This window comes from Rhea pennata, chromosome 2 (genome assembly GCF_028389875.1).
Source record: "Rhea pennata isolate bPtePen1 chromosome 2, bPtePen1.pri, whole genome shotgun sequence".
NCBI classification, from domain to species: domain Eukaryota; kingdom Metazoa; phylum Chordata; class Aves; order Rheiformes; family Rheidae; genus Rhea; species Rhea pennata.
In genome coordinates, this window is record NC_084664.1 from 149,671,027 (window position 1) to 149,917,486 (window position 246,460).

The 246,460-nt window shown below is 42.6% G+C and overlaps 1 protein-coding gene across 1 annotated transcript; it reads right to left on the reverse strand.

Annotated features, from left to right (window-relative positions):
- Window positions 1-30,510: 30,510 nt before the first annotated feature.
- EXT1 (exostosin glycosyltransferase 1) lies at window positions 30,511-217,541 on the reverse strand. The gene is made up of 11 exons (XM_062570565.1): window positions 216,316-217,541; window positions 56,541-56,634; window positions 53,629-53,736; window positions 49,577-49,696; window positions 44,103-44,235; window positions 42,775-42,893; window positions 41,958-42,053; window positions 39,097-39,186; window positions 35,273-35,433; window positions 34,124-34,295; window positions 30,511-30,998 (listed from the first exon to the last, which is right to left on the reverse strand). Exons 1-11 carry the CDS (start codon window positions 217,290-217,292, stop codon window positions 30,813-30,815), a joined length of 2,256 nt encoding a protein of 751 aa, XP_062426549.1. The 5' UTR covers window positions 217,293-217,541; the 3' UTR covers window positions 30,511-30,812.
- Between the last annotated feature and the right edge of the window lie 28,919 nt (window positions 217,542-246,460).

Consider the following 246,460-nt stretch of genomic DNA (forward strand, 5'->3'; position numbering starts at 1 on the left):
TTCAACCAGAGACCTCTTGATATCCCTTCCAACCTAAATTATCCTAAAAGTCTCATGATCTAGGGGGTTCAAAGAGGACCCAGCCAAGGAGAGAGAAATGGAAGGTTCCATTAGACTTTGGAAATTTTGATATGCTATAAAATAAATCACATGAGAGTGCTTGGCAAGGAAATGTCAATAATTAAAGGCAAAAATAAGAACAGAGAGTTGTGGCTTAGCTAACAAGAGAAAAGAAAAAAAGACAGACACTTGCAAGGGTAGGGAGTATGACTAGACATGAAAGTTGCTTCCAGCAGCACTGTTGTCCTGACTGGCTGTGTGGATCTGGAGAAGTTTCAGTGAAATCTTTTCCCCGAACATTTGTTAAAATCGTATTTTCTGCCTGTTGGGTGTAAAAGAAGGGCCAGTCAACAACCCTAGCCATGGAAGTGTGTGGAAGTACCAAAGCAAGAGCAGCTTTCCTGAGGCAGAGGGCATAGTGATGACAACTGTGCATTGAAGGTACGTCCAGAAGCATGTTCGCTTCAGCAGGGACTTGTGGTCGAGGCCTGGAAATGTTCAACAAGAATCTTCCTGCCTCTGGAGAAACCACTCAGAGAATCTCACTAGCAGGAGAGCAGGAGCAGCTGCTGCAGCTGGAATCTCAGAAAACTTTCTATCAGTTTGACCAGAGCTTTCTTTATCCCAAATTAACTGTCTATTTGCTGTGATGGCCTAGTAAATGCAAACATATCCATTCCACCTCTGGAAATCCCTGAGATAATCAAGTTTTAAGGCTGTAAAAATATCCTGGCCACTACTTGCCTGTCTTGTTCCTGTGAGGGACAGGGCTCTGGGCTAGGTAGACCTTTTTTCCTGGTATCATCATCATTATTGCCCTCTTCCAGTGATTTTGATTCCCATCTAGCAAATGAAAGAGAAAAGCTCTATTCCTGTATTGCAGAGATTTTGTCAGGCCAAATTCACAACAATGAGGTGCTATTAGGTCTTTGGATATATGCAGATCATAAGAAAAGGTGTGTTCTTATGTTCGCAAATAATTACTATTTAAAATGCAATAAAAAGAAATCAGTCAGCAAATAGTATTGTTCAAAATTATAATCTCATACTGATTTTGTTCTCAGGTGATAGCTGTCTCATTTTCCTTCCAAAGAAGGAAGCAGTATATCACACTGCAACTCATTTCAAAAGTGTAATAAAAACACACATTCATTAACATGCAGAAAAGAAAAGGGAAGTGATAAAAAACACTGATGAAACAAAAGTCAGGAGGTTGTAGGAAGCTCCAGATGGATATAACCAAACTAGGTAATTGGACAGTAGCACACCAGAAGAAACTCAGTCTAAACACATGGTTTGTGGAAAGTGGTTTTAAACTACTTGTAAACATTAATGGGTTCTGAATTAGTTGTAAGCTCCAAGGAATAAGATAAAGGCATCATTGTGGTTAGCTCAATGAAGACATCTAATCAGTGTGCAGCAGCAGTGAAAAAAAATGAATAAAATGCTAGGGGATATTGAGCACGGAATAGGCAGAGGATAATACAGAGAACATTGGAATCAGTGAAACATCCTCAGCCTTGCAAAGTCAATAGGCATTTATTTATTTTGTATGGCATCTCTTATGAAATCCACAACCCAAAGTGCTTTCCAAACTAAAGCAACCTAACTGCAGAATTAAATAACAAGAAAGGGAGAGACTTTGATTCTCTGCTCACAAATTAAGTAAAGAGAAGAGGACTGAAAGGAAGACTGGACAAAGCAGAGTTACAGCTGGAGTGCTGAAGAAGAAAGCTCTTTCTCCAGTGACGGAGAATTTTTGGACGAGAGAAAACCATAAACAAATGAGCAGAGAAGTAAGAAAGCAAAGAAAGGAAGATAAATGTCTGCTTTGACTGGTGAATACAAATGACAACCAGTATGAGTAGATGGCTAGGTTTGTCTGTGGGTGGGTATTTGCATACATACCAAAAATCTCTGTACAATAGATTCTCAGAGGTTAGCCTCAGGGGAATTGGTCACCAGTTCAATGGTCGCAGTATGGAACCTCTGGTGAAGCAGCCAGGGTTCAGAGTCAACTCTTTCAACTTTCTATGCGTATTTTTCACCTCATAGTTTGTGTCCTTTTTTTTTCCACTTCTGCTATATCCTTTGGGTGGTACAATCTATTTCTTTATGTTTTCTGCATGTGCAGAATGAGAAAAACTTCGTATTACCTGTAAAACAAATAAGCAGAACAATGTTGACAGAATCAGATCAAGATAGCTGAATGTTGGATCAGTCAAAGCCATGCCATATACATGCAGTTTTAAAGAGATAGAGATAAAGTAGATTTACAGGCTCAAAAGGAGGAGAAGAAATGAAGGATCCTGCTGAGGTAACAAGCAGTGAAACTAATGAAAAGCCTGAGTTAAGGAGAGTCAGAAATGATGCACTTTAATGCTCCCCAAATCAGGCTTTGAGACATTTAGCTATAAGTAGATAAACCTCAGATGAATGAAGTCAAAGGCAGAGGAAAATAATCATGCTGAATCCTGTTGGAGTGACTCACATTCATAGTTTTTAAGGAAGAAGAAAATCACTATCCCCAGTGTACAGAAGGAGGAAATAAGAGGAGAAAAGAGATAAATATCATCCACAAATTCACAGAGTCGATCGTCAATAGACAGGAGAACAAAGCTACAAGCTCAGCTTTGCAGTGTCCTACCAACAGGCTATATTGCAGAAAAGTAGCCAAAATGGCCAACTATGAGAAATGCCATAAATATACTCTTAAAAGTTTCTAGTTAGAGGTAAAAAGAGTAAAAAAGTGAACACAAAAGAACAGTGGCTTGAAAATGGCGTTAATTTGGGTCACCCCATTTCAAAAATGGTCTAGCAGAAACAGAAATGACTATGAAAGAATAAATAAGTTGATTTGGTGCCTCTTAGCTTTTGGGCTAAGAAAGGGCAAAAAAGTTCAGGAGGGGAAGCTGGAGCATGTAGGAAGGACAAATGGAACTGTAATATGCTGACAGTTTAATTACAATCTGAATCAATGAAAATCTCACTCTCCCTTTACCTACAAGTCCTACCTTTGAGGTCAAGTATTCACTGCCAGTCTCCCAAAGTGCTGATTCAGGCCTGCTATATAGGCTTGCCATTAGTATCATAGATAAATATTTTATTATTATGTTTAGAGTAAACTTCAATATGCCAAGAACATTTTATTTTAAATATGGAATCACTAATCTGGAATAGTGGTGTGGCATTGAATTTAATAGAAGATCTGCATAGGTAGGCTTTCAAAAAAAAAGAAAATAGGTAGTGAGGCTGGACTTGTTTTCTACTTTGTTTTCAAACACTGAAAAAATAAAAATGAAAAACTCTTTGCTGAGGAAAAAAAATATGCTTTCAATTCCAAATTGGATCCAAAAGCAACCCACATTCTGTGATTTAGCAGAGCCTCTCTTTTGTAATAAAAAAATAGAGAGAGGTGAGAAAAAGGATGTTGTGAGGAATAATGGACACTTTTTTTAAATCAAGGAAAGAAACTGCAGTCTAAATTTGACTTTATTTAACACAAAGATAACTTTCTATCTTTTAAAGAGATGAACAAGTAAAAAGAAATCAGTTGTGGTCCTCTCCAAGTAAATGCTAAACATCGTATACGTACACCTGTCTTCCTGTCATGAGGAAGTAAAAGGAGAGGGTAGACGTGGAAATAAGTTTTCTCTCTCTTTCAATTTAAAAAGAATCGATTTTTAAATTTAATCTTAAAAATCAAAAATGGCTTAAAATAATTTGATGAGATCTGATTTGACCAGGGAAATGGTCTCTTGGGCACAGAGAAAGTATCAACATGGTCATGGTCATGTGGCCACTGGCTGGGATAAGGTTCCAGGAGAGAGACACACATAGTCAAATTCCCATTCATATATAAAGGTGGTAAAATATTATGTGACAAAATCTTTACAAAACTGAACTGGAAACCATGTTTTCTCTATAGCATCCTACATTTCCATATTTAATGCCTATCCCCTGCTTCCAGTACTGTCATAGTTTCCATTTCAGTGCTCCCTCCTCTTAGCACTTCTCAAAGTAATACAGTTGACTAGATTAATTTAACCTGAAACCATCATCCGACTATGAAATCTACATTAACCTCAAGGTGGCAAGTTCTTTTTGTCCTGAAGGTACTGTCAGGAGAACAGTGAAACCGGACTCTAATAAAAATAGAATATTTCAGAACCTTGTTTTCCTTTACAGCTATTCTGAACAGAAGTAGCCCCACAGTTGGGTGTAACAGGGTAGAAAGGGGCTTGTGCAGGCTATTCACTCATGCTCTCTAATCACCTGCAAGTTAGTTTGACTTCTTGAGCTTGTGTTAGTGGTGTTGAATAGCTCATTTGCTATATCAGAGCCAATAAGTTGTAGGTTTGAGTATCCTGCTCCACTGTCTGAACGCACTATCCTCACTGTTAATAGTACCAATTAAATACAGACCCTTTTGTACTTTTTCTTCCTCTTTCTTCTACATCATTGTCTGTGATCTCCCTTTACATGAAGCAATTTGGGCAAAGTTCCTCACTGACTCCTTTTTCATCTGAAAAACCTTATTGGATGCATTCCTCCAAATTTTGGGAGACTGAGGAAATACCTTTATGTCTAGTCAAATAAAGGGAAAAAAATGATGGCTATGCCAAGGAAAGGATGGACTGGCAGCTCTCCCCAGATTCAGGTTCACCTCCTTCATGAGGGCACCATTCTCCTGACGAGGGCCGTGGGCTCTGAGCATCGTCAAAGAGGCTGTCCACAGGGGATAACAGGGCAGGTAGGACATTTGGGGTGTATCACCCTGCTAAACGCAGCCTCCCCACAACATTCCTGGTTCCCTGGCCCAGTGGAGCAAAGCCATCACAGCCACACCGCTTGTTATAGTCACCCTCTGGAGCAGACCAGCCAGACCAGACCAGGTTTACCTTACACACCGGTTACATATCACTTGTCCCTACATCTCCACTGGACCCTACATGATACAATGAAGGCTCTCAGTCGTAATGATCATTTTTGTGTTTTCTCAAATAAAAATACACAATGAGGCATGCATAGCAGCCACCAGAGTTGTGTTTTTTACAGTGTGAAAATGAAAGCTTATGTTGACTACCACGTGCCATAGCATGAGAGCACTTGGTGAGTTTAGGGGATTCATTAACCAATTTAATGTATTTCACTAAGTATTTCCATGGGTAACTTGCCACCTTCAACATTCAGAGAAGTGAGTCAGATCTAAAAATAGTACCCAGGTCCCTCATTTCTTTTTCAAAGGATGCTTTAGGTGACTGAACTGTTACCGCTCCTTAAGACACTACAGACTGAAAACATCTATCTTATCTTTTTATTGAAAATGTCATGTCTGGTGCCAAGCCTTCCCTAAACAGCTGTCTAGTATCAGCTGTAACATAATTCTTGGTTAAAAAGAAGCTAAGAGATAAATGAATAAATTATTTTCAAATGAGCAAGGGATCTGGAGCCTGTAATACAATAGTGTTGAAGAATCTTTTCATAAACCAGGAATACAAACTTAAAGCGTACAATACCAACTTAAACCCAACTCTTACAACCACATATCTTAAGGTCTCCTGAGGTGCTGCCTTTTCATAATGTCTGTGTATTGTAGCTGTATTGTAGTTAGAACCAACAATATGTCATCTGAGTTTCTTTCCCCTTGCCTGCCATGTTGTTTTCCAGTTAAATGTCCTGTTCTGCATTTACACCATTCCTGTGGTGGTTCGGTTATAACTTGCCACAAGAAACGTCCTGGCCAGGGGATATCAGAAGTGACTGTTACTTCTGCAAAGCATCTATAGATGCATCTGTTTTTCTGAGAAAGCCTGTGGAGGCAGGACAAGCACGTTTAGTCCCATTTGCTCGTGTCTGTGCCTGCATTAGTACCTCTTGTCCCTCAGGGGGTCATATAAAGAATAAGGGCAATAAATGGCTGACTTATTAAATGGATTCCAGACCAGATGGAGCTAATGCAACTCTACGTGGCTGCACCTGGTCAAGGAGATGCCCTCTCAGGAGAGGAAAGCTGCCTCAATGTGGCAGCCCGTAGTCACCGTTTCTGGTACTTACACGCTCCTCTTCTCTAATACTAGTCCTTGATAGTTTCCTTCTTTTACAGTCTGCTCTCATGTCAGCAACTGAACAACACTCCAAAGGAGCCATTGCTTAGGACCACTAGAGAAATAAGAAAAAATATCTCTAAATCTATTTCCCCAAATAAGTACGATTTTGATGCACAAATATGGTTTTGGTAAAGTGTTGTTGCTTCTCAGTTATGCAGAGAATCAAACACAAGAAGGCCAAAGGATCGCCCAAGGTCACAGTGCGAATCAGTATCTCAAGCTGAGTGAAGCGTACCAGCATGTGAGCTCTGATTTTCGTCATCTAGCTGTTAGACAACACTCTCTCTATTCCAAGCTACTATTGATTTACACCCTTGTACTCTCAGAATTCTGCTGGCATTTTATTAATTCAATATCCAATACCTCTTAATGATCCTGACTAAAGATAGAATGTGAGGGTGCAGTCATACTCCACAAAATCATTGCATAAAAACGTGATCGGGAAGTCACTTTTCTTACATAGTCCGATATGCAGTTCCTCAATCTGAAGAAACTCTTTGCTCAGCTAAGTTTTACATGCAGCTAGTAAAAAAAAAAAAAATCCAGTGGAAGAGTTTTCTAGCAGAAAATACAGAATACATTTAAACAGATTTTTTTCAGGGAGTTTTTTTTTTAATTTTCACAGAGACATTACTGAAACTTTTGATTTTGATCAAAAGGAATCTCCTTGTTTTAAAAATAGAAAGAAAGTGAGACAAATTGCTTGGGAGGCATGACTATCAGGAAGATCTGTTTAAAAGTGAGACTAACAAAAAAAAAAAAAAAAAAAAAAAGAAGGAATTTTATCACATTGTTCATTTTCCAGATTCCTTGGGTGACACAACATGTCAGCCAGCATCACTCACGTTATTTGCCATGATGGATCCTGCTTGACACAATGAATCACAGTTGCTCAGGGCCATGTGACTGGCAGCCATTAATATGGGGGAGCTGCTAAATCACTGGCTTTCATTTACTCCTGCCAACTGTGCATGTGCAAAAATTCCAGTTGTGCATGCAGCCAGCTACTCTTGGTTTGCTTGGAGATTATGAGAGAGTGATAGCAAGAGACAGAACATCCTTTTCAACAGTCATATTTCTTTCCATTTCTTTGTGCCGAATGACTATAGATTTCCATTAAAACATCAAAACTTCTTTCTAGATATGACCTACTCTGCATAAGATAAAGAAATAAAAACTATATAAACAATCTTAACATTCAAAGGCCTTTCTAAACCAATTGCAGTATAATGAGTTCAGTGTAAATTTGTGCTGACCTTGGATCCAGAAAGATCTCCTCATGCCAATAATTTGCATCGCAGAGATTACTTTTGAATCAAGAGTACAGTGGATTGTAATATATAGGCTTTACAGGATGAAAAGATGGTAGAGACTAAGCCTCAACTGAACCTGCACAAACCAGGAGGAACTGCAACAGAATCAGCTAAATTTTCCAGCTTTGGTGAGGAGAGAATTGCATTGCTTTTAAGGACTAAACGCCTTTGTGTTTATTCATATATGTTAATCCCGTTACATGGTCTGGTTGGAAGCTCATAGGATAAGTAAGTACAAGTGTGCACAAGGAAGAGGAGATGGAAAATGGCTGTTTAAGCAACACACGCTGTCCTGACAGTCAAATGCCTTCATGTGAGCCTGTGCACACCATCGTGCTTAGAGCATGGTTTGATGTGGACTCAGGTGTCTCACGTCACACACTCGTGACCCAGCAACTGAATCCAGACTCAGCCTTCACAAAAGCAGAACAGAAAGGAGAGGAAAAAATGTTTTCTGATCGCCACTGCTGAAAAGCTTTGCTCAGCCTGCTGTCTGAAAACCTGAAATGCTCTAAAAGCTTCAGAGCTGCCAACATGCCATTGTGATCCATCCAGTCTAAAGGACACGGGCAGAGTAGGATCCTCTCTGGTTTGCCAGTCATGGCCTCCTCCCTAGAGAATCTTCCTCTGCTCTTGATGAGGATCCGAACGGCATTGACCTTTGCCCTGACACCGGCATTTTCCTCTTTCTTCCTCGCCCTTATGCTACAGCAGGTCATCAGCATGTCTCCAACCTTCTCCCCCCCTCAAAGCCCCAATACCAAAGAGGCCCAGAGTCCTATTGATAGGATACTTCCAGAAAATGGAAAGTCAGCGCATGGCATCTTGCATATGCTAACCACCAACAACTTATGAACAAAGAATTCTGCGAAAGGGTGGATGCTGCAGTTCAACACTGTCAAGACCTCAGTTTTAATCATGCGTCATATTCACTGTATATACACTTAGTAAGTTAGTCTCTACTAAAAGACTACTTACTGTCAGTGCAGCATCAAGCCAGCAGAAACATTTCTTCTTGTAGGTTGAAATTAGAGAGCATGCATTGTAGTTGCTATTTCTCTGTGTGTTTCAACGCATCTGACTGTTTAGTGAGCTATTCACATTACATGATCTTATCTACTTCAGTCATAATAACCATCATCTTGTGTTTGTAGAACACCTTTGTCCCATAGGATCTGAAACTACTTAACAGAACTGTACTGTTTTCCTGGATACAGTCATTTTTATTCAATAAGATCATAATGTGCCTGTACAGTGAGAGATTTTTAAGTGAATCTTCATATGTGTCAGCTCTTGCCCAAGAGGGTTTCAGTAAATATGCCTAGATCATTGATTCACACAATTCTGGACCTCTTTCACTTTATTCTGAAAAGTCAATATTTTTGAAGGATTGGGCACAAGAATGTTAGTACAGTACATTGATAAAGACAGCTTTTCTTCTGAGGAGATATGAATGCTAGTACCAGTAAAACACTATAAATATAAAAGGAATATTGCTCTTGACAGAGAAGTAGATGAAGTAAAATGAGACCCTGACTAACCACCAGCATTGTTTATCGGGCATGCATGCCCAGCAGTAAAAATGGGTTTCCTGCTACACAACATGACACAAGAGATGTCTATGAACACAGTGTGTTTTATAAACCCATGTTTGATTTGCTGGCTGAAGACACAGTCCTCCACCTTTCTGAAATCATGAGTGAAGAGAGTGCGGGAGTGCATGGATGCCATGGGGCAATGGGGAGTCAAAGGGTTGGACAAGGTTTCAGAGGGGACATATCGATGGAGTCCTACCTCTGTCTGTGGCATGTGGCACTGTGGCTGTCACAGAAGATGACTGGATCTCCTGTAGTCTGTGGTCCTTTTGCCTTCCCACAAGCTCTGCAGCTGTGAAAGGAGCTGGCTGGCCCCACTACCGCCGGGGGCTGTCCCTGTCATCCCCTTTCTCCTCATCGGTACAGCAGAGGAAAAAAACTGCTTACTAAGGTGACACGAAGGCCTTCAAGATGATGTGGTGTAAAGAACTGGGTAAATGTAAATGACAAGCAGGTCACCAAGAGTAAAGAGCGTTTGACCTTTCTTCCTTTGTTTGTGCAGGCAATGGAAGCAGAGGAGGATTGCTTCGAAGCAGCAAGGAGCTATTTCTGTTGATATTACTGGTGCTGATGATTTTTCCAGATGAGCTGAGAACAAAGGACTCGCCCAGACACGCATATATGCCCTAGATACAGTAATAGGCTACTTTGCAATGTCTCTGCAGGCAGTGGCCAAGTAAAGCTAGGTGGAAAATGTTAGCAATCTTAGAGCAGAGTGAGGCTTTGACTGACGGCACAAAGACCAGGGAGAGAACAGTTATGTGGAAGCAGGAGATGGCCTAACACTTCCAAGCACCCAATCAATACTGCACAGTTATCTCAGCAACATGTGTTCAGCTCCTGGCAGAGTCAGAACAATTCAACTTCCTTCCACAGTTTAAAAGCAAGCAAACAAACAACACCCCCCGCCCCATGTTACCCTGCAGCCTGGCTGCCCTTCAAAACAGCCCGGACAAATGAGGGCCAAGGGCTGCATCTGGTCAAAAACCTCTGTGACACATCTTCTAACAGGAGAGGTGTGTTTGAGAGTCTCCTGATTAGAACTTCTTAATCCTGCTGTACACCATCCTCTATGTCTAGTGGGCCTGACAAAATGCTCTCTAAGTCAGTAGAATTCGCTTAATTGATTTCAGTGGGGTTTGGAGGTCACTTTTGCTGTGAACTCCTTGGAATTCCTTAAAGATCAAAAGCCATTTAAGTGTTCTGTGTTGGAGAGGAGAGGCAGAGTTTGGGAGGCCTTCGTTAATGCCAAGCTCCAAGAGAAATAAGCTGGAGATAGTTCATAGGGGACACCAGACACAGTCATTCAAACCCACATAAATTCTTATGGAAAGAAACTTTACGTGTTTCACCTGAGGGCAGAATAAAAGAAAAAAGCAAAGAAAAATGGAGACTCATGATAGACCTGGTCTCGACCAAGACCTGTAGCCCCTCTGGCCTCTCTCTTGTATATTCTTTCTTCCAGTGGTAAAATAGGAATTAACTACACATGATGCAGGATAGCTGCTGAAAGAAGAAATACCTAAGTGTTTGGTCTGTGCTTTGGAGCTGAAATTTATGCTATAAATGAGGGAGATTAGTATTATTAATTTCAAAGTAAAGTTCAGTATAGAGCTAATAAACCTATTTGTTATCATGACAGTCTCTCCACTAAAATTTCAGGATTATTGCTGAAAGTTTTGTAGTTTCTTCACTGTTGCTAGTCTATAGCAGCAGAGATGGAAAATCACTGCAATACACGTGTGTGGTCTGGTAGTTAGGACTGCAGAGGAAGATGGTCAAGGATGTTAAAAAACATGCTGTCACGCAAGTAAAAGACCAAATCCTTAAGGCATAGGCAGTCACCGTAAGAGTTGCACAGTCCAATATCACTTGGGAAGTGTCTTCATCAGTAGCTGAGAACAGGCTGATCGTCCAGTACAAATCATCACGTTTGAAACCACAGATCTGCACATTTCAAGTATGTCGTTGCATTTGGAGCAGTGAAAGGAAGCAATTGAAATGTGGGATGTGCAAACTAGGCCAGCAATTGCTAAATATGTGGTTATTCCTTCCTGTTCTCCTAGAGGAAAATTAGCAGTGACCTGATCTAACCACACGGATGTGGCAAGCTGGGACAGCTACAGGATATCAGCCGATCCTCCCCACATTCGCAAGGAGCAGACCAAACCTGAGAATACCAATCTTGTAACCACCATGCTGTGGTCCATATGGGTGATTTCTCAGCTAGTTTCATTTTAGCAAACTCTTTTGAGCTTGAAATTTCCTATTTCTCCTTAATGGAGGGTAAAAAAAAAAAAACAAAATTATTGTTGAAATTTGTGTTCCTTCTGAGGAAAAAAATATTAGTGAGAAAAATCTTCATTTGAAACTCTTCAACTAGCTCTACTTTTCCGAAAGAAATCCAAGTTTTCGTGTTCATACTATGGCCTGTGTGGAAAAATTAAGCATTTATTGTGTTTCTCAGAGGAGAACTCAGGTACTAAAACTGTTTCTAAATGGATGGAGGAGAGAAACAATAAACTCAGATTTCAAAGTGTTAAGGCTGAAAGAACTGCTGTTCCCTGCTAGTCACTGTAGCCAAAAATCAGGAATTAAAAGTGAGAATTACTGGCCTGCAGTCTGCAGCGCCCCATGATTCAGTGCACTCCATCTGCGCCCTGGCCAGCCCTCAGTGCAGCTGAAACAGGATTTACAGAGAGGATGAAAAGATCTGGGAGACGATTGCCTGAAATGGACCCTGTGACGGTGACAGTACAGTTAGTTAATTGCTAACATTCAAAGTTCCTATTGATTGCAGAAGGACAGCAAGCCTGGGAGCAACCTAGGGCAGTTCTCCTCTTGTTACCTCCTAACCAGTTACTATAACTGCAGCCTGATCATGGTTTTCCATTCAGCAGCACTGTTTAACCTGGATTAATTCCTTCCAGCGCCAGCCCTGGCCCCCCTGCCGCATGTTACTACCTCCCACACACCTGCGCTCCGCCGGTACGCGTGCGCCTGCGACCGTATGGCACACCAGTCGGGAGTGCGGCCAATGCCACGGAAAATGGTTCTTCCTCAGCTGAATCAGCTCCGTGGTCAGTCTTACGGCCACCCAAATAGCCAGGATGGCCACAGGCAGCAGCATGGCCTGGGCAAGACGTTAGCAGCTCTGCTTCAGGTGCAGTAATGCTGAAGAAAAGGGATGCCACACCATGGCCTCTGAGCAATCTTTCTCAGCCTGAACTTAGCTGGAAGGTTATTGCTTCCGTTTCAGATTAGATAGAGGACTCAAATGCCTGTGAATGTGTCCATTTTCTTCCAGATATATTAATTCATCCAACAGAAGAAATTGTCACTCCATAAGACCACTGTCTCATGCAGAAAGTGAACAACACCTAACATAAATAGTGAACTGGAAGCGCATGGTGATTACTTAGTAGTTAGTGCAAATGGAATATGCTGCTGCTTCAGGTAAGGTGCACAGGAAGGCAGGGGCATAGCCGCTAACAGCCTGCACAGACACAGCACTGGAAAATACTGGCAGATCCAAAACTAAGATGGAGCTGGTCTTATGCGTAGGATATGGTTTTGGCATTAGGACATATGGCTTCAATTCTCAGGCATGCACAGGCTTTATATGTGGGTCAAGCAAATTCCTCTTCTCCTCTGTGTAAAAGTGGGGCAATATTGCTTCTCATATCCCAGGAGCTTTCTGCAACTCAAGGAGCTGATGCTTGTACAGCCTTTAGTATCCATCTGAGCAGAATTTTTCTGCTATGGTGAGAGATGCTGTTTTACTGCTACTTGTCTCTATTTCTGAAACTAGTGAAAACAGAGATGTTTTAGAGAGCCTAGAGTGAAGTGGCACATAGGAAAGGAGCTGAATAGTTCCTGCTCAGCTCTGTGGAGAGATTCAGAGATGATCCATCTCACGAGGGCTGTCTCCAGGGGGAGCAGAAGTCTCCCTTTCACTCACTGATGGTGAGGACAGCCAGGAGCAAGGGGATGAGGGACCAGTTTCTTCCAGTTCCAGTCTTAGTCACAGGCAGGCAGTCCTGCAGCAGGTGTGGGCAGACCACAGCTGCCACCCCAGCCTGTGCCATGCAGGCAGCGGGACAGCCAGCACATAGCAGCAATCCGGAAACGCAATCAGGAATTCCCTTCCTTGAAGAACCTGGCAACACGAAAGGAGAGTGAGTGACTTACTAACATCAGAGCCTTAGAAGTAAGAATGCCCAGCTATAAATAATAATTTTCTTTTTGTTCTCTGCATAACACTAAAAAACAGTGTAAAGCTACTCTTTGTATGAATCAATAATTGATAAAGCAATCTCTTATTAAAAGCAGGCACATTTTATAGTCCCAGTTAAAGTGCAGGCTGAACTAAAACAAAGCACTCCTCGTAATAATTATAGCATATTTGTATGCTAAACAGCTGAATGGTACTTTTCATTTCTACTCCAGGTCTTCAGAGCCACACCACAAGCTCTGGAGTCTAACGAGCCTTATGCCATCCAGTGAGCAGTGCCAGGCAAAATGTAAATATTCACTTATTCACCTTTGGTGCTAAACCTGCTTTCCCAGAGTGAGCTTTCTCCCTGGCTACCAGATGGGCAAATGAGGGTGATAAGCCCAGATGAGTTGTAGCTGGTTGCTGGTGTACATGAGCCCCAGGATGGACCTTGCAAAGAAACTGGGGGAACTATTGTAAACTGAAATATCGTTGTGGAGGCTTCATGGTATAAGTAACAAGCCACTGCTTCCCTTCTTCTGGCCATAAGTGACAGCTGCATTCAGGAGAGCAGAGCATCTCCAGTAAGGGCTTTAGCTCCACGCACCCCTTCCTTCCTTCCTGGCTAGAAGAGAGCCCTTTTCTGCAGACTGTCATAGATCTGGGCTGTCTTTGCTCAGGTTTCCACAGACAGTAACAGATCAAGGAGCCCAGGCAAGGAGAGTAATTCAGTTTTCCATACAATCTAGATCTAGCGTCTCTGGAATAGACCAATGTGCTCAACGCATATAACTGTCCTGGCCTTTCAAGAGCTTTCAGGAAGAGGGATGCACTTTATCAATCAGTTTTCTTATTTCTGTGTTGGCATAAGCAGAATCACAACAATAGTTTTGTAGCAAGATCATTATGGCCATCTCATCTGCCCACAATCATCAGTTTTCCCTGGTGATCCCCATGTCCAGCTCAACACCATGCAGTTTGGTGAAAGTATACTCCTCCGAAAGAGAACCAACTCTGATTCACAGACTTTCCCTCCCATCCCTGGGTAACCTGTTTCAAAATATGAGAAATACGAAATATGAGAAGAAAGGGAGCAGTTTAGTCAATGGTATTTGTGTATGATGATTTTACATGTTGCAACAGTGCCCAGTGCAGTAAGTAAATTGCCCCCTGACTTTCATAAGCATCATCTGTATACAAACATTATCTAGAGCGACTGCATGGCAGAGAAATTCTCCAGCGTAAGATAATGTCATCTCCACAGCAATAAGAAAGGTAAAACAGTACTTGCCAGCTGGGAAAGAGGGAGAGGCGACAAACAGCAGCCAGCTGTAAAATGGCCATGTCAGGGCTACAGCTGCTTGGGTCTGCCTGATTTAAAGCACCAGCCCCACAAAGGCATGCTGAGGAAACTAATCCTGTGAGAGAGTAACTTCATACCCAGGGAAATTATGAGGCACCCAGAGGTCAAGCTGATTCTGTGGGGTGTCTTTATAATGCGGCCACCAGCAGGAAAAAAGTCGGAAATTAAGTTCCATCTAATCAGATGAAACTAGCAATAAAGCCAGGGCTGCTCCATTTATTTATTTATTACATTAAGTCCAAGGGAACAAGAGCTCTTTTTCTTTCTAAATTTGGATGTAATTATAGCCAGCTCTTCATTAGTGCTTTCTAACCTCCGTCTTGGAGTGTTTTGCAGAGGAAACTGATGGCATCATTCCTGTTTTACTTGCACATAAACTGATGCCCAGAAATCAAAGAGTGATTTGGCCAGATTCTTGTGACAGTACACTAACAGATCCAAGAAGGGAACGTAGATCTGCTGCATGATATCCCTGTCCTATGCCCTGTCACACTGTGACCAGCAGAAGAAAAACTCGGCCAGTCCAGTGAAATCAATCGTGATGAACCAGGTACAGTTGGACCGACTGGTTCATTTTGACTATCACCTCCCTGCCTACGTCCCTGAAGGCTCAGCAGCCTTCCCCATCATGTGAGCAATGAGACCCATATTTTGGTCATGTAATGGAGACACATCTAATCATGTTATAGGAAAGTATGGGAAGCTCAAGTGTCTCTATATTAGGCTGTGTGACCTCTCAGATGAAAGATGGGACACAACTGGTTTAGGCCACATCTCAGTCATTGACTATTACTTTGCAGGACAGAAAGATTTGCCATTTCCTTTCCAAAAGCAGAGTGACTTAAGTGTTTCCCGACCTCACTCTCCTCCACACTTCACTGCTTTCACCAAGAACTACTTCCAGTAATCAAAATCTTGACTGAAAGGCAAAGAAAAAGAAAGAAATTCAGCCTCAGCCTGGAAGCCAGGATTTCAGAGCCACTGTCATTGCTGCTGGCTGAAAGATCATTGCCTGAGTCTGGTCACTCAGAAATCACAGTTCGTTCTCCACTGTGCTCAGTGGAGACCCTCGTCCCTGTGCAGACAGGACTGCTGCGAAAAGGGACGCTGGCACACAGCACACAGTGAGGTGGTGGTAGGGCACACTTGCTTCGAGAAGTTTTCGTGGTTCAGCCAGCTGAAAAGGAGCATCTTTCCTTCAGCAACCAGGTTCTTCAACTCTCTGCCTGTCTTTGTGTGATAGGAAACTGCCCAGGAGCAGCCAGGAGAAAAATTTTACCTACCTTTAAAATATACATGTCTCTGCCCTAGGTGGCCTTCTGAGACTTTTAGATGTGTTTTTTAAAATAACAGTTCTTCCTTCAGCATTCATCTGTTAATATAGACCAAAATGTGAATTTTCTTTCTACCTGAGCATGTCAATGAGAAAATGATCTTATGATGCACTAGGACAGAGTAAGGCAAGAGTCTGAAGCCTTCTTCTTCCCTCAGCATCTTCATCTTCAAAAGAAAATACTAAGCAAGCTGCTCAAGTTTCTCCAAGGTGGGGACTAAGAGGTTAATTTTATATCAGAGTATGTGCCTAACACCAAGCCCCATGATAGTAGGCACAGACACAAAATAAACAACAGTCTTTGCTCCCAGGGGTTTACAAATGACTGGATCTTTCCAAACAGTTCAGCATGGCTTTTTTTGAAAAATCTACTATTAAGAGTCCCAGCGGAGGCAGCTGTCTGATGAGCACTTCAGGAAATTTGGCCCTTATCTGCAGGTGCTTAAATGGGAGCTGAGCTCTGGGGAAAAATCACATCTCTGAATAGCCAAGTGAGTGGCAGTAAGTGTGGAGGGGAGCTATTGCCTTGTCAAGAGATTATGAATGTGATTCAGCCTGGATGAAGGCAATAGCAGCGTGAACAGCCTAACCTTGGGGAGCGCTTCCCAACCCAGCAGGCGAGATGACACAGACAGCCAAAGGCAGTAGGAGGAGAAGGAAGGGCAAGGACCCAGCAGGTGCGATATCCCAGGGAGTGCTCTGCTCCTCCCTGAGTGCGTGGGGAAGCTCAGTGACCTTGGCCAACACAGAAGCATCTAAACACAGAAAAAAACCTGCAGCAAACCAGGCCCCAGTGCATCAAAAGCCTGTGCTAAGCTGCCGAGATGGCATGCACCGGTTCAGTGGCTTTTCTCACTAGGGGGCTAGCTGCATTGTCACCACGGGCATCGCCAAGCGTCAGGCTTTGGGTTGCAGATCCCACCTAGATGGAGGTCCTACTTCTCTGTCTGTGGACTGCTTGGTAGTGTTTGTACTAGCAAGTAAAACAGGGCCAGAGCACCGGGTTGTCCGCGGTGTTTCCTTGTTGGCACACTCCCCGACATAGTACTGGCCTGCACCACTGGCTGCCTCCTAGCCATTGCTCATGCACTGGTCTGGGGACGACACAGGCCCAGGAACTGTTCCCAGCAGTGTTTGAACAGAGTCACACTGGTTTTGAGGGTGGAGCAGGAGGGCAAGTAAAACTTCAGCTGTGTGGATGCAAGCCACCCCAACATCACTCAGCCTCAGGGCCAGGGAATGGTCCCTGTGCTGTTTTACCTGAATGGTTGAAGCCATTTTCCAGCAGATCCCTACTTTCGTACCATGACTGTCAACAAATCCTCCCCTACTCTTCTCTGTACCCTTTCTTCTCTTTTGTCCTCTTTTGCTGATTCAGTTCTCAGTTTTCTTCAGTCTTCACTCTCCTCTGTTCTCCTTTCCCTGCCCCTTTGCTCTATACTGAAATTTGCCACCCCAGCTCTGGGTCTAGTATGGTTCACTTCAGGAGTCGGGCTCAGTGCCATCAGTACCACGTGGCAGAATGAAATGTTTTGATGCTTCCATCCTTTTCAAAAAATATGGCCTGATTTGTCTTCCTCCTCAGTCAAGAAACCTCCCTCTACCAGTTTCTCATATTATTTTAATCACTCCTGAGGGCTTTTCTTTATCTTCTCTACAACTTTCAGAGAGAAATAACACGGATCTCTGCTCCTATTTCTCTTCTCTTCGTTTTCTGAACTTTATCCCCAGCTTATGCTATGCATGAACTGCTGCCTCCATGCTGACCACTCCTGGACCTCGCTCCTCACTTCAGTTCTGCAGGAACCAGGCATGGCATGGTCCTCTCTGCATTCTACCACAGCTTTCCAGGCTCACCTTCTAGACAAATTAATTGTTAATTATTCACAAAAAGTACTTCTCTCCCCAAAAAAGGAAAAATAAAAATATATGGAGGGGAAGAAGCAGACAAAGAAATAGGATCTACAGCAGAGCAGGGAGGGTGGTCATGGGAGGGCAAAGCTCAGGAGCCTCATTTCCCTTAGCTCTTGCCTCCCAGAGTGTCCTAGGCACAGGTCTTCTGGGGAGGGGAGAAAGCCTTCATCCCCTGTCTCCTCCTCCTCTGTGGAGCTGGCTGCACAGAACAATCCCTCAGCAGTCCTTGTGAAGCAGATCTTGATTCCCCACGAGAATTTTATTTGTACCAAATCATACGTAATCATGTTATCCCTTTCTTTCTCTGAAGTATGTTTAAATATACTAGACACTTTGTGAGGCACAGGGAAATCCCACCGCCGCACTCCTGTCAACAGCAAAGTAACAGCGTGCTGCGTCCCCTAACGGGACGTTTCCAGATGCCGTCATTGATTATATGATCACAACAGCTATAGATGAAAGACATCTTTGCTAGGAAAACATTCCCCTGCAAGGGCAAGATACACACCCTAGAGGGAGGACATCATATACTAAATATTAAACATTGAGGATCCTGTTTTCTGCTATGCTCCAGCTGCTGAGAGCCACTGCGATGCAGCAAAGTAAACATAAACCCAGCTAAACTCGGTTTACAGCTGCTTTGTGTCACCAAACTGGCACAAAGCAGCTGGAGTTTACCAGTAAAAGTGGCCCCTACAATATTCTTGGGGCCTAGTTAGGCATCGTTTAGTCAGCCCACATCAGCTGGCAGGGCACAAACTGAGCACCACACAAAGAAACACAGTGAAATCAATTAAAGACAGCGATGTCTCTGTGTAAAATTACATAGTAATGATTATTTTACGGGGAATCCTTCCAAGCCTGCTGCTTTGGAGCACGAGGAAGAGAATTGGGCTCCCGGGAGCAGCGGCGCTGCAAGGCTCCTGCCCAGCAGCATCTACCTCGCTCCAGCACGACCTGCGTTCAGATGCTGAAACTAATTATGCTGTGGGGTGTAAAAAGCTGACATGCTGCCTACTTTTAAGTGTTCACCCACTAACTTTCTACCACATTGTCAAAGACATTCCTTTAGCCTGCGAGTTAAATATGGAAAGCTCATTGTTCACATAGGGTTTGCAAAACCCTCTAATACGACTTGATATAAATAAGCAGTATAAATGTGTAACATGATAAAAAGGGGTAATTGCAAAAGAGTGCAAGGTAGAGCACACAGACCAGTGTTTTGGCATTTTAAAATAAAAAAGAAAGATTCTGCATTCCTCAGCAGAGAATGAGGTTGCATAAGCACTCAGAGGAAAAAAAAGGAAAAGAAAAGCATTTTTCTATATGGAAAATTAATCTGCGCACTGACCTTCAACCTGCTCTGGCACTTACACAGCCATACACCGATGGAAAATGCAGACACAGTGCAAATGACACAAACAAATTCATGCGGTGAAAACTGTTTAGATGGGGACATCCATTCTCCAGCCTCAGACCCACCATATTAATGCACTTGACTCCTGGGCAGTGCAGAGCTCCTGCTCTATTAATGGAAAACTTCCCACAAAAAGTGGAGCTTGCAAGAGGAAGAAAAATCAATGAGCACAGGTTTGAATTTCTCAAGCACCAGGGCTGCCATGCTTTGGCAACGGGAGAGCCCTTGGTTTTGCTGGCTCACCCAACCAACCCCCCCTTGGGAGGGGGCGGCTGCCAGTCTGAGATACCTGGAGCCCTCTGATCTACTGCACTGAGTGAGGCAGGGCTGTTGGCAAAGGGCTTGGGTCAACAGCTAGCTTGTCCTCTGGTGGGTAAGAAAATGGATGCTAGTGCTCTAAAAGAAAAAGGGAAGCAGCAGGAAGGGCTAGAAACTATTTCTATAAGTTTGACTAGGGACAGAATTAAATCGATGCAGTAAATGGCACTTAATGCACTTTGGTGACCCAATGCATTTATTTCATTATGCCCTGTGCTGTGTGGCTGATTATATTTGATGCATAACACATGAAAAGCACTAGAGGCCATTTCTGGAAAATCTCAGGATGCAAAACAAATTGTCTGGGCACTCCGGGTTCTCAGCATTTCTGGGGACACATACACATACACACACACACTTTGCTGCATGGCTCACTGGGTTTGATAGCACCTTTCAGAAGTTACCTTGGCACTAACTTACCATTCCCACTGAGGCTGCTTTGTTATGAAGAGTGCAGCCAAGTTTCCAACAGTCTGGATAAATTCTGTTTCCTTCAGTTGGTTTAACTGAAAAAGCACAGCATTTTTTTTTTTATTCCAGACCAAAGCCCAAGAAAACTTGGAAAATTAAATAAGTGGTCAAGTTTACCAGCTGCAGAATACAGTAGGACTTCACTCTTTTGCATGGCATCAGTCCATACACACAAGTTAGGCAGGTTGTCCTCAAAAAGTTCGACTTCAAAGGGCTATGTGAGGGCTAAGATTTCTTCATTTACATGACACTGAGGAATACTCACTGGCAGAGCAGTGGAGATATAAAAAAGGCAACACAGTCCTAGACAGATGCTAGCTATTGGGAAAGCTAAGTTCTTCTCCTTGTCCTGTCATTAATATGTTTTTTTGTTTGTTTGGGTGTTTTTTGACATTGTAGTCAGAGATGTTGCTGAAGACTCTTTGAGACTCTTTGAAGACCCTTTGGTAGATATTTTCTGACTCACTGGTACCAGAATAAAGAAGCTACTTGTCCTTACAGTGCCTTGCTGCCCAGCTCCAGAAATTCCTGTCCTACAAGCCAGGCTGCACAGATACTTCTGTGCTACTCTCCACCCATTTCAAGATCTTAAGTTGTAGACCTCTCTAATCCAGTTCACTGTGAACAAGCTGGACTGGGGAGAGACTACCACAGCTGATTTGGCCAGTGAATCTGCAGGGAGCCACAGCTTTGTGTGTGGTGGGCATCTGATGTAGGTTTGCGCATGATGCCTGCTCCCATCCCTGACACAGCATGGACAGCACAATAGGAGGCTACGAACAGATGGTGAAATGCTGCTCCTGATGCAGACTTCTCCTAAACTGATGCTGCAGACTCCAGAACAGCTGGAGTCGCAGACGATGTGTCTCCATGAGTGTAATGAACTGGGACTCACCAGGCTGGGGTGTCAGTACCTTACAAGACCAGATCTTGAAACTCTGCCCTGTTGTTATACAGGGGTAATGATTTGAAACCATTTTTGTAAGTGGTTGTGACTGAGATACTGTTATTGCTGCATGCTACCATAAATCATTATACTTTTCCAAACCTTATTTTTGTTTGGTCGCTTAATAAAATAAGTGTGTGGAAATGGCAATCTGTGACATTTGCAGCAGGATGGGGGGGGGGGTAGAAACACCCACCTCCAGAGCTCCAACCCAGTAGTACCAATTCTGGAGTTTCTACCATCTGGTGTAACAGAAACAGCACCCTGAGTGCTTCACCTGAGGATCTGAAAGCACTGGCATGAATCCCTAAATCTCATATCCTTCCTTGTAGAACAAGGATATTTATTAATAACCACTTGCTGTCTAGGAATGGTGAGGGGCAGGGAGGTTAAATGGGTTTTATCTCAGAATAAATCACGAGAAGAGTCAGGAATTGAAGTGAGAATCCTATTAGCCAGCACTCAGTCTCATTACATGAGAACTGTCTTCCTCAGCATTTACTTAATACTGGCATTATTGCTCCAAATATATCAGATCTGACTTCTGTTACTAGTGTAACTAGTGTTACCTGTTACTCAACCAACTGCAAGGGGAAGATTCAGTCTCAAGGTGACCTCAAGCCATGGTTACTGCAGTGCCACACTGCTAAGGAAGATCACTGATCTCTACGGGTGTGTGGATTGGGGCTTCAAGGGAAGCATGAGTAAAACACATTTATTTTGGATTTGCTCTAGTGTTGCTGAGATCAGAATTTGGCTCTGCTCTAAGAGGGAGAGAAAACATAAATATGCTGGATTTATTTGCCTTTGGAGTGAACTAGATGGATTTCAGTACTTAAGGGGATTGCATTTAAATCATCTGCGGATTTTGAAAACAACATTATTGCTTGGTATCACAAGCAATTCCCAATTTTTAGATCATCTTGAGCTAGACTCAGGTTTAGTCATAATAGCAACTATTCTACTATTATGGTGAGGGAAATGGAATTGCAGTGAAGTGGCATACATTTCCCTTAAAAGTTATAAAATGACAACTGTTTTATTTCAGCCTCTCTTGAGAATTTACTGGATATTAAAAATAATCTTAATGTACTCACTGGTTGTCATTAACACAGTGCTTTAGCATAGTGCTTTAACTGTCTGTTTCAGGAAAAGCAAAGGACGGTGCATTTTCTTGGCAGCCTATCACAAGGTGCTGATTGCATTGTAAAAACTGTAAATTGTTATCATAGCCGAATCAAGTCATTGCTGAATAAAAAGATACTGTGACTTTACTCTTAAAAAGTAAAATTCCACCCTTTTCCCGGCCCATAAGAACCCACTGTCTTCAACACAACCAAGATGAATTCACATCAGTGAAAGGGCAAGAGGGGAATCCATTTATTCTTGCTGTATCAGCCCTTCATTGCTATATTTCAAATTCTAAATTTTAAAATTTAAATTTTTAAATTTGGCTTTTGAAAGTCATTTTCGAAACTCTTATGTTACCTATTCTATTTTCATATTTTGTTCCCAGTTCTCTAATGCCCACAGTAGTAGCAATAGTGGGTGCATGGTGATCTGAACACCAGCAGCTTCTCTGCTGTCATGTGAATCCATAGCAGGTTTAGGAGAGCAGCCTGTGAAGGGCAGATTTTCAGAAAAATCCCAGTAACCATATAGTAGCCTAGCAAATAGTGGCAGAACTGAAAGCTGAACACTTCTGAATATCTGATTACTCCCTTTCAGACTTGCACTGTCAGAAGGGCAGAGTCGGTGCAAATGGCACTGTTTCTCCAGCTCCAAGTCAAGATGCCATAAAATGCTTTGGTTTTCTAAGCTCTTCCTAAAATATTAAGACCTTTTCAGTCAGCTGTCTTCTACAGGACTACCAAAAAAAAAAAAGAAAAATAAAGGCCCACTAGGAAAGCCAAAGTCTACAAGATACTTAAAAAAAAAAAAAAAAAAAAAAAAAAAAAAAAAAAAGGAAAAGAAAAGCAGGAACTCAGTGCTGATCTCGAGCAGTGGATCTGCTTTTCTGCTTTGTGCTTGTTTTGTGGTCTTCAGCAGGAGCTGTTTCTAAGCATAAAGAGAGAAATTTGAGGGAAAATATCTCACAGACTCATTTTTCTGAAAATTCAAAAGTGTTTTCACTCATTATCTCAGCAGTTGTTGTTAGTATTTCCTTCTTCAAATACCTTCCAATGAAACCTTCAGAATAGCTTTATCCTATATTTTCTGGAAAGAAAAAAATAATCTGTTCCTTAATTCAGTTCACCATCACCAGTGAAGCAACAGTTAATTACAGAAGGGAAATGGGGAGGAGCTCTAGCTGAAAAGAGAAGACACTCTGCAGCCTGGAAACACCCTGCTTTTCTTAATGCACAGCAGAAGTGTAGGCAACGTGCAAATGAGCTACACTGCACCGGCAGCAGCTACTCACAAAGCCACTCACAAAATTCTTGCACAGACCTGAATGCAGCCTAGAGAAACAAAAGCTTGCAATAAAGCACATGATTGTGCAGCTACTGTAATATCACTCTCACCCTACTGGAAATCTCAAGAGAAATCGGTTTCTCGCTGATAATCTTGTGGGTACAATTAGCTAATAGCTTTACAAAGAGGAAGTGGAGACATGTTTCTTTTCACTTTTGCTGATATTTAAAAGAAAAAATAAAACAAGATGTTAATCAGTGTTAACTCTCCTACCTATCTTCATTCAAATTACTGCACAGGGAGATTTTTTTCAAAACGCCTTACTCTCAGATGTATGTTTAAAGTTCAATCGATTACGCCTTAAATAGCCTGGGCCAGATCCATTAGCTCATGTTAGGTCAGCATAGTCCCAGTGAGTTCACTGATGTGACTGATTTATTCCAGCTAAGAATGACAGGGGTTTTGTTCTCATCTGTTTTTGTGTTTTTATTCCCAGTGTGGCAGGTTAGCCCAGGATTCCCCTCACCTCAGTACAATGCAGAGATCTCCAGTGAAGCTGGTTCTTTTTTATAGACTGCTTTTGTAGACAGCGGGGATGAAACAGGCTCTCTGAGGGCATCGCTCATCTGACTTATTTTGGATTTCATCTCCACTGACTATACAAGGCACAAGGAGTGCACAGCAATAGTAGTGGTTCAGTTCAGCTCAGGATTGCACTTATGAGGTGCAATCTTTTCCCACTTACTACATTTTGGTTTGCATTGTGCAGCAGAGTCAGAGCACACAAACTTCACCTTTCAAGTGAAATTAAACTGGAAGATGTAAAAGCACATTTAATGCACTCCATCTTCAAACAGGCATTCAGTCCACAGGACAAATCCCCCTCCCCCCCTCCAAGATATGTGTGGGGTGGAAGCCAGGTCCCCAGCACCCACTGATTCGATCTGGAGATCTACCCCAAGTAGCCCATGCTACTTGCTCACATAGACAACAGCCTTCTGCTTGCTCCTTCAGGTGTAGCTATCTGCATTCAGCTGAATTAATTCCATTCCAAGTCATTTTATATAAATAATATGGCCACAAGCTAAGAATTAAAATGTTGAAGGAGTAGGAACATCAGTCTGGGACTGTTTTCAGTGTAACGTTTTATGGTCTTATATTCTGGCAGGGAGAAGTCCAAAGCCGGTATCAAGCAAATCCAGCTGTCAGGATCCTCTGCTTTGGAGGACTCTGCAGTGACGCAGAAATGGTGGAGTAGAGAAGACTCACCTGCTCCTCTCAGCCTGTTGCCAGGATGTGTCAGTCTTCTTCCACTGGCAGATGAGATGGCAATTCATGGACCTCTCCATGCTCATGTAGTCGGTACCCCTAAAGGGGTGCAGCTAGCTCTGGACATCTCCGAGGAGGATGAAACAATGACAAATCCTTAAAATGTACAGGTCATGATCCAAAGCCCAGTGAATTTATCAGGAAGTTTCCTAGTGTGGGATTCACCTGATAACATGTTGGTATCTACAGTGTGGGGCCTGCAAGTGAAATGCCAGCACTGTCTGTGGAGAGCAAGTAGCACCTGCAAGGTGTAATTTATCCCACAGTAAAGGACAGGTTTAAAGCAGGTGAAAAGAATCACTCCTAGAAATGCTTTGCTCCATCCCTTGAGTGTGGAGGGAGTCTGCAAGCATGAGCTTTGACACAGATGACTGCTTTGCAGGCACTTAAAATTAGGCGGGATGAACACAATCCCCTGTGACAAGGACAGGCACCAAACATTAAATATGGATGAAAAAATTTATCTATTCTCAGCCTTCAGGGACCAGCCATCCAAGGCCTCCAGGCTGGTGGAGCAGTCATGTTCACACACACACATATAGGCAGAGCTTCCCATTAACATCAACCTCACCTACCAATTACTGTGTCACAACATAGGGACACCGTGCCACCACACACAAGTGACACACAGACTGAATCTTTTTCTGCCCTTGGGTAAGGGAGTAAACCCCTGTCAATGCTGCCTGAGTAGTTACTGTTATATATGGATGCTACACCATTTACATCATCTATATATCACACATAGGCTATACATATAAGCATCTCTCTGTTCAAGCTAAGAAAGCAGATACAGAAAAAAGCCGTTAATTTAATTACCCTGAACCGGAGACACATGATGGTCACACTCCCAAATTTGCATTCGCAAGAGCACAAGTAACATTTGTTATTCTCTCTTAAAAATAAAAACACACTGCAACAGAAATGTATGTCCTTTATTAACAAATTTTCAAAATAAATCTGAAGAAAAAACGTCTTTGGTGACACTATCTATAAAAACAACCTATCTTAGATGGTAAACCTATGATGTTATACAGGTTAATGAAGTAAACCAAATTATATGGCTTTTTAATTTCTCATTCTCCCTTTTTCTCTCATTCACACCCTTGCTTTAGGTTTAATCACACCATGTTGTCAATAGTCAAACAAGGGAGGGGGGAACACTTTAAAAAAGATGTGGCAGCATGGTGAATACATTGGTAACGCATTAGAAAATTTTTCTCAAAAATGTACATTTTATACAAAATAAGGTTGTACTTTTTGTTTGCTTTTTTGCTTTACATATGCCCACCTAAGAATTCCTATTTCAGGTTTCCATTCCCATCACCCACACACTATACATATTTTCTCTCAAAATAAATACACAGGATTATGTACAAGGTCACAAGACCCACTGGATCATCACTAATCCACTGCGAAACAGTCATTAAAAAAATCACGAAAAAGTGGGATAGAGCACCCAAAAGCATCTGATGAGTCCAATAACCCCCCTTAATTTAACTCCAACTTAAAAAAGGAGCACAAAGACAATTAAAATAGCGATATAAAGGCCAGCTGGACTTAGTTTTAAACAAGGGTGAGATGCACATCATTTTGGAAGGTACTGTTTTGTCCTGCCGCAGGTGCCAGCTGAGGTACTGCCGGGGCAGACTGCCGGCGAGCTACCTCTCCGAGCACAGGACACCACTGCAAGACCCCACAAAGTCCACCCATCAGGGCCACCTTCTTTCGTTTGCCCTTCGGCAGCAGAGCCAGCCTGGAAAAACCACGAACCCACCCAGCACCCCTTGCCAGAAGAGAATATCTAATTAGAGGAAATGATAAAGTTGCTGTTGATCAGTACGTGTTATGACAACCATTGGGTAGTTCGTATTTTGGGCATAGGGAGAGAGAAAAAACTGCATTTAATGTCAGGAAACTTAATGGTTCAAAACCCCACTTCTATGAAGCCTACTTGTAGCTGGTTCTTTCATTGTTTCAGCATCAAATGATCATTTCCATTCTTGAAATGATGTTGTTTTGGTAAATGAGCTATTTTAAAAGGCGCTCATTGGTGAAAGATTAATTTCTTTGTCAAAGTTGGCTCTAAAAAGAAATTGAAATCTGAAATCAATCAAATTCATGATGTTTTCAAATGGAAAAGAAGATCAAAGTGCTTGATAGTCATGCATTAGCACACTGGTGTAATCATTATGAAACTGTTATAAAGCTTAAAACACTCACTTTCGGAAAAAGTTATGGTAATAATTAGAGTTTTTCACAAAATAGAAAGAAGGCAAAAAAAAATCTCATACAGGTCCAAGGGACTGCAAGGAGAGCCAGGCACTTTCAATCTTGGAAGTTTGCCCCTACTTTTTGTCTCATTTTTGTCATTATGAAACCCTCCTCCAGCAACAGATCTCATTTAAATTATAACTGGGAAGGGTTGGTTTCTTTCTTTCCTTTCCTTTTCTTTCTATCCTTTTCTTTCTTTTTTTTTCATTTCTTTCCTATTCTTTTCTTCTCTTTTCTTTCTTTCTTCCCATTTCTTTTCTTTCTTTCTCTTTCTTTCTTTCTTTCTTTCTTTCTTTCTTTCTTTCTTTCTTTTTCTTTCTTTTTAATAAATTCAATTAAAAATTCATCAGGTCTCCCAAACTCTAATACCTATTTTTATTTTGTTTTAATGGCATGGACCTATTCACATTCATCCACCCATCTCACCCCTGATTAAATTAAGGTCAGTAACCTTTATGAAAGGCCACATGCGTAACACTGTAACACTCAGTCAAGTCATCAGGCATTCAAGTACCTGTAAAGTAAAGGCTAACATAGCCTGCTGTTAATGAAAAATAAAATAAACCCTACAAAAGGAGCAACAAGGAGTGAACCTTGTTTCAGCACCATCTGAATTAATGGAAAAAAGAATAAAGAACCATTAATGCTCACATAGGATGTGATAAAAGGGTGGTTTCACTCCCTAAAGAAACAGAACAGCCCTATGCACCACCGATACACACAGGAGTCTTGGAAACATGCCTGGTGTCCTTGGGAGCAGTGGCTGATAACGTCCGCACCCTGCACGGCACGCTGAGTTTCTAAACTGAGTCCGTATCCAGCTCTTTCCCTCCATCTCCACCCGTGGACACAGGGCTGAGGTCATTATCACCACTGGCCACCAAGTACATTCCTTCCTAGAGAAACGGTTACGCCTCGGTAACGTGCTCCAAACAAAAATGCCCATACCCTTCCGAATCCATTCTGGAGTTAAGCCTTTTATTGTTACTTGTTTAATTTGCAATCTGTAAACAGAAGGAACCTTGAACCATGGTCAGAGTTAGCTTTGCACAGTCTTTCAGCTACCTAAAAAATGACGTTAAAATGACGTTGACAGAGAGCTTAAAACCTTGGCCTTACTTGCTGTACTCCAAAAATGGCAAGCTACTCCCATTTTAGTAAAAAAAACAACCTATATGTCTCCCCCCAAATAGTATTAAACAAAACCTTAGCAGAATTCAGTCCTCAGTTTTGTAGAACAAGTGACCAAGGAGTCCCCTTCTCTCCCCCTGCCGGGTTCCTCTTGCTGGTGACAGACCCATTAACTATTTCTCAGGGCTTCAAACATCCTCATGGATACATCCACATGCTTGCCTGCAAGCTGGGACACGAGTAAAGCAGGAGCTGTGCCAACCTCAACCAGCATCAGACAACATTCACCAAAATCACAAGTCTAAGGAGAAGACATATTCTAGCCCCTGAAAGAAGATTGACTTTCAAAAGGACAGCAGGGTATGGGAATTGCTGAGCAATTCACCCCAGAAACCCCTGGACTTTGCCTTTGCCTGCAAATAAGCAAGTGCAGAACTGGCAGCAAAGGGAAGCAAAGTTCAAGTTCTATGGGATTTGAGGAGCTGAATTAGCAGCTCACCAGAACTGGCAGGAGAATATTCTGCTCCCCTTCCTTCCCTGTTCCTGTTTTTTCACATCTTTGTGTCTTTGCACATCTCTCCCCATGCTGATTTAACTTGCTAGAAAGCCATAAATCACTGGGCAGCTTTCTGCCACTTCAGTGAGTTAAATGGGCTCACGGAAATGTTTGATGGGCACCAAAACTGGCCAAAGGTCTGAGGTGAGACCATGTGGCCAGGTCCTGGGATGGGCCAGAGAGCAGTGCGAGTGGAAGTGGCACCTCTTCCCCTCAGCAGCAGTTTGTGAGCTAGAGTCTCTCACACACAATTTGGCAGATTCCTTTAAAGATTTGGTTCAAATTTAACACAACATGTCAGGAACTGGCTGCTTCTGCGCCAACTGACCGTGTGCTGTTCAAGTATCGCAATGCGTGTGAAAAACAAAGCATTTTTTGTGAGTCTTTACATGTCAGTTTGCATAAATACAATCAGCAATATGCACTTTGCACTTTCAAAGCCACTTTCAGTCCAGGAATTGTGATCTTACCATCAACAGCAATTACTTAGGCTTCACAGCATTCCCTCCACAACCAGTAACTTATTTTTACAAAGGAGGAAACTTGAGGCATACTTCAGTTACGGGAGATGCTTAAAGTGCTTAATAAATCAGCATCTGGACCTGAAACTGAAATAAAAATCTTGGTCCAAGCACCTTCTTATTACTCTAGCTATTCTTCACCCCTGTTGTTAGACAGCCTAGCTACAAGGAATGAGGTATAGACATATGTCTTCTTCTGGGCATTGACACCAAACCCTCACTGTGGCTTTAACATTGTTCTTACCAATGTTACAGTATTCTCCTAAACATTTTTAAAGTGCTTATTGTCTTAGCAAATTGGAATGGTATCTTTCTAAGCTTTTGCTTTTTTTACCACTTTTGTTTTAATTCTTTAATTTAAAGAAACACCTAAATAAGTAAAGCACTACAGAGAAGTAAATAACTGCAAAACTTCTATCTAAAACTCTTCTATTTTAAATGATAAAACCATTGTTAAGCATCAACAACATCTGTATTTCAGGGTAGATTTTTTCATCCAAATTACCCCTAAACATACCTCAAGTACATTTAGAAGAACTTGCTGCCACGAATACCAAATAATTGGCAATGCAGTTGAGTTCAGATGTCCAAAGTCCAGGAGAAAATTTCTCCATCTATTTGCACGTCAGCAACTTCACACACACAAAAAAAAAGACCTGCCATGATTTGATTTAATATAAAACAATTTGTTATAGGCTGAATTCCTGTATTTCAAGGACTAACATATCTTGTTTTTTGCCCAACAACTCTTTCCACCCCTACAGCCCTTCCAGCCTGGAGCAGTGCTTAGACATGGTGAGGGTAATTTGGTATGAGAGTAAATGGCACTGAATTCTTGCTGTGCACGAAGCTCTTTCTGTCCTTTGCGTTACTGGTTTGTTCCTTGGCAATAATGCTCCTCTCCCCTTTAAAAACAAGGCTGACTGTATTTAAAAGTAAGATCCTCAAACAGAAGGATCTTAACTCTAGTTTTATGCATTGGGAGTTCTCCAAGTTTTCTGTCCATTCAATGGAATTTTGCTATACTGGCTGCTGTTAGCTTGTGGAAAACTCAGAAAAAAAAAAGTCAGCAGCAAGTGGAAAACACAGTACTTAATTTCTGTCCTGCTTGTGCTCTATTTGTTTCTGTAACTGCTGCATTTTCTCCCTGTGAGGGGAAAATGAATGAAAATTGCAATCAAATGCATGTGAGAAAGAAATGGCAGCTTTGAAATATTCACAACCAACACAATTTTGATTAAAGAAAGAACTCTGTTTTTAATAGTTTTTTTGATCATTAAAAAAGTTTAAACCTGCATAGCAATCATTTCAAAAATAATTATTTAATGTTCCATAATGAAACTGTACACAACCTAGTCTCGAGCGACAGAAGCCTGTGAGGTGGTTTGAAGCAGTCCAGAGCAATGAACCCCTGGGAGCCGTGAATCAGCTTTCTGTTTTCAGGAATTTTCTGTCCTTGGTACAGTCTGGCTCCTTGTGTCAGTGGATCTGCGCTGGGCAGGGCGAACAGTTCAGTCCCCTCAGCAGGGCTCCTCAAAGTCGTTCAATGTCTCGATACTTCTTCCTCAGAATGGAGACCTGGTCTTTAAAGAGGACAGGGTCGAGCCTCATCTGAGAATGGATCAGCGGCATATAGCCAAACCAGCTGGCAAAAGTGTTCATGCAGCTCTGTCGCTGGGCAAAGTGGTCGGGGTCAGCCCAGCGCGACGCCCTGGAGGTCTGCGCGGAGAGAAACACAGAAATCGGCCATCAGCGTTGATGAAACCACCCGAAAGGCAGGAGGCCTCACGTCATGCTGCAACAGGGTTTGAGGTCACCTCGCTCCACAGCAGCAGCAGGAGGCTGAAGTCTAGCCAGTGGCTATTTTCCAACCACGGGAATGAAGCTGTGCCCATAGGAGGAGCTGGCCACCGCATGGACCTTTGCTTGGAGAAGAGGCAGTGCAGGAAGGCGACCTGAACCCTCACTGCCAGCAGCCCTCACCTGGTGCACAAGTACCTCTGGGCAAGCCTCCCAGAGCCTGTCAGCACACTAACTCACAATCTTTCTCTCTCTCTCATTTTTTTAAAACCCACAAGCTATTTAGGAGAGAGGAGAACAAGTCATAAAAAAAAAAAAAAAAAAAAAAAAAAAAAAAGGGGGGAATGAAAACAAGGACACCATTTTCCACTAGACGTACAAATCCTAGAACCAGCTGCTGCCCATGGCCTTCAGCCATAAGAGGAAAATGCTATGAAATTATTACAGATTTTTCAGGTCAAAAATGCACTTTTGTGGTCTAGACCTGCAAAAATTTATACACAAGTAATTTCATGTTGTTTGCAATTAATCTCAGTGCCACTTCATACATGCCTAAATTTACTCATGCATGTGAATGTCCTGCATGTAAAAGCAGGATGCTCCCAAAAATCAGACTGGCTGAGAGTAGTATTTAAGACAGAACAATCTCAAGCACTGAGAAAATAAGCTGAAATTGCAGAAACATCACATTAAACTCCAATCTGAGAAAAAGATCACAGGTTGTCTTTACACAAAACACTGTGGTCCGATTTTCCAAAGCTCAGAGCAATTGTAATTCCAACGAAAGTCCACAGAAACTCAGCACTTCTGAAAAAAATAAGACCTTAAAGCTTTGAAGCAATTATTATTCTGTATCTGTGCCTAAATTACATGTAAAAATATAGTGCAAGTTAAAACTACTGTTTAAGAGAAACTATGGATGCTAGGGAACCACTAAGTTGTTTTGTGCCACTTCTCATGCATTTCTATAGGATTTTACTTCTATTTCCACACCACTTTAGAAACAAATATAAATTCATAAACTCAATGTGTGTTAATTAAAATGTGAGGAAATGGGTAGCCAGGGAATTGCCAAAGGAATTTGGTATCAGACTTGATCTTTATCCAAGGCTTGTTCAGTTTAGCTAAAGTGGTAGGTTATAATGTACATTGATTCCAGCCTCTTGATTATACACAGCCACTAAAGAGCAAGCAAAATCTTGCTGCTAGAGGATTACAGCAGACATGCTGGCCATTAGCAGTGAATTTCCATATGACCATTAATCTCTGTCACTACACTGAGGTTACAATAATTTTTTATTTGCCTTTCAAGGAATTATGAGCATGGTCTACTACATTTCCCAAAGCTGCAGGAACAACTTGTCTTAAAGAGAGAGTTATAGTTCACGGTTAACTCACGTGAGCTCTAAAAAAAGAAAAATGCATGCAGAGACTGCGCAGAGCAGCCAAAGCACAGCCCTGTGGACTAGCAGAGCTCAAACTGGAAGCAGTAAGTAGCTTTGGATGGCACTTCATTGTTAATATAAGGTCTCCTCGGTGCCCAGATGAGTCAGAATTACTGAATATTACATATAAATCAGATTAAAATGCAGTGTAAAATAGATGAGGGAGTCTACAGCCTGCCTTGGGCACTCCTCAGTCCAAGATCCAGAATATTGGATAATGCTAATAGAAGAAAATGTGAGAGGAAAACAGAGGGCCCCTAACTTCTCCCTTTTCCCCCAGTAACCTGGATACAGATTATAGTGCTGATCATGGACACCACGGCAGCACAGATGGGAGGTTGTTTAGGATTTGCAGCTTCTATGCTCTTAATCCCATCACTTGCTCATATAAGGCAGAAATAGTCCCCTAAACCTACCAAGCATCTGTGTTATAAAAAGGTGCATCTATTTCTGCAGGAACAGAATATTTATCCAATGGCTAGAAGAAGCTCTAAAACAAGTATTTTATGGCAGCCAGTGAGAGATCATAACCATTGGACAAAATGTTCATCTTGGGAAGAATTGTTTAAAAAGCTAAATTACCTCTGTTGTTAGAGTCTAATGTCAGTGCTTTACTAACCCTATAAATTTTTACATAGCATGAGCATGGCTCTGTACATGACATTCATTAATAAAAATTAAAAATATAAAATCTTTTTAGAATTTACTTCTGCTTCTAGCATTGCCTGACTAGGTCTTAGTTCCAGAATACAGAAGTCTAACCAAACTCAATCACCACAATCAACTCCAGTCATCAGGTCCATGAGTTTGGAATCACCATGCTCAGTGATCCTAACTAGAAGACTACTGCACATCGAGGAGTTTATCATCCATGTAATAGTTGACCTGAGAAAGCACAGGCCCATGCTGTGCTGCTCAAACTCCTTGGCTACAGGGCAAACTTAGCCAGCTAATTGTAATGGAGGGCCTGTAGGCAGCTCCCATTAGGTGTCCATCTAGGAATCTTCCTCTTTGTCTAAAGGTGAAGCAGCATGTTCTCAGGTGAACATCCTTTTGCTTGATGAATAGGATTGACTTCTTCTAAGAAAATTCTACAAGAGCTCTAAGACCAAAATGTGGTCTTCACCATGGATGGGATTTGCACAGCACTGTGCTCTGACTGAGAGGTCCATCAACTGCTGTATCATCTTGGGGTTCTTAGCATCATAAGGGACAAAAGATTTAACTGCTAATCTTTTCTTCCACTCCTATCTTTCAATATTCTAATTAAACATTGTATTATATTTAAAGATTCAAATGAGTATTCTTTCTTATGGAGATCTAGAAAGAACTGGTACCTACCAGTATACAGCACCATAAAGAATAAAATATGAGAAAACTATGAAGAGAAGCTGTCATCCACATATAGATACTTGCTTTTTCTCCTTTGAGATTTTCTTTCATTAAAATAAGCATACTTAAAGTCTGTTTACAGTTCTGTTAAACTAAAAACTGCAAAAAAATATAGTAGAATTGAATTCATTCTATAAATCTAACCTGGAAGTCAAAAAGCGTATTAACAATACATCTCAATAGCTAAAACATGCTGTGGATACATACCTGTCCCATCATGGTCTCCTTATACTGTTTTTTCTGTGTTACTTTGATTGGAGGCAATTTTGTCACGGCTGACACCAAAAAATTCATGAGAATGTCCTCACAATTGGCCAGTTGGTCCACCATATTCTTTAGGCTGGCAGGCAGGTAATGAGTGTACAGGTAGTGATAATATCTGGGAAACCAACAGCAGGGTTATTAATATAAGCCACTTTGTTTTCAGGGACTATGAACTCCAAGGAATTCGTGTCCCAACCGAGATACATATTTTGTATGCAAGTCTGGATACACCAGATCTACTCTTTGGTCTCATCTCCAACGAGAAGGGAGAACAAATCCATATCTCATCAAGGCAATAAATAGTGTTATTGGAGAAACCAAATATTTGCCCAGTTTTTTAACTGTGTTAAAAGAAATAACACTGACCTAAGTGTGAGATAATGGAGGAGGAAAGAGAACTCCTCATGCTATATTGTGATAGCCAACGTTGATGAATCTATTCTCCATTTCTTCTTTCAAAACTATGTCGAGAATTAGCCTACTATTAGCCTACTATTTTCCTTCTTGTTAAATCACTTTCCTCTGGGCCTACATTAACCCCTTCAGCTCCTCTTCTCTTTTATAGAGAAGAGCACCAAGTACTGCAGAACTTTTTGACTTTCTCTTAAAATCTGAAGAGAACTTCAGTCCACTGAAGTCCTAACGACAGGCATTTTCTCCAGTCTGCTGCACTGCTCTGTGATGTGCCCACTGCACTATATTTCTAGAGTAGTCAGAAGACTTTGCAGACTGCAGCTGTCAGCCAACACATACCCAGAGCTGGGCTGGAAGTAACCTCCTTTCTGCTATGCTACAGGCCGTTCAGCCGAGCAGCTTAATGAATTTGGGAACTCTTTGAAGTGTGTAATTCCTGATGTTAAAAAGAGCAGTCTGACTGCCTCAAAATACAAGTGACTTCAAAGAGACCCAACAAGCGCAATAATGATTACCAGATCCCCAGAGCTAAACCAAGAACTTAAATTATTACCCCATAAAAAGTAGACCCATTTATTATCTTTCCATTTTTTCCCTTCACCAGAAGAATGCTCTTTATTCCCTCCACACTATTTTGTTTAAGAGAGAAGGAAGACAGCAGATGCTCTGGTTTCTTACTTGTGGTAAATAGCAGCTCCTGTCAATACCATGGAATAGTCATTAGTCCATTTGGAGGTATAGCCCCATCTCTCCTTAGTGTTGTCCCAGAAGTGACTGCGAGCAGGATACCCTACAATCCTCTCTGGAAAACTCTGCCAAACTGTAAAGGCAAAATCCACCTGCAGACAAAGGCACAGGCCAAATGAATAGCCAAATTGTTTCAACAAATGTCAACAAAACAAAATATTACTTTGCCATTAATTCATTATTCAGAATCTTGAAACTGTTGCAAAACATTAATTCTATGTATTCATCAGCAAATTAAACTGACTGCTTGACATTTTGCCCTATAATTATGCACATTTTAATGTTTCCTGTTAAAGGGAGTCTAGAGCATCACAGCATTACATTAACATTTTCAAGCTTGCCCTTTACATATCAAACCTTTTCAAGTTACAGAAAGAATAGGTGTAGATGCATGTATTCATAGTTAGATGCACTACAGTGGTAATAGCCATGTGGTAAACTGAACCTTTTGCACATCTTTATGCATCTCACTTACCTACTATTCCAGTACTGTCAACACAAAGCTCTGAAAACAAGGAGTCAAACACTTCAAATTGTAAGGGTGGCTCAGAAAGATTAAAACAAATAATCAGTGTGCAGTGCTTCTACATTTTCTTTCTGTTCCAAGCCTTTGAGGTACATACACTTCATGTTTTAATTTAAGACTGTCTATATGGCCAAGAGAGTTAAATGCACATCTTGAAAAAAGAGGAAGATAGCATTCCCATGTAGTCATACAGCTTTAGGAGCCTGTGCTTTAAGAAAAATGCTCGATACTGTATGAACCACAAGAAGATTTTTGTCTTGCTGTAACTACTTTAATAACTTAAATCTCTGAGAACTACTAGACAAATCTTAGAGACAACAGGAAAGGAATGATTGGGGTAGTCTGCAGCTGGCTTATCAGCTCTGGATTTGAATGGAGCTTGGTAAAAATACATATGGATAGCTTTTTTTTTTTTTTTTTTTACCAATGTGAAATTTTTAACAGTCCCCTCATTTCAATTTATGTCTTGCAGCCCAAACTAGCCCAAATTTTTAAAAGAATTAAAGATAATTCTTATTGCCCCAGCCAAAACCATGCAAACAAGGGATTCGTTTCTACAGTGCATACAACGTTCTCTCTCAGTACCCAAGGGACTAAAAGTTTGCTCAAAAATACTCGAAAAACCTTTCAAGAATACAGCCTCAGTCAGAGGTTTAGAGGTTAGATAAAGAATTGCAGCTATGAAAACAGTTACATTGCGTGTGATCATTGTCAGACTTCCCTCATTTACAAGTGTTTTTATGAAACAGAAGAGTCACACATGTACTGGAACACAAAGTTAGGGACTGGTTCTTTTCTTTCAAGTTGATTCAAGGAATCTGAGGGCAACTAGAAAGACAATGTGCACAAACTAGTTATCGTTGTGATAGTTCTGATCTCATCCAAATCAATACCACATGAAAGCACTGAAGGTTTTCTCCCTGTAAAGGCCTTTCCCATAAAACCTGACATCTGTTTTCTTTAGAGAAGTTGGAGAATCTCAAAGTAAAATAAATACCAAGGCAGCTACATTCAACATCCTCACTTGTGCATTTTAACATCTATCCTTGTACCAGTGAGAGGCACTAAAACAACTATCCTAAGGGAAATTTCCCTTTAGAAAAAAACCTCCAATTTCTCATTCTATGTAATTTTCAGCAGCGTTATCACTCAGCTGATCAGCAGGAAAAGGCAATGAGTGTCTTAAATCCCCATATCATTTCTTATCCATGTTGATTTCTAATTACTTCCCATACAAACAATCTTCTTGGCATGTGGGTTGTTCCTTGCCCCAGGGGAATTATGCATCAATCCTTTGGGAATAGAAACCTTTTACTAACCCTAGAGCTGATAATTGTTCCTCTAGACTGGAGCACGATCATGTTTGACCACATTTGAAATTCCCTTCCCTGGGCTTCTCCACGATGACCTCACATGACAAGCCAGTTTCAAGTGAAGTTTCACGCCAAGCATTTCCCATGCTTGAGACATGCTCTTTATTTACACAAATTATTTACAAGTCATATGACCATGGAATTGAAGCAAGAGAAAAGCCCCAATTCTTCAAAGTGAACCATCCGCCTTGCTGACCTGGGCATCCAGGGACAGACATATTGAAGCTAAAATGTCTCTGCTAACCAGAGGGGCTAGCCAGCTGCTTCTCTCGGCAGCCCCGGCACCACGGGGCTTGCACAGCTAATATCCACACTATGAACAAGGAATATTGGCAGCAAACCGCCCACATGAGGGAAAAAGCCACAAAGAAATGTGGACATCGTTTCACCCAACACCAAATATTTGTATTTTAGAATGTTTAGCATAAAACATAGCCAAGTTGAACGAGAAATGTTATTTGTTTAACACGCATTCCAGAAGCCTGACTGACTCCAAAGACTGGAAGAGACCAAAGACCAGGCAAAACAAAACAAACCTAAAAATTCTCATGGGATCAACAGGCTAGATTACTGTAAATACCACCACCATGCAGTGATGTCCCTGACAGGCCTACCATGGCCCTCAGGGCAGCTGAGACTTTTACCCTTCATTTTGAAGAACAACTTGCTTAGGAACTCCAGGTTTAGGATTTTTTATTTGAGGGTCTTTCATTTGGGAGTTAGGTTTTTTTCTGGCCATGTAGGACTTTGCACACAAGTGATAGTGGCTGTAGACTTCCTCATCCAGCAGGAAGCACCAAGGTGTAACCTTGAAATCAAAAAGGTTCAATGCCCATGACTTCTTCCATCTGTGCAGCAGAAGAGGGTTACAATGGCTCTTCCTGGTGCAGACTGACCAAAGCACAGCAAATCCATACTGGGAGGAAGAACAGTTGCAATCTCATGCATTTACAACAAATTCACTGAGACCTTAGGGTTTATAGCAGTGACTGCTGGCTAATGTTAGATGTTCCTTCACTAACAAATAAGCAGTAATAGCGTCAGTGAAAGATCCACATCACTGACAAGAAAGCAGTTTTATGAAGGTAGAGCAGGGAGATGGAAATGGATATAAACATGAAAAAAAAGGAAAACATAAAAGAAAACTGAGTTTTTCAAGCTATTCCCTGGCCATCATTAATAATGTATTTCCCAAATATTGCACTCTATATAAATTGTCATCAATTTCCCCCACAGTTCTCAGGAAGTGATTCCAGAAATCAATACTCCTCCCAGGTGTAAAAATTGTTTTTTTACAGTATCTTTCTTTTCTTAGGGCAATCGTGCTCTTGGCAGAAATACTCCAACATCTAAACCAGCAAGGATCTCCAGTTCTGTGGGATGACAAGAGTCGGCAAGAGAGCATGTCTTAGTGCAAATGAGAAACCTCGCATTAGGGTGGAAGTACTGTCTTCTGGAGTGACAGCAACCCCCTACTGCTGACATCCTTTCCTTCCCCACCTACACCCCTACTGGTAATGTGTGGGGAAAAGAGCTACCCCAACCAGCAAAGTGAGAACAGAGTATTAAAGCAGACTGCTCTTGGCTGCCTACACCCGCCTGCAGCTATGTAACTAAAATAATAAAGAATGGAAGAACCATATGCTAATGATGAGCCAATTAACCAGGGCAAAAAGCTCCTCTGATAGCAGGCGGCGGCAGGGCTTCTGAAATAAGTGCAGCACATTAAACCTGAGGAGTATAGCAGGAAATATTTTAACACTTGCTCACTGGCAAACCCAAGAGAAGAGCCCCTCCACTGTGTTCAGGGTGAGTGGAGGAGCCAAGGAGATTTCCAAGACAACAGAGCTCCTTACCTCAGTGGTTGAAAGCACGGTGTCCTCATCCAGACTTAGCACCGCATCTGTAACTATGTTATCGTAGGGTAGGAAGCGACTGCTCATAACCTGTGGGTATCCAAGGCAGGAAGGGGAGGGAAAAAATCAGTTGAAAGGCTCATTTACAACGGAAATATTCTTTTGTTGCTCACTCTCATTTTCTTTCATCTGAGGCACAGCGTGCGTCTCTATCTGATGGAAAGGATCCCTCAGCTCAGGAGTGAAAGACTGTCATTATCATCATCCAGAAGTCAACTTGCTTCTTGTGCTTAAGGGATTAATTTCTGAACAGATCTCTTGCTTTGGAGCAGGCTACCTTCCTTATGTGACAAACTGTAACTGTATGCACTGACGGCTAGATGTATCTACAGTTTCTTTAGGGAGGATTTTCTCTGGTAGCTAGGATTGTCGTTCTGCCTTCCTATGGGATATGAGGATCAAAGATAATGAAGTGCTGAGAAGGACTTTGTAGCATTCATAAGGTTACACAGCTGGGAAGCTAACAAGTCCAGGTCGTATGTCCAGGGCTTTGTCTATTGACGGAAGTAATGCTACTAGTGTAAAGCGATACAACTCCATCTCTGTGCATTGCTGCTGTATCAACAAAGCTACTGTCAAATGGAGCAACTTCTCCCACCAGAGAAGGAAAATAAGCTAAAGAACATGAAAACATTGTATCAGATGAGCTTCACATGCATCAGGAATTATACTGGTATCATTGCATCATTTTTAAAGTCACGTTCTTAAGTGACATCACGATATGCATATAAAATCTATATGCACCATAGGCTTTTAAAAATTAGGCCATGATAGTTCTAAAAGCAGTAGGAAATAGATAGGAGAAAGTGATCAAATAGGTAACAACAAGAAATGAGAGTCCATATGGTTTCTTTACCAGACTAATTAGCACCTTTGGAGAACTGATGAGTGGAAATAAGGACAAAGCACTATTTTTTTCCCTCACTTGCTAGAAAAAATAGCCTGACTAGTTAATAGACTCTTTGCTTGTGTATAAACAAATGGGTAGGCTACCTATGCTTATCTTTTGACAATTGTGGAGGATATCATACTACTCTTTGAGAACATTTATCAACTTATTATGCCAAAAACAAAACTAAAAAGTCAGGACATATAAGACGAAATCACTGCGGAAAAAGGGACAAGGGATCTATGCCCAGACCCAGAGAAAGCTCCGTCTCCCACACTCACTTTGTTCACTGCTGTGTTCTTCTTGAGAGCATCTCTTCATCGCTATGAGGCAGAGGCCAGGGTTGTGAAAAAGAGGTCACCTGCCAGGTGTTGAAGGTTTTGCTTTGCTTAGGCAAAGGCAAAGCAGAGGAAGCGACTGTCAGGATAGGGATTCTCATCCTACTCTTTCATAGGCTGTGTAAAATTGGATTATCCATGCATTTGTTTTTGTTGTGAAAGCTCCCTGTTGTAAAATGGGTGTGATAATATATCCTGATTTCATGGGGGAAGAGTGAAGATTAGGTAAAGAGAGACCTCTGTGATCCTCTGGACAGAATAATTCTGTCTGCCAATATGCTTCAATCAAGTTTGAATACGAAAAGTAGTTCCTTTGTACAACCTTTGAATTGTACTGCTCTGGCTCTGCAAGCCTTGTCTAAACAAACAGCTTTTCTGTACAAGAAGCCATTTGGCATACTTTGGGATATTACAGAGAAGAGACTGTCCACTATAAACACACCTTTGTGTACTCAGGAGACTCATTTGTAATCTAAACAGTGCCTGGGCCAATTTCTACATACCCTGTCAAACTGGTCAAAGTTTCTCTCCTCTATCTCACCTCTGAAAGCTTTCCAAAAAGAAAGAAAAGAAAATCCTATAACGTCCAAAAAGCTTAGAAATTTCTATAGTCTTTCTCAGCCACAGCTCTACTAATACTGTTTACATGGCTAACTAAGGCAAGAGCCATTAGTTGCCAACTTAGCAGAGCCCTTGCTTTTCCCTTGTTAAGTCAACTGGGGAAAAGAGCAAAGACACGACTGTAAATTCAAAATAGGATTATACAGCCAAGCAGCTAAAAGTTCACTTTGCAAATGTAGAGCTTGAGAACCAAGCTATAGAGATAGAGATCAGAGAGGAGACCAGCCCAAGAGCATCTGCAATCAAAGTACAGAGGCAACAAGTCCTGCTTCTCTAAGGCCTGGTTTTGGAGAGGAACCATCTACCCCAGTGTGAATTTTTTTTTTCAAAAAAAGTCCTCTTCTCTCATCTGGGTGCTGGTTATTTAGACTTAGTGCAAGTGAAAGGACAAATGAACAAGCAGGTTGCACAGTAAGAAATGTCACAGTAGTTTTGTCCCCATGTGAGTGCTCCTGCTCCTTTTTTTTGCCTTGAGATCCTATCACTGACTACAGTATCCTGCAAGGCCATAAAGAAGGAACTTTTCAAAGGCAGGTTAACACATTCATTTTCATCTCTTCCTCTGCTTTTGTGCTCACAATTGATCCCTAAATCTTGCATCTGACTGCTCAGATTGAAGGAATTCAGTTTCATCACTAATTTTATGCGCTTGCAGATTGACAGAATTCTCCAAAATGGGGTCAGCATTACCTGTTCTTGGAGGCACACCTCAAAACAGTCCCACCTGTGAATCTCAGACTCACAGCATTAATTGCCAGGCTGATGATTACTGAGAGCACAAACCTCAAGCATCAAACATGAATCCATGATCAAGTTGATACAAAGGGCCATGTAAAAGAAAGGGGCTGTCACACAGCTGGGAACTACAAAGCTTTCATCAAAGCTGTTGGAAAATAAATTCTGGTTCCACTGGAGAATACATGCAATCTTTTATGGTGCTCCTCTCCACCTACCTTGCTCTCTCCTTCAATGACTATGACAGGCACAGAAGTGGCAGGCCAGCGGTGTTTGGCTGGGAGGGGTTTATCACAATTCCATAAAACAATGATCTGAAAAAGAACATTAGACCATGATCAGAGACCTTTCTGGCAAAGCAGTTCAAACCCTAAGGACTCAGTCTCCAGACAGAAATGTCAAATTCAAGTTGGGAATTTCCAAATCAACAACATGATACAAATCTGTATAAAAATAACACTTCTCATGGTAATTTCACCCATCCTGACTGTATACAACATACATCCTCTAAAGCAAATGCAGGCTGATAAGGAACTCAGGAAGTCTCTAGCCCAGGTCACAAGGACGTCACTAATTTACTTTGGCACTCATGAAAGGCTAAAGCACTTGTGACTCTTTACTGTAAGAGGGTGCTCCCGTTGAACTCCTTCGAGTTTACTTTATTGAAGCCAAAGTCCTGTTACTGCTGAGACTAAGAGGGCAGGAGGAGGAAGGAAGATCATGTAGGGGCCCTTGAGGCGTAAGCACTCCCTGTCTGCAGCACATGCAATCCTGATCTTTACAGTGCAGCCACTATTTTACCTGTCTCAAGAAACAAATCCAAATAACTGAATTATTGTCTCTGTTGCCCTCACACTATACTCAGAATTTGTTATTTTCCATGCACACAGCAGAAGTCTCACAGAAAAGAGATACCAGAAAGGAAATAAAGGTGGAAAACTAGACTGAGAAGGTCTAACATCAGTAGGCTCTTCACTCCTGGGTTAGTACTTTTGTCTCCAGTGCGATTAACACATAATAAATAGTGTTGCTTACCTGTGCACAGTACTGGGACTTGGCTACAGCAACCAGGAGTTTCAGCACAGGCTGAGATTGGGAAACCAAGGGAGTTACTGCATGGATTACGGCAGTGAATGTGGAGAGAGGCTTCAGACCTGAAACAAAGAGATACAGGTTCAGTAACGACAAAATTGCCCTATGTAAGTAGAGATTAAAGGATTCTGAGAAGGAAAAAAAAATCTACACTTAATGAAAACCTTGCCATATTTTATCAAGCCACCTTCTTTAGTCTCAGACAGCAGTCCCAGATGCTTCTGAAGAGATCTCCTTCTCTTTAACTTCTGTGCCCTCTGAAATCTATTTTCACAAATGCCCTATTGACATCTAGTTTGTTCAGCCAATTTTTTTTCTTGATGTTGGCTCTGTTTCCCTGCCAGGTTCTACGGATATCTCCAGAATTTCCAAAAGTTTGTTGAGTTTCCTCAGTCCCCATTGCACCCTCTGTCTGATTTTTGCTCCTTCTTGATGGATTCCCATTCATACTCACCTTCAGTTACCTCCTGGGCTGGTAATTCTGCTTGCAACCTTGTCTTCCATTCTGATATTTTTGTCTTGCTATGTTTTCCTTTTCCATCTAAATTGATACGTTCTACTTGCTTATACCCTTCATTACTGCTTTCAGTTTTATCTACATTCATCTGTGTGGGGTCACAGTCATTCTTCATCAAAATTCCCACAGAAACCTTCTTCTCCTTTAACATGTAACTGTGATTTTTTAGCAGGTGGGCAGTGCACATCCACATAAGTGGGATGGTAAAGGCTGTGCCAAAAGTGGAGGCAGTCTGGTAAATAGGAACACTTGAGACTGCAGGCATATTCCCTTGCAGAATTCATCATTTAGTCTCTGCTTCAGGAAAAAGCCATGGACCTATGTCCTATTCGATTGTTCTAGTGGGACCCATACGAAGACACACAGTATGGGGAATAAATCCATACCAACTACCCACTCCAGTAACAAATGTCATGTTTATTTTTCAAGCATAAATGAAAAAAAAGAAAGCAAAAAACTCTTCCTTTTGTGTCTTCTTGGGCCACAAATGGGTCTGCAACTCAGGGACCGGTTATTGATAACTGAAAACTATGAAGGAACACAGATTTCTTTTTTAACAGTCTTTGCAAGTGAGAAGTACATGATGCATGTTGATGAGACAGTCCAGTCTACAGCGGGCAGGGAAGACTGAAACACGATAAACCAAAGGTTCATCGTTCATTAACTAGAAATAAAAAGTAAGTAATTTGGCACACGCTATTCAGAGATCAATAATACACCAAATACCATGAGATCATAGTAAGGATTCACTCACCGAGATTAGCATAGTAGTAAGGAAAATCTCCCAGATATGAGGAATACTGTGGCAGTACAAATAACCCTCCAGGATGTTTGTTCCATATTAAGCTGTTACGTGATATGTGCTTAAATATTCTGTCCTGAATAATCTGGAAAAGAAAAGAGGCAATGATTTTTCAATAGACTGTCAGAGTCACTGGTAGAAGCTGCATAGACTCCAGTTGACCGGAATCATCACGCATTTTGTAAAAAGCAGCAACACACAAATCCCTAGGTATTCCTATTTAATCTCTCTTAAAATGACACAGAACCTGTACACGTCAATGCTTCTTCAGCAGCTCAGGCTTTGTGCAATAGGTTTCAAAGCACTTCGTTAGTGGTCCATGTCACGTGGACATGGGGACCTTGCAATTCATTGCATTCTATATTTAAAGTCAAACATTTTGCCTTTTAGAATAACTTACCAATTGTAAGCTTGATTAGTTCATTGTCAGCTGTACTATCCAGAATTAATATAAGACAATTATTTGAGGATGGTATTACAAAGGTAGAGTTTTTTGGGGGATAACAAAAGCATTCAAAAACACAAGGACTTTCAGCAAATCAGGATGCACTTATTATTCATTCTTGCTTAATTATAAAGGGTTATTCGTATTCAGATACATCACAGATTCCATGTCTCAGTTCTGTAACAGTTCTTGTTGGATGAAATAGAAAAAGAAGTTTTGGCAACAACTTTGTAGAGGGCCATAAACATAGATTCATAGATTTTTAAGACCAGAACAGATTGTTAGGTCCACTTTATCATCTGGAATCCCACAAGCCACAAAAAAAAGATACAGAACTGTACACTTATGTGTATTTATGAAACTAATTATAGTTACTTCAGATTGGTTGCCAGTAAGTATAGGTTCATACACCAGTATGCATTTTTTTAAAAACTTGCTGCAAAGGCACAACAAAATTTAAGGGAGGGAAGCTAAAACTAGACAAATTCAGCCTCCAAATAAAACGCAACTTTCTAACTGTCAAGGTAATAAAACAAGACCAACTCATCCAGAGGATTGATCTCAGTGCTTGGTTTGCTCAACCTTTTAGGGTTTAAGTTTGCAGAGAGCTGTATTTGCCTGGGGTGAGAAGGATAAACACAGCAGCCCAAAGCAGTGGATCTCAGAGCATCCTTATTGATTATTTTTCTCTGGGAGCTCTGGGGGTATTGCATTGCCCGTATTGCTTACAGCTTTTCACGCAGTCAAACAGGGCTTCAGATGGAAGCCTTCAGGGTCAGGAAGGATCTTCCTCCCACCAATCTGCCTGGGATACACCATTGAGCTACCTCATCTTACAGATTTGCCTTCTCCTGAAGCATCAGAGGTCGGCCAGACCTGGAGATGGGACACTGGACAAGGGCTGGGTTATGGTTAAGGAAGAATTTTCTCCTCAATCAGCTAAGGCAGCATTTCCTTGTCTCCTTCTGCAACCAGGGTTGAAATTCAGCTTCTATGATGCACCAAGGAGATTTCATATAACTGGCAGCTTTTGCACTGTGTGGGGCTCAGGAGCCAAGGACACACTGGGTTTTCCTAACTTAACATCTTTGGTCTTAACATAGGTATATCTGGGTGAAACTTTATGATTGGGAAGTCAGATTAAATCTGATTTCTAGTTCATTCTGGCCTTAAAATCTTCAGAACAACAGAATGAATACACCCTCAGAATAGGAAAACTAAAAGTAAGCAAAAAGACCCGAAATAAGAAAACCCAGACAAGAGCAGCTGCTGGAGTCTAAGTAACCTTGGGATATCTACAGGCCATTGAGTTCAATGACATTTGGTCAACACAGAACATGAATAAATGTTGCCACAACCAGGGGTTTTCCTGGAATTTTTGACTGCCATGACAAAAAACATAAAAATACAAGTAACCTTGTGCTAGTGAACCCACAGCTAGTATATACTGCTAACCTGAGACAAATGGGAAGTGTTTGTATGTTTGTGTTAATTTTAGCCTGCAGCCAAATACCATAGCTAAATGCAATCATTTTCTCACCTTCCTATGCGTTAAATAATCTTTGTGTGTGTGTGTGTGTGTGTGTGTGTGTGTGTGTGTGTTTGTGTGTGTAGAGGAATAATAGAGTTATGGCTGTATTTCCATCATTGCTAAGAGTGTATCTGAATACTTCTGTTTGGAAAGTTAGGTGTATCATCAGGTCTCCTGCATGATAGCAGGGGGTGGAAAAGAAAAAAAAATGACGACTACTGTTTTTCCATCTGCAAGATATGCCACTAAACAAAGACAGAACCTAGAAAGTACATATTTTCAAGTGTTTACCACACAGCCTAAATATTACAGCTCTTTCCTCCTGTTTTTTCAGAACTGGGGCATAATCAGATAAGGAAAAGTCTGCAGATTTCCATGGTCAGGAGGTTTTCACAGACGGCAGAGTTTTCCATGGTGCTGGTAGCCAACAAGGCTGCAGGGGAAACACATGGCTCCCATTCAACACCGCCTCAGCGCGCCGGGAGCGAAAGCGGCTCTAACACGAAGCAGCCCTCGGATGCTACGCAGGAGAGGCAGCCTTCACTGCATGGCAGGCATACAAATCTCCCTAACACTGTTACTCAACAGGCTGGGGAGCTGACCCGCGTAATAAATCACCGTTAACAAATGGGAGATTAATTTATCACACTCCTAGACAAGGTAAGAAATCTAGCCGTCTGTAATGATAGAGAGGAGAAAAGACAAGCTGGCAGAAAGAGAACAGGGAAGGATGAAAAAGATAATATGAAGGACTAATCAATTAAAATTCAAAGGATATAATGTTACATGTATTGCAGAGACAGATAGCAGCTCTACTGTGTCTGCAGTGATAAGGCAACATAGGAAGCTTAATAAGAGAAAGAAGGGGTTAGGATCTCTGACTGTATCTTTCTTTTCTTTTCGGAGTTCATTAATGGTACAATGGCCCCAAATACTAAGTCTGCCCTTAAAAAGTTCGTAAGAAGCAGCCTTAATCATTGCCACTTCTTAGTACGCTCCGGTCAATTATCAAACATCTCTTATATGTACTTAGCCCTTTCCCTCTCCACTCTTCTTCCCAAGGGAGAAATGAGTATCCTGCACAGGGATTTAGGTATGTTTGAGTTAGTTTTTACAGAAGACCCAAGCAGAAAATGTGCAGAGTATCCTGGAGAGTGTTTTGGGAGAGTGTTTGCGGCAGCCCATCGCTCTCTGGCGACCATTTACCAGCCTTGGGCAGACCCTAAACCAAAGCGCATGGAGCAGGCGGTTCCTCAGCACCAGTGATAATAGGGCTATTCCCTCCCACTTGAGGCAATGAGCTGTTTGGCCCAGGCCACCAAATGTTCTGAGAAAGGACTTCAGATTCTGACATGATGTTTCAACAGGCATCCAGGATAAAAGGGAGAGGAGAGCTGTGATATCTTTGCAGACAGCTGAGTTGGTGAAGAATTCTCCTATCTTATCATCTTCATACCTGGACATGTCACAGCGTTGCAGGCAGAAAACAGTTTGATTATTCTGATGCTATTTTAGCACCATCAGAACACTGTGATGCTACAGTGTTATAACAGAAGATGGGTAAAATCCACCATAAAAAATAGTCGTGCTAGCAATTTACTTCCAGGCATCAGATTTTAAAGAGGATATGCTACTAGCGGGCTTCTGACATCAAGAACCACTCTCAAGTATTTTATTCCTTTCTTAAGGAAAGTAACTCAAGACTTTACTGAGGCAAGTTGAAATGTAAAATGAATACCTATTTATATGAACAGAAACCCTCTTAATCATCTAACAAACATTGAGAGTCCTAAATTAAAAAAAAATACTCAAAACAAAACCACCCTCACAAATAAAAGCCCAGAACACAACTTCAATACCAAGCATGCATTCCTTGGTTTCATTAAATTAAAACTTCCAAGACAGTTTCTGTTTTCTCTTCAACTTTTCCCCTCATAGTGGAAACTGCAGCTTGCTGGTTGCCCAGCTGATTTGATTTTTATTTCAGGTTTTGCTGCCTGTCCCCTTGGCACCTATGGCCACATGGGCAACTATATTCTGTTGAAGCCCTAAAGACGAAGCTGCTTGTGCTGGAGCTTGATGTGATGCCAAGGCTCAGGAATGGCAGGTAACATCCCCATGGCACGGCAAAGAGAGAGGAAGGGAGGAAAGCCAGGCTGTACTCTCCTTTTTTCAATCTTAATGATAACAGTGCGTGCAGGGATGGGGTAGAGATGCCCAAGGCATGAGGAACCCTGATTGTCTCTAAGAGTACTTTTATAGGAATAAATTAGACCTGGGGAGGGCAAGCCCTGGCATGGGCCTTCCAGTTCAGGCAGTCTGACTCTGCCATGTTTTGGGGCTTGATAATTACCGCTAGCTCTTCACTGCTCACAGAGAGCTTAAGGATGTGGAGCAGTTCCCAACAGGCAGGAGGGATGGGGCCATACTCTTCTCAGTGGGGAGGACAGCATTGCACAGAGGCAAGGACAGCTATGCCAGGGGCTCTGAAAATGTTCTTTGGCTGGTTTTCCTTACTAGCACAGACAAAACCTAAGGGACTCTCTTGCAGCAGCTGGAGGTAGATCAGCCATGGGCAACCTGCACTGCAGGCCAAAACGCAGACAGCAGCCCTCATTTGCAGTTTTCAGGGCAAAGCAAGCACAGCAGGCAATGTGGAGCTTTACAACTGTGCACAAAGACAGATGCAATTGCAGAAGAATTAGCATAAGACGAATACATTTGCACCTAAAAAGTGAGGCACTTACGGTGGTAAAAATGTGTCAAAAATTCATGTGCAAAATTGCGGAACAATTGGAAGAGAAACCTGCTTTTGAAATTGTTGCCTGGGCCCTACTTCTGAAAAGTCTTTCATCTCTCCTCTGTCTCTGAATGCAGAAAGGATTCTCTCCACATTTGAGATCATCTATCTCCCCGTTTAATAGCAGCCTAATTATGATTATTTCTTAATATTTCATAGAGATGATCAGGACTTACCCTGTGTGTGAAGATAAGACTCAGTGATTTACCAGTTCCCGTTTTCCTTCAGCCAGACCAAGAGCCCCGCCAAAGGGCATCAAAATGTTAAAGAATGGTAGAAAATGAACTTTACAGTAATATTTTTTCCCAAAATGAATTCTAGAAAGGTTTCTTAAAGAATCATGTTCGTTACCACTAACTAGAATAGTGATTCATAAGCCATAAAGCCTTGCGAAGGCAAGATCACACATGACAACTTTTCCACATGTCAGATAGCTCCCGTTTTTCACCAGGTCCGTTTTCTAATGCAGATTCCAACAGTGAAGGAAGTATTTCTTCAGGGGAGAAAAGCTATTAAGATGCTACACTTCTTTTTCCAGTGATCAATCCTGCGTCATGAAAGCCAAAGTCCAATGTCAGCCGAGCACAGAATGGGCTGGACAGGTGAGAAAACCTCACTGTTCGGCACAGTCTCAGGTAACTTTTACTCACCTCTAGTGTAGTCAATACAATCTTCTCAACTGAAGAAAAATAAGCCTCCCACAAGAACTGTGTCTGCTGTCTAAGTGCTAGGATTTTATCCTGATGGATAGACCTGATTGTAGAAGGAATCTGTAATACAAGATGTAATATAGTCATTAGCTTCCGAAAACGCTGCAGTCTCATCCAACGAATACCAAGCTGCATGGATTCGGCGCTCCCCAGTGCTCCCATCCGCCAACAGGTAAACCAAGAAGTAAAGCCCTGATGGGAAGGGAATGACACACAACCCTTTATGATCTCTGGTACTGGTTAACCTTAGAATGCAGGAAAACTTGTGCTTTCTCTTAGTTTTGGGTTGTTTCTATGGCAGCGAAAGCTGCCTCTCCTGCGCTCCTCTTCCCCGAGCTGCGGCATGGCACAGCAAGGAGCTCCTCAATAAATCCCTCACGCACAAAGCTTTTCATGGACTGGCAGTTTAACAAACTAGTACCTGCAGGACTTGAGAAACCAACAATAATCTCCACTCTCAAAGTATATTAAAGGGATCTGGAATTGCATTTACCACAGCATGGCAACGCTAAGTGCCCTGAGGTAAACACAGCAACATTGGAGGCAAGACTCCGGTTTTTGGGAGCCTGCGGATCAAACTGCATTTTCCTAATTATTGTGGGTGGAAGGAACAGTGCCTCCCACCACACCTGTTATTCACAAGGGAAAACAAGGCTTCTTTCTTCCTCTCTCCATTAAAGTAACTCTTTAATTTTGGTGTAAGTTGCCTTACAAATGAAAAACAAGTAGTCCTTCTGCAATGCTTGCTGATTAAAAAACCTAGCTGGCTGCTCGCTGGCTCACAAGGGGAGTACTTCACTTCTGCTTTTTTCCCCATTCCCACTTCTTTTCCCCTTTCTCCTTCCATGCTGGAAGCAACCTAATGTATATACATGTCACCTTTTAATTGCCTAGGACCTCAACCGAGGCCCCCTGTACACTACTTTGTCAGTGCAAACGGACAGTATTAAGGGAATTTCACTGCAATTTACTCCAATTACAAGGCCTACTGACAACACTGAAAAGGCATCTGGGCTATTTTTCACATTTATGTTCATTTATTCTAGGAACGAGGAACTGTGCTTTTGCACCTCCTTTTTGGGGATTTCAAATTAGGCCACCTCGTTCTCAGTCAGTCCTTTCTCGCCAATCTTTCACCTCAGTAGCTAGTTGTGAAAGCAAATAGCTTGGCTGTGTTGCTTTTTGCTTCTTCCCACTCCTTGTGACACTCACCTGCATCCCCTCCCTTTCCTGAGCAGAACACACTTTGCTTATTCCTGAAATATTCAGAGCGAGAGCTGGCAACGATTATTACTTGGTTTCGTACTCTCCAGAATGAAACGGTTTCTCGAGAAACATTTCTCTGAGGAAAATTTGGAATTGTAATAATTTACATGTAATGCATTTCCACAGGAATCAGTAAATTCTTTATTGCGTTGTTTGCCTGCAAGTCCGGACACAGCTTCCGGCAGGACCACAGCTCCACGGAGCCAGATGTGACAATCTCTACTCCCTAAGACTTTAATCTAATACACTGATTAACTCTATTACAGAATTTGAGCTTATGGGAGAGGAGGGGCTCTAGCAGGATTGAACTGAAGAAAACGGTCAGAATGTCAAAGACAGTATCACCCCCTTGCTGCACTCCCTCTATGTCTGTATGTAAAATATTTACTGCAAAACAAGGATGAAAAGCTGAAGTTAAAACATGCATTAATACACATTTTTTCTAATCAAGTACCTTATTATTCCAGAATAGAATATAATTGTATCAAATTTTACCTTTTGGAGTGAATAGTCTTTCATCATTTTTAGAACAAGTTTCCAATAAGTACAGGCATACTGAACATTATCTGTTCACAGATGTACAGACATGCATACAGTCATATACCTGTGATCATTACCAACCGCAAACATGTGACCAAATGCACTTCACAGTGGCTATATGGTATTTTCCCCCCTAAATTAAACATTTATTTGCATGACATGCAACCTCACATGTATGCGCACATGCTTATGAGCAGGATATAAAATCAGGACTAATTCTTAGCAACACTTTTTGAATGTGAAGGCGGCTCTGACCATGAAGGTTACTGCAAGAAGTTATCGTTGTACAGACTACAGTGGGCCTATGTGTGCCTGCAAATGCAGTGCCAAGGTGAAAAAAAAGCCTTGGTGCCTGCTCTGTTGCAATGGCTGGAAAGAAAAATCAGAGCTCCTGTTTTAACTGCATTTTCCTATTACTTATTAATCTACTTGACCAGAAAGACAGGTGGGGAAAAAGATGTATTAATACTAATCTGGCAGGATTACACTGGAATTATTAGAACTGGATGACGTCTTAATAAAAGGTCATTTTGGTAATAAGAAGGGGGAGGGCAAAAAATCATGCTGCACAAATAAATGCAGAAAGGCTGGATTAAGCTTTCCTAGTGCTATGATGAGGAGAATATGCAAATAAAAACATCTGAGCTGCTCTAAAGCAGGAAATGAAAAACTGTAACACAACAAAAACATTTCCCAGAGTAGACATTCAGGCCCTCTGCCAGCTCTTTAAAAACACTGTTAATAATGGTGCAGTGGCTGTTCAATATGGAAGCAGCTGTGAAGAGAAGGAATGGCATGTTACAGGAAAGCATGAAGATCAGCAAATTATTATTATTTGAAGAGCAAAATAATTTTGCTCACAAAAAATAGGCTGCCCATAAAAGCAAAAAAATCAAATCTCTCTTTTATATTTGCAGCTTGTTACTCATTAACGACTATAGGTAGCACTTTAAAGGGATTGCCAGGCCAGCTCTTTACAAATATTTACATCTTTAGACAAGTAAATAGGCATCTAATGAGATTTTCAAAAGCATTCCATTTTTTGGGAGCCAGGACACCTGTACCTCAAGGGTTTCTCTCTATGGTTGACAATAGTTTGTCACTTTGGAAATGAGCTAAACTCCACCAAAAAAAAAAAAAAAAAAAAACTCTTCCCATGTAATAAGAAGGCAGTCAGTGTGCAGCAGCTCTTGCATTCAAAACTCCTGCCCTAATGCTCAGTCTGCAAAATCCAATTATTGAAAAAAAACCCAAAAAGTTTGAAATATCAAATTAATATCAAAATGTTCTCAAGAGGACAGGAAGAATGCCCATGTAACCAAGGTGGAAATTAGTATCTTCAAGATCACACAGCTGTTTACTGGCTATTCCAGAAATGGTCCTAGATCTCTTGGATCTCAGCTTGACATTGCACAACGGCCTTTCAACAAATGCTGCTTTGGGAAATCAATTTTTCAATAACATTTCCTGAGATCAATTTCTCCACATACTTCAAAAAATGTAGTTAGACTATACAACCTGTTAGGGAAAAAGAAAAAAAAAATCTAGAGATAAAAATTGGTAACACAGCACTTCCAATTTCTCAGCTCGCTTCTGTTCTATGATCTCAGTGAGACTAACAATTAAGTGATATGAACACTACTTTAGAAAGAAATGTTATGTAATTCAGGTATTATAAAAGGGACAGGTTCTGCTCCTCATAAAAATGATAGGTATTAACTCCTCCTTGAGGAAATACCTGCTTTCCTGAAGAGTCCTTGTGCGACCTACCAGTCAGACAGGCAGCACTGATAGTGTCACCCAAGAATAAAGTATTTCTGAAGCACAAGAGCAGAAAGGGGCTTCAGGTATTTTGTGTCCCATGATAGCATCCGATTCTAGACTGCCTTACTTCAGAGAGGCACCAAGGTGCTCCACACCAAAAGAAATTCTGTGCTCTTAAAAAAAAATAAAAATAAAATAAAAAGTCTCCTCCGTTTAGGAATGTGGCCAAGTCTGAATGACCTTCTGGTCAAAAAATGAATGATGTCATGTTAAATGAGCTCACAGACAGTGTGACACAAACAGTCCCTTCATGATAAAAATTCTTTTACAGCCCTGACCTTTTGGATTCATCTTCCCCGACCATTTAGACGGGCGGCAGCAATAATCAGCTGATCCACTGAAGGCCACAGCCTCTTCCTTACCTGTAATAACAATCTCTCATCCCCAATGACGGCAGCTTGGTTCCAATCAATCACTTCCGAAAATGGCAACTCCCATCCATTGCTGAGCATCACTGGGACACAGGCAGCCTGCACACAGAGCCAGCGCAGTCGTTAGAGGATATGCAGTGTGTGCAGTCAATGATTAGTGCAAACTTTGAGGTTTATACCAATGCAATTACTGTAATTTTCTGCAGAACTTTTGACCTGGCTCTCATAAAAAGCAATCAAAAAGAAAGACAATATGGCAAAGAACACCAGGAGCTCGAGACGACAGCACAGCAGCCCGAATTTTTACGGCTTTCTTTTCTATGCTTATTCATATTCACTGTAAGGTAGGTTTTGTAGGCAGAGTGGCAACTGAAAGCCTGTACTTATGCTGATGGACTAGGATAGAACTGGTAAAGTTCTATAAATATAACACCAGAGAATTTAATAAATAATGATGGTCTTTGCTGTGGCTTTGTGAACCATTCAGCAGGGAGCTAATTCTCTCAATTTTTATAATATGCTGTAAGACAACCCTATAGAAAATGTATGTCATACTTAATTCTAGAGCATTTTTTCTGTAAATGAGGTGTGAAGCTCCTATCTCATTCGATAGCATTTCTCCAATGGTCTCCAATTGGAAGCAACTGCAAAATTTGTCTGTCATCAATGGAAACATGTTTACAAAAACAATTGCTTTCTGTTTTATAAACAAGCATACAAACAAAAAGCATATACCTTTAGAATGTTATTTCTCAACTGTACCATTCATCTAAATCATCTCATCCATACTTTTTTGTGTTGTGCAAGTTCCTCTGCACAGTTAGTGAGTATTCAGTAAATAGTTTGGTAGTTCCATAAGTAAGTAATTTCTGCTACATGCTGGTTCGCTGGATCTGAACACAGGATCCAAACCAAAAGCCTGTTGAAGTGATGACAGAATCTTTTCTATTATGGAGGATTTGCATCAAATAGGTGTTCTGGTTCAGTTTCTTTTGGGCCAAACCAAGCTTAAGTGCTCTAAGTCTGATCTAGATTGGGATCCAAAGGATGGACTAAAGAGGAACTTTCAGACTGCTCTACAGGCCTTGGTAACACGTTACCCATGGGATCTTAGACTAATCAAGTCTGTATTATGGTAGTGCCTTTAATGTGTAAAGAAGCATGATCTTTTGTAGAGAAATTACATTAGTGCATGAAAAAAGCCAACTAGAAAACACTTAGCAATGTATTTCCACATTTAAAATATTCCACTAACATGAATTATGTCTTTCAACATGCCCAGAAACCAGACAGAAATCTGGCTTTCATCGTAATCAGCACATACTGCTGCTAGCCTGGTAGAAAAACCCACCACCCCTACATTTTATCATCACCATGAGGAATCCCTCCAAGTTCTATACAGTGATGTACATCACTGCTTTCTGCTCCTGGGGAGGTCTACCTAATGGAAGCTGTGTGAACTGTGGTGATCTTGAGTCTAGTCAAGGAAAGAGCTGACCAGTGCTTTTTAGAGGATTTGATGCTACTTGCCGCTCCTAAGAGGCCTGTCCCACTGCTTCTTCTGAAGAGGCTGGAGAAGGCACAGCACTTTGCAGGCTATTAACCTTCTCCCAAGCGGGAGCAAAGAGGAGACAGTCTAGAACTTGGATCACCAATATGATAGTAAAGTGGGTTTCAGTGGCTAAACATAAGCACCTAGTGCCGTTTGAGATGTCCTAGGGTATCTGAGACACCCACCCGAGGCTGGTAGTTATGATGCAAGAGCTACAGGAGACCTGCACCCTTCTGGAGAAGCAGCTGAAAGCCAAAATGGTGGCCCAGGGCTTTTAAACAACAATACACACCTGCATTTATGCACCTGGATCCCACTCTACATTTTGTTAAACAATACTCTACTTTTTAACAGGAGCTGGGATATTTTGTGGATGAAGATAGGTCATGTGATGCTATTTACTGAACAGCTTTACTGCCAATGTTGAGACAGTTCCTGAATGGTAAAAGCAGGACCCTGTAAAGTGTCCTCATCTGAAATCTCACCAAGAAGCACCCCAGCCTCCCCTTCCCTTTACTCTGGCTTCCATGTAAACAAAATCCAGATGCAAGGCCCAGAAGGGACACGCAGCATCTCCCAACAGTTGCTCACTAGGGCTGACTGAAGATGCAGGACCCCAGGGATGAGCTGACATTTGCAAAAAAGAGTCATGTTGGTAGCAGTCAGTGGCAGCCTGGTAACAGAAACCTTGCCACCATGCTGCCAAGCCTCACTACCACAGGGACTCAGGAGCTGCTTTGCTTTCATCTCTGGTGCTGGCCAAAAGCAAAAGAGGTCAACCTATCAACCGAAATATTTTTAAATTGTGAAGGGGATCTGTGTACTGTCCTGGACACCGTCTAGAAAACCATAAGCTCCCCAAGGCCAGCCTACATCAACCTCCTGCATCATGCCATGCTTCCATTTGGGTCTCTAAAGCCACCAGGCCACTCTCTGCATGGTCAGCACACAGCATCACAAGACAGACAGTGCATAAGCAGGTCTGGTTTGGCTATGTGAAAACAGAAAGCTATTTTCAGTGTCCCAGGGTTTACTTAGAGAGGTCAGTGTCTCCCATGGGAAGCCTCACAGCTTGACAAAATACTGCTTTAAACCAGCCCAACCTCAAAGCCGCTCTACAACCAGGGAAACCCTTTTCCTGGAGGCAACGCAATTCAGCCTTCAGAAGAGCTCAGTGCTCAGCGCCTCCTGGGAAGAAGCTGCCAATTGCTCCACAAGTGTGAATAGAGGCTTTCGCAAAGTGGATTACTGTCCGCTAGGGAAATGAAGCATGTTTCCCTCCTCCCTGCCACCTTGCTGTTGCGCACTCGATGCCAGCCAGCATAGCCAATGCTGTAAACCCGGGTCTTACCTGCAAGGCTTCCAGGAACCTGAAAGAGCCAAGCCTGCGGCCACGGGGAACCAGACAGAAAGTGGCATTGTGCAGCATTTCACGGTAATCATACCTAACAAGGACAGGGGAGAAAAGAGAAAAATCAATTAGCAATGAGTCCTAGGGTAACTGTGCATGAAAATGCAAACAGCTACTGAGACACATCTGGATAAAATCATCTCTGACGAAGGGTGCTCACCACCGGGTTAACTAGCTCTGTGCGTGTGTGTGTGTTTATACGTGTGTTAGCCATCTCTCATGCTCCTTTTTGTTCATCCTAAGGAGCAGCCAATGTGGGAAAAAGTTGGGGAAAGCAGCAACAAAACTGACAATGCAAACAATAATTTTGCTTTGCAGTAACTGCTCTTTTCTGTATAAATAGGTGAGCACAAGAGCACAACAATAAAATTTCATTAAACATTTTCATACCCAAAGCGCTGTTATGGCAATTCTGTGAATCTGACTCCTATTCAGATTTAGTCAAAGTCACGCACAACTGTGTTCATTTTTGCCTGAGAGGTTTATAAAAAGCAACCAAATATTCAAATTATGTCATACAAATCTCCCCTTATCGATCCAGCATTAAAAGGGGGATGGGGGCTCACAACGTCTCACCCAGTGGCTGGTGTGATGTGCGGTGAGAGGAAGAGGGATAAACTGCTTTGGCAGCCAAATTTTGGCAATTAACCAGGTAGCAGCAATGACCCCTGCTCCTTTGAATTAAAACTTTAAGCTAGACACTCCTGGGGTTTTTCTGATGCCATCAATCACTTCAAAACCATTTATCGAAAACACGCATGCAACCCTAACAGTTTCAAGGCAGTTATTAGCTCATTAGCAGCTGGCGTACTCCCGAGGGCGAACCTGTGGACCTGGAAACGGACCTGGAAACAGCACCGACCTCACCGGCCGGCTCCCTTTGAGACAAAAGGATCAACATGAAATATCCCTTGCTTCTGAAGTTTCCTGGACTCTGGAGACAAATGTTCTTTTGACAATAACTTGTGACACTTAAATTTGCTAACGCTAATAATCTAATTTAATCATAGCTGACAGGTACAGCGAATTCTTTCATACATGTGTACATGCACATATGCATGTGTATGATTACATTTTGTATACAGTACCACATTTACAATCTCACACAGGCCAGACAGATGGGAGTAAGCCAGTTTTCAATTATAAGCGCCGTCTTTAGGCAGAGACATCTTGCAAAGGCCCATTTGCTTAAACAAGCGTGTATAGCTAATTTGCACAAGAAAAGGTCACTGTGAATGGATTAAGATTATCTCCACTGAGAGTAAAATAAAAACCCTCCTTGCATTAATTAAAACTACAAAACAGACTTCAGTGCAGGCTTCTTTAAAAACCAAGTCTCAACTTTAGTTAAATAAAACACACATATTCCATATGAGTAGCAACAATTTATTTTTCTCAGTGTGGAATACTGATTGGCAACAAAGTCCCAGCTCCACGATCAGCAGTGACACAGCACGTGGAGGGAAAATGTTCAGAAGCTGGAACACAGGGAAAAAATGGTTGCCATTTTTAAAGCATTCTTTTTTTCACATACTGAGAGGTCTAAGCCTTGTCGCTTTCTCTGCATATTGTATGACAGAAAACTTTAATAAATACCAGAAATAGAATACCCCGCAGGGCTAGAATACACTAGTCATAAGTCCCCCATCATTAGCTTGCTAAAAATGTTAAATCCTGTTAATATCCTGGAACGCACCAATATCCACAAAACGTCAATGGCAGAATCGGAACACAAAGAAAAAGCAGCGAATGAGGCCAGCGGAAGCGAGACCTCCATATGCCACTGACTTTTATATTGAGCATCTTTTCTTTCATATCTAATTTGCTGGTATTACAATAGTTTTTCAAAGGAGGAAAAAAAAGATTTTGTTTACCATTTCCCACCTGAAAATCAGTTAGCATCTCTCTCCCATTTGCGCTTTTTAAAGCTTAACCTGTGATTTATTGCTTAGCTCAGAAACAGCATGGTCCATGGTCATCAAGTAATTTATCTACATCATGAATACACATGCCTCATCCTAGCCTTGATGCATGGGCACAAAATTTCCACTCACTGCAGGGAGGACCCCCCAAATGTAACAAGAGCAAAACCAGAGTACAGCAATATGCATCAACAGCTTCAAGCTACAGCTAATGAATTGCACCAGAGATTCTTTTCATTAACAAATTTCATTGCAACTTCAACTAAAATGTTTTAAGGTGGCTCAACAGAATCTCTGAGAGCAGTGCTAAAGGAGTCATTTTGAATTTAATCCCCTGCAGCTAACACTCTGGGATTAATCATCTCTTTCTTTGAAATCCTTAAACACAATGTGCTAATTTTACTTCTGCTAGTTCCTGGGTAGTGCAGAAAGCAATGGGGGTACGCTGATTTAACCAAAAGAAAAAATATAGCCTAATACACTTAAATATGAATTTGGAAATGCATTTCACACAACCCCTGGAGACAGACACAAAGACAGAAATATCTCACCAGTTGCAAGCAGGTCTTTGAAACATGAAGGAGCATTTAGAGTGGAAATGCTTTATATGTACAAAATAATACTTTACACTAGTCTTTAGCAGAGATTGTTTCATGTTTTCTTCATATTACCATGCACCATTTGGAGAAGACACCAGCCACAAAAATGTTTGATGCTAAATTCACCTACAGCCCATCGATTGATTCTGCAGTGAACAAAATGCTTCAGGGTTGATCGCAGAGCAGAGCTAGAGGTGTTCGGCACAAATTCAGGAGCTGAACAGATATAAAACCAGCAATAAGAAGAATGATAAAAGTATGACTATATGCATGCGACCAACACTGAAACTGTGCCCAGCGGGAGCCCCGAGGCCCACACTGAGGACCTGATGGAGTGTGCTGCATGCACAGACTTCACGCTCTTCCCTATTCAACCTGGACCATTCTTGAGACACCCAGGAACAACTACTTTCCTCATTAGAGCAGAATACATTCAGCACTATTCTGTTATCTATTGCAAATACAGGTATTGCGCCAAATACTGGTTTGATTTCTTCATGCTCTTCATTGACTAATCTGAAGAAGACCTCTGGGAGGCAGCGAAGTATTATAACCCCACTCTCGGTGGAGGTGGCTGAAGTAACAGAGAAAATAGTCAAGTGCCTAAAAGAGGTTCTTCTAAATCTTCCTTTTCTTTTTCTGCCCTGGAAATGGGCAGATACATGTGTTTTCAGAACTATTTATTTCCATTAGCTAGTAAAATCTGAGGATCACAGTAAAATGTGCTTACGGTATATTCATTTGCATTCTGTGGTTTCTCCATGCCCAGAGCTCCCAGTTTGTGGGGCCTGAACTATCTGTGTATTCAGACATTTACATTTCACCCAGCTGTGGAGGTTGCTCGGAACCATTTACACCAGAGAACCTGGAGTGACAACAACCTTCCACAACCCACGACTGCAGCCGGAGAGGTTGCAGCACTTCCCTCTCCACGGCGCTAGGCGGGCAACATTCGCACTTGTGGGCAGTTCTTCCTTATTTGAGTTATTTAGGGGCAGCGTTCTTCCCAGCGCTTACTGTTGCTGTAGTATTGGCAGTTAATATTCCCAAGCATTTATTGCAGAAAAGCTTTGAAAGGAGTCTGCTGCTTTGCTCATGGGCATTTATTTGCCGAATGTTCCTGGTTTCGTCTTTTGAAGACTGCAGGGACGGTGGGGGAACTTGTTCATCGCTTTTATTCCAATATTCCTTCACGCCGCACATTCGCACAGAGGTAACTCTTCACTGCCAGTTTTAAGGATGGCTTGGCCTGGGCCTCAGCTGCATCAGTCAGACATGTTAAACCCCCAAATGCATATGCTTTTAAAATGACCGTTGAGGTTTGAAAACTAAAATAGCTACAGATTCAACCCAAAGCTCGTGTCCCTCTGTAAGGCTCAGCAGTATGTTTTATTAACTTTCAAGCTTCCCTCCATAATGATTAAGTGCACCATGTTTGCAGCTAATACCTTTTTAGGCAGCATAAACAAATAGCTCTATTTGTAATCAATTCTAATTTATTCACACTTTAATTGAAATATCCCCTCCCTGCTACCACCCATAGCTGAGAAAACATGTACGGCCCCATCTATCATGCAGGTGTAAACACTAAAATGCTGTGTGGGCAATTACCAGAAGAAATGCTGTTCAGCAAAATGCTCTTATGATTTTAACTCCTTGATCCAACACACTGCTTCTGTCAGTCCCCTTCTTTTCTTTTTCTTTTTTTATTTCTTTTTTTTTTGATGTGCCGACCTTGTCAATCAGCCCTGGGATTAGGCAGCTGCTTGGAATTCCTGGTCCTCCGTTATCCTACGGAGCGTGGGCCAGCTACGGAGGCTCTGCAGTGACTAATCAGCCATCCCGTGCATTCCTGCTTACAGCTTAGGCATTCCTCCAAGTCACTACACTCAAGAGATTATAAACTACCCTGAGAAACATTTTCACTACCAATTTTTTGTATAAATTATTTTTTTTTCCAACTTGCCATCCTCACAGTTATTGATTGAAAAGAGGTCTAAAAAAGAAGCCACACTGTTTTAGACTGGACCAGTATGTATGTCTAGCTACTTACGATCTTATCTTATCCAGATCTATACCACCTGTCATATAGGAATCATAAAGCAGTGTACACATTTTCTTACGTAATTCTCTGAACATTGGTAGAGGTTTTCATCATTATCTACGTTTCCCAGATGGAAAACCTGAGTTACAGATGACTGGTTGCTCGTCAAGTAGCTAGGCAGAACCTGGGAACCCTAAAACCAGCGACCTGACCTGCCTCCCATCCTCTCTGACAATACACTGCATACTGAGAAGCAGCCAAATGTTATCTCCATCAAAATTCAGATGGAAATATAGGAGCAGAACAAATAAGATGGGCTTAACCCAGCAGTATATATTTTAAGAGTGCCACACATAATCAATCTTTCGGAAGATGTTGGAGTTCATCTTTGGCAGGAAGTATCTGCACATACCACTGTGGATGTCAGATGGGACTAGAGCTGCTTTTTCTTTCCCAAGGCAAAAATTGCTCTGGCATGGAACCAAATGTCCAGGGCTGCTTCCCTGAATCTGCAAGCCCATGACCTCGCACTGCATCTTCCAAAAGTATTTGGATCAGTTCAAGTGCTACAACAAAGATATTAAACACACAATATATTGCAAGGCTAAATGGCAGAGTGTTTCCTATTTTTCCAGTATATTAAGTTTCAGCTATTAACCAATCAGCCAGCTTTCCATGTATGAATTCTTAAGGCAGATGGCTCTGAACTATTGCCTGGAGAGCCTGAAAAGAAACCCGTTCAGTCACACGGAGTGTCTCGTTGCTTGGTTTCCATTAAGGTATCCTGGCTTTTAAATAAACTGTCAAGTAAAACTTGGCACCAAAACCACCAAATGAGTAACTGTCTTTGTAGAAAACCTGACAGCTCAACAGTGCCTCGGACAGATAGCTGCGTAAGACCGAGCTCTACGGATTCACGCATCCTGCTTGGAAGGGTGCTGTCACCACAGACTACTTGTATTGGGATTTACGGCTCCGCAACGCTCTCGGCTGATCTTACTGCTAGCTAACAGGCTAGTGGTGGGCCGTTCATTTCCCTCCCTCTCTACAAGTGTTGCTTCTGGAATTAGAAAGTTTGGAGGTGCAAAAACATAATTGGAAAACTTTTTTTCCTGCTTAAAGGGCTAATTGATTTCACAGGTGTTTAATTATCATTTGCTGTGAGATAATACCTTGTAGTCCCATAAAAAATGGATTTAATTTTCGAGTGCTTGCAAAACCATTGCCAAAACCAAGTTAGAGCTAAGCTAGATAATTATTCTATAAATCAAACACACTGCCTCCTTTCTTTGAAATTTTTAATACTTGGCTATAATGATATCTGACGACCTTGAAACTAACATAAAAAGGATTTTCTTGCCAAGTGCTGAAAGGCAGCCATTGGAGTATTTCATTCAGCCTGGTTCATTAACGGCAAAGCAGCCAGCCATGCTGCCCTGCCTTCAGGTCCAAAAGATGCCAAGGTGCAAGTACAGTACAGTGTGTATGAAAAAAAAAAGTGTTCTTGGCACACAGCTAATGGCAGAGTACAGTTATGAGGATGAGCTGAATCTGAAAATGCTGCAAAATTCAAGGAAATGCTGTAAAATCCCTCTAGGCCTAGCATTGGAAATGAAACTTTGGAAACATTCAGCAGCTAATGTCAAGGTACAAATATTTTCTCCTTTCTGTGTAAAGAATTGTACCAGCATCTTCTTTTAGTTCAGAAGGGTAGGTCAGGAAAGAAAAAGAGGGGAAGTAGATTTTTCACTTTAGCAGACTGATAAAAAGATGAAGAGATAGTGGTAAAAGCCTTTTGTTACAGTTAAGATGGACAATAACCATTGACATCTAAATAATCTTTAAAGTTTTCTGTGGCATCATGGTTGTACTCCTAGGGAAAAAAAACCCTAGGCACCAGGACAAGCTGGGGGCTGACCTGCTGGAGAGCAGTTCTGCAGAGCTGGGAGTGCTGCTGGATGACAAGTTGACCATGAGCCAGCAATGTGCCCTTGTGGCCAAGAAGGCCAGTGGTCTCCTGGGGTGCATTGGGAAGAGTGTTGCCAGCAGGTCAAGGGAGGTGATCCTGCCCCTCTACTCAGCCCTGGGTAGGCCTCATCTTGAGTCCTACCTGGGTCCAGTCCTGGGCTCCCCAGTACAAGGGAGACATGGAGCTACAGGAGAGAGTCTAGCATAGGGCTACGAGGATGATCAGAGGTCTGGAGCATCTGCCCTATGAGGAACGGCTGCGAGAGCTGGGCCTGCTTAGCCTGGGGAAGAGAAGACCGAGGGGGGATCTTATCAATGTGTACAAGTACCAGAAGGCAGGGTGTCAAGGGGATGGGGACAAACTCTTTTCAGTTGTCCCGTGTGACAGGACAAGAGGCAATGGGCAGAAATTGAAGCACAGGAAGTTCTGCCTGAGCGTGAGGGGGAATTTCTTCCCTGTGAGAGTGACGGAGCCCTGGCACAGGTTGCCCAGAGAGGTTGTGGAGTCTCCTTCTCTGGAGATCTTCAAGGCCTGCCTGGATGCGACCCTGTCTAACATGTTCTAGGTGACCCTGCTGAGCAGGGAGGTTGGACTAGATGATTTCCAGAGGTCCCTTTCAACCTTACCGATTCTATGATTCTATGATTCTACTCTGTCTACTTACATATTATACACAGAGACGTTTGGTTACACAAGCCGTTAAGTCAATGTATGTTCTAAGAGATAAAATATGTTTCAATGATTTCTCAGCCCATGATATTTTGTCTAAATACACATGCAGCATGCCCTGTAAATCTATACGGCTCAGGCAAAGTAAGCACCATGTTTGGACTGCCAAAGACTAGCCATCTGGCTTATAGTGATAGAGGTTATACGACCTAGGAGTCTTATCCAGTAGCAAACATTTTCTCATCAACAAAATTTGTTTAAAGGTACTAGTTATTTAGCAAATGTGCCGGAGAGGGTTCATAGGTAGTGTATCGGAGGTAGAATTTGTAGATGTGCCTCTCCAAACAGTGTCACACCCCAGGTACAAGCAAGCTGCTACATCACTCGTGTAGTCCCTTCTCTAAAAGTAGCACTGGCTCTTATGCTTTGAAATCAGCTCTAAGAGCGCCCATCTCTCAGCAGTACTACCCCATCCCAGCAATGAGAAAACTCACAACAGGTCTGAATCAGAACAGTCCAAGAGAAAGTAAAAGCACTGCTAAGTTCCTCCAAGGAATGCAAATACAGCATCACAGGCTGTGAATTCAACACAGTCTAGTTTGGTGGGAAAGCTTTAAAGACACTGATAATTGTCTGCACTGATGCATGCACAAGGCCACACAAACACAGAGTAAGTGTAAGCTGCTAAATGGATCTAACTCCCCTACCACCCCCCTCTGAAGTGACCATACACTTCTGTGAATCCTCTTTGACAGAAATGTGCACACCTGGCACTAATCACCTAACAAGCTGCTTGAATCTTACAACTTAAAAGGTAAGACCAACCTGTTAAGATTATCTAGGAGTTCAAGGCATGCCCAGGTAGGCAGGTTCTCTCTAACAGAATTCTTTTAACAATAAATTATGCCCAATGCTTTGCATCATTATGGTGTCTCTACCTTGCCATTTTCTGGAGATCACAAAAGCCTTTTGAATATTTTAATATAAAGAACCTCAGCTTGTCGGCAAGAGAACAAAGCAGCATTTCCATTTTACTGATGGGGAAACTGCCACGGAGACCTGCTGAGCAGCCAAGCCAGGTGTACAATCAGGGAAGAGTTGTACATCTCCCATCTCTGAACTTTGGCTTCATCTCCTAAGCCATGTTCCCAGTACTTTGTATAGAAAAATACAGAATTAAGTCAAAAGTGATAGCTAATTCTTGATAGCATGTTCTGGCATTTCAATGGATAACTAATTCTTAAAATTGAGTAATCATATTCTTGCCTTCACAGAGTGACTTTGTTAGGCCTTTAATTTTCTTCTAGCAGCAGAGCAGTGTCAAATTTGCAGCCTAAGGAGGCCCTGCCTAGTCTCACTAACTAACCTCAAACACTCTAACAGTTCAGCTGTGAATGTCTTTGGAGTAACTTTCCACTGCAGAGTTGGTGTTCTTATTGATTTCTTCTCCAACTTAAAAGAGAAAAAAAAATCCTACTCCTGGAATTTTAGTTATTAAACCATCAGTTTGGATTAAAGACCCAAACAAAGAAAAATCCATACCGCATTTTCTGAACAAAGAAACACATTTTAGCTCATCTGCCACCTACTCTAATTTTGAGATTACAGGACATACCTGAAAGCCTCAGAGTACAGAGAAATAGAAGACTTATTGTGAGATCTCTCACCTGTCAACACCTGCAAGCTCTGAAGCCAATGATTCCCTGCTACCTGTCAGAAAAAAAGTCTCCAAATCTTTCTTAATTATTTTAAATAGCTCTTTATTGAAAACTGGAGGTAAAATAATTGCTAAAGAGGATCAGTTTTCTAGAGTTTCATGCTGCAATATCTGAGGTTACTGAATGCTTTAACTAAACTGGAAGGAGAAATGCCTGAACACACTGAATAGCCCTATGCGTTAAAATAGGGATAAAATCTGTATTTTATGGCCATTTAGGTCATGATCCAATAACTGGATCCACCAGTGTCTACTGCGCTCTGCTGTAAGGAGCACTGTCCTCTCTACTAAGCTGCCTCTAGGATTTGGGTTTCAGTAGGATACTAGAGAAACGAGAAAACACTGGAGGTCGAATTAGAAGGGGTTATCATTTCTATTAATGCTTTGAGTGTCTGGTTGAGCTCTTTACTGAATGGTTTAAAATAGTCCTTATGAAGCCTACTGTTTTCTGTTCAGCTGCATGGATTTTCCCATTACGGCTATCGAGCTCTTAAGTGACTTGTTGGCATCTTTAAGAAGTTATAGTTCTCTAGATGCAACATCTAAAAATGGAAAGCTAAGATGATGTGTAATGCTGGGCCTGATTACCCCAGAGTTCATTTCTGTGAATGACTAGATCTGTTTCAAAAAACAAAAGAAAAAAAAAGAGGAACTGCTGGGAGAGCCACGCACTGTCTAGCCTCGCTGACCCAAAACGTGACCATTCTTGGAAAAAAAATTAGTTTAGCACATCCATGGAACGTCTCTGAACGAAAGAGAGAAGTGATTTATCTGAACCTAATAAGAAGTCAGCTGTAGGAACATAACACATCGAGACACTTCAGTATTTCAGTTGTGTATTAGTTCTCATTCTCATGTGTTTCAAAGCACTTTCTATCCCCATTTTATAAATATGGCAAAGTGGCTTCAAAAATAGGACTAGGACACAAATTAGGTGTGGGGAGAAAAAGCATTAACTCTCCATGTTTTAACTACAGAGCTCTGAACTCGAGGGTGAAACGCCAGCTTGTTACCCTCCAGGCGGTGCTTCCCCTGACCGCTCAAATGGGGTTTACATAAACCCTCGGCAATGCCCAAATCCTGCTGCCACCGAAATTAACTCCTCCTGTTAGGCCTAGCTAAGTCCCTGAGAAAATCTCACCCTGCTATTTTCTTTCTGTAGCTGCTATTGACTTCAATCAGAATCAAAAATCAATGCATTTATTTATACACCTGGCGACTGCAGGCTTGGTTTCTACCATGAGCGTTTAGGGAAGAGTGACGGTGTTTGAAGAGGGAGGCAAAGTTCATCCAGGTCTTCTACTATTTATTTGGTTCACCCATACCCTCCGTACTCTGCTTTCGTTCCTAAAAGCAAAGAAGAGCTGGTCTGTTAAGGGAAGGACTGCGCTCCTCGGAGATTCACAGCTCAACCCTGGTCAAGCAAAGGCAGAAATTCTGTGCCCGGACCTGCAGACTCCTGCGCTGGCCAGCCGGGGAGAAGACAGGAGTAACACAGAGATTCGCACAGGGAACACAAATCACCACAAATACTGACTCTAGATTTTGAAGCCAGCTGCCAAGGGGTAGGAGCCCTCAACAGATTCCAAATGACAGACTTGCAAATCTGGCCAGTAATTCAGATTAAGATATTAAATAAAAGACTATAACAGCTACTTTTTTTCTGAACTTAATGAGGACTAACCGCTGCAATAAATGAGTGTAGAAGTGCTAACTGGAAAGGCAGGAAACTCAGAAAATTTATTTCCCATTGCAGTCAGCAGTGATTATTAAATAATTTTAAATTTTTTTGAGAGAGAAAAAACAGTAGAGAGCGGGAAGAAATACATAAATGCACAGATGCTTGTTTTTCACTGATACCTCCCATTCCTGTTCCCAGTTTTGGTAGCACAAAGGTAAATCAGACCATGCCAGGTGCAGTGTAGAAACCATGACTGTGTTTCAAAGAGCGCTCAGGGAAAATGCGATCTGTCACTCAGCAGATCTGCTCCTTCCATGTGCCAACTTATTTCTGCTGACCATAATAATATCAAAAGTTAAGTTTTCTGCTATTTGCTCTTCTCAGCAAAAAGGCAGCTAGAACAAGAGAACAGGCCCGTGGCATTTCTACATCACCAAGACCCTTTGGTGCCTGGCTCCCCTTTCCCTCTCGAGCCACAGCAAAAAAAAGTGAGCCCCCTGTAATTTAAATTAGGTTTAGAATTTGCATCTGGCTTTTATTAAGTTACTTACAGCTACTCATGACACCTTTTATAGGGTTGTTCATGCAACTCCAGTGGTTTTCATTTGACATTATGTCCTGTCAAGACAACTGTATTCAAGTCAACAGGGCTGGAGAGAGTCTTATCCACATTCCTCATGGTGACACATGAGCATTTTAGATCCTAGCCTGACTGTGCAAGACTGACACCTAAATACCCACATGCACAAGTCTGCGCGCGTGCATACACACACACATGCATACTCTTGCACTGTTTAAAAAGGAATCTCATCTGGAAATCCATGAGCTCTGTGTACACCCTCCTTCTTCATGAAAGGAGTACGTGAAAACTTCACATGTTATTTTTGCAGAATTACTTTTTCAAAATCAAGGCCTGTTTTGAAGGCAAAGTTGGAAGAACAACCGACCAAAACAAAACGAAATCCCCTTTCTGAGGGAAAGCTCTTCTTGGGAATGAAAAGCAAGTCTTTTGAAAACCCATCTGCCTATGTGAGCACCAAACACCATCTAACCCAGACAACAGCGCGATACGGAGAGCTGCTTCTCATTCTGACTGCTGAGTCCCAGGGAAACCACACACCTGCAGCTGGTGAATGCCTCAATGCTCACATCTGCATCCCGGAGGCATCGCTGCAGTGTCAGGCACCTGAGCTATGTCGGGACGGATCCCAAGGGGTCCGGACAGCGGTTCTCATCGCCCATCGACGCCCAGCACTCAGCACGGCATCATCCGCTTTGCTTTTTTAGCACTTCTGCGCTGCCGGGCAGCGTGTGCTGGAACATGCGATGTCTCTTTGAGAGCTAATACATTATTTACATAAACTATTTGGGCAGAGCAGCATGGATAGGAAACATCTATCAACAAAAGGGCCAGTTTGTCGTTTAAAAATAATTACGTTTCTTTAGAGAAACCAACAAATTCATTGTTCTCAGATCATTTACTAGACTGTGCGGACATGAAAGAACTCCCTCTTTCAGAGGAAGCATTCTCTGCCCCAAACAGAGCTTTAATCATGAGAAACTGGACACCTCAGCAAGGAAATCTCAAGCTGACAGGTCTGGTAGCCAGAACCCTGACAGGAAGCAAAGAGGTTAAGCAAGGAGAAGCAAGGAGATTAAGCAGATCTTGGCACTTTTTCTTGTGAGCTGCCAGCCACCGAAACATGCTGAATAAACCATCAGGTTCTAGAGAGAGGGCTCCCAGGTGTCCTCCCAGGTGCGCTTACACCTTGGAGCAGCTCTGCCAGCCCGGCCTCAGCCGGACTCATGGGGACAGCAGGGCACAGCACAGGTCTGCGTTATCAGGGTTTTTGGAACGTGCTCACGCAGCACAGAGGCCTTTCACAAACAGTTAAAGAGACTATAAAACCCTGGAAAGCAAATTCCACGGTAATGCTTAGCATCTGAAACAGGACTTTTTTCCTTAGAAAGCAGCAATTCTGAAAAGGGTTATAAGGGTGCAGTGGATGAGCAACTCAAGGCTGTTACGGAGGGGTGGACGAATCCTTAGCCATATTCACCATGGAGTGCAAACAGAGAAGAAATTTTGCCTATGTATCCACAACTGGTGAGATAGATACTAGGATACATTCAATGCTAAAAATCCTAAAATTTCAGAAAGATGCTGAATAACTGAATACAAAGAAAAGGGACAGAAAAGTTACAGAAAAGGAACTGGAGTAAATGCTCTACTGGGAGAGACTTAAAGACCCCAGTCTGTTTAGCTTATCAGAGAAAAGAGTAAGAAGAGACTTGATTACAGCACATAAGTATCTCTACGGGGAGTCAAAAAAAGAGGGAGTTGAGAGTACTTTAACCTACTGAAAAAGGGCATAACGAGAATCAAAAGTGGAAGTTAAAGCCAAACAACTATCAATGGAAACCTGTACGAAATTCTCAGCATTGAAGGTGTTTTAACCATTGAAACAAACTGCCACGAGATGGTAGCTTCTCCGTTAAGTGATCTCTTCAAATCAAAAGCGAATGCTTTTGTGGAGGAGATGTTATAATTCAACCCAATTTACTGGACTCAATACAGGGTAAACTGGGTGACACAGAATGGGCTGCAATATGCAGCAGATCAGACAAAGTAATCTGACAGTCCATCTGGCCTGCCATTTCCTATAAAAGCTTCCCGTATCTGTCCGTTTTCTGACTGTCAAGAGCACAAAACCACCACCTCCCACATTTTAGCATGCAAACTTCATCATATTAGATTATTATTGAAACGTGCGGGGACATTAAAAGGGACAGCATCTTCTGATAAGCAGCTCCCCGTGCTACTTAGACAGCTCTGCTAGAGCAACAACAGCCCATTCTGTAAGACTAAACAAGAAGAGACTACATTCAATAACAGATAACCTTTAGCATTTTTGCCACTATAAATCCACACACTGAACTTAATCAAGAATGAATTATCTGACAAACAGGACAGGTTAAAAACTAGCTATTTTTATATAGAAAACGGTATTATATTTCTATAGATATCAATCGGTTTCATTCCTGTAAAACTCTTTATGGGACTTTTTCACGGGGATTATCATCAGGATCAAACTATCAAATGAAAAGGTGCACTCCTTCATTATCATTACAGTAAAACTAAAAGTGCTGTCCATAAATTCACAGGGCAGGAGGAGGAAAAAAAAAACACAAAAAAAACCCCAAAGATTGTGCCAGGTGACAATTTTTAAATGGTTAATTTTTAATGGATTAATGAAATCCTCCTGAGTTCATCCACAGACAGCAGTTCAGGGACCTGCAAAGTCATTCTGATGATCAGATTTTCCTTACGCAGAATACTTTGCTTTCTTTCCCCTATATCTTTCAAAGGTTTATGATCTCTGTCTAGTAATGCAGCCAGTTCTTCTACTAAAATTTTCTAAGCCCTTTGTAATTTACTGGGGAACAGTGGCATTTATTATCTTCTGCAGTGAGAAGTTCTGCTAAAACTATTTTCTCATCATATATTAATATTCTGGTACGGTAGGCTTGCAGGAAAAGAGAAAGAGGTTTAAAGAAAGATTCTTTAAAAGAAAAGAAGGTTTAAAGAAAGATTCTTGCCTGTTTTAACATCATCCTGTCTACCTTGCATTCAAAGGGGCGGAAGGTCTAAGCCCTTCAGCCACACATCACAAATACAGTTATCTTGTTCTATACCTTCCTCTCTTTCAGGGTTTCTCGCTCTGTTGAGTAAATAAAGCCCTGGCGGAGAACCAAGCGGCCGTAGAGCCGGGCGGTTCGCCTCTTCCCCACCCCTCGGCATCGCGAGCCGGCTGTGGTTTCCGCAGGTGTCTCCCAGCTGCGCTCCGGCAGAGGCGACGGCAGGCAGCGAGCGTGCCCTGAGGTTTCACCCTCTCGCACGGCATCTCTTACCTCCTCTTCTCTTTCCAGCCGCGCAGGCTTGGCGCGTTTCAGCAGTGACCTTTTCCGCGGAAGGTGGGTAGGATGCCATAATCGCTGTGTCAGCACATTCCCCAAGAAATTTATGAGAGAGCTCTCAGCTCCAGCTTTGCCAGGAATTTGGGAAAAAATTAAGCCTTTAAAGTGACACATGACCTTGCTGCCTGTCCCAGTGCTGCCACAAATGTCAAAACTCTCAGCAAACACAGCCTGAATGAGAGATTCGACAAGAGCCCTGTAGAGAAGTTAGGGCAGATGGGTGATGGTGTTAACCCTTCATTCTGTGAATCTCACCACAGCCAGTAATTTTTAGGTCTCTCCTCAACCCCCAAACTCCTGACAAACGTGCAGATTCATTTTACCTAAAGACGCCAGTACACAAATAGTTACCGAACAGTTTCTGAATCACCGTGCGATTGCAGTGCTACAGGGAAATGTCCATGTACATCCTCTGGAGCTGCTCATATTTATCACAGCTGAAAACCAGCAGTCTCTTAGCCTGGAGCGTTAATGCACCTACGCTCTTATTTATCTGCAGGAATCTAACTAATCTGCACATTAAATGTGCGAGGGAGCACGGCGAAGGTTTGCAAGCGAGGACACTATTGTCCTCAGCGTCCCAGGTGCGGCTTCCCGCATAAGACAAAACAGATCCGGCTAAAAGCTGTTACCTGCCGCATCCAATTTAATTTCCAGGCAGTGGAGAACTCCATAATCCCTGCTGTACAGAAAAGGAAATAAGTGCTGGGGTCGGAAAGGAGCCGGCTGGGGAGAGGGCCAGATGCTGCGTGGGAACAGGAGTGGCAAGTGGTAGGCAGCAGCCAGGAAGCTGGCTGAAAAGGAAAACCCGGGCTATTCGGTCACCTGGGACTGAGAGGCCAAGAGGCCAGCACAGACATACCCTTGGGCTGGCAGGGACCAGCAGTTGCCCCAGCCACCAAGGACACCAGCCTGCAGGCAGGGATGTACCATGCCAGGCTCTTTCCTTCATTCTCTTAAACTGAGCTGCCTGCCAGGGCCAGGTTAGAAACTCACAGCTCACCATCTAGTGCCTCAGAATCGCTCTGCTCCATTTTTTGCACCTCCCAGTTAGTTTGCAATAGCTCTGCTAAAAGCCATCTTCTGTTCCTGAAAGCACATGCATGCCCTTGGGTCCAAGGACGGACAACACCTCCAGCACTTGTCTCCACATGCACGAAATTCAGCATTCGTGCTCAGACAGCTAGGCGGACTGTCCCGACGCTTCATCCCCAGGGACACTATATATCCTCTCTAACTTCAGCCCCCAAGCTCAAGGCTACCAAATTGGAAAAATTGGGCAATAGTTTTCACACATCGACAGCAACAAGGTTGTTTCATTGCTATATCTATACTGTTTATAAAAACGCATGAAGGTCAAACAGAGAATGTTATCGAAAGCTCTTCCCAGCAGCATTGGGCTTTTGGTGCCGAGGAGAGGTTACGCGAGCAGGAAAAATACTTCTGCCTCTGACGTCCACGTCCTGACCCCAAACAACCAGCACAAGGCGAGTTTTGAGCTTAGCCCAAGGATTGTTTGTAAAATGACCGATGACGCACGTAAATGGGCTCTTGTTTGTCTTACTGTGCACGGCAAATATTGTTTTTAATGATGAGATTCTGCCAAATGGCTCTAAACACACCCAAAATGGAATCCCAGAAATAATGTTGCAAAGTAAAGCAACATGATCACCAGCAGTCTTGCAGGAGGGACTGATCAATCAGGCTTCTAATTTTGGCTTAGCCTGCAGGATTATTTTCATTGGGGTAAAAAATAGATGTGAATAATGTCACCTACCCACCTCTGCTGCTTTTAAGATCAGTCAGGATTGCAATGAGTTGTTGCACTGCTTTTAAGCTGAAAATCCTTCCCTACACAGCTTTTGGAGCAATTTAATTCTTAAATTCCCTCGCTTTCCAAACAAGATTTAATCAGAGTTTGTTTTTAAAGGGCTCTAAGTTAATAACGAATACACAAGCCCTAGTTTTGGTAGCAGAATCTCTAATTACTTTCAGTAATCAATAGTTGGTTGCTTCTGTATGACTGCTCCATGTCCCAAAAACAAGCAAAAATAACTCAGCCCTTCCAAAAATTAGGTGCGAAAGGCTTGTAAGAGGAAGGTAAGTAAGTTATGTTTCCAATTCGAGCCCTTTTTTTGCGATCAGGTGGATGATGATGGCCAGATTCTGCTCTCAGTTACTCTGGTGTGAATCTCAGTGGAGTTGCTCTGGATTGACACCGATGTAGCCGAGAGAAAAACCTGCCCCGTCAGTTTTCCTTCTTCGATGACCATTCTTCTAAATCTTGGGATCCATCTGAGATAGGCTTCTTGGTTGCCAGGCTTCACCAAGCCAGCTGGCATCTCTCTGCTGATCTGGAAGTGTTTAGCTCAAAGTATTTCCATATGGCTTCATGGACACTTCTAGTTGTCAAGAAAAGAGAAACTCAAGAGCTACCCTGCCTGTTCTGAGTGCAGTCATTTGACTAACAGGTCCAAATGGCTTTGCCTATGTCCCAGAAAAAAAAAATCAGCAGCACCACAGAAAGCAGACTCTAATGTTCTTCTGCACTGAAAACTGAGGGTTTTTTAATCTTTGGCAATTGCAGAAGGCTGTTTTTTACAAAACTGAGTGATAAAATCCTGCAAGAAACACTCATCCCCAAACTATCTGTGTGGCTTTTGCACACATCTGTTTCTCTCCTGTCCTCAAGAGATGTCTAAAATCTAATTAACCAATTAATTTGCAAATATATTCTAATTTATTCAAGGCAGATTTTCTTAGTGTTAAATTATCTGACAGCGAACCATACGCTGTACACAGGAACAGGACTTCATTAAAATACCAAAGGTTACACAAATGGAATAAAAATTATATTTGTACTACAGTCAGCACATACTTATATCCCCTAATGAGAAAATGTGTTTGTATTTCACTATTTCTAATTTGTTTTTGCATGTTTGGTGTAAACCTGTGGTTAATACATTCGCAATACCAAACTACTACACCTAGTATGGAAACACGAATATGTTTCCAAGAGGTCTCCACTTCTACTTAACTTGCAAAAGAAATGAAATTTATAAATAAACCACAATCAGTGCCATCAAAACGCTTCTCTCAGCCCCAGCAATGGCACAGTTCATTCTGCAGGGAGAGGGCAGCAATACCATTTGCAAGCCCAGCTCTCCTCAGGGCCTCCTGCAGCAGGTACCCATGTTTATGAGGAAATCTCAAGCTATAATTGACAGCACTCATGCAAAACGAGTCGAAAGGAAAAAGCTGACATGTTGGTCTTGATTGCTGCACTGAAATGTTATTTTTCCCCCAACTTGATAGCTGTATGGGTACAAAATACAACAGCTGGCTCCAATTCTGCCGGCTACCAGAGAGATTGTACGGTTTACCCCACGGCATCAGTTGCAGCTCCATTCAACCTTTATGAAAACACGAGAGAGGTGCTCGGTATTTAGCAAAAAAAACCCAACAACACCCAACTCTCCCTAAAAAAACTTTTCCCTCTGTAATTACTAAGTATTTTTTTATATAGTATTACCACAAAAAAAAGTATTTTGTCTGAATAGATTTAGGCAGAGAATTACCTCTTGAAGAGATTAGTATCACTTATTTCCTTTGCCTGACAAGTAATTTAGTATTTTTACTAGTTTATTATAGTACAGTTGCACTGTGGTCAGTCAAGACCAAGTAACCACCCTTCAGGTGCAGGCACACCTGAGGAAGGGACTGTTTCCGTATTGAAAGATGTCTTAAGAAAATCTCTAAAAGGCAAAGAACTGAGGGACTTCTCCTGTATTTCACAACAGATCGGCAGCTGAGCTACAAACGGAGGCCAGACGTCTCAAACTGCGGCCCGGCACTACAAACCCTGGGCTGTTGAGATGCATCCAAGCCTGTTTTCATGCCACCAGGACTACGCTCCTGATTTACTCAACAGAGCGAGAAGAGTTTGCAGGGAATCTCTCCCGTGTTTGTAGGAGTCCTTCACACAGAAAAAACAACAATAAAAAGAACTGAAACAAAGTTGTCAGCGGGGTGGGGAGCAGATACAGGATCTGAAATTGATTTTAATTCATTTTTAAATCTCTCTCATTTCAGCTGTATGTGAAACATGCAGAAAGCAAATGCTTAGTTACAAGGTCAGAGCCACACGGGGTGGCTTTGGCAAGCAGGTGAACTGTTTGAGTTTGTTATCACAGCTCATTACAACAGCAGGACCTGTCCACGTGGCTACAGAGTTGACATGGCTGTTTATTCACTCCAAAAGCATTTAAATTTATTTATTTTTACTCATATCCAAAACAAAGATTTAAGCAGGGTGCCTATTTGCTGGCTGCACCGGTCACTGACAGAGTGACCTAAAACCACTTAGGACTGAAAAAAAAGCTCTTGCCATTTCACGAGTAAATCACAAAAACACCATCATAAATGAGCTATTCTGTTTCCAGCCTTTGACTTGAAATCCTGACCATTTTATCTCCCAATGACCTAACTCTGAAACGCAGACGGTCCCACGCCAGAGGCTCCCTAAGCGGGGGTTGAGGAGGGGAGCACCGGGTTCAGGCTGGCTGTCTTGATCTGCGGGGGCAACCTTGCTGCCAGATACAGAATCGACAAAATATTCGAAAGTCATTCCCACTCCTAAACCATCTTTCCATCCCAGATCTGCGGTTAACACTTTTGAATCCTTCAATAACAACAGGAGATCTTTTCCCCTCTCCCACTTACAATTTTTCTTATCTTAAAATTTGTACATATTTACATACTTGCCTAAAATGTAACACTGTAAAACTAACCAACTAGACAAGTCTCTGGTTTGGGTATTAATAACCTGCTGATGCATCCATCATCACCTATAAATGAAGATAACCCCCTGCAAAAATTCTGAAACTTAGAAAAGGTCTCTGATCAAAACTGGCTCCTGTTTTAGTGACAGCTTAAGCTATTAAAAATATACTCGGCATCATCTGCCTTAATGTCAGCCACAGTAAATTACTGTCCTGATACCGAGGATCCCAGAAGGAAAGCATAATTTCTTCTCCATTTTTCATTTAAGTTAAATGACGCCTCTTTCTTTGCTCACGCAGAGTCTACCACTCACAATGCATTTCATATGCCTACTCGTTTTGGCTCTCCTCTGAAATGGCATTATATGCTCTCAGATCTTCCTGACAAGCTTTAGCTTAGTTAAGACTCGCTCAATATTTTCTTTTTAGCTTTGGGGGAGGAAAATAAGGTGGGAGAAAGTCTGAAATTGTCACAGCACCAAAGGGCATTGCCTATAATCATGCAGCCATGTTTTAAAGCTAACTGACAGCCTGTAATTGAATTGCCTGGGGTTGCCTAAGGTTTATTTACTGAGTTCAGACATACAGTATACACACTGAAAAAACACAGGTCTTTACTTATTCATATGAAAAGCAGGAGGGAGTCACCAATTCTGCAAGTACCTCGGTACTGAGGAACTGTCTACAAGCGTTGCAGCTCTTGGGGCAGCTTCAGTGGAGCAACAGAAAAGCACCGTCTTGTCTAGAGGAAGGGAAGACACACACGACTCAGGATTTCCCGGCTGGGAAGAGAGGACAGAGCTCACACACAAAACTGCTGAAGCCCCTCGAGACGACAGCTTCAAAAGACAGAGGGGGCAGAGCCATTTCTCAAGCCCTTGCCGCGACACCCTTCCCATCCGGCCCCTGATTCCTGTGGTTAGACAGCCACTGGGAAGCGTGCACAGTTTCTTCTTGTGCCCGTACAATGTTTAGCACACTTACCCGTATCACCAGATTAGAAACGAATAGCAGTGATAAAGCGTTTGTAGTACAGACGAGGGGGAAGGCACAAGCCTCCCCACTCTTGCCTTGATAAGGGCAAGGCCATGCTAGGAGTACAAAAATGTTCAAGCTGACACTGGATAAACTAATCCTGTTATGACAGCACTGGGAAGGCACAAGACTACGGCATTCACACCAACCCAGGCTTAGTACAAATGTGTTTGCAACAGCCTCCCCACCGTAATGGATGAATGAATACACACGGGGGAAGCGAAGGACTGCCAACGCCTTCGCTGCTGGGAGCTGCTGCACCAGCCTTGACCCTAGCCTCTCTGTTAGGGCAATCGGGAACACTTTGGACAACTGTCCATGTGAAAATATGAAATAAAAGTCTGAGGCCACACAACACATTTAACACCAAAAAATCAACAGTCTGCACCACCACAATGTGTTAATCTTCAGTCACTGCTAGTTAAAGTCTGTTTTTTAGAAATTACTAAATAAAAGAAACAAATGTTCACAACACACTTTTCCCAGCAAGTATGCAATTTGATACTTTGGATGCTTCTACAATGCCTGTATGTAAAATTGCAGACCTATAGAAATGATCCTGAAATCTACTGGAATGTCTCTAGCATGCTTTGCCATATAAAGCTTCAAAGACATCCTCTTGTCCGTCCTGTTCACCCGACTGGTCAGCTGACAATATGCACATAGTATGAGGGATAACTCAAGATTTTTTCTCATACAAACAGCTCTATTTGATCACTAGGTAGACAGAACCGACATAAATAGATACACATGCACAAATACACTCAGATCCAACATACTCGGTTTGATTCAAATTGACTAGTATCTTGGGCCTGTTCTTGGCCAAGATCTTCATCCTTTCCCACTACAGCAGATGTATTTCACATTTCACTAGGAAAGGTGACAGAGTTACACAGTGATCTAAGCAGAACAGTCCTGGAAACACCCGACCTATATGGCTGAGAGGAGACTACAGCCACATCAGCACGTCTTTCCTTTCCAACTGAAGTTGGTCAGAGCCACTTACAGCAAGCTTTTAAGAGGCCTAGACAACGCAATCATTAAATTTCAGTACACATTAGTCAACTCTAAAACTGTATGTTCACATATCAGATACTCCCCAGTGCTAATCTGATGAGCATTTTGAAACACCATATTTTAATTATAGCAGCTCTCCTTTCTGCTCTTTTTTTTTTTTTTTTTTTTTTTTTTAATCAAGGACCCTATTCCTTTAAGGATTCTTTATGTTTACCCAATAAAGATATTTTGACTCTTTGTACCAACCTGGAGCAATCTAGCAGAAATGGTTGACTTTTTCCCTGGTCAGATAAATGAAAGGTGCAGAACTAATAAGAGAATCAACTCTAGGACTTCTAAGATGGCATTCACTGCCGTGGTTAGTCTGATTCCTGCTCTTGTGGAAAGCCCTAGGGAAGAAAAATACCAGGTTCTGAGTGGATGTAGTCTGAATTTTATGGACTTGCTGTTCACACTGTAGCAAAACTACAGCTACGAGTGAGAAAAAATAATTAGGTCCCAAATCTGCATTAAAACATTTTTGCAGGATTTTGTTCTTGAAATGGAAAACTGTTCCCACAAGGTCTATTTTTAGACATTTTGTTTTAAAAAGATCAGAAAAACTCTTCATGTTTAAATTTCTTGGTGGGAATTTTTTACAGTAATGATACTCAGAACTAGCATAATGATGACAGAACAGAGGAAACGAATGAATACCGTAGGTCCCTGGAAATACAAGCATAGGGCTGAAATCAATTTGCCCTCAACAAGGGACATGCTCAGAACATTCATTATGGTTATTTGCAAAAAAAATCGTATTTTGGGGGATAATCAACTACAAAAAGTACTTTTTATCATTTTGATTCAAAGAAAGTCAATCTAAGAGTCAATTCTTTTGACTCAGTTTCATTGAGACAGGTGCCATACTTCCAAGTCAAAAAGTCTGAAGCAAACGGACAGAGTGGCTTTTCCAAACAGGGAGCAGAGGCTCATGCCATAGTTGGGAGGACAGGGTGCTGGAAGGGTCTACCTAGAGAGAAGGGGGAAGGATGCTCGCTTCTTCTCGATGCTTTAAATGGAGGAGACCAAGGGGTGAGGAGAAAGGAAGAAGAAGGCCTCAGTGACAAGGACCTAGGGGAGAAAGAGATGGGGGGGGTTGTCTTTGAGAGGAAAAGCAGGATAAGCCAGCTTAAATGACCATCCCATTGCTCTCCAAAACTCATGCAAGGATCTCCCTTATTCTCTCCATCAGTCTCTTTGTAGCAGATGCTTTTTTCTTCTTTTAATTGCTTTTGTACAGACCACAGGGTCATGTTCCACCAGCGCCTTTGTACACACCAGTTCTCAGGGCAAAGCCAGAAACTCTTTGAGTTTCTGGTTTCTCACAAGAACGTTCTGTGACCTCCCCTGAGAATCCAGCCTTGCACTGCCATCACACGTACTTCTGGAAGGAAATTATCTATCTATACCAGAAGCAACTTCTGAATCATCTGTGACATGCTTCCTCTTCTGATAGAACGAAAATCTTAGGCCCAACTTCCTCTTCCTCCCACCAAAAACCTCATGTATTTAACCCTTTAGAGTTATACTTCTCATGGAGAGTAATTTAAGGAGACCCACACTCCCCACTTTGCCCGTCGAGAGATGCATCGAGCATTCATCTGGCTCGATGGCTGGAAAAGGCCAAATTATTAACAGACAACAGAGTGAGAAGATTGTAAAAAAAAAAGTGTGGATGGCCAACAAATAGCTTAAAGAAAAAGTTTCTTCTCATCAGCTTCTTTTATAGCATGTGCTGGATTTCAGTTAGATGCAATGGCTGGTTCAGTCATGTGGGATTCAGGCTCTGAAATCCCAGATTTTCAGGGTGTCAGAATTAAACCTGGTGCTGAGGAAGGCATGGGGAAGCAGGGACAAAGTTAATATTAATTTCTACCTCTGTGACTCTTCTATTGAACAAAACCAGCTGAGGATTTAAATTTGGAATCTCCCAAAACATTAGTTACTTTTCCAACAGTGTTTCCAGTCCTGAATAAAGAAAATTCCCTTTCTTTAAGAATTGCTCGTTGGTGCCCAGACGCCTGCACTTTGTTTTGCAAACAGAAAATTCTTTGGTGTGACATTCAATGTGTGACATTTTCTGCTGTCAGAGAAAAAAAATGCCCCCAAAAGGCTGGTTTAACAACAACTTATTGACTTTTCACTCTGCACCAATTAAAAAAAATTAGAATACCGGAGAGACAAATTTTAGCCATTCAAAAGGCCATCCTAGGCCTCTCCGTTCCTTAGCAACACGCTGAGGAACAGCCATAAGTATTTAACCACATTGCATCAGTTTGTAGCAGGCGTTCAAGTTTGAGGATAACAAGTTCCAGGGATAACTATTTAGAAATGATGCTTCTTAAATGCTTTGCAAATCCATTCAAATGAGGGACTTACAGGGTCTACATTTCTTCCAAGCCAAGAAAAACAAGAATATTGTCTAATATTCACCTGTTTACTTATCACAATAGGATTTAAATGCCTAATCCTGAGAACTTCTTGGAATACTTACAAAGCAAGTGTTCCCAGCTATATTAAAGATTAGAGAGAGCGCGAGTAAGGTCAAAAGCTATACATTTGCTTAATTCCTATCAAAATAAATAAGCGAACAGCACCTAAATGCACTGACCTATTTAGCTTTGAGTGTTTTTCAGGCTCAAACTCTCAGATATTGCCATGACAAGCACTACAGAAAGCACTAGGAAGGGATTAGATACCTTCAGATTCCCAGCAAGCCCTAAACAAGGCTACGCTGCCACCATGTACCTTTGCAAAATAGCCCTTGAGCCATCGTTAGCTTCTCTCACATCAGTCATGTCAACACTGCATTTGCCTGAACCCAGAATTTGGATATTTTATTACACAAATAGATTGGGGGGGGAAGGGAGAGGGTGAACACAATTTTGAGAAATGAACCAAAGCAGCAATTTATTTCACACTTAAATGGTCCACTGCAAGTAACAGAGAAACCTTCTCTTTACTTGGGCTTCGGGAGATAACTAAACTGGTCAGCAGCTGAAAAATCTGACTCACTCCCTCACCACAAAATTCACCATCAGCAAAACTTTCTTCCTTCTGCTCATCTCAGCTGTACAGGAGTGGTCGTGGTGGTGGTTTGCGGGTGTAAGAGGAAGCCCCACATGCACAGTTCATTTTCAGCCCATCTGCCACTGTTATACCAAGATGAACAAGTCTGCTTTATCAAAGGAATACGCATTAATCAAGCCGTCTACTGTTTTTCTGGTTAGCAGAGGAGCTTGGGGAGGGGAAATGCCCCCTTTTCTCACCTCATGCCGGTCTGGAGCTGAAGGTGCAGAATAGCGATACATGCACTGACCTGCACACTACTGAAGCACCTCGTGAAGGGTGGTTCAAACATCCTTTTCAGGCAAACACCCCAAGATCAGCTAATCTCACACTGCCTATAAGCCACACATGGAACTTTGGGGCAGCCAGACCTTATAGGTCAATGCTAATGTTTCATGCATCCCACAACGGTTACTTGACACTGCTATGGGGACACATGGGACCAACAGCAGCTCGAGTTTTCACCTCGAGCTGGTCCTGTAAGACTTTGGGCCTTCCAATAGTGCTGAGCTTGGCTTTGTATCCCTCAGATGAAACCTCCAGTGAGAGGAAGTCCATGGCACCTCCACCATGCAGTTCCTGCACTGCATCGGCAGTGCTAGAGAAGGACACGGGACTAACCAGACCGGAGCTGGCTGGCAACAAACAGCATTGCCATGCACCCGCTCTTCCTTGGGAAGGGAACAAGCAGCCTGAACCCCCTTAAGCAAGAATTTAACACCATTCTTCATAACTAAGAACAAATACGCAATTTCTGACATTGTCACTGCATTCTCACCAATTTAGGGCTGGATGCTGCTAATTATGTAGGTTCCAGAGTTCCCAGATTAAAATAGGAGCGTGCAGCGGCTGTTGGGAGCCAGCAGCTTTCCCTGCTAAGACGGGTCCTGCTGTGCTGATGGGGAGCCGCCCTTCAAGAGTGCAACCAACTGTCTGGCTCCGGGCACGAACCAGCAGCAGACACAAAGCTCATCGTTTCATTTGTGCAATGCAGATTGTTATTTTGAGAGTAAATATGAGGCTCCATTGTGTCCCTGATCTTTTTAAGCAGCACTCGGAGATGTGAGCAGAGTTTTGCCTGGAAAAATGAGAGCATAATGTAACTTGGGAGTAAAAGTAACAAACATCTGGCTTGCCACAGCTAGTCCTACCCAAGCTATTTTTTAAGCCGGACAAGTTTTGAAAGGTTATTTACATTTTTATGATAGCAGGGTTTGCTATGTGTTCAGAGATCTGGATTTTACTGAACTGTGCTGATGAACTCTGCTTGTGGACTTCTCTATGTTTCAAAGTCATTGCTCATTATCACTTACACTGCTATGGATTTTCCAAAGCTGCCAGAAAATGAGTTTCTGGGAGGTCACTGGCTAACACACAGAGCAAGGGGAAAGCAAGGTTGTGCAAACAGAAGCCATGCTCCTCTGAGAAGCCCTGGCGTGCCTGCATGGATATCCAACAGGCAGGGGAGCATCTGGCGCACCATTAACGAGCTACAAGCCCTGTGGGTCCCTGCCCCACTGCGCAACTTTATGCTGTGAAGCAGATGAACGGCAAGTGCTCATCCAAAGCATCACGGCTGCAAAGCACTCTGTTCGCCAACAGCAGCTTCGTAACTTCTGCTTCTTTTGGCCACATCTGCTTGTTGCCATCTTTGCCCAAAATCACTCTGGGTCCCTCCCACAGCAGTCGGCAAACAGCCAGGCAAGGAGCAACGGGAGAGCATGTGACTTCACGCAACTGCAGGAAGGATATGCTTCCCGTAGCACAAGGAGAGACGAAGATGATGTAAGTGTAATTAAATGCCTCTTTAGGGCCATGCTGAACTGTAGTCACAGGTTGATGAACAGCTTTCTAACAGATTCAGGTGATCAGCTGCAGTCCATTTGGAATGGGATCTCCTGAGAGTGAAATGTCCCCCAGGCTTCATACGGGCATATTTTTTCTCTTTGCCTAAAATGCTTTCATTTTGGACATTTTTGCAATCACTGTACCCAAAGCAAACAGCTCAGAAAGGCAAAAGTGTGCAATAGAAAGCAGAGACTTCAAAGGAGTAATTTTCTTTCTGAAATATGTTTCTCTCTCATTTTCTATCAAGCTTGAAAACAGCATCTCAGTAGACTTCTGCTTACTTGAATAGAGGTTAATAAATTACTCTGCTTGAAAAATGTCCATATGTTTCAGACAGTGAGCTTCTGCTCTGAAGTTTCTTCAAAATCTGTTATCACACTGAACAAATAAACCAACTGCTTTTCAACTTTTATTTTTCCTGGCAACACCTCTTAGACACCAAATAAGCACCTAAAACCATCCACTGCACGCCGAAGCAATTAGTCATCAAACAAGGTACCACGAGAAACATGTCTTCACTGGCCCATACGGCAAATTACACAACACCTCCATTTTACAGTGCCGGTGCATTGCTTGCACAAATACTTGTAGGCTGAAACTCCTCACCTGGAGGTACAGCCAAGTGCTTGCCACCACAACGGCCAATCTGCCCTAGTCGCCTTGGCCCACGGTGCAGAAAAACACCCCTCTCCTAGCCAGCACAGCCTCTCTTCAAGTCCTCAGCAGTTGTTTATAAAGCTGAACATCTCTTGACTGACTGAAAAAGGAAATCTGCCTTATGATTAACCCTGTTCCAGCCAGCAGATAACATACCTGGCTCCATTTCCCTCATTTAGCACCATTTGTGTGCTCTTCCCAAAGCGCTAAATCAGTTTTCGCTCAGACGGAAACGCCGCAGAAATTGCTCTCTCCTCTTGAACGTGAAGGAGGAGGTTAAGCAGACGTGGCCTTGGAGCACAGCTTTATCTTGAGGATCTGAACTCCTTCAAAGGCAGCAGGAAACACTGGCACGTTACGGATGTACGGAGAGCGTCTACCAGGGATTTGCATTCCAGCAACTGCTGGCAAGCCAAGACCATTAGACTACTCAGACAATGCTTAAAAATTACCTTTCATGCTATCTCCTGAAGACAAAACAGGATTGTTTGCACCACTTACAGATAATAACGAGATAGGTCCTTATTTTCAGAAGCATCCACTAACAAGAGGTGTCTTGAGTTTAAAATTAACATATTTATCCTGATTTCGAAAGGTGCTCGTATACACAAGTATCTCGAGGAAGTGTACCTTTGAAAATGTTGGTCTGGATGTACCAATTTAAATCCTTTAACAGATTTTCTCATGCAATCTCTAAAAACAGATTCCACAGTTAAAGAAAAAATTACTTTAAATTGAGGAGAACATTTTAATTAAAGCTAATTATTCCAAAAAACTTCTTCTGAATAATTTATCTTCAGTGGATGCTGCTAGTTCATTCAATTCAACTTTCTTAGTGAAAATATTTGATTTAATACTTTTTGACACATAACAGAATTGTCATAATATTTGGGTTTAATATTTTAAGTGGTGGAAAAGGTCTAGATTTGTGTTTTAAAAGACTTTTAGTTAAGAAATGAACTGGAAGTTAAAAAAAAGGCAAGAGATCAAAATCAAACGGAGGCTGATTCTTTCATTTATTTATTTCCTGTTTCCTACAGTTTGGATATTATCTCTGCCTCGGAGCCTTTCCATATCTTTTCTGATTTTATAATCATACATTCCGATAAAAAAAAGTTTCCTGTTGCTGCAAGAACTCCCTCAAAATCATGAGTCAGAAACTTACTGTGAAATAGTACCGGAAAAAACAACTATACTGACTACACAAAGCACTGTCACCTACATTCAACCTGAAACTCACTGGTGTAAAGAGGTTCAATACAAAATTTAGAGGATTCATTTTAACTTAATAAAATAGAAAAAAAACCCTCTCCTTTTCCTAATCTTTCAGCTATTAGTAGTATTAGTTGTAGGAAATATTTGTAAATACTGTGAAGCTTAAATCGCATGTGTTCCCGGAAGCTGTTATTCCTGAAACTAAGGAGCCAGAGTCCTTTCAGAGGACTAAAACACTGAATATATCAGGCTTATGTGGGAACCATCTTGAACTAAACAGGAGATACTGCTGCTAATAATCTGTAAATAAAGGGAAAGTGGCTTTTTCGATTTCACAATTAAACAAGATAATACTTTCATCAATTATATATTTATGTGACATATTCCCAATAAGGATATAATAAATGGTATTATGACTCTTGGTTAATAGCTCAAAGAAAATCCATTTAATTGTCCCTGCCTTTGCAGAAAGTAACCCTCTTTGTCCATAAAGCTTTCCCTAAATCATAAACATGACTGTACACTCCTGGAAGTGTATTGCAGCTTCATATCCCATTACTCACTAATTAGGAAAGTCTAAATCCAGATCTGATGACACAGCTTTGCTCAGAGAATATCCTTCCCTCTAGAAAGCAGAGCTGGGATTACCTCAACTTATTCCAAGGAGGTGGCAGGAGCGGTCTGAGCGCACACAGCCTCGGGGCTGTTCCCGTGCTGGCAACCCAGCACGCAGGACATGAGGGGAGGAATGGGCTCAGCGAGAGCCACCGGGTCTTAACCACCACCTGGACACTCTCCTGTAGGGAAACTTTACAGAATCAGTAAGGTTGGAAGGGACCTCTGGAGATCATCTAGTCCAACCCCCCTGCTCAAGTAGGGTCACCTAGAGCATGTTAGACAGGGTTGCAAAAAATCCAAGTCACTGCTGCTGATGGGTTGCAGTGGGATCCAGGCATCTTAAGCAGAGTAACTACATAGGCAACTAAGAGAAAGGCAAATCAAAAAAAAAAAAAAAAAAAAAAAAAAGAAAAAGAAAAAAAAGAAAATCCCAATCCAACCCAGTATCTGAGCTGCATTGGGAAAAAAGCAAAGAGAACATGATCCTGCCCTCTGAGCCTTCTTTCAAGTGCAGAGGAGGAGGAAGGACAACACACTTGTAGCTACACTAGTCCAAGCCTACTGACCATCTTCCACTCTGTCTGTTTTAGAGCAACCACTACAGTAGAAATACACATTCTTCACCTTTTCTTAGAGCAGGTTGTCTTTTATCCACCCAATCATTCTACTTTGTGTAAGCAACAGGGTTTATAGATTCATTGCTTAGTAGCTATTCTTAGCTTATTGAAACACTTCAGCCCTAAATTTCATCCTACGTATTCCTATTTCATTTAGGTTACTGTTTTAGATTAAACTATGAAGCAGCAGACAGCTGCACATTCATTCACTTTCATTACATTAGGTTTGAACACACTGAATATGCGCACGGCTTTGAGAATCACCCATTTATTTTTGTGCAGAATTAACTGATTGAATATTCCAGCTGGACTCAAAATTTGAGAGAAGTCTCTTCAATTTTTCAAAAGCCAAGTGTTAAAATATGCTAGCCAGGAGAGCTGTTGAGCTTTTGGATGCCCAGATGAATGACTGTATGAAGGATAGGAAGGGATCTCAGTCTAATTCCACCATGGACTGAAGACGAGGAGCCAGCTCCCCATGAAAACTCTCATGAAAGCCAGTGGATGCTGCTGAGGATCCACAGATTGTAAAGCCTTCTTTATGAGGCCATCCGCTCTTACAGCAGCAAGAGATCCTGACACCAGCAGCCCCAGTGATGAAACCAGAGCACACCACCATGACTGCTGCTTCGGCCAAACCTGTGTCTTGCCCAGGGGAGGCTGAAGAAATTCCATTTTCTTTCTTGCCTCTCAGGAGAACACGAGCAGAACAGACCTGGTTTGTCAAGGACCACAAGTATTAGTGAGGGGAGGAGAGAAGCTGCTCCCAGCCTGCTTTTAGACCATGTAGTTGTCATCATATCAGCCACAAATTGATGGAACATTGCAAAAAAAATTAATCCTTGGTAGTTTCTCAATTTCCTCAAACAGTCACATCTAATACACAAATATGATGTGTGCCAGACAACGCCAGAGGCTGTGCTGTTTGACCGCAGACACGTCCTCAAGCTGAACGCTGCTGCCGGATGCATAACTCCAAGTGGGTGAGCATTTCCCCCACCTTGGAACACATTATGCCAGGCTTAAGAAAAATAAGTTAACATTTACCTGTTTCTAGGTTTTAATTTCATTTGGGTGGGTGGTGAGAGAATAGCTCAGAAGCGGAGCCAAGACAGAGTAATGAGCAACTTTTATTCCTCAAAGCTTTGTAAAGGGGTAAAAACAAATCTATTATTTCCAAAGCAGGCTGCTTCCCTTAATTAGTGAGTCATCTCTGCTAATAAAGACTACAACAGAGCATTAAAGCAATGCTGAAGATGGGAGTATTTATGCAGGTCAGTAGGGGTTTTCCTAAACATTTTGATTACAACTTTAACTGCACTAAAACACACGCGAAAACCCTATCATTAAATTTAAACAGCCTGATGATATGCGGTACAGGACTATGAGAACTGCAAATAAATTGCTGTAATCTGCCACACTGTCACTTACTCCTGCTCCTCAACAGCCATAATTGACTAATAAAATAATAAGATGGCAGCTTACGAATCTGAAGGCTCTACTCCATTGTTTCAAATGTCCTTGAGGAGAAAATACTCCAAGTCAAGAAGACAAAGTGGCGTGATCGCAATCATCCCCTCTGATTCCCCATATTTAAATGCTCATCTGGATTCCTGGATTACTCAGTGTAAAATGCAATGCCATCCCAGCCTGCAGGATGACAAATGTACCTGTGGTTAACTTTTAATAGTTCTGCATACATGTCATGACTTTGCTTAACAGTGTTTTGCTCTTTCCTCTCCATGCCTCCCTCCCCTGCTAGCCACAGGCACTGAAGAACAAGCCTGGAAAGTCACAGCCAAAGCCACCTTCTTGGGCAGAACAGCTCAATGACCCAGCTTGAGCTTGTGGAGGCCAGTGTTGCTGCACTGGGGGTTAAGCCCACTTCATCTCTTTAACTCTCAAACTGCTGATGCAGTAGGGACCCCTCTGTTACAGTACTGCAGGTCCAGCAGTTGGCTCATGCAAAGTCCTGAGTGAGGACAGCCCTGCAAGCAACCTTCTACCAATTTCAGCAAGCAAATAAGTACTGTGCAAAAACAGTCCTGGTGAGCTAAGGTATGGTAAATTGATGACTAGGACAAATTGGGAGGATTTAATTTTCAGAGGAATGCCATTCACAGAAGAGTATTAGGGGAGTTCGGAGCGAACAAGGCGTTTTGCAAGCAGAGCAGAGGCCCATCTGGACAAGATGCCTTCCTTCACAAGAGAAATGCCCTTCTGTTACTACAGCGCTCCAGCCCGTCCCAGACTCTCACAAGCTGAAGCTCACACGCAGAACTCATACCATGCGCATGGACACATGCCTGAGAGCTGGAGCACAGGAAACGGCTCAGCCAGCCGGCAAATCCTTTGAGTCAAAACCACAGGGCAAGACAATCTGATGGGATCTGTGGTCACACAGCTACCAGAGCCAACCCTCCCACCAGCCAAGGATGTTCAAGAGCTCCCCAGTGGATAGGGTGAGCTGATGTTGAGAAATGAACGAACAAACTGACCTCCAGGGTAGATCAGTGTCTGTTCAGCATTTCTGTGTTCATCTGTGCTCCCAGACTCAGCTCAGTGTTAGAAGGAAGGCTAGAATCGGTGCCAGTCCTTCCCATCCGCTGGGCTCCCTTCCCTCTGCTCCAGCCTGTACCTCAGCCAAACTCCCTACTGCTTTTTCCCCTGCCCTTTGCCTTTTGCAGACATCAACAAGTCATCTCGTCTCTTCCTTATCATCGGGAACAACCGGCAAGCAGTAAGCAGCCACGTTTTCCACAGCAGGACGCCCTCGGCGCTATGAGCCAGCTCGGCGCTACGAGGTCACCGATGCCATCGCTTAATTTCACCCTGAATCAACATTGCTTTTACCGTCCTTAGCCCAGGAGAGAAAACCACAAAGGAAAACTCTCTGGTAGTTTTGCAGTGATTTGTTTTTAAAATCTGAGGCAATGTGGGCAGTTTCAGGAATCAATCTCGAACCACTTAATTCCCCATTTCCTCCCACCCCATCGCTCTCAGCAACCGCAGGGCACCATTTCCCCTTTTGCAACAGGAACCGCCAAGCCCCCGACTGCTCCCACCACCTTGGAGAGCATCGCTTCTCAGCGGAGGGCATTTGGCTGCTTTGCTTCCTTCAGAGAGAGCGCATGTTTTGGCATTACTGAAGAAGAGAGCCCTGCTGAAGTGATTCCACCAAAACAGGGTCTAAATGGGGATTTGCTTATGGCCACCTTCACCCAGCTGCACAGACCGAGCTGTTGGAGTTACAGCAAGGTGAGAGGCCAGACAAATGTGGGTACACGCAATGTGGGTACACACTCATGGGCAGCTGTGTACACTGTCCCATCCACCGTGGAGCTGGGAGGAGACCCTGTGGTCCCCAGCTACTCACCAGCTTCTTCTGCCGAGGCTTACCACTTGCACATATCATTAATCTAGATGGTGACGGCACAGCAGACGCTTAGTAGCAGTTTTTTTAATCTAGATCTTTTTGCTAGAAACAGGTTGGAAGCAGACATGCAAATAGATAGTTAGATTGGAGCATGGCAGTAATTTGGGAAGAAGGATAGGTCAAGAGAGTGGAGGGTGCTGAGCTGAGCTCAGGTCTAGGTGTCATGACCACCTGCCACCGTCCCCAGCACAGCCGCACTCGCTGGCCCAAGCCAGGCGCGAGGAGAGAGCCTGAAATCACACAGTACCCAGCGCGCATCAGGGCCCTGCATGGGAGCCAGACACTACAGTCCCATCACCTTCGTGCTCAACAAGGCGGCAGTGAAACGTGGGGTCCCAAAGCAAGTCAGGAATGGAAGTCTAGATTCCAGAATCAAAGATGGGATTGCTCTGGCAACACCCAAGGCTCAAACCTCAAACTGGGATTTGTAATTATAGAAGGTTTTTTTTTTCTTTTAAGGACTTAGCCTCCTTGATTTAAGAAAAGGGATTAACTCTTAATTTAAGCCAGCCTCTTTAACCCTATCTAACAACAGAGCTGCAATGGACTGCTGTTTATCCATGATTGAGTCTATTTACACCAGGGCATGTTAAAGTAATTAAAGGTTCTTAAAAATAAAATACTCTCAAACAGGGTGCTATTAGGTCCATTTGAGCATGCAGCGTCAGCAAGCAAAACAGTATCTTTCCTCAATGCTCTAAGAAAGTTTGAGCCTGGGTAATAACTTTTCTTTAATAATGCAAATTACAGAAAATAATGAGAACATTTGCATGCTTCGTCAACAAAGAGGGGCATTTCAAAGTCTCAGGAATAGCCTAGGAAATAAGAAATGTTCTTGTTCTCATGTGTCAAGCTGCTTTGCTTTTCCTCTTTCCTGCTGACCGAAGGGTTTCACGCTGGAAATGCTAATCACACTCTCATTTGCCGTAGCTCACCCTCTCATTCTTACTGTCTATAGAAACCTGCAATTCAACCAAATCACAGTCAACCACTGCATTCACTACAACACATCTATATGCCCACATTTGCTTTACCCAGGGACTCCTCCACACATCCACATGCATGAATCATCTCAAAATTCAAGGTAACAGTAAAAAATGAAATTTCCTAAATATGCTATAAACTTGAAAAGCAGCAGCAGCAGCCAGCTGGTTTATTCAAGGCAGCACAGTGTTAAGCTAAAGAAGATGAATCCTCTCTGCTGCCAAGTTCTTTATGCTCCCATGCAATCATCAGATTAAAAAGAAAACGTGGTTTCTACAGACTTTGAGATTGAGCTTACTTGAGAGTCAGAATAAGGGTGCCTTCTGCATGAGACTCTGACCCTGCCTGGAGAAGCTAAACAATCATTAAGAAAATTTGAAAATGAAGCAGCAAAACATTTTCCAAGCAATACTTAATAGGAATGTAAAACAATTTGAATAAAAATATGTAAGTATGAAATTTAGAAGCCCCAAAACAGTACAACACTACAGGCTAGCACAAGACATTTGAGAGAAAGCCCTTTTGGATGACATATGTATGAAAACCATGGTCTGATGAAGGAAGGTAAGATGCAAAGTCTTATTCCATAATCAAATCCAGCTGAAGGTTTCCTGATACCGTATCTTACACACCATATCCACACAACACAAAGTGCTCATCCAGCAAAGATTCACCCTAGCAGTCCAAATTTGCTCAAAAAATTTCTAATCGACTAACTTTGTACCAATCAGATTTTGTCAAACCAGGTATTATCTATTCACCTCTTCAAAGCTGGCAAAAACCAGAAAGCCAGTGTACCTTCCATATCCTGTGCTCTGGCTAATTTAGCAGAAAAATAATCAACTGATGACGCCAGACCTGGAACAAATTCATCCTGCTGGGTGATCTGGTAGTTCACAGATCTGGTATTAATGACTGGGACTCTGACCTACCTCAGAGAGGTTTAAAAGTCATCAGTTCCTACACCCTCAAATATCTCATTAAAAATAAATAAATAAATAATTAAATAAATAGACAAACAAACAGAAGCCTTCAGTGCATTCTGAGAAAGTGGACAGATATGGCCTTTTTCCTGGAGGAGGGGTACAGACCCCAGGAGAGGGATCTGGATGCCCAAATGCAGATCTCTGCTATCTGTCTGGATGCCGTAGGGTCTGCTGCCTGGCTCCATCTGCCCCCAGAATAGGGGCATCATGTACGTTCCTCTAGCAACCACACATCATTTGCACAAAGCTGCAAAGTACCTTCCAGATAGAAAGAGGGAAACCAGCTTACGTTGTGGTTTGGTTTTCTGGAGGGTAACCATGCAGCTGTGATCGACACAATTTTCTTTTCAATTATATTTGTGGAAACCACAATAATGCTGGGATGCTGAACATCTAAAGAAAACTTTCATTTGTGATCCATGTCAACCAACAGCACCCAGCCACTGTCACAGGTTTAAAAGTTAGGTAGTTCACGTGCATTTAAACTACCCATATACAAGATCTCTGAAAGAACTGTTTATTTTTAAGCATTTTTACTGTATTTTCCACTGTGGCTCTTCTGATAATGTAGGGTGCGAAGCTTTTTGAAAGTGCTGCTGAAAATTTCATTTGTAAACTGAAAAGAAACTACTAAAAGTAAAAAATAAAGATTCCAGTTTTTCCGTTTCATCTGTTTTATTTATTTATAACAGAAAGCTTCTGTATCATTTGCTGAACTCTGAATGTGTCACAGAGGGTGGAAAAAATGAATGAACAGCACTTTCTGGACTGAGGAATAATGACACCAATGAGCTTAGAAGACAGAAACAACTTCTGAGGAAAGTCCAATTTGTTCTGTTACAGAAGGAAAACGAAAACAAACAAAACAAACTAAAACTCTATTACTGTTTTTCCTAATCTAAACAAAAAAATTACGATGAATAATAGGTTCTTCAAAATGATCCTAAAACATCTTCCGAATGAAAGGTCACTCATCTGTACATAGATCTGAGTACATTTATGCTGATGTAATATGCACTCTCCCACTATAGAGAAAAGGTTGCTTTCAGAGAAAGCACTTATCAAGATTAAATTTACATTTTCTGAGATTGTCAAAAAGTGCTTTTTATGAAGACAACTGCACAAGCCACATTCACATTTAGAAACACTGGAAAATAAATTTTTAGAAAGAGGCTTTACCATTACTGAAGCTAACAGGGCTGTAAAATCTGCACAGGGGCTGATTTATTGATTTAAAGAGTTGTGTTAATGGCTTTGAGATTAAATTAAAGTTCTCAGAATTAATTTGGAATTTAACCTAAATGAGAGAGAGATTCACACATAAAGGCCCTGACCTGCACGCGTAGCTACATGTCTGAATCAAGACCTTTTGATGCACATATATGCATGCCAGCTTGCATAAAACACCTTTACTGTACTTACGTAGGCCGTAGCCCTGTCAAAAATACTTTTCATATATGAGAGCTTGCACTTTCATATAAAATATGTGTGCACATAGTACATTGGACAGGCACATGCAAGAAATTCCTGAGATTTCAGGAACGAGGGTTCCCAAGTTACATACCCATCATACAATTTTCTTTGAATACAAAAGACAAAGAATAAAGCAATTACAGTAAGCCTCAGAAGCAGCCTATACTATTTCAAGAATCCACAGTTAGAACTAGAACCAAATACTATGAGGACATATAAACCAACAGCCCTAAACAATTTAGTGTATCAACAGCTCTCCTTCTTTCTCTCCTTCAGTATACACATCTGGGATGTAGGGTTACGGTCGCAGTTAGAAAGAAGAGGAATTTGCACATATAGCAGCACTCATCAACACAAGAACACGCTCTCAAGTTTACCAAGTCAGTCTTATTTTTCAGACAAAGTTAGCGGAGTCTAACATTGCCAAACGGATTGTTACAACTCAGAATTCCTGACCACATAAAGGGAGTTATTGGACAAATTAATCCTTTCTGGCCTGTGTTCTGAAATGTCAACAATTTGTCTGAGTTACAGTCTGCGCTGAACCTTTTCCGGTGTCCTATGAGAAATGAGTCTGGTATGCTTAGTCCGGTTTCCAGGGATCTAATATTTCGGCACCACAAAAATTATAACCTCAGTTATTGTTACCCTTGCTAGCAATTCTCAGCAGAGACCAAAGAGACTGAATATGCCTCAAAAGAGAAATGACTAAACACTGAAAATAGCCTATTTTCAATCAAAGGGTGCTTTGCCATTGACATGAATAGACCCGAGATTCCACTTTATACAAGAGGAGGAACCACAGTCAAAGTCGAAAGAAAGACTCGGAGAGTTTGCTCTATTACTTCTCCCTGTTCTGGGGCTGTATCTGCTTCCCAGTAATGTCAATAACAAAGTGTTATTGAAAACAAGAAGCTAAGAGGCATTACTTAAAAGCATTCTCATTTTGTTTAATTTTTGATTGGATTTCACTGACACTTGTAGGTAATTGCTCATTAAATATTTAGTCTTGAAAAAGACAATTTGAGGAGAAGATTCCTACCACATTTGCAGAAGCCCTGTAAGCAAAGAGCAGCTTCACATTAAATTGCTAAAAAAATTGCTAAAAATTATTTTTCAGAAGTACAAAAAACTGGTGTGCTAGATCATCAGCATCTTAATTCACTGACCTATTTCTCCCTCTAACTTTCTGAAAACATTGAGGATACTCTCTAATGTCACTTTAACAAATACATAACTTTAGTGCCAAAGATAGTAGTAATAAACCAAAAGACTCAGCTTGTATATCTGTTTCTATGCATATGCATGTGTGTATAGGTCAGGCAAGAATACAGCACAGAATCTCACCAAATAGCTCCCTTTTGCTCTGAAAAAATTATTTCCAAAACATATTTCTTTGCCAAACTTGATTGATCTTGATGAATATTCCACAAACGGTTCCTTCCTTTCTGCTCCAGGCAGGGAAAAGAAAAAGAAAAATTAAAGAGCAACAATAGCCTCCTCCCAGCAAGAAATAACAGGTGATCATTCCTTACTTGCAAACTAGCATCCTTTTCTTTTCCTCCTGCCCCAAACCCTCCCCTCACCTCCAGCTACAAACTAACGCTGACTTCTAGCAACCCAGGTTGCACTGTGGCAACCCAGGGCGCCCGGCGGCAGCGGAGCGGTGGAGGCAATGCCCGCCGCAGCGCCCGCGCCGGCGCTGCTCGTGCAGCGCTCGTCCTACGCGCCGCAGCACTGCCCTGAGCCGCGACGTCTACGGGTTCACAGCTATTTCCCGGGCGCTTCCAGTCGCTAATCAGGATAGAAGGTATTTGAGATCAACTGTGTTGTTCTGCTGCTAGCAGCTATTTCATACACCGCTGAAATATGGCAGAGATAGTCTTTGCAAAGAGGAAGATAACATTTCTTTCTTTTTTTTTCTTTTTTTTTTTTTCTTTTTTTTCTTTTCCCACAGTGGTCTGACATCTCAAAATAATAAATCAGGCCTTTCCTTTCTGCTTCCTTCTCCTTACTTGACAAGGCAGCATGCCACAGAAATCAAGGCTGACCAGCTCAGGGTTATTCTACTGTTCATCAAAGAAAGCCTTTATCAGTGGCCAATGCAAAAAAGAAATGCAGGAAGGACAGAAGTGATACTTCTATAGAAGTTTTTCATCTGGTGAGTACATACGGAACAAAAGAGAGAGTCCTCCAGACTTGCACCATGGAAGCAATTCAGAAACGTACCAAGACGGTGTTTGGTGCCAAATACTGACTGACCACCATGGACCCATTCATTGCTCTAAAACTAGTTACATGCATGCACCTCCCAGGCTGCGCGCTGTATACAGTAACTCTATTATATTAATATCATCTTGCCACTGCATAAAAACACAACAGTATGTTTCCCTGCCTTCGGTACTAGTCACAGTCTGTAGCTGGTCATCCCATGAAGAATTATCTCCTGTAATACTCATAGGCACGGAATAGGAGCCCGACCAATTTAACTGCTCTGCAGTCTACAACACTGCACAGAGCTGAGAACAGAAGTCTGAGCTGAAACCTCTGCCATAAATCTGAAACAAAATTCCTTCCCTGATATGGAAATCGTGGCTGATTTATAGCTGGAGAAAACAAAACTGGCAGGTTAAGTAACTTATCCAGGGTAGCACAGAGTTAGTGGCTGGTCAGGAATGGACTCATGGGGCCCAGACCTCTACAGGCACCACCAGATGACAAGTGCTCGTCCTCTGGTGAGAGCTGCAAGCACACACATGACTACAAATGGCTTTCCTTTAAAGCCAGCTAGCCACATCATATTCCCCAGAAAAAAACAAAAAATAGATATATTTTGAACAATTTTTGACAAAATTCCTCCCTGCAAATTTATCGTGACTACAGCAGAAGAGCAAAAATGTTAGTGGTGGGAACCCTCAAAACCAGTATTAAATAGTAAGGTTGGTACATTTAATCCCTGTATGATTTAAAGCAGTATGTGTGTATGGATGTGCACTCACAAGCACTTTCCAAAAATCTACAGAAACCCTCTTGCCAAAGGGTGCCTCCCACGTACCTTATTTGTACCAGCTCAAAGCAATAAACAGCAAATAACAGCAGCCTCCCTGCAAACAAACGCAGCTCGGAGCACTGGAGACCAGGAACGGCCAGAGGTTAATATTTTATTAATTAGAGCACAAAGCAAGGTGACTTGTCCCCCGCTAGGCATGCACAGGGCACTCTGGCTTGCCTCGCCGGACCACAGAAGCGGCAGGTTGTATCGAGGCGCTTGCCTGGAGAGCTCATTGCTCGTGCTCCCAAGCAGCTTCTCACACAAGGAGATGGCAAAGTCTGATGGGCACTGATTTCAGAGGCTGCACAAAGGCAACTCCGGTTTACTGCTGGGTTTGGTTGTCTTACCAGGCTCCTGAAATCCGAGGCTGCAACAACAACATCCTTCTACTCTATCCAGGCTGTTCCTTAAATAACTGGGGAGGGAGAGAGGAGCAAGGGAAGGCAGGCAGGGAAAATCATCATGAGAGAACACAGAGGGAGAAAAAAAGAGAATGAGAGTGGACATTACAGATTCATATATTTAAATGTAATGCTGCTATGTCTAATATGACAGAGCACTGGCTCTCAATTTGAAGATTAAAAATAGCTTAGACTGTGAAAATGAACCTTGTAGGATGGGAATGTCTTGAAATATATAGCAGCAAGTCACTGAACTTTTTTTCTATTATAACATAGAAAAAGTCCCAGCATGGAAAAAATTAACCACTCTAAGTCATCTGAAAACCCTAGAAAGTCAAGCTTAGCATTTCCAGCCATGACTGAGCAAGAACACACAGTTCTGGAAAATAACTGTTCATAAACTATACAATTATTAGTTATTATACTTTATAGATAATTAATGCTCTTTTACACAGGACGAGTTGTCTGTGTGGGTGGCCATCCCCACACGCACACTGACACTCAGGCACCAGGATATCCTGAATGGATTCTCATTTTTCATTTTTGATCTCCTGGGAAGACAGCTCAGACAGCGTCTGGCCTTAGCCTGAGATAAACCTTCTTGTTCCTGTCAAAACCAGCGCCATATGAATGACAGCACTGTCAGTGCAGCATTTTACCTCTTCCGCTTAAAAATGGATTAAAGAACGGCAGCGTGGCACTAGCACCGGTACAAGCTATCCAGAACCAACCAATGATATCTCGATAACTCTATCCAAATTACCAGTATTTCATTTATGTATCAGCTGGCATATTCTTATTTGCAATTTCTGAAGTTTTTTCTCAAAGCTTCTCTGAAACTGTAAATGCCACACATCATTGACGGAGAACCGAAGCTCCCACAATAGATTTCACCTGTTTCCTTTGGCATCAGCAAGGGATTTTCAGATGCTCTTTTAAAGGTGCGAAACACAAAAGAGAAAAGTAGAGTTTCGAATGATACTTGTAACATCGTGACACATCATATCAACGTCAAATTAACCAAAGCTGAAACATGAAATGAATCACCAATTGTAAACTGACTCATTGTTAGGCACAATATTGCTGCCTCCTGTAGTTTTTACCAGGCACAGACTATTTGATTCTACAACTGTCCTTTTCCAGGATAGTATTTTGGATTCAGCTCCATTCAGAGCCCATGACTGTTCAAGCAGTTTCAGAAAAATTGCTAAAAACTCATTATTATGCCTTTTATATGCTACACTGTAGCCCAACACAGAGGCAACAGCCATAGGTATCCACATTTGCATTTTTATGCACACATTTACATGAGTAAATGAAGTGTTTTGTATGTCTAGATTCCCATTTATACACAAATCCCTGTTTCTGAGGACACATTTGGAAGAGCATGCTGGAAACAGAGTGTTTAGACAATGTCTTGCTGCAGCAGCCTTCATACAATGTGGTAGTGAGCTTACAGTTTTAAACACATTTTCCCCTACAGTTCTGGAGCTGTATTAGACCCTTTGACTACTTTAAATCCCTATAAGCACACTTGCTTAGCTAGGGCAACGTTATAGCTTACAGCAGATTCATTCTTTTATAAATGGTAGTCACAAAACCGTATTTTGGAATTTGATCAAATTTTGTATCAGAGAAGGGACAATGAGGTCCACAAGAATATATGGGCACAGGCATCCCTGTCTTTTTGTAAATCTAAATGATTTTAAAAAAGGGACCATGGTGAAAAAGAGTGATTAACCAAAACATTCACGCTGCCTTTCTGCTAGAAGGCTCACTTCAACCACAGCTTCTCCGAGACTAACGGTCATTAAAAATTGCCAGGGACTTTATGCCCTAATCAGTCTCTTGGGAAGGCTGCTCTAACAGCTAAAGACGTAGGCTCTGGTCCTGGATCTGTTCCGAATTTCCTGTGCGCCTGAGTGAGTTATTTAAAACTTGTAGTGCTTCAGTGTTTCATTAATTCATCAGTGGGTCAAATCACAGTTTAACACCATTTTGAATCTCTGAAAGGAACATATTCTGCTCAGAAGCTCTCGTATGTACTCCACTTGCTACGAGACAAAAGGAGATAAAAAGCTGCACCATTATTTAAAAAAAATCCAAACCCTTCCTCGTCGCAGCACTGTCTTTTGTTAAGTCCTGTGAGCTGTTATAAAGAACTATTTGTTACAATCCCCAAAGAATTCCCCTTAAAAACTCTACAGCTTGGCTGCAAACTCTTGATTTTAAGTCTTCAGAAAGCTGCATTTTCTGAAGGACGCCACAACCTTCTCTCCCCCTCCTTTCCCCACCGGCGCCTTACAGTAAACATGCACCTGGTAAACACGCGCCAGTGCAGAAACGTCGGGCTGGAGCCCAGGAAAGCCAAGTAGAACTTGAAAAAAACCCAAACTCAACAACTCCCTTAGTGCACATGTGTTTTTCTCTTCATTTTAAGTCAAATCTCCTGCTTGCTTTCTCTGTGGCTAATGCTAAAAAAAAACCCGACAAAGTGTCTAAGTTATTCAATTTTTTTAAAAAGGCTCAGACATCAAAGTACCCAGCAAACAACAGTTTTCAGACGCAAGAACAGCAGTTGAATCATTATTTTTATAAAGTTCAATATTTTAAGCAGAATTCCCCTATTTGAAAACTAGAATGCTGAGAACTTGATTTTTTAGACGTAGTAAGTGGAAGGTGAGAATACTTTGCTGCCTTTAAGAGACACCACAAAACACTTACATCTCTAACCTGAAGCCCATCTCCATAATAGCTCCTTATCTGAAGATAGTGCTCAAGGGATGCTCAAACACCCAACCAGCACTGCTTGGCATTTCAGTTTTAACTCTGAGCTGCTCAGCTATTAAGGAAAAGCCTCCTGGACCAACCAACCTCTCCTTCCTCCTTGTAGTCATCTGCTACTGAGAACCCTCTGGCCACACAAAAGCTCCAGCTCTACTGCAGGAGTTTCAAGGCCTATTTTTCACCCTCAGCAAAATGAGCCAAGGGCAAAGTCTCCAAAACTGTTCAATTTCTAAGGCCTCATTTTTTCTAAGGAGACTGGGAAGGTACTTCACCTCCAGCCTAGCCCACCACAGCTCTTCATTAACTTTTTCATTTTTTCTTTCTCCTTCTGTGTTTTGAAGAGAGCATAGACTAACCGAAAAATAGTGCAAATACTGCTTACACAGCTATCATCAAAATGTCATACTTCTGTCAGCTATTACAAAGTGCACCCTCCAGTTTAGTTGTAGACCACGTAATGAAGGACACGCTGCTGAGAGTCCTCAACAGGCTGACCTGGAAGTTACGGACGAGAGTGTGTTTCGACAGCTGCAAAGGGTGTGTTTTCAACCTGGGTAGTTCAATCGCATCAGGTTAACAAAAATGAAAGATGCTTTTTATGTTCATCAAGACAAGGGCTTCAGACCAGCCAAGACTGCTGACTCAACTGATTTATTCCCGTTCTTGTTAGTGAGTGTGCACAGAAAGTTTAGACTCCTTTCTCTAAATTCCCAGTACCCACATACTGAATTCTGCTCACTGCCCTCTGCTTTTCCTGTCTTTAAAATGGGTGGAGCAATCAAGGCTGCATCTTGGCTGTGATGAAATTAAATTTAAGTTTGCAAAATGCTGAGACTTTCTGGAGGAATGCAGCATTTTTATTAACTGAGCTGTAACTGAAAGCTAAATGACTCTAAAGCTGTTCGCCTACTTGGGTCTCCTGTGGAATGGAAATTTCTAAAACAAAAGTAAAATCATAAATGACACCGTATAATTTAGAGACTCATGCTCTGCCTTTTTTAGTCTGTGATTCCAGTGGGCCTGGTTTGTAGAGCCAAGATAAAATGAGCATGTCAGTAAGAGAACCCTTAAAATGCAAGATCCAACCTGTACAGAGATGTCTATAAACTCACAGCCACCACCTGCTGAGATCTCTTCATACAAGGTCTATAAAAAGAGGCTGACACTCTTATTGCCTTGCAAAGTACTTGGAAAGAACGGTCCAGTGAGTGAGAAATTTATTGTAATAAGGCAAAGGGAGAGAAAAATGATTGGTTACAGCCTGCTCCCAAACTGCACGCAAAGCTTGCCTTGCATTCTGGCCCGCTCCTTGCTGCAGTGTGGCGTGTAGTCCACCGGCCATGTGGAAATAAAGAAACCCCAGAGAAAATCAGAGCTGCTGCTTTCTGTACGTGCGTCCACCCAAGGCCGAGGAGCCGTGCGTTTCCAGGCAAGAGGAGTCTATGGGAGAAGCTCAAATTCGACCCGAACAATCTGGCAGTTGTATAGTGAACCAAGTGGCTAAAGAGTTAGTTAGGTAAAAGGTTTTATAGTACTACATTACTAACGCAAAAAATACTGACGCTATTTAATGAGCTAATAGTGTTTTGATGTGCTGAAAAACAGCAAAGGCTAAAAAAAAAGTCTGACAAAGACTGATAATAGGGTTTGAAGCTCCAGGAAAGCCAAGCACATTTAAAGCCTTAATAAAAAAAAAAAAAAGGAAAGAAGAAAAAAAGCAAAAAAGAAAAAATCACCCTCTCACAAAGCAAAAAAGAAAAAATGCCTTCAGATATTTGGCATTAGCCACCAGGAGGCAGACAAATCTAAACAAGTTCATGTAGACATAAAATTCAACCTGACAGCCGTAAGACTCCTCAGCCAGCAAACAATATGACCAAAGGGAAGCAGTGAAATGGTCACCCGTTTCCAAGGGCCAAGTCTAGTCACAAGCAAAAATCCTTCCCAAAGGAAGTTACCGAGAATCTATGGAAACTGATGACACAGCCTGTAATCACGGGAGACATGAGAGAATTTGTGAAGCATTAAGCATGGTTCAGCCAAGTACAGCTCGGACACAGAAGAGATGGAAGGGCACACTGTGATCTGTGCGCCTTTCTTCCCATCGCTTTTCGCCATGTGGCACCTGGTAGAAGGGAAATTGTGTGTGACCGTTTATTTTTTGGTCCGAAAAAGTGGCAGCAAATTATCTGCCTTGTGTCTCTATCCTCAGGACCCTTGCACAAAGGCGCCGTGCCACAAAAGCAATGCTTGCTTACTGCATGGAGCACACTCGTACCGAAGTTTTTGGCACGTGGCGCTTTGATCCTATTTCTACTAGTCAAACAAAGCCCAAGTGGAAGAGGAAACACTGGCTCCTGTGTTGGAAAACACAGAGGTAGAAGGAACAAATCCTCCCTTTGTTCTGCAGGATCTTACCGGTGTTACCAAAACGACTTACCTGCAACATTTAGCCATGCAAACACAAACACACAGAAAACTAAGTATAATTTGGAAAATGTTGCAAATAGATATAAACTAGAATGTATAAATCATAGGTATCTATATCTCCTGAAAGAAGGCATTTCAATGCCATTGAATTATCTTGACACAAAGAAGTTATTTATACATAAATTACAGTAACTTTGCCCATGCTAACGAGGCTGTCATCCCCCCAAGTGATTTACTGCAATCCTGTAATGGAAAAGCTTCATTTCCTTGACACCTGAGTGGTAATGGGACCGATAATTCCATCGCTGCAAATGTTTCCTCCTCTCGCCTACTGGAGGTGTTTTAAAATCCAGGGTGCATTTGCAGGTCACAGTAATTCTGATACCAGTCTCCAGAGCCCAGCGCGGCTGCCACACACACGCACATTCATTATCCAGGATGCCTGGCGAAGTCATGGCCTGCCTTTAATACGTTTACAGCTAAAGGATGGCTGCCCTTGCTTAGCAACAGAAGTTGAGGAAGTGGCATAAATAGATGAGTAATTAAAATGAGGGAGACTCAGTTTAAAGCTGAATCTGCCCATGAAAATTACAATGCAGCTGAAGTGAACTGTTTCTTAATAAATAAGTTAAGAATTAGCCTCATGAGTTCAGCCCTATGTTTCATTTAAAAGTAAAGAGTTTTTTCATCCCTACTTTATATCAGCAGTGACCCCCCCCACCACCACCACTACAGGGTCCTACATGTTCTCCCCATTCCCATCCCCCAGATAAGCAGCACCCAAGTACATGTGAAATGAAACCTGCAGAGGGCAACTTAAGTAGGGGGACAGAAGGCAAGGATGAGGCCCCAACACGTGACACGTGGCTCCCTTGAAAGATGTGTCTCTGCTACAATTCAGAGAGGTCACAGTAGCTGCCATAAAGCAACTTTCAGAGGAGCTTGTTCAGACTCAAACCTTGTTCTAGCACAAGGGCAGCAAGTCAGAGCTGGCTGTGAAGCCCATTTGTAACACGGTGCAGTGCCCCGCAGCTGGCCAGAGCCAGGTCCCATGCGCTGGTGCTGGGTCCTACGTGCCTGCACTGGATCCTATGTGCCTGCACTGGATCCTACACGCTGGTGGATCCAGATAGGCAGATGCAATCTGGATTTCAGCTCACTACTTTGAAGCTAGCTAGTATTTACCTATTTCAGCTGCTTTCATACTTTTGAACTGTTGGAGTGGCCTCCAAAAAATCTCCTGCAACTTTCAGCATCTCTCAAGCCCTACAATAGTCACTCAGAAATGGACGGAGTTTAAAAGCAGGCTGTAAATCCGGGACTTCAGTGGATACGGTATGATCATTATGGCACCAGCGCTGCAAACTGCTGTGCACGGCTGGAGAAGGGCTTTCCAGGAGACACCATTCTTTTCATTCCTATAAAAGTGCTTCAGTTTTCCTTTCCAGACTCAGTTCCAACTCAAATGTGAGTTTTTAAGAATGCAACCTTAGTCTTTCAGCTATTTTTCATTTAACAGGCAATAAAAAGATAGTTATTCTTATTTCAAATTAAGCTATCCCACCTGAGCCTGAAATTTCCAACGTGGCAGCACACTGGTCCCCAGTGAGTGTTGTAAGCTCAGCCAAAATTAGAGAATGTATTTAAATTATATATTTATGCTAAGCTGGAACATAAACTTTTAACTTGCTTAATTAAAATTATCTGATAGATAAGTACTGGAACCAAGTAACAGCAATTACTCGAAGTACTGATTGTTTTCCTGCTGGACTTCAACACAGAACAAAACTTGGCCTAATAATCCTGAATTGCGCACTTGCAGTAGAAAAAAACAGCCTTAAATTTACCCAGTCTGTTTTGCCTTTTCACCAACACTCTGAACACATACATCTCACTCAGCGCTGAGAGACGCTGCTCTGGCAGGGACCAGGCTGACATTGTGGTGCAGGATTGGTGGCAGCCCTTCATGGAGATGGGGCTACAGCACCCACAGGGACCTCGACTCAGCCTGCAGCACCACTGCTCCCAGGCTACGGCTCCCTTCAGATCAAAAGTAAGGACAGCAAAGCCAGAAGAAGAAGAAACACACACACACACACACACACACACACAGAGAGAGAGCATCTCCCTGACCATGAATGTACCCTCTTTATTTTCCAACCCTTCCCCATATTTAATACAAAAAGGACTTTGCCAGTCTATTTGCAATTAAAAAGTCCCTTAAATCCACATAAGGAATGAAAACGCTCCATCACAATCAGCAAAACTGTCCCACCAAAGATGATAATCCACTGAGGAATGACCATAACTGTGCTTGGAGAGGAAATGGAAATCTCCTTGAGAGACCTGCATGCTGTTCTCACAACTGCTAAGTTCTAGTGCCAGCTCTTCTACCCTCTCACTTTGTTGTAAGACCCAGGAGTCTAGCATTAAAACAAAGAAAAATGAGAAAGAATTGGGGAAATGAAAAGAAAAAAAAAATCAGTTCAAAGAGAAATATTAATTTTGATTTTCTGCAAATGAATGTAAAAGAAATGTGGCAAATGATGGCTTTTATTTCTCAGAACGATAACTAGGTAACGTAAAATTCTAAAGGCAGCTATTAGCAAAGAATGCAGACAGGAAAAAGAATAATTTTCTTTGGGAGGGCTGCATTTCTAGTGGTATGTAGAAAGCTGCTCTTGGTTGCTTCCAACCAGAGACTCACCAGGGTATTTCTTGGCTGGCAAGACTGCTGTAAAGTGAACTGGAATAATGCTAAATGAGTGGGAATCCCTTTGGTTGCATTGTTAACAGAAGCTAAAAGAAAATTATCTATTTACACCTTCACACAACATCCTCTCAAATCATCTAAGCACAAAGGTAATCAACATTTGCCAGTGATTGCTGTGCTGCATGGCTCATGGCAACCTCACGATGGCCTCTTGGGTTATATCATACGCTTCAGAGAAAAAATAATCATCATTGCAAGCCTAAACAAGTAGAATAAATAGATCTAACCAAGCTGTCGCAGTCCTGTCCAGCAATTTTATGAAAACAGAGTAATTGTTACCACCACACCTTTAAGGCATATAAAAAAGAGGGCAACATTTTTCAAAGGTAATTTGATACAAGACATTTCCTATGCAAAGCAGATAAGCTGTTCAAAACTAAATACCTCCAACCTGTAGACTAGCTGCAAACTACAGGTCTCTGTCTTTTGCTCATTCACACCCTCCAACAGCCATCAAGGCAGTGATTTCTTAAACTGGCTCCCCAATGTGAAAATTACTAATTGCCTCTGATGGAAAGCCTATGTAAATACCAGAATTTAACACTTACTTTCAGATGCACATAAAGCCACAACACAGCTGAACCGCATGGTACCAAACACGGTAAGACATGAGAACCCATCCCAAAGCACTGAAGTAGTTGAGAGACAAGAATCAACAAAGGAACAATACAAAGAAGTGGCTCAGACAAGAGACAAGCAGAGCAGCCTATGTGTTTTACACGGGCCACGAACACACAGGGCATCTTATTTTTACACTCATTGCAGGATGTAGACAACTAGCTAGGTTACAGTTTTCCTGAAAAGGACCTGGTGATTATAGTGAATCATAAACTGAGCCTAAGCCAAAATTTATCCTCCTGTTGGGGGAAAAAAACAGCAAAAGAGCAAACATCTGACTGGAATGCATAAACAGGAGCACAGCCTGCAAGATACATTAAATAAGCTTTCCACTGTTGTCAACAATTCATATAGTCTCAACTGAAAGAGCATTGGGTGATGCAGCTCAAAAAAAATGTAAGGCAATTGAGTTTCTAGTAAAAGCTCAAGTAAGGCCACCTTGTACATACAGGAATTGGAAAAAGTCCTTAAACTAGAGATCTTCGCTGTTCAAAACTACAGGAAAGATTGTCTTTGGACCATGATATCAAAGCAGCGAAGAGGATGAGGTTGTGATTAACTTACCGCATATACTGTTGGAGGACAATTAATGTGGACCATATGGTCGTCCAGGTAGTGAACGCTTAGGAAAACGCATGAAGCTGGAGATATTGATCTACCAGAGACAGCCCCGATTGCTCTGGTAAAAAGCAGCACCGAGCTGAAGAAGGCTAATTACTGCCTGAATCCTTCAGCTAAGCCAGTGTAGAAGAATCACAAAAGATAACATGATGAGCTCTCTTCTTCCTCTGGGACAGCAGCACAGAGTTAACTCAAATCCTGTTTTCACCACTTTAACAGAACAGCCTTTAAGACTCCACAAGCAAAATACTCTAGGTCCAAACATCTTCCTCCACTTCTACAAAACCTGTTACCTAAAGCATTGGAAAGAAGACAACCTTCCTCCTTCTCCCTCCCCACCTTCATCAGCTCTTGCAAGTTGGTCCATGCTTTAGTCTCTTCCTCCCCTGCTCCCTGAAGTCTTTCCGAGGCACCAGCTGGAACAGCTGTAAATAGAAGCCAGTCAGGACATGTAAGTTAATCAGGATTTGCACTGAAGGAGGTCAGGTGCCCAGGGAACCCCAAAGCCCATTTCCCTCATGGACAGAAGCATTAGCGCTTTCTGAACAAGACTGCAACCAGTTAAATTTAGCTACTTGGCACACACATTGCACAAGGTCACATTGGCTCTTTAGAAGCCTATCGAGCTTCAAGATCGTTGCACCTCATTTCTTTTTCGTATATTTGTGATAAACCAATTTGTCATTCATGCTTGAACGTCTATCCCGTGAGTCATGTCTAGGCACAAGGATTTTAAGACCAGTGTCTGGAGGCATGAACAAAAAGGCCATTAATGGCAATAGATGCTAGAGACAGTCATAGGTTTAACTTACTCAGTTTATGAAGGTAATTTATTCTCAGATTACTGATAATGATGGTGGAATAGACTCTCAATGAAAATATGAAGGATGAAAAAGATCAGACACTCAAGAATGAGGCTAAAAACAAAACTGTAAATGAAGAATTGTGGAAATACTACTGAAAAATATTATATAACCTCTTTTCTAGAATGGGTAAATGCATGAAAAAAGAGGCCAGCTCTGAGGTTAGTTCTCCTACATCCCCTTTTTCTCATTTCCCCATTGTTTCTTAATACTCTATATTCACCAAGTGCAATATTAGATTATGACTGGCATTTCTCTTGTGTGGCTTATATTAGAGAGAGGCGTCCACGCAAGAGCCAGCTGGAAGGAAGAAGGGAAAACATTTCCCATAATTTTTCATTTAAAAAGTATCTAATATGAAATCCACATCTGGATTTTGCTTAAACTTATCTCTATCTTACATATGTCAATCTCTTTACTATTTTTGCATATATATTATTAAGTTTTCCTTATGGATATATAATTATGTATACTCAGGTTTCTAGATAATTTTGTAGTCAATAAAATTCTTTTCCATATAAAATCAAATTATTATCTCCAGTCGCATTCACTACAACTCCGTGCGTAATGCCTATGCAGTTTTCAAGTCATCTGATAACTTGGATACTATGTTACACACCAATTGGTCTTCTAAGTCGAGTGATACCTCTCTACATGCTGCTGAGCATTTCATCCTAGAAACTAACAAACAAAAAGAAATAAAACATGTTTGCATTTAAGTTTACCTAAATCTTTCCCCAAATTTAAGGTTCTGTAGAATGTAAGTTACTATATGGAAGTTTACTCATATATATGAGAATAATGTGTGTATGTATATTTATATATAAACAGATTATTTATGTGTATATATCTCAAATGAAATTAATGTGTTTTAGTATTGTTATTTAAGCAACATTATCAGTTACTTGTGGATTTTTCTTCTGAATTTTTCCATAAGACTTGCAGTGATTGAAAACAACTGCTCTACCAAGGTCTCTTTGTTAATGGATGTGTCAAAATCCCAGGGGTATAAGTAGTGACTGCAGCTACGCACGTTACACTGCATTTCGCATCCATTTCACAGCACAGACCTGAAGTTATTTTTTAAACCATATGGTCTCACCATAGTTGCAACCTACAGTTAACGCTATACTTTTAAGCGCATGAGTAGGCATTTACATACACAGACAGAATACAAAACTCAATCTCTCAATACTTATTTACATATATATCTTTACATGCACATGCAAGATTTATGTATGATGGATGCACTTAAGAAGCCCCTTCTGATCCTTGAAAGGGCTCCATCTTTGGGTGTAGGAAGGTGTCTCTCCATTCCATACTCTTCCCACATACTACTGGAAGACATAAACTGGTCTATATAAAAATTACATATTTATAATATATAGCACATTTATACACAGAGAAGTACTCCCCATGCATCCATTTTTAGCAGCCTCTGCATAGATTGCTGCATATATCACCAGTGCAAGCCCATAAATCAGTCTCTCCTAAATTGAATATCCACTGCCACAAGCATATCGCGTACGAAGACGTTATAACTCAGCAATAGTACAATACCCACCTCTCACGACCTACTAAAAATTGCATGCCACCATTCATGACCTTACTGCCTTAAAAGTTGATGGCACACAAAGTTGTCAGACTCAGTTCTACGTTTGTGTCTAGAGGTGAGCACCCACAGAGTCTAAGCAGCCAAAATATAACTATTAGCTGACCAAAATAAGCATCTGCCTCAGACAGCCTCCAACACCAGCATCCCGCTAGGTCATCTTCCATTAACATGATGAACAAAAGCTGCAGACAACTAAAACTCTTCACCAGGGAGATCACCGCTGAGTTACACTATTTGCAGAGCTCTCTCTATACCTGTTCTTCTTCTGAAAAAGAGAAACATGGCTGCTGCCTCCATCTGCGTTACAAAACTAAGGAAGGCTCTGCCCTCTGGTTATTCCCTGGCGCTTGATGAAGAGGAGATGATGCTTTGGAGACACTGAGGATACCAGTACCAAGCAAGGCTCCACAGCCAGGCCACATTAACACAGTGCATAGCGTGCTTTTATCTGCTCCATAAAAGACAAAGACAAATATAAAGGTAAATAAATAATGAGAGCTGGTGAGATGCTACCTTTTATTCTGATTGTTCATTCAGGAGGATAAAGTAGCCAAGCCTCTGAGGACAGGCTGGTCTCTCAGGAGTTGTAACAAGAGCACTGTCAAGGAAAATATAAGCGGACCCTTCCCAAGGCTAAGTGCTACTCAGACAGGGCATGAACAATGGGTTTACTTTTGGTTGGGAATCCTTCTTCAGGGAGTGGGGTCACAATGCACAAATGTATATAGAGAATATGCGATGTGTAGGAGAATTACAAGGTGGTAAAAAACATCTTAGGGTTCAGCTGGCATCACATAAACTAGGAGAACGAAGCTCAACTGATTTGTGATGCCAGAGGAACCCCGTGAAGTGCTTACAACTGGGTTCAATTTCACTGTCCTATTTCTCTGTTACGTAGTCCTTTTACTTATTTTCTGTAAGACTGGCCATTTTTGCATTCATGGTTTTTCTAAAAGGGTTATTCCTATTTTGCTGCCATCTTTCCCCTTAACTACATGGCCATTACTTTTAGCATTAATTTCCATCCATTACCCGATCTTGCAGATGGTTATACATATAAATATTTGTGCATGCTCATCATGTTGATTCAAAAGAATTATTCAAATACATGGGCAAGCACAAAGATAACAGCAAACAGATTATAGCAAATAACAAAAACCAAATTCTGTTCAATATTATTTTAAAAGATTTACAATATCTGAAACATTGTTGATATTAATAATTAAGCATGATATCGCATGATGTTTTATTTCTTACTCTCACTGACTTGACGTAATTAATGAAACAGAGTGAAACACAAAAATAGAGAGAGAAAATCTCTCTATTTGTTGTTCGTATTTTTGCTCGAATGTCACCCACAAAGCTACTGCCCTGACAATCCTCCTTAAATGTCTCTAGACTAATTTGCCTGCAAAGCTAAGGAGACTTTATTTTCCCTATGGGAAAGGGTAACTTCATTTTGGAAACATGATACGCAAGCAAAATCAGGACCAGAAGATGAGGAAGCTGCATATATATATTTAGAGTGAAAGCAGGAATGCTGCAGAACTCCAGGAAATCACTAGCTTGTATGCCAGGTCTCCAAGGGTTGGGGGAGAGTCTGTCCATCCAGGCGCATTTCTAAAGTTGCCCATTATGGCCAAATCTCCTGTCACTGAAGTCTCCATTTGAACGTGTGATCTTGAGCAAGACATAACTGGAGATCCACATTATCAGAAAAAACGTATCACTTGACAGCGCTGTCAGCACTGGAAATAATTATGCCCCAGGGTTTAAAGGTAAGCAATAGAACCCCATCCAGAAAATGTATTTATTGTGCTTTTAAAAGATATTTATGCATGGATACAAGGTGAAACTGCAAAGAGACACGGGGTGGAGATTTGCCTTTGTCCACACACATTACTCCCAAAATAACACAGGCCCTACACCAAGGAGAAAGAGCTAAAATAACGAGAGGGGAAGGGAGAACACGCGGCAGGGGTGGCTAGCGCCGGCAGCGAAGGCCTGCTGCTCCCGCACGGCCGGGCCGCGTGGCAGAGACGTCCGCGCCTCTCTCCTCCGAGCACAGCCCCGCCGGCTGAGCAGCGGCTTCCGCAGAGGCTTCAGCGAAGAGCGGCTGAAAGGCCTCCGCGGAGCCCGCGACACAAGCGCTGGGAGGCTGAGCGGCTGAATCCCGGGCAGGCAACAAGCCGTGTTTTTTCCCATTCTTAGAATGTTTCTCAGAAATCGGGGCCTTCTCTCTTTTTTTTTTTTCTTTTTTTCCCAAAGGAGTAATTCTAGCTGACTCCATAGTTGTGATTCCCATTACAAATGAAAGGCTGGGGGGAGGAGGGGAATGCTTAGCGAAAATATTAAATTTAAATACAGACATTTGACATTTGGAAAAAATTAATCTGCAGCATTTAACCGCAGCTCTGTACAAATTGGTGCTTTGTGTTTACACAGGAGGCTTAGGCAGTCAATTCTCGTAGTTCAGTGGATATTGTACTTCAGCTTTTAACTCTATTAAGCTTCTTTTTCTCTGTGACGGAGAGCAGACGGGTCCAGAGCGCGGCGTAGAGCAGGTATCCCACAAACTCGCCTGGAAGAGCCCAACGGACCCTTAGGCAGCCAGGCAGGGTGAGATAGCTTTAGTGGAGAAAGGGCGTTGGAAGGGAAGGAGAAATTAAAAAAAAGACAGAAAAGGCCCCTTCGGAGGCGTTTTTGCCCCCTCCAGCGGCGAGCGTTCTGGCTCCCGTAATCCAGGGCCGATCACCTCCACGCTTCTCCCCCAGGCAACCTGATACAAGCTGCACTTTAAAACCTCAACTAGCAGCTAACACAACTCGAGATGTCATGCTCAAGGGTATTAATATGACAAAGGATCATGTCTCATCTCCTTACGTAAACAAACAAGTTGGAAAGCGAACATCTGAAAAGAAAAAAACAAACAAACAAAAAAACCCCAATTTCCCCGCTCGTTTCGCCAAGGTGCTCAGCGCAGCAGGGCTCTCCGTAACGACCCGCACCGACAAGACCTGCGTCGCAGGGGCGGCAGGTTGCCAGCTGCGCGGATCCCCGCCGTCGGTCAGGCTCATTCATACTTGTGTAAGCCCCCGTCTGTACGCGCACAGGAAAACCGGCGCCAGCGACGAGACGCGGCAGCGCTGGGGCGCTCGGGCAGGCAGCGCGGCGCAGCGCGGGCCGAGCGACGGCGCGTCGCCGGGCCCGAGGCCGGCGGCAGCCCTGGGAGGCGGTCAGGGCCCGGGGCGGCGCTTCGCCCGGCTCCCTCGTCCCGGCGCGTCTCGTACGCGTCCGGGCGGCCGGCCCGGCGCGGGGAAGTCGGCCTGGGAGCTCCCGTTCCTGGGAAGTCTGATCCCTCTCACGCCACTCGCCGCCTGAGGAAGAGATTTTCTCGCGCGCCTGACGTGCTCCGGGCGCCTCTCTCTGGCAGAGGGCCAAGGACAGGGATTTGGGGGAGACGAGGCCAAACGCCCGGCCCGCCATGCCAGCAACCTTCGGCTGCTAACGCCAGGCGCCGGTGCCAGCGTCTCACGGGAGCAGAGCCAAGGCTCATCAGCCCAGATCAGCGGATTTGAACACGGGGCTCCCCCCAGCTGGCCGCGAGCAGCTCGGCAGCACCGGCACCGGCACACGGCGCGGCCACCCTGCAGCTCGGCAGCACCGGCACACGGCGCGGCCATCCTGCCGCTCGGCAGCACCGGCACACGGCGCGGCCACCCTGCAGCTCGGCAGCACCGGCACACGGCGCGGCCATCCTGCAGCTCGGCGGCACCGGCACACGGCGCGGCCACCCTGCAGCTCGGCAGCACTGGCACACGGTGCGGCCATCCTGCAGCTCGGCGGCACCGGCACACGGCGCGGCCATCCTGCAGCTCGGCGGTACCGGCACACGGCACGGCCACCCTGCAGCTCGGCAGCACCGGCACCGGCACACGGCGCGGCCATCCTGCAGCTCGGCGGCACCGGCACACGGCACACGGCGCAGCCATCCTGCAGCTCGGCGGCACCGGCACACGGCACACGGCGCGGCCACCCTGCAGCTTGGCGGCACCGGCACACGGCGCGGCCATCCTGCAGCTCGGCGGCACTGGCACACGGCGCGACCACCCTGCAGCTCGTCGGCACCGGCACACGGCGCGGCCACCCTGCAGCTCGGCGGCACCGGCACACGGCACACGGCGCGGCCATCCTGCAGCTCGGCGGCACTGGCACACGGCACACGGCACGGCCACCCTGCAGCTCGGCGGCACCGGCACACGGCGCGGCCATCCTGCAGCTCGGCGGTACCGGCACACGGCACACGGCGCGGCCATCCTGCAGCTCGGCAGCACCGGCACACGGCGCGGCCACCCTGCAGCTCGGCAGCACCGGCACACGGCACACGGCGCAGCCATCCTGCAGCTCGGCAGCACCGGCACACGGCGTGGCCACCCTGCAGCTCGGCGGCACCGGCACACGGCACGGCCATCCTGCAGCTCGGCGGTACCGGCACACGGCACACGGCACGGCCATCCTGCAGCTCGGCAGCACCGGCACACGGCGCGGCCACCCTGCAGCTCGGCGGCACCAGCACACGGCACACGGCGCAGCCATCCTGCAGCTTGGCGGCACCGGCACACGGCGCAGCCATCCTGCAGCTCGGCTGCACCGGCACACGGCGCGGCCACCCTGCAGCTCGGCGGCACCGGCACACGGCACACGGCGCAGCCATCCTGCAGCTCGGCGGCACCGGCACATGGCGCAGCCATCCTGCAGCTCGGCAGCACCGGCACACGGCACACGGCGCAGCCATCCTGCAGCTCGGCGGCACCGGCACACGGCGCGGCCATCCTGCAGCTCGGCAGCACTGGCACACGGCACACGGCACACGGCGCGGCCATCCTGCAGCTCGGCGGCACCGGCACACGGCGCGGCCATCCTGCAGCTCGGCGGCACACGGCACACGGCACGGCCATCCTGCAGCTCGGCGGCACCGGCACACGGCGCGGCCATCCTGCAGCTCGGCGGAACCGGCACACGGCGCGGCCATCCTGCAGCTCGGCAGCACCGGCACACGGCACACGGCGCAGCCATCCTGCAGCTCGGCGGCACCGGCACACGGCGCGGCCATCCTGCAGCTCGGCGGCACCGGCACACAGCGCGGCCATCCTGCAGCTCGGCAGCACCGGCACACGGCACACGGCGCGGCCATCCTGCAGCTCGGCGGCACCGGCACATGGCGCAGCCATCCTGCAGCTCGGCAGCACTGGCACACGGCGCGGCCATCCTGCAGCTCGGCGGCACTGGCACACGGCGCGGCCATCCTGCAGCTCGGCGGCACCGGCACACGGCGCGGCCATCCTGCAGCTCGGCGGCACCGGCACACGGCGCGGCCATCCTGCAGCTCGGCGGCACACGCGCACCGGCACACGGCACACGGCGCGGCCATCCTGCAGCTCGGCGGCACCGGCACACGGCGCGGCCATCCTGCAGCTCGGCGACACCGGCACACGGCGCGGCCATCCTGCAGCTCGGCGGCACCGGCACACGGCACACGGCGCAGCCATCCTGCAGCTCGGCAGACCCTGCCCTGGGGGTCCGTCCCCACCCAGTGCAAAGCGAGTCAACGCCTGCAGGCGAACGGGAGCCATATTCTCCCGCCGTGCTTTCAGGCAGGCCTCTTTGTAACAGAGGGGGTCTTAAAACAACAAAAAACCCCAGGCAGCTCTGCTTTCCCGGCGCTTGGTTAATGGCACGCTGGCCTCCAGTCAATACAGAGCGATCCATAGGATGATACAAAGGTTACGTTACGAGAATACAGCTCCCCTGACTTCAAAGAGAAATGCAAAAACATCGGCAGATTTTGGCTTAATATTGTCTGTAGTTTTCCAGTTACGCACACTGCTCATTCCCCAGCGCATATTTGCCCTTGGCACACCAGTCAGCATCGCGGCTCTGCTTGGCAGCCCACCTGTGCCACTCTCTCAGTGCTCTGTGAAGATGCTTTTTTCCTCCCGTGTGGGGGGTTTGTTTTAATTACTTTCCATGCATTTACTGGCATGTGCTGGACATCTGATATACAAGAACCTTTCTAGACCACGAGAAGCATCACGCCTGCTTCCTGAAACGAACCAGCTCATTTAAAACAAAATACGCACTTCAGGCAGGGCATCCTGTGCTGAAAGGCTGAGGCATAGCAATCGCTTCCTCCCCGAAAAAAAGCGGCGAGGATTAAAAGCACTCTGACACCGAACTGTCTGACAAGGACTCTGTTTGCTCCGTACTCGGGAACAATCAGCCACATGTGCCTGCGTGCTCACTGCAGCTGCGAACGGCGGCACAGCCACACTTGGCAAATAAAGGGTAATCAAAAACTGGTCGTCATCTGCCTGCATAATGGCTCCATATACCTAATCGTACAGAAAAAGTCAATTTTCAATGATTTTGCATGCAAATTATTTACCACGCTCCACTCCAATGTCTTTTCTTCCACACAAGTTTAAAGAATAACAGATGTAAAGTAAAATTTCAAAAGCACCTGAATGACTGAGAAGCCGCCTCAGTCCCATTGACTTCAATAGGACCTAAGTCCTAAGGCTCCATCTGTAAATTCCATCCCATCTAAATACACCTAAATACATTTTATATTGTCCTAAAATACACTTAAAATGGAAGCACAGTCCCTCGGTTCGAACCGAGGCTGTCAGTCACGAACTGATCCTTCATTCCAATGCCTTCATGCCTCTGCAGAAGGCCTTTGGCAATTCATTTCACTTCTCTGCCTGTATTTTTTTGCTTGTATGCAGAGGATAATAATAACAGGGTTTTATCAAGTATAAAGGGGTTCTGCTAAGATTAACACTTAAGACACACAGCGCAATCTAGGCGCGAGGCTCAAACTATGACACAGAACACCTCAAAAAATGAGGTTGTATAAAAATCACCACATGAAAGGCAGCCCTGCAAAACAAGTAGCCATTTTACCTGATCCTGCAGGACCATCCCAATTTAAAACATTCCAGCTAGGATTTGGCATTTCTGCACAAGATTTTCTCTTCCCTGCTTTTTTTTTTTTTTTCCCCATGTGATTAACAGCTTTATTAATTTAACAACTCCTTCCTTAAGAGGATTCCACCAGATTACTGGTAGGATCCTGCCTAGAAAGCGCAGACCGCACTGTATACAAGAAGGTAATATAAGCTCATCATAACGTTAACAACTTCACACGGTGCTTAATATAATCGAAGACACACAATAAAAGTATTCTCCCTAAACTAATCAAACCATTAAAATGTCAGCTTCGGCCCAGATGCATGATGTATTGCGTTCAGCTGGCAGGGAGTCAATTCCGCTGGAATCTCCCTGAATCTCCCTGATTTATGAAGTCTGACCGCCTTGTTTCCCCGCACTACCCCTCCTCGGTTTTCAGCGCTGCCTGCCTGCGCACAGGCGCGGGAAGCGTACAGCCTGGCCCGCTGCCAGGTGCCCGAGCACAAAGCCGAGTCTTGTCAAACCATTTCCCTGCTAGGCACTCGCAAACAGCAAGAGTAATTGGTAAAAAATAAATTTAAAAAAAAAAAGAAAGAAATGAAAGAAAAAAGAAACACTTTGGGATGCACTTTTGGGGGATTTGAAGCATCTGTTCAGATCCAACGGGTCAACAAACTGAGCAATATTAATAATTAAAAAAAACCCAGCCACGTAACCGACAGCTAAGTGGGAATGGGCTGGCGCGTGCTAGCGAAGTGCCGCATACCACAAGGAGGATATGGCCCGATTACTCAGCAAGCAGGAAGGCAGTGTCACGCTCTGACTTACATTTCTCAAGTCCCTCTGTAATGACTACAGCATCCACAGCCAGAGACTGCTCTGATTGCTCCTAAAGATGCAATGCCAAAACTATGAGCAACTCATTTACAAGTTCATGGGAATTGTGTGACTTTTTTTGCCTGAAAAACATTAAATCTAACTCCAATGGCAACCTTCTTACCCCCTAGGTAAACATGCATATATCTTCCAGAACCAGCTCCAAGGGCATTACATCTAATGGGACTCAACTTAATCCCTACAGGACCTGCAACTGCTTTGCTTGGTAATTTTCTTCAGATTTCTTTCTTTTTAAAACAAGAAGGATTTCATATAGCCTTTTCAATTTTATCTAGGTATTAATCATGATTTTTAAACAGAGAAAGCATTCGTGCTTCCTCCATTCCACTTTTTCTTTAAAGCTATGATACCTTCTGTCACATAAGTAAATGCAGCACAGAATGAGGTAGCTGACAGCCCAGATCCTCTCCCAGCTCTGCTCCTCGCCTCTCTGGTTCCTCTACAGCCATAGGGGCTGTATATGTGGGCAGCAACTATCTCCCACATCGCCTATAACAGCACAGTCTCCCTATCCTGCCGTAACACGCTATATAGTCGTAGCTCTGGCCCCATCTGATTTCAACGGTACGGACAGTGCTTCTGAGAGCCTTCCGCCCGCTGCTGGGCTTCTGAGAGCAGGGAGCACCTCAGCCCACGCACGCACGGCGGGGAGGCCCCTTCCCAGCCTTACGGGCGCTCCTCTGAACCAGAAAGGATGCCTCCTTTGGGGCTGGTCCACCAGGCATCGCCCACCCCATTAGTTATTTTCCAGCACCAGCAAGGTCCAGGGCACTCCCTTCCCTCCGAGGTTTTACATTCTCATCCCAAAGCCCTCGCTTTCCAGACACCAGCTGGCGAGACGTCTTGGACTGATTCATTGCTACCCTGTAGAAACTTTTTGTTTCCCCGTTTCCAAAACATTTCCATGGCAATGCTTTTGCAACCAGAGCTTCCAGCCTTAGTTTGACACACATTTATTCTGGTGACAGGGACACTTTCAGCACCCACTGACCCCTGAACGTTTGGCCTTCTGCAGGAAGCTCTGATATACACTCTTGCATACAACAGTCTTTAATGATTCCCCACCAAATTTTACTGTTTCCTTCTTCAAGTAGCAATGGCATCTGTTCACAGTGGTCCTTTAATGATCTTATCTTTGCCCTTCCCACTTTCCTAGCATTGCTAACATGCAAAGTGGAGGAGATCTACAGCCTCTACCATGCTGCATTACTTTTAATACGTTCCTCTAATCAATTTTTTCCACAATGATTTGTTATTCCACGAGGTACTTAGAAGTGTGAATTTATAAAGAAAATACCAGAAAGTCTCTCTGGAATATAACTTTTGCTCATTAATTATTTTAGGATTGGAAATAGCACAAGGGAAGTTAGGTATAACATCCCTTCCACCCTCCCTTGTGTACTCCTCCTCCTCCTCTGGCTGAAGTTATTGCTGGAGTCAGATAAGATGGTATCATTCTCTTCTTGTTAGAAACAGCTGTAAAGATGGGTACTTTTCCCACATATAGCAGCACAAACAGGTTATACAGCCTGAAGATGCTCACTGAAGATGCTTATGGCCTAAACTATTCATTTACTTACAAGCAGAGAGCACTCAGGTGACATTCCTGTTGCCCTCTGTATCACCAATGAAAACCTTGTTTTTCCATTTTCTTCCTTATTTGAAAAGATACAGAGTGGGAGCTGCCAGATGGGGAAACACAAGGGAAGCACAAGGCATAAAGCAGGATAGCACATAAGACTAACAAATGAGAAAAAGAAAACGCATTTTTTTTTCTACAGTGTGGTGTCATCCTGGCCAAATAAGCATAGCAGGATTTGTGCAGGTTCATAATCTGTTTCAATAAACAACAGACTTTGCTCCAGAAGAGAAAATGTCCCTAATAATTAACTTTCAAGTTGCTCTGTGGGATTTTCTGATGATCCCGTGCTGCCATTTGGCATCTCTGCATGGGACTTTCTGGGCCTGACTCACATCTCATTATACACTGTTTCCTTACGCCACTATAATTTAACCACCTCCAATAAACTTACTCACGATTTACATCATCCTCAGCAAGAAGAGAGTTGAGTCTTCCATCAGTTCCTCATTCTTAAGCAAAGCTTACATTTTAATTCGGCTAAGTTGTGTTCAGCATGGTTTCTCCATTAGAACCCTACTACAGATGAGGAAGGCAAATGTAGAGACCTTTTTGTTATTATTGGGAAGAAAAAATGCTGAATCGAGTCATTTATAGGATGTTCTCTGCAACACTATCAGCTCAGCACAAGAAAGATAGACCCAAATTAATGTGTGAAATCATCCACACATTCACACAAATATGTATTTCCACACCTACAGAACTAGCCTAATTTCAAACTCTTCTGACTTTTTATGGTAGGACGCTGTCTTAAATGTCTGGTTATGTCTTTTATTTTTAAAACACTATTTACATAAATTTGCTTTTTTCCTTCCAGCACTTAACTCGAACTCTCTCTCAAAAAAAAAAAAAAAAAAATTTAAAGAAAGCAATGACCTTCCTGCAGAACAACGGACAGCAGAAATCATTGCACAGAAGTATTAACAGATGCCAGATGTTCTGTCCTACTCTATGACGTTTCTGGAGAGCTCTCTTGGTAACATGCTCCATCTCCAGGACCTTTCTGTCAGCATCATTTCCCATCCCAAATTTCTCAGGGCTCTGCCAGATCATAGCATTCCCAAGCTGAGGGCTGGCCAGCACAGGGGCAGCATGGAGGACAGCAGACCGAGTGTGACTGTAAACCCCTGCTTGTCCGGTCTAACAGGCCAGATGTACACCTCCTGGTTGTGCCTCAAGCCCATGTAGACAGTAGCACTTCCTACCTCGTGAGGATTAAAATCCTAAAGACTGCAATGTAGTCAGAAATGTGCGTGCTCAGTATCAGGAGGAAAGATGCCAATTTCTTTTCAAAATTTGATGTGAGAAGATAGCTTGTTGTCATGTCATGGAACAGGACAGAACATCTGCTGCTGGTAATACTTTTACAGAGTGTATTCTACTGTCCACTGAATGACACTGCCACACTATTCAGTATGACACTTCTACGAGAGGGTCAGACACTCTCCAAGAAATAGATTTAAATTTATCTCACTTCGAGGTTTAGACTTGCAAGTGATCAGGAACAAGCTCAGGGGTTTTCTGCTTCCCTCTGTTGTTTATGCATTTTCTGTCTTGTGTCACCAAAAAAGAGTAACCAACTTCAAGTGCACTTTCATGGGTATTATGAATAGGAATAACACCTTAAGCAGCTGCTAGTCATTCAATTTGTAGAGGATTATGAGCCTTGCTTCAGTGATCTCTGCTTTAACCTACCCCCAAATAAAACAGCTGTGCGTCAGCCCTCCCCATTTATGGTCACTGACACTTCTTGGTAAGTGTTTAGCTCTAAAACCAGGTTGTATAAACAGCACAAGGCAGGCTGCATTGTGATTGCTTTCATGCATACAAGTATAGTCTTTTTTTTAAGAAAAGGCCCTCCATTATTTGGTACTTATTTGCCTTTCAAATAAAAAAAAAGCAAGGCCCTTTAAATAAGGAGATTTTCACTGGAAAAGACTAAGGGGGGATTTTCAAAAGCACAAAAGACACTTATGCATCTAAGACCCATGGTGAGAGAGCAGTTCCGGGAAAGAGATAGAAATCAGTAAAATTTAGGAACTAAACTTGTGGCTTAGAAAATCTACTCATTGCTCTGCATTCCTCCAGTTATCTAGTTTTTTTTTTATTTGTTAAAACAGCAGTTCAGAACTGTTCAATGCAAATACTGCAAGATATGTTTGAAACAATGATAATATTGTTAATATTTACATGCATCACTGTCCTCCATAGAATGCAATCATCTGAACCACTGCTATGGACCGTATAGATGCTATTATTTAGCTCAAGCAGTATCAATCAGTAGTTTGTAGCAGAAAACTTTGGATTCTATAGCAATTTTTGCAATGACATTCGTAACAGATTATCTTCTAATCTATTTTGAAGTCAGACAATTTCCTCTAAAATTCCTAGCTAACCAAATGTTTAAGGACATGACATGCTTCCACAGTGAGATTGTAAATGTTGTCATTTGTCTTTGAGTCCTTGGCTTTGGCCTAAGATTTCCTTCTTCTGTAGCTTTATGGCTCTGCAGCCCAAAAGCGTCTGCATCTCAGGAAGGCTGGGTATGAAATGCTCTTAAGTTTTCTTTAGCAAAGCCTGATGAACAAACAAAACACAAAGATAAAAAGAAAAAAGAAAGAACAAAAGCCCCTGGAATAACCAAAAACTGTACAATAAAAATAACAATCAGAAAAATGGTGTCAGGTGCATGTTTCTGAAAGCCAAGTGGGATCGAAATGACATGCAACGACAAGCCTAATAAAGTCACTCCTAGGCTCTCTCAGCTGACTTAGAGCACTTGCTATAAACTGAAAGGAGAAGAAGGAATTCACGCCCTGCTCCGTTCTGACAGAGCAGAACCGGGAATAGTTTCATACCAAAGAATGTAGTCTCGTCTTGCGCTCCTCGGGGGGGGAAGACAACACAGAACATGCTGAAAATGCTTCTGTTCCTGTCTAGACCTAGGCAGTCAAATGGATTAATCAACTCCTTTTGCGCAGGCTGTGAACCGTTCCAACCAGCAAACCATGCGGGTGATGAAGCGGGACACACAGCAGCCTGCGGCTGTCACCGTGCAAGGGTCAGCTTGGAGGAGCGCTATTGAAAACAGCGAGCAGTGCTTTGGGCAGCTCTGCGCCGGCAGAGGCATGGCTCCAGGACACCCTGAAGGCCATCCTTCCCACGCTGTAGCTGTTCACTTGGGATGTTCTCAGTACAGGAAATGATAGCAGTGCTGCTTAGATACAGAAAAAGTCAAAACTGGCATTAAAACAAGAAAGCTGGCAATCCCTTTGTGATGGGGTCAATACATCTCCTTTGACTAGTGAAAATTTCCCCTCCTCCACGTAATCTTTCCAGCAATTGGGTCTCTCTCCAGGTTGAGTGGTGCAGTACAGTACAGCGGTCAAACACGCGCAGGAATCCCAGCCCTGGGAGCAGGACTGAGGGGCAGCAAAGCGTCTGCCGCAGCCAGACTGACACCACCAAGAGGATTCCCACCAAGAGCCTAAATCATCTGAGCCGTTTAACACGCTTAACCGCGTTTCCATTGAAACGTGTTTCGTTATAATTGCAAACTGATCTCAATAAGATAAAGCTATCGGGATTAGATAGAGAAGTGATCTTATCCCATTTAACCAGCTATTAGCAATAGCTTTTCTAAATGCATGGCCAGAGAGCAGACTAGCCCAGCCCAGCACAGAGGCGCCTCTTCATCGGACCTCCTCATCCAAACCACTAACTCCCCCCAAAGTCTTTTTTTCCGCAGATGCTTGTCCCCTTTAAGCACTGCAGACTGCACAGTGAGCAGGACTCATCAGGGCAAAAAAAGGAAAGGCACACATGTAATGACAACCTCTTACTTTAAAACTGTACCAGTAACTTTCTCAATTGGTATCAAGAGCTCTTGAGCTTTTTTAAGATCTAGGAAGTGGTGGGTGAGGAGGAGGGTGAGGGAAGCTCAGCAGCATATTACAACACAGTTGTATTAAAGCTTTTTGCAAGGATGGCTAGGGGATTTTTATGATTTTACAAGAATCCTACGTAAACAGAAAAACTGAAAACAATCCGACTTCGGAAATCATGGAAGCTTCAGCCCTTAATGGAAATTTCTATGCAGAAAAACATCTGTGTTGATTTAGGAGTCAGTGAAACCGAGGGTGTTGTGTAAGTAGCAGCACTCCAGTAACAAAAACCACAGGAAAGGGCAAGAAAAGCTCCCATCACTTTGTACCAGATCCCAATCTCCATTGCACAGACATAAACGTAGGGGAAACACCACCGACTTCAAAGGGAACGATACTCCCGATTTACATTGGTCTCAGAGATTAGCATCTGGCCTTTTACCTCCAGCGCAGTACGAGAGAGAGGCATGTTGAAGAGCAAAGAACCAGCCTTGAGGGAATGGACACCGACCAAGTAAAATCATATAAGAATATATTGACAATATACAATCTGCCACGAGGGAAACTGAGCCACCATCCGGCAGTGTGAATTCATGTGGAAATTACCTTAAACAGCACCACTAGCACAAAGCCAAGTGCAATTTTTAAATGACTCCTGCATAGGGCTTTCCCATCACCTTCTCTTTTAAAGTCTGCACTCTCCAGAACCTGAATTATTGGCTTCCATACGTGAGAAATTTTAAGCATGGCACGTGAAACGTTTCAAATCCAATCCAATCCTCCTCCCACTCATTAGATGTTCAAAATGAAACTACACCATTCAATTAATTAAATAACTCTAAGGAAGTTTCTAAGAGACCGTCATACATATTCAGCCACTAGAGGAACTTTAAAGGCTAATATGCCTGATAATCTGATACTTAGGTTAATGTTCCAGAACTTTTTGCTCATTAGAAATTGGTTGTTTTCAACAGAAAGACGTTTTATAGATAGGTACAGTTCAAACACCATGAATGCCAGAGAGAAAGGAGTACACTTCAAAGTTTCAGGAGTACTGGGTATTCAATACTCAAAGCTAATTCTAATATAATATATATCAAAATTATAATATTAATTTCTTACACAGCTAATTCAGCTCTAGTGGAGGCAAAAAAAAAATGAGGGAATTCTACCGGTGGGAAGTTCTCCCCGCCGTATTCAGCAGAGGCAGTCTGAAAGTTCACATGTTGAGAAGTAAATCTCTGCATGTCTAAAACTGTGACTTGAATTTGAAACTAAAGAATTTAATTAAAATGGTCTCTCTGAGCTGACAGCTGGAGACAGCCATCTTCTTGATGTGACAACTTTTGCAGCAGCAACAGTCCAGAAGACAAGAATAAGGCAGAATAGAGCAGTATATAAAAGAAACAGTAATTATATAACGCTCTCTGTGTAAAAAAAGCCCTTTGTGATCAATAATTAATCCTGGAAGATCGGTAAGGACTGTTATATCAATGTATTAAACAAAGAAGTTAGATACAGATCTGATCCTGCTCTCAATTACACTAAGGTAAACCAAGAGGACCTCTAGAGATTTCGGTAAAGTTGGTCCCAATTCACAGGAGTCAATGTGCAAACGCAGCAGAAGCTCGAGGATACCCGGTGACACCGAACCAGGAATTTCTGGCTCCGGTATTCAGCACGCGGGAGCACGCGGCCTCCCTGTCCGATAGAGCACCCCGCAGTCGCTCTCCTCTGGAGATGGCTTGCTTCATGGAGGGCGCCTGGAGGTTAGCCCGCGCAGGGGGACTTGCGGGGGCAGTTGTGAACAAGTTCAATACCTTGCCCTCTTTCCCTCCTCTTCCTCTGTTAGCAGTTACAACATTTTCTACATGTTGTTTTCATCATTTCAGCTCCTTCTCAAAGTGCTGCACTTTACAACAGGAGTCCAAGCGACTTCCGACTATTTTCACAGTAATTTTAAATTAAAAATGGAAAAATATTCCTGACAGGGGAGTTTTAAATTTATGTGAAATAAATTCTAGCAGTACCAGGTAATGCCCTCATTTCCTTTTACACTGATGCATAATAACGGAAACTTGTCCTCACAAGCAGGAGCATCTGGAAATCTGCTCCTTTTCTCTCTTTTCCCACATCTCCTCAAAATAAGCCTGGGGCTAGCAGTACCACTACAACAGCTCTTGCCTGCATCCAGTGAAAGGTTGCCCAAGTGTGGCTGCTGAGTTAGACACACTGTTTGACTTCAGAGCATTACAATGGCACTGTCTGGCAACAGGTAAGTCCTACCCACCGTGGGATAAATCCTAAAAACTAGGAAGGGGGGAGTTAGCGGCTGCTGGCACCGTTATGGTGCTTTCCCAACTTAACTACTCTCTTCTTGTGTTTGCATCAGAATCTCTGCAAAGACAGACTAATCCACGAAGAAAAAAGCTAATTAGCAACCCTCCAAACTTTGGATGACCTCTCATCCTGATGCTCACTGCTGCAGCTCATGCGCATCCATAAATTCTTTCGTCTGTGCAAAGAGAAAGGACGAAGGGCAACAAAAGGGTAAACGGGAACAGCAGCTCAGGGTCAACACACAAGCCTCATTCGGTAGCTCCCTGCCACCTCCATAAAAGACTGGCTGAATATACAGAAACTAGGGTACTAAACAGCAAAGAGCTGGCTCCTGCCCATCCCCTCCAGCCCACCCCTGGCTGGCCCTGCTTGCAGCACTCAAAATTTTCTCATCAAAACCCAAACCAAGCTCACGACAAACTCCCATCACTAGCTGTGTGTTGCTGTCTGTCCTTCTCCATCTAAGCCTTTTCACGCTGGGCTCTCTCTATTGCCTCAGGCAGGTAAAAAAAAAAGGGAATTAAAAATAAATAAAGAAAAGAAAAGAAATACTAAATAAATGCCAAAGCTCAAGTAGATTTCCCACCTCATGGTGGGGGAAAGGCTTGAGCTGCAAAACACTACCCACTTTAGTGGAACATGAGTAAGATAAACACTCCAGAAATGCAAGTGCTCCACCCGAGGCTGATCCCTATAAAAAGATTTTATTTTCAGAGGAGAGTTCAGCGATATAAGAACAGCACTTAGACACATACAAATTGCACAAACACTCCCATTACAACTTCAGGATAAAAGGGAAAAGCTTACCTTGGCATGAAATTTAATAGCTTTTCCTAAAATCTTCCCAGTAAAAATAACTTATTATTTGGATTACGAGACATTCGAAGAGCTGTATATTGGCCAACAGCACTGACACTGTGCTATCAGATAGCTCATGCCGACTGCTCATTGTCCATTTGGATTAGGATTTCAGTACATTTGGCCTGGAATCAGACCATCCCACCCCAATTTTTCGCTTCCTGATAAAAAAATATATCAGAAAGTTACTTTAACTCCCCATTTCCAAGCTGAGTTAAAAAATAAAATTATGAAGAAATGTGAATGTTTAGAAGACTTCAATTTCACGATTCCCCTCTAAAATGAATTTGAAGACACGATTAACAATGAATGCATGAATCCATCTATTTATCCAATTAAATAATGTTTTAATATACCCAGGCCAAACTGAAATTCATGTGCAAAAATTTTTAAACTGAAAAACGAAAGTCAACCATTCTGCTATCTGTCATATTTACAAAAATTACTAAGATCATTTCTAGCTGGCTAAATCATTACATTGTTCGTAGAAATACCAAGCAATCTATCTCACAGTTCCTTCCATCTTTCTATAGCTATCTTTTTTTTTTTTTTTTTTTTTTTTAAGGGTACTCTTGAATTTATGCTTGAGCTCTTAAAAATTGTATGTCTGATATCTATTTCCCTTGCTATACTTAGGAACTCAGTTAAAATTACCACAGCTGAAAAAGATTTTTATTTTTTTCTTTTCTCACCCTGTTTATTTTGTATGTAATCTGCTTTTCCAATTCTTTGGAATATCAGGCAGTTTCTTTGTTTTCTGTGTGTTGTCTTTCACATAGCAACAGAAGAAAGAGCAAGGATAAAGAAAAAAAAAACTTCACACAGGAAAATATGAGCACTTCTTGAATCCAAAGAACTCAGTACACTCAGAAGAGCTAATTAGCAAAATAAATAATGCACTATGGAAACAAACACTGACGCACAAATGCAAAACAAGGGACAGGAATCTGGGGGTCATGGCAAATCATACCATAAACATGAGTCAACAAAGTCATGCTATTACAAAAAACCTAAAATCTTGATTTCTAAGAAAAGCGGTGGCACATATAAGAAATGAGAAATAACTGCTCTGTTTTATTCAGGACTTGTAAGGCCTCCTCTATATTACTGGGTCTAAGGTTCAGATAATGCATTTTAAGGTAGATACAGCAGTAGACAAATTTAAAACAGCATCTGAATAGAGTGAAAAAAGTGGTAAGAGGCTTAAGTAATTTAACCAACAACTAAAGGATACAAGAACTAGATGTACAAAGTATAAGAAAGGACTAAAAAATAAAAATATAAGTTTTAAAATTAAATATAAATTGACTTTAAATAGAAACATTAAAATTGAAGATTCCTATGTCCAAAAACAGATGGGCAAAAAAATTTCAACTTGCAACAAACTGCATTTTAGTTGGGTGCGAAAGGAAAAATAATTCAGTATTAATAGTAGAGAAATAAAGGAACAAGGTTTCCTAAAGCTGCTCTAATATTAACTTCATGCAAGTTTTCAACAGCAGTTTAGAAAAATGAGTATCAGGGAAAGACTTCTTCTTGTGCCAGTGCCAGAAACTGGATCATTTCTTGCAAATGTGTGGAGTTGCTTCACGAGTCTTACAAAAATGGAGTCCTGCTTCATGGTTGAGCAGACCAAAGATTGCTTTCGTCTGTGACTAACGATGCAAAAGTAATACATGTATCAACAATCTAGGACAAAACAAACAAATAAACAAAATTGAATCACACCCATCTAGCACCTCTTCAGATCGTGTGGAAGGTAATAGTTTGCATTTGACAGGAGACATCCATTGCGTCCTCCATTCTCTCACGTTATGCTGTGCCAAGATCTTTGATGTTCATCTTCGCATTGCAAAAGTGTATTCCTATATTTAGCTAAACAGCCAACATTGACAAATAAATGTTTCATCAGCAATCTTGATTAGCAAAGATGGACGAGTACAGATCTCCTCTGTGGATACGTTATCTGTTCCTGAAAGTAATCTCCAACTGAACTGCATGTGAGCTGCATTGTGGGCTCATGCTTGCACTACGGACCACAAACAATTACAAAAAAGTCATGGATTTCCACCTTATGGCTCTACAGTGTCGGAAGCCAGCTGCATGCTGCCCACTGGCACAGTCTAAGAGCACTGACTTCACAGTGGCTAATACCACCTCCTGCCACACCTAATTCTCCCATGGAGCCCATATAAAATACCCAATTCATTATGCTCACTCTATTCCCAGAGGTGATTGCAATAAAAAGTTGTTCTGGCAGAAAAGCTTAGGAAATGAAACACAAGAGAGATGGGGAAAGAGAAGGAGAAAAAAGAAATCAAGAACAGAAAAGAACACTCGACCAGGTGGATGGAGCGAGTCCAGAATTACTTAACGCTCCAGAACTGAAAGAAAAAGAAAATGAACACCTGGGCATCTTGTAAAATTAAAAGTGTATTTAGTGTGTGTATCTCAATAAGGGCAAGTTGCAGATCTGAGTTGTGGATTGAGAAAAGAAACTCCTTCCCACAAAGATAGAATCTCAGTACTTAAGTTCAAGAAAAAAGTGTTTATTCATGAAGATGTTTTTTGCCTTTGCTGCCAGAAGTAATGAAGAGCATACCGAAAATCTACCACCTGCACATGATTAGCAGTTATTCAACCACAATCAAAATATTTTTAAAAATGTAAATGAATTACACTGACGGACAGAAATGCCAATTCTAGCCAAAATTTCCCATGGAAATTCCTTCTGTAAAGCTGTGACTGCCATGGGCTATAATTAAAAAAATTGTCAATGTCTGAGATCCAAAGTATTTTCCCACAGAAAATGCACAGAGAGATCCAAGATTTGTATGCTGTACGGCAAACGTTAACGCAGGCATCAGAATCGAGATGATACAAATCAGAAAGAGGAAAACTGAGGCTGGTTCCCCCACGACTTCTTGACACTTTCCATATGTCTCCTTGTTACTCAGATTTTCATGAAGGAGAAACATTCAGGAGTACTGATCTACATTATCACATTGAACAACAAACTAGCAAACTCTACATCAGCTTCTAAATCAAATCAGCTGTCTCTCTTTCCCTTTCTTCTACGGCTACAAGGAGAACTTCTGGTCCACTTGATGCTAACCTACAGTAATATTGCTGCTTATAAAACACCCTCCAGTTTTCAAAGGGGATGGAAACATAAAACACTAGGTTTTCGGTCTGCTGCTCCAAACAGGCAGGGAGAAAGGTCTAGTGAAGCCAAAACACCAGGGCATTAGCCATCCAAGATCTCAAACCCCAAAGCTTTTTCATGTGGCTGACCTTCACCTTTGCATTAAGCAATGAACAGACAGGTTTGGAGGTGTTCCTCCAACTGCCTGCCCTAGCTCATGTGAAACCTGACCTGGAGACCACTGAGCTAGCACTGGGACTATGAGGGATGCTATATCTTTCATTGTGGAGAGATTTTGTGCCAGTTTTCAGTGGTTACGTTATAAATGGAGTTGGAGCAATTTGGTTTAGACAGTTAGATATGGGCGGCTGCAGAGGTAACTGAGGCCACTCCCTCATCTAATGCAGGAACTGAAAATATCTCTTTAAAAGAGCATAATCTGTTATTAATAAATCTTCAAAGGCTTGCTGACATGCCCGAACACACACAGAAAATGAGATTTCACAAATGACACAGGTTCAAGGCTAGTGCCTGCTTAGCATCCAGTCAAGAGCCAGTGCAGACTGCAATGCAATGCAAATATAGAGACGCTGCCAACCCTAAATCTGACAAGTCTCACCTGCCCCTTAGTTATCTTGATAAATTTCACTGTTTTAACATCACATTTTCCTATTTTTAAGAACTTGCTTCCTGTTGCTATAGGAAAGACCTATGCAAACAACAAGGGGAAGCTGACAACACAGGGGAAAGGGTGAAGCTGGCTAACAAACAAGAACTAAATCACCTGAAAAACAGAGATCTCTTTCCTCTAAACTCATTTAGTTACAATAAATTCCTTTAAAAGGAACAAAAAAAAAAAAAAAAAAAAAAAAACAGATCAGACAGAAAATAATACAAGAACCTTTTTTTGTTGTTGTTAGGTTGGCAGCGCTTCTTCAAAACTGCATCCCTGCCTTCATGGGGGCCTGAATCTCAGCCTTCAGCAAGAGTGCTGGGGAAGTTAAAACATGTTTAATTTAAAGCAAAAACAAATTATTCTTTCTGGCTTGCAAATATTACATCACTGAGGTAAGGGATTGGCAAAACTAACTAGTGGAGGCCAGGATTTAAGATTCTGTAATCCTGGGGACTACCTGGAGGCAAACTAGTTGGCAACAGTCATCAAGGGACAACCCACCACGGTAGATTACTCCAAGCAGATACCCCTTACTTGCCTCCTTGACATACCCTTTATGCCAACTGCTTTAAAACAAACTTGTACCAGACTACAGAACTAAAACAATCTGGGGAGGGTCATATCGGGGAGAGACCACTTGAATAGCATGCACTTTGCTATAAGGATCACTTTTTTGAATATTACTACCAGGACAAGTTGCATCCTTGCAAGGTAAGCCCACTAAATGCATTAGCTACTGTGCAATACACATGCTTCTACTCTCTATTTCTGATAAGCACTGTTTCACTTGCCAGAAAGTAGGCACACACACAGAAGGCACTACTATCACAGAGTGGATGACACTGTGAATCCAGTGCTGTCCAGAAAAGTATCCTTAGCTGTGTGCTTTGATAGGAATCAGCCAGGCTGCTGGGCCCAGGATGCAGACACCGTAATTGCAATATAAACGATGAATAATCAAGTTGATCCCATCTACCAGGGGAGGTGCAGGGCAAGGGAAGGCTTATGGGCAAGAGAATCGATCTGTGGGATTGCAGTATTAGCAGATGCCTTTTGTCACAAAGCTGCCGTTTAACAAATTTCCAGTTTTTTTCCTTCGTATTTCTCTCAGCAGGGTTCTAGGAAAGATTATTTTAAAAGTCCTCATCAGTGTAGTGTGTTTTAATCAGATATATTTCAATATCCCAAGATGTGTTAATTACCATTGCCATACAAGTGCAAGTGAAGAAGCAAAATGTTTTTCATTTGGGCAGGCTGAGTATTTGTTTAAAAAGTTCTTGCTATCATTAGGATCTAATCAAAACATAGGGCAGGGTAATTATGCAGGAAATAAAAAAAAATACCTGCTGCTTAAGTATCCAGTTTTCTAATAATAATGCAATAACGTCTTGACAGAAAATTGGCTTCCCAGTTATAATGGAATTCTTTATCTAAATTGGTAAAATTACCTATTGGTTTTTTCAAAGGACAAGAGAATGTTGAGAAGGAAATGATAATTCTCTCCAGCATGGAAAGATTTAATCAGGAAGATAGCTAAAGATATATCAGCTGACTTCTGAAAAAAAAAAAAGTGATTGAACTGAGTTTTACAAAGGCTCCAACTAATTTGGAAAATTATGCAAGTGCAATTTTAAATTAAAAATTATAATAAATTGATTCATAACTGCTAGGTTGTTTTTAATTATCTCTTTGAAGAATACCTGATTTGAATTTTACAAATAGACATAGGCAAAGTACAAAATAGTTAAATGTTTTTTCTTTGAACTGTTACTGATTATGACCTCTCCTTTCCTCCTTTCCTGTCTACCTTAAAGAATGGATAAAGGCCTAGTTTTCACACTTTCACTCATTCTTTTTTTTTTTTTTTTTTTTTTTGATGTTTGTTCTTTCCAGATCCAGGACACTATGAAGTGTCTCAGTTTCACAAACGCTGAGTGCACAACCTTGGAAAAATAAATCCGTCTAAAACATCCCAAATTCGATATTCAAAATCATTACTTTGCTTTTGAGTTTAAGCAAAAGGATTTTTAGGAACTATCAAATGTTCTTACACGATGAACAATGCAAAAATTTCAAAGCATTCATACAGCCTGCTCCACTCTGGAACTCTTCCCATGCAAACCTGCATTTCCAGTCTTTGTGGCTCTAATCCTGCAGCTTCATCTGCAGCCTTTGATTTGTGTAGGTCAGTTCATATGGAAAAATGCATGATCAAAGTCAAGACCTGCACTGCAAGTTATTTTCAAGAAGATCTGTGTCTTCAAAGTGTACTCTGAATTACAAATGCCTAGGAATACAGCTAGAAGACACTACCCTACCTAGCTGAATATCTGAGCTAACTTGAAAATTTTTCCAAGGCTTTTTAAAAAAATCTTTTTAAAAACATTTGAGTTTTAATAAATAATATATCACTATTATACTTTAGGCAAAATACTTCTTTAAATGGTAGCAATTTTAATTCCATGAGCATGGAATGTCATGACTTCAACATGTATCACTAAACCATTAAATTTTGTTTACTCTTTGCATCAAATCAAATTTTGTTCTGCATTCTGTTTACCTTTGTGAAAGGTGCTAAGGCTTATTACTCTCACCCTTTCTTGAATGTGATGCATTTTATCTAATCTGGGGCATAACACTTCAGAAACATGCCATCTTTTGGTCTTTCTGAGGAGGAATCCCTGGGTAAAGTCTGAAGCTTTTGTAACATAGTGAAGTGGTTGAGAGAGGTGATCCTGCCTCTCTACTCAGCCCTGGTGAGGCCACATCTGGAGTACTGTATCCAGTTTTGGGCTCCCCAGTACAGGAGAGACATGGAGCTACTGGAGAGAGCTCAGTTGACGGCTATTAAGATGAATAAGAGACTGGAACATCTTTCCTATATGGAAGGGCTGTGAGAGATGGGTCTGTTCAGCCTGCAGAAGAGAAGACTGAGGGAGGATCTTATCAATGCGTATAAGTACCTGAAGGGAGGGTGTCAAGGGGATGGGCCAGACTTCTCTCAGTGGTGCCCAGCAACAGGACAAGAGGCAACACACACAAACTGAAACACAGGAAGTTCCATCTGAACATGACTGAAAACTTCTCTGCTGTGAAGGTAGCAGAGCACTGGAACAGGTTGCCCAGAGAAGTTGTGGAGTCTCCATCCTTGGAGATACTCAAAAGCTGTCTGGCAACGTACTCTAGGTGACCCTGCTTGAGCAGACGGATTGGACTAGATGATCTCCAGAGGTCCCTTCCAACCTCAACCAGTCTGTGATTCTGTGAAGGGTGAGTAAGTATAAAGCAGGCACTTTAGCACAATCATAAAAGGAGCTAGAGATGTGGGGCAGGGAGAAGATAAACCTACAATGTTAGAGCTTCTCGGCAATTTTCTCTATACAAGGGACTATAAAAAATACAAAATAGCCAGCTAAAACCACTAGCTACTAGCACAGTATAAATCGTATCAATAGAAACTACGTAATTTACTAGTTGTGAGAGTTGTGCCCTTTTGTGGAAATGAAACCAAAACAGACATACAAAGATGGTAATTTTTAGCTAGTGGAATTCTGCTGTTCCCTACAATGTTCTTTATTATGATTTGATAAAAACGTAAAATCCCAAGTCAAATCTAAACTCCAGTATAAGGGTCCAAACCAAGTTCTACTCACTATACAGCTGACAACTACATTCAAAATTCCATTTTAGACCCAAGTTTGGATAGAGAAACCAGCTGCTCTCTATCCCTCAAATATTCAGTGTATTTGAATTCAAATGTTTTGTTCAGACTATCCCTCTATTACAGACTCTTTCTCATGCCAAGTAAGTCTAAATAGATTAAGTGTCTGCAAGTGGCCTGAGAAAAACAGAGAGAAAACTGCAGCTACTGAGTGACATACAGGTGTATATAGCTTAGAATTTATTCTTCTGCAGGACTTCTCATCTGATGATCTCAGTGTGGTTTATTAACATTAACGTTTCAGAAGACATATGAGGCATTATCTTCATTATACAGATAGGAAACAGAGCTATTTATTCGGATAAGGTTTGGAAAGGTGAAGTGACTTCCCTGAGGTCACATCAAGGTTTCTGGCAGAGGTATGATCTTCCCAAATCTTCTGAACTCTAGGCCTCTGCTTTAAATTACATGTCTTATCAGCTTTATAGCATCTCACCCTCCCCTCCTATCGTTTGCAGCGCAGAATTTGCTCCAAGCAAAAGGCATTCATTGATGAACTCTCTTACTTGTTCCTAAGCATTATTTACGGACTGCAACTTCAAATGAAAATCTCTGCATTGCAGTCATATTTTACCTACATGGTTATTCTAATTGAGTATCGAGCAAAGTGGCTAATTAGGAGTCTTCAAGGGACTGTTTGTTTAATTTTGTTTTGGAATGCGTGCTTGCATAAATGCCATTCAATAAAAAGTCTGGAGGCCACAATCATCTGCAATGTAAAAATATTTAGGTTTCTGTGAAGTTTTTCCTCCCCTGAGGCTTCTAATTCATCTCCACTAGTTGATAAATCAAGTTAGAAACAGCCCCCCCACACACTTTGGTGTCTAGCAGAAATATGACCCTTTTTCTTGTCCAGGCATGCAGACAAGTGATGAATCAGACTTTCCTCAAGAAAATGCTGCGGCTCTCCTTTCCTAAGGCACATTGCTGCCTGAATAACTCAAGTTTTCCTACAGCGGACCTTCTTTGACAGCATGCCTTTATTTACATAAAAAGAATACAAGAGTCATGAGTTGGATCTGATCTGAAAAAGGTTATCAAGTGCCATCCAGACAACACCTAAAGAAAATATAGAGGTTTCTAAGAGCACATTGCTTCAGTCCCTCCCACTAGTTCTCTGTGACTATTGACACAGTGCCAGAAGGTTTCAATTTGCTTGCAGTAATCCCAGTCTATTCTCTACTGTTCACTAAGGAGTATTTAGGTTCTCTGTGCACATTGAAAAATACCTGTGCAGACTGCCAAATGCTACTTACTATTACCTGCAACACATACCAATATGCCTACCTGCTCACAGCTTTAGAGGACATTTTAACTAGACAAATTAACAAATATTATTTATTTTAATTTAAATCACAAGTATTTCAAAGTATCTTAAACTTATTAGATCCCTAGGGCAAGTGGATTTTCCCCACAACCTTTTTCTTACCCTTCAAAGTGGAACAGAGCCAGTTTCTTTTCTGTCTCAACAGAGAAAAGTCAGAAGTTGATCCAAAGAACAGAAGAGATTTAGCCTATTTAGAAATATTAAAGGAATTTCCCTATAATTTTAAAGATATAACTACTCACTTGACTCCCCAGTCTTTCTAGCTATCCATTGGGTTAGAGCCTAGGCTGTCTTGCTTAGCATACGATCACATTCGACACGGTGGTTATTGACATTTTTGCTCACTTTATTACGCACCACCATGACTGAATCAAAAACAAAAAAGTCTGGTAACTGCTCAGACAGTAACTGTTTTGCCTCAGAGTAGTCATGCGATGTTTATGAAAACTCCCATTTTACAGAAGAATAGACTGAGATAGAAGGAAAAAGCACGTTGCCATCTTTTGCTACAAGCCAGCAATAGACCACACAAGAAATTAGGGGTTTGCCAACTCCTATTTCTTGTATCCTGGACCATATTAAGTACACTAAGTATACACACTAAGTACAATGACTCAAGATTCTCTGTGGATGTTCATTCTTTGCAGTCTTTAATTCTAGGTACAGACATGGCTGTACCACGGAAATTATCAGCAGCTTTCATAGACTCAGGATCTCACTTTCCATTTTTTGATGAGCCATCAGTCACACGGTAAAAAGAAGCAATTGCTTGCAACAAACCAAACAGCTTGTGTATGGCACTGAAATGGAACTGAAGCAGTGTATTCCTCAGCCTGGAACATTTACTTGCTCTGAAAGCAGAGGGAAAATAAGAGCCTGAACAGTGATCTTAATCTTCCAATTATTGTTAGTTGGGGAAGGTTCTTTTTTTTTTTTTTTTTTTTAATAAGAATAAACTGAAAATTGGCCTATGCACCAACTACTTAGAAGCGTGAAAAGGAAGCACAGAACAGAGAATCCACTGCCTGTCCACACTGCCTTGCAGCCAGGCAGGGTACTTTGAGCTATGCCTGAAACATATGGCTTGCTACAGTATACGCTCTACAGCATACTAAGAACAGACGGGAAACAGCAGCGTAAGAAGAAAAAAAGCCTCTTAAGGAAATAAGCTTTTATAATTAGTCCTTCCTATTAAGTGCCTTCATTTTTTCCATTTTTCTTCTTTTTACTTGATCATTTGTATTTGGTTTTGTATGTTTTTTTCCAAACTACTTTAAAATACTGTTCTGTAAGAACAAGATTAAAGAGCAAACGTTATGCACATTGGAAATAAAAGTATAGTGCATCCTATGGCTTAACAATTGTTAAATGCTTGTCAATTGCATATGGACACCAGTATTTAAGAAATTTTGTATCAAACTAGGCAAGCCACTGTAATATAAAACAGATTCCCAGTCTTGAAAAAAATTTACACAGTCCTGCTCCCATTTTTTCTTTCTGAGTAGATACTAAACAGACTCTTTTCATCTCCCAAGAGCTATGTAATAGAGTGCTGCAGGATGTATGCATCCAAATGATTGTTTATTTGGATCACAATAATCCAGACTGATTTACACAAAAGAAGGGTCTCTATTTAAGTGAGCTTGTTTCAGTTCATTCCCATTTCACACTTACACCAGGACTCCCAGAGCCCCATGAGTTAACACAGATGTTTGAGAGATGAATCAGGAACAGAGACTTTATATATAAAGTTTGCAGACAGCAAGCAAAAAGTAGCACAGCTGTAATGCATAGACCCCCACTGTGCAAATGACTGCAGCTTCCTCTCTAAAATAGTTTGAAGTATTTTATTAATTCAGAGAAGGTCAGACTTATCAACATCCACTGGCTGCAAGATGCTCTGCGCTGAACATTGCAAGATCACTGTACAGTAATAGCCTCTCCAATTATCCACCTGAGGAGTAGTCTCCAGGACCTAGCTCAGAATTCAATTACTCAAAAGGTAGACTGAACCTGGACAGCTTTAACACAATGAACCAAAAGCTTTTGGTAAAATAGTGAGCTGACATACACCAAGATAACTGGATGAGATCAGCATTAACTTGTAAAGTATACGCTAACAGTACATTACCTAGCCTTGGTAAGTATTCTGTTACCTGTGCTTTCGAACTACTGCTCCATACCTTTGGTAATCGCACCATTTACGGAAGATCACATAACTTGTGCACTACCTGTACAGCTTTGCATACAACAGCAGCCGTGGCCAATGCTGTGCCTGGCAGACTTGCTACCTGTGCTGTCATTCGGGCATAAAACCTCTACAGCACACATGAAATTATCTGCACGTTCATTCGTCCTATAAATGCTGCACATCACACTTTGGAGGCACGTTTGTTACCATTTCAGTGATTCTTATTATACTGAATCATATTGGCAAGAGTTAAAGACCAACTGACTTAAAATTCAAGGTAAGATTCAAAGTAACTTTATTAAAGTTGTGGATTTAATGAAACAACACTGATTCTGTGGAGCTTCACTATCCTTCCACTAATGAAGGTGGACTGACACAGGAGGTATGGGCAGGAGGTGGCCTTAAACTTCTTACCCACTTAATATAGGCTAACTTGAAAAATTAATCAAGGAAATTCACAGTAATACAACTGACAGGCAAATGTAATTACAGTGTGCATAACATTTAATTCAATATGGTTACTGAGTCTAAAAAGCACATTACTTTCTTTATGAGATTGTACTGCTATTTATTAGAGAAAAGGTCTTACAAAAATGACTTCTTATCCAGCTGCTGGGAACAAAGACTGATCTGTAAGCTACTCCATGGCATGGAAATAGCTTCATTCACTTTACCTACACTTCTTTTTTTTAAAAGTGAGACAAAAATCAGGACCAGAATTCCACTGCTGATCTTCTACTTTTTTAGAGTAACTTCTAGATGACACCTGACCTATTTTGAGATGAAACTCCTCATATTCTTCTGACACTAAGCAGAACTCCTATATACATTCCAAATTATTGCTTATTTTACTACCTTAACAAGAATTTTTTTCTTTCTTTTTTTGCTTGCCCAACAAATTTCCTCTTAAATTCTAGATTTCAAAGCTGTATCACATGGCACAGTCTTACCAGTTTTGCTTTCTCGCTTCTTGGGAGAGGGACGAGCAGCAGTAGTGACAGAAGAGTCGTCTGTTTGTAGACCTCAACAGAACTCAGTAATGCCTTTTAAATTAATTTGCAAGGCTGCCTTTGCACAGAAAGGCCAGATCTTCTTCTTTTTAATTAAAACTTGAAAAAGAAAAAAAAAAAAAAAAAGGTGAATTTACACCTTAATCTCCTTTGCCAGGTGGCTTTGCTGCTGCTAGCACAGCACTAGGGCCATTCGGCTTTTCCATTTTTAAGCCCCATTTCCAAAGGTTTGTAGAACCGGACACGAACATCGGTTACGGAGTGAAACCTCACATGCCAGGCCCTACTTACTGAGCCAGAGCATCGTCTCTGTAAACTTATTTCTCTCCATCTGTCATGTCCACTCTCATCTAAACCAGTCAGCTGCCAGTTGCAAGAGTAAACTATTTTGTTAATATCTATTTGCTAAAAGACACATGGCAAAAGTACACAGGGAAGGCGTACGTCTTCTCATTTGCTCTCCTGATCCTTTCTCCAGTATTCTCATGACTTAAATCTCTTGTCCAGCTTTGGATTCGGGGGAAACACAGCAACTTTAGCTAAGCACTTAGAACATAAATAAATAAAATTGTCCGTTCCTTTGCTAAACCCTAGCAGCGATAGCCTAAGTTAAAATTTTACGACTGTTTTAATGAAGCGTGCAACTACCTTTATGAAATTAAAAGATGCAGCAGCTTTGAACCTCACAATAAAAATTCTAAAAATTAACCTAGACCTAGCAAAGATGCCAAAATGTGCATCAGGACAGACAGGTTTCCTTGAGCCACAGACCAAACGCTCTGGGAGGTCTGTCAGTCAGAAAAGGCACCAATCCACAGGGTCTTAGGGCAACGAAGGTGGATTGAAATCGGAATAACAGTGTGCTTTGCTACCATCTGAAAGAGAAGCTCCTACTGCAGCTGCAGACATCGCTCGTGTCCGCTCCACTCCGGTGCCTTCGTGCTGGGACTCCGAGCAGGCGATCCTGGTTTACAGAGACGCCGCTCAAGCGTCTCTCAAACAGGCGTAAGCGATATAACGCCTGTCCTGTTGCTTGGATACTTCTGAACTAGTAAAAACGACGAAACACGACAGCGTCGGCAGGCGCTATTTAAAACATTATATTGACACAGATACATAGATATCTCGGAGCCTGCAAATACAACCAGGAGCACTTGTATATGGAAAATACGAAATGACCCAACCTAAATATATATATGCAATAATCCCTAAACAAACTACTGAAAATAGAAGTCTTTCAGTTGCGTGCTCCAGGCCATTTCCCGCTAGCTGTCACTTTTCACTTCAAAGGTTACTCCTTAAAGCTAAATAAAATATTTATGTTATCTAGCGTGAGGCATGAAAAATTTCTATTTTGCTCGTTTCTCCATGCAGATTTGAAACCGGTTGGTAACTTCCTTCCGGCCGTCTGCAGGTTTAGCTGCGAATATTAACTGCTCGTTATTAGTGAAATGGAAAAAGCAACCGCCAAGCGCAAGGTCAAAGCCGGAGAGCAAGCGCTGCCTCATCCCCCGCCGCCGTGGCAAACCTTCTCCAAAACACCAGCTATCGAGTCCGATCAATTAGATTTCTCCCTCTGCATCAGAAGGCGGTGGGAGTCATCTCCCCTGCAACCTCCCGGCGCACCCGCAGCCCGCGGCGGGCTGCGGAGCAGCAGATCCCCCTTCACGTGCCAGCCGTGTTCTCGCAAACGCCATGACTCGATTTGTCAAGCCACGGCTTCATCTTTATTTACTCGGTACCAATATACCAAACACCTCCGATTTCATTCGCTGGGTTTAAACCAGTTCAGCTCACGGCACACACTGTGTAAATAAATCTCTTAATATTACCTTCCCAATTTTTATTTGCTTGTTTAAAAGACTAGCTTTAAAGTCAGCACCTCCCAAAACAAAAACAAAAATGGTTTAGTCATCCCAGCCCAAATTTAATTCCTACTAACTTCAATATTATATTGCTACCCCAGTCTAAGGTGTTTTATGTCAGGAGTTACATACTGACACTACAGCTTTCACCAAATACTCAAAATGAAAAAGATCGTAAAAATGCTATTTCCTGGGCCTTTGCTAGCAAAACTAACCTTTGTAAAGGCCAAATTTTACTGTCAGTTTTACCCTAGTAAATTCAACACTGCTCTGCTGACCTCCCTCATATTTTTCCATCGTGATGGTGAGCAGGACTTGGCTTACCTCCTTCCTGTTTGGGCAAGGATACAGCATCTTCAGAGGGAGGAAAAGAGACACGGCATTTACTTTTGGGGAATATATTGGCCTTATCAGAAAGGGTGCTGGAATCTATCAGACAATAGGCAGCAGATTATTAAAGCATTTTAGCAGAAGTTTACATCTTTATCTCTAGTGTAAACCATGCTGGCACCTCCAACCTGTATGATCTGGGACTGGGAAATCCCTACCTGTGCCTGAAAGCTGTTATCCTTTCCCAAGCAAGCATGAAGCTGGGAACCACAAGAAACAGTTCAATCAACAAACAAAATTAAAATGTTCATATTTAGGGAGTATAACCAAATATACTTAAGGTTTAACACACAACATCTTGAAGCCAACTTTAAAATAAAAAATGCATTCACATGTAGGCTGTGGCCATGAGCTGCAAAGTGTCTTCTCAAACTGCATTTCTCAGAAACACATTTCACTTTGGGCACAGAAACCCACCAAGTTTTATCTGGGGGCATAATTCTGAACTGACATACACTGGCAATTTAAAAATAACCCACTTGACATAACAGTACTTGTGTGGAGTCAACATTATTTAACTTTTGCCCAGCAGACAGAAGAATAGCCCCATCTAAAGATAACTTAGAAAGCCAGAGTGTTTTCACAAGCCGTAACATACAGTTGTCTCCATATCAAAAGCACAAGAAACCCAAATGAAGAATAATGCACTAAGTAAACTGTTACCGCTTGGGGGATTCAAACATTAGAAAGAAGCTGTTTGAAACCTACTGGGGGATGGAATATTGAATAATGATATATTAAGAATTAATAAATTAAAGAGTAAATTTGCTTTACAATGTTAATAAGTGCCACTGGCTTTAATCTGAAAAAAAGATGTATATAACTAAGAACAAACAAGGCAGCATTAATATCTGGATGGTGATAGGGAAAAATAAAAAGGACGGACTTCAGTCCCACATGAGGTTTTATCTTGCACCATTCTGGTCTGGCAAACAGCTCTGAGGTTTGTTTGTTTCTGCAGCGTTTACCAGTGAATTAACGGCAGCAGGAGGCCAAGCTGCTCCGTCCTGCCGACGCTTCCCGGCAGCCGGGCGTCCTCACGTCTGTCTGTGCACGGACGGTGGTGCGGCAGAGCCCAACCTCTGCCGGCTGCCCCTCCACATTAAAAGATAAGCACGCCTGCAATCTGTTCCACTTCATGCTAACCAGAGGCAAATCCCGTTTAGTCTACTTATGGAAGTAAATTGATTTGCGCGGGACTATTTACAGGGGTAAAAAGGATCTAGGCCTTAAGGATTTGGGGCTTTTGGGTGAGATATCGACAAAGTCCCCAGTTGGACGAATTTTGAGTGCCTATTATATGCTGTTAATTCAGGTCACCAAATGTGACAGTGAGATACCCTCCCTCCACCAACCTTACACAATACAACTTTTTAAAAGAAAAATAAATAAATAACACGCTTGTTTTACTACTGTAAATATTAATCCTTGCTTTGAATAGCCAAGAGATCTGGTTATGGTAGATAACTGTAAAAAGTTATAGTTTTTTATATATTTTTTTTTAAAAAATGAATTATCTAAGGGGCTACCTTCTTTAGACTAGCTATATTTTCAAAGGAGACAGATAAAGCAACACTAGATCTTGTCCAAAACCCTCCCTTTGCCCTGTTTATTCCATGCCTCAGAGGCCCATGCATCTTTTTAAACACAGCAGAGTTGATACTCCTCATACATTATTAGCACAGCATTTTCTCCTCGGGCTTCCCGAGCTCTCAGTCCCCCGCAGAGTCGCTGTTGATGCTTCACATGCACCTACTTTGTGGGTCCTTTGTCTTATGACAAGATAATCAGCGCCAGGCAGATAACTTCCCTTCCGTACAGCAGCTCAGATGGCTCTGGCGCAGGGTAGGAGAGCTTCAACGACAACGAGCCTGGAGAGGGCTAGATGACATGAGGAAAGACAGCTGTAGACTTTCCATCTCTAAATTTCAACTTCCCCGGTATTCTCCTGTTACGTGACAGCATTGCTGCTGTCACGGAGGAAAAAGGGGGATTCAGCAACTCTCCTGTCAGTCTGTGATGCTCAAAAATTCACATCTACAGCACCTTGATCTTTCAGCAACTGCTGCACTGGCAAAAAGAAAAAATATTAATAAAAAAATTGTCCCTCTCTATTTCACGGGTACAAAACCAATTTAAGATTACATTTACTTTAGTGATACAGCTATTTTTTCTGCAAATAATATTAGCTAAACAACAAGAGGAGAAATTGTTTTCTTCCTGTACACTTCATTTTCCTTCAGCAAAGGCACTGTATGCAACACTTCTGTGCTTTTGCAGCATTAGCAGCACTGCTTCTTTCAATTCCCAATCGTTACACATATCATCAGCGTTAACTCCACTTGCAACAGCAAATAGAGAGGAGCTATAAAATTGGCACTAGGACATATTTTGCTACTGAGTCATCTAGATCAATCCTTCTCAACCTGTTTGAAAACAAGCCTCACCTGAGGCAAAGGTCCACACCTCTCTGGTGTGGTCAAGGACGGACATTTCGTTGCACCCTAGCTTTTCTCTTCTATGTTTATGTGTTCTTGTTGCCTTAACAGCAAAATCTTCCACCTCTGGATTGGTCTCCTAGTGTCCAGGAGCTCACTGGCCCAGCCCAGCTTCAGGGAGGTTCTTCCTTCTCAAAGCAAGTGTCTAAGATATATGGGTTAAATCATCCCCTCAAAGGCCGCTATTTCTGTGACGACTGTAGTAGATTCATGGATATTAACTCAGACATTCATCTTTTAGATCACCTCTTACCCAGTCTTGCCTTGACCATCTTCTGCCTGCAGGTAAATTCACAACTACATCAGTTTCTTTTGTTATTCCCTGTTACGGTCTACTGAGTTCAATCTGATGCATCCAACGGGATGGGCTTTTAATCAGCATTTTTGGCAACATTTTTAAATGTCTTCAGTGCTTCATCAGCTAAAAGAATTCCTTGTGTTGCAGCCTTCTTAGCTGTGGTCCTCAGGAAGTATTTTTTTTTCTAGAGATGGGTAACATTCCCCTTCAAAACTTCAGGAAATGTTAGGCATTTATGGCCCTGTCACTTGTCTCAAATTTCTAAGGCTCCTCCAATGCAGATATGCATCCATAAGTAGGGCTAGTACACAAGAAACATTTTTTTCTTTTGCATGCCCCTAACAACACTCAAAAGTTTTTAAACAATAAATTCCCAATCAGCTCCATGACAAGAGACAGAACTGCCTTAAAACAGCTCCTCTTCTCTCCCTGTGATCCCTGCTTATTGCTTCGATCGGTGACCCAATTTTAGTATGGCAAGTTTCCCAGTTTAATTCTTGAATCCACTGCAGTTGCTCATCTGCTACTTAAGACCGGAGTCATCTCTTCAATAAATGCTGCAGAGAACATAGAGGAATGAACCCTAATTCCCTGAAAGACCCCAGATCGAATGGTTTTGCTAATGCATAAAGGCAGCAGCTATAGGGCAATATCCCACAGTCGAGGCATACATATATTTCCCACTCCTAAGAATCAATGTGCATACGAAGAAAGATAAATGACTAAAATCCAGCCAGGTAGGCACCACTACCTCCGGCTGAGGGGGTGGGAGGAGAGGATTGGAGGTGGCTGGTCAGAGGTCTCCTGTCCATCAGGAACGTGGGCATTTTGCCAGCAAAGGCGCAAGCCTTCAGCTTACGAGCCAGGTCCTTTGTCGAAGTTGCGTGATGAGTTCCTGACTTCGCAAGGCCTCAACTCGTGGCAGCCCGGGAAACAGGCTAGCTGGGTCATTTCATCCAGCCTCCCCCGCTCCCAAGGAGGCTTATCTTCATCAGTTCAATCTGGTTAAGAAATGCCATAACACACTTGGTATTATTTAACAGTGGGTGTATCTAAAGCTCATATCACGGACAGTAGTGACAACGGAATCCTGTAATTCCCAAACTTAACTAATTAGAAAAATAAGAAGCATTCAAGCTGGATCAGGAGATCTCATCCGCTAGCTCAGTTTACTGTTTCTATTGACCAGCACAATCTGGCCAAATCCCCAGTGCAAACAAGGAGTTTTAGCTAATATCATTACAGAGCCAACAAGTCTTAATTTGCTACAGGAAATGCTCATTTTACAGTATCTTGTACATCTGGCAATGGCTAAAATGCATCTAACTCAGTCAACAGTCAGATGTGATGAAACACAGCCAGCATTTTTTCCAGTGGCGTAACACAGAGCTCAGCAGACGGGCTGAATCCAGAATTTGAACACCACTGAATATCAGATGTTTCTACATTCATTTTCAATTAAATGTTTTTGTGTATGGCTCATGGTGAGAAGGAGGCTGTCTAGAAATATGCTACATGACAGAAGATACATAAAGGAAAAAATAAATAAAAGCACCTACATGAAATGCAAGTCTGTGTCAGCAGTGTTGCAGGGAAGATTCCTTCTTTTTCCAAATTGTGGAAAAAAGAGCCACCCACTCAAATTCTCAAAAAGCTGTTTTTACTTCTCTGAAGATCACTGAAGTTTCGACTTTTTCTTTTTGGAAGCTACCCAATACAAATAATTAAGCTTGACAATTTGTTCTCATCTAAAACCCATTTAAGCCTTCTGACCCACATTATATCAAATCCCCAATATTTGGTTTACGTTTGGATAACATTTGGTGAACACACGATTTCCTTCCACCCCTTTAGTCAGAAGGGAGTGCTGTCTCCCAAAGCGCCAGACCAAATGAGACTGCAGCTGAGACTCCCGGCCACCTTCCCCCTGCTCCCCTCTCACACACGCACTCACGCCACCCTAAGTTTTCCAGGATGGAAAACTGCTCCGCACAGTTGTATATGGAGGCACGTGGAGCAGACTGGGAAAAATTCTCCTCTGGTGTTGGAAAACATGACTAAGAAGCATCTGAGATGGCTCCAAAGCTGACTTGTTCTCCCAGCAGAACAGAGATGCTGGTTGCTAACATGGAAAGCCCAAACTCCCAGCAATCACGCGTTAGTTCTGACTCACTCGCATTGGCACCAGTCATTTTTTCCCTCTCCCCTTTTGTCTGATCCTCTCCTGACCCCCCAAAATACAGTTCCTCGGGAAAAAAATATACAGCAGCAATTATCTTCTATTTTAAATTCACTCTGAAAATCCAATTGTGTTTATTATTCTTGTTGATCAAAGGGAAAGAGGAGACCTGAAAAAAACAATTTCAGGATAATTCACTGATTATACCAATTTAGAAGTATTCAGTCTTCGATAGCAATTTGGCTGCCTGGACTTTGTTTACATCTAACTTAAAGTCCAGCATTACTTCTCTTCTACTCATTTTTCTAGAAAAGCATACAGAATGAAAAAAATCACTTGTTTAATTCTTAATTATTTGTAGCTCTCCGCGGCGCTGACGTTTGTATTTAAACAAATGCATTTTGGTTCATATTTTTGAAATATATTACTGTGGAGAAGAACTATTCTTCTCTGCAAAAAATTAAGTTGCATGACCAAGGGCGCACACATTCATTGTCAGATCAGGGGCAAGAAACTGGGTCTCCAGTTGACAATAATGGCATCTGAAAGCTGACATTATTTCCCTTTAACCAAGCAGAATTTCCTATCGAAGTCGAAGGGTCTGCTCGCTTCCTCCCTTCTTCGTGCCGTCGCTGGCTTTTGGAGCCTTTATTTTGGTCTGACGCTTTAAACAGGGCTGGGATGAGCTCTAAGATTTGCCAGTTTGCTTGTGGGAGGGAGCTGTTTGCTTTAAGAGAGAGTGGGAGAGGAAGTGTTGGATTTTTTGCAAACACAACCTGCACACAAAGATATTTTTACTCCCTTGCCTTGTTATCGAAAGGTCTAGGCTCAAAACCACTAAGCACAAGGTGGGTTGAAATCCCCAGGTTAAACAGAAGGCCAAAGGCAGGAGGACCTTCGCTTATCCGGGGGCTTAATCCCCTGATCACTGGTTGCTTCGCTACAGGCTGGCAGATGTAGACGGCCGCCACGCACGCGGGGATTTTTTTTCCTGTATTGCTATAGGCATCTAAAGAGCTTTTTCTAATTTTTCAGGCATCTTTCCCGGGTGTCCCGCAGCAGCTGGAGGCCGAGCCTTTTGCGCCAAGGGCTCGCGTTCGTGGGGCTGCATTCCCGCGCAGGGGACAGGGGCAGAGAGGTTCCTCCAAGGGCTGGAGCTGGACCCAAAACCAAGGGCATCTGGGCCAGGAAACCGTCACTGGGGCTCTACTGTTCTGCACTCACCCAGCAGCGCAGTGTCGCAAAATAATCTTTCCAAACTCCATTTTTCTTCCTCCGCAGGAGGAAACGCTCTCTGCCTGCCTCGCACCAAAACCACCGTGACGTGCCCCGCTTCCGGAGGGAGGTCGGGGGAAAAGAGCAACGAGACTCCTGCGCTCGGCTGCGGGAACGGCTCTGAAAACAGCTGGAAAGGGCCAAAGCAACGGCTAAGCCAGAGGTTTAACACGAGGAGGCTTCCCGACAGCCTGCTCCAGCGAGGTGCCTCGCACGGGGCCCTTAGCATTAAATCAGGGCAACTCCTCGCCGGGCGTTTTCTCCTCCCTCGCCAGCACTGCCGCGTAGCCTTTGGCCCTGCCGATCGCCTGGCCCCAGACGGGGCTTGGCCTTCCTTGGCTGCCGGCGGAGCAGAAGGACCCACGGGAGAGCGCGGCGGCGAGCCTCAGCTGCCCCGACTCGCCGAAGCACGAGGCCACCTTTTTGCGCTAAGCCACCTCCACGGCGCCTTGCAGCAGGACAGGACTGTTAGGCAAATATTCAGGAAAACTACGACTGACATTACAGTAAAGCGCAAATAGGATTAATTTCAAAAACTTGCAGAGCGTTCAAGTCCTAGTGAAGTCAGGAGCAGCTAGAAGTATTCGGCACACTTGAAAAAAATCTATGAATGCTTTGATGGATTATTTTTCCCAGTGTGGAAACATTAATGCAATTCCCTTCATGTTTTTAAAATGACTATGTGTATCTTCATTCTGATCTAAAGCAGAAATATTTTTCTTTACATCTCAAAACCAGCTAAAAATACCTATAACCTATGAATGCAAAACCCTAGAAAACAAAAGTCAAATCTCCTTAGGTATATACTCAGATTTTCATGCGACAACTCAGGGCTGTCATAGGGCTCTAGAGCTAGAAAGGTTTTGGATCGTGGCAAAAATTGTGACATTGCTTCAGTAAATACAGAAGAATCAAAAAAAGTTAACCCTTAATCTGACTTCTGCTTCTGGTGCTTAGCAGACAGATCTCTGCCTTCAATGGGAGCAAGCTGTAAGGGAGAATCTAATCCATAGTGTAAACAGATTTTAAGCAAGATCCTCCCCCATTTCTTTGCCTTTATTTATTTATTTATTTATTTTTAAAGGCACTGACCCATATTCGTATCTTGGGGATGGAGACATTCCTCATTAAATCCCACTTAGCTATTCCCTGTGTAAAATGCTTACATTCTGCAAGATAAATTTCATTTCCAGGGAAAAGAAATACCTGGTTAGAAAAACTAGTTTGAATGAAACTTACGTAGATCATGTCAACTTAATCCTCAAAACTGTTTCCAACTAGGCAAAAGTAATAAGAAAAATTCTTCATCTGAAGAAGTGGGTTATTTTCAACCTGAATTCCTTTCTGTCTAGATTTACACCCTTCGCCCCTTCTCCAAAACACAACACACCTATGGAGCAAAACTGTAGAAGTTGTTGTTTTAGGAGTGACTGTTTCATAAACATAATATTCACAAACACTGTTTGCTTTTCAGACAGATGTTTCATTGTAAATCTGTCAAAAGGAGAATTTTCTCTTCCCTCCCTGCCTTTTTTTCATGATTGGAGAACAACGCTGATAAGAAGCAAACCACTGGGGCCGTGCAACCTCTGTAGGAGGTTGTAGGAACAAGAGCAAAGTTTTGGTGGCAGATTGCCATCTATAAACGCATGGCCTGAAATGAGTCTTAGTAAAGAAGAGATAGGGAGAAAAACATCCACGGACACCAGAGGAAAATGATGGGCCTAGAAGGTCGCCTTACTGCGCAAAGCAAAAAAACCCATTGGCTACTACGCAACACGAGATAAATTAATCGAGGTCAGAGAAAAAGCAGCTGCTATGCAGATGGCACTTTCCACATCTTTACTGGACAACTCGGGACTCTCTATTTCTGTTAATCTTCCCAGGCAATGATGCACCACAGCAAGTAATTTAAGCAGTCACCTACGTGCATCCTACAAGTCTATGAACGGAAAACGATGGCTCTGGGGGAATCAGCAAAGATTCTGATGAAAAGCAGATGCCATTTAATTATTTGGGGGCAGGGATCTTCCACTAATTACAACCCATGGAAGCATATTTTATAGTACATCGAAGATCAGAATTAACAGGAGCCCAAGGCTACAAATACATAGTTCTTCCCATGTCATTAAAACTAAGAGTGGGAAGACCAACAGGCCACTTGAACAGACAGAACTATAATTTCTGGCATTATACTAGGTCTTGTATTTTGACATAAAGAAATTACACTAGGTCTTACGTTTTGACATAAGGAAGAGTACTGTGTTACTCTAGGCTCTCCCTAATGCTGCTTGGCTGAGAGGCTCCTCTTACAAAAAAAAAAAAAAAAAAAAAAAAAAAAAAAAAGAAGGAAAAAAAAAGATTTCCACCAAGTAAGATTAAATCTCTGTTAATCCTACAGTTTCAAGTTTCTCCCCCAGCTTTCAACCTCATCAGTACAGTATCTTTCCTGAGTAAACTGCAACAGAGCCTTCAGCAGCTGATTAGTTTGTATTTCTTTTTTTAAAAACTCTGTTTCAAATTTTCTGTACAGCGGAGCCCCTGAATTACGTAAAAGGATCTTGGGCAAAAAATAAGTGTATTTTGAACATTATTCTCCCTGTCTATATGGTGATTTTAAAAGAATCCAAACCACCAGCTCTTTTAAGCTATGAGTTCACATTCTGCTATGTTTGGAAAAAAATGCTTTCTATGAAGAGTGAAGTAGGAGGCAGTGGCAGATATCCAGATAAATTCATTTCTTTGGTACATATGCAATCATTTCTCAGCAGAAAGAAATCCTAATGACCTCGATTCTTGTGCCTAAGGTTCACTTTTTACAGTATTTTAAACATACCACCACCCCAAACGCTCTTCAGATCTAATATATGCAACAATCCCAGGAAATTCCTTTTGGTTTACCCTTTACTTACAAAGAAAACCTCACAGATGAAATTCATTTCTGTTAAATTCTTTAAACAATATGAAAGCAGCCCAGGCTTCAAATACACTGCTAATTATGGGTAGCAGGCCTCTTCCTATTTAAATGGTCAGGTTAAAATTTATGGGGTGGTTTATAGAGTAAGAAAATTCCTGATTGAGTAGATAATGTTTGTGGCCCTTCCTTATGATAGTGCTGTCTATAAGCACGGAAATACAACAGGGTTAAAATAACATAAAGAGCAACAATTTAAATCACCCATTGCAGAGGGTAATGTAATTTTACCTCTAGGTTAAAAAATGCTATGGACATAGTTCTGTCGATGTTTTTATTTTTACACTGAGGCTTTATCACATGGAATCTATACCGGAATACCAAACACAAGAGGATTCAGTGGGAAGAAAATTGAGGTTGATTCCTTAGATATCAAACCACAGCACAAACATATGACACCTTAGGTTATCGCAGCTTTATGTATCACTTACAGAAATCAGCACATCTTTAGAGCCTGGAGAATCCCTGTGAAAGCGTGCTGCCTCAAAGCCCTTCTTGTTCTGGGTCAGGCAGGGAACGACACACTCAGATTTGCACGGGAAACTGCATTCCTTTCGCGCCTCTCCCGCCTCTAACTCAGTTTAACACACTACTTTTCTGCTATTCAATAAAGACCTCAGGTCTCCTTACATTTCAGAGCTACTGCATCGATAGAGCAGAGATGCCAGTGGAGAGCAAATGGGAGAGCAAGTGCAAGAGCAGAGGGTGCGTTTCAGCCTCTCATCCACAGTGGGCCACACGGCAGGATTCCTGGAAACCCTAACCACAGCATGCAAGCAGCCTGCAGATTAGCCTGTTAATTTTAAATTCTCCAGGAAAGACACAATCTGACGTGCCAGGTAGCAGAGAAAGCTTTTTTTGTACCATTGTTTCCTCATTCACACAAAAGACTTATGGTTAAGGCTTACTTAAAAGGAGTGGAGGACTGGTTTGCATTCTTGCACCATTTCTCCCCCTTCTTAAGAAAACTCTGGCATTTTGACCAGATGCTGGGATCAATTCCAGCTCATCTGTTTGAGTTTTGAGTTGTGCAACATAAATTTTACTTTAATGCATGGTAATAATGACCTCCAAAACCCCACACTGCCTCTTTCAAACGTGTCAGCTTAAAGCCAGTTTGCCTGCGCGTTAACACATTAAGTACTGCAGGGTGTATGTTAATGCTGTTTATGAAGATGAAGCCACACAAACTCCCATTAGCGCTAATGCTGGTTTCATGACCTAATCCTTGAGAAAGAGACAAAAAAAAAAAAAAGGAAAAAAGGAAGTACCTTTGAGAAGTTCAAATCTCATTCCTGTATTCCCTGCCCAAGTCTGCCTGATCACTCCCACTTTCAGACATCCCATGTGCACCCTGTCCCTTTAGGTCTCCTGAGCCTCACAGGTCCAGGACAGGTCAAGTGACTGATCAGTCAAAAGACTGATGGCTTTTAAGTCACAAAGTGCTACAGGAAATGGCACCAGTGCTTCATTAAAGCCAATTCTCTGTCCATAGGCAATATTAAATCTGCACAAGTTTGTCAGAAAGATTAAAACTCTGAAACTTTGCTGAGAGTTGGTCTTTTGGCATTCTTGTGCATACATCTGCATGGTCTGTTTTAACAAAGCAGAAACAAATGTTGACTGGGCTCGGTTTTTGTATTTCTGCTTTTTCACAGCCAGCCTATCCACTTCATCCACTTTCTCAACGGCAAAATGAAGACAAGAAAACTGATAAACCAAGTATTTTCAAATGTAAATCTTATTCTCATGTGAAAACACGAATTGTATTTTCCTCCCACAGGATGTCCTTCCCCATAATTTTTGTTGCCTCGCTTTGATTCTCATCTCAGCAGATACAGAGGAGCACCGAAATGTTGCTTTCTGGGTGACGTATTATTATCACAATATATGTTCTATGTGTTCACAACCACATACCCAGAGAAATGAAATGACTTTCTCTTTTACAGGTTTCACTAGGTGGAATGTATTATCCAATGCTTTTTATTTTGCAAGCAAGTAGACAGCTAGCCATAGCAAGAAGCAGCATGGCAGTATTCCTTTTCTTTCTGCAAAGATCTTTCCAGTGGTCATGGTCAGGGAAGAAGAAGCAATGCAAGTAGCAAGGTTAGGCAGAAACCAAGCAATGGGCAGAGGCAGGCTTATACAGAAATAGTCATTTACATCGGGCCAGGTTTCCCAAAGGAGCAGGTTTCCCCTTCATGCTCTCTGACCTCTTCTATTCCAGGATTCATATTAAAATGTAACAGCTCCTCCCTCTCACCCTGTTACTTTCAGAGTAGCCCACACATGATCCTCCACACCAATTCAGTCCACACAACCATATAAAAAGGCAGTCGAAGGCTCTATCTGAACGGATACAGGACTCATCAAGAGACCGAGACAGCAACATGCTTCATGCCATTCATCTCATTTTATAACCCAAGGTCAAGGCAGTAAGCTACATACCAGACAATGGAGCAAACCAATGATAAGCATCATTTACCAAAATTATTCAGCTCTTAAGACAGAAATAGCATTCGGGTCTCCAGTTACCACACAAAAATGTTATTCTAAGGCAGACAGAATGAAGTCACACACTTGGCCTTTGAGGTAAGGGAATTTTTCTCACGAAGTGTCACTGGTAATGGATGAATAACGAAGTAGTTCTTTACTCTTTGATGATGATGCTGTTCAACACATTGGGTAATGCATACTGAAGCTTGCCCTTACAGTTTGTTTATTCTAAATGAAGAAGACTAGCAGATATATATACCTCTAATGCATGCTCCTCCCCCAAAAGAATCCCAGACACTTGTGTTAAGAAAGAAGGGGTCAAAATCATGCCTCACACAATTCACTGTACATCAAAACAGAATCACAGAATGATGATCTGCTCAAGCATCTCTGCTCACAGAATGATCCCTGCTCAAGCAGGGTCACCTGGAGCACATTGCACAGGATCATGTCCAGGTGAGTTCTGAATTATTTCCAGAGAAGGAGACTCCACAGCCTCTCTGGGCAACCTGTGCCAGGGCTCTGTCACTCTCACAGAAAAGAAGTTCTTCCTCATACTCAGATGGAACTTCCTGTGCTTCAGTTTGTACCCGTTGCCTCTTGTCCTGTCGCATGGGACAACTGAAAAGAGTCTGGCATCATTCCCTTGACACCTTCCCCTCTTAAAGCATTTGTACACATTGATAAGATCCCCCCTCAGTCTTCTCTTCCCCAGGCTAAACAGGCCCAGCTCTCGCAGTTGTTCCTCACAGGGAGATGCTCCAGTCCCCTAATCATCTTTGTAGCCCTATGCTGGACTCCCTCCAGTAGCTCCATGTCTCTCTTGTACTGGGGAGCCCAGGACTGGATGCAGTACTCAAGATAAGGCCTCACCAGGGCTGAGGAGAGGGGCAGAATTTCCCTCAACCTGCTGGCAATACTCTTCCTAATGCACGCCAGGAGACCACTGGCCTTCTTGGCCACAAGGGCACATTGCTGGTTCATGGTCAACCTGTTGTCTGCCAAGACTCCCAGGTCCTTCTCCACAGAGGTGCCTTCCAGCAGCTCAGCCCCCAGCCTGTACTGGAACATGGAGTTATTCCTCCCTTGGTGCAGGACCCTGCATTTGCCCTTGTTGAACTTCACGAGGTCTCTCCGCCCAACTCTTCAGCTTGTCCAGGTCTCTTTGAATGGCTGCACAGCCCTCTGATGTATCTATCAGTCACTCCTTCCAGCTTGGTACCATCAGCAAACTTGCTGAGGAGGCACTCTGTCCCCTCATCCAGGTCACTGATGAAGAAGCTGAACAGGATGGGACCCAGTACTGAGCCCTGGGGGACACCACTAACTACAGGCCTCCCCTAGACTTTATGCACAGATCAAAACCCTCTGAGCTCTGCCATTCAGCCAGTTCTCAATCCACCTCACTGTCCACTTGTCTAACCCACACTTCCTGAGCTTGTCTAGGAGGATGCCATGGGAGACAGTGTCAAAAGCCTTGCTGAAGTCAAGGGACACAACATCCACTGCTCTCCCCTCATCTACCCAGCCAGTCACTCCATCATAGAAGGCTATCAGATTGGTTAACAATGATTTCCCCTTGATTAATCCATGCTAACTACTCCTGATCACTTTCTTGTCCTTCCTGTACTTGGAAATGACATCCAGGATAAACTGTTCCATCACCTTTCCAGGGATGGAGGGGAGGCTGATTGGCCCGTAGTTTCCTGGGTCCTCTTTCTTGCCCTTTTTGAAGACTGGAGTGACATTGACTTTTTTCCAGTCCTCCAGTCAGGCACCTCTCCTGTTCTCTGTGACCTTTCAAAGATGATGGAGCGGCCTAGCTGTAACATCTGCCAAAACTTCAAGGTTTTACCACATGCACTATGTTCAGCAATTGGATGCAAATCTCCATCCTGCAAGGCTCCCTGGTGCTGGAAGCCGTGCTTGCAGTAAGCTGACGGACACAAATCCCCAAGTCTATAGTGGACCCAAAGGATTACTACACCTCTTATTTGCAATTATCTACATTTACTGTTCCTAGCATCTTATGCTAACCACAAAGGGGAAAAAATTCAAAGGAATAAATGGAGAATTCTTCCTTAATTTACACAGCCAGAAGTTTAAAAGGAACTAAGTGGCTACGGAAAGTGGATGAATTTTGACACAGAGCAGCTGATCACATAAATTGAAAGAGGCACCAAGCCACATTTGCAAAGCTCCAGTTGTATGCAGTGAATGAGTAGAACCAACAGTTACTCAGGACTGATTTAAACACTTGTGATGAATAAGGAACAACAGAGATAAGGCCAAAACATGATGAAATCACCATTTATTTTGTTTAGGGCGGGGAGCCCAGACTTTTCCCACTGGTTCTTTTCTGAAATAAATAGGAAAAACTAACAGTCACTAACTATAGAAAGTTTGACAAGCAAATGGATTTAACAAAAATTCCAGGCTAAAGTGCTAAAAGCTGGCGTCAACATCCTTTATGCCATTCTGCCTTGCTTTTTACCAATTTTAAATAGCTCTAAACAGTCAAAGAGAATCATATTTTAGACTCAAGAGTTTTGGAACAGCGGAGAATCCAGACCTTCTCTTCCCTCCCACATAATGTAAGAGAAAAACTTAATCTTGTTTCCACAGCAGGGCACCCTGCCAAAATATTTAGTCACTTCTAGTCTGTTGGCTCTTGATACAATTATATGTTCCTGTTTTGTCATATCCTTTTGTCATATCCTTATCTTATTCAGTTTGTATCTGTTTGGCATGAGTGCTATGGATGAGGGCACATGACATGTACACACCCAGCCACCACCAACTATCTCCAGTCCAAAATACACACAGGCACAGACCCCCCCACGCCCGTACGCACAAAGGAGGGCAGATTTAGTTAGTAAAGCGAATATGCCGAGGATGCCCTGCCAAAGAAGACAGTAAGACCGTTAAACTCCAGTGCAGGGTTCATAAATACAAATTTCAAGGTTCTTCTTTGAGGGAAAGATCAGATCATCTGACATTCTGTTTTGGAGAATTTTTGTCAAAATGACATTCCAATTCCAGCAGCATACGTGAAGTGCTGCACAATTATTTAGCACTGTGCCGATTTTACATAACCCTCTAAGTTACTGACTTGATTCATTTTCCTTCTGACTGTAAGACAGATTAATCTGAAATGAATTAAGACAGGCAACGAGAAGTAATGTTACTCCAGCCGGTAAACATGCTCTAAACGCTGATACTGCTGTATCAGTAAGCCGCTTAAAATCCTCACTATCATTGCAAGCTACAGCTGTTCAATAATTACTACCTCTCAAAGCGAGGATTATGAATATGTACTGCGCCCTGCAACACGTCAGGCAAAGCGGTACCGGCGGCCAGCGATGCCCGTGGCAGGCTCAGTTCAGCACTGCCACCCAGACCGGGGCCGCGCGGGCAGGCATGCCCCCCTCCCAGCACGGGCGCAACTCTCAGCGCAGCCGGAAAGGAAAAGAAATCGAGCCACCGTGCGCTCAGAGAAAACCGCTGGAAACCCGCAGCACGTCCCCGGACACCGACACAGGCAGCGCTTCCTTGCGAGAGCTGGAAAGACTTGACACAGAGGAGGAGAAACTGCTCTGTAACTCAGTTCAGGATAGAAAAGTATATTCTAAATACCGTTTACTAAGGTTAACCCCCCTAACATGGACAGTGCCCAGGGTGGGGGAAGAGAAATTCCCCTCACTGAAAAAGAAAAGGCTTTAAATTTCAGAACAAGTGGCTCTTTGGGAAAGAAGAGCTGTTATTTGCTACAGGCTGTGGTCATGTTGTGGTTTAGTCCTGTACACCTTAAGGAAAAGCAAGTATTTGACAACAGCTCCACAACTCTAGTGAAGTGTAGGATAAAAAATAACCTCCACCCACAAGCACTGTAGTATAGAAAAGGTTTCCATTTGCACAGAAAATGTGGCAGTTGTGCATGTAAAGATTCTGGACTGGTAGAAAGGAAATAATCGCTACAGAGTATGAAACACTTGCTAACTAAGGCCAGACACCGCTGTACACCAGCCTGGTACTACACATCTGCAGTAATTGCACTAAATATCTCACCAAAAACCAAAAATCATGCTGTTCAAAAGACAGGCACAGAAAACAGCATGGAATAAGAATAAAGAGAAATGTATATAAGAAGAACATTTCAGTTCTAAGTTTAAATTAATTTCTTTGAATTTGCCAGAGAAATATTTATCTCCAAGATCTTAATTCAATGATTTCTCAGTCTACACAGTCAGAGACAGAAAAGAATCAAAGCAAAATTAATTGGCTATGCAACCGTTCCCAGTCTTGATTTAGTTTGCCTCTTCCAAAAGTATCTTGCATATACATGTTCTAATACCTGACACTGAAGGCATCTCCAAGAAAGGCACTGGAAGATTGCAAGAAGACAAGAAAATAGCTGTCTTTCAGGATTTTCTGAGAACTGGCTTATATTCCTGTTTATCAGATTGTTTCCCTTCAAAAGTCAAAAAAGGATTAGTCACATAAAAATTTTAGTTACTGAAACTAACTTCTAGACTAGTGGGGAGTTCTCAACATCCCATCAGAATTAATTAAGCAAAACATATCCAAATACCCAAAGACACATACCTTCGGAGGGAAACAAAGCTGCACTACTAACCTTTTGGTTCCAGGATGTTCCACAGTACGAGAACCCACCAAAAGGCTTTTAGCTGTGTGACATTCACATGATAAATTTCAGGTAGAGCTAGAAATATCTTTAAACTGAAGTTCTGGAACAGACTTAAAAGAATCGCAAAGAACATAATCCTACAAGCTGTTCCCCTTCCCCTCACCCCAAAGCCAACTTGTATAATTTAATATCAAGTAAAATTATGAATGGCTAGCACAGCTTCCTGGACTGGGTGTGCTTGACAGAACTTCAAATGTGCTATTTAACAAATCAAAAGCAACGGACCATGCAAATGTTTCAACAAAATAGGATCAACGCTTGATATAAAGATACTTGGACAGTGCTCAAAGTAAAAGAAAATTACAGAGTACAATGAGAATATTTAAAATAACTCTTCTGTGAAATAAACATTATCTTACGTTGCCCCTTCTTCCCCACTGATAATTAATTTGGGAAGACAGTCAGCGTAAAGACGTCCATGTGAGATATCATTTTGTCATTATCCAGCATAAAGAGTATATGTTAAATATATTACTCAAGAATAGTTCAGCTCCAAGGTTTTGATTAAGTCCTCCAGCATATTTGTATCCTCACTTCAGTTTCTTGGCTTAAATGACTTAAGTAAGGACTAAAATGGAAATGGAGGGATCAAGTCAAAGAGGAACCAAGGAAATTACCCAGTTACTATTCCCAGGTTGTTCTGGGGGCTAATTTCACGTCCCTGCACAGTCAAAAGAGAAAAAGCAGAGTCTGCAGGATCCTGTTCTGAAGCATGTACAGACACAGTTGAACAGGATCAAAAATCATGTATTGGTGACAAAACCACCTTGAGGGCCAGAATAGGCCCGTGACTGCCAGCTGGTCTAATGTGTTCAAACGTGGCCAAAGAGTCCAGAGTACTCACACAAGAATTTGAGCACCAAAATGCTTAATTATCAAAAAGACCCAGGGAATGCTCTTGGATCTTCTGCAGGATCTTGCTCTCCCTGTCAGTGCTGTGATATCGATGCTACGAACTGAAATAGTTACACAGGCTACGCTCCATATTGCACATCACTGTACAAATACATAGGAAATATTTCCACAGTGAATGAGCTGAGATTAAACACCCACTGCCAGTTACAGCAACAAAGAAATCACATGCTTCTCTTATGCAGACAGGCTTATCCCTCTCTTCCCCCTATCTGTTAAAAAAAAGAAAAGGAAAAAAAATTACATTTGAGAGCCCAGCTTTGCAGGGTGCATATCCTCAAAACCAGGAATACATGCTACATGTGTAAATCCTGTTTGTATAGACATTTATTATGATTTGTTATACTGGCTGACCAGTTAGGTAACCAGGGCTCTTCTTCCATCCCAGAGAGCATCGGCCAACTGCTCTCCATGCCAGATCTGGTTAAAGGTGACACATCTCTCTGTGACAAAGAGGTTGAGGACATCAAATGACTTGGGGTCAGGGGGAGCTTCTGCTTATCTCTGTTTTATTAGGAAATATTACAGTTCCAAAGTGCAGTACAAAAATTAGCTGAGCAGACAGAAAGTATGAAACTTTTTTTCAAATATTCAACTGCACAGCTTTAAACAAGAGACAAGTAACTAATCCTTGTTTAAAATAGCTTGCTTTGTTTAAAATACAACATATGCCCCCTGGCATTAACTACTTCACATCTCAGGGACTTGAGGTTATTTCAGGATTCAGTAACTAATGGAGTAATTATATTACTGGGGTTTAAGCAACAATGTCTACATAGTTTAAATATCTTCCTGTAACTGCTTGGTGATAAACTACATTACACATCCTCCAGAAGGCAATATATTCTGAATGTTCAGACAATATTTATGAGTTTGTTTTAAAGCTTTCTGATTTTATTTAGAGTGTTCAAAGTGTGTAGGCATAGTCAAAGCAATACATTTAAATCCCTGCCATAAATCATTCACCATGCAAAAGCAAACTTTCATTAAAAAGAAAGCCCTTAATTGGTGAGAACTTCCTGAATGTAAACTGTCACTCTGGATACCACCTCTTGAGCCTCCCTTGTAGCAGATGGTCATTAACTTGCAGCAGGATGGTCCCCCTGACTCTCTGGCTCACTGTACTGCTGGGTCTATCCTGCTCCTGCCAGGCCAGGGACCCCCCAGCTGGTCCAAGCCCTCCTGACCCAGTCCAGCAACACGGATCGCCTGCAGCTCCCAGCTATCGCCAAGGCTCCCAGCCTCAAAGCCAGTGCTTTAGTACCTGATAAAGTGGCTGTGAGTCGAACCACTACATAACCATTAACGGAGCGAGCTAAGATCACTTCTTGCATTATTCAAATGTCTCTCTAGCGTGTTGTCTTCAGCTCATGCATATAGCTTGGTGATGTAAACAGGTGTTTATTAGATCTATTGATTTTAAGGATTCACTGTTAATATTTCAAGTGCCTCTATGTAACACAGGATCTAAGGAGAGATTTCAAAAAAGTACAGCTGAATGCAGAAACCCAATTCCCATCACTTGCTTCCTTTTTAAGGCCATTTCACACCTGGATAAAACCATTCATATTTTAATTTATGTGCTTTGACTGCACTGATTGTTGATTTGCCTTAACCTTTTAGGCTGTGCGGTCCAAACAAGTGCTAAAGACACATCTATACTGTCCAGAGAGGATCTTTTAACATGAAAGGATCCCCAGGCCAATGCAGGTGACACTTTATCTCATTAGACAATGTGAGTTTGCAAGTGAGGGTCAAAAGACATTTGGGGTTCAAAAGACAGAAGTGCTGAAAACCACATAGAAAGTCAGAATTCAGAACATGTTCTGAAGGCAAGACAACGTCACTTTTACAGATCTTATCAATACATCCAGTAACAAAACCACACTTTGGTGGAAATCTGAAAGATTCCTTCAAGAGAGTTGAACAACAAATAGGAAGGAAAAATATTACTTCCTGGACCTGTTCAAATACTTGCACTGAGTTGCATGCATCACAGCTCCTTACCTCAATCCTCCACACATACGCACAGCTAAATAACTCAGAAAACAGCGGAAGGGGAAGGGACGGCCCATCACTATCAACAAACTGCTAATACTCTTTACCAGTATTCTGAAAAGGAGGTACTTTATCCCCATAAGCTCAGCTCTCAACCAAAACACGGCCAAATGATCTCACTTAGAAGAGCACAGCACTGCCCTGCTCTTTCTTCACATCCCCTAACTGGAGGGCTTGGTGCCACGACTCCAGCCAGAACTGCTTAGCTTTTGAGAAAACTGTGTGGTTCTCCTATGAAATCTTGATTAAGCATTATGAAACCAAATTAATTTCTCTTGCATTACAAAAATCGAATTCATTTCTTTCAGAAGCACCAATGAGTTTTGCTTATACAGATATTCCAGCAGCAAAAATTGCTCTCTTAAAGCTGGTCACTGACTTTTTTTGTGATCTTCAATTGTATTTGCCATGAATTTCACTTAGCTTTAATCTCATCTTGTATCATGTAGTTGAGAAAAAGAATATCCCGTAACACTGCTACCCTTCACAATGTTCTCATCTTCGCAAAATTTTACATAGTTTTATCATTTGCTGTGGCAGCCACAAAGGGCAAAAAATACATTCCAGAGCCATATCACTATTACAAACATTTAGGGAAACGGCCAATTTTCCATACAGTCACAGTCCATAATGTAATGCTTGCCAGCCTAAAGCACCTGAATGTTTTCATATATATTGCAATCTCTGTAATAGAAGACCAAAATGAATAAAGAATGCAGGGAGAACAGGGAAGACGAGGTGGGGTAAGAGCTATAAATTAATACCATCCACAGTGCTTTGATAAAGAAAAAACAATAAATAAAAACAGAATTGCTGATCTTAGCTCAGAATTTGAAAAACTGTTGTCTGGATCACAAAATACGTACTGGAGTAAAAACGCAAAAGCTACTACACGGGCAAATTTGGCAATGTCTGCTCAAGAGTGAAATCCAGGCTTGAGCAGGGAAGGCTCCCAGATGTGGCACTGCTGAGAAGAAAGACCCAGTTCGTGAAAAAGATTTAGGTCACCTGCGTAGCAGGACTAGGAAAATTCATACTGCCTGGCTGCCCTGCAAGTGACCCAGCAAAGAAAGGACTGCATTTACTCTTCAGACAGAGAGCTCTTTACAAAGGAAACTGGAGATTATGAACTCCACTGGAAATTACTGCTTCGGAGATTAATGGGTGCACACGCACGCACGTGTGCACCCTCCCCAGCGCACTGCGAATACATTGCTGGAAACATGCTTGAAGCAGCTGGAGCAGCAGCACGGAGGAGAGCGAGCAAGCCGGCTGCTTTGGAGCTTGCTTTGCAGTGAAGCCATAAATATTACCTGCCTCGGCTACACCACAGTCCAAGTCCAGCTCAACACAGCACCCGCTTGTTAATATTAGCATCAGCTCTGTGTTAGTAACGAGCCGCATGACGAGCTCTGGTCACCTGCTCCCTCTCCCCGCGGACAGGAGGGACCTGCTGCCAGCACAGGTGCCGGGCAGCAAAGCAGAGCTCGGGGCGTGCGTGCAGGAGCAGCCCCAGGGTCCTTCATGTGCGAGCAAAAGGAGGAGGTTTACACCCAGGTCATGCAGGAATTCAGCAACCAATTGCTTGGAGGAGCAGGCTTTAGCGGCGTTATCCTGGCAAGCAAGCAGAAAGGTCCCTCTGAAGTTGCCCTGCAGTGAGTGACCTGCCTAAATGCCAAGGTGATGGATGCCTTTCTCAGGGAGCCTGTCCCCTCCTCGAGGTGACTCCCAGCCAGGGGAAACGGAGCGTCTTTCATGCCGTGGATGGGTATACATTTCAGTGGGTGCCTACCAAGAACTGCAGAGCTGCTAGACTGCTTTAGGAATGTGGCCAGGCCTCTAAGTAAAAAAATGAGAAACTCTTTAGCATTTATTTTATTTCTCTCTAGTTCAGGTTTTTCTTTCAATCTGACTTTGATGCTGAACTCACCTGCTGCAAGGGGCTCCTCTGCTCCCTTCCTTTGCCAAAATGGTGACTTTTAGACTGGCAACTGCAGGAAGGTGTATTGAAAGCAAGGTTCAGTTGCTGGGTTTTAGAAAGCTGATATGACACATTCATTGATATTTGGTTTACATTCTTTAAAATACTCCCTGTTCTTTTTCCCTTTAACATTATGTCTCCTATAATATTGTACCTACAACTGGGTGAAATTTTCAAAAAGTGCTAGCTCTGGTATAAATTTATCTCTGCTTAAATCAACAGTAAAAAAAAAAAAATCTAAGATTTTGATCAGCAGTCATCTAGGAATTAACTGGCATTCATTCTGAATGTTAATTTTCAAAATTTAAAAAAAAATTTGCAACCCTTTGCCACAGAGCTAGCAACTTCACCATGGGATTCGTGGGATTTGGCAGGTCTAGTTTTCAAAGACGCCAATTTTTTAGTAAAAATGCTGGATGTTTTCACTGAGAAGATGCAAGCAAGCAGGCTAAACTTCGTAGAGACGGGAAGTACTGGAGAGCCCAGCAGAGGAAATATTTTTTCTCGTTCGCAAAACATTTTAACAGGTCTCCCAATCTGAACTTGCCTGCAAACGGACGGGCATAATCACGTCCCGGCCCTTGCACGGCCATAGGGGAAAGCCTGGAACGCTGCACCACATCTGAAATACTGACCTGCGATATTTTGAAGAGACAAGAAAATGAGTTTTGCAGTTATTTATGTAAGCAATTCAGGAGGCACATTTACTGGTTTCTCATCTCCGAGACATTTTATGTTGCGAGGACTTTTCAAGGACAAAGGTTTCAATTCCGAAACTTTAGGCAGGAAAAGAAAAGAAAAAAAAAAAGAAAAATCCGCAGAGCTATTTTAGCAACAAGAAACACTGCACTGATTGCTTACAGAGGTAACTTCTTGATGTCTCTGACACACCAGGGCCTAGGTCAAATATGTTATGACGGCAACATTTACTGTTTTGTCTTCCTTCCACAGCGATCTTGATTGACGCTGCGCTGCCTACGCTGTACGGCATCCTCCCTACGGCACCCAGAGCTGCTGCGCCACAAGATAAAACGCTCCTGCTGCAAGGAGTCAATAACGAGATGCAAGAGCAGCGGACTCGCGTTTCCTTCAGGCAAATCAAAGGGAGGATTCCAGCTCACGGTAAGGTTCAAAATGGAAGGTAGGAGGAAAAATGACTGATAAAATACACCTCCCGAACCTTAACAGGATGCAGGTTACATATTCTCGCCTCCAGCCCAAGCACTGTATCAAACAGGCATCCCCACATACCTGCCCGTAGGACTCCCGAACGAAAGCCCGGTAACACACTGCCGTTGTCAGAGCCTACGCAGATGGATGAGACGGACGCAGGAGCATCTGCTCACCCGCTGCCGCCGAGAGCGCCCGGCGCCCGCAGGGGCTAGCGAGCCCCAGAGCTCGCGCTCCCACCGAGACCGGCCTCCCCTGCGCACCGAAAGCGCCAGCGCACGGCAAAAGCGCGCCCCGGGGACGCCCAGGGACCGGGCAGAGAAACAAAATCCCGGAGAACAACCTGACCGCGCTCAGAGCAGCGGGCCTCGCGCAGGGATTTCTCCTTTTCAGAAGGGGACGTGGAGCGGCCACCTCCCCGCGGCCGCAGGAGGACCCTCGTCCTCGAGGAGGACCCTCGTCCTCGCGGGACAGGCTGGCGCGACACTTCTCTCCCCGCTGGGGGTTTCCGGGATCCAAATTCCCCACCCGAACTGCAGCTTTTCTTCTGCGGCTGGGCGGAAGGGGTAGACAGGGGGAGCAGTATCTCTTTTCTCTCCCTCTGTTTCCTTTCCAAAAATCATCCAAAGTTTGGAGCACTTCATTTACAGCAGCTTGCTCCCCTGTCTTCCCCAGTTTTATTGCTTGTGCAAATCTTAAACCTTTATTTGCAGCCCCCTTGCAGCAGCTTTCAGAGTTCTCCCGCTGGGCCAGCCGGGGGTCGAGCTGGCGAGGCAGACAGGCCAGGAATCACCAAATCACACACACATTTAAAGACCGTAAGAGGCACCCCAAACAGCTCCATCCTCACAGCGACAGGGAGGACGGCCGCGGCCGGTGTCCCAAGCATCTGCACCAACGACCGAGGCAGCTAAGTAACGAGGTACGGGGCTTACCCAAACCGGAGGCCAAAAGCACTGGAAAATGTTGTATGTAGGGGTGGGGGAAAAGAGACAAACAAACAGGAAAACCTTTACATCAGCATTTACCCAGAAAATGGAAATTACGAAACACTAGACAGAAAACGTGTGTCATGCTCTCTGTAGCAGAGTATCTTCCAACCAAACCAGACCCATAAAATACAAGCAGAATATTCATACGCTAAGGTATTAACCCTGCCTGAGTGAAGAACAGTAAATAGTTATTAAAAAAATACACAAACAGGGCACATGCCTGAGAGAGACTTAAGCAAAGCAGAGCTGTGGAAGGCTACCTAACTTGGTGAGTGCACTGGGTATATACAAGAGAACTGGAAAACCGGAGGGCCTGGAAAGAGGAACAGGGAGGCAGAACTTCCTTCCCCCTCCCTCCATATTTCTAAGGAATTGGCAAAGTTTTGACAATTACGAAGCACGTTAGCTAATCATGAAAATCCATCAAGTATGTCATAAGTGGCGAGGAAGGAGTACTCAACTGCTCAAATTGGATGAGCTACAAAACCTCCTGACAATCACTTACACAAATTACATGAACATATCCATCATTTGACAAGGAAGGTGTTTCCAGAGAGTAATATTTTCACGCCGAGAACAAGGAAGTTTGTATACCTCATTTGGAATCGCATCGTTATTTGATCATTACCATATCAAAGCATTTCAGGGAAAAAAATAGGTTATGCTTTTGTGATTTGAAACCAAAATATTTGCAACACAGGCAGAGGACTTTCATGTCTGCACCAGGGTAGCAGGAACAAAATATACACATGCATGCATATTTTAGGCAGTGATACATCTTTCCAGCAATCAGCACACTATTACAAATGTTAATTCTATATGATCTCTTTTTGTTCCAATGATATAGTAAAAAAGGTAGATGGTTTAATGAATTTTATTTCAAGGAACGTATATGAGCTGATCCCAGCCAGTGACCAGACTGCCCGGCTCTTTGTGCATTCAGTTGGGTCCACGCCACGCAGGGTGTTCTCTTGACTATATCTATTGGAAAAACTGCCTGCCTTTCCCATAAATCCCCCAAAACAGAACATGGACTAAGGCGGGTTAGCGCCTGACCAAGTTAGGCAATGGACAAGTTAGTGCAAGGAATGGATTTCCCCTTTGGGAGGGGGTAGCACACAAGAAATCGCAGACTGTGCTGCCTACACCATAGCAGGAGCAGGCGCAGAGCACAATAAAATAAACACTTGGTGACACATGGCACATTATTCCAACATGAAATAACCTGCCATCCACAGCTTGCTTCTTTCTGCAAATAATATTCTTTTCCTTATTAAAAGCCTGATAGTAGCACTCAACATCACGCCATGAAAATTTACATACTATGCTTTGTCAACACCCCATGGGCTTTGAAGATGTCAATGACAGCTTAAAAAAAGTGACGCACTTGTTCTGTTCTCTACCACTCTTGAAATGTTGTCAAGACATGTATTGATAATTAAATCTCTATGTACATCAAAAGATATCCCTCAGCCAGAGACAATGCATACATTCCAGCTGCACAATTAGTCTGAGATGACATGCTAGATTTTCTAGCTAACAAGGTCAAAAGAGAAAAGATGGGAAATAACACCTATTCAGCTGCAACCTTTGATGGCATATGTCTATGAATGTGTTTGTTGTGTTTCTTGCTTAAATCTAAATCTTGTCTCATTAGCAGAAGGAGAAAAAGGCAGATTTTACAGTCTCTATAATAAAATATAGCATGTTTAAAAATAGATTATGAACCTATATTCCATATGCCCCATACTTGAATGGCTAATAATTGTGTAGCAGTTTTCACTATCTTTATACAAAAATCTCTAAATGGTTACCACCTCTTGACAATAAAATAAAATCAGGCTATCCCAATAAAACTAAGACATCTCCATATGACATCATGTATAAGTTACCTAGGTTACCAGAATCATAAGTAGGTGGATAGTTTAAAAAAAATCTTCAATTATTTTAAAACAATATTTGAGAGAAAATGCGCTCAATTAAATTAATGCTTATACCTGTACGAGAGCATGCAGGAGCACGGTAAGCTGCTGTAACTCCCAACAACAGGAGCACTCGTTACGGACGCAGAAAGGAAACAAAGAAGTCATTGATATTTATACTTCACTCTGTTCATGTGACATTATTGTACGAAAGTGGATAAATCTGAAATCCCAGTTCTCTGAATGACCTATAGGGTATGCAGTATTATACAACTCAGTAATTTTGCTGCTTATCTCTCCACAGAAAGAGAATTACTTCTCTCCCTGCATGCTGTGACTTATAGTGTTTTGTTTGTGCTGATAGATTCCTATTAAGTCCATTAAATCATATAGACACTGATGAACTTCAATTAGTACTGAAAATGCACAAAAAAACCTTTGTTGAAAGCAAAGTTAGCTGGCAAAAGACATTCCTAAATCCAAGTTTTCTCATACAACAAAACAAATAACCTGATGTAACAAAACACAATGGGAAATCAGTTGCAACCTTAACTATGGAGATGCTCTACAGCAGTCCATAATGAGCCTGGGACTGTCGTGCAGCCTGCAGCTCAGAACAAGGCATTGTCCCTCCGCTCCATCGGCCCTTTGTCACCACCCCCGGGACTGTGCGCAAGCATATTCAACCCAATTAGCAGGTTTTAAGAACAAGTATCTGGTCTTTGCTAGGAAAAATGGAATAAACTGTCTGGATAGAAATGGAAAGCCTGCGCTGAATTCCCTTTTATTGCAGTAGCCGGGGCTCCTTCCCACCCCCGGCCCCAGAGGATGGATTTTGTCACGGTCAGTTCACACTCGGAGCTGAATCCTCAGAAAGCCACAAGAGCCTCAGATGGATAGTCTAGCAAACCCTGTGCTCCAAAAACTCATTTTAAGCCAGGACATACAGCGCAGTTTGGGTATAAATTCAAATTAGTCAAGCTCTAATGGGTAACAAGAACTTTAAACTTCCCTCAACTTCAGCCTTTGGCATGATTGTAATCAGAAAACCAGAACGACTATACAGCAAACAATTTATTATGCATTTTGATTACCCTCATTGCAATCTACTGCCAACACTATAAAGTTTTTTATAATACATTGATATGATATTCCATTAAAATCCATCTTAAACCTAATAAAAGAAGAAAAGGAATTAAGGTTAAATTAATGACTGAGACTAAGGAAACGAGTTGAAGAGGTACACAACCTCCTAGAGCCCAAAACAACTTTCATTTTTGTCCTTACTTTCTGTAAGGCACAAAATGAGACAAATTCCTTTCCAGCTTCCTCAGATAGAATATCTCATGAGTTATCACCTTCACCGTAAAAACCTTTTGGCTAGTAATTCTCATAGACTAATCTTTTATAACAAAATACAACTAGACCTAGTTTTTCTCCCTCTTAAAAAAAAATAACATATTTAAGAGAATCTGTAGTCAAAGGTATGAGAGGAAAAAAAGGGGGAGGAAAAAGCTCCCTTTTCACCCATTTTCTTTATTGCAAACAGCTGAAAACCATTTACAAAAAACTCAGTTGAAAAAAGCTTGCATCAGTTGGCTTGGTGTAAAAACATGTAATATGTTTTTAATTAATGTAAAAAAATTCTTTGTGTGTTTTTAAGAATAATAGAGGAATTCAGAAGACAAAATATGAAGCACAGTGCACGCACACAGAAACTTTCAAACCTTTGCACTGACAGCAACGTACCAGTCCTAGAAAATCTGACTGGTGAGCAGAGCTCTGGAGGGAACGGCTACTTCAAGTTTTATGCAATACATCCCAAATCAGACAACATGGGTCCTCAATACAGATTGTAGGAAATGAGCAACACAATTAAGGACCATATAACATGAACTTCCTAAATACCAAGCTACTTTCTGAATGCCCTGGAGTGGGAGGAAAGAACCTTGCGCAATGCGAAGAAATTAAATATGCCCATTGGCAAGAATGCAGCAATTTTTCTTTTAGATGTAGGGGTACAAGCAGGAATGAGGGACTGCAGCCTGACTATGTCCCCTGGTCCTCAGCTTAAGGAAGGACCTAGCTAATTACTAGAATTTTTCTTTTTTCACCTATTCCGGTGAAGTCACAGCCTGTTTAGACCTTTGGGGGAAAAAAAAAGTAAGATTTCAGAATAACACGGATAAATTCTTAACTGCACGTGCTGTCAAACTCTGGTGATCAAAGGAATTATAATTAGTAACGAGTAATTATGAAGAAGGAAAAAATATCTATATGTTTGTGCTGAGGTAACCCTGGGGAACTACTATATAACAGGCTCCACATATTCCAATGTAAAAGCAAAAGTAAAACCGTAAGTATTTTAATTGGAATCATTTCTTATAAATGTCCAGTCTCACCTACACTGACACAATGATTCACATTCCATTCAAAAAAAGCTGTGAATTTGTGAATATTTCAGTGTTCAGCCTTCTACACCTGACAGTTGGTATTTATCAAAAGTAACACAGGTGTCTAAGAAGGTAACTAACACATATCATATTACTCTGTAAAAATACAACGAGGATCAGAAAAGAGCAACGTTTGACTCTCGAACTTCTTTATAATCATGCATTTTAACAAATCTCTATATAGTTCGAATAAACCAACTGACCTAATTAGCAGACCATAAACCACAGGATAGAGAAGCTTCCCCTACAAGTGTGTCTGCCTTTCCATTGGTGCCTAGGACCATACTAGGTCTATTATTTTTAAAAATATTCTAATAAGATCATGCTTTGGCTCAATATCTAGAGAGAGATGTCTTCCCTTTCTGAATATTTTAACAATGCTTTAGAAGTGGTACAGAAACCACTTCTGACGCTAACTTCTGGAGAGGAACTGACCTAGGTAAAACGCTGTCACTGCCACGTAGGCGCTCGCGCCTTCCCCCTACCTCTGCGCACTAATTTAGCCCATCCCCATCAGCAGACAGAAAGACGACAAAGATTTATTTGCTCATAAACACCTCTCACGTCAGCAGGCGACCGCTGCCTCTTTCTCCGGGAGGACGCCCTGTTCTGGCCAGCACATCAGATGTTTTTGTCAATATCTCTTGGGCGTACTGACATCCACCGCCTGCCACGCCGGAGCAGCACGCCTTCCCCGTCCCCCGTGGCACGCAATGTGAAATCTGCCTCCCTCAGGAGGAAATGAAGAACACCCACATTCACACATGCATCTCTGGTCCACGTAAAAGCGTAGGACACTATGAGCATCTTCTCCTTCGTTACTCCTACCCAGACATGTGACACCTGCAGAGCAGCCACTTGAGTCGTGTCTCAAACAAGCCAACAGTACTGCAGGATAAAAGAAATGTACACTCCCAAACAAACAAAACATCCTATTTAGACATGTGCCCAAAAGCCTGTAATGTCAGAGCTGCAACAGATCTAGATTGGAAATTTTGCAGTTGGAAGCTGACTCCAGGCCAGCTCTCCCATCTTCTTACACCAGCTGTGTCTTTTAACCGAGGCAGACTACAGCAACAAATTCATACAGTTGGGCTGATTCATTAAAATCCTCCAGATGGGAAAGATCCTTTCTCAAATGCCTTGTTATCTTAATTAGATAATAGAGTTTTAAAAGTTTTTCATTTCAAGCTGCTAGGAGGCAGACACACATATGACTCATTGGAATGACTTCTCTGGGCAAAGTTCAGTTGATCTCCTAGCACCTGCATCTGATTTAGCATAACTGGTTTTTACTCCTTTGGTACCTGTCTTATCAATTGCTCGAGGCTCTGTGTTTTTTTCCAAAGTGGGGCAAAATTCTATCTCCCAGTTCTTTGTACGAAAATGTATATTTGGAAAAGGTCTCCTATCCCTTCCCTGGAAAAGATCTTTTTTTTTTTTTTTTCCAGCCACCTTTCTATTCAAGCCAAGTAAAAGAGGAGGTTATACATACTACCCAAGCCAAGAAAGGAAACAGGCCCAGATGATTTAGGAAAGAGTTTGACATGATTACAGAAAGTTTCCAAGACCTAATAACTTTCACGAACTAAGCTTGTGCCCTACATTAGCAGAATGATTTGTTTTCCATAATCTTCTTTGGTCTACTGAAACCTCTCAGAAGCAACACATTTTACATAGTAAATGCTTGAAGTCTGTTAATCTTCTCTACACTTTTCACAAAAAAAAGTTCCTCTTCCTTCCACAATAGACATTTCAGGCATCTCCTTCTGTTCGTTTTCTGAGAACCTCCACAATTTCTACATCTGCTCTCTAAGAAAACCTCCACTGAACAGTTAATGCATGTAGACACAATTAGGCTGGTCAAGAGAAAGGGTACTTAAAACTGCCTCAAGATAACAGATTGGAAAGATAAAGCAATTACAGCCACAGCTTCCACAGTTTCCATACACACAAAAAAATCCGTTAAGAGACAATGCTATGGATCTAATGCTAGAGTGGGACATTTAGGATGGGTTTCATGTCACCTACTGAACCATCTGAAAACCAGGTATCAGCTATAACTCAGCCATACAGGCTTTCTAAGTTAAGGGAGCGAGACTTGTTCCCCAAAGACTATTTTATTCCATCTACCCCAGGCCACAAGCACTTTAGTTTAAATCATGGGGATACCAACCTGAGGAGGGTATGAACTGCTCTCTGGAGCCGCTATTTTCACTGCCTAGAACAGGAGCTTGGTTGTCCAGCCTGGACTAGGTGTTCACATTTTAGAGGACCACTGCAGAGCGAGCCAAACTCCCCTTTAAGAGTAGGTACTTTATACACCTCATACAGCGATGTTACACACTTTCAGGATCCACACAGAAGTCATTCTGAGATCCATATGAGGAAGAAATCATCAGTGGAAATAACACTCACCAGAGCACCCTAGTTTTGTGGCACGTCAGTGGTACACAAGAACCAAAACCCTGGGTCTGTTAGACAGATGTAGCAGGTTTATGGCTACTTTATACTCCAGAACAGACATAAATGAAAACATGCTGCAATATGCTGTACTGCTTACCTCTGCCCTATATGGAACATCTGGAGATGGAGACTGCATAAGCAAAACAGGAACTGACCTGGTGACAGAAGCATAGCAGCAGGAAACAGCACCACTCAGAAGCACTTTTTTATGCACTGGAAGATTCTTTCCAAAGGAAATAACTCACCTGCTCCTTCACAGAGGAAGAATGACATGGCAGTCACGAATGAGTAAAAAGGAGGAGGGAATAAGGCATAAAGAATTGAGCACAACCTAAGGCCCATGGTGCAAACCATGGGCTTTCAACCTGAGGATGCAGCCAAGGAGAAACTGCTTGCCACTGAGCTACCTAAGCTATAACAACCTATTTTTCAAGGCCACCAGGTAACATCCCACTACAAAATGGCTCTATTTTAAGTTATTATGCACCAACATTAGCTGTGTAAACACACCATGCGCGCAAAATCCAACATGCAAAATCAGGTCTGCCTTTCTGAAAAAAAAAAAGAAAGAAAAAAAAAAGAAAAGAGAAGAAAGAAAAAAGATAAAAAGAAAAAAATAGTAAAATAAAGAGGCTAAATGTACTCAGAACATGATCACTCATTTTATTTATCAATCTAGGGCATGTAAATCTAAGGCACTACATGAACAGCCTGTAACAACAATTTATGACCCATAATAATATTTTAATAGATGTTCAAAAACCTGATACCCACTCCCACCCAACTAGGAGGAAAACATTAAGGCTGATGTGCCTTCAACCTAATCAAATCACTGGTAAATTAAAAGAGAATTTCAATTTTGCAGACACCAATCTACCAAAACTGTGGTGAAGTTTCTGAGCACAGATGCCTACAGGAACTTAAGTCCAACCAAGTGGCCCAGTTCCTAAATGTGAGCCTTCACGATCTGTAGCCAAAGCACATAGACCCTTGCAGAGCAGTACTAGGAGTATGAGGAAGAGGATCACTGTATCCACGACAAATCATTGCTACCTTAATGCAGGATTCAGTACTACTACTAAGTCATTTCTAAATCTCCTGTTTGCAGGGGATGGCAAGGAAGGGGAGAATCATTGCTTTGTTTCTGACAGCAAAAAAGCTGGGCACTGGAAAAAAGATGAACCAATATAATGATTACTTATGATGCCGATTTTATAATGCTCAAGGCTGTCTGTTACTCTGAACACCCTCATTACAAAGGGAAGCACTTAAGGAAGGGCTAGAAAAGCAAATGCGTCACTCAAGACCAGCCACCTCTGACTGAAGTCTTTTTGAACACCATCTCTGTGATTGCTGTCATTGCTCAAAAGCGTATGTGTGGGTGCACTTATTGTAAAAGAAAGGTCAGGGAGAGAAGGGAAATCTCTCTCAACCACTGCAAGGCTTTGACAGCTTTCCTATGCAAATTTCTGTAGGGTAAGAGACTTGAGCTTAAAAGCTTCCCTTCACATCACCAGCAAGAAGAGCTTTTGCCTGCAAACATGCAAGTCACAACCCAACCACAAGTGCCTGCCGGAAAGGATGCCTAGAGCCAAGCCAGACGCAGGCACCTGGCCAACGTGCTGTGGCTGCAGCCTGCCGCGCTAGCCTCCGTCTTCGGGGCTGCCCCTGCACACGCCGCAGCTTCGCAACGCAGGGATCGGGCTCGCACCCTGTGTTTGCTCCTCCAAACGGCTTCTCTTCCACGCCACCAGGGCAGGCACTGCTGCGCTGGCTGAAGAAGGGAGGCAACCGCTTTGGGATATCCCAAGCAAAAGCGACACACGATTGTATCAGCTGTCTTGACTCAATGAAAAGATGAGATTTTATCAGAGAGGGTGGCAGGAAGGGAGGAAGCATTACAGGAAATTTAACTAGAAAAAAACACACAGAGGTAAACTTAACTTCTGCTTTACTGCATCCAAAATCGTTGGTTTTACTTCTCAAGCATTAATGTTAAAAACAATATGCTGAAGATATCAAGACAAACAAACAGCCACAGAAGAGCGTCAGAGGAAACAGCAAAACAAACACATAAACAGGGTAGTTTTGGAAAAGGAATTAGCTCTCATAAAATGTTAATCATGCTAAACTCTACCATGTTGATTTCCTAATACAAATGTAAATTTTACTTAAAACTTAATTTATTTTCCTTGCATTTTTCCAAGACACATACTACAAGCAAGTTCTTGCTAGTGGGCTTACTCAGCTATGAACACTACACTAACACTATCAGTAAGATCAATCATGCACTAAATTGCTACTGAAAATATACTCTCTCTTCTGGCTTTATTTCTCCACATGGCTGACCTGCTATTTTCTGCTGTACATTTTTTATGTAGGGAATAACTGCATTTTGAAGTTGCCTGCAACTTTACCATTGGCTTTAGCACAGGGTCAATATGAAACATTTCTCTCCCATATACTGATGATACTAAATGCTGTGGCCAATACAAACACACAGACATTGGTCAGGTTTTGCTTTGGACTTTGCTGGTTAACCAAGGAATTAACAGGAACTGGAACGGAACTACATCCACTTTCTCCTTTGGTTTTTCCTCACAGATAAATTAGCAGTAATTTGCCTCTTCTCTTCACTACGGGGTGATTTCAATCATTCTCTCGCTTAAAAATAATTAAGCAATAATTACACCTAAAAAAATTACTATCAGCAAAAAATAACTGCCATCAATCTAGAACTCCCATTTCTAATGGAAAAGTTGCTTGAACAGAAGATTCACAAAGCCTCTGCTGGTGTTTGATTTACTATAGTTAAAACTTCAAGAGCAACCTGGGTAGCCTTTAGAGGCTTCCAGTCATGTTAAGGGGATATGCCTGAAGTGAATACAGGGCTGTAGGATCAGGGACAAACCTGTTGCAGGTGCTTTTGAGGCTACAAGGACCACCTAAAAATAACCTGGGAAGTTCATTTTTTTAGCATTTATTTTTAAATGGGTTGTCTGTACTTGTTTGCTCCTTTAAGAGATTTAAAGCAGCCCTAGAAGATTGAGAGAGAAAGTATGTGAGTGCATGGGTGTCCATGTGTATGTCTGTGTGTGAGAGGGGGTGCCTTGTCATGGTTTCTCAGTTAATTTCGGCCTTAGGACTCTAAGATATAAGAAATCTGGTTTTCTTCATTGGGACATTGAAACATGAGTGCTAAGGACACCCTCACTTTAACTGAAAGCTTTGAGGTATTGCATCTTTCAGGTTCATTCCTGGCAAAAATTGAAATGAAATGTAATGAAATGCTGAATTTAAGTGAGCTTAAAAAATTCAACCATTCTCATTCAATTGTTTTTAGTCTCCCATGGTTTACAACTGCAGTAACAGTTCAGTCCATAAGCCTGTGTACCCAGCCTGTTTCTATCAAATGTTCTCTACTATACCTCCTAACATTGCTGTGAACTTCCAGGACTTGAGACATTTTAAAAAGAGTTGCAACGTACCCGCGACATTGCCCATGCACAGATTTCTGACATCATCGTGCTTAATCCAGTAGTTGTTCAGCAGCTTACAGAAAACAATACATAGCAGGAAAAGAAGAAACAAAGACTACTGTGCCAGATCTAAAACTGAATAGCAAGCAAGCCTTGCTAGTCATTGCTTTGGGTTTGGTTTATCATAGTAAGCCTTCAGCTTTCATAACACCAAGCACCCAAGATTTCATTTTTTTGCAGTCCTAGAGACAGCTGATCTAGAAAGCAAAGCCTCGGCATCACTTCCAGTTCCCTGTTCTCTGATAGTCCCTACTCTAACCCTGACTCAAGTTTTGTATGTTGGGTTAGGTGGTATAAAATACATTAAACCTTGTCCTCACGCAGAGGTGAGTAACCTAGAAGAGACCAAGTTCAGGGCTCTGATCTGGACTACACATGGCTTGAAGTCCTGAAATGCTGATTTAACCTTCCCATGATTAATTCACCTACCTGAAAAGCTGGGATTATGCTTAGCCTTTTCAAAAGCCTCTGCTACAAGGCTTAATTAATTAGTATCTGCTTATTGGCTGAAAGGTACTGAAATGGTTAATATGGTCTCCAAGTTTCTCAGAAGCTGGTAGAGCTTGAAGTTTAGGAGGTGAGAGGCGCTGGGGCACTTTACAGCATATAGCATCTCTGACAGTACTATCATTTAAAGGTAACAATAGTTTCCTTAGGGAAAGGTGAAAAATAAAGTGTTAATCAGGATATAGAAGTGAGCAGGGCAAACTGTCACACCTAAATTCATCTCTCAGATCTTAAGTATCTCTGCAGATAGGTATTAAGACAGTACAGTAACAGGGGACCATACAAGCACTTTGTCTTTACTGTGAGCACTTCTGGGAAGAGGAAATATATTCATCTTCACTTTACAAAAAGACATTAAAAGGGCACAAACTGCTAGATCTGAGTTAACAGAATTCTCCAGGAGAGCTGGGATTTGAACCCAGCTCCAGTCTAGGGCCTTATCTATTGCGCAAAGCTGCCCTAAAAGATAAGCTCTGTTTCCATGTTCCTTGCTAAAAAAGTTTTTCTATGTGGACTTTTTTCCACAATGACCTAACTCTTTCTCATAACTGTTTCCCTTGGAAACAGAAATGTATTTTTCATAGTTTCCCTTTTTTCTTTTTGGAGAATAATTGCTCCTAAAATTAAGGGGAGGGGTTGTTTATTCAGTTCTATATGGCTCTTCCCGATAAAAGCAGATGGAAAGTTAAATGTATTTTCACAACACAATGTGACTAAATAATCTTGATTTATGGCTCTCAGCACCACTCCATTTCATACTGACATGATCTAAGAACTCAAGAATCTTGGCCTTGCAGTTTTAGGCAAGGTGGCTGCTGAACTGGTAGCACCTCTACGCATTTTTCAGACTTTCCACGTTATATTTTTGCTCTCGTTCCTCCTGTTGCTGAGGAAATATTTCCTAAAAATCAGAAGCAAAATGGACAGCATGCTATCTCTTGGACATTAGTCAATAGTCCTATGCCCACAGCAGCAAAAATATGTTTGTATGATGTTTGTGCGTCTGCTGTCCTTATCTCTGTTAGAAAATATACAGTATCAGAAGACAACATAGCTTTTTGAAGAAAACATCCAAAATAACTGTACTGTCAACTGGTTCAAAATCCCCAAATAATCTATTTTGTGAAATAGAGGCCTAGTACTGCTGCACAAGACACCTTACCTGAATGACAGGACAAATGTAAATTCATAAGCAGTTTCCCACAAGCATCAAGGCTCTTCAACCTTGCATCAATACTGACATACACAACAGGTTATATATTTCATATGGGTGAAAACAGCCCACTTACCCATCAAGTGACTTTTCTGGTAGGAGAGGAGCTCTACCTACATTTAAAGGACATTGTGACTTTATTAGTTTACCTAAAGAAGTGTGAGAATTCTCTGCTATTACTTTTCTCATCAAAATTGCTTTTGGCCCCCCTTGCAATTCCACTAGAAGATCAAAAAATATCATAAGTGAAAATCAATAAAGAATTAAATTTTAGAATAATTTTTAAGAAACAAATGTGTTTGACAAGTATGCTGCCCTCAATCCTTCATTACTGAATATAGCAAAAAAGGACAATGGTAAAACCAACAATTAACTTTATAAAATTGATAAGGATAAAGGAGAAAACAGTAACCCAGTTAACTGTGAAGCAGCAGCTCTCAACCTACAGCCTTAGGTTTACTGATGCACATATGCAGAGCTAACAGGTTAGGTGGTATTAAATCCCAGCCAAGCTTATCCACTAAGTCACATTAGAAAATACCTAATATTCCTGACTCCGTTTCTTCATAAGCTGTTACTACAAGAACACAATACGGTCACAGGTGGATGTGGCCTCTGAAAAAGTTTTGTTCAGACTGCAGCATCTATGAAAAGCACACTTTGCGATACAGCTCACATTCTGCCGAAAGTCATAGGGCAGATTCTGCTACATCTTTTTTAAATATATTAAAACCAGAATGCAACAGAAGTCTAACTTTGGTGCATCAAGAGTACTACTTGAAATAATGTGGAAATTTATTATTCGCTTTTAATTTGTCACTGGCTTACAGAATTTCTGCACATATAGATCTCAACAAAAACAATTTTCCAAGGGTTGTAGGCAAGGAAAGAAAGGAGAGCTGGACAAGGCTGGATAATACATCTGCCCATCCAAGCCAAGCTTCTACCTTTCTCTGGCTGCAAACCTATGTCGTAGCACCTCAAGAAAAAAAAAAATGAAAAGCAGATGTAAATTCAACAAATTGCTTCATCTGCAATGAACTGTGGGAGCAAATGTCTGCAATTCTAAAAGTCTCAAGTTCTTTGAATCACTCTTATGCCCCTAAATAGCCAAGTCAAATTTTATTTTAGCATACATACCCCTCCTCCTCTTGGAGGTGAAGAAAAAGGGGAGACTGGAAAGATAAATATTTACATTTAAAAACAATCCTTTCAAATGGCATTTTGCCAGGAAGTCCCCCTCAGTGTAACACAAAAGAATTGACACAGGCAGACTGCCCTGGTAAAGAGAACCGAAACTTTCCCCTTCTCTCTCTAGCGCCAGCCTTTCACCAGAACCACTGCAAAATGGTTTCATCCAGGACACGAGCACAGCGCAGCAGACCCCAATTCACATTTGCTGAGCCAGACGTGATTCGATCCCCGGCTATTCGATCCCGTCGCCTCGCCGCCCGCGGCTCCCTGTGACCATCCTCTGCCAGAGGTGACAGCCCCGACGGCGGGGAGAGGAGCACTCCAGCACTCATGCCAGTGTCCTCCAGGGGAGAGGAGCACTGGAGCCCTTGTGCCAGTGTCCTCCAGTGGCCCAGCCTGCAGCTCGTCAGCACGTGCCTCAGCGCAAACCCCCACCGTCATCCCAAAATCGCTGCCTGTCCCAGTCTGCGAACCTTTCGCCTCCCTGCCTTCTCCTGCTTGAAGTCAAGGAAGTCTCTTTACACCTTCTTTACCTGAACAGAAGGGCAGCAGATTGCATAGAGGAACAAATTCCTTCAGCAGTATAACACTTGGTTAAGACAGATTTTTTCTTCTCCCTGGATTTACTCAGCAGAAGTTGAAGAGATCTGGAAAAAGGATGTTCCAGAACAGCAAGTGACTGACCAAGTGAAATGAAGACACTTAACATTTCAGCTCCCTCAGATTTTCCCTGCAATGTTCCCAGGGAGGAAATCCACCCTAGTGCAGAGGGTCACCACAAAGCCTAGATGTTACTTCAATCCCCTTATGAACTATTTTGACAGATACATGGGATTTAATTGATGTCTAGGTTTCACACCACAGGAAGGAAATTCAGCTTCCCCACAGATTAAAACCTTTATTCACTGCTTCTCTGCGTGGCCCAGAAGCATTGCTTTCCAGAAAGAAGACTTTTATCTGTGCGGCAAAGCTCAGCTATTTTACAGCACCCTGGTTCAATACCTGAAGCCCTGTAACATTATCCCCATAAAACAGTATTTTTTTTCGAACAGCCACACAGTCATAAGAAGCTACAATTTTGTCCAGATCTGTCAGTGAGATAAAAAAATCTGTACCCTAATGTAGAAGAGCTGCACTGGGAACCATATTCATCCTTTTCATCAAGCTTTGAAGTCCACAGGAACCTTGTACAAAAAAAGAGCAACAGCGCTCCTTTGGCTACCTTTCAAAGGAAATGGGGGAAACTATTTCCTCATTCTTCCTCCTCCCAAGTCTTCTTTAAAATTTCATTCTGTTTTACTCTTCTTGTATTTTTTTTTCCTTATATCTTCAGGTGAGGCCATCCCAGCTCTGCGCAGTTTAGAGTTGGTTCAGAAGCAGGCTGTCAGTCAAATCATGGCGTGGAGCAATTAGTAAACCCTTTGCCCACCACCGTCTCCTTAAGAAGAATGAACCATACACTGTATAAGCCAACAGTTAAGATCACAATTGTAATAAATTCTTCAAAGAATTTCATTCAATTTATTTGCTTTCTTTTTCCTTAAAAATAATCTTATATGCTAACCAGTCATTGACAAAAACCTCCCCCTTATTTTAACTGTTATATCTATTTGTAATATTTGAAATACTAGGGAGGTAAATGGCTTCTTTAAAAAAATGCAAGAATGAATGGGCTGAATTCAACTTTCATACATAAGCAGAGTAAATGACAGTAAGTAGAATAACCTGGTATAAACTTTTTTTCAAACGTATTATATTCTGGTTTTATTAAGAACATGATCTGCATATTTACACAGCAGCGATGTGCAATATCTAAAGTGTTCCCAGGATTCAGAAGTTAAAGGTCCCTGAGAAAAAAAACAGATGATTGTCTCCTTAACAGCAGTAACCATTTAATACTTCATTTCTATTTTGCTCACTTCTACAAGGTGAAAGAAGAGGTGTGTACCACTTTCACAAAAACATGGGGATAAAGATGCTCTATTTCTTTTCCTCATTCACTCCTGAAGATGCTGATGATCTATTGGCTTATGAGCTCCTTGGACCAAACAGCTGAAGAAGGACTGCACATAGCAGCAGCAGCATCTGAATAGCTAAATCAGCTTTATCAGTCCCTCTGAACTCTGCATCTAAATGAGGAATGCATGGACACCCATCAAATAAGGACTTCCCAAATCTGTCACTTTCCAAACACAATCTTTGGCTTTTCTACAGGCAGAAATATTTGTTCTTACATCAAAGTATCATCTTTGCTTAGACTGGATTTCAAGCACAAGCCCAAATTCATACTCAAACTCATATAATCCAGATACAATTCATATCCTCATCAAATGACCATAATCTAAGCTATCAAATGACCATAATCTAAGATAGCTATCTAATCTCTCTGAAGAGTTCATGGTCAGGTTTTAGGGCTGAATCACCTGACCTATCTTTTAATACTATGACAGCTTGAGAAGAATTGCACCCATTTGCACAATTACAGTTGCACCCAAGAATTGTACTCATTTCTCTCCAGTAACTATCATACAAATCTAGATATCTACCCTATACAAAATACATGTTTGCACTTGATTTAATGTGTCTCATTCATTTAGTCTGCAGGAGTGGTACTCAAGTCCATACTTCAGATTGTGCTAATCCTTAGCACTGGTCTCAAGAAGTTTCTACCTGTGGTATAACTGGTAGGATATATAGGACTGGCATCATCCCATGTTTCCTGCCAGCAAAAGGTCCATAGGACAGGCAGGATGGCTGAGCTCAGACTGACTGCAAACAGCCTGAATATATCACACTCAAGCTACAGGCTATCTTGAGGCATACACACAGCATGGATTATCAATATTATGCTCTTACCTGTTTTCTGGCTTTAGAGACTGAGAAAGGCTTAGTTATGGACAGATGTCCATAAACCCTTCCTTCTGCCCCTGCTTTGCTGGATTAGATAGATATACTCCTATACCAGCTGCAACTTCAAGTTCAAGAGAGAGATTTCCTCTTCCTTCTCTTGAACATTTTAAAGGAGAGAGCATCAGTGGGACATCTGGGGATCAGACCTAATGGATTCCAGCACAGAATCAGAGTCTCAACCCCAAATCTAGCTATCACTGAAAATACTGCTAGGTATACTGCCAGGCATCTTTGCCATTCTTCCCGGTGTCTTCTTGTTTTGGTGCTGTCAAAACAATAGTGTTATCTCACATGGGAATGCCCTGGGTGTACTGCATGCAAAGAGCTTTCATGGCATTTCCAGCACCTAAGACTTAACAGGTATTATTATAGCACACAATCCTGCTTAGGCACTTGCAAAGCATAAGGACTAAGCCGTAGAATATAAAAAAGGAAAATATAAGTTATTACAGTAATTAGGTTATGCAGTTAACATGAACACAAAAGCCACTGAGTGTAGTTCACATTTACTAGAAGGAGTACAACCAAATAATTTCCAAAGAAAGATTTTTTTTTAGCACACAAATGTATATTTTGCTATCGGCAACAATACAAAGATTATCAGCAATTGCACCTCTGAGTTCCAAGGACTCATTATCTCTAGCTATTGATCCACAGACTAAATATATTTTTCAGGGAATGGCAGGCCTGAAATGTCCCTGCTGACTCGAAGTATAGCTGGTTTAATAGGTCACTCATGGATGGCAACATCACTATCTGCTTTCATCAGGTTCATGCTTCCAAACACTTTATTACCTACCATTCTCCCTCACTGAGCACCAAACTGCTGTGATTCAACTCTTCCTTTGTTTGAGGGTACTTATTTGGAGGGAGTGAGGGGCTACTAACATCAGGGTTTAACTTAAGTACACAAAAGCCAGGAAATTCACAGCTAAGGCTGAAAATGTGTGCTGACACTGCAGCATTATCTCCTGCCATTAAGCCTTTTCTGGATCTTTTGGCACAACTGCCTGGGTTAAAGCCTGTGTGTCAGCAGAGATTTTCAGGCCTCACTATGAATTTCTTCACTTAAATCAAGCTGCTAGTCTCACTCAGATACATTCTTTTTAATATTATATGAACCTCTAATGAAAACCACATGCATGTGCATATGCACATATGTGCCTGCTCACCTTTTCACACACGCTTTTTCCTTCATTCCCTGCAATGGCTGCAAACACTGCATGAACCAACTTGCTAAATCCCAGCAATCCTTCCAAAGCAGACATAAAGGAGAATTAAGCTGAATAGTACTGAAAAACAGATCTGGGTAACCGTAGCAATGGGTATTTCAGAGCAGTGTCCAACAGCAAGAATTCAGTCTTGGTCCCCCCTCGCTGGGGGGGGGATCTGGACCGGGAAGCTGGGTGGGAAGAGGACTCCAGGGATTAAGCCAGGAGTAGTCCTGCTTGGGGAATGTTATGCCCAAGACGGATACGGAGCCAGCTGAAGTCCTGGGTAGTTTAAAAAAACTCATCCCTTGCTGAAATAACTTGGTGGCTCTTTGAAGGCTGAGAATATGAAGCTTTGGAGGAGTGTGTTAGGAGGTGACTTCACAGGACCAAGAAAACTTCCATCACAAATGGAAACACTTGGCTTGGTCTGTGCTGGGGCTCCAAAGAGTGCTTAACCCCCAGCCACAGCTCAGCAGCTGTTGGACCAAACACAGCTCTTCCCCCCAACCCACACGTGCTGTGGCTGGCAGCCCAAGCAACCCGTATCAAACCCAAACACATGTAATTAAATATCCGCTCAAATAGTGGAAACGATGGGTGCCCTTGATGGTGGACACAAGAGGAAGGGTACAGCCCATGCGCATATTTTCTCTGGCCACTTTTAGAATTCAGACCAATACTGTTTGTAAATTTAAGAAATTACTTAAATTACAAAGTGAGCTATCAAGAGATCCTATCTTCTCCGGAACAGAACTAACTAACTTCGCTCTCTAAAGCATGCACTTAGAAATTATAGGCTAATCTAATTAAAGACTTTATCTTGTCCATTACAAGCCACTTGTTAGAAATTTATCAGCAAATTTAAAAGAAATGGGAGGTTACTCTCACTGGCCCACAATTTACTAGCGTAATACAAAGGACTTGCCAGCATGACTCAACATCAAGTAAGAGGGCAGAGCTGGATTTTAAAGACAAGTAGCTAATACAATCTATAAATAAGTGCAATTGTATTTCTGAATGAAAAGTCCACTGTTCATTTTTTATCACAGGTATGAAGAGAACTGTTATAGGGAAGGCAAGGAAAGCTTTTAAAGGAATGTTACAGACATTTACTTAAAAAAACAAAACAAGAGAATGATGCCTTTGGGCCTGTGGTTTCAGGTTCTGGTTAGTTCGAGGGGCATGACAACATGCCCCCCGAAGGCATGAACCTAATCAACATCTAAGGGAAGAGAAGCGAGGAAATCAGTGACAGATAAATCTACATTTTACTGGGATTCTAAAACCCAACAGAATTAAAGTTACTGCTAATATATTATAAACATAGCTACTTCAGAGGATTTTTCCAGATGAATGTGAGCCATTTTGGACACTGACACTTCTGTTGTCTCAGAGTCACTTGAAGCCTAAACCTAAACCAGTAACACTGACGATACCTTTAAGCTAGATCGGTTCCCAGTTCTGGTTCACTGAGCAACCACAGAAATATTTGTCTTATCACAGGAGAGGTAAAGGTAAAGTCAGAAGGCAGCTATGTTCCTTTTGATAGCTGTGACAACATTTTGATGGTAAAGTGACAGTGAAAATTTGGCAGGAGGTAAATTCCTGTCCTAAATGCTTCTGGACCTGTAAAGGCTGTCAGGAGCAGACAATGTCGCAGGCTGTTAGAGCCTTAACCAAAAGAGGCTGCATCTTCTCACATTAATCTGACCAGAAATCAGAGGGTCAAATTCTGCTTTCCATCAGGTCAGTGCCAAATCCATCATAAAATCAATCGGTGACGAGAGCAGAGCTCCGCTGGATTGACTCAGGTAGTGGGAAAAGCAGAAATCCAGCCAATTAGTCTGCCCAGCAAGGCTGCTGAGCTGACGTTAACCCTGCTGGGATATGAACCCCCGGGTCCAAAAACACAAAGGATTGAAAACCTCAGGCCAAGATCACTAGGTCTTCTCACAATCAACTGACATGAAAAGATGAAAACGAGGGTGGAGGGGGTTGTTTTAAAAAGGTAGCCTTAGAACCACTTAGCAAAAGGAAAAACAAGCAAAAATAAAATGCAAGACCACAGCTAATCCCCTTCCCCCCATTAATGTTTTATTCCATAAAATGATGGAGGACTCAGTCAGTCAAGATGGGCAAATTGGTAGGCAGTACATTCTGTGCTGTCTGCCAGTACTGCACATCCTAAAGGGCTGAATAAATAATTGAAGAATAAATAATTGTGGCAGGGCTTTGTCTCATGGGCCATTTTTATAGATTGCTGTCTAATGATAGCACCATCTGCGACACTCTGCATTAATATGGGATAAAATTACATAGCGCTTTGTTTGCTCTGACACTGTGATGTTACGATGTCTCTTAATATTATCTTGAATAAAGGGCTACAGCAACGATGGAAGTGTCCCAATTGCTAGGAAACTCTCAGCTAGGGAAAACCAAGTTTAAGCAATCAGATACAGTTTTCTTCCAGGGACAGGAAGGGGAAGGGGAAGGGGAAGGAAAGCCCCACTGTTTCCAACACACATTGTGTCAATGGAATTAAAAGGAGCAGGGCTCATTAGTGTATTTTGTTACACAAGTCTTGTTGAAAGATGATGGTGCTATGCTGGGTACCCCACTGTGGAGAAAGCGCCACTCACCTCCAGGAAAACTGCACCCAAGAACTGCATCCAGCCCCTTCTTCAACACAGACAGGGAGACAAAGAAACAAATCACAGGTTCTCACTTTGTAATCCCAAGAGAAATATGGTAACTTACATCAGTTTAACCTGACAAAGAAGCATATTGCCGGTAATGGCAGATACCTGCAAGGAAACAAAGGCTCTCTGCAGTGGAAAGAAAGCAAGCTTCAGCTCTGAGATTTAACCATCATTTGCTTTCTAGCAATGCTTTACATTTCTTAATAACTTTATACCCAAGAAAGATTTTCTGCTTCATTTTTACATAGAAAAACCTGAAGCCATGGCTAAATATTCATCTTCAATGTGGCTTAAATAGGCTTACATTCCTCCTGATTTCTGCGTACTTCATATCTGCCATGACTCTGTGTTGATATTAGTGAGGCTGTAGAGTGAACTGGATTGAATAACCAATTTGTCTGGAACAAAACTTCAAGAAAAAAATTTCAGCTGGACTAGTCAACTAGTTCAACAGACCGAAGCCCAGGAGAGGGGAGCAAGGAAAGGCTGGGCACTGTCACCAGTCCATCAAGCCCGTACTGGTGGAAAGAGAAAAAAAATAATTCTGTGGCACCACAGAGTAGTCTGAGCAATTTGTCAAAGGGTCAGACAGATCTGTGAATCCAGACCCCCTCAGCATCCAAACTCGAAGCCAGAAGTGCTTTGGCAGGATTAACGTTCCTATACTCTAATCATGAGGCCATCCTTCCTCCCATCCATTTTAGAGAGTCCTGAGGTAAGCTATCCGTGCTGGGGACCCACGTCAAAATCCACAGATTGGGGGTCCTCACTACAACAGAGTCAACGGCATCATAAATTGCCTTGTTTGCCCTTCTCTGTGTAAAACTAGCGCTCAAGCCAAGAGCGCTCAAGCTTGAGTTGCAGGAGAAAGAGGATTTCAACTAGAAAGATTTCAACAGGAAGAGCCTTCATCTCTCAAAGCTCCATCTTCAGCATGCACAACCAAACCACTGGTCGGCTCCCGAATCTAGAAATAACATTTCATTTTTCATATCCCAGAAAAACAGCCTGCAAGAGGCATTTGGCAGACACAGTTCCCGCAGTTATGACATCCTTAATGTCATGACTGTAATCACAGGCTTTGGAAACCAATTTGCAAAACAACAGTTTTCACACACTGTGGATCAAATTGAGCCACGCTTCAAACGCACCAGAAACAAAGCAAGAGAGTTTGCTGTAGGATTTGGAGAATAAAGCGTTCTAGCTGCTCTAGTCAAAGTAAATATGTGGAAGTGAAAACCCTCTCTTGCCCCCAAGTCTTTCTCCTACTACAGTCAGAAAAATCTGCTTAAATCATTCAATCCCACCCTATTGCTAAGACAAACAAATGTGGGACATGTGGTTAGGCTGACTAGGCCTCTGGAGGCTACGTTATAACTAGATTAGTAATAATAATAATAAAAAAGGAGGGAGTGGGAGGAGAAAAAAACCTACTGGTGCAACCCCAGTGGAAAGTTGCCTTTAACCAATGCTTCTCCAAACAAGCAATGTGTGGAGCAGCACATCCACACCCTCGCTGGAAGAGGGGCAAGTGGATCACGGTTGAAATAATTACATACTGATTGGTTACGACACATACAGCTGGGTTTCTCTCAAACCTCAGAAACCTAAGCATGGGATATACGCTGCTAAAACACACAGAGAGCATAGTAAGGCAGTGGTGGGAATTCTCCTTCACGAAAAAAAAAAAAAACAATTAGGGTTTTCAAACTTATTTGGCTAGCTACATATTAACCAGTAACAGCCCACACATATGTGGAGAAAATGATTACAGGTTCTTGCAGTTCACATAAAACTAACTCATGGGCTTCAACCCCAAACTTGTATTAAAGGAAATAGACACCAAGAATCAAAACCAATGATGGCAGTTATGCCCTTCATTCTTGGCAATTCACTGTCTCAGTGTGTTTCCAGGGCTCTCTGTTATCGAGTTCATGAATTCGAGATAGTACAGATGCTAAACAACGAGGCTGTCTGATTTGTATATGGTATATCTGGGTCTGCGAATCGAGTAAAACAATTTCAAACACAATGAGATAAAGCTGAGAGGTGTGTCCAGGACACACAACATACAGGTAAGTTCTCCCTTTATTATTTTTAGAGGTTGTATCTGGAAAAAAAAGTCTTTTAAACTCAGTGGGCACACTCTTCCTGCTAGCTAGTGGTAACTTAAAAACAGGAAAAATACCACACCTGATGTTTAGACCAACCAAAAACTTTAAAGCGGATCCTTTGGAGGAAAACAAAAACTGGTATAGACCATCACTGATTCCTCCATTCTGATGAAAACATTCATAATTGCAAATATAACCAGACTTGACTTTAATTGGACTCATGGATGTTTAGGACTTTGGGTAAGAATGTCATCAAATAACAGTAGTTATTCTAAGTAGATCTTCTTCAAGGTGTATATATTGCTACTGTCCTTCCCTTTTGAAATTAGGCAATTCCAAGAGGCCTTCTCAAGTCTTTGCTTGGAAGACTTCTACCCAAAGCCAGTCAATGAATTTTTGGCACCACTTCTTACCACCAGCAGAAATTTCCAACCTGCAGCTCGTTCTGCTGGCAGGATACAAACCTGATTTGCATCATAAAATATTTTTTGAGAAAAGTTGCCTGTGAAGCGCTGAAGTCTGAAGGGCACTTCAGAGCCCCGCACGCAGCTCTGACACAGATATGCTGGGCAACACGGACAAATCCCATAATCCTTCCCGCCGCTCCATGTCCCATCTGGCCGGCGTGGAACATAAATCCCTGCCCCACGTGAACTGCAAGGCTGTTATGCACAAGTGATTAGGAAATGCTCAAACGTACCTAAGTAGACATCACACCCTGTTCAGGAAAATTTTTACTCCAGTGAAGAAGCACCATCATCTTTGTAGTTACATTGATAAGCACATACAAAAAGCAGTCGGGTATCTGGAGTATACCTGTACCTTTACCTTCGCCACAAAGTTATATCCTAGGAATTCCTGATGTGATTTTACAGTGGTGCCAAGAACCCAAAAATTTCAGCGCGGTCTGAGTTCACTCTTCTCAGAGGAAAAACAAAACCAAAAAGCAGTTCCTCAAGAGCAAAAGCTGGAGCAGAGACTGTGCGTGTGTGTGTGCACACATGTGCGCGTGTGTGTGCGCGCTCACGTGTGAGTCCCTAACTGTAAAAGTAACAGGGCACGGGAGACAACACAGGCATCAAGAATGACAAGATAAAAATATTAGTCAAATAAATTAACAAGTCAGAGGAAGAGAAATGCAAATAGGAAAAATCCATTTTTCTTTAGCAAAAAAAAAAAAAAAAAAAAGAAGAAGAAGAAGAAGAAGAAAAGCCCAGCGGTTGCCCCAGGCACAGCGTGCTCCGCGGGCCCTCCAAAGCCACCCGGCCTCGCCGACGCTCCCCTGGGTCGGCTGCCGACAGAAAGGGCCAGCGACCCATGAAGTGTGGGGAATTCATCCGGCGGCGCCGGGGCGAAGGGGCCGGGCGGCTATTGTGCTCCAGCGAAGTTCAACCACAAATCCCCACAAATCCCGTCGGAAACGGCCCCGCTCATTGGGCCAGCCGGCGGCCGCGGAGGCAGCAGAGGGGGAGGAGCAGGAGTTTAGGCCTTTGCCAAACTGGAGATATAAATAAATAAATAGATGAATAAATAAATAAATAAGGCCGCAGTGGCATTAGGGTAAAATTTCTCACAGCTAGAGTTGAAAAAAGAAGAAAGGAGGCAAGAGGCCAAGGCGAGTGGTGCCCACTGCTGCATCGCCGGGGCTCGGGGTGAAACGGGGCTCCAGACTGACTTTTATCAAAGCACACTGGCCAAAAAAACAATAAAAAGAGTAATAATAAAAAGTACCACTCTTGATATTAAATATTCATAGCACTAGCTATGGCACAGCTAATGGAAAGTGTTTATAAAGCCCTTAAAAACTTGGTTAATGTACGCAGACTAGCAGAGGTCCTGGCACACTCTGAACAAATCATGAGCAATTCACACGGGAATCTAACAAAAATAGTTTGTCCCCTTCAAAGCAGCATGAAAAAGGTGCCCATTTACTGCACCGAAACCAAACCAACTGAAAACCTCAAAAAAAAAAAAAAAAGTGTAAACTCTCATCAACACTATTCCTATAGTTAGCCATGCAGCTCCACAGTCGTTACACCCATAAGCTGTGATCCTGACACCAGCTTTGGTCCCTCAGCAGAACGAAAGCTCCCAGACCCGAAGACTGTGCCCCACATTCAGGGCCACCTTGCCCTGTCCCAGCCTGAGGTATCGGCCAAAATCCACACGCTCATCTCCAACAACCTCCACCGTGCAATGAGGCTCACATTTTGTTAGCGAGTAAAACATGCCTAGAGAAACACTTTTCAGCCCACAGCCTGCCATCTCAATTTCGTAACAAAGCAAAACATAGACCTCAAAACCCCTGAAGTTTTAGAAGGGACAGCAAAATACTTGCCAATTCAAACCCAAAGCAGTAAAACAACATTTTGCCAATGTGCCCAGTGCCAGTGCTCGCTCTCAGTCCTTCATAATAAACCGGTTATCCAAAATCACTAACCTCAAAGTGTCTTTTGTTTTTCCTCTAGTTTTCATCACTGTTTTATTCTTAACAGTAAAGAAATTCAACTCCCTTTTGCCCGCCCCACCCCATCCCCAGGCCACGTGAAGAGGTTTTAGTTTGCCCGTTCCCAGACGAGTAGCTGAAGAAGAACAAGCAGTCGTGGCAGGGATGGGGCGCCGGGGGCCAGCCGGGACACCCCCGCTTCCCCCTGGCAAGGCGCACAGAGGCAGGGGGTATTTTAAGATGACTTAGGCCAGACTGATCTTGGCATAATTGTTTACTCCCTGTTGACAACACAGGAGAGCATCATTTAAAACCACCCCGGGCTATTTTAACAGAGAACACTGTGGCAGATAACTCAGCTTAAATAAAAAACCACCAGTTTTGAACACTGCCCTTTGCCACTTGCCTCTCTTTTTTTTCAAGAGCATCAGAGGATGCAGCCAACGGGAGCTCCCCCCCAAATCCCTTCGCAGCAGCAGCAGCTTTTTGCTGCACGAGCCTCATCCGTACGGTGTCTCAGCACACGAGCATTTCGGCTCTCACACGAGTCTTTGAGCATTAGCATCATACAAATAACAAGGATGATAAATCACAGAGCACTGCCACCCATCCGGACATAAAAGCAATTAAAAAACTATAACATCTACATGATGAATACTAACCACACGGGTAACTTTAAGCGTACAAGGTAAGTGCTGCCTGCACAAAGTCACTGGGCATATCACTGCTTGCAGTCCAGAGATCACACGGATGAGTATGCCTAGCTGTTTTAAATGTATGAAAGAAGACTTTAAGGTTCAAAAAGTTGCCCAGATCACTCTTTCTCCCTGCTGGCTAGTAAGATAAATCAGTATGCAATTCCTGCTATGTCAGCAACACATTTCTAGTACTTTACTTGGACAGCAAAGATCAAATCAAGACACCAAACTACTCTGAATTTCAGAAAGCACACTGCTCACAAAATAATTTGCAAATCAAGAGTAGATCACATTAGGAAATCAACATGTTAGTCATATTAATAAATTTGTGTCAGTATTTGAAAGCACAGGAATCTGTTATTTATATGATTTGGTTCAATTAAGCTGTATTGGTTTATTTATTTCTTACGGCTTGCCCAGCTTTGAAACTGCTTTTATATAAAAGAACTCTCAAAATGCCCATGTTTGCTTTCTTTTATTTTTATAAAAAAAAAAAAAAAAAAAACAGAATGGAGGGAAAAAAAAACATTGTGATTCATTCCCAGGACATCGAAAAAAATCACTTCTTATGGAAAAGAAACCACGAACACATGCAGATTTCCTAGAAAGCCAACAACTCTTACTAAGCCTTTTTACGTTAATATGCATGGCATTCCTCGACCTTATTTTACATAGAAAAGGTCACCGTCGCATTTCCTTCCTGAATCATTATTAACCCTCCATGTTCTGTGGGTTCAAACACTAGACTTTCACAAAGCAAGCGAAAGCTATGGTGGGACTCTTCAAATCATCATAGTCTGATGCGAGCCTTAAACTCTTTGTTTAGCAGAGCACTGACAAAAGTCTCCTGAGTACAAAAAACGAAAGAAATACTATCGCATTTCTTTGCTTTTCTCACTAGTATGGCTAGGTTTGTTAAATCAATTTATGAAATATTCATGAATACAGCCTACAAAACCTACCAAGTCTCATGTGCTTGAGCTTTCTGTTTGCCATGCCAGTGCTCTTCAAGAGCAAGTCTTCCATCAGAGTGTTTTTATTTGTGTTTAGGGTTAAAATATGAGTCCTAGTTTCAAAGAGTCTGCAGTGGTTTAATTGTAGTTAAACAAGATTAAACACGTGGGATGTGTGATTTGGTGGAATGGCAACCAAAAAACAAGAAAAGTAGCAGTATATTGAATTCCATTAAAAACGTAGAATTCACTCAGGTTATATATATATATATATGTTTATATTTACACACACACATATACATATATGTAAGTGAAAAACATCGTCGATACACCAGTTTTGAACATACGCACGCAGACACATACAGATTGCACTACATACAGGGACAAATCCTGAAGCCACCTGGCGTAACAGATTCTAGTCCCCAGGAGTATTCCCATTCATGCAGAGGACCTAGCTTTGCAGATTTAACTTTGGCATAAGAAACTGCAGTTTGGGCGAAAGCTTATTATTTTTAAGAGCATCCATTTGGTTTCCTGAAATATAACACTCAATGAAAGTAGGATATGGAATATCAAAAGAGCACTTTGCTTTATGCTTATATAATAATACATATCCCTCAGCCATTCCACATATGGTCCCATTCACTATTAGGCTACCAATTTGCTTTCTGCTTTCTTTGCTTTTAGAATAACTCCCCTCAAAAAATCTCAAACTACTAAACCATATAATAATTTGCACTGGCACATGCTTTCCATACACAAAACACTGTAGCGATACTAAACAGCAACACCTTTGACATATTAAGCACTGAGCCAGCTCTTAAGTAAGGGAACAAAGACAGACTGGGTGAACTATTCAAAGGCACAGAGAGAGCACAGAAAAATTCATATTCAAGTCATTTCCGGATTCAAGTTCAGCCTATTAGATCATACTTTCCTGTAATACTATTTTTATTTATCTAGACTTTGCCACAACAACAAATCAAATTCACACAAAGCCAGAAAGCATCAGAGATGCTATTATCATCAACACACTTGCATCACGGGTGAATATGACTTACAGAAGCCAGGGAAAGATAGCAAAGTTCTGAAAATAAGATATTGAGACAAATTAATTGATGACATAAGCAGGTACAAGTACATTGAGTGAAACGGAGTAGCTTATGCCTCCAGTAAATATAAGGGTAAGCATTTAGCAGTTTCTTCCTCAAGTCTTTGTTTAAGCAAATATGAATGTATTAGCCTTCTATTGAATAAACATGATAAACTCTTACTGAAATTATCCTCTGGTGAGCAGCAATGAATACTAGCAATATTCTTTTAAGTGACCTATTACTTTAATCTGGCTAAGAGCAACTCCAGGTTTTCTGTATGCACAGACAAAAGTCATCTTTAATCCAATAATCAAGTGTAAAGTAGCACAATGATGTGAGTTTTGGGAGGACCAGGGAAACATTCACAAGCTTGGTAACAAATGGAGCAACTCAGAGACCCTGTCTCAGTGGAGTTCATACTGTAACAATACAGAACATTTCCATACATAATTTACAAGCTGCTATGAAATGCTAGAGGTCAAAACTTTCAGGACATAATTTAACAGTGAAAACGTGCACTGGATATCGGATCAGCTTTCGTGTTATTAAAAAGAAATGGAGCAAAAATGCTGACAGCAATTGTGATTAAGAGGAAGAAAAATCACTGTTTGTCAGATTTAACATCCATATATACTTCACCATCTATTTGATTAACAGTTACTTACACGCACAGGCACACAAACTGGCCTTATAAAGGAGAAAAAAAAATCATTTAAGAACGTGCTACTTCTGCTTTGTTTCACAAATGCACATGAAGAGCTACCTTAACATTTCCCAGTGTTCTCAAACCGTGGTATTTAACAAAAATTTGTGTTGTGAGACACTACCATCCATTGCTTTTTAGTACTATAAAAGATAAAAACCCTTTTGATGTTTAAGTCTCAGGAAGTTCAAAGGTCAGACTGCTTGCCTAATTTGATCTCTTATATAAAGAGTCAAAGCAGGAAATGCCTCATCTTTTAAACCTTCCCTTGAAGTTATCATTTATTGTGAAGTTTTAACCACCATTAATTGTTTAACACACCAATGTTTAGCACCACATTTAAGAGCTCATTCACATGGACAACAAAAGACATCTGGTTACCTCCAGGAAACACTTCCATTGTCTGAAGCCATCTCCTGCTCCTGCTCCGCACTGGTGACAGCTTCTGCCTTCCCTGGGTACTGCCTACATTCCACATTTTGGAAAGCAGCAAAATACCTAAATTGCAAAACCTGTTTCTAAATTGAGCCATACCAGATTTTTGTACGAGGAAAAGAAACCCAAACACACAAGCACTTAGAAAAATAAAGACATAACAAAATTAGCACAGTGGGAGAAAGCCAGAAAATAAAATGCTTTAATTTAAGTGATTACACACATACAAACGCTCCACTGAGGGCCATGCAAAGACAAATACACTTCATTTAAAGGGACTGGGACAGCCACCGGAGCTTCTGGGAGAGGAAGGGGCTCCAAGCCCTCTGCAGGCAGCACTCGGCTCAGGCGCTACCTTCCCTCGAAGTCTGGCCGCAACACCCAGGGCTCTCTGGAGGCCAGGGTGAATTTAGTACCCCCAGTTTCAGCATCGCTGTCCCACGGCCATCAATCCCACCCTGGTGCTGGAGGTCGCTGCCTCTGGCACAGGCACAAGTATCCCAGCTGTCAAATCAGCAGAGCTTCCAATACTTAGTATGTGCTGGTTTCATGCTGGCTTCGAAAGGCAGGATGGCACCTGAGCTAAATTTTAACAGTATATAAATACTTGATTCAGCACAAACATTTAAGTCCAACCAACCCACTTTGGGGGTCTTTTTTTAAGGAAATACAAAACAGTGGAGAGCATTTACGCCAGGTTTTCACTTTGAATCCCATGCTTGTGGTGCACAGTCCAATACTGGGAGCTCTCAGATTGGATTTATTTTATCACTGAATCAACACGCCAGACACAAACGCTCTTCACTTAGGCATTGGTGTGTTTTAAGCAGTAGTGAGCATCTCTCCTTCATGGGTGTTTGTCGCATCCATTTGGTTACCAAGGAGTTTAATGGCTTTTATCGCAAATTAAAAACTAAGAGTAACCTTCTCAACTTCGTACTACCCAAAACAAAACAGCATAACCCTTCCTGCATTATTGTACGGAAGAAACAGAGTTGAAAGGGAAGAAAAACTGTTCCACTGAAAGAACTTGTGCTGCTTTGCAAATTCGTAATTCCCTCCCTCCTTCCCTCCTCGGCTCTAGCACAAAGCATTTATCTTCCATATGCTCCAGAAGCCTCCAACAAGGAAGCACCATTACGATAATATAAACCAGGATGCGGGCCAAGCCACAGCAGCGAGTAGCCCTAAATCTCCTAAAGCCCTTCCAAGGAAGAAACCCCAACAAACAAAAGCTCAGCCAGCTCTGCACAATTACTGTTCATTGAGATCTGTCCTGCTGCCCACGTTGGGACCCTGGTGATTACATGGTCATCTCTCACCATGTTTCTCCTGAGGCCCAGACGCCGGCCAGCACCTGCTACCGGCCGGCCTGGGATCCTGCAAGCTTCCCCTTCCTTGCGGAGGACACCTTCTACACGGGCTGTGCAAAACAGGGCATCTGTGGCCTGTTTAAGGCTCTAATTACTGAAGTGGTGTATTTTACTGCTTAAAACAAAGTGGAGGGTTTTGTTGTTTTTCTAAGCTGCACCTGCTACAGTTTTTTTAGCAGAAGGTTATTTCAGAGTCTTCTTTATTACCTTCTGATAGCTCCAAAAATTGCAAAGTCCAGCACCAGACCTTAATTCCTAATAAAGAAGCTGATAACCATAAAGAGAAATGGGTCATACGACAGCTTTATATATGCTTAAGGAAATATTACTGTGCCTGCAGCTTCCAGCTCTTCATTCTGGCTTTGTTTTCAGATTCCAAAGACAGTACTTTTGCTGTTCTACTACTTTTCCTATCTTAAATGCCCCTGCAGTTTACTGCTGTTTGCCGCTGACGAAACAGTAAATGAAAAAATCCATGCAATGCTGTTGCCATGAGAGGTCCCTTCACAGAAAAGCCTCCGTACGACAGGAGTAACTCTGTCATTTCCTCCACTTCTTTCCAACTCACCAAATAAATACTCTTTCTGTGTATCTGCTTACGTGAAGACATTTCAAGAGCAGCACATCAGTTTCCCTGCTCTAGTCAAGTACTGATAGGTCTCCATAAAACTTTTCTGGGAAATGACCATGTTTCAGATGACTCAGGGAACAAAAGCTTAAAGAAAGTTGTATCTGCACAAGATCTTTAGATTCTCCTTTCCTCCTCACTTCTTCCCATCTTTTTTCCCTGGCGTATTCTCACCAAGCAGTTGTAAGGGAAAGCAGATACAAGAATACACCATTGTCATTAATGAATTGACTCAGTCATGCTGTTAACAGCCCCATTTAATTGTACAGTACTATTGGCTTGGCAGCTTCTCCCGCTATAATGTAATAACAATCCCCTACACTGTCCCAAATGAACTACCAGGGTTCAGCTTACCATGTCACTTTATTCTCTGCAGCTACTGTCCGAAATGCAATCCACTTGACTCTTACTGCACTGTAATTAAGTACATAGTCAAGATTAGACTAGTCAATATCCATCTCGGCTTTCACGACCAACCCACAGACATGACTTCAAATAAAGAAATATTACTGCACTTAGACACTTACTGGCACTATCCTCATTACAGGCAAATCTGTCATTAATCATGAGCTGCCAAGTCCAAGCTGGCTTTTTTTTTTCACCCTTTTTTTTAAAAAGCTTTTTGTAGTAGAGAAATGAAGTCAAACTACTACCCATCTGGCCTATCAATAAGATGTGTTAAGCACTCCCTTCCTTTCTGACCAACCCTGTGTTGCTGTTAACTGGCTACCCAACTTGAGATGACCAGTCTTCCTGAAACTAAAAGTGTAAAACCCAGAAGTCAATCCAGACTTCCGTCGTTACAAACAAGTGTCCCACATATACTACCTGCAAATAGCTCTGGACACGGCCTTAAAAAGACCAAAACTGATCTCAAAAAAGAAATTGGAAATATGCCATGAAACCTTTTTTCCCCACAATCAGGAGAACCACCTGGTTAAGTGAAGTTCTCCCCCTACCCTCCTTGTTCGCTCTGCTGTCAATAAGTGTTGCCACACTTTGCCTCTGGAGGTTGCGCTCCGAGGATGCAGCATGCTTGGGTATTAACTGGAAAACCCTTCAGAAAGGGAGCATCAAATACATGTAAAATAGTACCAAAAAGGTATCCTGAATCCTACATTTAGTAACAGAAATAGTTTTATATAATACCTTTTATCTGAGGTTACAAAGAATTTTTAAAAACTCAGTGTTTCCATTTTTCAGAGAAACTAATGTTTCCAGATTACTCAGCTGAAACAAAACCACCACAGGAAAAAAAAAAAAAAAAAAAAAAAAAAGAACTCTGCTTACTACATCACATGGCACGAAAGACTTTCTTTTTTCCTTCTGTACTAAAGGAGAGCAAAAACCATTTTCATCATCTTTACTAGATACATATTATTTTAAAAGACTGTATTTTTTAAAAAATATAGTCTATTACTTCATACCGCAAAGACTTATTTATTCTGCTAATTTACCCTGCTAGCTTCACCAAAACCAATAAAGCTGCACTGGTGTAAAACCAGCAAGCTGAGAATCCAGCCCACTGTTGCTGTTATCCAGCCATCATGGTTGTCTCCAGTCCTGATCCTAAAGGGAATCCATAAGGGCAGCTGTTCCAAATGGCTTCAGCAGGAAATGAAGAACCTTCAAGACAAGCAACAGAAACTCAGACCTAACTGTTTCTATGTTCCTGTAGACAAGAAATACTGGAATTTTTCAGCTATTTAAATGCAATGAGGTCAGAGTCAAGGAGAAAGGTCTGGTACAATTGATCCCAGAATGAGGCAACAATAATGCTTTGGAATCAATATGGATTTTTATTAAACAGCAGTGTAACATGGCATGCTACAAAAATAGCAAAAACTGATAAATACAGAAGACCCATCTTTCACCAGGCCTGTGCTAGAGTCTCTATCTATGTGTACATTACTAGCAACACCATGCACTGAATCAAATTACAGTATGCTTTTCTTTTCTGTGCGTGCAATTCCTCCCTGCTACCCCCACTAGCCTTGCAAGGAATCATATTGTTCTGCACAGCAGAAAAGAAACTTTGGCTACAAATGTAGTTGTCTTGCCTTATGACAGGAAGCTGTTCACAGCCCAAAGCCTTCAAACACAGATATGTGGAAAATAGTGGTTTCTTCCTCCACACACTTCAAATATTTGTCTAGGCCTTTCCTGGCTTTTTCATCTTAGTGCTTCATAAGAAGGCAGTTAAAATCACTATCCTGAGACTGATAGAAGTTCAGTCTCAGCTATTGATAAAAACTGAAATTACTACACTAGAGTGGGGAAGGGGATCTAACAATTAGAGAACTAGCAAGGAATTTGAGAAACTTGAGTTTTGTTTTCTGTTCTGCACAGGTTTCCTGGACAATCTTGGCTGCTGACTCAGGCTGTGGTTTCCCAAAGCACAATGCTTGCACCAATACCCGAGTTTCACATCTCCCTTCCCTCCTGCACACATCTCTCCCTCACTGTGGCCAGCGTAACTACGTGGTGCGAATAAGCTGTGAATGAGACTAAAAACGAACTGATATGGGTTAAAAATAAAAAACTCACTAAACTAAACAAATACAATTTTTAGGTTTGGATGGTTGCCTGTTTTTTTCCACACAATGAATGGGTTCCCCACATGGACATGCAGTACAGTCATAGACATTTAGGCTGACTCAATAAATGCAACAAGTGCACAAGGCAATGGCTGCCCAGCAAATACAAGTCACCAGTATCCAACGCTTTATCTCCCAAAACTGCAGTTGTAGTCTTTTGGTCTCAGTCCTCCAACCATCTCATCCATTCCCACTGAATGGGGAAAACAACAGTTAGCAACTGAAAAGCACTAGATAACATGGTAAGGGGGCCCAACAGACACTGGAGTGTGCTTAGGGTTTGGGGGGAGGTGAGGACATTATAAGAAGGTAATGGGCTAATTAAAGCCAAATCTCAGTCAGGGTCCATGCAGATCACACAACTAAGGTGGAGTGCTACAAGGCAGTAGGACACATCTGGTCACGTCCTAAGTTGTGTCATTAAGCGAGGACTCCAGTAATAAGCAGGGGCTTCTCCTTCTGAAGCCAAAAAAGATTCTCTTTCCTGTAGCTATGGGTTTAGCCTGAAGACTTAAAGCAAAAACTTGTGAGAAAAGCCAAAGGACTGCAGGTAAGCTTTTGGTCAGAATGTATGTAGGCAAATGATCCCAGCTGCTTCTATCATCTACACTAAGGATTTTTCCTAAAACTTTCCTTCTTTTGATGGAGGCTGACATTCAGCTTCACCATGACAAAGAACCAGTCCAAAATCACAAGCCCACAACAGCATAAATGCTCTGCACAGCAAGACCTAGGTAATACCTCTTGTCCTCCCCAATGGTCCCATCCATACATTCCCACCTTCCTTAAACCATCATGGGGGTTCATGTGAAGGCATCTCCCCCACCCCAGGAAGCTGGTTCAGCTCACTAAGCAGGCACAAAATCTGGGCAGTGGAATCAGACTCATGTCAGTGCCAAAGCACGAGGGGGAGCAATCATCCTTACACACACAAATGCTGCTATCGAACTGCAGCATGGGCCAGAAATAGGAGCTTCACTCTGTACCCAAGAACCAATAACAAGATAAGATAACAAAGCTCTCACTACTCTTAACCAGAGCCTGAGTTGGTTGAACTGGGTTATACCAGAAAGTGTGAATTTTCCAAACAACCAGCAGGTTGGTTACACTGAACACCAACTGCATGCTCGTTAACACCAATCTCTGCACTACCCATCATCCAGCAGCCCACATTTGATTAGCCTTAACCTTGAGTACACAAGCACATTTCTGTCAAATTAACCACAGTGCCTAAGCAAGTTTTACATCTCATGCCTGCAAAGAGAGCACCCACTGGATCTAACCAACTGCTCTGACAAACAGCACCCACCTGCCACACAGTCCAGGACTACATTACTCCTTGAGGTACACTGAAGACATCTGATGCAAGAGATTGAGTTTGCACTACTTGATACATGATGTATCACAGAATCACATAACGGTTGAGGTTGGAAGAGACCTCTGGAGATCATCTAGTCCACACACTCTACTCCACCCCACCCCCGCTCAAGCAGGGTCACCTAGAGCACCTTAGACAGGATCGTGCCCAGTGGTGTTTTGAGTATCTCCAGAGAAGGAGACTCCACAACCTCTCTGGGCAACCTGTTCCAGGGCTCTGCCACTCTCACAGCGAAGTTTTTCCTCATATTCAGGTGGAACTTCTGTGTTTCAGTTTGTGCCTGTTCTCCTGTCGCTTGGCACCACTGGAAAGAGACCAGACCCATCCTCTTCACACCTTCCCTTAAGGTTTTGGTAAGATCCCCTCTCAGTCTTCTCTTCTCCAGGCTAATGTCCTCCAACTGGACTAATTATTGTCTCAACGGACCAGTGCTGACCTCCACCAGCTACAGCAAAAAGATGTTGACTAAGGGTGGCCTTATGTGCCGAGATACAGCAAGTAGTGTTCAGCCCCTCCCCTCTGATGCTAAACCCACACAGTGTATTTGAGTGGCTTAGGCTCCAGTGAAGACTAACTCCCAATCTGAGATCACATAACCGCGTTAGTGACACCTGCCCCACAGGGACTGTCAACAAGTTGTGGTCACATGACTGCTCCCCCCTAAAGCCATAGACATGTCTTTATTCAAATAATCTCCTCTGACTTTTCCCTGGGGGGGGGGGGCTCAAAGCAAACTAACAAAACAGTGGTGACTTCCTCATGAAGTCTTGAAAGTTTCCCAGTCAGCTGTGGTCCCATGTTTTCTGCACAGCACAGCTGAATTAAAAAGCCTTCTAAACACACCCACCTCCCAGTGTTGCAGTGTTGTTACTGCATCCACTATGACTTTTTGGAGCAATCACCCTCTTGCTAGAGAGCCTGAAAGTGCGAACTATGTAAGCAAGTTCATTGCTTGATAGCTGATTACAGAACCAATGAAATCCCCACTACCTAGACGCTCTAGCAAGGTAGTTCTACCATCAGCTCCACCAAAACCAGGATCTGCCTACACCTGCCCAAGTTCAAAAAAAAAAAAAAAAAAAAAAAAAAAAAAAAAAAAAGACTCCCATGGAATAGTTTGAAGCAGATATCTGAAGTATACGAGAGCAGAGCTCTTCAATGTATATGTATTGTACTGTCTTATGCAGAGTCTCAAGTCACTCAAGCTGCCTACCATGAGTTCAAACTAGCTCTTCTTCAAATCTACTTCTCTTCATGGGGCCATACCCATGATGATGAAAGAATATGAGCTGAAAGTGTCATTTATGTAAAGGTTGCCTAGACACTTTGAAGATGAGTGCCACAGAATATGTGCAAATAACAGGATTTCACTTTGTCATGTTTAAAAGAAAATACACCTGATATTACCACTTTATAGACAACAGGAAAGAGAACAAATAAATAATCTATGTCATATTGAAGGCATGACTGAAGCTAATTTTTTTTGTTGTTGTTCCCTCTCCCCTACCTTACATTAGTAAAGTAAAATCCATTTATTCTGGTGACATGAGGAGGCTAATTCAGATACTAGCCCAACTTTTAAAAATAATGTTGTTGTTGTGAGTGCAAAGCAACACTAGTTTCAGAACATTTTGTAGCCATTAATTAATTGAGTACCAACAGATCTTCCAGGTAGGTACTTCCCAACTCTACAATAGCCCAGAAAAGAAATGACAAAGAAAGACTGATTCCAGACCTCTCATGAAAAACTAGGTGGAACACCATACGGTATGGAGAGGCGAAGGTCCACACTTCTCCAACCAGTTGACTTGTAAACAGAACTGTCTCCAAAATATACAGCACATTTAGTTCACGTGTGACATGAGACTTCACTGCAAAATGACACATTTACACATCAGCATTCAATCTGGCACCCATCCTCTGCTTCCCTGGAGGAGGGCAGGCTTCTGTTTGAATAGATTAAAGACTTCTGGCCACAGAAAATGAACCAGCTCACATCAGGCAGCAGGGTACCTCCTAACAACTTATCCGCTGCTGATAGCAATCAGCTGGCTAAAGAGACTCAGAAGAGCCACAGCAGCAGTGTTAAAACTAAATAACGAAAGCCAGCAACTTGCTGGCTTTATCTCCATGGATGCTAGCATCTCCAGATAGCTGAGTAGGGACAAGAAAAGGAAAACCCATTGCAGGTAAATGATTCTCAGAGGCAGTAGCGGCAGAGTGTAAATGTGCATGGGAGCAGCTTTCTGCCCAGGAAGCACGCCTTGCTGTGGAAGCCCCTTCCAGCCTCGGCAGTAGGCTGTTTTGTCCATGTCTGTACTAACGCGAGTCTCTTGGCAGACAGGAAAATGCAGCGAGCGAGAAGGCGAGAATTTGCTCTCCGTGAGGGTATCATTTGGCAATTTGTTACATGTTCTCATCCCCATTGTTTCCGAGACTCACAGAAGAACAAAAGCAGCTGCTAATCAAGATTCAAAATTACAAGGCTCGCCTTGCAGAGAGAAAGCAATACCTAAGTCATATCTGTTTTTGAGAAGGCTACAATTCACATAAAAGCTCAGAGAAGCTTTATTTCCTTTTCTATCGCTTTAATTAATTGTGCAAACAAGAATAGGGCCTAAACCAGTGTATTAAAAAGCATGCTGTAGTCGAAGGTGGCTTGCAGCCCCACAGCTTCTCTTTTTCATGATGAAAAAGTAAAATTTTATTACTATTTTCTACAATAATAAACAAAAATAGGCTTACTGTGCAAGATTTATGAAAGGATTCTTTTCATACTTTACCTTTAGAATACACAGAGCATACCAGCATCTCTCATTTAAATACCTCGTTGCTTTAAATCATCTATTTCCACTTTTTCCCCTGGAAAAAAAAAGCGCCAAGAAATGGGTCGATACTGCATACAGGACTCTGCAATACCACAAAAGCACATAAAACTGTCACCAGTGAAATAGTATGCTGCATGACTCTTACCCAGTCTAGCTTCCTTTAATCCTGCAGCAGTGGCCACACAGCTACAGGAGGCTGTGATCCTTGGAGGGTTTCATCTTCAAGGGGCTCACGGAGCTGAGAATCAGCAAAGGGGACACTCCCAAGAGACCGAGTCCCTCAGGCAGGGACATGATGCAGAAACAGTTAGCAAAATCCCACAGAACGGCTAGCATTTGGAAGTTGGAAGCATTTTTGCAAGGTTGCAGTAAACCAAAGCAAAGCACAAATGCATGCTGTTCTGCAAACATATTTCAAACAAACAGTAAAACCTGAAGTGAAGTATAATTCTCCATTTGAAATTGCTGAACAAATAGGAGTCCCAGTGACCTGACTGGATTTGGATCAAGACAGCAATGCTCCAAAGAGAAGAAGATACAGCAGCAGCTACGGTCTGTCAGATGAGCCACAAGGGCCAAAACAAAAGAGCCCCTGTATGCAGCCAAGCAATAAACTGGATATACATCGTTGTCCTCTTCTGTCAAAGATAACCAGCATGCAAGAAGGGCTCAAATCTGACTTTAAGGATTGTAGCTTAAAAATATTGACCTTTATTCCTTGCCTGTGTAGCCTACAGATTTTCCTAATCTTCCTTTACTCAATCTTTGAAATAACAGCTGTAGTTTGGAAAGAAAATTTTCTAAAGGATGACAAAAAGCATCCTTCCCCACCCCTAAAGATACAGCAGTGCCTTCATGTGTATGTACTCACACTTCCATACTCCCCTACAGGAGGGGTTTAAAACACTGTAATAATTGATTCTCTACTAATTTGGAGAGGGGCTAAAAAAGTACAAAGGGATCCTTTATCTTGCAAATAGAGCAAAACAAGACAGAAAGGAGCTCATTCTTAGGCTTATAAAACAAGCCTTTACAGATAATTATATTTTATTACTCTCCATTTTATGAGGATTTTGCTATACAAAACAAATACCAGATGCCTATTTGTTTCATTGGGGAGGGTGGGGAGAGAATGAATCTCTGCAAGCAGTGTTGTGAGCTATACTGCTTTTAATTAAACACAGTGAACGCATAAAAATTAATACTGTTTGAAACCAGCAGGTAGAAACTAAACGTATGAACCCTAGCTGCTGAAAGACTCTTTTCCCTCATAGCGCATACTGCAAGAAACATTCACAAGCCAAATATTCATAGCCTAGAGCTGGTGCTCCTTGAGCAAGGTCATTTACAGAATTCATTTTTCTGAAAAACTTAATGTCAAACTTTGCAGATAACTTAAAGCTTAAAAAAAAAGTGGGAATTTAATACAACCTGTTAAAATGACACATGTAGATCCAAGCAGAAAAATCTATTAAAAAGATAAAAAATAAATAAATGAGTCAAGCATCTTAAAGATGAGGCTATCTACCGAAATGAGGGAAGACAGAGAGAAAAAGGCAGTGTAAAGTGATTTCTGGCTACCTTGGAAGAGCGCAAAGTGGCTGCACTAATACTTCAAAACAGACCTGATTCGCCAGATGTTGACTTGCTATACTCACTAAGATATTCTTCTAAGTAGTCTGACAGCAGTATACAGGACCAAACCTCCAGCTTGAAACAAGGAATATACATCTGAAACATGGAAAATACAACTGGAGGAAGGCATGCAAAGCATATGCAAACACAAAAGCAAAAATTGGACACAATTCCTCAAGGAAAATAAAACATATCCAGCTTTTCAGCAACAGCCAGATGTCAGCGATCCACCCTCACTGAAGCACTACTAGGAAATTTATTTCCCATTTTCAATGGTGGTTTCCTTTTTCATTTTAATTGCATTAAGATCCAATCATGGAGCAACAATAGACACTTAAGGCTGACATTAGCTCTACATTGTAAATCCAATTTCAACATTATGCCTGGTATTGCTTTAAAGTTAACATTCTGTAAAAGAAATTGAAATATGGGGGCAGGTTTAGCTCAGTTGGTTAGAGCATGCTGCTGCTAATGCCAAGGTCGTGGGTTCAATCCCTGTACAGGCTATGCTGAGGCTTGGACTAGATAGATGATCTCCAGCGGTCCCTTCCAACCTTACCATTCTATGATAAGCAGAAATCGGGTATGCAGGATGTCATTCCAACATAGTATCTTTTTCTCAAAAAATTAGAGAGGGGGATATTTTAAAGATATAGTTCAGTAGTAAATGCAAGGTAAATAACAGTGGAATGGCTTCAGTGTTTAGCTATTCACTTCCAGGTTTCCATATATTTCAATTTTTGGAATAGAGGACAGGTCCCCTCTATTACCCTCTACCAGTGCATACTTTCAGTCTATGCAACTTCCTAATGAAGTTTGTTTATAAATGTTCATTAGATTCCATGCGTTATTAGTCCAGTCAGTTAATTATAAGACCACAATACCACAAAATGCAATTATAGTAATCGGCGCATTGACTATTGCAAAACATAGTTACCCTGAGAATAAAGTTAAAGTAAATAAGAATTACTGTTATAATCAATCCCGACACCAACAGAGCAATCTGGGATCACACCGGTATCTCTAAATCCTTAGATCTCTAGCTCTCTGCATACATAGCACATTAGATCTCACTGCAAATTATTTTACTATGACCTTTGTCAGAAAGATTTTTCATTAAAAATGCAAGAACAACAGAAAACCTTTTTTTGCTACACAGGATGATTAAAAGCCACCAGAAACAGCAAACAAAACAAAAGTTGAAAATCTATTTTCATTGAAGCCCACTGGTGTTCCTGTGCGTGCAGCCAGAAGATGCGCAGCCTAACCTCTCCATTTGCATTCAGCAGCAGCAAACGAAACGGACCTCGGAAAGGCGGAGGCAGCAAAAAAACGGCAGATGCAAAATGCAATGCTTTTCACACATTTAGAGACAACGATTAAGATTAAGACTGGGATCCCACTATATGAGCACAGAGTCTATCTGGACTGTTGTGGTGCTTCACCTCTAAACTAACAGCAAAGACAAGGCATGTGCGAGCCTGGGGAGAAGGCAATGCCAGCAAACTCATCTGCTGAAAAAAATACCAGACAGCAGCTCCGTTTTGCCAGACACATGCATGGAGAGTTTCAAGACTGCTGGGAATTTCTCATGTTGCCCGGACGCGGCAGGCTGCAGTGCTGTGACGAACGGAGGAGGCTCTCTGAAACCCTCACCCCAAATGCAGAAGCCCATGGCTGCGCACCAAGCTCCTGCCCAGCCTCGCCAAAGCAGGCACCGAGCGCAGCAGGTCTCTGCCCTCAGAGGCTGCTGATGCTTCTCCTGGATCCTCCTGTTTGCATTCCTCAGGGTGACCCTGTTCACTGAAATCCAGAAACGGTATTTACTGGCAGATGGACCACGCCAGTGCTTGCAGACAGGTCGCAGCCGTGACCTTCTCAGCTGAAAGGTGAATGAGCACCTCCCATGCATCTACAACTGTGACTTTAATTATTGCTATACCTTTATAACATATCTATAGGAGTAATTTTGCAGGAAACAAAGGGAAGATTTTACTACATTTCTCTGTGATTAAATTTTGGGAAGGGCATGGAAAAGCAATCACATTTGTGTGTAAATTAACAAATAACTACAGGAGCTCAGTGTTTATTTATGGCAGAAGGTCTGTCTACAATAAAATACAAGTACATTGGAGAGCCTGCACCCATGAACTTTAATGTGTCATCCACCCCCCTTCATAAAGCTCTGACAACTCTCACACTTTGATTATTTGCACCTTCCCCACTGCCACTTTGTTCAACCTCTTTAATCTTGCCACAGCGACCGCAGGACAAAAAGAAAAGAGGAAAGAAAAAAAGATAAAGAAGAGATTTGGGGCTGAAGAAGCCAACTTGACAGAGGAATCTGAAAAAAATCTGACATAGTGGAAGTCAGAGATGAAAGCATCATAAATAAGGGACTTCCAGTGTGTTTATTAAAATGGTGGCATGATTCTCATAAGGAAAATATATCATTGACACCTCCTCAAAATTGCTCTCATAAAAGAGCCATCCAGCAATCCAGTGCTGCTAAGTTTAGCCGTGATGGTACCTTCTACTGAATATGCATAGAACCTATTTGAGACACGTGTCCAATCCAAAACTAAAACAAAACATATTTTAAAGCCTTGTTCAAACTGATCCATATGCCAAAGCCAACCTTCAAGTCTGAAAGCATGCCAGGTATTAAAGGGGAAGATAACACGACCTTGAATTAATATCTGGAGAACTGTTTTTAAAGAAAGAAACTCGGCGGGAGGGGATGGGGAAAGGTGTCACATACAGAAATGAAAAAAAAAAAAAAAGTGATCATCTGAAATAGCTCCCCATCTTCAACAAATGTCACCTTAAAATTCATACCTATATCATTCACCTTGCTGCTGTCAGAGTTTTATTACCCTTACTTCTGAGGATTTCACAGGCACTTAACATGCAGAAGCAGTACACAGGAATAGATCCTGCTGCCATAGATAATGCAGTTCTAGGGGAAACCCATCAATTGTTAATGGCCATGCAAATTGTTGAAACTAGAGAGTTATTCACAGTTATCTCACTGTGATTTGGTAAGTGTCCACGCCTGATGTGATCACTCACTTGATATATTATTCCATTACAATTCAAGTAGTAGCCTTACCTTTCAGTTTTAGGGGAAAAAAAGCGAGAGAGAATGGGAAGGGATGTTATTTATTTTAAAACATTTTAAACAGTCGTATCTACCTTTCTGTATGAAGGTTTTACAGTACGATAAATTTCTCCCCAAGACTACAGTCACGCCTCACTGAAATGTTTAAATCCCTCTGACAAGAAGCTAAAGAAGTTTAGCATGCATTTTCACACACTCATCTTGCAAAATATCTTCTTAGTTTTCAAACACATACAGAGTCCTCACATCCTTTGGGGAACCGGATCTTCCGATTGCAGTTTGCACAATTTTACTTTCTGACTAATGTTTTGTGGTACTTATGCTAAAATATTCTGATATTTAATAATCTATAGACATTTCCTCAAATTCATAATGCATACACTCTCTTGCAGCACGAACTTACTGATTATTAATTTTCAGCTTTATTGCAGATCCAACAAATCAGATGCTTTTATTATCCTTCCTGTCTGAGATTTATTACTTTTACTGAAGTGTAGTTTGGCTTTTTGATTTTGTTTGTTTGTTTTTAAACAGCCCTTAAGGGGGGGAATGTTACTCTTCTTTATAAAGTAATTCTGAAAGCACAGTATACAAAATAAATCCCATAATTATATTTCCCACCAGGATTCGATAAATTATATTTAATTAAAAAAAAGATTGCAGGCATCCAGCACAACTGTTGGTGACAAATCAAGAAGATAAAACATTTATGCGTTTATCTTTCGGAAGTAGGTGATTGAGTCTACAAGCAAAGATACTCACATAGGCCTCCATAGATGTAAATTCAGACACTATAAACCAAGATTTGTCCTTCTCTTTAGATAAAGGTTCTGATTTTTAGGAGAAGCCTCTGATTTTTTTTCTTCGAGACAACAGCAAGTACAATCTTGATGGGCTTTCTAGCAGTTAGACACTGAATTACCTGATTGCACCAGTAAATCTGGTATTGTGATAAAATGACTGCAACTATTTGCAGGACAAAAGAAATAAAAAATAGATACGATCAGAACAACTAAGGATCTTTTAGAGGAAAGCAGAAAATCCAGGTCTGTAAGTAAATTTAGTGTGTGGCTGCATAAATGAAATGCACCCAAACTCACCACGCAGCATACAGGCAGGGTCACTTGGTCCCTGATACACAAAACCTGCTGCTGAGCGCAGGTGTTGCTCTGCTCACTCCCTCACAGTCAGAAACAGCTAACTGAGCTCTGCTGGCTTAATCCAATATGGTAAGAACAGACCAAACTAACCCCACAGTTACACCCAACAGAGGAAGCACACTGATTTCCAACACTAAAATGCAGGAATCTGCAGCAAAGATTTATTTCCCTGACAGAGGAGATTTCCAGCAACCTTGCAGGCTGCAGATCAAAGCAAACGAGACAACATTTCCCTCCATCACTCTGCCAAAATCCTCCAGCTAGCTGTGGGTCTTTTACTGCAGCAAGTCTGAAGCCCTCGCTGTGAACCTCATGGCCTGAACCATCATCTCACCCCTACTCTAACAGGCTTCAGCCATTTGCTGCTCTTCACCCAAAGCTCCCTTCACCTGCTTGGCCAGGTTTCATGCCTTGGCTCACATCCTTCTCCTCCTTCGAGCTGTCACTGAGGCCACACTCCTCCTTGCGTGGACCCCCCACTCAGCTCTTCTCCACTCGCCCCTTACCTGCACCACCATTAAGCACCTCATACTCTGACTGCCATCTGTGGGGATCAGAGAGTATATTGTGTTTGTACGGAAACAACTGATACCATGTTCTTTACACAGCCTTAGATACCTAATTAACAGGACAGGGCCCTCCACATATACTTTCAAAACGCTGCAGTGAACATTTTCCATTTAGGAATCACTGCCAATATCGCCATGCTTAGTCCTTCAGTGTTGTGTGCTCAATTTTGCTTCGGAGCAGAAGCATGATTGATCTCATTGATTTGTGTCAACATTCTGACACAGTCGCATCGACCCACGGTAATTTTCTGGGAGGAGTTTAGAGAGGAACTGAAGATGGCATTTCTGTAACACGCCATGCTGCTGGAAGAGAAAATGTTATTAGAGTGGCTGCTGCAGCCATCGGCAGGACCGAGTTAAGACTCAAAGTGACAAAAGTAAGCAACGAGACATTTCACATGACCATGTTTACAGCAAATCCACTGCAAAAAACCCAACTGTATAATTATAATCTATTAGAATTATGCAAAGAAGTAGCATTTCAGAAAGGCCTTCTCATTTCCCATTCTTAGCATTGAATACTTTTGTTTTGCAGCCAATCAACTAAATTAGCCCTAATTCTGTTTCATTCACAAAGAGTACATTAGAGAAAAAAAGTGAGCAAACAGGAAATTCACTTAGGAACCCAAGAATTACTTCACTTTCATGTCTTTCTGGATTAGAAACCATCATGGGAAAAAAAGTCAACTTAAGGAAGGACAGCTTTACTGCATTTACTGACGGTACTGCAAGATCCCTTGGAATACTCATCAAAAATGGCAATGCTACAAGAGCTGGAAAAGGGGTGACATTTGGTGAAGCTTGAGTGAAGCAGGGAGAATTAAAAGGCACAAATGCTAAAAAATGGCCAAGTATCCTGACCTATGTCAGCTGACAAATGAAGCACCCAAAAAGCTTTTCTGTCCCCCCGCACTTAAAAACAGCTACCTTATGCTTCTAATGACTACCACCTCTTACTGGAAAGGTAAAGTCAGACCTGCACTCTCCACAGCTTGTCAAGAAGGGAACACAACAAACATGAATGAATAATATTTTGTTTTTTATGAAGCACTTCCCCTACAATACACCAAAGCACTAAAATAACCCCCACAAAATGCTTATGGAAAGCAAAGTATTGTTCCCCATTTTAAAACCGAGGCACAAGGAAATATAACAATATGCCCAGCGAAGGAGAGGTCAGCGGCAAGCTTGGTTTCTGACTGCGGCCATCATGGCAGGAGAAGGCCAAGAGCTCCCAAGACAGCCCTACAAGCTCCGTAAAGTAAAGTAAAGGGACTACAGGAGCACTGGAAAGTCTTTTCTTTGGAAAAATGAAACATGAGCCTGATTTACCCAGCATAAATACCACCACTGTATCAAATTTGGGGTACCTGCCTGCTTAGCTCCCTATCTACACCCTTTCCAAAGGGGCAGCATTACACCACCCCAAAAAAATGAAGTTTAATCAAAGCAAGATGCAGTGGAAAGAGATGAATAAGGAAAATGCAATATATTTGAAGAAAACGGCACCTTCTTTCTCCTGTTCCTGTGGAAACCTCACCTCTTGTGCTGGCTTAAAATTATGTTTTCTTATTCAACAAAACTATAGTATTTTTAAAAAGTCACATCACATTTGTAAAGTCATCTAACTGAAAACACTCACACTGGTTCTTTCCCAGAAAAGCAGTTAGGCACAAAATATTGCTGAGTTACAGCCTTTATTTTTTTAAAGCATTACTTCCCTTTTCTCATGTGAAACAAATCTCATCTCTTTTGTTCCCACTTTCAATTCATTCCTTAAAACTAGTTTCTTTTATGACTCTGTACTGTACTGATTCCTCACCTGTCTACTTCAAAACCATCTCCCAGGTCATGCAAAGTTACCATACCAGGACAGCAACTGCTACCCAACTCACTTTATTAGACTGTGAGCACACCCTTCCGTTTCTTCTAATGCATCGGTGTCACTTGTTAAAAAATAGCAATTTGCAGAAGAAAGAAGAAATAATGACTGCCAATATCCTCTGGCCCCTCTGCAACAGGCCAGGGCCAGGGCCAGCAGCAGCACATGCTGCAGTTGCTGTGGACCCCCGTGAGCACAGCCGCTTGCCCAGGACACTGGTTCAGTAGCCAGGCAGCCGGCAGAGATGTGGACATGCATGGTATCTTCCCTTCCCTCCACACTACATAGCATCAACGCTTCCTCCCGTTTACTGAGCTTGGCTCCTAAATTAAGGGCAAGACTGGCGGACGGTGACAATGAATGTCCTGTTTCCTCAGGAAACTCAGATTAAAAAAGAGCAACAAAAAATAATCATAAATGAAAGCTCTGCATAGCTGGACGAACAGGAAGAGACGAGGAACAAATAAAATCTGCCGTTTAACGTAAACTATGAGATGATTGTGCTTTAAAAAGGAAACGTCCCAAAATACTCAGTAATGTGGAAAGCTGTGGAACCTTAAATATAACCTAAAATTACACTCATACATTCCTGTATGCTGATCTAATCTCTCCATATGACATGGACAGGAGTATATATCTTGCATCATCACCTAGATATAGCCAAGACCTTGATAAGAGAAATCAGTCCCTCTAGCAGGACAGAGCACATTATTTAACTGCATTTTTAAGCAAAATAGTTACCTAGGTACCTACTGATTACTTTTCCTCTAGTTAGCAAAATAGGCCGTTTACCAAAGACTGCAAATTTGTGTAGATTCTCTGAGAGAAACCTCACAGAGAGAAAGGGGAAATCATGGATAATACCGCAGAAATCACCAGATTACAGCCATCCTCCTAACTCACATCTGTTGAGTAAATTAGTATTTTGTGCCGACTAGTTTCATTTACTTCCCTCTGTCATAGAGTTCTGGAATTCTACTTTCTGGTGAACTGTTCCAGGTCATATACGGGGTAAAAGGATTATTCCTAGCCAAGAGTCAAATCAGTACTGTTCTCTGTCCAGCTGCAGTTCGGGCTAATCTTTGGCTGAAATTCTTCTCATTCAAACCAATTCAGGCTGGAAGATGCACTTCAGTGGACACATTGGGGGTAGGTTCAGCAGAAGAAACCCCAGCTGAAGAGCGGTTTCCAGCCACCACCTCCTGGCAGAAACTCAGGAGGCTAAAGGCCTATTCAGGACTCACCTCTCCCAGCAAATCTGCACTTGCAGCAGTGCACACATGCAAAGAAACAGGGACATGCATGGGAATAAATGGATTCAAAGGCGACCTAAAGGCAGCTGCAGGGCTCCACAAGGAGCAGCCTCTAGGGGAGGTCAAAATTAGGCCTTGCCTCTCCCAGCAGGAGCAGTTTAACAGAGTTCACCTCAGGCTGGTGTGAGAGGTCCCTGGCAAGACCTGCAGAGGTTGGGGCTCGCCTGTAGAAAGCCCAGCAGGCAGGAGACGGGAAGAAGGCAGGGCTGCAGCACTGCACCTCGCTGCTGGGCCACACCAGGTTGAATCTCACCTGAGGAGACAACTGGAAACACCACCTTTGGTTCAGTTCTGGTTTGGGCTCAAACAAACACCTCAAACTACCAGTTTCAGTTGCAGTTCTGCTTAAAAATGAAAATGATGGCTCAAATCATTTGTTTTTATTTAAGTTTTGTTCTACTGCCAAATATTCTTTCAGTGATAGTTATGCATCAATAAATTATCCTAAAACAAATTTCCTAGGCATGGAAAACAGGAGCAGTATCCTTCTGGCTATGACAGTAGTTTTCACCTACGTTGCTATGTACAGAAAAAGCCTGTGCTGAACCAGCCCAGCTGGCCACCTAATGCAATGCTTTGTCACCACAGAGTCTAGCATTAGATGCTTCACAGAGAGATGCAGAAAAGCCTGGAGTGAGCAATTATTATAATCACTTGCCCCACCAGAAAACTTAATTACTTGAGGTTAGGAGGGAGCTTGCTTTAAGGCTGGCGGGCAGCATGTGTTATCTGCCTGGGCATGACCCTATGCAATCATGCTGCCGCTTTCGGAGGAGCTCTCCCACTTTGGTGAACTTCTGCGCGGGGAAGCTCACGCTCGCAAAGCCCCCCTTCTGTGCAGACGCCGTCATGAAATTCAAGGAATTTCATGCACCGGAGGAGCCGGGAGTTATTACTGCTGCTGTTACACTGGTGCCATCCAAGACTACAGGTGCACTAGGTCACAGGCACACGTGCGGCTCCCTCCACAAGAACTTACATTTTTCACTGTTTAGATGGCAACTATTACTTCTTGTTCTGCTTAGCTTCAAAGCAGCAGAGCAAGGGCTGCTGAGCAAGGAAGAGAGGATTAGAGATAACGGTGAGGTAAGAAAAGAAGAGGAAATATTGAAGGCAGCAAGATGAAAGAGGATGAGGAAGAAGGAGACGAAGGTGAAGAGCCATTCTGCAACCAGCAACAAGGATCCGGGCTCCAACGGCAAGGCCGAGGGCTTCGCTGCTGCTGAGCGCTTGGGCAAGGCCACGGCTGCTCCTGTCACCTCTGCTCCCAGCTCCTGCCAGGGAACCAGCCTAGGGGGACAAAAAGCACCCAGAAACCAGTATTCTGCTCCCACATGGTAGGGGGGATCCTGAGCCTCCACCCCATCCAGGAAGCATTAACTTTGCACTGATGGGCATATATGGACATTTTGCAAGACATATAGAAAGCAGAAGGAGGAACGTGTTAGAACAAATTTCAGATTTCTCACGTGCATCTTAAAGCAAGACTGCTTTGTTATTTACCTGTTTACTGTATTTTGGAATAAATGCATTGTAAAACAGGCAAATTTCCAATTGTTTGAAAACTGACACTAAAATAAAAAGTAGTCTGATGAGGACAGGTCTTCGCAGGAGCCAAGATACTCTGGGAAAATGCCCAGGCTCACTCACTAGTTCTTGAGTTTCATCCAAACTACAGAAAAGGTCCACTGATATATAAAATCCATAGGCCGATTCCAGTCTTAGCTCAGCTCACTGAATTCAGGAATAGAAATAGATCCGTCTCTGACTACAGCCACTACCAACTTGAATGCTTCCTCAGCCCCCTTCTAAATAAGGGCTGAAATGTAAAAACTTTTAAATAATTCTGAAAACAAGTCAGTTTGTGATTAAGGGAGGTGGTTACATTGTAATACAATACACTGAAACTCAGTACACTGAAAATACAGGAACTTTGCCTTTGCTCAAAACATGCACATACAGGCATATACAATGTTTAGATTATCATTACACATTGAACAGGCATGCCTAAGCCTTACTCTACGTTTTCAAGCCTCTCCTGTGAGTGGTAAAGTCAGCCCTAGTGTCTAGTTCTATCGATTTTTTTAATTGTATTCTATTCCCGTTGAGGAAGAAATGAAACTAGAAGTTACTTTTCTTCCTATTCTGTGCTTAATGCACATCACTATAACCTTTGCTCAGGGCAGCATTTTTATAAGCAGGAAATTCAGCTGTGACTGACACAAGTCCCACCATTAAAGTGCATACCAGGTAAATCCATGATATACCAGGAAATAATGAAAATTTCCACAAGTGTGTGCTCAGCTGCACAAATTCACCATTAAAACTACACATGCAACACCACTGAATGTCACTCTGCCCCCCACAGAGGTATCTCATAAATATAAGCACGTTAAACTGCTGTTGCTTTAGAACCCAGCCTGTTGGTCTTAATCCTCTCTGCAAGTACTAAGATAGCACCCAAGTAAATTGTTATATAGCTCTTTAGGTCGATTCATCATAAACCAAAAGCCTTCAGCATTTTCTCACCAGTCTCTGTGTCAAAGAGTTTTCTGCATTTTGTCTGCATTTCTCTGCTTGGTCTTGATCATACAGTCTGTTTGAGCACTGACCAGTTGAAAAACATATTAAGACCATAAAGAAAACCAAGCTACACTAGCTCTGTCCTCCAACAAACATATGTACCTAAAAAAGACCAGATTTCTCGAAAAAAAAGTTAGTTTCTGCTAACTTCCCCCTCATTCTTCCTACCCTTTTCAGCTCCACTCATTTGTTTTCCCCACATATTCATTTTCCATTATTTTCAACTACTCTGCAGGTAAAAAGCCTCCAATTAACTTGAATAAGCTTTTGTTGATTTTTGTTTGTTTGTTTATTTGTTTTTTGATTTTTTGGATATGACCACTGCTACTTTCTCCATTTTCTAAGGACAGTGCTATTTGCAATTGGAGATATGCTGCAGACAACATTATCACTTTCCTAGAAAGATGTCCGTTTTGGTGCAATATCTTCCATACATCTTGCTATATTACAACATTGCATTCCTCAACTTCTTTCATTATCCACAGTCATTTATACCACCTTCCAAAAGGTAATTATTTGGAACCAGTTAAGCCAGTACATGAATTCTGCCTTTGTTTAAAACACATTGTACATATGCATATATTTAGACTGTCATTAAATATTTAAGAGGCTGTCTTCAAACTTCAGCAGCACTGTTTACTCACTTAACCCTTTGTGAAATGGAAAGCTTGAAACTAAATTCTACTGTACAGGAATTTTAAAAATCCATCTGCCCTAGTGCTAGATTATAAAGGCTAACTTTGACAGAGACAAGGGCACAGTAAGGAAACCAGCAGCTTGCTTTGTTTTCCTTTATATTCTGTTTGCTAGTAGTCTAATCATGATAATGCAATTCATTTTACTCTGCATCAGCTTTATCTGCCGAGATGCATAACTGGGATGCAAATTAATTAGCTGGAACATACAGATGGATCTTTCAATACGATTCAGGGACACTGAGCCAAATAACGCTCCCTCCTTTCCCCAGCCTGTCCCCAGACAGCCTACACATCTTTCACAGGTAAAGAAGATATCTTTCTTACTTTTTTCAACTTCCTAGAGAGGAAACAACGTATCCTGCAGAAATACAGATCTCCTTCTAACTGGACACTGAATGTTTCATTGTACACAAAACTCCACCAGAAATAACTTATTGTAGGCTAATGCTAAAGGTAACAGGGCACAAGGCTACTCTGCAGATATGAAACTACCATGTTTTAAATCTGATCACATAATGTATCTGGCTTGGTAAGGACTACAGCTAGTCACTCATATTTCACCCTGGCAAGGATCAGTATCTTGGGGCCAGCTCTCTGCAGACAGGGCATCTACACTCCTTTGCTTTCACACGAAGCAAAGCACTTTAAACGTCACAGTAAAAGAATAAAAAATTTGCATAGAAGACAGTGTGATACACAACTTTTCCCAGTCTATATGGCTGTGCAAATATACATATCTTGGGGAATGCATTTTTATTTCTTTTCATTAAAGCCATGTGGACACATTGTTAAATTCAAGCTGAAAAATCCCTGCCAAAGTAGCTCTGCTTGCAGTTTCCAAGACCCACTAAGTGATTTTTCAAGTCAGTACAGGCCCAGCTGTATTTATAGGCATATCTTTTCCAAGTACTACAGCCTTGTTCATCGTCACATTCTCTTTTAGGCTGAACGAATAGAGGATCCTCTCTCTTACAACTGTCATGCATAGGTTACACGTTCACTTGTAAGAATTTCTACTAGCAGACTACAGGGACACTACCCTCAGGATGTGACCTTGTCAGATTTTATAAACTGAGCAGAGTGTCCAGCGTGGTCGGTATTTGAATGGGAGAAGCACAAAATTCAGGACACTACAGGAAGCAGCATTGGAATATCAGTAGATGGCATACTTTGCTGTAAATCAGCACTGAATCACTAGCACTAAGGGGTAGCAGCAGGCTCTGGCAGGTGCACTGTTTCGCATAAGACACAAGGTTAAAGATCTTTCCTGGTTGCAGTTGCTCGCAGGAGTGAGCTGGTTCATCACACAAGCTTGACCACAAGTTCAGCCTAACAACTATGCTCAGCCTGCCTCAATGCGTCGTGTAATCTGTTTTCTTGCAATCATTTTTTCCCGTCTTAACCAGTAACATTACGATGTTACTGGTTGCATTTCAGTGGCAAGTATATTTTTAAGATGAGTAACACTACATACTAGTTGGGTTAATGTTTCCATATCCTCTGATACAGTTATGTACACTCCTAACTACAAAAAGGACTGTAAAGACTTTTTTTAAAAAAAAAAAAAAGAAGGAGCAGAGTTCATACTGAGAAATACATATTTTATTAGGCCAAATGGCATAGCTGAAAAAAAAACGAACAAGGCTTTACCCATGTCAAACAACTGGCTGGTATGTTTGCTTTTACAGCAACCTTACAACACACATTCTGTAGAACATATCAGATGATCTACAGTTTTCATGTCTTTAAGCTAGCTCAAATTACTTAAATCTATGCCAAACCAAAATATAACCTGAAAGGCCACAGTCATTTTCTTCCACAGAACAGGTCCCTTTAAATAGTGTGTTAAGGGGATCCCAGGTCAAAGGCACTCCTAGATCACACACAACAACATTTTAGCTACACACTTAGGATCAATATTGTATTTTCTTCCGTGTACACATCACTATGTCACCCAGTCATCAGTTTTTTGAATGTGAATGGTATTAAAGGCCTATTAACTATTTGCACTGCTGTGTTCTCCCCTCCTAAGGTGGTTTTAAAATAATCCGAAGGTGAATAAAGTTAGCTCAAGAACACGTACAGTTTTCCTCACGTTTTGGTGTTACCTTACCAGCCTCTCTCAAATCTCTATTATAAATTTTAGTAGAGAAAAATTCCAGCAAATTGGAAATTCTGATCAGCATTAATGCTCTTGTAGTTTTTTCACTACTCTTCCTCCAGGAGTATCTTTCCACCCACATAATATTCCACTATGCATTGCAAACCCCTTCAGCCTTTGGCAGCTCTTGATGCAGCTCCACAGTATACTAACTCAGCAGTATAAAGCCCGTCTGTTTTAGTTTGGTTTCTAACTTCTGCAACATAGGTAACATTCTCATTCAGAAAGCTTCATATACATCTACTCTGCAGCAACACAGTGGTGGTCAGCATTTAAATGAACTAATCAGCTCCAAACAGCCTAATCAGCATCACAGTTCTAGAGGTAATTCCCAGGAAGTGATTTTTCCCGGCGACTTCATATACAAACCTGAAAAGCATGTTGGGAGGCTAGCAAGGATAACACCGCAGCAACCTAAAATTTGGCTAAACTTATCTATAGTGACATTACACACACGCGCGCGCACACACACACCAGGCAGGAAAAACAAAGGAATCAGGGGCTAACAGAACACACAAAGTGTGTTCATACCACTGGAGCATTCTCTCATACGTTAAGATTTTAAACACCGAACATAACACGGTCGGTGTTTCTTTTTTCTCCCTCCTCTTCTGATGTTGCATCAAATTTGAAATAAGAGAAAGACTGTGAGGCAAATCACTGCCCCACCACTGAGATGCACAGATTGAGCCTGGACTCTGGGCAGTGTTTCTGGGGAGAGACGAGCTGTTACCCTCAGGAACCAAACCGCCACACAGGCGGGCTCCTGTGCATATTGCACAGGTCCTCGGCTCTCCCCAAACTTTGGCTTAGGTGGAGAACTTCAGGGCTGCAAAGAAAGAGGACATTTACCCTGAAGAGGCAGAGCAGTGGTGCCGGCTGTCAGAGCAGCCTCCAGCGGCATCTCTGCTGCCGGCTGAGCTGGTGCAGCCAAAGGGCTGCGCTTGCAGATGCTCCACAGGTCCTCGGTGCCTGGGCAGCCTAAGCCAAAACCCCGGGGGCTCCGGCTGCCCTTTCCCACCTCCCTCCCCGCTGCCCTCGCGCGCAGCAACACACTAACAGTCAGCCAGCAATCTCAAAGCAGAGAGAAAAAAGAAAAACACCCCCAAAAACCCAGAAAATCATGACTTTTCCTTCAGCCTGAAAGCACCCACCAGCCTGTAAACACCCAAGCACCAGGCGGCTGCAGAGACCCCGTGAGTCGGGAAGGCTGGTACCCCCCATCGCACCCACACGGCAGCGGAGCACCGCTCACTTACTTCTCGTATTCGGTGTTGTCTCTATCACAACGCGAATCCTTGTGCTTTTGCCAGTCTTTGCCATGCTTGCAGGTGGTCAAGAGGACAACATCCTCTCCGTTATGGACGTGATATAAGGCATTCCTGGTGTCTGACCCTATCCCTGTCAGGTACCTTTTCCCCTTGAATACCAACATATACTTCCTGAGAGGAGGGATGGTGTTGAACCTTAAAAATCCCTTCTCCCCTCCTGTCCTAGGATGATCCTTAGAAAAGAGCGGAATAGAAACATCAAAGTTGGGTCTGAAGTTTTCAGTACTGATGCTGGCTTTGGCCAGCATGGCCTGGCCGATGTCGAACCCCACATCCTCGGTATAATCGGGCCAGGTGCCGGAATATAAATTAAAAATCAAGTGATTTCTGCCGTTGTTCCACAAGTGGAGGCTCTGCACCTTGGAGCGGAGGTTGTGCACGTACTGCGGGGAGAGCTGGTCCCGGTCCAGCGTGTCGAGGCTGAGGACGAAGAGGCACGCCTGGCCGGGGTCGGAGGTGTAGAAGCGGGAGCCCTCGATGGCCGCCAGGACGTTCTGGTAACTTTCCGCGATCTTCTCGCCTTTCTGCTGCGGGTACACGTAGACCTTGAAGCCGTTCTTCTGGCAGAGGGCGAAGTCGAAGCAGGACTCCATGCGGCAGCGGCGGCCGCGGTAGAGCCCGGCGCTGGCGTCCCGCCGCTGCCGGGGCGAGACGCGGCCGCCGCCGCCGGGGCCGCCGGGGCCGTCGGCGCCGCCGGGGCCGGGCCGCTCGGCGGGCGCGAAGGGCCGCAGCGCGTCGGGGAAGCGGGGCCAGGGCCGCTCGGCGCCGGGGCCATGCCGGCTAGCGGGCGGCTGGCCGCGGCGCGGGCTGCGGGCGGCCCTCCACTGCAAGCCCCCGAGGTAGAAGAGCAGGGCGAGACACGTGCCGGCGGAGAGCAGCGTGAAGTAGCGTTTTTTGGCCTGCATGTGTCCTGCGGGGGGCCGGGGGGCTGCGGAGGAACGCGGGGACGGCCCCAGCTCGCCGGGCAGCGCGCTCAGCGCCAGTCCGCCATCTTCCCGCCGGCAAACACTTCAAACTGGCTGCTCCCGCCGCCGCGCTGCTCCTTTCCCAGAGCCGCGGGCCGGGGCCGCGCATGTGGGCGACGGCGCTAACTTTCCCCGCGGCGGTCTCTCATCTCCGGCGGGCGGCGGCGGCGGGCCGGCGGCGGCCCGGCGGGGCGCCCCGCATGCACACGGGGGCCGGCCCCCCGCGCGGGGCGGGCGCCGGGGCAGCCCCGCTCCCGCCTCCCCGCCGCTGCTGGCGCCGCGCTGCTCCGCCACGCTCGCCGCGAGCGCGGCCGGCCGGGGGCGCCGCCGCCGCCGCCGCTGCTGCTGCTGCTGCTGCTGCTGCGCGGGGCGGTGCGGAGCGGCGCGGAGCGGAGCGGGGCGGGCGCTCACAGCCTGCGGCCGCCGCGCCGTAGCCTCACGAAGCCCTGCATCGCCCGCCGCCGCCCGCTCCTCTCCGCGCCCGCTGCACGGCCCCCGCGGCGGATCCTCCTCCTCCTCCTCCTCCGCCCCGCCGCCCCGGCCCCCAGCGGGCGGCGAGCCGCAGGAGCCCGCGCCGCTGCCCGCCCTGCCCGGCCCGGCCCGGCCCTGCCCGCCCGCGGGCCGCGACCCCCGCGTCACCCGCCCCCCGCGCGCCGCCCCTTCCCCGGCACCGCCGCGCTGACCTCATCCAGCCACGCAGCGCCGCGCGCCCATTGGCTGGGCGTCACGTCCGGGGGGGCGGGGCTTCCGCTGCGCCCATTCATAACCCGCCGGAACGGGGCGGGGGGGCGGCACCGCCCCGAGGGCTCGGCCGCGGCCGGGCCGGCGCCGCTGGGGGCCCGCGCGCGCCCCGGGGCCGGGTCGGGCCGGGCCGGGCCGCCGCGGACCCGCCTCGGCGCTGCCGGGGGGGAGAGGGGGGGGACCGCGCCGGGCCCGGCGCTCGGCCCCGCTGGTGCCCTCTGCCGAGCGCGGGCCCGCGGTGCCGGAGCCGCCGGGGCGCGGCCGGGCGGGCCCGGGGAGGTGGGACGGAGCTGATGCCTCAAAGACTAGAGGGTCCCGGGGCCCGGCGGCGGGGACCTTCCCCGCGAGGCGCCGGCCGCCGCCGCCCGTCACGGGTGGCGAAGCCGGAGGAGCGGAGCGGGGTCGGCGTTGCCTCCGGCCGCGCTGCCCACCTCGATGCTCCGCGGAGGCCGAAGGCCCGAGCGCTCCCGCGGGAGGCCGGCGCGGCCGACGTCGCCGGGCAGCAGGCCCTCTGCACCGCCGGGGTGGGTGCTCTGAATGAGAAGGCGCTTTAGAGGTTGATCGGGCTGTGCAGAGCTGCCTAAGCGCCTGGAGATCCCTCCAGCTACGTGTTTGTATTTACACTTCTTGGCGTTTAATTGGCATTTAATTCCATAACCAGCAGGCTGGTTTGCTGGGGAGAGCCGTGTCCTTTCACGCAGCCTGTGCGTTGGCTCATGTGACAAACGGGAGGGCAAGGCCAGGCAGGAGGAGGTTGCAGGAGCACAACTGGAAGCCCTGACTTGCTCTATCAGGGCTTACACGTGCATGGCACTGGAAGGGGTGATTGCACCACAGACGGGCGTACTTGCTTTGATCTTGCTAGCTCAGCAAATGGTAACAGTGAAATTTGGTGAGACAGGCTTCGAGCTGCTTGCACAAGACCCTAAGCGTGGAAAAAGTATCCTATGGTGAGGCTTGTGCCAACATGCTTTCACTGCTATTGGCACCCGGTGTTAATGGAGAGGCCTTCCCCAGGCTGCAGTCCTACTCATCAGTCTACTGTCATCTCAAAGCTGAGGTCAAAATCTCCCCTTTCTTGAGCAAAGCTTACCTTAGACCATCCATCCCTGCGCACTTCCATGCCCATCCCACAGGTGACCTGGGCTCCTGTTACATCTCCTCCTCTCCTACCTCCTCAAGAGGAGGAGGAGAAATTTAAAGATAACATGCATAAAGACAGTGTGCTACCTCAGCAAAATAGGTGAGAGCCTGCTCCTGAGGGATGCGTCACTGGCAGTAAATGTGGTTTGATCTTGTAGCTGTTCCCTTCCACAATAATTTGATTATAAGGACTGCTGAAGGAAGGAGGTCGAGGACTGAGGCAGAAGAAGAGTTAGATTAATAATAAGAAAAAGTCAGGTTCATGGAAGAAGGTGGTATTTATGGCCAGCATAGATTTGGGTCCAGAGGCAGAAATTTTGGCTGAGGATCTGAAGCTAGAGAAGCAAGATTAAATATTTATGTGTTAATTAACCCTGTAATCCATCCCTGAAACATTTGTCAGAGTCCGCATACCAAATTTGGGATGCCGTTCAAGAAAAAGAAGTCAGCTTCTTGAAAGGTGAAACAAGGCTGCTCACAGAGGCACCTTTTGTCAAGAGCAGAAAGACGGAATCCCATTACTATCTGCAAATTAAGCCTCTCAGGACCAGTTTAAGACAGAAAACGAAGCCTGTGAGTTCTGCTGTCTGTGCCAAGGACAGCAGCCTTTGCAGGCAGGTGTTGAAGATCAGGTGCCCATGGCACAAACACTCTACTCACCACAACAGAGAACTGTAGAAAGGAAGTGAAAGCAGTTGGGCTTCAAGGGGGGCTGTGCTGCACTTCAGGTACTGAAGCCAGGACCAGTTTCACAGCAGCAATAAATACTCTTTAGAAAAGCTTTGGATGCAGACTTTAAAAACTCAGGGAAGTAAACCTGTACAGATCATTACTACCATGCTTTATCCATAAAATTCTTGGTTTACAGTGTAATTGTTCCAAATGGATCTGGATTATATTGTACTGGGCAAGACAGAACTCCTCACCCCTTGCTTCCCCCTCGCTGGAAGGGGTGTGAGGGGTCTATAAAGCTTTGGTGATCACTTCTGTTTTTGAAGAATGCCTTTATAAACTAGCTGTTACCTACTGTTTGTAATTTTCCTAAGTAATGGAATGAAATTAGCCTATCTCCAGCCTGTTTCATGACTATTGCTCAGACCTTGTGGGCAACACTGTAGCCTGCATTCAGCTGCCGCTTGAGAGTTATCTGCAGCCCAGGCAGTAGCTCGAGGGGGAGAGCTCCAGAAATGGAAGCCTACCTTTCTCTAAGGTAATAAATCTGCTTGCATCTGCTGATCAGGCAGGTGTGTGGTGGAGCACAACCAGCATATTAGAAATTCTGCCTGGGGAAAAGAAGCAATTTGTGGTAAAAAAGAGATCTTAGTATTGCAGGTATCCACCAGGCAGATACATGAAAGACAACCCCGAGGTTGGCTCCAGCCACAGTTGCCTGCTAAGTGTCTGCAAGCTTGCTGGTGGCTTTTGACCCTGGTCCGTCACCCTCTGCACTTTTTAAAATAATTTGTATCTTCATATGGTTGACCCTTGTCTGGGAATCTGTCCAAGCCCTCAAATAAAAGTCCAGGACAGAGAATCGTATTTCTGTTTCTGGCTTTGCCACTTAGCAGCTGTCCAACCTGGGGCAAGTCACTTGGGGCCAGATTCTTTAAGAGGTGGATTAGCGTGTACTTCTCTTCTTGGATCTTTCTCTTGGTGATGCACTTCAACTTTAGGTGCCTCCATAATTTAGTTCCTCAGAGTTTCCTGCTCAAGTGCCGCTTAACTGGAAAAGCATGATGTCCACAGCACCTTCCACCTTTTTAAGTGGTTAAATAAGTTCCTTCTTCGCACACTTGGATGTGCCTTAGTTTTGATGCTGTTGAGTAATATCTTTGACTAACCCACTGGTAATTAGGTGTTCCTCTATCTGCTTTGCATACAGGGTTCAATCCTGGACCTCTGGATGTACTTCTTGGACTGAATCCGGGTAAAACGTAAGAGAAGACAGTCACACACTCACCTGACGCCCCCTCCCTTTTTTAATCCCATAACTCTGGTTAAAGCATTTGGCTAAGTAGGAGACCTGAATCCTGAATTCACACTTGTGCCTTCCAGGACAGCACCATCCTAGGGTGGACAGAATGGCAGTCCTGTGATGAATTTTTTTTTGTTTCAGGTCATTGTGTTAAATAGAAGATTTTGGCATGATTCAAGCAACCTCAGTCTCTGATAAAGAAAATTCCTATGTTTCCATTCAGACATCAGTGAATCCATCACTTTTTTACTAAAGCATCACTGGAGAAGTCACTTCTGGGTAAGCATACTGGCTACAAAACCAGAGAACCCATACTTACACTTACCACAGTTTTGAGGGAGTGCCTAGGGCCTAGTTTAGGCAGGATCACACTGAACCTTCAGTACAAAACGCCTCCCAAGTCTCCGAGTAGAAAAAAATTCAAGAGAAACCTCTTTCTCAAGGACTTTCAGCTGGCCAGCACAGCTCTAGATGCTAGCAGTTGAAGATGTTATTCTCAGGTGCCTGACTGTCCCTTTCAGAGTTAAATGGTACACAAATCTCATAGGAAATCTAACTCTCCATGGGATTTTTAGATTTGCTTGAGTACCCAGCTCTCATCAATCTCATACACTGAAGGCTTGGTTCGTAGAACTCTTTCTTTTCCCTGCTTTAAGAAGTGCTAAGCCCTGTCTCTAGTTCAGTCAGCCTTTGGGGATTCCTACCTGGAGTAATCAGTCTATTAGATTATCTGTGGACCTCAGATTTCTAGCTAACTAGGGTTTCCTGGCTAATAGGACAGTGTGAAAGTTAATTCAATGCCATTGTCAAGCACCTCATGATCCTAGGAAGAAAAGCAGCATAAAAATGAAGAGTGACTAAAATACTTGGAAAGGCTCAATGATAAACACATGTGCTGTTAATCAGTGTTACCTCATTGCTTAATTAGCTAGAACTGCCATTCTTTGTGCCTCAGACACACTTTTCCATGGTTAAGTGCAGTAAGGATTTCAAAAGAATTGAGCAAAAACTCTCAAAGCTAGTGGCCTGCAGTCACAAGCTTGGCTCTGTATTTAGAAGCCTAAATGAAAGCAGTTCAGTTTCCACAGATGCTGAGTACCCCACAGATCCCACTTTGATTTAGGTGATTATACACAGATTGAAGAGTGAAGCTTTTAGCAGAAGTCCTCGCTAGAGAGCCATAAAGGAGGAATTGCTTTGTGCTGTTTACCTACCTTCTAGTGATAGCTGAGAAAGTCTTCAAGAGGCAAAGCCAGCGGTCTCCTTTTATCCTGTAGCTGGTAGTGCAGGGTTAAACTTTAGCAAGCATTTTTTGAAGTCCACTCCTCAATCTGAAAAGATTGAAAGCTGACTTAAAAACTGACTTTGCCTTAAAATAGCTTTTGCCTCGGGTTGTTACTGCTTTATCAAAAAAAGCAGGGGAAAAGAGGAAAAGATTAAACATACCTTCAAATGTGAGTTTATGGAATGAGAAAACTCCCTAAAAAATATTCCTTAGCTTAGAGCAAATTAGAGTAGTCTTTGCTCCACAAATTAATACCAGCACAATGGTATTTATCATGTCTTGGTAATATCACATAGGAATAAAAATTATCAACTATTTTATCCCTTTAAATGGCTGAGATGTAACTGAGTTTCAGCATTGCAACAGCTGTTTCTCATGTCCTCAGAAATAATTGGTTGTTACAGAGACTATTTAAATGTAAGAAATTGACTTCAGTTTTATAATTAGTTTAATTTTAGGAAAAACATAACTATCTTTACTAAGAAGGTGAGGGTTTCAGGTGGGATAGAGGATTAGCTGTTTAGGCATCTTACTTACTGTGACATAAAACAGATAGTAAAACCAGAGACTTATAAATATTAAGATCTTAATCTCATAGTAGAGCTCTACTGGGGCAAAGCCAAAAACAAATTTCAGGCTTTGCTGAAATTCACTGTAGGGTCAGGGTCTCAGTGTGTTTTGTTATGGAGCAGGATGACTGTGCTAAGAGGGTGTAAATACAAGCACCTGGCCAAGTTCTAACAGTGACAGGACCATTGTGTTAGATTCATTGGAGCGCCTATGCACCATCCAGCTATTTTTAGTGCTTAAATTCATATGCTCAAAGTTTCTGATTGGGTGCAGCCTAATTTGAAAACACATAAAATCCACAAGCATCTAATTTGGAGGGATCAGTAAGCTCCCTGGCTGCCTGAATGTCTGCTCTCAACATGATCAGAGTTGTTTATGGCTTGAGAGCAGAATATCTGGCTCACACTTGGGTCCAGTTCACAGAGATGCTGGCCCAGTGTCACCTCCCAGAGCACCTCATTAGCTGAGACCTGAGTTACTGGCACCAGGGATGGCCCCCAACCATCAACTGGGTTTAACATTTCCCCCAGTAGGCCTGGAAAACAGGAGAGCCAGGAAACTTGGTCAGTAAGTAGCCTGTTCTTGGAAAAGGCTGGTACTGGTTTGCACAACGTCTCTGCACCAGGGAGTTATCAAGAACTAAGCATTACCTGGGGCATAGGCAGCTAGAGGGAGTGACTACACAGCAGGTAGCATCCCTTGACTGCTAGCATGCTCTTGTAGGATGCAGAAGTCCCAGAGAGAGAGAAAAAAAATAAATACGCATCTTCCTCATCCTAAGCAACTGATTCAGGTACTATTCTGTGGGTTAAAATCTCTACTTGCAGTTTTGGGAAAGAGCTTGCTAACGCAGCTTGCTCTGAGAGGAGCTTATGGCAGGGAATCCCAAAGGAGGGGAAAGGGAGGCACTTGCTGACTGCATGTGGTACAACTCTGTCTCCAATATTTCATAATGGATTTTTAAAACAGGGCTCTGCTGGATACTCTGGCTTTCATGGTCCATGTTTTTGCTGGTTATTCTCTCCCCTCCTGCACTGTCTGAAGAGCAATTTTTCCCGTGATAGGGTTGTGCTCTGCAAGGCTTCTACATTTCTGCAGCCGGACATTGGCCAGTAACTTCCCTGGGACAAAGAGTCAGCTCTAAAGTCTCCCCAGAAGTGACAGGCAGGCACTTTCCAGCTGCATGCACTTTCTTTGCAGATTGTGTAATAAAAATTGTTCCATGGAAAAAGCCAGGCTGATGGAGGGAGCTATAGCTCTTAGGCTAGTGTTATTCCCAAAGTGCTAGTCCCAGGCAGTCTTAGTGAAGCCTATTTATTGGTTCTTCTTCCTTCGAGGAGTAATAACTTCCAGATTTACTCCCTTTTTTAACTGAGCATCTTTCAAAGTGGGTGTAGAACTATTTAAATAGCTTCTGTGGAGGTGGGATGAGAAATTGCTCTTATTCTGTAGTCTGCAATCAGCACCAAACAAGCACTTTTCTCCACTGCACACACAAACAGGCAAGCATCTGCCAGCATCCTCAGCATTTTAGATCCAATTTTCTACTTGCTGATGCTGGTGTAGAACGTGAGGAATTCCACTGAAATCAATGGAGTTTCAACAATATCCTTTTTATTTATTTTTTCTTTTTTAAACAAGTTGTATCTCCATTTTTTTTGACTCAGAGACCCTCAGTAGTTGTGCTCCATGAGGAGGCAAAATCTCTAGTGATGCACAAGCACAAAGCCCTGTCCTCCTGGCATATGGGGGTGATCGGATGGCTCTGTGCAGCCCTTCACCTGTTTTTCAGAAGCATCAAGGAACATCCCACTGAACCACATTTTTCCTAATAGCTAAACACTTCTTTCTGGACAAGCAAAAGGGCTGTCACTGGGAACTCAAGCTATAGCACTCAGAGGAGGTGGAGGCTGCAAGTGTCCTGGGGTCCATGCCTGGGATGTGTGGAGTACTCAGAGCTAAGGCTTGCTACTAGCCTACAGGAAGAGTCTCCAATCCAGGATCCAACCACTATAGCAGAAGAGACTTTGGTTCAGGGTAAATGTAAAGAGCACAAAATGCAAAAGTCATCCCTCCTTGTACGGAGAAGTACCACTTACAGGAAAATCTTTTCAGAAGTGTGACTGGGGACAAAGTATACAAACCAGTCGTGGCACCTTCAGAGCTGGCAGACATCTGAATAGAGCAAGCCTTTCTGATAGCTTCCAGAGAGAACCTGTGACTATAACGAATGGCAGTGTAGCCAATCATCCCCATAAACTTGAACAAAAGTTTGAGTTGTTGCTGAGTCACTTCGGTAGCTGGCGATGTGCATTCTTTTCATGCACCACTTTTTTTTTTTCTTTTGGTGCAAACATGGGTGGCAATCTGATTAATTTATGAGTCACAATTTGGCTAATGTCCCTACTTCCCCCAGTCCCCACCTGTTCAAATAACTACTACTGTAATGTGGGCTGTTAACTTGAAATAACTTTTCCAGTCCCTTTTGTAAATGAGCTCTGGAAACTGCTTTAAGTCTTGTCCACAGGCAGAAGTTGTAATAGTTTAACTTAAATGCTTTTAAAAACAACTCAAGCTGGAGCAAAACTCAGTGCAGGCATTTAAGAAGAAACAACTTCACTTTGAGCTGTTTCTAACCAACTAAAGCTGTGATCAGACATGCTGCTCTGGCAGGGCATGGTTTCCAACTCTTGATGCTCAGTGCTACCTCTTGCCACGACTACCACCCGCCCAACTCTACTACACAGAAATATCGCTCCCTCACCCAGCTTTGTCAACACAATCTAGGTTAGCAAAACCTCCCATTAGAATACTATCAGCTAACCTGGAATATTGTGCCAGAGCAAGGTGAGGAAGAGACTCTTCCATGCGGTTAAATTGCTAGGTCTCGGCAGATGAAAAGAGAAAAAGCAGCAACAAGCAGCTGAGGTGGACTGAGGTTGGTAGCAAGTCAACTCAGGTACTATCAGAACAGCAAATCTGACTGCACCTTTGGTCATCCAGTCCTGTGCCCAGCACTAATCATTTCAGTTAAAATCAACATAACTGGGTTACCTCAGTGATCCCCCAGGCCCTTTGCACCATTTAAAAAAATCAGTCAGGCTCAGGGAAATTTCATGAAAGACCGAAATTATGCAAGAAATAGAGTGCAATCAAAAAAAAAAAAAAAAAAAAAAGAAAAGAAAAAAAGTATTAGTACTGAGCTCACCAGAGGATTTGTTTTCTCTGTTCCCAGACTGACTGAGATTTTGCAACAGAAAGGTGAGATAATTCTGAAGTTCTTGTGACACACGTTCAAACATACTGTGGCCTCTTTGCTTGCACCCTCATGAAGACCATTAGGCAAATCCTCCTGCTGGCCTGGCCCTCTTTTGAACACAGATTTATCATAGAATCACAGAATCAGTAAGGTTGGAAGGGATCTCTGGAGGTCATCTAGTCCAACCTCCCCGCTAAGCAGGGTCACCTAGAGCATGACAGAGAGGGTTGCATCCAGGCGGGCCTTGAAGATCTCCAGAGAAGGAGACTCCACAACCTCTCTGGGCAACCTGTGCCAGGGCTCCATCACTCTCACAGGGAAGAAATTCCCCCTCACGGTCAGGCGGAGCTTCCTGTGCTTCAGTTTTTGCCCATTGCCTCTTGTCCTGTCACATGGGACAACTGAAAAGAGTTCAGCCTCATCCCCCTGACACCCTCCCTTCAGGTACTTGTACACATTGATAAGATCCCCCCTCAGTCTTCTCTTCCCCAGGCTGAGGAGGCCCAGCTCTCACAGCCGTTACTCATAGGGCAGGTGCTCCAGCCCTCTGATCATCCTCGTACCCCTACACTGGACTCTCTCCAGTAGCTCCATGTCTCCCTTGTCCTGGGGAGTCCAGAACTGGACACAGTACTTGAGATGAGGCCTCCCCAGGGCTGAGGAGAGGGGCAGGATCACCTCCCTCCACCTGCTGGCGACACTCTTCCTAATGCACCCCAGGAGACCACTGGCCTTCCTAGCCACAAGGGCACATTGCTGGCTCATGGTCAACCTGTCATCCAGCAGCACTCCCAGGTCCTTCTCTGCAGAGCTGCTCTCCAGAAGGTCAGCCCCCAGCTCGTACTGGTGCCTAGGGTTATTCTTCCCTACGTGCAGGACTCTGCCCTTGCCCTTATTGAACCTCATGAGGTTCCTCTCTGCCCAACTCTCCAGGTCTCTCTGAATGGCAGCAGAGCCCTCAGGTGTGTCAGCCACTCCTCCCAGCTTGGTATCATCAGCAAACTTGCTGAGAAGGCACTCCATCCCCTCATCCAGGTCCATGATGAAGAAGTTGAACAGGATGGGACCCAGTACTGAGCCCTGGGGGATGCCAATAGCCACAGGCCTCCAACTAGACTCCACCCCACTGATGATGACCCTCTGAGCTCTGCCATTCAGCCAGTTCTCAATCCACCTCACTGTCCACTCATCTAACCCACACTTCCTGAGCTTACCTATGAAGATGTTATGGGAGACAGTGTCAAAAGCCTTGCTGAAGTCAAGGTACAATGTCCACTGCTCTTCCCTCATCTACCCAGCCAGTCATTCCATCAGAGAAGGTTATCAGATTGGTTAAGCAGGGTTTCCCTTGGTGAATCCATGCTGGCTACTCCTGATCACCTTCTTTTCCTCCATATGTCTGGAGATGGAATCCAGAATGAGCTGTTCCATCCCCTTTCCAGGGATGGAGGTGAAGCTGACTGGCCTATAGTTGCCTGGGTCCTCTTCTTGCCCTTTTTGAAAACTGGGGTGACACTGGCTTTCTTCCATATCAGCATTCACCAACTTTGTGCTCCACACAACTCAAATGCCTGTTTGGTGCATTTGTGTATGGTTAGTTCTCGCTTCCTCCATTGCAACAGATGTCTAATCCTTAACCTATAAATCCACTTTTCCCCACTTACAACCCTAAGCCAGCAGGTGGGAGGTGTGAATGCAGCTCCCCATGCTGTGACAGGGATGCAAAGTGCAAACAACCTGAAGAAGCCCAGGGGAAGGGTTGCTGTGTGACCATGCTACTGTAGTCAGCATCCAAGTTTAGCACCAGTTCACCAGGGAAGTGCCTCTCCATAGGTGGTGTGCTAATATCACCCCCGGCAAACAGCATTAATATAATACATCAAAGCTAGCCGCATTAATAGAAAAGCAAGGGAAAGGATTTGCTATACATGCTAGCTACTTTTCAAATGCAAATGTCTGTTTTAAATCAGATTAAGACAGAAGGAAGCCTAGAGAATGCCAGTAATTAATACCTGATAAAGGAATAAACATCCAGGGCATCAAAAGGCAAAATACAATCACAAAGATAAAAGTACTCCATCTTCTCCATGCAGCCTGCTCTGCTGCATGGAGTAGGTGGGTGTAAGTCCCCATTCCCAGTTCCATGGGTGGGTGGTGACTGTAAACCTAAAGCAGCTGCTGCTGTTGAGTAGCACCCCTTTTCCGCTTCAGAGAAAAGAAGAAGAATCCTTAAACTCAACTGGGGAAGAGGATAATCTGCAGATGGGTCTGGAATGTCTGGATTCTCCCAGATTTTGTGAGCAACATTAGTGCAGAAAGGAAGCCATTAGCAGCAAGTTTTATTTGTTGGCATGACCTTGGTCTACAGGGCCTGACTCCCTTCTGCATCTGAATTTCAAGCTTATGCAAATTTACATCAGTAAGGAAGGTGGGTGCTAAATACCTCTGAAAAACTCAGGTGCTCAGGGTCTACATGGAGCCACTGTCATTAGTGAGTGTCTGAAGTATTTTGACCTGGCTGCCCTGTCTCCATTTCTTCATATGAAGAACAGATTGGTAGTTCCCCCTTTCCTCTCTTTCCTCCAGAGACACACATTTAGTTACAGTTAAGGTTACAACACGACATATCTATAGATTCCTTAATCTTGAAAGAAAGGAAATAAGAGAGTTAAGGGGAAAGGTTAACAGACTCTTCCTCTTTCACATTTCTTAAAATCCTTACAGTGCTGGCATAGGACCCCCTGCAATGACTCTGTGCTTTTACTTCCTTTTTCAAATAATATTGAAAAAGCAGCACTGATCCAACTTTATTAAGCCTGCATAAAGCACCAAGCCTCAACAGGCCTTGCATATCAATTGTATCAACAGATAAGTAAGCCTGACTTGCACACAGTCCATGCATGCGGGAAATGAGCTTTTCTTCAGGCAGATAACCATCATGGTTAATGTTTGAAAGCTGCTGCTCAGCAGTGAACCCCGTCAGAGAGGGCACGATGGCTGCTGGTGGTGTGACTAGTGTGTTGCATGTACCAGTCTCTGGCACTGGAGGGTACTTGACTTACCAGGCAGTTTGTGTATTTCCAGCCCTGGAAACCAAAAAATAAGCAGGAGTTTCTTCCCAGACCTCTTAGGAATTGTATTGCTAACTTAAAAGTTCATAAACTGCCCCCAAATCAGAACATAGAACTTAAAAAAATAAAAACTGAACAGTAATGACATTGTTTTCTTCTTTCCTGATTTACAGTCATTTTCATGTTTACAGAAATCTTTCTCGGGCCTTGGAAGCCTAGGAACGTACTCTTTTAAAAATAAACTTAAAAAATAATATGATGCCCACACATATCTCTTACATTTCTCTTTCTTTCTGAGTGTCACTCAGATCACATGTAGGGCTGAAGGGAGCCCCAGGCACAGCTCCAGTGTGGACAGATGGACAGTGTGGGCAGTTGGCTCTGCCCACATAATATGGCAGAGATAGAGGTTATTGTCTCCTTAGCCCCACTGATAAATCTGTGCTCATTCTCAGCAGAAACTAAGGCAGTTTAATTCAATCCCTTTTGCAGAGCCAGCCAGTTTGGCTTTGGATATCATAGTGGTCTTTGAGGAGCCCAATTCTGAGCTTAGTCCCTTGAGCCCCTTTTGGAGCTGTAATAGATTTAAACAAGCATTGCTACAGTGACTCTGTACCTCTGAGAGGTTCCTCTATGCCAAAGGACATCTCAGCTGTCTTTTTAATCTGTATAGTAGTCCAGTGTGCTGCCACAGCAACTCAGCCAAGCTAAACCAGGGCAGAATCTGGCCCAGCCTCAGATGTGTCGTTGATATCGACAGACCAGCCCGGATGTGTCAATGATCTTGGCAGACCAGGTGGCATTGCCTGGGCATAAGGCGGTCCACACCAACCTGGATCTGCAGACTCCAGTGGTGAAGGCTGCACAAGAGAAAAGCCTCCTGCAGCCTGGAGTTTCATCATCACAGTGCTGTGGGGGATCTTGTATGCTTTTCTCCTTTCGGTGTATGTCACCATTATCACACATCCTCAGAGCATGTGCAAAATCTGAGTCTACATGGATGAAACAACACAGAGAGCTGCTTCAGTGCTATGTGTTTTAGGATTCTGTCAACAAAATAGTAAGTAAGAGTCTCTTCTGTTTCTATTCCCTCCATCTCTATGCCTCACTCCAGATTTGAAGCCACCAGGTCCCTTCCAGAGGATGCCTGCGTAATTAGAAAACCCTAACAGCACATGTTGGGCCTGTCACACCCGTTGAAGGAGTGAGTCCCCAAAGGTGTGGGCTCTCGTAGACTGTTTTTCAAATTCAGCTGTGTAAGTTCAGGACTCGCTGCTGACGTCAAAACAGGACAGATGTAGTTGGTACCTGTGGTGGTTGAGCTCTAAACCTCACTTAATGACAAAAATCCAGCCAACTCTCCCTGGTTGATTTCTGGATAACTCCCACATCTGGCAAGTGTATAGAGATCATACAACAACCAGCCTGTCCTTGTCCAGCCCTTCATCTCAAATAAGAGCCAATCAGTCCTTGCTGAGCCCTTCATCTTTTCACTGTTCAGGACACTGAAGAGCGTGCAGATCCAGATGTGATGATACCATCTGTACTGTCTGGACTGCATGAAGAGAAGATGCCATCAGCAGGCTTAACATAGCATAGCACATGTTACTGCTTTCCTGCCAGCACTCTTAGATCTGAGAGGCCATAGAAATCAGCAGTTATCCTTCAGAAGATAAGTTAGGCCTGTGGAGAAGATGCTCCACCTGACCCTCTGGATCTTCTGAGAGAGAAGTACGAACCACTCACTCCCTGGTTATCAAAGCCTTCTGGCTTTGTACTCTGTGTGCACTCTTCTAGCATGTACTCTGATCTTTGTCTGCTGCCCAGAGAAAATTGTCAATCAGTCAGACAAGCACTGGCCTAAGCAAGTCTAAATACTCAGTAGTGAAACAGTGTTCAGGATTCCAAGTAATATCAAAGTTATAAAAGGATTGAATATCCGTGTTGCTCATGGGACCCAAACTGTCCTTTCCTACTAATTACTATAATCCCTCAGACCAAATTCCATGGAAGTGTTTATCAGCCAGGGAATCTCTGGGATGGGAATTACCCAGGGGTAGAATTGAAACAAACACTTATAAGATCTGCATATAGTCACTTTTATGCAAGAAACAAAAAAAGAATGTTTCAAAGTACTCAAAAGGGGTAGCTGATTACTATTAGCTTAAGTAGGTTACACAAGTGAAGGACTCACGCCTTCAACGTGCGTGACAGGCCCAACATGTGCTGTTAGGGTTTTCCAATTATGCAGGCATCCTCTGGAAGGGACCTGGTGGCTTTTAAATCTGGAGTGAGGCATAAAGATGGAGGGAATAGAAACAGAAGAGACTCTTACTTATTATTTTGCTGACAGAATCCTAAAACACATAGCACTGAAGCAGCTTTTCATGTGTATGTGTGCGAGAAATAGACCTTTTTCAAATGTATTGCGTTTGTAACTCCACCAAAGGCTGGGCTATTGAGCGTTGTACTAGCCAAATCCACTCCCTGATGGCATTTTCACTGAAGCCAGTATGGTTTCACAGGCATTCCAGTCTTGAAAAACATTTGAAATTTATCAATTTTAATCCCATTAAGAAATTAGGACTTTTAGTGGGGATAGAAACCAGCAAATTCTGATGGATTCAAGATTCAACTTCACAAGGAAGTCACTGTGTTTTGCTATAATTTTCATGACCAGAGGGAGCAAGCTGAATTTCACAACATTTTGGGTTGTGATCAGGCTTCCAGCACAGACAAAGATAATATTTGCAAGTTGAAATATTTACTTTAGTGGCTCATCTCCAAGCTACTTAACTAGGAAAGGATTTTGTCCACAGTGTCTTTCACTGGCACAAGTTATGTTCCTGCGGTCAAGATGATAACCTTCCTGGTCACCTCTGTCCTTGAAATGTAATGTTGGGTAGCATCCTTGCCCTTCTGTGACAAGCACAAGTTCTTTTCCTGTCATAAACAATCACTTTCTTTTAGTGTCAATTTCTGCCCTAAACAATATTTCCTCTCATAACTTCATTTGTATTTATTGCCTAAAATCCTAGATTAAATACTATCTCCTAGCAACTGGTATATTTTTGTCTCTGGTCTAGTTACTTGCAGTGCTTGAATATTGCTCTCCATTCACTTGGCTGTCTCAGATGAAAGAAAAAACATTAGTTGTCTGATACCTAGTTGTGTTTACATCTGTTTATTAAATTGCTAAACAGTCAGGTAGTTAAGCAGCTAACTTTATAACCCTTATGTAGCTTCTTTGTTTGTTGCCTCTATAGATAATCTCCAGAGAAACAAAACCACACAGTGTAGTCCTCCTCTTAGATGCATCTTTAGGTGAGAGAGACCATGGACTGGAGCTGCTTCAGCCAGGGCACATGTACATTTTTGAGTGGGACTCTTCTTTCCATTCAGAAACCTATATTAACCCTTGACATATTAAGGAAATGTCAAGAAATGTGCTTGCTACCTCTGCAAACCAAACCATGTGTGTCCTCCCAGCAGGCCACAGCAAGAATTCCAGATAAAAATTCCTGATACCAGTCTAATTTATCCCCACAGTGAACCTTACATAGCAGGTAGCAGGTCTCTGTCTTGGGAGATGGACAGAAGAAGTAGCCCACATTAAAAAAGAGCCTTCTCTTTTTGGCTGGTAAGCCTAAGATTCTGCAATCTGACTTTTAAAAGTTGGAGGAAGGGCCAATATTTGTGGCTTTTATCTTTGTCAACTAGCACTGCAGGAGCTCAGCATCACTGCAAAGAAAGGCTCATGGATCAAGCCACGGATCTCATCTGAAATTCTCAGAATTACCAGGGGCTCATCTGTGAGTCTATGCTATCTGATTTCAAATACCATCAGCAAGTGGGGTTCATCTCACCTAACTCTACAGTCTTTATCTGAGCTACTTGCTGAGCTTCCTCTGATGGTCAACAGAGGGAAACAGCAGCTTCTGGGGTGCATTCATCTGAAATATTTTAGCTGTTGTTTTAGAACAGTATGGAGAGTTCTGTAGTGGTGCCCACAAACATTGCAGAGGTCTGCTGTTGGTCAAGTGAATCCCTCCAAAACATCTTAGCAAAGTCCACCCTTATACTCAGAATTCCTTGTTCTCAAAGTCACTTTTCTATCCATGCAAATTTTATTTTAGCTGGTTTTTTTTCAGTTTGTAATGGTTATAAATTGAATTTGAATGTAATAAAAGGTGCTGTCCATGAGCATAAAACAACTGATGATTCATGACTTTTATTTCTATAACTTCTCACTTCCAGAATATCTATTTGACAAACTGTGAATCATATATACTGGCTTGGATGAATGTACTTCATTCTGATTTGTATAGTGAGATGTAAATAATAAGTTAATTAAATAAAAATTCTCTCTGTGAATTACTGCCTCCCCTCTCTCCCATTTTCCCCTCCCTTCCATCCGCTTGAGCTCATCACTGTTCAAAGGCATGAAGCTGTCATCTGACAACCTGAAATAATGTTACACACCTATTTCAGCAGCAACATTTCATTTGAGATCATTGGCAGTTATGAAGATTGAAGCTGACCACAACTTCCTGCAAAAATGACACAGTAGCAGTACTAGTTACAAGAGATGAGACACTTAATTTTACATCTCATTGCTAAAAAAAGTACTGCCAGCCCCATGCTTGAGCAGTGCTGACTCAGAGAAGAGGACTCTTTCAACATCCTTTAATACCACCTTGTTTTCCTGTACAAGCCCCTGCCCAGGCACTGTCCCAAGCTCTGCTTTTGCAAATGAACTTTGACAGACTAGCTTGAAAGAGCAGAGCTGCATTCTGCTAACTCTAGAATTTATATAATATCTGGGTAAGGAAAGATGTGTGCAAGTAATCCAGTGGTGACTGAATGCAATGGTAGATAGCTGTGATTGCCTGATTAGAATATGAATTTTGTCTGATCTTGCTGAGCTTGTTTGGTTGTGTCCCTAACATTACACTCTCATTAACACCTTCTAATGGATATCCGTTTTCCTCGTGGTTTGGCCAGGGGCACCAGCTTGTCAATGGACAGTGCTGAGCAAAGAAGTGTGTCAGCTTTTGTCCATTTTATGCAGTTTGTCTCCAGAAGGACTAAATTTTGCTCATAACAAAAAGCAAGGTAACCCCTGTGACTTCAGATGGGTACCTGTTGTGCAGTTGTGTATATCAGTATTAGGCGAAAAATTCTGAACACTCAGGCTTTTAAAAAGAGGCTATTTTCTTTTTTTCATAGAACAGAAGCATTGAAGGCAGTAGATAATTTTCACACATCCTTTCTCTTCACTTTCCAATTAGCCCTTAGACAGTCTGAATACCTATTACCTACCTGCTCTCCCCTTGTACACACAGACTGTCATTTCATCACAGGAGGCAATCAGGTTGGTCAGAAGCAATTTACCTTCAGTAAATCCACTTCACTGTTCAAAATCACCTTATTTTTCATGTGTCTGGACAGGACCTCTGGAAGAATTTCATCCCCTCCCATTTGCTTTCTCTCCTCCCAAATCTTAATGGTTTTCTGATATGTTCTTATTTAGCAGTACTGGTGTATCTTAGAAGACCTCACCATAGACTAGTGCTACATTGGACTATGGGCTGTGTAAGCACAGAGCAAAATGGAAATTGCAGCCTCCCTGAGTTCCCAAGAAATTAAAGCTATCTGGATGGAGGTGGCTGGGGAACTAAGCAGCAGACAACTGCTGATCCATGGAAGGACTCAGCAGTCCACACCATAGCCACAGCCACGGTGTCTACAGGCACTATGTCAAAAAGAGAGTTGGAAGGATGTGTTTCAGAGAGAGAGGGATAAAGTGGCTTTGCAACAACTGGTAGAGAACATCTCCCAGATGTGAAGGCAACAACTCTAGAGGCATAGAAATGTTCTTTAGGGAAAAAAAAAAGTTGAAAGTGGAGTGAGCAATGTAAAATGGGCAAAGAGAGACAAGAGTGAGCTGGTATCGAATGAGGACAAAAGGCTGTGAGGGGCCTTGACGTTGAAGCAGTAGGTTCAAGGCTGATGAGAAAGGTAGAAAAAAGCCAGCGTGGCAGGTAAAGAGAGGGGTGACAGGGGAACAGGAAATGATCTTTGCTGCAGAAATTTGACTGGACGTGTGCTGGGGAAGATTTCATTTCTCAAGGACAGAAGAAAGGATATTTTGGTGAGGCAATGTGAAATCTACCTGTGGGGATGGAGAGGAAAGGCAGTATCTTTAAAATATTATGAAGCAAGAGTCTGCAAGGCTTCAGCATAGCCTGGAAGTAATTGTAGGATATCCTATGGCCTCTGTTATGCACAAGGTCAGATTAGATAATCGCAGTGGTCCCTTCTGAGTTTAGCATCTATAAATCTGTGAAATAGGAGCTTTAAACCATAATGCAGGACTTAGTCACATTGAAAGCTCTGAGCGTCCTGAGATATTGGCCTTTAATAGTGGAATTTGGGTGTATAGGAAATCTATTTCAGGTGATTTTTTTTTTTTGGTTCATTTCATCTACCTGCTTTTACAGGCAAAGGCTATCCATAAAACTCTAATAAAATATTTAAACCCTCTAAATATCCCTGGAAGAGTGTTTTCATAGCATATGTTGCATAAATAGGCTAAATGCTGCTGAATTATAAGACACAAACTTCATCGCTTCAATACTTTCACAGATTTCATGGCCAGAAGGCAACACCACAATGATTTCCTCTGCCCTGCTGCATAATGCAAACCATGGAGCTTCGCCCAGTAATTCCCACACCAATAACTTGAACTTGAACTGCATCATGTAGAAAGGCATTCAAACTTAATTTAAAGATCTTTTGGGGTGATGGAGAATCTACTCTCTCCCATGTCAACTTCTCCAGTGGTTAATTACTAGGCTATTAAGGAAAAAATATGCCTCATTTCTGACTTGATTTCTTTTTTTAGCTTCAGTCTTCCTGGCTTCTACACTTCTGTCTGTTAGATTAAGTAATCCTCTGATACTGAATTTCTCTTCCATGTATAAATACTTATAGATCTTGATCAAATCTTCTTGTATACTCCTCTTTGATAATATAAATGGATTGTGCTCCTTTGGGTCACTGTAAGACACGCTTTCCATCAGTCTTATAGCTCTTCTCTCAACCTTTATCAGTTTTTCAGTGTGATTTTTAAGTGTTGACAGCTGAACTGGACTATTTTTGTCTCATTAATGTCAGATATAGAGCTAATACATCTTTTCTACCACTCATTATTCCCATTTATACATCCAAGGGTCGCATTAGCCCCTTTAGCAACAGCATCACATAGGGAACTTGTATTCAATTGTTTATCCATCGTGACCTCTAAAATAAATAGCCAAGAACAGCTTCCTGAATATTCCCTTTATAAAAACTCCCATGAGAGGACTCTTCATTTGCAGCTCCTCCTTGAGACCTGTCATTTAACTGGCTTGTAATCCATTTAAAATGTACCATATTGATTTTTTGCAGCACTACCATTCAAAGCAAAACAAATGGCAGCACGTAAGGCCTAGAATCTCTCAGATGCTTTCCAAATAGCTATTTGCATGGATATGGATGACCACATTTTCCATTTCATCTAGTGCCTTTGAGAAGCCCAAGCTTTCCATGAAATCATGTCGGTGAGTGTCAGGTGTAACTTAGGCAGCTCTGTACCTTTGCTGATAGCAAGTGAATGTGACAGCCACCCTCAACTTCTGTTTATGCTGAAGATATGTTGCTTTTTTAAGCCTGTAACGGAAAACAAAACAAAATAAGAAAACCTGGAGCCAGAGTTCTAGCCATGAGCTCTAAAGTAAAAAGGGTACGTTAAAACTGGTTTAAACCTTACATTTTCAGAGATAATAGAGCAATTATTTTTGTGGTTGGACACCAGTGCCTCTTGATGACATTCAGAGACTATCGAAACAATATCCTATACTCAGGATGGTTCCAAACAGTGGCCATGGAAGAGTATCAGTCTGAAAATCCAATATAAATGTCCTGTTGCTAGTGCTTCAAACCCTGTTGTTCCTATAGGAGATTTACTTCAAGTTTAATAGGAAGCAGCGGGTACCTGGTGACTCAGGAGAGACAGAAAGGTGGTCCAGGTGGTCCTTGGTCCAAAGCATTGGGGCAATATTCCAGACAATCTCGTTTTTCCTGTTAGTTCCATTGTCCCTCATGGGATTAGCAGGATATGGTCAAAAGAGGTCCATATTTTGAGATCAAGATGCAACCTTTTGCAAAACTAATAATATAAAGAAGGAGAGGAAACATGAGGGAAACCCAGTTTCCTCTATCTACGTGCACCACTGTACAACTCAGGGAAGTGGACAGAGGGGAGAAGAGTTACTTTCATAAAACTGAGCAGTTGTTATCGCCAGGTGGAGTTATGTACTTGGACCCCATAGGCTTTCCCAGTTGCTCAAGTTTCTGGCAAAATTTTACTTCCCAAGAATTACCAAGTCGTGAGGGACATGTACAAAAACATTTAGCATGAGAGTATCCTTCACGCTCTGAGCTCAAACTTAAACAAAGGCAGAAATAACCCTGCTTTTTCGCCCAAAGCGCTACACACTCAGCTCTAACAACGACAGGCAGGGGCTCATCTGGCCTTCCTGCGTGTGGGAGCGTTTTCGCTGTGCAAACGCTTACAGCTACACTTTTCATATGGGGCAAATTTGGCAGTTAAATAAAGTTGTTAAAATGAGCTAATAGGCTTAGTACAATGGTTCCCAATATTTTCCATAAAACAATTTGCCTCCCACGTAGTCAGCGTCTCCTTCCCATTTAGCAGCACAGAGAGAGCTGAAGTGCCCCTCAGGCTGAGGAGCTGCCGCTCAGCACAGACTGCACGCTCCCCAGCCTCTCGCTGGGAAGTGCCAGAGCAGAGCGTTCAAGCTGAGACTTATTATGTGCCCTACAGTGTTTCATTTCTCTACATTAAAATCCCCAACTGAAGGCAGAGAATTTTTTTCTAACCATGGCTACTGCTTTCTGTGGAGGCTGAAGGTGACCACACACCCCTCTAAACCTGCCTTCTGCAAAAGATGTCTTAAGCTTTCTAGGCTTTGTCCAACTGGCTATAAAATATTGATTTTTTTTTCAGTATTATATATGAGTTCAAAATAGGGTTTTTTGTTGTTTTGTTTCTCAGTCTCCCACAAGCACTTCTCTCTCCTATCTACTCTAATCCCCTGGTCATTTCCAGGAAAGAGCAGATGAAATCCTGGGTAGTTGCGATGGTCTGAAGCTTAATCCTCACCACGAGCCTTAGCTGAAACTGTGCAAAGCCTCTGTGCTCTTCCTAATTGCAGCTTTTTTTGGAATAGGAATTGGACTCTTGATAAGACTCTGCACCAGGATGATTTTGGGTGAGGCATTTGTGGTGCATCTAGAGGAAGTCTGCTGCTTCACGCTGGAATGTGGGATGTTCTCAGCTGTCAGCCCAGGCTTTGCCTGGATCCACCAGCAGTAGTGGATGTGTCCCAGTTTTTCAGCTGACAGCCTGATGGATTGAGATAAGCCAGAGCATGTCTGGAATTACTCACAGCTATGTAGTGGTAGCTTTTTACCTCTAAGAGGTAAAAAGAGAACAGCTGAATCAGCTCCATTTGAAATGTTAAGTAATGATAATTAACAAAGCAAGCTCTTTGCTTCCCTTTCTTACCTGCACAAAATTGGCCCAGAAGCGATTTTGGTCCATCCTCCTGCCCTAACACCAAGTCAGCTGCCCCTGTGTGATTCCTGGTTGCTGCTTGTCTAACCTGGTCACCATCTCTTTGGAAATCTCTCCTACTGCTTCAGCATCCCTATTCCTAGAAAGTTTCTCATACTGCCCGTTCTGAATTTTTCTTGCTGCCTTTTCAGCCCATCACTTTCTGTCTCATCTAACACAGACATGAAGAGCAGACTATTCCCCTTGATGCTGTAGAACATATCTGTAACAATTTATCCTCCCCCTGGTCCCCTCCTAAGGCCAGTGGCTTGGTACCATTTAGTTGAAGCAAACCCCTTCACCTAAATGTGTATTTCTCATGCAGTAACTTGATGTTAATCCGTAATGGTAGAAGGCAAGAAATTGCATTAGATGTAAAGAAACCAGGAGAAGGCAGTGACTATGGATGAAGCAAAGGATGTGTAAAAGGTATTAACCTCAAACAAATTGAGTCCAGACAACACGAAACCTCACCCATACAACAGCTTCTGGAGTGTCATGACGTGTGCTCAGACTGACAGATTGGGTGCAACAAGACTGAATGCCAGGTAAGTACGAGTTGTGGATGGTTCTTGTTTGCCAAATCAAATGTATTTCTCCTGTACTAAGGCACCTGGTGTGTTCAAATTAATCCCACTTGCAACACAGTCTTTGCAGCAGCAGCTTCTTGAAAGACTTTTCATTTCTTCATTTAGTTTCAAGGTTTAACTCTGAGAGGTAAATACAGTTCCCACTTTACAAAAGGGGCATGGAGAGATGAAGTGAGGCAACTCATTTGATACACAGCCTGTAAATGGTGGAGTTGGGACTATCACTTATGTTTTCCAGGTTTGTACCTTACTCACTGAAAAAGGACATTTGCTCACATCACTAGACTTCACTCAAATTTAGCTCACATCTGCTTAGCTAGTAACATCTCAGTTTAGGACTTTGATTTGCTGCCCAAAGGTCCAAGCAGTGTGCCTGGAACACGAAGTAGTGGCTAGAGGGTAAGGCAAGCACTGCCAAACAAGGGGGCTTCACCTGAGTATAAGGTAAGTAAGTTCATGCAAGTGACATCAAGGACAAATTGGTCACTGAAAGAAAAATAACCAGCTAACCACATTGAGTAACTACTTATGAATAATAAACTACCAACTAAGAAGCTGTAATCTCATTGGTGAGATTTATAACACAAAACCTGTACGAGCTAACATGGAAATTCTTTGTTCCAAAGCATTAGTGGCTACTTCCTGTGTCTCCAAGGAGGAGTATTTCATTATCATAGTAGCTGCTGTTTCATTATAAAGCAGATCTGATTTAGGTGACATATTTATAATAGAAATAATCTAAGTATGCAACATCCATAGTAATAATAATATAGTGCTTCTGCAACATTGTGGAGACTGCTACAGTGGAAAGAATAAGTGACAAAGAAACTGCTTTCTTTACTTTTATGGTTGCTTTATTTCCATTGCCCTGAGATGTAAACAGGCACAGATTCATACCGCAACAGACCTTCTCCTGCTAACATATTCTTCTCACTAATAAAGTTTATGGAGTAGAAAGCTTTTTTAAAGGTGCAAGCAGAATTTAGCGAACTGCAGCCCAATCAAGAAATGTTTCAATAAAAGACATGTTTTACGATTTTTCAGATGACAATTTACTTTGGCTTTCTGTCAGTTATACTGCACACTATATAATTTCATTCTATTATTTTGTATTAAGCCCAGTATTTTGTGTTTGACCAAACCATGTCATCACTTTCTACCTTACAAATGCAAGAACACTCAGAATTATGGCTGAAAAGAAAAAAAAAACATATACAGGAGAAGGTAATATCATACTAGAATTTCAGCATTAGTGTTTCTGAAAACTATCTTATCCGTTGCCTTTTAAATTATTATTATGGCATAAATGCTGAGCCAGGGGAATGGGGTGTGTGTGAAATGATACGTACACTAAACAGTCCAGCACGTGCTGGTTTTGTGGTTTGGTCCCCTTAGAAGATGCTTGAATGCCTGCAAGGGCATTCCCTACCTCTTGAAAAACAAAGCCAGTGAAAAAAGAATATTTCATTATATTTTGCCGAGTCTGCTCTCTGTGGCACTGCACTGAGTCGTGAGTAATTCTAGCAAAGTCGGTGGAGTCCCTCTGGATTTACACCCCATATTTCAGAGCAGAGCAGAGCCCTTTGCTCTGATCAACACCTTCTGCTACACCTCGAGCTACCTGTACCGACGCACAGCAAACCGCTCACCAGACCCGAGGTACCGCAGCCAGGGAGGGAAAGGGCAGCCCGGGGAAAAGCTGGGGAAAAAAAAAAAAAAAACACCAACCCTCCAGATGAGTCCGACATACAGCGCAGGAGAGCGCTCAGCGTGCCAAGGGGGACGTGGTTGCTTGCAAAAACACGCACCGAGTTCTCCTCTCGGGCGACTCCCTCTCCCAGAGCGAGCCGCGAGGGCTGCGCCGCACGTCCCGCTGGGCAGCCCCGGCCGTGGCCCCGCCGGCCACCCCCGCGGGCGTGTGCCAGTGTTTCCTGATCCAAATGAAAACGACCCCATGTTTTAAACGGATTTTGAACTGTCAGGAGCATATTATTTTTCCATTTTCTATAAATCAGGTTAAGCTGATAATTTTCATCAATGCACTTCCGTCCGTGTCCCCCCCCCCCCTTTTTTATTTTCTCCCGTTCATGCAACGGATCAAGCCCCGACCTTTTTAAAATCAGACAAAATGCTTTTACTGTATAATAAAAATTCCATGTTTTAATACATCGCCATGCACAAATGAAGTCAAACAATGCAGAGTACAAAATTGTCAAATATACAAAATGATAAAGCAGATATCCAAAGCTTCCAGAGATCATGCCCAAAGATACCAAAAACTTGATATTGATTTTTATCTCATTGTTTAAAAGAATTCCTCCCTCCCACCCTGGTTTTATTTTTTGTTGATTTTTGAAAACAGAAGGAATTAAAGAGTGACTATAAAAACTGTAGGGTGGAATTAACAGTGATGGCCATTTAGTACACAGAAAATTAGATTACATGGTAATTTCTGTATTTTGGGAAAAAAAAGAACTGCTGTGCAGATGAACACCTTGGATGCCTGGGGAAATACAGTGTACATCAAACAAAAAGGCACACTTTTTTGTTATGCCACCTTATTTGGCTCGGTCTTGAAAAAGTTCAGTCACAGATACGCTGGGAACAACAGTGAGTCACTTTTAAACAATTCGAGTGCTGACATTTTCCCAGATTTTCAACCAAGTTAACATTAAAAGGAGATTACAGACTTAGATGATTTCCTTAGCGAATGCAAACAAGAACTGAACCAAAGGAAGCAATGCTAGCCACAATTTCTGAACATACAGGAAACATTTCTGACCATATAACATGGCCTTCTGCATACTGCAGGCCAGGGAATCGCTCTCCCTAATTTCTGCATCTGGCTTCTTAACAGTTATCTTGAATCAGGCAATTAGCTTCTCCAAGGAATTACTCCTGGTCCTCCTTTCTGTTCCTGTAATTTGTGTACATGAACACATGCTCACGTTGACGATCTTAAGTGCAGCCTGTAGTCTAATTCTGTAGACGGGCCATTAATTTGGGGCAACCTTTGGAGAGAACTCATATATGTTTAAATTCTAGCTGCAAATTATCTGCTTTTCTCAAGGTCGGGCTCAGTCAAGCCTAGATTTGGCTCCAACAGTTGGAGGAACCCTTATTTAGAAGCTCCTTGCTGGCTTAAGACTGATTGTATAGTCAGACAATTATACACTCTCATCTTTTAAGATAGATAGTTGTATCCATACTTTTGACTACTTATGTCTGCATCATGCCTTCAACAGCCTCTGTCAAGCAGGTGCCCTGAAATGCAAGGTCTCAGGACGCAAGATCACTTGCCCTTGTCTTCTGCAATGCACGCAGGAGAGCTGGCAGCATCGTACAGGACTCGGGTCTTAGCTTGCACCTTAGCTCAGCACAGCCCAGAGCTTTTGCTTATCTTGGTTTGGGGAGCTGAACTTACTGGGAAAAGGATGAGACATACGACTCATGCTGAGATGTTTTGCATAGTTTGGAAGATAATATACTTCTGTGGTTTCTCTACTGCAGTGGAAGCCACGTAATCTCTTTTCTACCTTTCTCAGAATATAAACACACAGAAAGAGTCTCTTGCATACGAGGAATGAAAATGAAAGGGTAAGAGGACTCCAAACATTTATCTATTTGGACTAGTCTTGAGACCAGAACCTGGCTCAGTAGGGAAAACATCCATCTAGATGTAAAACCATGCTCTTAAAAAACAAACAAAACAAACAAATCCCCATAGCATCTGATGGGGCAGATTGATTTTTTTCTCTGCACAACTTTTTTTATTGCTTACATGCAGTTTTGCTGCAGTATCGATCTCTCTATTTAAAAAAGCCCCAAACTGTGCATCAGTATTTAATTTGGTGACTTATGATATTAAATAGATGAATTCAAGGCAAGTGCTTAATAGAAGCAATATGATTAGAGATGTAACAATAGCTACAGAGGACATTTTCTGAAAAAAAGTATTCAGATCTATTTGGAATTAAAATCAGAAAGGAGCTTTTCATCTCATTCTCAGACTAAGCCTGGATGTGTTACAATAATGCTTGAAATCCTACTTTTATGGAAGAAGCAGACATCACACAGTCACCTGCAAGATCAGCTGCTTTCTCTGGCCACCCCATGACCAGGGACTTCACTTCAAGGCCAGCACTCCTTCATGGCTGCAAGGTGTTTCAGAATAGGGAGGCTACTCGCAAGCTATCATGAACACAAACTAGTGACTCCAAAGAATTTATTTGACAGGCATCTAGTACGTACAAATGTTCTTTAAACAATAAATCTCAGCCAAACTCATTTTCTTGGGATTTCACACTGGATTAGAGCAAGAATCCAAGAAAATCTTTATCTTTTTAGTTATGTTTGTAGCTAGCTGCCTTCTTGTTTCAGCTTTTTGATATTGATTCAATACCAATTTGCAGTAAGTATTGCTTTTATAGTTTCTCTTGTCTGGGTGTACTGTTTACTCTTTAAAACAAACATCCTATTCTGTTTTCTGCTTTCCACAGCACAGTGAGGGGCCATAGAAGGTGGTTGGTACTTGCCCTAGACCTATCGATCATAGCTTTGTGAAGCACAACATTCAAAATGGCCAACTGTAATAGGACCCAATCTGGCAAAAACTCACGACGGGGAACAGCGCTTAATGCTCTGGGCAGCCCCACAGAAGTCATTCCCTTCTAGGGCTTTACTAGCCTGCTCCAGGGGGCTTGTCACGCGGGCAGGAGCACTTTGCTGTCTTTGAAGCAAGGAGCTTGTGTACCCGGCTCAGCTGGAAAGCAAGAGAATGCAACTCTCAAACAGCTCCACAGTTTATCAGTTTTTGAATACAGGGAAATCCTGTTTCTTGCCTGCAAAATGCTTCCTTCTTAATTAGGAGGCAAATGAAGTGTTCTTATTCCTTGCTCAGACTAAACTCTTGCTTGACCTGATCAACTGAGTGCATGATTTTTGTCCCAAGCCATTATGAAAGACAACAGACTTATTCTATACGTCCGAGTGTTTTTCTTGTCCTTCCTTGTCCAGTTCTGCTCCCTTTAAGCACGTGCAGAAAAACCTTGTAACTGTGGGCAGACCTACTCAAGTTTGTATCAAATGCTTGCAGGTACCGTTCCATTAATATAAGCTTTCTACTTAAATTGAGACAATTTTGTGTGAAAAAAATGGTTATAGATTGGCCTTCCTTCCTGTCATTTTGGAAACTTTAAGAGATTTTTAATTCCAGAACTTTACTACTGATCATCTAGCCTATTCTCTTGCAAAACACATATCTAAGAACTTCATTCAGTCATTGCTGCAACAAGCCCAGATTTCTGCTTGAGGTAGAGGTTATTAATGTAGAAAAATATTCTGCCTGTATTTAAAAACGATGTGACAGAGAACAGGCCAAGTAACTAACTTGTCTCCATGGGTAATCATCCTCTCTGTTGAATATTTGGACTTTTAGTTTATAGTCTGAAATCAGTTTCCAGCCAGTACAGCTCATCATTCCCTTTTCTTCTAAATAAAAGAGTGACCTGCCTGCAGACACCTCTTCCCTGGGCAGGTAGAAGACTGCAGCTGCAGACTGAGATCAAGTCACCTCTTCAAATTCTCTGTTAATTAACAGCTTGAGCTTCATTAGCCTTGCAAAGGACTATCAACCCTTTTCCTGCCCTTGAATCAACTGGTAGCTTTTGAAAAAATGATCTAAATGATCTCCCTAATTTCTCAGGATTCTTTCGAAACACGGGCACCTAACCCTGCACGCACGGGCACTGTCACAGTGTCACCACTGCTGTGTACTAAGTGTCTTTCCAAAGCTGCTGCCTGGCCTCCTCGAAGATTACATTTTCCCAGCTGGCAAGAGCGTCATCAGGGTTGATAACATGCGGATTATTAGACCTCAGACCTTCATAGTCACCATATGCTAGACATCCTCTCCAGTCTTCGAAGTGTGACTTGCAGTCTTCTCCCTCGGATTTCGGAATTTGAAATACTCCAGCTTAGTCTGAATGACTGACCTGCTCGGCATCATTATTTACCAAACACCAATTTTTGTCATCTGTGGCTGTTGCTAACAGTAAGTTTGTATTTCCCTGGGAGGAATATTGAAAATAGAACATACCTTGGGAGGACCTCATTAGAAATATTCGCACTGATGATAATTTTGTAATTACAGGGATTTTTTGTGATATATCATGTAATCAGTTTTAAGCTACTTATTATGGGCTCTATTGATTTTGCATAGCACCATTTTCTGCTTTATCAGGATCAAATGATCAATAGAAGACTAAGTATAGTATGTCAGCAGAGTTTCTTTTATCAAGAAGCCTTTGATATCCAAAAAAATGTTAGCAAGTTTTTTGACATAACACATCTCTATAAAAATCATTTGGAGGGTTCTATCAAATTTTAATTGCTTTAATGATTGTATCATGTCAACCCTTCCATGATTTTGCCTAAGATTGATTGGAAGCTAATGAGCATAGAGTTTTCTGGGTCAGGTCACTCTTTTCAGTTATTGACTTTTTTTTTTTTTTTTTTTTTTTGTCATTTGAAGCTTCTTTTATTTCCCAGTTCTGAGAAATCCCAGGTAAGTTTTCCTACATTTTTGGAGTCAGTTACCTGGCTTTGCAAATTTAAAAAAAATGTTTGGATAGCTGCTGTTTAATATTACCCATAATTACTGATGGAGTAGGAGGAATTACATTTTAATGTGTAGTCTGACTCCATCATGCTACTGCTTTCAAATAGAAAACAAGAATATTTGTTGATTAGTTCTCTTTTTCTTGCACTATGAGTAAGTATTGTGTTGTGCCT

What these genes read in the sequence shown, in the direction of transcription:
- EXT1 (XM_062570565.1), bottom strand. Translation starts at nt 217,292, where the DNA reads ATGCAGGCCAAAAAACGCTACTTCACGCTGCTCTCCGCCGGCACGTGT. An exon ending in GACAACACCGAATACGAGAA is followed by an intron (nt 56,635 to 216,315) that starts GTAAGTGAGCGG and finishes TGTCCTTGTTAG; the next exon opens with GTATGATTACCGTGAAATGC. An exon ending in TTACTACTATGCTAATCTCG is followed by an intron (nt 42,894 to 44,102) that starts GTGAGTGAATCC and finishes TCTTTGTTTCAG; the next exon opens with GTCTGAAGCCTCTCTCCACA.